Genomic DNA, 285,822 nt, shown 5'->3' with positions numbered 1-285,822 from the left:
TCTATGTGATTAAGAATAGCACTTGATCATTTTATTGTATTTCACTAACGAACATCTTGCTTTTCTACTTTTTCCAATAATAATCAAGAGCAATGGAGAGTTCACCGGTGCCCCTGAGGAAGAGGTTGATAAATGCGAGACTGCGAAGTGTAAAGTAAATAATTTAGAAAATTGTATTTACCGGTTTATCATGGTCGATTGTGCACTCAAGCAATTTAAGCGTTTTGTTGCTCAGTACTACAATTTCTTAGACCGAGTTGAAGAGCAAACAAGGAGCTTTATTTGATGGAACTGCATTAAAGCAATACTACCTGCTATTTTTAAACCGACTGAGCTCATCAAAGCTGCAGCATGAACACAAAGAGGCTAATACAGCCTGAAACAATGGTCTGCTCGCTGCAGGCAATCAGTCACCAGGGAAGAATAGCGCAGACCAGGGAATAACAAACGATTCGTATGGCACTGGGCATCCGCCCCAATCCCAGAAAAGACTCACAAACAGGTGTACATGTTTGTTTTCCTTCATCCACTGGTTTATGTGTAATTTTATGTTTTGTAACTTTACCCCAGCCTTTTCCCGTTTTTCATATTTAGCATAATGAAGATGGATCGCATTGTTTGACTCAGGCCGTTTTTGCTTGTTAACGCAACAAGTCAACATGGCGACCTTTCATGCTTTGCAAAGACCACCACCGGCCGGACAGTCGCAATGAATGGGCAGAAGATGAAAGCAGCACCGTGACGAGAAAAAACGCACAGGAAATACTAGTACATTTGAAAAATGAAGGTAGCCGTTGCAGCACAAAAGCAACAAAAAAACCCACACAAAGACGCCAGACAAAGACGGATTATTAGCGGTGTAATTGTGCAGCTAATCTGGGGTTTATTTGAAAGAACTATACACTTTTACAACGCTTACTCTCGAACGATTACCCTTTCGGATGAAGTATATGCACAAGTCTCGTTTTCAGCTTAAACATCTTTTGTTGTAATTTATTTCGACAAGTATTCGGTTTATTTGCTGCTGAAACTCTTTGATTCAAGCGTTTAATTTATATCATCGGAATTCAAACATGAAGAATAATAGTTTTAGTCAGTATATATATATAGGTTTAGCCAAGTTTAGCCCAAATGCATGGAGTAACTAAAATTACCAGTCAAATGAATGGCACCTTTGTTGTGAAATAAAATCAATTGCATTCAATAGCATCAACAAATATCAACTCATGACCAAAGTATATGAAAATATCGTTGATTAATTCGTCATCTCTTACACGCCAGAACGTTATTACAACTAAATACATACGATCTTCTTATATACAGAAAATTAGCTAAAGCCTACCACAACATAGAGAAAAACTAAACCAGCCATTAAACCAATAGACGAGAGAAAGCTGGAAAAGTTTGCAGCTCTGGCTCTGATGTGTGTGACGAAGGTCGACGTAGAGTAAGTTTAACTTCTATTTGTATGAATTTCTGCGTGATGTATACGAAATGACCTTTTAAATACCTCGCATTTGGATCAAAAGGGTAAAAGCTCGTGAAACGTTCATGTTCAACTTCTTGTTTAATCTTTTTTGACTTGTTTCTCCCGGGTGAATGAACTGAAATATCAACATAATATAGTCGAAGGACAACAAAAAATTAAAACTACTGTTAGGTTGAATAAGGTTAGAGGTTGAATAAAAAGCATTGTTATATTGGACCAGATGTAAAATATGTATACATGAATTCAAAAGAGAAGACTATCTGAAATTGTTACAGCAATCATCAGAAAATATAAAGAGCAAGTTTCCAAGAATAAATGAAGAAAATTCATCAAAATTTACCAACACAACATGGGACATAGGTATATGTATATTTTGTAAACATTTCAAATTTCACTTTTAGTTATTGAACAACCATCTTTTCAAGTATTTGATTTATGCTTATGAACTGTGAAAATAAAATTAATACACACAAATAAAGTACCTTTGGCTTTTATGCGACATAAGCAACCAACTGCTTTTTCGCCTATCTAACCAAAGTGATCAGCTACAACCTGAAGTTTCATAACCATCTGCAAAATTCAGCCAACACTACCAGCTTGGATCTCAAATCACGTGTCACTACTAAATTAGCCTTCCGTAGGCACCCACCCCCACACACGCAACCCAATTGAACCGCGGAAACTGGACAACCCACCAGGAAACGCAACGGTTTGTCGTTACGGGTCTCGTATGGCGGTGGACGATGGTCTCGAGCACCAAAAACCACACTGTCAACCAAAACCGCCAAGATGCGAACTATAGCCGGTGTACATGATGGAATGGGCCCTATCGGCCAGAGTCGCGCTTGGCAAATGGGGCGCATAATAACAATAATGACAACGAGCGTTCGAACGCTATCGAAAATTAAAGCATCAAACGAGCATTAACATGCAACGGAAGCGCACAGGAAGGCCAGCGCTAGTTTGTTGGAGCGTTCCCTCTGCTAAATAGTCCTGAAGGGGGCAATTGAAGAGAGATTATTAAAAACACAAAGCACGGCGCGCATATTAACAACATGCAAATAAGCGTCTGACGCTGCAGTGCCGGACATTATCGATCTCTTATCGGCACCGGTAGCTCAGAGCCGAGCCTACACTTTCCACGATGCAAGAAGCTAAGGTGGAATTAAAATAAGGTTCCCCAGCTGACCAGACCCTTACGACGTAGAGGTAGAAAGCATTGCACGAAACCGACCTTCGCTCTGAGGGCTGATAGCGCTGGCCCAGAATACGAAAAACGTCCCCGGTTGACGCATCTGCAGTCCCTCGTGAGCGTGTACGCTTCACGTACAACGCAGACCGTCGGAAAAGCGAAAGCAACGCCAATATCATTACCCAAACCGATGCACTCCACCGCGTGTGGTTGTGATGCAGTGCGAACTGCCGCCGCCTCAGGCTTTAACCTTATTTACGATAGTGGCCCTATCCAAACATGGCTTTCCAGTGGCTCTTGCCACCAGGTCGGTCTTGCGTGGCATCAACCGGAACGGCGTGCTACTACTTGAACGGTCCTGGTCCAATCGAGTCACGAGGTGCGTCGTACCATCATCGCAATGGTAGATGCCCGGCGGGTGATGAATGGCGGTGCAAACGGGCCGTACGTCAGTATCAATTGTTGAAATAAATGGGTTTTGAAAAGCAGAACTCAAATCCTATTATCGTAGCACCACTACCATCACCACGCAAACATCAAAATGTTCGAATCAAAAACAAAAACAGAAGCCACAAATGAGCCCAGTGTGAATGTACTCGTTCAGGTCGAACAATAATGCATTAGAAATAAACGGAATAACCTCATCGTTGCGGTGCAAATGTGAATGGCTCGAATGTTTTCATTTACAACAGCAACTAACAAGTCAGCCCTATAGTATGTTAAACAGATAATAAAGACGAAGGTAAGTAAAATAAATTTCATTTACATTCAAAATTACGATTTTCGAGACAATATATTTTATTTCACCCGTTGGTGAGAACGTAAGAATTGCATGTATTTCAGGAGAGGTAATTCGAGTACTTCAAGTTGTCTTGAAAGTGTTGCGTGCTCAAATCGGTGTGCCAAAATGCGTTGGAATTTATTAAATTCAAAACAACAAACATTTATCGAAATTTCATTTGACGTACAATCATTTGAAAAGCACGAATCATGTGCGCTTGAAAATAATACTATTCAACACCGACCGATGGAACAACATTTTTCAAAACAATACTTTCCCCGGAATGGAATCAAACACTCTGAACAACCTTCGATGCGTCCCTTGCATTTCAAGCTGAAGAAAAACACCTTAAAAAGGTGTCTAGCAAGAACGATTCACAATTCGTTTGGTGCACGCGTTGCTAATAAGCGTTCTACCCTTGTTGGCACAAAACACCTCAAACAGGCATATGAAATTTCGGATCCTGCAACGCCAGGTGAGGTTGGAAAAATAATTGATTAGTTGCGTGATTCGATGCAATTTGTGCCTGAATTAATCACCGTTTTCACGATATAATCGTTGATTATTTTTCCATCGTCGAAATCAGTTTGCCGAAGAAAACTTTACCGTTAAACGTGCGTTAGTAGTACAGCAAAAATTGATGTAATCCACCGACGACGTTGGACATTGTCCTCCTCAAAGGCTATGCGTGACCCTTAGGGTGGGTATCCATTATACGTTTCCATTTCCGCTTTAGGTGAAAATCATCAATTTCACCCCCATTTGATGATGGTTCAAATTGTTTTGATGAATGACGAAATTTACGACCGAAACCGATCGGTTCACTTCAATTCTTTTTCCGTCACACATACGTCACGCCCACCGACATGTTCTGATAATAAACGAAAGTATAATCACCCCACGTTCTCACTGGTGTCGCTGAGACGGCGCAAAAGTTGAAGAGGTACGTTCGCAACAAAACCAGACATAAGATTTATTATGGCAAACCCCCGAATAATGAAAGCTCGACCAATGAGGTAAAAACAATTTTCATTTGACGTTTGCATAGAATTACATACGTATACATTAAATATATTCGGCATCTGGTTGGTGTTGGATATGGGTAAAATTACGTACCAACCCTCTCAGATATTATCCATTTGTTTAGTTAAGCTACCTAGTTGATGTGTACTTTGACACCGTTGCAGAAAATCTGAAATCTGTTAAAGGTTTATCTTATACAGTAAATTCAAAAGCACCGTTATAAACAGAAGACCCTTTTTAATGTGCTATATTTAAAATTATGAAAGAAATCTTCACATCGCTCCATATTTTTTATCACTAAGGATATTTTTAACTTCTGCCAATAGTAAAATTATGTTGAAAACCTTCGATAGAACAATGAATCAACAAATTTGTTCATTCGAACATGAAATACTACAAGAGGTGTGCAGTTATCAACTTAACAAAATCTTTTATGTTTCAATATCGGTTCCATCAAAAAGCGATGTAACTGATCGATCGCTCTCTTGTTTCGAAACTGTCACGTTTGTTATTCCCCGTTTTTTTCCGTAACCAAACTAAATATCATTTCTGGTAGTATCGGATTAATACAAATATTGTTGCGTAAACATGAGAAATAATTATTTAAGTTTACTGCAAAAATATAAACGTAAGAAATTTAGTCCGCTAGCTCCGGTTTTTGTCGCTCTCAAAGCCCCGTTTGGTGACGAAAACCGGTGCCAGCCTGTAGTTGTGGTATCGTGTTCCTAGTGGTGTTCCTATGTAGTGGTGTGACTGAATATATTTTGACTTAAGGAAATCATGGCATACCTGATAAAGTCTTAAAAAATCCAGCATATTAGAACAACCTGTTCGGAAAATATTTATTTTGGAGCCTAAATTTATTACGGAATTACAAGGTTTTATCTTTTAAATAATCCGCAGAAGATCAAAAAACATTTCATAGAAAAACAAATATCTCCATTGTATTTATTTCGTCGTAGAGCTAGGATTTTATTCCACTACATCCACTATTGGTACTAGCATCACTATAGGAGCACTTGCCCTAGTGACATGCTTCGCGCACTGTTTGAATTTATTTTCAGTTTATAACAGATATTTGATGGAGGCGCCCAGTATTTTACAGGAAAATAGTCTATTGTCGTTGTAAATGAATACAACGAAATAAAAAAACAATAAACGAAGAGTAAAATGTCTCACATGTTCACAATCTATAAATCATTCTGTTTTGGCATTCAATAATTTTAGAGGTTTTGATCAAATTTTATTAGCATTATTGAAAGAGCGATCCATTAGATTAACGCACATAATTATTTTAAGTTCAGATAGTACACTTAGCAATATAGATAGGTCGTTCTTTCTGAAGTAATCAACTCAATTAACTCATTAATAAATATTGTAATTTTCTTCATACGGTTTTCATGGATAAGTTTTTTAGAGAATAATCGAGCCGATTAGATCTAACACTATGCAACACTGTGAATGATGCAACTATGCCAATTGTGACATGGTGTATCAATCTAGCCTTCAAACTGAACTTTATCCAGCATGAATTGCATCGAGTTTATGGTGAAACATTTAAGCCTTCTATTTCGGGACTAGCAGTGTGTGTTTATAAAACCATCTCTAATACGCGGAGAACAAAATCTCTCTCTTACCGATACTCACTTTAATCTCAGCAGCAGACTTGTTCCTTAGCACCGAGAACGGCCATATCCACGAGATCCGGCGGCTCTTACCAGGATTTTCCCAATTTGGCTGAGTAGCTGCACAGCCACGTCATCGGTTTATTGATGCGTATTGTTCCGTGTGCCACGCATCGGTGAATACCAATGTGCGTGCGATATTCGGTTTCCGGTTGCTCCACGAAGTACTCCACACTCCCGGGTGTGAACCCGTTCAGCTGGAACGTGTATGTATCTGGCAAAACCGGTGCCCCGGAGACGCGCAAAAATCTTTATCCTCCGCTTGGTGCTCGCTCGATCGAAAAACTCCGCGCGAACGGAAAGCACTCGAGAGGCGATGCCACATGCAAAGGGCTGTACATACTCTGCGAAGTTGGTGAATAAATGCGTCAATATTACTCCAATAAATTGCCAAAGCACATTAGTCGGTTTCGCAAGGCGGGGCGAAAATGACTCCGTTCGAGTTACTAGCGCCAATAAGAAGAAGAAATTAATGACGATCATTATTTGGCAAACGCAACGCCAGGTGAAGTGGATGCAATAAAGCGACGAATTTAAATGAAGACAGATCAGAATCTGTGGCAAACGTTGATTGAATAGAATAGATGGTAATTGTAGGTTTACATTGCAGAAATGTATCTTCATAATCAATAAATATCCATTTGTCTAATCACTTATTTGTAACAAAGTATCAATTTATTGGGAAACAAAGTATCAATCTATGTAAAAAGTTTAAAATCATTTCCTTCAAATCAATACCTCAAAACAATCAACACTGATTTACAGGGTGGCATCGTAGAAGTGATACACTTTGTTTATGTCATAAAATTGAAAGCAGGTACGATATCTCTTTGAAATTGATTTAAATAACATCTATTACTACTTAATTTGCATTTGACTCAATTTATTTCAAATCTTTCACCTTTGAACTTGATAACGGCCCGTAGACGCTTTTGGAAGTCGTTGCAAGCCGCACGCACAACTTCATCCGGCATTTCGTCCCATATCTTTAGCAACCGTCTCTTGAATCCGGCCAAATTCAAACCATTGACGTCGCCTAATTTCCCAAGCATGTATCCCCATATGCTGAAGTCCAACGGATTCAAATCTGGAGACGAAGCAGGCCATTCCGATGCGCTGATAAAACATGGCAAATGTTCCTTGCACCACTCCTGAACGATTGATGCTTTATGGGCCGGGGCTGAATCCTGTTGGAAGCAAAAGCTGTCTTTGCCAAAAAGCTTCATAGCGTATGGTTTCAAGTGGTCTTGGAGAACGTGTTCCAAATAGTACTCCTTGTTTATCTTCACGCCTTTGTCGATAAATAACAACGGCAACTTCCCTTTGGTGGAGATAGCTCCCCAAACCATAACCGCTGACGTATTTTGATACCGCTCGACTGCTCTTTTATCGGCTGGTATATCCCGAATAGATGCTCCATAGACTCGATCATTCTGCTTATTCAAGGGTGCCTCCAGAGTGAACAGTTTTTCGTCCGAAAAGATGATGTTGTGGCCTGCGTGCGTCTTCAGCAGCAAGCGAGATCTGGTAACCCTGTCGGCAATATTTTTGGTGGTTAAGCCGTGAATTTTCTGCTTTTTAAAGGCTTCGTAACCAAGGTCCTTTTTCAAAATGCATTGCATGGCAAAGTGACTCATGTTCATGTCACGCGCCATTTTTCTTCCCGAGCGAGCTGGATTCCGCCGGACACGTTCCTTCACCGCTTTGATCACCGCTGGAATCCGGACACTCCGTTTTTTGCCCGGTTTCTTCTTTGGAACAACTGTCCCTGTCTCCTCGTATCGCTTGATGGTCCGGTAGACAAATAATCGACTTAAATTTAGATGAGACAGTTTCTGCCTAATCTGGATGTTTGTCAAACCTTGCAAATGCAAAATTTTTACTTGTTCGCGACTTGAATTCATTGTAGTTACTAGAAAACTGAACTGAACACTGAGTGTACGTTTTGGACATAAATAGTAAACAAGTAAATCTGTCAAAATATACCCATTTGTTTAACACACTGGGTACAGGGGTTTGGCAGAAACCGCTCGAATAAGTGTATCACTTCTACGATGCCACCCTGTAGAAAATCGGGACTTTCATTTATTAGCAAAGCGAAGAACACAATACAAACGGATCCCATGTATTTCACCAAACCACTTGTCGAGCACCCTTTGCCAACGTATTTCATTTTCACCCCCTTCTTCGACGACCAACAGGACATGAATCGGTTGTCAGTGCTTTGATGATTATTTTCCACGTGCCGCTTTGATCCTGCATGTCATTTGTCATGTGACACCAATTCGACAGTAATCGGCAATGTCCTGACGATACGCAATAAACCCTTCGGCGTTTGGATGACCTCCGATTGAATGTTTCATTCCGTGACGTTCGTCGAAGGTGGCCGTCTAGCACTATTGAACCGTAAATATTCATGCTGCTGCTAATGGTCAGACATAATCGCTGCTTTGCACCTAGTAGCTGCTAATAATGCCTAGCAGAAGACGACTGAAGCTGACTAGTACCTTCACTCGCAGGTCAAGGTTAAGTGATGGGGCGGACATGATAGCGAGCAACTCAATTACGTGCGCTGAAGCATTCGGCTAAGGTACTCGTGGTAAGTTGCGTTCAATTCAATTTCAATTTACAACGCTGCGTTCAGACGACCCCGTGATTGGAAAATGATTACCAATCAACTGCATGGAAACGGTGGCGTATGAATGATGATTATAATTGCAAATTAAGTGGCAAAACTAGGATCTGGCGCTATATGATAAGGGGTACTATTACTGTAGGACACTTCTCAGTAAGAATAGTTTATTCGACTAAATTATGTTAAGCAGAGGTTTGACAAACGACCGATTGACAAATTATTTCTTAATGGAAATATGTTTAACTGAATTTTTTATACCTATTTTGTTTGATAAATGAGCAAAAATATAATTGTAGTAAAAATATAGAACAATAAGAATGAATTCAGTCAAATGATTTAACATTAAAATTAAGCTAAATGAAATATTTGTTGAATTTAACTTTTTGGCTTGTCTACATGTCCCATACAGCCTTTTATAAGAATATTTACAAAAACTAAGCAAATTTTTGTTTTTGTCTTCGCATAATCGTGATTGGTAGACGACATCATTGAAAGAACAGTTTGTAAATCCATTGTAACTATGTTTTATTCATCAAACTTTAGCTGCCCTATCCTTGTAGCAATAAGTAAGTTACACCAAACACAAATTCGCATCCACTCGACGAATTTGATTGGGTCCATTTGATTTCGTTTCGATCATCAATAACTGATGAAAAAGCTTTTACTCGGGTAATGCAATGCATGATACGCTGTAATGCGGGTACGTAGAACAGTTTGAAATCATCGTTGGCCATTTCGCTGTGTTTTTTTTTTGTTCCAAATTACATGAGATAGAGTGACACCTGCGGCACTTTTGACAATTTACATCGAATATTGTTTTCATGCAGGGATGCTCTTTCTATTATTCATTTTTTATGTGGTACAACATCCCCTAGTGGGACAAGGCCTCTCTCCGAAAAGAGTTTGTGTGACCGAAAGACGGTATATTATAGATCGGGTGTCAGCCGTTCGTAATACCGGAGAGTGCCAGACTCGAGATTCGATCCCACACCTGTGGTGTGGTGTTTCCTCGCGCTACCGCTGCACCATGGGCACCGCCATTATTCACTTTTAAAACGTATTCAATCGTACAGAGGAATCATGAAATTGAATTGATAGAAATATTGATGCAACATATCTGCTTGTTTATGTTAGCACAGTTATATGAAAAACATTTAAGTGTTATTTAAATTATGATCAATCCAGTATCGTCAGGTACTAATCTCTTCATATATTTCACTTCATTAGGAAGATTCTAATACGACAAAGCAATACTTTTAAAATGCTATTGTGAACAGTAACAAATAACAAACAAATTTTTCACATGTTCTATGCTTCTGAATTCTTCAAATAAATATTTCTACTTTATTACCTCTCAAACAGGTTGGTTTTTTACACCCACCCTCAAGAAAAATAAAGGATAAAAACGAGTGTGACCTAAAAAAAAAGAAATTGGTAATGGTCGCGATGATTGGGATACCTACATCGCCGAAGACGCCGATAGAATTGATCCGCTCCGAGGGATTCAAAACAGAAATATCTTCAAAATACTCCCCACACAAGAAAACCTCTCATGTTCGTCTCACGCAGAACTATCAACATCGTACTCTGACGCATATTCATGTAATGCGGAGAAAGGGATTCCCTCGACCCCGCTTGACAACATTTATCTTTTTCTTTCCCCACGCAACTTTGCTGACGAAAAGTATGCGTCACAGGCAAAATAGATATAAACAATAAAATATGCGATAATTTAAATTATAAAAAAAAAATGTACCGAAACCTCTTCCATAAATAACATTAAAAGAATAAATAAAATAAAAATAAAAAGAATTAAGGAAAACAACGCTAGCTTTACGAAAGATAGTAAAAGATCGTCAATTATGACCTTTGCCAACACTTACACCCTTTCAACAAACTATCCCACAGAACTTAAACTTAACATTTAACAACTATAAAATCATCCTCCCCTTCTTAGAATAGGTGCTAAAGCTTTTTCGTGCCTACAAAAGTGGTATACGTTCTGACAAAAAGGACTTCAAAACGAATTAACAAATATACACCATCCAAAGAAGGATGAACTCTTCATCCAATTGTGGATCACATCACATCGTAACATCGTCTTCAACTAGGAATCATTAACGTTGACGTCAAATTTTCTCTCGCATCAACAAACTACACCTTAGTGTGGGAGGCTGGTAAAAGCCGGCGCCTGCAATAAGATTAAGTGATTCGATTCACTAATGAAATTATAGTCCCAAATAAAGTTCACCCCCTGATCCAGAACTATTTTAGTTTGTGCTCATCCCCGCACGGGTTCAGTAGGCCTCGAGTTTTCTCTAAAGAAGGAAAGTTTCCGTAATTCGTTTTCGAAAAGGTAAAACGACTGCTGGGTACAAGTACGAATAAGCTTAACCTAACGTCTAGAGATTCGTTGGTGTTAGGGAGGATAAGATTTCTACCACCAAGTGAGTCATGCCTTTTAACCTCGGCTTGTAAAATATTTCCCGGCACGCGCTCCATCGGAGGAAAAAGGGAGAACAGACACTCGGTAGAAATTATTCATGGTTTGAGGCCACTGGATGGGATGAAAAGGATGCTGCTGCTGCTACGATGTAAAGATATTCACAAGTCTTTGTCGACGATGAACTTCATCATCTTCAGCCTGCACCTTCTGGTGATGGTCGGTAAGATGCTGCCTCGGCCTAACGAACAATTTGCGAAACCCATGCAGAGGCTCCCGGGTTCCTGGGAATGCTGGTTGGACTCCACTCAACCGGGTCACCGTTTCCTCCAGTCAGAGAAAGGTTAATCATTGGCTCGGACCTAACCATCAGCCTTGGTGCCTCCTCAATGTGTTGGCTTTCGGATGTTTCGGCGTGCAGCGGGCAGAACTTACCCGAGTGAAAGATTGTTAATTAACTTCGCTCAAAACGCTCGTTTCTGGTGAGCCGTAAAGATAATTACGTAGTGTATGAATAAATTAACCTTATTCAATTTTCGGTTCTTCATCTTTAGTTGAATCTCGTGGTTTAGCTAGAGGTCGACATAGCTTCCCATTCAAATCAGCACTTCATGCATTGTACCGTCAATTAGAAGGTAAAATAATTAGAAGGTGATTTTGCAGCTGACTTGATTTATTTTATTTGCAATAAAATTGAATACTACTTGACACTTAACTTCGCTACTTTGATATAATAATTTGATTGCAAGAACGTATGTACAAAATGAAGGAAAAAATCTAAAAGCTGAAATTTAATCAAGCTTTAAAACAGTTACAAAGTATGCTGCGTCTTGATAAATTGATGTAGGAACAGAAAGGTTAGCTAAATTTTACAAAGCTCACACTTCAACTAGCTCTACACTGTACCGTAATAAACCCGATAAGCCTTATTGTCATCCATGAAACTCTTGTTTATGTATGTAACGCACGTAATTACTATGATAACGTCTAGCATACCTCGGGGAAATATTTTACGGAAGAGACATCTTTACGGCACAGCAGGGACTAACTAGCAGCTGGTGCCGACGACGTCGACAATGTTCAATACGATTGTCGGTGGGAGCCAATGTTTGAGGCTACTGCAATCATATTTCTTCATTTCATTAACCACAGAAAGAGGCCTTGAACAGTGAGTACTAACGCTTGTTAAAGAAGGCTGAACAATTACAGAATCCCTTTGTTGTTTGGGTTCTTTCGTTAAGCATTGAACTGAATTTACTTATAGTTCACGGTTTGCTGTTGTAGAGCTTTCTTAATAAAGATTTAGCACTAAGAAGACATTACAACAAGAAGTGAAATACCGCTTAAGCTAGCCAAATAATTAATTTGACATGAACCTTTGTGCCGTTACGTATACCCAGCGGAATGTGTTTCTTTTTACATCCAGTAGCTGAATAGCTTAAATCGATGTACTTCAGCACACCTGGGGCTTTACATCACGCTAACCCTAATCGCCAACCACACACACATACACCAACGGATGCATCTGCTCGACGGAGTTGTTCGCTGCGCCATTCGGTGCATGGTATAACAAAATGCCATGTGATGCTTTCAGGCTCTGTTGGGTACAGCTTATGCTTGTTGTGCCCAGGAAGAGCATTAACAGGTTCCTCTTTCGCTTTCTCCTATTTTCTACAGATGGTAAGGGAGTCTAACACACTTCCACGTTCTCTTTGTCTCTGGGTTCGTCCCTGTTGACGCTGCGTCGTCACAGCGTTCACCATTTGGTAGAAAATTAAACACTCCTACCAGGAGTCCTATCGCCAACCAGGAGTCCTATCATAATTTTGCACCCAAGAAAAACGACCGTCTCTATGCAGGGAAATTTAACCCAAAAAGCCGCACCGAACGTTACGGTCTGGAGGAAACTATGGTGGTGCTGCTGGTGGAAATTATGGCTTCCGGATAAGGGATTATAACCGATTATAAACTTCCGCCAGCAAGCAGTCTTGCTTTTTAATTTCGTTTTGTCTCCATCCCTTGGAAATGTTGAGAGAGTATTCGGTGAAAAACGCGAAACCATCCGTTTGAGCAACACAGCACGCATTCGAAGAAAACGAACCGATTATTAGAAAACCCATGGCGAACAGTTGCACTGGGAATCCCGTTGCGAACGTAGCCGCAAAGTACGATCGGTAAGTTTAATCTACCTTTTGTATATGTAACAACCGTACCGTGGGTGTTCGGTACGTTGGCAAATATTGAAGCTTGATAAACAGAGTGTACACGCAATATTTTATGAGTACGTGATTAAAACAAATAGAAATGACTAAATTTATTTGGTCCTGGAGCTGCTTGGATGAGAAACATATGATACGGTTTAGATTTGTCTGGAACTGTGTAAATTTTACCATAGTGGAATAAAATTTTAACACACTTAAGAATAACATTTTGTGCAGTCAATCTGATTTGAGTATAGAAGCATTTCTATACTCGAAATAATGACTATAAAAACGTTATAAGCGCTTAATTAAGGGAACAAATTAATGGTGTAACTTATGCAAAATTGTTTTAAAATAAGCATTTTCTATGAAATTTCAAGATTTATTCAATAATTAGGTAGAAAACATTGCATCAACGAAAAAGTAGGTCATCACAAATTGATTTGAACTGATCTTCGGCTTTTCAGATGAACATACTGATATGTTACTCATTACCTGTATCAATACCTATTGATCTACTAAGAATCGACAATATTTCCCACAGAAACTAAAAAAATGCTCACCTTACATCCAATTACTACAGACCGAATTAACATCGTTGTTAAAAGGTTTTCCAGCTTGTGGTGAGTATTTAAAGCAACACGTATCCGTACGCATATGCCACGGACAACATTAATGTGCTGACGAATAGGCGAAGCTTTGGCAGTCATTTCTCTTCCCGTTCACTTTACGCTATAAACCACCTCTCTAATCCCAAGAGCAACCGCGAACGCAACGATAGAAGACAAGGAAAATTCCCACTCTGTTAGATCCTCCAAATCGCATTAGGTAGGCATTCGGGCATTCGCTCGACAACACCCAGGGAACTTGGGAGCTACTTCGGCCCGTGATGTTATCCCGGCCGTGAAGCTTCCAAATCCCACGTGCGTGATGATGCCATCATCATGGTCACCGATTAATCTCACTCCGGCTGTGGGTTTTCCCGAAAAGTCGAAACCGAACGTCGCCGACGGGTGGAGGCTAAAGCAATCGACACAAAATAGACCACCGCACGCAATACCGACCGGAGTTGTGCCGGTGCCGGTGAGCGGCTTAGGACGATTCGATCGACCTGTAATCGGCACTATCATGCGAAGCACTAATGTTTTACGTGGCAATCGATGATGGTCTCGGGATTTGCAGCGGAATTCTCCAGTTGTTCGTACACAAACAGAACGAAGGAACACAAGGAATCAGAACACACCAAACGATGCCGGTTAACGATACAATCAAACATTCGGTTGAGAAAATATTACGACAAAATGACTTCTTGTATCCCGTCGAACATCAGCAGCTGAAATATGATCCGAAAACCCTAGAGATGCATTCTTCCAATTTAAAATGTTTCAAGCTATAGTATTGTTTTTGAGCAAATTCTACATAAAATATATTCCACATGGGTTAGAAATGGGTTTGAAACCGCGTAACACAACCGAAGGCCCTGATTTGTTTTTATTCGGCTAATATAGCATTATATGAATATTTTTAAAGTTGAGGAAAAAGAGAAAGTAGCTTTTCAATTTCAAATCAGTCCACTCCAATGGCGACAGTGTCACGAATCTTCAAACAAACAAACAAACAAATAACACTGTTTCTACTACGAGCGCTATGAGAATGCATGACACGGTTGGGATCAACATTCAAAAGAAAAACCACAGCAAAAATCACACCCATCGACAGTCCCTCCACGTCCTTCAGTTGTCATTAGTTGTCGATCGGATCGTAAAGGACATATGTATGTGTTTGTGTTGTTATGTTAACTTTTTTCGCTTCCGTCTAAACCCGCTTCCGATGAAACGTGAAGGTGCCATATTCGATGAATAATTAAACGCCACCCGAAAGGCAAAATCGGATTACGAGAAAATGTATTCCCAATTAACGAAAAGCCTCCTCAGCTGGTGTGCTGGTACGAAAAAAAACTTTGTACCAGGCTCAATGGCCTCAGCTGCATTAGATTTGATTGTAGAAAGGGAGAATAGCGAAGAAAATGAAATCAAACGCCAAACCGGACGCGACACCGGATCCAATTTGGGTAATTGAAGATACATATTAAAGAATCCAGTTGCATACAGAAAGAAACATTGAATCGATGATAGGTTTTTGAGATCTTATTTCTATGCAACGAAAGGGGTTTTTCAGCATGTCTATCAAGAGGATACCCTTAACTTGTATAAAAGGAATCGCATATAAAGCAACGCGTCAAATTCTAAGTCATTATTCAGATCTAATAAATAAAGTATATTGGAAAAAATCAACAGCAATGTTTTGATCAATTTTTGTCTTCAAAATAAATTAAAATTTTACAGATCACAAAGTTTGAGTGATGTCATGATATATTTTAGTTCTACTACACGCACGTTGGTCTAAATAAACTTAAACATACGTTAACGGAATAAAGTTCCCCTTCAAATGAAATGAAAGGCCACCCATCAGTGGTTTGAAAATTCACGATCCACAAACCTGGGATACATAGTGATACACTCTGGGCATATGGCAAACATGCAAACATTTTATTTGTGTGACCTTCGTGCCAACGGATACACACATGCAGCCCGACCATCAATTCAGTTGACCCATATCCTACCGCACCCCACGACTTTAATAGATTGGGGGTTTGATACCACCCACCCAAGTGCCGATACACACACAAACGCACACACTAAACGATAGCCCCCAACCATCTGGTATCGTGTCGTGTGGATTCCGTTTACCGTCCATTTTTTTCCAACTCCTCCGACTTGATATTTATTAGATTACGATTCGAGCATCGGACCCTTTTCGGCTAAGCCTTGCTTGAAATCGTGCCCTTCCGATTGATCAAGACCGACTGTTTGACACACAAAAAGGGACGCTGTGACAGAGTGGTCGTTTTTATTCATTGTGAGCTGTCATCTAGAATAGGCCCGCCTACCCACACGCCGGCTCCAGCATTTGATTCCCATGGCTATTTTCTTAACATTATCGGCAAAGTGGACGCAGTTTGTACGGTATTGCTCGGGTGCTGTTTCGATTTTTCTTTCTGGTTGGCACCCCAAGCCGTGGCCGTTGTCCCTTTTGGGGTATTATTAAAACAGCGTGAGGAAACGACGACCGATAAGTCTGGCAAAGGATATCGATACAGTTTTCCAGTCCTGCAGAGAGATTTATCACTAAACCCTCCACTGTTTATGAAATCAAGCTCTTAGCAATGACATCCCGTATTCATTACTTCATCACATTAGACTACATCATTACCATTACGGAAAGACACCTTTAACCTTTGGAACTTTACAGAAAAGTATCGATATTCAAAACACTCCTTATATTTATCTAAATTGAGTAAAGATTCTGAAAATCTCAGCTCATTTGCCTAGTTTGATTTAAAATCTAAACGACTTTAATCTATTTTATGTGCAATCAGATATTAAATTTACATACAGATGGAATGTAAACTAAAGACCAATTAAGCTTTGGATGAAACCAGGTCCATTTTGTTTACATCACCACTCAAGGAAGTTGATGAGAAACGGCAGTTGTTTAGTATACCTCCCTGGACGTGTTCGGTTTAACGTCTGTTTGACGGCCCAATAGCATTATTTTTGGGATGATACGAACGAGCCTTTCATCGTGTGTTATAGCGCATATGGAGGTAGACCGCCAACAAAATCCATACTGAAACAGGATGCTGGCTAGTACATTGTGTTGGTATTTAAAACAGACGGAGACTGGAACGAAAATGTTTCACACAAACCTACAGACAGAAGAAGCAGAAAAAGAAGCAATGGAGTCTTGGTTTAATGATAGAGACTGAGTTCATTCGTTATGATAGGAATGTAGGAATATGTAAAGTCGTTTCAAACCTTAAACTATAAAACCGGAACAGCCACCATTTCCTGTCTGCGAGAATGTAGTGTTTGCTAGAAAAACAATAGCTGACCTTGCAAGAATATTCATCACTGTCATTCAAGAAAGGAGAATGCCATTTACCTTCCTTTGCCAGAAAACGTAAAAACTTCGTTAAGAGCATCGGTCAAGTTTGTATCGAAACCAGCAGCATTGTTAAAACCAACTTTTAGCATTGGTAGCCAATAAAACATATCTTTAACTGAGATACACTACATTCACAATTTTAGACAATTTAGAAAAACAATTTCTAGTTATTTTCGGAATTTTTTAACTTAATTTTAAAATCGACTTTTGTAATCGACTTGATGTGTCTTAGATCAAAAGAAATAATTATAATGCCCTTGTGCAACTGTTTTCGTCCAAATGAGACTTGCCATTGACATAAACATTCATTTAATCGCAACCTTGGACCTAAAATAATGCGCCTGATGCTCTTTCGGACACTCACTAACTCACTCTCTGCATGAAAGATCATAAAACAATATAGTAGAGAAAACTACTTGTGGTAGCCAACTAGTGAACCTAACCGCCGTTGTTGTTAATACAAGTAATGCTTTCGACACTGGTGATAAATTAATAACTGTTTACATTAACCAAAAGCAACAGGGCAATTCACAAGAATAAAATGTTGAATATTGTTACGTTTCATGAGCAACAGAAAATTTAAACTATATTTCTATCCTAACATATTAGCTCATGCGCAATAAGTTCTGCTGTGGAGGGAAATATTTCTGACTGTCTATGGATTATGCAACATAAATCTCCTATTTAATCATGCATAGCGGCACTTTAGTTAAGCCGGTTAATCAACATTAAATTTTCCTTAAAACAAAACTAAAAAAATGGACCAATTTTTGAGATCTCTCTGCATCTTTTAATTACAATGAAACGATGTTTACAATGTAAAAACAAGCACGAATATTGACATCCCATTCGTTTAAAAGAGCTTCCATTGAATTAATTTGCTTTTAGTTCTTTATTTTCCGTGTTTATTTTAGATTTTCCATTTGATTGTCAGATTTGATGAAATCACATCGATTTGTTCTTTCCTTTATGGTCGCATGCATGCATGGCCAACCCCAATCAAAAAGTGGATCACATTCAAACTCAAAACGAATGTGTTTTACCTCAAACGCAAAGGCGTGCTGCTTCACGAGCATCGGCACATATTTCTCCTTGTAGCGTTTGAAGCTAAAGCAAAAAAAAAATCAAATCCATGAAAGCATACCACTGTAAGTGAGTAAAATAAAACAAACGTCACGAACAAAGCCATTGCAGTGCCTGCCAGAAAGCTGAAATACGTTCCCAAGTCCGTCACAAATCCCCACTTTAAGTATGCATAATTGAAAACAGCCGTAAATGCCAAAAATATCGGACCACATCCGCTGGTCTGGGGTGGCAGCAGCATGAAGATTGATGACTGACATAATTTCCACCCGGTTTCACGGATGATCGTCAGGCAGTTCGGCATATAAAAGCAGTTCTTTTTTTCTTTTGGTTTTCTCTCCCGCCCCCTAAGAAGTTCAAACTAACTTTTAAGAATACTAAAACGAATGTATTGCTCCAGCATTTGTCTGCCAGAGCGCCCTTTCCTTCATGCGTTTACAGACTGCAGCTTCGGGGGCGTATCTTCTCCTGCAGGAAAACGACTTTTCTCACAAGCCCATACATCATGTTTTCTTTTGCCCTAGAATCCTCACGACATGGTTTCATCTCAAGTGTAAACCGTTAGGCATTTCAGGCTTTACCAAAAAGAAAGGCGTCGTATTTTTTCGATTTTTTGTTTTTCTTCGTTTTCCTGTAACGCACCGGTAAACGATATTTTTTGGCATGGATGGTTTTCAAACGGCCTTTGCTCGACGTCAAGTATAAATACGCACTGAAATAAATCACTTATGTTGTACACCTCCTTTAGCGCTTCAAAAATACATATGTACTGCTAAGCCTTCATTTCATTTCGTTTATTCGATGGTGAAGGCAGAAAATTAAATAAGTAATCTTCGTCGCAAATGGTTAAATTTTAAATTTTTCTACTCTTGTTTGTTTCAAAGTTCCGCTGTATTGGACGAACCCATTTTTTTTAATTGAGTGTGTCGTATACTAAGCAGGAATAAAAAATGGTAAGGGATTATTTAACACTTCACACAACAGCATTCCACCAATTTGCAGTGTAACAATAAACGAATTCATTTTCCAACAAGGATTGGGTCCGAATCCCAACCGAGACCGGACCCTCCCCTGTACGAGAGGACTGACTATCCACGTACAACAGGGAAACAAGTCTCGTAAGCCCTTAACGGGCAGACATGACCAAGAGGTCGTTACGCCAAGAAGAAGAAGAAGAAGAAGAAGAAGATTGGGACAGATTTTTAAAAACTAGGAATGTACATTTCACTTTTCTCATTATGATTATTACCTGTTTATTAATCCCACCATTTCTTCATATCTCACTGAAACACGTTTAGGCACAAATTTTAAAAAATTGATTTTTTTCTACCATCCATACGGACGGGACATGGTGAAGTAACCACTTAGCGTTTCAAACACTTCGTATTGGTACGCTTCCGGGTTTCGCTCTGAAGAGCGAAGCTGTCGAAGGGCTTAGCCAAAGTCACTGCATGCATTAGCATGAATTATGAAAATTTACTACAGGTATACTTTACAAACTCTCAGCATTTGCATAAACATTTTGCCGGGCGGAACATCATTCACCAAATTACTTCCGGTACGGTGGCCGCTGCTTGGCGAACTTCGTCGGTACTCCTCGGCCTGTCCAGCCCTCCCGGTGCGTATGGTGCGTGACGGAAGAAGTGAAGAAATTGTTGTTTTCCTTGTTCAAACGAAAAGATTGAGAGCAACTCAAATTGGTTGTGCCGAAAAGTGGAGGGAAATTAACCTACCTGCTGTTGAATTAGAGATTCAGACGTAGGGTTTGGAATCTATCGACCCAGTGTCGAAACGGCAGAAGTAGTTTTTTTTAACAAATAACAACAACAAGTTCTGCTTTTGAATCGTATTTTAAATTTGTTCATCCACTCGTTGTTTTCTTCACGACTCTTTATTGTTTCCAATATTCCGATCAATCAAATTGACATTGCTTTAGATATTGCATATATTGTATTTTTAAAAACAGATATTTTTTATTACCTGTAAGAGAAAGAATTTACCAAACCAAATTACCGAAGAGAAGATAAAGAGGGTTCATAGAGAAGAGATAGAATGCACAAAGCATCACAAAACTAACGACAACGAAAGGCCCACTGTATTCGGTTCGCAACCGGTGAGCTCCTAAATCCCTTGCGGAAGGTGACATAATTTGCAAATCCCTTCAACCAACAGGGTCATTATTAAGCTTACTTTCCTGGTCGGAGCGTGTGCTTCGGGGCAGATTGTACCGTCGTTTTCCGTACACCGAGCTCAACGATGATGCACTTTCCGAAAACGATGAAGTTCGACGGTGAAGCCAAAATTACCCCCAGACAAATCCGCGCACCAAACTCGGTTAGAGCTATGTCGGGGAGGGTCGAGTACGAGGGCTCTGTCTTACGGTGACCCAACGAATGCTATTTTCGAACGCTGGTCATAGTGTGACTATGTGCAAACGATTAAATTGAAATAAACGATGGCCAGGTCCTTTGCCAACGGGCTCAATCGTTTCCTGCGTCCCGCGTGGTTGTGCTTTTCTGCCTTCCTACTTAGATACTGAAGACGTACGAGTCGTAACGTCGTTCAAGGTCCACCGATGGTCCTAATCGGTGTTGAGCTTAGGAAAGTGGAGCATACAAAATGGGTTCCTATTTTATCGTTATTGGAACAGCGCTGTGTAGCAGTTCTATTAACTCTGAGGTTTTGGTGGATATTATGTCAGTAGGTTGCCTCTCTTTTGAGCTGATACTTTTTTGTTGCTATTTTATTTGTGGCCTCACAACTTATAGCCTCACATGACAATTGCACTCTTTTGACGAATATTTGTGCCTGCATAAATCCTTGTTTGTAATGATTTAAGAGTAGGATGGGAAACAATACAAAATATTGAATGTTTGTGAAATATTTTTCTCAAACCCCGTAGCTGTTTAACAAGATTTGTACTAAAAATAATGTTATTACTTTATTGTATCACTAGCTTGTCGCCCCGGCGTTGCTCGGCGAAGAAGGATTTGAGAAAAGAATTATAGTTTTTACGCTGTACTCGAAAGTTTTATTTTAATTTGATAGTTGCTATAACGTAATATTTAAAATTGTTGATATTTCATCAATACCCCAAAACGTAAAAAACGCAAAAACGTAATATTTAAAATAACGTAATATTTAAAATTGTTGATATTTCATCAATACCCCGTGTTGCAAAAACCTTTTTTGATTAATGTACCTTGACATCTGGTACTGCATTTTTGCTATGTTTTGTTGTTATGTGAAGCAGTGTAGATTGCATACGTGTTTGTTTTGTTTGTATTAGTAAAACTGAGTTTCAATTGTAAAATTTAGATGATTTTATCACAAAAAAGTGATCAAACGAATCTTTAACAACATCTGCAGTGCTTAAACTATATGTGTGGAAAGTTTCATTAGCGACGGTTCAGTATTGGTCGAGTTTTAAGTGTACACAAAACTCCATACATAAAAAAAGCTAAAATATGTAGTAGATTACTGATTTAATACACATATTATGCAATAATCTACAAAGGTTGAGTAAAAATATTGCATGAAACACTGTAAATTTGAACTCAGTTATCATCAGATAAACAAAAATGCTGTATCGCTTCGAGCGATGAAAAAACAGTCATTTAAACTAACCAATGTCGAAGAACACGGAAACAACATAGAATGGAACAAGGCAACGCGAGCAACGTATGCCTTCATTGCGCAAGTTTAACTATAGCGTTCCGGTCTCCTTTATCTTAATGCTGTAGCCTTGCATTTGTGTACTTTGCAGAACAATTATACGATGCATTGGCCTCCAGCACACCGTGAACGTAATGGCTTTCTTATCCATTTGTTTTGTTTGACGGAACAAACCCCAGTTTTTATCCTCTCTGCAACGGGTTCAGCACATCCCATTATCTTGCATCGTTTCAGGATTGTCAGTCAAACCCACAAAAGCAGAAGCAAATTTTAAAATGCAGCTCAACATAAATTAACCAGGTGGGCTATAACAGCTAAACAATGGATAAAGGAATTCATAGTTGTAAGTAGCATGATAAAAACTAGGTTTTCATATCAATTTAAAGGTGTTAGCAAATTATTATTTGTTTGATACTTTATTGTAAATTTATTTTCATTTCAATGACCAAACAATTTTAAACAAACAAGAAATCTCGAATAACGATGTTGACAACTTCACTAGTTTTAAATATTCATTGCTGGATCGACCTCCTTTTCAATCGATATTTCATTTTTGCCTAACTATTCCTTACCCAACGATATTCTTCACAGTAACTGTTTCCATGGTGAACAATTTTCATACCGTCCAATGAAACGTGAAACTTTTAGAAAAAAATCTGTTTTCCACTCGTTAGATAGAGCATGCCATCGTCACAATTTGACTTTTCCAGTATCGAATCCTAGCGTGGATGAACAATTTCTGACCAAAGGGGGTTACAATATGAAAACCTTTGCCGAAAGTTTTTTCGTCCGTTGCCCAACCGATGAGAGCCCATGTTCTTTCATTCGCTCCCTTCGACCACTTCGATGGACACCGTCACCGGCTGCGGCGATGAAGCAGTACTCAATATCGATTTCGTAATTTAATTCAAACATTGTACAACTGCTCCGGGTTTGCAATTTCCTCTGAGCACCGTAACATGGTCATAGATTTTCAATTGGATCTATAAAAAGGCAGTCGGTGTAACCGTTGGTCTAAAGCGAAAAAAACAAAGAACCGAATCAACCGATCGATCAGGTAGAACAGTCGTTTCGTTTCGACGGCACAGTTTTGAGCCAATGCTACATTTGCTCCTTTTGTGCATGATTCGTGAAACAAAGACATGAAAACATATGAAACATGGTTCCTAGTCCAGTGCTTTGCATCACACAAGAAAACTGCTAAGTTGTGTAGTTGTTATGAATGTTTAAACCACTACTTACAAATTGAATTTTCATTTAATGCTAGGATTCTAGCTCAAATTGGTTATTCAAATGCCTCTAAAACTGAATAAATTAAATGAAAAATGCCAATGTTCCACGAGATCAGTAAATCCCACATTCAAGAACAAGTTTCTTGTAAACCGGAAACGCAAAGAAAATGGTTTCAAAAGAAAAGAAAAATTTGCACCAGGGTCGCTTACCATATCCACAGATCGAAAGTGGTTTCGGCGAAAGTGTTTGCCTTCCTTTCCCCCGTACCAAACACCGTGGTAGAAGCCCAGAGCCGAAGGCTAAATAATTACTTTTCACAGTTTCGGTGAAACATTTTCCATTATCGCAGATTACCTTAAATTGAATTCACCGATCCGCATTATCGACGAGCGCTCCGTGCATGGTGTGCTGGTGATTTTGCTTCCGGTTCTCTTAAGGCGCGTAATCGCGCGTTCGGAAAACAATTGCTTCCAGAAAGTCAGCTTCCAATTTCTTCTTATCGCAAAAGTTGATAAATTTTCACACTCCAATGAATGCAGTATTCTTTTTTTGTTCGATATTTTCCACTAAGAACGCTACTTCCATTGATGTGCGTTCAATTTTTAATGAAATTCCTCTTTAACAAACTGATGACGCTCGATCAAAAATATCTTCCCACACTGACAACGAACGGTGCGATAAAAATATCTTTCCCATTAAACGGAGCAACCTGGAAAGGACATGTTTTGCATTAACTTTCATCATGGCCTGCTTGAAAGCTGTGTGATAGAATCAATTTTGAATGCATTTTCTCCATCCTGTCAAACGACCCGTTCTGTCGATTAAACCGGAACACCATCCCCAGACTGGCTTCGGTTCCAGTCCCTACAAGGCTTCTGTATTACGTACCTTCCTGTCCAAGGCAGCAGCAGCATAGTATCATAAACAGCTCACCGCATGCGGTAGACATTGACTGCTGGAACGGTTGGCGTTCGGGCCGACGACATCCGGATGTGCTTTTTCGTTTGCAGGCGACAGGAAATTCAATCAACCAAACCATCGCATCCAACTATCGCCATATGCTGCCGAAGGTTAGCCCTTTGACGTCCTTCCTGAGCAGACCTGACCTCCATTTGATTTAGTGCCTATGGGGTCCAGGGAGGAGTGAATCCATCCTACCAAACTGCAGAGCCAATAATATCTTCGGTTCATGCAACAGGAATGAACACATTAAATCGGAACGGAAATGGTTTGCGTATTTTATTATATCCCATTTTTTTTCGTTGTTGCGGTTCTAATGACAGTATTACTTTAATTTTAAAAAAACTCAATCTGCAAGAAAAATAATGTTTACGCAATAATCTCAGTAATGATACTGCAAAATACACAAACCAGAAACATTTGCTAATTATAATAACAACAATATCTCATTAAAAAGTGACCAAGAAAATTGACCAACATTAGAGGTCGTAGAGCTACAAAAACATCAGAATCATTAGCAAATTTTGAATCGTATACAATCGTGAGCAAAAAAGATCATAAGCTTGGTGGCTTCTACTTCCACGACATGTTCCCTCAAACCACGTTATCAACATCAAAAAGAACCGAATTAAGAAATATTTTCAATAGAATCCCTTACCAGAAAATTGAGCCGCCAGTACCTGGCGATAAACTTTTTCTTCGAACACGCTGATCTAAATCGTCCATATCGATGACCTTATGCAGGCTACAACTATGCAACGTGATATGAATTTGTATTAAATTTAAAAGTAAGATAAAATCAGCGTTGGAGGCGAATAAATCTAGAATTAAAAGGATATCAATACAGATGTTCCCTCCTACCTCAAAGTATTACTGTTAAGTGTATTGTCAGAAGCGATAACCTACGAACACGAAAACAATCACAAATGAAAAGGAAACAAATGCAATACCGTTACTTTACAAACTCGTTACAAAAAACTTATTGGAATATTTGGGAATAAAGGTCAATGTTAAAGTTTAGAAACAACATAAATTAACTGATTAATATTTAAAACACATATTTTAATCAAAAAGTTTAAAAATTGTGTTTATTTTCAAACCTAATCCTCACACTTCCCGTATCAGCATGCGCGAATAAGCCATGCCCTGGTGGTTACTCTTGAAGTGATACCAAGAGATAGACTTCACGTCTATCGCGTTCATGAACCGTCCGTTCAGGTTCGAGTGATGGCAGTTATTGTACCACCAGGCTCCCTCACAAGTAACCGCACAGTTCGTGGCCGATCCATCATTATCTCGATCCATGGTCGTAAACTTCCAGCCTTTGTGGTAGGTGAACGAGTCGCCACCGGTTCCGCTGTACGCTCCCACCTTCTTCAACATATACTGTTCGGCCTCGCTGCCAACCTCAAACTCTTTATACCGCGCGTACCGATAGTCGTTGGCAAAGTCTTCCACCTCAATCAGCAACTGGTATGCTTTGCGGGAAGTCAGCTGGTGCAACTTCTCCAGACCGATCCAGAACTCCCGATCGATGCTCCCGAATCCGTCCCGGTACTCGGTCCAGTTGCGGAAGAAATCGAGCGAACCCTCGAAGCGGTGCTGTATCACCAGCCAACCGCCTCCGAACTTGGTCTGTTCGCAGTACACCGGGAACGGCTCTTCATCGTCCGATGGTCGAAGCAGGTACTTGCCCGAAATCTTCGACGGTTCGTCCCGACACGATGCAAATGGACCCTTGTGGCGCATGCCCTGCAGATCGAACAGAGACCGCGCGTTCGTGCTGAGTCCTTGCTTCGGGGCAAGACTGAAGATTTCACCACGCAGCTGCTCGTGATTAGCGCACACCGTCTGCCGGGCCAGGATCTTCCAGGACTGTGCTTGCAGCGCTGTCAGATTGTTCCCGACCGCCTGATCCAGCCGACTGATGGCCCACAGCATACTACCGAACACCTTTTCCAGCTGAGCCTGGTTCTGCGCAATGCCTTCGCTGTGCTCTTTCATTCCGAAGTCCATCTCGAGCAGCTTATACTGAAGGTAGTCTAACTTGGCCATTAGCATCTCGAAGCCATACCCAGACGACCCGGTGTTAGCGGGCTTAACTGTTGTCGATTCCGTCTCATTCGTCGCAACCACCAAACTACAGCCGAGCAACAACCCAAGGCACAAGTACACCGATCGCATGATTCGACGAGGAACCTATTTCCGAAAGAACTCTGCAACCAACAACACCAACTACACAGCACCAAACGAGACTAATGACACGCCACAGTATAACCGACGTCTTTTATACGCCAACACAACAAACCAACCGCTAAGCACGACGGTAAAAAAATCCCCGTTCATGGTGATCCCCTTTATCAGAACCGTCGTCGGGTCAAAAGCGAAATTCACCGACGAGACGCGTTGCAGTTTCCGGCAGTGACGCAATCGTCAGCGAGCCAGTCTTATGCGTACACATTTGCAAAGTGATAACGAAAGGCACGTGTTGGTATAGTCTAGCGACTTTCTCTTTCGGTGCTTCCTAGGGAGGGAATTTATATCCAACACCCTTGGAAGTGGAGACCTCCAAGGCCAAGGCAACCATTATCAGCGTTTGTTTTATTTTTGCGTGCACGAATTAACGCGATTATGCAGCTGCTTGCTGTCTAAGAGTCAGTCGTTCTAACCAAAACTTGTTCTGAACTTGTTCACTTCCCAAAAATATCACGGATGTGCTCCGTTCAATTTATCTTAATTGTTTTGTTTTCTTTTAACGGTCAACAATAAACGAATGATATTGAATGTCAATATTTGAAAATCCTTATTAGGGCTAGCGCATTATTCATGCATTAAAAACCTAATTCAAATCCTTTGAAGTATTTTAGATAAAGAAAAAAACCAACCACCCTTCATATCATAAGGAGTTTACTTCTAAATCTGTCCTGCCGTATCCATTACATCATTGTTAGTTCAATATTATTCTTTATTTAGAAATCTGTCCTACCGTATCTATTACTTCATTGTCATTCATCCTTTGATCTAGGAGTTATTCGATCTGTTGCAATTTTTTACTTCTCTTGTACAAACAAATCAGTAACAATGTTGGTCAAATATCATTATTAGTGAAAAAAATGTGCTACCCTAAGTACAGTAAACTCCCGATTATCTGGGTATTTTTTAATAATCTCACGTTTCGTTAGAAACAAGTAAATTAAACAAAGAAAATAAATATAGTTGACTTTTATGGTTAGTAAAATCAACGGTTAGTAGCAGAAACCAATTCGTAACCAAAGTGTGCCAAAAATTGGTGTACCAAACCGAAACTATGCAACAGACGCCACTCTGCCTAATTGAATTGTTTATTTGATTGTTTAATTTAATTGTAATTTGGACAACAGTTTACTATTGTCCTGACATTTTGTACGTTTGTTTTGCAAACATTGCTACCGTATGCTTGTAATGTGAAGCGATTACTATACATTTCATTTGTAAGTATTTATTTTTAGTTTCGTGATTGTATGATTCGCTTGCGTGATTGTATGATTCGCAGGAGCCGTGCCACGTAATAACTTGGATAATCGGTAGCTTACTGTAATACTTTAGTACCATTATCCATCCAAAGATCAAAGGACACTAGCGAATCGTTCGAACCGGTTTGGAGTTTGTTTGTGCATCGAAAATTTTATAGTGTAATGATTGACTTGGGTATTATTTCAAGCCTCTCAAGATTGAAAGCAATGACCCAAAGGTTACCCAAAAAATAGTGTAGTGTCCTACAGAATATAAGTTAACTTTCGTTTATGTTTATGTAATAATTTCAACTCCAAAAAGAACTTTCATCAAATATCTGCTTTCAGATAGAGCACCAGCTGCAGCAATTTGTTCCCCGGGGGCTGAATTGAAAGTGGATATTTCGTTTACCGGTGGGGCGGACCAAGAAAATGAGAAAATTTACTGCCTGGATTTTTTAGTCTCTCTACGGCAGTGCGGTACGTCGATACTTTGTCTAGTGTAATATTTACCTGACGACTTGCCATGATCAAAACATCTTCATCGTCCCAGCCAGTCAGGAATCGAGCCAGCAGCGCCCAACAAGCGAAGGGCCAATCTTATTTCCAGCATTATCGCCGTTCGCATGGGATCCCTCCCATCCCGAGCTAGGTTGGGATGGCTCAAAAGCCAAAATTTGTACCACATCGTCACACCCACTGCAATCGCTCAAGCCTCCCATATTTCCCGTGGGAGGGGGCCGGGCAAACGCAGATAGCGCTCCCTGCTGATGACGAAATTATGAGTCCACAAGAAAGCGAGCGTCTTTGTTGATTTTATGCTTCTTTTCGGCTGCAGGAAGGTCCTATTGAAAATAAATGACTCTATTGTTAATGTGGGAGGGAATTTGCATAATTTCACTTGGCTTCGTCCATGGGTGGGGCGGGTCACCGTAAGGTGGGCGGGGTTGGAAAAGATTGGAAAATAAGGAAATAATCATGACGGACCGCTTGTTTCGTTATTTTATGCCCGACGGGAGATTAGGTGGACGCAAACTTTACGATTTTTGCATTTTCTCTTTTTATCCATCCCGCTACACCCGAAAACACTGCCCGCAAATTGGATGCCCTAAAGATGCGGTTGCACGATAAGTACCATAATGATCTTTCGGAATTAATAATTCAGTGTGTTGGAAAAACGGGACAACTTTGCTTATTTCAGCCTCACAAACCACCTAATTAAAGTTTCATGATACTTATCGAAATAACACAGCGTTTTTTGGAACACGTTTTTAGCACGCACTTGTAACAAAACAGGTTATTTGTAATAAAAGTGAAATCACTAATTCAGATAATTCAACTAAGTCTCGATGTCAGCATGAATAATACTTACATTTGAACTATAACCACAAACCAACTATTTCAGTATGAATAAATCCGTTCAAAGCGTGGTATGTTATAAAATATTATTGGCCTACTAATCTGCAACAAAAAGCAGTTTGTTCTTAATTCAACACCCTTTAATATAACCATACGAATACAATATGCACGATGCATCATTAAAAAGACCCATGGTGAACTTCCGGCTGATGTAATCCGGTTCCATGTGATTTCCTGCAAGGTTTGGATAGTAAATTGGAAAATATAATCTTTATACTTGAATAGAGGTCCTTCATGAACCTGTTGACATTGGCAAATGCTACGAGCTACTTGCTTCAGCAGAGACCATTGGAGCTTATTGGACTTGGTTGCAGACAGGCTGCAAGATTTCCATATACATGTCACGTCGGTTGTAAGCTAGTGCCGTACAAAAGCTAAACTACTAGAATGATTTATAACATGTTGTTGCTGTTATAAATAACATTTTGTCAATCGCCATTATGGTGTATGAATTTATAATAAACGGGAATAAACAACTAGCTAGCCAATACATAGTCTTAGTACATATAATTATAGTCGTGGGTCACGACTGAAGGTTTTTTATTATATTGACCAATCAGGTAGGCGGCTGAACACAGAAGGAAGATCTGCTCGACGCTGTAGCTTCACGATGCTTCGCTTGAACTTATCTCGCGGCTCAGCGAGATTTATATAACTCAATCGAATGCTGCGATTCATGCAGGATAGCGAAGTATAACATAATTATATACTTATTATATTCATAGCAATAAAGTCTTACATCAATGCATGAATTGAAACGCAAACTAGATATATTATGACGATTACCAGTTTAAGATTTAAAGATATAAGTAGCTTTAACTAAGAATGTAAACCGTTAAAACAGACAACAACTAAGCTACCCTGTAACGACAAAACCACAACACAACCTTCATTATTTTCTTTGGGAAATGTAAGTTATTCCTGTGTAGTTTTCATCCTGTAACGGCAAATCTCTACACGAAAACGCTGCGCATGTTACGTCCTTTTTCTTATTCATTTTTAAATCGAAAGTTAATAGTACCATCTTCCAAATTGAACCAAGATTAACATAGGTTGGAAGCACCCTCTAAAAAATGCACTTTTTACAATTTATTACCTTCACGTCTCGGCCGTGCTGTTTGCCAGAATCCCTCCATGGCGTGGCGAAAGTGGCATCAAACCCACAACAATCCTTAAACCTTCGGATGGGAAAGGTTCGGTTCGGTTTGGAAATGGCTGCCAAAAACTAAGTTAACGCAATGACACCATCGCACTGTATTAGCCGGCGAACGTGCCTTGAAAATGGAATTATCCTAATTGAAACCGCAGGCGGCACGAGGCTAACTTCCGCCGCGTCCCAACGCCCTTCGAACCATCTTCCTGATCGATTTCGATGGCGGTTTTCTTCTAACGACCCAACTAAAGGAAACTCCGGGGTGCTCCGGGATGAAGATCGTGCTCGTGCTATCTCGAGTTGGGGCGGTAGAGAGAGAAAAAAAGATGAACACACACACGCACACTCAATCCCGTAGAAGAAGAAAACAGGAAACCCTTCGCTAAAGGTGGAAATTTGAATCAAGAATCCAAATCAGGGACCCGATGCACCACGGGGTCCGGCCCGGTTCGGTTCGGGAGTGTCTTCCCATTCCGAGCATTGGCAAGAGATCATTATGCAATCGGAGGCAAGAAACCGCAACGATGTTGGAGAGTGTCAGAAATTGAAAACCATCATTTTGTCCCGTTGGCGTTGGCGAGCGGGTGAAGGCCTGGCGAGTCGACGGGCCGGGTCACGAAAGAACTACAAACTCGCTCCAACCCCGCCGTAAACGGTGGAATTTATATGCATAAAATACCAAACACAAAAAAAGAAATAACAGTTGGGACTATTCTGCATATAAATGAATTATAGCCGGAGGACTCCTTCCGGCGTCGGAAAAGCCCCGGATTTCGAGGGGAACAAAAAAAAGGAGTGTGCCACTCGGCATACAATGAATGTCTGCAGCGGTGCTTATGGTAATTCGTTGTTATCGATGCTTTGCGAGGAAGCGTAACGATCCCCCGCTCCGATCCGTCGTGGGTGGCGAGCCGCTTTCCGGCTGCTCTAAATTCAACCGAAGGTGTAGGGCACTTATGGGTCTTGATGTTTTTATTCCAGTCCGTGGGTTACTGCAAACATGTTTTACTGTCTGGAAAAAGCCCCCTTTTTACCCAGCAAGGCTGATTTCTGTTTTTCGGATCCACTAGTTTTTCGACAGTATTAATCAAATACTCTGAAAGAAGCTCGTTACGTGCGCTGTACGCTTTAAGAAAATCACTTATAGATTTTCACCTACGTGCCCTGTTTCGATCGAAGCCAGCCTGTTGGACCGGTTGGCTGTATCGAAAAGAAACCGGCAAACCATGTCCGACTATTTTCAAACTCGTTATCCGCATTGCGCTAGCATGTTTTCGGACAATGGCTCTTATGTACGATCGAACACCGACATACGTCTCCATTCAGGAAAATCTGATCCTATGCATTTGAGTGACAAAAAAGTCCAACGTTGAGACGGTGCCGCACGAAATGAACAGGTGTTTCAGAAACATTCTTCTGATGGAGTGCAATCCTTTTCCCTCCAGTTTTGCTGTTTTTGCTTTCCATTTGGACAGGAGTTGCTCCAAGGCAAAGCTACTACTGAAAGTGGTTTAACACTCGTTAAACTCCAGACACATTTTTTTCATCACCCAACGAATACAAAGAAACTAGTTTTCTAGTTTACAAATAAAAAGTAAGAATTTCATTTAAAAAAAAAGTGTACTAAAAAAGTACACAAAATATTTCAATCAACTTTGCATCTGGATAAACCCCAGCCGGACAGTACGTCCTAGTAAAGTATTTCATACGCAAATTGTATGTAGAATTACTAAAACCGTCTTCTAAACTTGTTCACAGCAAATCAATCACATCAAGAGCATCCGTTGGCTAACAAGTTACGATCGAAACTGTTTTGAATAAATCCTCGCACAAGCATGAGCCTTCGATTTAAATTTCGGAACGTTGTTTCTATTTCAATCACGAAGAGAGATTTAAAACCAACCAAAGTACTGTTTGATAGGATAGGACCGTTTGAAGTTCATCCTGGCTCTTGTTTATTGTGCTCAAAATCTCTTTCCGCTTGCAATGGGTCGGCAACCACCAACGGGAGCCTTTTATCGTTCCATACGAGTCCACCGCGTTCTTTCTTTCTTTCTTTCACGTCGGCTTTCACACTTACCCGTTGGTGGCCAGAGCGACACGTGTCCGTAATCGGATAGTAGCATTTACTTACACAGTTCAGTTACATGCGATTCGACCATGAATTTGTTTTTTCAAGCTCTACCACATAGGGATTGCACGAAAAGAGCGACTGTGGCTTCATGAAAAAGCGAAAGCTGCAGGCAAACTCCATCGCCTTTCCAACGTGAACAAATGCCAAGTCCTCATTCCGCCCAGTCCAGTAGCGTTCTTGTAACAAGCTGGCCATCCGAAAGGGAACCGCAACGCAACTGCAAAAACCGCGTACATTGATTCGCTCTCCAATGAAGAGGTCGGAATACTCCGGAGCGGACGGCAAAGTGTCATGAAAGAATCCCTCTAGGCAAGCCCACCCTTTTCAACTTAAGTGAGCCGGTGAGTATGTGGAAAGCACATCGTGAATAATCAGTTTCAAATATCCGCTTCGAGCACCTACTCGGTTCTGTCGTACTTGGGCTATCGATGACATTCGCTGCAAGTACCATTGATATCTCTTCTACAGTATTCTACATTATTCATGAGCATTACAAGCTGTAAGGGACACTGGGAATGTTTTATTTTTATTAGAGAAGATTACATTGTACTCACGTTTGGAAATCAAATTGGGCGTATTGCGCTTTAATGTAAAAAATAAATCCAATGTAAAAACCGAGTTGCATAATTCAAGAATATTTTAGATATCGCTTTATTAAAATTGGTGTAAATAGCTGGCATACAATCTAATTTATATATCAACATTTGATAACCCGTGATGGGATTTCAAAGAAAGAAATGAAATTAAAATTACTTATTTGACTAGTTTTTATATATCTATTTACATTTTTCTACCTGTTTAGAATAACCTTCAAAGAAAAGGTTGAAACATAGAGATGGTCAAGAAATCAAATAAAATAAACGACAGAGTGAGCGCAATAAAATCCAGATAGCTCCGATTTTCCGGTCCATGTCAGATTTTTCCCCCTTTTAACAAACAAAGTGTCTGCAGCAGGCGAGAAAAGCTGTAGTTTTTTTTTGTTTTCTACTGCTTGCATTTGATTTCCGTCTATCGTTGTGTTGCGTGCGGTTTTTGTATGGCGTATTTATTTTGCAATTACCGTACACGAGCGCCGCTGCCAAAATACTGTCAGACGACATAAGATTTATCGTTGTATCGAGGTCAGCCTTTTAAATGTTCGTTTCTAGGCGACCGTGCAGGTCTGATGTAGCAAAACATACGCTTTCAGGCGCGCTTCGAAGCAGTTAAAAATGGCATAGCTCGTACCTTTCGCGTGGTTTGTGAGTTAGTTCCTCCAGAGGCTTATTTGTATTGTCGATAATTTAATAAAATTATGTTTAATCAGTGTTGGTTGCAGTTTTATGGGAGACCAGAAGAAGCAGTACAACACATTTCCGCATTCCTAAAAAATTGCTAATATGACGAAGAATTAACATTACATTAACAGGCTGTCACTGACTACCTTCAGGCATTTTGCAAAAGAAACCAAAAATGTATCTACAGCCAATTCAAGGAACAACTTTAAAGAACACCAAAAGTGTATTAAATCCTAAAAATATGTCTTCACTCCCACTAAAATCACTAAATCAACTAACATCGCTGCTGTACTGGGTTTTTGAAGCTTAAAATTAAAGCAATGCGATTTAAATGAAACTTCACGCATAGATTGAACCAATCAAAAAGGTTAAAGTTAAATACAGAACCATTCCAAGATGTCAACGTTGTATCATGAAATTTTAATTAATCCTCAAAGTCCGGTTGCGAATGCTATTAACGGCAACAGTTGTTGTTGATGCTATTATAATTGATCAAGTAACTACTCACCACCACATGCAACGCAGTTTCCCAAAGGAATGATTTCTTCTGAAGCTCCATTTTAACTTCGTCCAACTTGGGTACGTTTTAATTAAGATTAACGACAGTCGTTAACGTAATATTGCTCGTTATGTTCCCACAAACTGGGAAGGCGTTTATCAACAGAGTTCTGCTTACATTGAGGAGATAAACTTTATTAAAACTTGAAAGTTACCGTTGTGAAGTACAATGCATGAAGTTACTACCACCACTGAAGATTGAAAAATATTCACCAATTTTTTTAAGCTCTAGAACAATCAAGGAAAAATGTCATGCCAGAACTCTGTACTCATGAAACACGGTGCTTAATTTGCAAATTTTGCAAAGGTACAGCCCCGCTAAATTAAAAACAACCTACGCTACAGCTAAAACGTATGTAAACCGGTGATTCCCCAAATTGGCTAAAAAAGGAACGTTACCTTGCAATCGTCAACTTCCACTCCAGATACTTCACAGTAGCAACATCTAGCGACGTCCTTCAGTAGCCTTCAACGAAAACGACTAAGAGACGAGTCTCCGAGCAACCGGAGACATTGCTTTGATTGCATGATTTATACACCAACTGACAGCTGCTCTTCCGGATTGTGCTTACGGTTAACGTGCAGCTACCAGGTTTTCGGTCCTTTTTTCATGATCCTGCTTTCAAGCCATTCCATTTTAGGTTTCATTCTCTGCCGTTGCATGCGATACGTGTACCCGACGGTTGTCGCAAAAGTGCATTTTTCCAGACTTAAGATGGATTGCCGTGCAAACAATGAATGTAATAGTCCGGGCAATTGGAAAGCGGATGAAGAACAGTCGTAAATTACCTTGACTATCTCTAACAAGGAGCATACATTTCTAAACCTGATTTCAGTGACCCACTGTAATGTTTGATTTTTTTTTATTTTATTACAATCCAAACCTATCTAGATAATGTATGAAGGTTTTGATTAGAATGTAGAAAGATTACCTATTACGGTAACTTTGTAAGAATATATCGTCCAATTTATTTATTTATTTCAGTGCAAGATAAACATACTTTTATACAAAAATATAAAATAAACACTAAATCTTATATACTATTGAACGGGGTCAAATTTTCTAAAAATATGATCATTAGAGCGTGAAAAAAGAGCGAAATTCCTTGAATGTAAATCACTTTCCACTATTTTTTAAATTCTTTTCAAATAAAGCAACAGAAAAATAAGCACACCGACAACAATGTTGTTCGCATCAGCACTAATGCACAACTATTTCCGTCCGTACCTTTGCAACTCTAGTCTCAGTGGCTGGGCTATTAGTCTCAGTGGCTGGAAGAAACGCAATTTTCTCCGTGTCCTTATAGATATTACGATGAATATCGGATGCATCATTATCAAAAGCCTTTTTATTGGTACCATCGTTTGATGATACATTGTGATGCTTCAGTGCCTACAAATAATGCACTGAGGATCGTTCAAATCGGGCCCCCGCAATGGACCACTAACAAGCAGCATCCATTTTTATCGTACTATGAAACTGAAAGCGCTTTGTGCATTGAATAGAGTTAATAAATTGTATATTGTGTGTTTAATTCTTCATAACTTGTTGAGTAAAGTTATGAAGTGAATATCCTTAAGGCCTTGATAGGTAAAGGTATAGGTAGGTAAAAATCCAAATGACGAGCAAAAAAATGTTATCTATGCTTATCTTTAATTTACATTCTTAACTTATACAAACGTTTGATCTGATATGGTTCATGATCCGACTTAATTGTATTGCTTTTGTTTATGAAATATACAGGGTATTGCTATATTTTGAGCTAGTTGTTACTAGAGCTAGTTAAAAATACTATACTATCTAGAAATACTATACATACGTTATTCAGGTAAGGTTAGGTTACAATTCACAATTAAGTTTCAAACCTAAACCAAAATGGATTAAAGCGTATGTGTTAGCATAACTCCACATAGTGCAATAAATAATCTACATTAATCTATTACGCCCGGAAGACGATTATGGGACGTGTATTTTGGAGCCAGAATCCATTTCTCAACATAGGAAAAAAAATGTGTTTGCTTTGCTTCCATCCATTATTGATATTGCTCTGAATTTTATCTTTTAATCTAGAAATTTCAATTATAAAAATCGAAATCCTTACCCTTGCCAGACCACTGCGCAGACAACTGTAAATCGAAAAGGTTTGCTCAATACGACCGTGCTGTTCCTTTCGCTTTGGTGCACCCAACAATTGCATCCATTTCTTTTGCGTTATCCAAAAACCTGCTAGTCCTGCTGTGCGGCAGTTAGTCATGGTGGTATTTCCGATAGGATTTCTATAACTTGCTGCCGGGAATCGTGGAATTCTATTAGTTCAATTGAAAGATAACAACGAGTCCAAGCGCTGCAACGCGAATCGATAAGAGTTATCTGAGCATTTTGCGCCGGCTTGTAAAAACCATTATCCAAAACTATACCCTGCACTGGTTTTGTGGTGGAGTAGAAAAAAGGTTATGTTCATAGCGGTATGCTTTGAAAAGCTTAATATTTTAACTCAAATAAATAACACACAACCTGAAAGTCCACAGATGTCCTTGCGTTCCTTTATGATTGGTTTGTTCCTTTCATTTGTAGACTTCATAAACAATTGCTATATTTACTTTACTATAAATTTAAATTGTGTTGACATTAAAGTTACTAACGTGACAGATTCTAAAAATGTCATTCCTAAATGGTTCATTATTTACATGTTAAAATATGTTGCATATTTTACTAAAGTTATATTTATTAAAGTTTTTTAATATTCGGTTTTAATATCTCCTCGTAAGTTTAAGTAAACTAAAGAGCAAGTTTGAGGTATGCTGCATTTTTGACATCACTTACCAGATAATGGAAATGTTGTAAATTTAAACTGGAGAACTGTTCATTTTATGTCGCATAATTTAAGATCATGAAGTTCATTATGATTTTATGACTGACGAATATGATATTTTTATAACCTATGAAAAAGCGCTGTGTAGAACTTTGTAACAGACAATAGAACAGTCACCATCAATGGACCAGATAAAGAGATTCATATTGAAAACCACGATAAGAAAAACTCGTACAATGCATTCAGGTTAAACCCGATTCTTTCCCATCGCCTAACTATGTGTACTTCATTACTGACTAGTGATGCAGAAGCAACATGGCTAAAGGTTGCGCCACCACACAGCTTCAGAAAGAAAAGCAGCATAACAGGAATACTCGCAGCAAATTGGAACTGTAAAGCTTCATTGAAGATGGAACGATCTGCGGTCGGGAAGAAAGAATTCAACTACGGCAAAAGTGCTCGTCTGATTAACTGCATGCATCGAATCTGCTGGGTCGGCAAATCGTTCCGTACCGCACGGTGTACCTTCGCACCCGGACAAGGTAAACCGGTAATGCTATCCGAAGAGTCTTGCAAACGCCAGAAAAGACTGACGCGCTGTGCTCGGAATGTTTGAATCGGTTGATTAAAAAATCGTAAGCCGTGCTCGATCGGATGGGCCGCTGGGATGCACGAAATAGACGGATGGAAACGAAGCTCCAGCGAGGCATTCTATTGACAGACGGAAAATGTGCTACTTAAGCATCCGATCGCAGGGAGCCGACTGGGAAGGGGATCAAGGAAAGCGCCCGGCCAACGCTACGCTGCGCTATCAGTGTAGATAATCATGGCAGGAAGAGTGGCAGTCGTGGCAAAACGATTGGCGCCGTCTTGCGGCTTGCTTCGAATTCAAACACAACACACGCAAAAGAAAAAGCAGCGGCAAAATTCAGCCTTTCGACGCTGGGAAAGAAACGATTGGAAGTTGCATCGAACCGGAGGGTCGGACCGATTGCTCACCGTTCGTGGCTGTCAAGATTTGCTTTCCTCATAACCGGAACGTAAAACGGACCCGGCGGTCTGCCAAACCGAAGCGGAAGACTGACAAAACCCTTCGGGATTGGCTCGCTTCGAGGTTAAGCTGATTACGAAATTGGATTACTGTGCAAAGCGAGCAAACGAGAGCGATTGCAATGCAATAAATGGAAGCGGGCCGAGTGGTATATCCCCGCACGGATAGCTTATCATTTTAACTAGCTGTGGTCAGATGGAAGAGAACGTTTATTTTAAAGGTATCAAGTGCTCATCAGACGTTCGAAAAATCCATCGAAACGGATACTGAAACGAACCCACGAGAGAATCCTGCAGACGCCTGTTATGAAGACGTTATTGACGTAAACTTTTTGGGTTTGGAAGCAAAAATGAAAAATGTCTTGGGTGCATCTTGAATTGATTATTTTTTGATACGATACTTATCTTACAAATTTTTGTTCATACTCAGTACAATGCTGTAGCAGTTACTTGCGCAGGTGAGATTTATGTTTTTCTCTTTAATGTTACGTATTTAATATTTCACGTCTTCAGTAAGCATGATCATATTCCATCCGAGCCGGTACTCTTAAAAAAAGATATTTACATGGCGTGAAACATTTATCTTCGTCCGCAATTCCTTGGAGCGCGAGAAACAAATCCAAGACACTACGTTTGGTGTATCATGCATGTCAGAAGATTTTGTTTTTGAACTCTTATGATTTATGTGTAGCTTACATTTGTACTCTCCAAAATAAATTTGTGGTGAAGTGATAGCATAAACTAGAGAAACAGTAGTTCTAGATTTTCCAATTTATCATGCGCCAGAAAAGGCTCACGGTTTAGATTGTGTGTTAATATCATCATACAACATACCTCGTCATTCCGGTGATACTTAAATGTTAGAAAATTGTACAGCTTTTTACTGACGTTGAAATGCTTGTTGCATAATAGTTCATCGCAATTTCTTTGTTAACCATTCCAAGTGCTTGTTAATAAGGAGCAACTTTTGAAATGAATCTATCAAGTGAGCATATTTTTTCCACCAACGCACATGGTCCATTCTGTTCAAATGACGCCTCGACCGAAACGCGCATAATGAAGCTTTTTCCATCAACCTGCAAGTCGTACCGCACTGATTTACACCCCGCTCCAAGCCGGAGCAAACATTACCGTAAAGTTGATAGTTTGCATTTAGACAATCAAATTTGTGTTCCCCAACCAACCATGATAGCCGCCTGCACATGCTGCCAGCTCGTTTTGATGTTTTTCTTTTGGTTTTACTTCGTGTGCATACGACCATCGTTCTTTGACGACCGGGATCTTTCCTTCCATGCGCATGATACGGGGCGTTTATCGTTTTTCCTTTTTTTTATTCCTTTCACGTGGACAGGACAGGACGCCGAAACACAGCGAAAGATGCTGAAAGACTGTTTCTCCGCACGTTATTACACTGTATCATGTATAATTTATGAAACTTATTTCGAAACACTTTCTGCTATGGTTTATGACAGTGTCGTACGCCGTTCTACTATCATTTCTAGCGTCATCTTCAGTGCTCGTTGCAAAAATTTAAGTTCATTGCATAACGCATTGCATTTTTTATGAATTCAGACTTTATTAAAGTGCTCTGATATATTCGTAAAACATTCTTTATTTTTGCAGTCGTCAAAGATTTATTTGGAGGAATGTTTAAAAAAATTAGATGATGTACATGAAAGATATTGCATATATCTAAGCGGTAATAATTTATTATCTACGATTAGTTGCCTTCATACTTAAGTTTATAGATTAATTTCTAATTAATCAACCTTTTTTGCAACAAATTTAAATGCATCAAGTACTGGAGCAATTTATTTCACAGCATGGTGGGTTGTTCTCAATTTGACAAGCTCTAAACCGAAACGAAACGAGCCGGTGTTGAAATCAAAGCAAATCAAGTTAGCGTTTGACCACGGAATCCCGACGCTCACGCTGACCATTTCCCACGAACCTTCAGCGAAATCGGAAAAGTACATTTAATGGAACAGGCAAGTCTCGACACAGGGCCGTTCGGTACATTCCTTCCCGTTGCCGTGGAAGCAAAACAAAACAATAAACAAAAATGCAAATATTATCCCATCGTAGCGAAACGAACAAGGAGCAGTCCTGTTAGTGATCTTTATTCTCTTGTTTTTTGTGTACGCCCGATGTCTCGCGTTTCCAGTAATGGTGCTGGCCGAGAGTGGGCAAATGTATGATCCCGAGAGTTCGGTGTTCTCGCATCAGCACGATGATTGGTGGGATGTCCGCAAAATTGCAACCGGCCCTGCTGGACGGTATTGGGATGTTCTCTAGCGCGGAATCAATTAACCTAGCAACATCGTTGTCGCTACGAAAACCCGAAGTGCATTCACTCTCCGCGAACAGTGCGGAACACGTTTTTGTACTATACTTTTTCCTATGCTTTCCTCGTCGCTACGATGCGCCGTGGCAATACTTAAAGCTTCACCGGACTCGGACTGTACTACACCCTGATGGACGATAGAGTGATAGCCAAACGGGAGCGGATTGCAAACGTCCCCGATTAAAGCCGCCCCAGGGGCTTAATGATGATGTACATCAACCGTGCTGGAAATGGTGGCAAACTGATACAGGAAGATTCCAGCTGAGACAAGTTAGCTTTAAATTATCGCAACCATTCCAAGGAAAATTACTGAAATTGTTGTGGGTTAATCGATTCATTTGATGAGGATGGTGAACTATGCGGAAAACATTGGTGTTGGAAAGTTCGTTTCGAGCGGTTTGAACAGCATATTTGCGACTTATTTTCTCTCATTTAATTTCAAGTGCATAGTTACGCAATTTACAGGGTGGCATCGTAGAAGTGATACACTTATTTGAGTGTTTTCTGACAAACTTTTTGTGTCGCATACATGGGTATATTTTGATAAATTAACGTGTTTAGAATTTATGTACAAAACGTACACTTAGTGTTCAGTTCAGATAGATGTTATTTAAATTGATTACGAAGAGATATCAAACCTGATTTCAATTTTATTACTCAAACAAAGTGTATCACTTCTACGATGCCACCCTGTATACTGCCGACAAACTTTCTCAGGCCGTAAAGGAACATTTCGTTCTAATTCTTTATCTCTCTCTTTCTCTCCCTCTTTTAGGATATGTTACTTGTCCATCACGGAAGCACTCAACCGTCGCGCGTCTTTCGAGCGAACATGTGCGAAGTTTCGGCATCTTTCCATCGCACGACGGTTGTGCAGACCGAAAGTGACAGGCTCCGTCCATCCGTCCACTTCCTGGGAAAAGCAACACACCATGCTTAAGGCTCCGAGCACCAACGTCCATCGAATTACAGATTTTCGATACTTGATATTTCCCCTGCATATGCATGTATGGAGCTCATCGATGCGACGGGCTCTATTAATTATTGCTAAGTAACTCGCAAACGCCTCCCAAACGCCCGGTGGGCAAAGCGATGGAGAATAAATCATTCTAGTCTCTTTGACTAGGAATCAATCCAGAACGGGTCGTGAGTTAAATTTTTAAATGAATAAATTTTCTGCCGAGGGCATTCCGTTCGCTTTTCACCTAACAAACTCACCGAAAGTGAAGATACACTTGCATTAGCACATACGTTTATCGATCAAATTTAACTGGTTACATTTGCTTGAGGAATAATAAACTATAGTGAAATTTTATTTTTATCTTCAGGCTGCCTCTAAAAATATGTAGGAATCTCAACAGAGCTTCAAGTTCTTTAACCCGGTCTAGTCCGTTAGAGCGGACAGGATTTTAGTGGGTGACAAGTTTTCATTCATTACTAATTTTTAAGACTATAAAAGGAAGATATTTATCCTGAATTTGAATCTTTATTTTGCTATGCTTTCATGTAAATCAACAATTTGAGGATCAATAACAATTTTGAAATACTTTTAAAAACAGAAACTAAAATGTCTTCATCGCTTTATCGCACCAAAGAGATCGTAGAAAAATGGGATATCAGAACAGGGCATATATTTAGTTAAGCATATTATATCAAACCGTATTTAGATAAAAACTGCAGGTAAAATTAATTGATTTTACTTTAAATGAATAATCTGTCAAAAGTGCATAATCCAATGGTTTCCAATCATGATAATATATTTACACCAACATACAATTCACCAGTCGCTCGATGAGATGCTCTACTGGAGGATAAATCAATCAATAAGCCCCCCCTACGAACGGCTCTAAATTTACCGCGCGATGAAAATGCCCTTTGAAGTAAAATAGTAAAGTGCTGCTGAAACGTTATGCGTGCCCTCGATTTTGCCGATCGATGCATCGGGACTGGCCACCTCGGTTGCTTGGCCTATCGCATTCATCACGGTGCATCTATTCATTACCGGATGAGTTGTTCGCTAATGAACTCAAATGAAGAGTATGTCGATCGGGAATTATTGTCATAAAGTGCGTGTCAACGGGCAAAGCCGGCACAGACGTAGTGGGATGGTGTATAATTTTAAACTGCATTTCTAGCCAATATTTCTGCAACCAAAACGAACGGACACAGGCACACACACACTCACTCACACGCATGCAAGCGGAAGTCACTTAAGCGCACGCGGAAGCATGCACACAAATCGAACGTGGCTGAGTTTATCCGTCGCTCGAAAGTGCGAAACGGAAATTGCTACAATGGTGGCCCCTCTGGTGTGTCGATGGCTACTGTTGACAAATATTTGAGGATAATGTTAGCCATTTGCATATTTTACGGGCCAGCTGGCAGGTAGCGCATTCTTCATTAATGCAATTCAGTTGTTGCAAGTGAATGGGAAACTGTTAAAAGCTGATGAGTGCATTGCGGTCAGTAAATACATGTCTATTGAATGTTTGCGGAAGTTAAATATCAATAACTGGTACACGGTTTTAAGTACCACAAGCAGTTGAACTGGCTTATGCTGTACAGGAATTATTTTCTAGAAAATGTTATCGCTACAACATTATGACGCCAAAGGAAAATGTTTAAGGCATAGTAAATCAATAAATTAATTTGAAGAAAAATAATTCGACTCTCATGAGACGAATCCACTGAGCCTTTGTCCCCAATAAATCCAACACATTTAGTAAGAGAATATTTCTGTCCGAGAAATAGGTCAAAGTCTCTAAAATTAATAAAAATATATAGTATATTTCTGTACGCAGCGCGTCACAAGATGGCTAGAAACATGATACAACAAATAGATGAAAAACTATAGAGTAAAACCATCCTGATCAAAACCCAAATTCTACACATTCAAAATCATTTGTTGTATTTAAGGCACGTCATATCATATTCAATATCGTTATTATTAGAATAGATATTGATAATGATTACATGAGTTTTCTACAAGGCTAACAAAATTGTGTTTCCTGCAGACCCTTTTCAGGAATGAGAGCTAGTTGGTTCGGAAATGTGTGTCGATTGTATGTGTTCTTCGAAGGCTGATTATAGGCAACGTGCTGACATGTTTGCTCATGTTTGGTAACAATTTCTGTAAAATACTCTCGACTACAACATCAAAAAACCAAGGTGTCGGTTGTTGTTTCCATCTCGAGTGAAACATTCAACGTTATTCGCACTACCCGGATAAGTTGACGATGAAAATTAGTGGAATCCAAAACACGCTGCTACAGATCTCTCGAGTTTTTAGAGTTCGTAATTTTGTAAGCGCTCAGTCGTGTTCTATGGAGTGTAACGCACACAAAACATAGCACGGGATAAATATCCTGCTATTCAACAACATGTTTTTCGTTCTAGTCCGTCATGGGGAAATGTAAACGTTCTTTTAAAGCCATGACCGAATCGTTGCCTCAAATTAGGATCGAGCTTACATTCCTTTTACCAACAGACTCTCCGTGGAAAATCGTTCATCCTTTGTTTCGAATCCCATTTCGTCTCTCCATTTCATCTAACAACCGGTTTTGCATGGTAAGTACCTGCTCGGAGCCATCTAAAGTCTGCTTGTCTGATCTCCATTAAGGTCCGGAAGTACTCCTATACGGCACCGCCGTAAAATCGATGCCAAATTTGTCCGGTGACCTTTTTTGCTAGTTATCGCAGCGTTTGCCGAAGGCTTAGGGTTTCTTAAAGCATTCAAAAGTTTACCCATTAAACCGGGTTATTCCAGGGCTGGGTGGCATGATTACGGACAGCGTAGTAACAAAACACGATCCTACATTTAGAGCATTTTAAGAAAAAGTCACCATTGCCTTTAGTAGTGTTCTATTAACAATATTTTGATCTATAAATGTTGCTCATATTGGTAGGGGAACCTTGTCTTCTTACGTCATTATACAAATATTAATCTTAAAAACTGTCTTAATTTTATTTTCTATTGCAATAGTTTATAAGCTGCTGTTTACATTTCTAATCAAGTACAGTAGATTGGATATTGAATGAAAAAACCCTTCTTGCCCCCTTACTTCACAACACGGAAAAGATTTTCCACGCTCTTTTCAATCAACCAACCATGTAGCACTATTTACTTCGACTTTAAAATATTCATAACCGTTAGAAATCCTTCAAAAACTTGCTCACTTTGATGTTATGCAGCTATAAATTCAGGAAGCTGAGTATTATTTTTCCAATAAAACATAGCAAACATAAATTCCACAAACGAATATAACTATCTGAGAAATCGTTGCAAAGTTGATCAAATCAATTAGTAAAAGTGATTGCAGAGAATGCTGAAACGAGAAGTAAACACATGAATTCACGATAGAGTATGAAGGTTTTCCTATACAAAAATTTGCCACCAACGATGATAATTAAAGGAAAATGTAAAACATTGTAAAATGTGTTATGTTTTCAAGTCTAACCTATTTAAAGATATGGTACATGGTTAAGCTCAATTTTAATAAATGTAATTCATGCTTAACCATAATCGATTTAGTGTAACGCGAGAAAAACATGACTTTAAGACATACATCATTCGCTCCTTAAGCCCATTCAATACCTCGTGCAAAGAGGTTATGCAAATGGTCACGTGTGAAGGTAGTAGAAAATTGATATAAAGTGTACATAAATATGCACCTCGTCGCCGCGGACGGGACACACAACCTTTCAACACGTTGCTCGTGGCAAACCAACCACCCCAAAGAACCCCCTTTTTCTACAAGCATGCTTCTGCATAATCATGCAGACTATATATTCATCCATTCTCTTGCTTTGTACTTCTTACCACTTTCTTCCCAAAGGCAACCGCTACGGTACTGCACTACAATCATGTTCCCACATTGCCAAGGACTCGTTACTCTGTTGATACTTTGTTGCAGTACCAGAAACAACATCCAAACGTTTTGCTTCCTAGAACGAAACTTTCCGCCTGTTTTGTAACAGTTGATGAAGAAAGAAACCGTGTGAGTAGAACTGAGAAAAACTGGAAAAAAATTGAACATCGGAAGAGAAGGCAACAAACTTCCTAGACACAGATCGATGATGGGACGAAAATTCTATCAAGGATGTGGGAGTTGTTTTGCAGTTTGGAAGTACACGACACAGCTTATACCATAAATATTCCAAGCGCCAATGTAAACTAATTTAAACAATGATATTGTTAAGGAGTGTTTACTTCGAAGACATTTAAACTAAATACTTATGTTTCGAATAGACAATGAAATTATTGAATTCGTAACTAAATTTTACTAATTAAATTAACATATTGTTGTGTATTGTTTAGCTTGCAAATACAGCTTAAGATTAATACAGGTATAATAAAACTTAACTACATTGACGTAGGCAGATTGAAGAAGACCAGAATGGAAATTAGAACAAAGTACCAGGCGCCTCCATTTATTCATTCCCTTGACTTGATATTGGAAGCGTTCTGCTTTCTATTTATTACAATAAGATATTTATGAAGCTTCTATTTCAAATTTTACATGAATTTCAATATAAAATTTTAGAAAAGAAATTCATTCAGACATGTAGTTTCTTTTTTACTCGACAACAAACTACCAGGCGTCTCCATTTTCTCTATTCGTTGAATGGACCTGCAGAAAGTGGTTCATGCACAATTCTATGAATACCTCTCGAAAGCCATTTAGGTGTGAAATGTAAAACAAATTAGTATTTTATGAGATGATGTTTAATTTATTGCCTCTGAAAAAAAGGCAATAGTTAAACTCCATATCCATACAATTACAGTAAAGTTTTGGACAAAAACGCGAAAACCTCAACCATGGTTAATTGATTCTGTTTGACATGGAGAAGTCCAACCACTGATAGTACAAGTTTCGTTCATCACTAAAACCGCACAATCAGGAGACTGGAACAAATTCGCTCGTAATGATAGATTTGGCAACAATGGAGAAAAACCTGCTGGGCGTCATCTCATTAGGCGTTAATTATACCACACCGTAAAAGTCGTTCCTAGGCACTGCATCCACAAAAGAGTGTCTCTTAGTTTTTTCCTCTCCCTCTCTTATCCCCGTCCCTCTCTCCTATCCCCGTCACTATGGCAACATGATGCACGAAATCACCGGACCACCGAAACCGTGAACGGACATGAGCGATAATTTAAAAACAAATAAAACCATCATTAAATTACTGTGTCACTACTGTTGGCAATTGGAACAGTGAGCCGACTGGAAAGTCTGCAACTGATGGAACGATGGTCGATTGGTGAGGACAGTTTCCATAGGATCCCACTGGATCATGGTCGGCAGCAGGGTTGGTACACTTTGCCTCAACAGCATAACCACCAGCTAACCGCACCGGCGTTAGGCACTGGTTGAAAACTTTCCTTCCAGCCAGTGTGGTAGCAGCTGGAAAAAATTCGGCACCATGAAACACAGTGTTCTACGGTCTCTCGAGACGGAACCTCCTCAAAGAGTATACATTACGTACGTTGGACTAAATTTTCCTCAATGGCAAAAGGCTGGGGAAGGGTGAAAAAGGGACCGGTGGTTCCAACTCGAAGACCAACTTTTGACCCACAACCATATGAATGATTCATTCCGAAGGTCCGAACCGGAACTCTCAGCTACACCCAACCACACCTAGTCCATACCGCCCTTAACCCAACACCACTACCACTTCCGCGGATCGATGGAACCAGGACCACTAAACGACCCACTTCCTGCCTTCCTGATGTTGCACTTATTTGCCGGTTTTCAGCCCTTCCCCTAACTATTCCACCCCTGTTAGAATATGTGATTCATGGTGACAGGAGCGGGAAAAACAGTTTTAAAGGGAGATGGCTTTCCATTAGCGATGGTGGTAAGGAAGAGACACAAAAACACAACCCTCGAGACATTTCAAACGGCCCGAGATGGGCCTGCCAGCTGATCTACCCCGTTTACTTACTCTTTCTTTCCCTCGCTCTGTTTGATTTTACAGTTTTGATTGTACGGTTTATGTACCTCCGTTTCCACTTGCTGCAAGCCTTCCACTTTAAACCTCAATTGAAGAACAAAATCCAAACACCGGCGCGTGGGCGGGAGAAAACGGAACGTTTTGGAGGCTGAAATGAATTGGAATTTATTACCTTACCGAGTGAAGACCGAGTGTTTTTCCCTGGAAGAAGCCAACAGGCTTAAGTGCTTGCTTTGCTACTTGGAGTTCGCTTTGGCGCTGGAGAAGCACAAATCGAAGAAGCACAATCCCGGCGGGGTTAAGTGGGTGAGTTGTAAAGGCCAGTTGAGGTTGATGGGGTTCACTGTTCGAAACAGTATAACATGAAACCTCGGGGGCAGGAGGCGATTGAGATTTGTTTTGAATTTTCTCAGCTTTACGAGACAAGGCCCTCAATGCAGTCTGAGTTGATAAAAACCACCTTTGATCCTAATTTTCATTAGTGTAGATTGGATGAATCAAACAGGAAACCCGTAAAATGTAATAATTTTGTCGCCAAAGGCAGCTTTTGCAACTAACTTTTCTGGTTAAAGTTTGCATTGAACAACAAACATTTATCACATAAGTTAGATCACTTTTATTAACCGAGCGTGTTGTTTGTACTATCGTAAGAAAAGTTAATAATCGGCCCTATTCCGGGGAACGGTCGTTCCCGGGAAGGGTCGTTCCCGTAGTTTGTTTACGTTTAACTGTCAATTTTTTTAAAAAATGTTCGTTTTCTGTTCTACGTCAGAGTTAAACTGTTATACGCGGGAACGGTCGTTCCCGCATTGTATGGGGAAAATTTTTGCTGCTCTTTGAGCATCCGTTCAATCGTCAACCCGGGCTTTTTGGAGTTTTATTTTCAAATAACTTTTGATTGGATTGTCGTATCGGCATGAAACTTTCAGAATAACTAGAAAAATTAGTTTTCTATCGTTTTGCTGAATCAAAAAATTTTTTAAAGGAATTTAAATAATTTTTATTTGCATTTTTCGGTCGACACCCCTTACTCGTTCAACCGGTCAACCCGTGTAGCCTATAAATGTGTATGGCAGATTCCGTTTTCCTGTACTTCAGACCTCATATCTTTTTATCGAGATGTCGGAGCGATTTGAAATTTTCAGTGATGATACTTGAGGCTATTTTCTAAATGATAAGTGTTTGAGTGTTAATTTTAAAAATTCATCCTTCTTCTTGGCGTAACGACCGTCTTGGTCATGCCTGCCCATTAAGGGCTTACGAGACTTGTTTCCCTGTTGTACGTGGATAGTCAGTCCTCTCGTACAGAGGAGGGTCCGGTCTCGGTTGGGATTCGAACCCACGCCGTCGAGGTGGTGAGGTTAAAAATTCATTACGTATATTTATTCGTGTTTTCTTAAAAATTCACCCTTCACATCTACAACCACCTACCAGTTTAGACCATGCCATGGTATATTATAAATGGAAGTTTGCTTTTTGTGCAGTTTAGTTCGGTCCTAGATGCAATTTTTTTTTTACAATTTTCGGAAAAGCTACATAAAATATTTTAAAACGAATAAACTTTCAGTCATTTCATACTATCGTCGTCTTTTGTTGCACTCTATCTGGGAACAGCACTTTGTCTGATACTTTACTCTTTTTTCGTCTGCAATGTCTGTTTGGTGTAATCCATTCTTTGTATTGAGTTTTTTCATTACTCTCACGATTTAAATTTACATGTATTTGGTACAATTGTTTGCCTTAGGGACTATACAATACAACTTAAAACTACCTAACTAACTTAACTTATACAAACTTAAACTTAAAACTAGCTTAAATAGGGTGAAGGACTCTGGGAGAGGATACAGGAACGGAATTGGGAGATGGTGAAATTAAAGTCAAAAAGACCGCTCACTGAATTGAAGGTCGATAGCGACCGAAGCAACGGATCGTTCTGGCCAGAACTTGTCCGGCAAGTGGGAAGCAGGAAAGGAGGGTCATCATCTATCACGAAGATGACGCGAAGGGATGTAGCAGGGTAAGGAAGATAGAAGGAGAGGGGCATCAAGGCCATGGAGGAGGAGGTTCGCGATGAACAAGGGGGGCCCCTTGTATTTGATGAATAGTTTTAAGTCCGAGCAAATGCGACGCGACGGGTTGTGGGGAATAGGAAATGCAGAGTTGTTGACAAAACGTCTCGTAGCGAGGCGAGTAAACTTGCGCTGCACACTTTCAAGTCTGTTCATTGATGTAACCCCCGCAGGGGACCACACAACACAGGAGTATTTCAATATTGGGCGGACCCAACAGCAGTTCAGCGCCCTCAAACAAAAAGGGCTGCTGACATGCGCGTTATAAGGCCAAGTGTCCTGATCTCTCTATCCACTATTAAATTGATGTGGTCAAAGAAAGTGATCCGGTTATCCAGCCACACCCCAAGATCCTTCACCACAGATACCCTTGTAAGTGGATTCCCACAAAGGATTCCCACAAAGTAATCGAAACAGATCGGATCATGAATGCGTCCGAACGATACATTTTTGTGGACAGAGCACTAGGCCGTTTACGGAGCACCAAGCTGAAAAGTCATTGAGGGATCTTTGGAGAGAATGGCAGCCAAGGTGGTGACATCATCGGCATATAGGTAGTGCCCAACACCAGGAAGAACACCGTCGCAGTCGTTGAAGAAGATGGAAAATAGGAGAGGACTCAGGACGCTCCCCTGAAGGACATAAAGAGAAAAGAGAAATGATTCGGCACTCTCACCCTAAAGGAGCGACCTGAGAGGAAGGATTGAAACCGCGATAGCAGGTAGAGGTGGTAGCAGGCTACAGCCTAGCCATATAGCCTGGCCATATAATAAAGCTCATAGCTGTGCATGCTAGAAGGGGAAGAGGCAGTTACTTACCCAGAGGATAAAGAAGGGGGGATTAGAGGGTTATCTCAGCGGGAGTTTACGTGGCTCTAGAACGTCCGGGGGTTAGTCGTGAAACGAGCTTGCAACCCGTAGCGGATGTGGTTGTAAGACTGGTAAACAGACGCGTCATAATTAACACGTTAAGCGCTATGCGCAAATTGCATTTCCGTTCTGCCAGCAAGTCGTAAAAACGCCGACCTAACTTACGGGTCTGTCCGAGCATACTGACGCCGAGAAAGGACACTGTTGGCCCCACGGGACCGACGTAGCGCTTAACGTGTTAAAAACATCACGACGGAACGGGGTGTGATGAGCGTATTCTTTGGCACATAACTTATGGCCTTCAGTTGCCAGTCCTTAACCAATAGAGGTCTATGTCTCCAGGTTAGCTAGCGAAGGCCCAGGAAGCTGGATTCAATAGCCGTACTGGAGTAAATCCTCGCCGAAGTAAGAAGAAGAAGAAGATGTGAAAGGTGAAAGTTTTTGGAACCGCAAATAAATATACGTAATAAATTTTTAAATTTATGACTAATGCACTATATTTTGAAAAAAATCCCCAAGTATCTTCACTTAAAGTTTCAAATCGCTCCGACATCTCAATAAAAAGGTCTTTCGTCTGAGGTACAGGAACACGGAATCTCTGGGAAGACCGGTTGAACGTTTACATAGGTAACACGTGAAGATTAACCAAAGCTTTTGGTGGTACATATTTAATTGTATCATGTTTCAGCGTCATTTATGATGGGAAAATGAATAAAATTCATGTTTTGAGCAATTGTAAATACACAAATTACATTACAAACGTAAACAAACTATAGTAAACAAACGAGACGATTGATTTCGGCTGTAAAAATACCGCCTACTATAACGCCTTCTGTTATACTGTCAAAATCGTCGGGAACGACCCTTCCCGGGAACGACCGTTCCCCGGAATAGGGCCGAATGATCAACGTTAAGAATTACAAATACACGCCTCAGATTTGTTTTATTTAAAGTATCAAAGATGGATATAAAAGAGCCAGTGCGATTCACCCGCAGCTCTTTTTAAGAGCAGAAGTTGGTAATTGCAACAATTGCCTGTAATGCTCTGATTTGAAATTACAGCTAATTTGCTTTTATTTTAAAACCATTGCCACGATAATTGAAAAATTCCAAAGTAGCTCTTTGATATGAAAAAAGTTATTGAATCTCAACGAAATAAATGTCACAATACCTGTATTTCTTTCAAAATTTAGTTTGTAAGTAATGGTAAGTATTTGGAAGCTACCAAACAAAATTTTACTTAACTCGCTCTACGCTAATTGTCTAACGCCTTCTGAGTCCCAAACAAATATTTGTCATTTTTAATCACCATGGTTACGTAACTTATTTTTATTCTGCAACGGACAGGGTAGCAGCAATGCAGGAAGGTAGTTATCCAGAAACGAAGTCCGCATTTTCATTTTAACAATGAATTTTTTAATTTTTTTTTCATTGCAACTTTCATTTGCATCAAATAATATTTACATTGCCATTAGAAATGAATGGTTGATTCTGTATGCAACTTTCATGCTGTTTCTTCAACACAATCTTCTTCTTGGCGTAACGACCTTGTTGGTCATGCCTGCCCGTTAAGGGCTTACGAGACTTTTTTACCCTATTGTACGTGGATAGTCAGGCCTCTCGTACAGGGGAGGGTCCGGTCTCGGTTGGGATTCGAACCCACGCCGTCGAGGTGGTGAGCCCCGGCGCTCATGGGCCGATTTTCTAACCGACGCTACCGCTCGGCTGTCGCGGACCCCTTCAACACAATCAAAGTGTTTTAATAAATGCCTAAGTTGAATTTCACTGTTTAATTGGCAAATCTTCCCAATGCCTCAAGGAGGGATTTTCTGAGAAATAACGATAAAAACCCCGTCGATTAATAATCAAGCAAGGCTTTCTTCGTTCCCAACCGTGTTTAAGTGCCATTTCTGATTTCTTAGCTTAGGGGTTTTTTTTTCAAAAGCACAAATAAAAAGCCCGATACACAATTTCAATACGCATTACGGATATTGTGTGCCGATCAAATTAATTATCCACCCTACGCCGGTACGAAGAGAAAAGATTTGCGAACAGCAGTGCAAACCATATTCTCACATATCGCTAGTCTCCCACATTCCCAACCCCCCCCCCCCCCTCCCCCCCTTCCCCAGGGTGGGTGACACTACCCATTCGATTGCAATTTAATCCTTCCACGGGCTATTTGATCTGTGTTCCAAGAAGAATCGACTCTGATTGCCCTCAGCTGAGCTTTCCCCAGCTTCGCCCAAGCTTCACGTTAGAGAGAGGCAACGGGATCTCAGCGGGATGGCACTCGAGGGTACGGATTGAGCCACCCGCATGCTTATTTATGGATCGTGCCTACATAATCGAATGCTCGCCTGTGTTGGTGATCGTATGCTAGTGGTGGTGCCTACGGGAATTCCTCGAAGGTGACCGCACGTTCGAGCGGATGGAATGCGGTCGGAAAAATTCCATTAGCCCTTGGCGGCGGCACACGACATAACCTACGGATGGAATGTGACCCAAAGGCACGGAATGCCGCCCGTGTCCTGGCCGGTGCTTGGATTTATTGGCCCAGTGTGCAACCGTAGGAGGAGGTTGAGAGGAATCGATTTCGGTTCCAAGCGTCCGCTCCAGTGAGAGCAAATTTTTCCCATGCTGTGCGTCCGCACAAACGTACAGAGGAGGGACAGACACCTGTCGGCGGGGGGTCCGATACCGTTGCAGACAAGTACAAATCGATGAAGAATTCTATTGGCCCCAAGAATGCCCCACCATGTGCTGTTATTTTAGCGAAAACAGGGAAAACTAGAGTCCAGAATTATCGGCGAGCGGCATGCGATCAAAGGCGATCAAATCAAAGCCGAATAATGATGAAGCGGTTCGAACGGTGAGAAATGTACGACAAATTGTTAAACAAAGCGGGCAAATCATTGATGGTGAACGTCTGACCAAAGTATTACAAAAGATACTTAAGAAACTTATTAATCAGTGTTGCTAAGCCTTAGTTCTGCGTTACATTAACGTTAAAACTTCTCACTGTAAGCTTCGATCTATATTTCCAATACAATCTGATTTATGAACTCCAAGTGTTTACTTTCCAAGAGAAAAATATTCCCTCTATCCATCACGAATCATACCGAAATCATGCTATGTGTGCTTTTGAAAACACATATGCAAACAGGAAATCATATACAGAACAGAAAACCTTAAAACCAAAGACAACAGTACGCTCAAATACATCTCAAGAGCGGTAAAAAGCGATACTAATATGAAATTGCCCACAAGTATGAGCATAACAACAACCATCCCCACTCGAAAAAAGGCGCTGGAATTTAAACCCGAAATAAATATGAAACACAAATAATACGCCGTTTTGGCCACCGGCCGGATTATTTGGCGAGCGTGAAAAGGCTTATTTTCAACATCCCTTAATTTCACACCCCAAGGGAGCATCGGCAAGCGAAGCGAGGTGAAAAACAGGGAAAAATTAAATAAACATCTCAAATAAAATAAAGCACCAGGGTGGAGAGGAGTCGGTACAAAAATACTTGCAAAATACTTGCTAATTGATTCCCTTGCCTTTCCTCTCGGGCCCCTGGTGCTGCTTGGTGTTCCATAATTTTGCACTGTTTTTATTTTGTTTTATTTTATTTTCTCTTCCCCTGTCAGAACAGACCTTTCAGCTTTTATTTTTTTATTTTGCCTCCCAACACTTGACCGTGAGAGTTCACGGCTTATTTAATGTGAACTTGAAAAAAAATTCCCGTAAAATCACTCCAAGTCCAGCGGCTGCTTTTTCTTGCAAATTGATGCTTTCATCTGGTACGCCATCGACCGTAAAATGTGGCCATTTGTTGTCGGTGACTGATTTCTCGGAGGCATAATTATCAGTCACCATGGCATGAGGCTAAGACAAACAAGGGATTATTGCGCCATTTTTAAAAGCCTCCCTGAAGGCACCCTGTTTTTACTGTTTTCGTGAAGTTCTCGGTTACTCAATTCTCTGTTACAAAAAGTAGTGTTTCATAACAGAATGTTTTTTTCTTATGTTTTCAAATCATATCATTATCCTAAATTGAAATAAATCTGAGTACAACATTATCAAACAAACCAATCTAGTTGAATTCCACTTTTTTTGTTTTCACAATTCAGTAAATTGCAATGTAATTCTCTCTTTGCAAACAGCATACATTAAATTAAATACTCCACTCGTAGTTTTGTCCATTTAAGCCGGTTTGAAATTGAATGTAACGTAATGCTAGTTAATCTGCGGGATAAAAATTACAGCACCACTTGCACGCTACACGAAAAACTAAAGTTTCCAACCGCCCGATAGCTCTGAACAGTCAATTTCGTTTGGTTGAATGAAAAAAACCTTCAGCATGCCCCTATCCAACGGGGACAACCCTCACGTGACAGGGATTACACCGGCCAGCCTCGAGCAACGTCGGGTCCTGCCGCTAGCAACGTGTTGGCATCATTCACATACCATCACCGTCATCATTCTCGGTGCGGCGAGAACGTGCTGCCTCGGACCGTTTCGGTGGGAACAATTATTGCCGGTTTTAATTAAAATGTCCCGCAGATGCTAAGCTTTAATGAAAACCACCGCCCGAACGCAGGCGCGCCCAGCTTCGAGGTCAAAGCCAAAGCCATGTCTGTCGGACGTCGGGCCGGGATCTGGCCATCGGGTGAATTTAATCTTCACCACCCACAATCGGGAGAGGTAGTGGTGATGGTTGTTCCAGCCGTTGGTGTAGAAACCACCATGTTGCCGAGAGTAATTTCGTTAACCACTGCTTCACTTCTATCAAACTGTGACGCCGTCCGGGAGCGCATCTGAGGTACATTATTTTCGAGCCTTTTGTGGTGAAAGCGAGACGTCATAAAGAGGGTGCTGATGTTTGAGATACGAAATCGAACAACAGCTTGTCAATTTGAGCAACGGCCTTTTCCCTTGTCTGAACGATATCTATATAAACATTTTAAATGTCAGCAGTAAAGTTCTCCAAACTAAATTCCCCAAAATACACATCAACAAACGTTGATGAATTTTTGCTAAAAAACACAATTTTCTTACATCGTTGGAAGTGAAACTTAACAAGTATTTATATCTTTTTTCATAATATTTTTATTACTTAAAATAACCGGTCACCAACGAAGACAGAGAGAGATCCCTACTCCTTCTTGCCAAACAAATTTGGTTTTATTTGTACATGCGCAGCGAGTATAACAAATTGAACGTAGGGGAAATTTCGTCCCCATGATGCTCCATAATCTCTTTGGAAAACATTTTTCTCGCGATCGACGAAATTGTCACGTGGTCAGCGAGGGGAAAAAGTACCATTTGTTGCATAGGGGAGATTTTTTTTATAAACTGCAAGTTTTGTTGGATGTTACAGGATAAAGTCACAGGATGTGCAACAGAGGATTGGAAGCACTGTTGCGTTTAGTTTCAGCCGCTTAGTTGATTTGATTCTTCATAATTCGCAGATAATGTCAATTCGGTCAACATGGAGTTTCTACCTGATCTGTAAAACTAATTTTAATATAAAACCTTTTATATGCAAAACTTACTCCTTAAAGCAAATATTCGTTAATTATAACAAACTGCAATGTTCAACCTACTTTGCATCGTTCGAATATCGTTTCTTGATCCTGCAAAAATTCAGGGCCATTCCAACGAACCAAATCAATTCTGTCCATCAGACAACATTCAAAATGAACACCCCGGAAGGTATTTGCATTTCTGTGTTTTACTTTCGTTGCAACGCCGATTACAAAATTAATGAGAAAACGCTACCGCAGGCAACAACAGCGGGACAGAAAGGAATTTTGTAAAAAATAATCAATAGAATTTAAAATAAACATTCACGAGTTCACTGTCATGGAATTAATTGCAAAAGAAAAAAACTCCCAATTTTTGTAGTTTGAAACCTAAAAAAATCATAATTTATATTTACTGTACCGCCAATATTTTTTGCTGGTTTTTATTAAAGCGTTTAATTGTTTAACACAAACTCTTGAGCAATTTTTATAAACTTTCCATACCTCTGAACGAATCTTATATTTATTTTGTTTGATTTTTAATGCTGTGCAAAATGAAAGATGAAAAAATTAAATAAATACAGATTTCAAAACAGAAACCCCCTGTTGAGCAATACATTATACCGAGATCAAACGGTAGCAAGTAAAAGTTTTGTTACAAACTAAGTGCATTAGATACAAATAAAACTAAACTCCCACACACACACACTGGCTACATGAAAGGAAAGGCAACCGATCGAAGAATCCTTGGAGTGTACACTCCACCCGACCAAATCCTGGAGAAAGATAATTTGAAAAGTGACCACTTGAATGTCCCATCCATTGTCCCAACGAACAAACATACAAACAGGTAAACAAATAAAAAAAAAACCTCTCTTCGATCACATGAAATGCATGCAAAGATACACTTTTGAACGAACGTAGGAAGCTTTCCTTCACAGTCGTAGAGAACGTTATTTTCTGTCGCGCGAGCTCCATGCCATAGGGAACAGATTGGCGACAGCGTTCCAAAGACCGAGACCCCAGGAAGACTGATTGGTCGTAAATGTCATCCAAACCACCAAGGGCACAGGAATGGGAAGTACTCCCGCATGAGTGAAATGGAATGCGTTGGAAAAGGGCGTCCGTTTTCCGGCATTGAATAGAAAAATAGTTACTTCAAGTCAATTGCCACTTATTAGCATTGACATACTCGAGAGACGGGTGCCTTGTTCCGGATTCCGTAAGCTGCACTACTTAAGTCCCGACGCTCATGAATCTCAGTTACAGTCAGTTTTTCTTTTTTTTTTTTTTTGTCGTATAAGGGTTCGAGTGTGCGGTGGAAGATGAACAGAAACGGAATACTGGAAGCACCGAGAATGGCACTGCTATGCAAATACGGTATAACGTAAATACTCTACTCCCCGGTAATCGATGAGGATCGCTTCCACTCCTCTATGCCGGTGGAAGAGGGTATCAAAAACGCGGTACACACATTGTCAAGCGCAAACTTCCGGACAACTGTTGAACACATTTCACTGAACACATGGGAATACTTTCTCTGCATCAATAATATAAATACAATACTCAGAAAGTTACATTGGGTACAAGTAAATGTTAGTAGACATATAAAAGCGAATCTATTATTGGAAACAAGTAATGTGTGTAAATATAAGATGTTTGATCATAAACGTGATAAGTTGCACTATCTTTCATCGCGAGAGACATTATAATAACTCTTGCTTACAAACAAATCTAATCAACTATGAATTAGCAAATATTTGCTTGAAAGACGCATTATGCAACTCATCCACCATAGTGCCTTGGTAAACACAAATCGTAATATATTTACAACCATGTGTTTACTCTCTGCATGCTGTCTGCTGGAACCATTGGGATTTCTATGAGACCCTCGAACGGATTGCATCTGCCGCAGCACACAGCAAGAAAAAATCATTTCCGGTTCACGGGGCGCACCAGCATGGTTTCTATGATTCTGTGTAAAGTGAAACGAATCCGTTCAACTGCTGCCTTTCGAAAGCTAATGTCAACCCTCAAATTAAGGCTCATGTTTAAGCTAACTGATGGCTTGCGTGGATGTGAATGATTTATTTTATTCGTGGGATTTATTTTTTTATAAATTCCTGAAATACCATGTTCTCAGTTATGCATTTTCTTTTTTACACACGGCAATCATTGTTGGAAAATAATCCGGATAACAAACGATGCATGAGCTACAGGTTGTTTATATTTAACGTCGGACAACAAGTTTGTACAAAAGCCTGAACAAACCATTCTATAGAAACAAACGTAGAGCGGTAGTGTATAATAATTTTCATTTTATATTTATAATGTGAACTTATTTTACCGTGAAGTAAATGAAGAAGAATTATGCACGTAGTATTGCGATAACCAGGAACTAGAACAATAAATTAAAATTAGTAATGTGTAGCAATAACTAAGGTTGTTGCATTTAGTATTTCTGTGTTCTTTAGAAGGTTTAGCTTTATGCTGAATTTAACTTATTATTTAGTTAAAATTGAAATGATTATTTAGTGCATCATTAAAACTTATTCCACTCACTTCCTGATACTTGGCATATGGCGATGCATAAAAGGCAATGTTGTCGGTCGGCAATATGTTTTAAGAAAAAACTGTGAACCAGATAATCAAACTTGAAAAGGATATTTATTTTTTATACAGCTCCCCCATTTGGCTATATCAATCAGATGTTGCTACTTTTTTCCCCAGACCAATTATCTAACCTGATTGTTTCCACTCGCGACCAGAGCAAATATAGAAAAAAACAAGGGAAAAATGTTCCGTATCCACAAATTTAAACAACCTCAATCTCTCCTCCTTCTCTCATCAGCATCTCTTGGTTTCAATCGCTTGCCGCTTTGCTTTTGCTCCAACATTCCAGGAAAATCCTCCCAGCTTTGGCTTGTCGATAGTTAATTACAATTTCACGGAACAAATTGAGTTCGAAATGACTGTCCGTTTTAAGCCGACTGAATGTGGCTCACATGCTTTTATGCACGCATTTAGATGCATTTCCACGCAACTGATCATTGCAACATCAAATAAAATGGAGGCGGGAAAAGCTTTGTACCATCGTAAGTTGGGGGAGAGGGGCATTTGGGACAATGCAGGACCAGGACAAATTCGTCCGAATAAAAGAAAACATTATAACCACAACTTTATCCATCCGCAACCGCCAACAGAGATGGCGCAATTAATCGAGCATCATATTGTCCCTTTTAATTAATCCACACATAGTACAGGCAATAGAAACAGGAACTATTATTAGTCCTTACTAATTAAACTTGTTTGAAATAAATTTTACACGGGAATTACACGCGTGGAAATCAATCGTATGCGGTCAGGGTAAGCGTGGGATTTTCGCTTGATCCGGACACACAGTTTGTTACCGGTGAGAGTGTGAGTTGATCCGACCGTCATTGCGATACTGGCGAGTGTGACTCACAATTAAAATGACCGTTCGATTACAGACTGGATGATGCTTTGCAATTAAAACATTCAATTTTCAGTTTATGGTAAAACTAGATTAATATTTACAGCAACGTTTGTGTCGGCAGTACTTAGTTCATTGCGTGGTTTACCGCAATGAGATAGTGTAATAATAGCATATAAACTGCTTGCCAATGATGGAAAAACAACGTTTTATTCGTATCTATAAATTAAGAACAAACTGTTAGTTTTGGTACACAACCGAAGCTATGCATGGGTTAAATAATATGTACACGTAAAAACGAATTTCATAGTTATGAATTTATGTTAAAACACTTTCAACTGTTGTGAACTGTTCAACTGCTTCCAATGCATAATTTTCACCTGTTGCATTCATCCGAAATCGAATATCAAAATAGAGAATAATTAGATTTAAGATAACTAACGAAAAAAAGAGATAATGTTTTATCATGTTCATTTTTAATCAGTTATCATATAAACATTCAACAAAAAAAACAATTGTCTACCTTCCGTTTCTACCTCCGAAAACTACACTTCGCTACCCGAATCATTTTTCAAATCGTTTATTAAATTTTCGATCAAATTTATTACACCGATCGATATTTACCTATTTCCGTTTATCTGCTTAAATCTCCCAATTGATTACAGAGTGGTTCGGCAAACCGGAAAAAAGACCCACCTTTCAAACACACCTTACGCCCGGTGGAGAAATGCGACGGAGAGGTCCGAGTAGAAACCGGATCCACAGGAATTGTCTATCAAAAATAGATAAATTCTCCGATGTAACTGCACACGGGTCGAGATAAAGATATTGTTTTTATTACGAACGAAGCGAGCTGGTATATGTTTAAATTGATTTTGTTTTCACACCACAAAAAAGCCCCCTGGTTGGTTGGGGTGGAAGGCGGCCAGGGGTACGGGTGAGGGAAACGCTTGAAAGGACTTGGAAAATTGCAACACCACGTCATCCTCTTTCGCCGCCAATGAGCTTCCATCCGGTTCCAAGTCAGCATCAACTGTCCACTGTTGAGGACGGCTCGTCCCCAACGACCAGTGGGTGAGTGTGTATGTGTGTGTGTGTGTAGTATAGTTGTGGTTGAGGATAATATTGACAGAGAGAACAGAACAAACAAACAGTGTAGCAAAATCAATTCCTTTGGACCTGGTCGGCGCGAGGATGGCAAAAGTTGTCCTACCGAGAGACTTTCGATCGAACCGCCGAACGACATTTGCCGGGTTTGGCGGTTCGTACCGTCCAGGATTCGTGTATCGGCAAGCGCCACCGCAGCGGAACACAGCCACGGACGGCATCTTGGATGCGGCAGAGGAACGTCACGACGGCTTCCGATTTGCTATCGACAGGAAATTGAATCAGCCATCGTAACCATCGTCGGTGGCGCCACCCGCCCGGACTGTCGAGCGGAAAAGCGAGCGCTTTCCACACGCGTGGCCAACGACCAAGACCACGACCGACAAACTAAAACCAATAAAATAATTGCTTCACACGGCGTAAAAAATCGGAAAACAACGGAATCAATTTATTTTTATTCGCTTTGCAATGCCGTCGCCTTCGGCTTCCCATCGATCCCAGACCGGTGGTCAAAAAGTTTTCCACCGGATTTTGTCCCGCTCCCTAGATCATCAGTGTTTCAGTTTTCATCCATTTTCCCTCAGATTCCGGTGTCAACGGCTGCGAGGTGATGCATGTGAAACGGAAACGGTTTGTACGGTGTCTGTCTGGCAGTTGGGCGAAGAAAGGGAAAAGAAATAAAGACAAATAGACTCCCCAGGGAACCAGAACATAAGGAAGGGAGTTTCGTTGAATATAAAATGCAACGATGGCGACACGCTGGTACTGGGAGGAGTTTCATAATAGCCGATAAATTAGCGAAATCATAAATGCCAACGCAATCGCGAAATGAATTGTGATAAACAAGGTGATCACTATGAGATAAGAGATATTTTATGTAATCGTTGAGACGCGATGAAGTAGGCGTGTATAGTAAAGTTTAATTGAAAGCTGCACCAAATTCTATGAACACCGAAGAAATATGGAAGAAATATTTCAAAAATGTCAAATTTTACTCAAAATATTCATTCAGGAGCAAACTTAAATCAACGAAATATTTACACCATTAAAGCGTACTGGTCAATTTGTGGTTTTATTTGTCATCAGGAGCTGAACTCCATATAAAAAAAACCTTGCGCGATGTCGCGCGAATCGCGCTAGATTTTTTTTGCTCGGAGTTCAGCGCCTGTCAGGCGACGTCGCGTTACGCGACGGTGCAGTCTGGAAGGCGTGTAAACTATTAAACTATTTTTTAAAGGTGGTTTAAGCTATTTGCTTTTCAGCGCCGACTTCCCAAGGAGAACCCTGCTGCACTTGCCTACCAATGGTATCCATGCCTACCTAAAAGAACCTTGCCGAGTGTATTTTTGGTAGGCATGGACACCTCATAACCTACCAATAATTTGTTTTGGGAGGCACCGCAGTGGAAAGAGGTACTGGCTGTCAAACCTTTGTTTGTTTACTGTTTACTGTTTACTGTGCAAGTCTGGCCAACTAGCAAGCATTCGAAAACAGGAAGGGACGATGACCATCATCGACAGGTATAGAAACTGCAACGCAGTGTAAATAGTTGGTCGGTGGCCAACGGACTTCGCGGCGATCATCGGTTGTTACCGGTTGTAACATAGTATCGGTGGCCAGTGTTCGATAGCAGCGCTTGGATTGACCGACTCGGGGTGGTTAACCGGGGCCGTGTTAACTCGCATCAGACAGTAAGTACGTGTGTAAGAACCCACAGCAGAGAGTTCTTACTGATGATGATTTGTCCGTGCTTTTCACACATTTCAGGGTCTCGACAAGGAGGAAGAAGCGGCTTGAAATAATCATCAATGCGTTCTACGTGTTTTCACTGGCCATGACGGAGTGGTGCTGCACATCGTACATCGAAGGAGCCTGCTACGATCCGTGGTCGCTGTTTGCCAGCACGAACCAGAGGAGGCGTCGGACGATTTCTGAACATTTCCCCTGATTGCCTACCGAACCGGACGATATATATATATATATAATATTATCGTTGTATCAAAATAATAAAACAATCAAAAATATTTTCCTGTATGAAAATAATTATTATGGGAAAGAAAAGATATCCTGAACCCAGCTCATATAATCTACTACGAATGGGTATACGTTTTTTACGCGTATAGCCAGAAATAGGTGTTATAAACACGTTGCACAGTCACGTTGTCAAAACAGTTCTCTTTTGCGGTGTCCCGCAAGTATCAAGAGAATTGTTTTACCCTTCTTTTCAGAAGTGTTTTACATCCAAAATTGCATAGGAAATCTGCTGCAAAAGAAGGTGTAAAACACTTCTGAAAAGAAGAGCGATCAGGTCTCAAGATAATTCTTTTACATCAAAATGACGCCAAAATTTCTCGTTGGGTTGTTTACTGTATTTAAAGTTTTTTTTTTTGCTTAAATAAGATAGAGACCTTTTAATAAAGAGGTGCCACAAAAACCAAACATGCCAAAAGATAGTCAATAGATAAACTGAAACGTAGACTTTTCCGTTTTGTGAAATCTTTGAAATGGTCAAGTCACAATAATAACCGACAATTCAAAATTTTAACGAATCTTTCAACACACTTGCACACAAACAAAATTTCGTGAAAACATACCTGGTATGCAATGCAATAACTTTGGTTTTGTTGACAAGTCATTGTTATTGTTTTGCTGCAATGATCATCGAATGTGAAATGTTCGCCTTCGAGCTAAGGAGAATCGGTACTGTTCGATTTTGATATCATATCAAACATCGCCGCTTATCGAACACCATGGCTCAACCCAAAGTCAGTCTTTATCGTGGGCCCAACCAGCGCGGGAAGCATTACTGCTGACGGAAAGATAACGGAATCGAAGCTCCACAAACATTTGGTTGCCACTAATATGGAAGGTAAGTGGTATGCAATAGCAAGCACCAGCTATCTCCACACCCACCGTTTCCAGTTCAAGGCCGAACAAAATAGTTCTGATTTTGCTTCAATATGTTACCACTTCATTTACAGACGTTCACGGAAGTTACGTGCCGGATATTCTCGAGCATCCGCTCGTACATTTTACCCAACGCTGGGACTGGGATTGTGGGTTAGCCTGCATTCTGATGGTACTGGATCGCCGCCAGCGACAGACGTTCCTTTCGCAGTTCCAGCAAATCTGTGACGAAGGCCAGTTCGGGAAAAGGTTAGCCATGCGTCGACTTGGTCACATCTCCCGCAATGTTTAATTACTATTCGTTTGTTTGTTCCGCAGCACGTGGACAATCGATTTGTGCTACATACTCAAGGACTTCAATGTACCACACAAATATCTTACCACAACGCTCGGTGCCAATCCGTCGCATCGAGTCAACGACTACTACAAATCCTATACCTTGGTTAAGATTTCACCGATTTCTCTCAATTTTAAGAGAATAATTTAAGGAATTAATATTGCTCGTCTCAATAACAGGATATGCTACGGGTGAACAACAAATTCCGGTACGCCGATCAGAATGGTGTGGACGTGAAGCAGTGCTCTGTTACTTATCGGTTCCTAATAGACCACCTCGGGACGTACGGGAACATTATTCTGCTTACGAGTGCCTCACTGCTGTACTGTGACCTGTGCAAATTAAACAAACTGTCTTGCGAGATACGGTAGGAACAACTTCAAGCGGGTCATATCAACCGATAGTAAAAACTTAACTCGTCTTTTACCATATTTTTAGTTCCTGCCTAAGCATTACACCCAGCTACATGGGACACTACATCGTTCTCTGTGGGTACAACAAACGCTTGCAAAAGTTCATGTACCGCAATCCTGCCTGCAAAGATAGTAAGTATTAACTGCGCAAAGGAAATGATACCGATAGATGCTAAGCACACTTTTATTTCCCCATGCTCGTTTGCAGAAGTTTGCTACATTTCGTACCAAGCGCTTGACAGGGCCCGAAAGGCAAACGGCACGGACGAGGACATTATTCTGCTGTATGACAAACCCTCATGACCACTTCTTTCCGAATTCTGTTGCATTTAAAAAACGCGAAACAGAACGAAGACTACGGCGCGTGAGCAGTTAACATGAAGAAATAGATATCATTTCTAGTCTGCGCCATAATATTGACATGCATATGCCTCTTTTCGTATTATTTTTCTCCAATAAACACTATACAACTTTTTTGAGGGCTCCTTAGAGCCTTTTCGTTACAATCTCGTGCCCCTATTTTCTCCTTTCTATAAACAGGCTATGATGACACCGGAAATTTCGGAACAAGAGAAACAAGAGGACGAACTCCACACATGGTTTGAACGGATTTATTGAATTTCTTCGTCAAATCCTTTTATTGGCTATTTCATCCCAAGAGGCGGGAGGTATTGCTAGTCTCACTGAAACACTTAACTAAACAAAGCGTAACGCATAATATACGGCGGCGTAGAGCGCAGTAGTATATCGCATCGAAACTAATCTACCATTTGCGGGTGTTCTCGTTCTTTCACGACCCCTCGATGCCTCTTTTTTTCCAGCGGTGTCTCTCTGGAGCACTCCATCGCATCTTTTTTTAGTTTCCTTACAACTCCTCCTAAACCTAAAGCCTACCACTGCAGCGTGAACTAAAGTAATTTGTACATTCTTTACAAATGTATGTTTTTTTTTCTTTTGGAAGTAATGTGCTCCCCCGGTGAAAACCAAACGCTAAAGAAAAAACGGCTTCGATAGCGTCAAGTGTGCATTTGCATAGCAAGATTGAAGTTTTTCTAGTGAGTATTAATTGCAGCGCGAAAATAACATTTTTTATTTGCTTACTTCATAGCTTCAAATAAATAAATGAAACTCTCTTCAGCACAATCAAGAAACCCATCCAAATGAAGTATCGTCAATGTATACTGCACAAACGGATTTTACAAAATCCCAGCGGCTATGCCGGGCAGGTTAACGGCCCATTTAAGTGCTGTGGGTTCAAACCTCAAAGCAAGCATCGATTTACGAAAACACTTCTATAACGGATGGAAAACTAGAAACGCATGCAGCCTGAGTGAGATTTTCAAGCAGAAAATCCACACCCGGCTAGGGGAATCAATAAGCAGTTAGTCTAAATAATTCGAGCTTTTCCATTCTCCACGGTTGGTTAAACGTAAAGAATAAAAACAATACCAAGCGCATACATCATACTTCACCATTGTTACGTGCTGGGCACTCACTACTTCCGAAGAGGACATGACGGAGACTAATGGAGGGAGAGGGGGGCATTGAAGGATAGGAATTCGATTCAGTGATCGTCGAAGACCACCTCGTCCACCTTCTCCGAGTCGCTGGCAAGATCCTTCACCAGCTGTTCGACGCAGTTCTTTGGAATAAGTGTGCCAACGATTTTGGCACCCTCTTTCGTCTTGAGCCGGATCACCTGCATGCGCGACTGACTGCCAATGCGGGAAGCCAGACTGTTCTCCACCCTCGCCCAGACTGCGAGTACCGATCCAGAGAGTACGCTGTAAGTACGCTGTCGCAGTCCAATCTGCAAAGTCCAAGTGCAAGAGATACAAATCAATGGATGAATGTTGTTGTGTTGTGGTTGAATTGAATGCGTCAAATATACTAACCTCGCATTCCTGACCCATCGACACGTTCCGGCAGTGACCCTTCCAGTAACTGTGCGAGCAGGTGTTAACCGAAGCGTCGTATAGCTGGCTCCAGTGGGCTTCCGCCTCGGTGCTCACCACCTTCCGGTACTTTTTCTCCAGATCGGCCAACGATTCGTGCTTGAACTGTAGGCCCGTGTTCGGGTGGTATACTTGGAACAGGATGCTCTCCTTGGTGTTCTCCTTCTTTAGCAAGCCCGCGCCTACAAATGACTTCTTTTTGGCCGGATTCTCGATCTCGACCGCCAGTATCACGTTGTACTTGCCGTTGCGAGGATGCTGGGAGATGTAGAAACCTTCCTTTTCACCTCCTAACTCGGCCCATCTGTGAGAAAAAGACAACAAAATAAATCCTTGCTTTTATGCAGCGCACGTGATCAATTTTTTTTAGTATATTTAAATAAAGCGTTCCTCAACAAAATATTGAAATAAATTTGAAAGCACTGGAAAGAACAAAATAACCAAGGATTACTGTTCGCAACGATATTGCACTAAGCGAGCAATCACCGTCGTTTTATTCCGCGCCAGAGCAAAGTGTAAAGGATTTTATTGAGTCGGTAAATATCTTGGAAAACCATTTTACAGGGTTTTTTTTGAATCGATAGCATAGGGCAAGGCTAAACAAATTGGGTGTATCCTTCAATTTCGAAAAAAATGCTAAAGCAGATCAGCGCACTGGTCAACTCATTAGGGCATCGTTATCCCTCGGTGCCAAATCGATAACCTTCTCTCCTCTAATAAACTCTAAAATCGATATACTATTTTTAAACTTCATCACATCCGCAAATTACAAGATTGAAAACCGGTTTATTTTGATTTTCATAGAAATATAATACGAAAACTTTCTACTATAATACCCTGATTGGAGTAACTGTACCGCTAATGAGCTTTTAAGGTTCTTCTCTTTATATAAAAAAAAAACCTTGGCAAATGTTGATTCGTTTACCCTTTATGTTTCAATATCCGGTGTAAAATAAAATGATGGTGCGATCGATGCGACTATTATTTCCTGGTTATTATTACAATAAAGTTTTAAGTGCTGTCAAATTTATCTGAATATTGATGCAAAAACATGGGCAATAATTTGTTTAAATTTCCTGTAAAAATTCGTCCCGCACCCGGTACATGATTTCTGTAGGTCAAACTTACTTGTCGATAGCCTCTTGCCAGATCATGCCACGTTCGACCTTCACCACGTGTAGTTCCGTTGGTGCAATGCCCGTTGAGTGTTTTCGCGAGAATCGAATGATTTTAATACGCGTCACATTTTCTCCTGCCGCACCAAGATCTGGGGAAATTTAATAAAGAACCGAGGCGAATGTTTGGTAAACCCAAAACAGTATATGCAACTTGCATGTTGGCAAACCACTTACCTACGATACCCAAGTCGAAGCGACCGCGCTTCTTTTCTTGCTCGATGGTGGCCTCGAGTGTGTCGGTAAAGTACTTGAAAAGCCGATTCTGCAGCTCAACCGGCATACCCAATATTCGGTTCAGGAACTTCGATATGTTGTTGTAGTCCTTGTCTAGGCTCAGCACACCCGGCATCTGCTCACTGTTTACGATCAGCCCGACACCAACCAGCGCCCCGGCCACATCCTTGAAAAAGTCGCCACGATAGTCGGCGGGAGGTGGAACCATCGGGGACTCGTAGCCCATGATCGTCTTCATCACAGCCTCCAGCGCCGTCCGACCGTACTTGTTGTCTATGTTGAACTGCGACAAATCGCGCGTTTCCGTGGCACGCCGATCGCCGTGCGTCAGGGCACCGAGCGACTCCAGCCGCTTGGCCACGGTTGACGCGAACCTCCGTTCCCCCGCCAGGTCAGAGATGAGGAACATGTACTCGGGTGCGTTCACCTGATTCGATCGGTGCGTTCGTCCGAACTGCTGGATCGCCCGGTCGGCCGACCAGGGAAGCTCGAGCGTGATGTGGACACGCCGGCGCTGGTTTCGCACCCTCCGGTCGCTCTGCAGCGAAATACCGCTCGAAGCCGCCTCCGAGATGATCGCCACGTCCTTCTCGCCATCCATAAAGCGCTTCTTTTCGGTAATGTTGAGCGTCTCCAGCGGCACGTCCTGCTCCGAGCGCGATTCGTACTGTATCGAACCATCGTCGTTCTGCACCACACGGCCCTTGCGGCCCGTCATCTCCGCCACGTTTTCCGGACCTCCCAGCTCGTCGATCAACTGATCAAGCGTATTGGCCGGCAACCGGTCACCGAGCCGTTCAATTTTAGCCAACAGTTCGTCCTTCATCTGACACGCACGTTCGATTGCGTCCTTCGGCGGTGGTCCACCGGCCAACTGAATGGAGAACCCGTTGCTCGACTGGATGGTCAGCGGTTTCGTGTCCATCTGTTTCTTCGTCAAGTGCGCCTGTATTTTGTCCTGCGTTGTAACGGGCTTTTTGCGCCCTCCAACTACGGACGTTGGTGTTGCCATGACGGAAGGTGCAGAGGACGGCGCTTGTTGCTTACTAGCCTTCAGTTTCGTCTTTCCGGAGGAAGTGGTTGGGACAGATTTTTGATTTTTCATCACCCATGGATCGTCGCCGTCGCTGTCGCCAGCGAACGGATTGTAGCCATCGCTCTGGCTCCCCGCACTGTCATAATCGTCGTGGTAACTTTCCTCCTGGTCGCTGTCGTCGGATGGTCGGAAATCGGACTCGTGTGAATTGCGTCGCGATTTTTCGGACGCCGACGACGAAGTAGAAGCCGATCCATCATCATCGTCCGATGAATCGTTGTTACGGGAACGCTTCGTCTTGGGCACACCTTTGGTGTTGGATGCACCAGCTCGTTTGCGTTTCGAATCCACCAGGCCAATGCCGGCAGACGTCGAAGCACCCTTATTGGCTCCACCGCGTGCGGAAGAAATGTCCTGCAAGAGGCTATCAAGCTGCGTCCGTCCACCACCACCGTCCAGTCCAAGCACCCGGTTGATGCGGTTCCGATCGGGTGCTGGAAAATGTTTCTCCACCAACGATTGCAGCACGCCCTTAGCGGTCGATACGAAATCCGAAAGCTCTCCATCGTCGCGTTCCAGTTGCTCGAGCGTCCTCGCTTCACCGGTCGACTGCAGACCGATAACCACACACTTGCCGTACTTGATGGCTTCCCGGGCCACCTTGACTGCGTGGTTCACCTTCGACGCGATGCAAAGGTACTTGAAGAACCGCTGGTGGGCCGACCAAAACTGTCCCCACATTGTTTTCTTCATTCGGCTCTCGGCATCGATCAGTTCCGCAGCTTCCGTGAACTTTTGCATCGCTTCTACCCACTACAAATACACAAAAGAAGAGTGTCTCATTAACATTTAGCAGGCTCCTGCCGAACTTCTCAAAGACGACTATACTTACCAACTCGACTGACTCGTCGTAGACCTGCTTGAACTCCTTCGTCAGTGGTACCTCTTCGATTTTAAACGTCACTCCATGAAAACTGAGCTGCCGCGCAATGTACATTCCTCGCAGTTTCATATCCATTGCAACGATCTCCATTGCACCAACACCGCTTTGGGACAGAAAAAAAATAAAACGGATTAATACATTGCAGGTATTTAGGACTAGTTCAGGGCTTTGAATTCAAATCCTGCTCAAGTTTAGATAAGAGAAGTACAGTGTAATAAGATAATTAGATCTTTCTTTATAACACAGTTGGGTAAATGTTTATTTATATTTTGTTTTTCCTTATATTTTCTAATTATTTCAAGAACTTAACTGTAAAGCACTCGTTAATAATTTATTAGTGTAAAAACCATTGCTGTAACAAAATATCGGGATAAATAAATTTTTACAAAATTTGAAAGATTCGTTAACCGGATATAACATTACTCTTCTAAACAGAAATGTTTTGGTTAGACAAAAATTTCATGTTGATATTCTATTCGCTTTCATAAAAAATTTACGTTGAATGTACTAACTTTAGGACGTTATATTATTTAAAAAGTGCAAACTTTAACTTTATAGTTTGTTTCTCAGAACCTCCTTATAAATGGCATGGTTAACCGTTGGGCAGCATCTACTAGAAAACCTCGAAAAAAACAGCAAATAGCATGATATATACTTTAAGACTGCCATATTTTCATAATATTACTGACTTTAACAGAAACAATATGCATATCAGTCAGAATTCGTAGAGAATTGAACAAAAAAAATTGCTCAGGTACTTACCGCTTCTCAACAGCCTGAATAAAATCGTTAAACGTGGGGAATGGCGTTCCCTGGCCCCATATACCCAGTCGCACCATATACGCCATGTTGCGGGGCTCCGAGGCGCCGGTGGCAGACGCGTACACGACGCGCGCCTTTGGCAACTTGTTCTGTAGCTCTAGAGCCGTCAACCCCGTCTTGGTCGGCTTGCTCGAACCGACCGGGCACAAATTCTTCGCCTTGTGACACTCGTCGAATACAATCACGCCGTCGTAGTCTTCTCCGCACCACTGCAGCAGCTGCTTTAGCCGAGTCTTGTACTTTCCGGCCGTGCTCTGCGATTCCCCGATCAGGGCCGAGTACGTGCCAAAGATAACGCCCTTTTTGACGTTGTTGTTGACGGTGGAGTTGATTTTAGCATATTTTAACTGTAACGAAAACCCACAAACACAGATGAGGATTTAATATGTTGTGTATAGTTTTTTTAACACCGGATCAAGTTTGACCATAGCGACAAACACCGCCGCTTCGTTACCTTATTCAACGGCATAACGTCGATTCGACTGGCGCCGATGTCGCGCAAATCGCGCTCCGCGTCGTACCGCAGGTCGTTTGACACCGAGATCCAGATCGACTTTTTGCGCCCCTTCAGATAGTTCTCGAATATGATGCCGGCGATGGTACGCCCCTTGCCGACACCGGCACCGTCGCCTATTAGGAACCCGGCTCGCGTACCATCCGGTAGCAGATGCGCGTGGGCCTGGCTGGCGTACGTTATCGACTCGAGTTGCAGTGCACTCAACAGCCCGCCATTGATGGTTTCCGGCGGGATGGAAACTTGATAGTATACATCGCACGGTTCCACGGAAGACAGGGAGGCCGTTTCTACAACCGGATCAGGATGTTTTTTGCCAATTTTCACTGCAACAACAAAAAATGGAAGATAAATCACTTACGAATCTCTTCCGGTTTTTGTGAAATCTCTACAATATTGTGCTTACATTTCGCTGGCCAATACTCTGCATAGGTTTCCGCCACACCCATCTCTTCCTCATCCGCTTCCTCTTCTTCGGGCATTTGGTTTACCTGAACATTAAAACAAAGCATAATGTCACCACAAATGGAAAGGCGCATAACGACCAATAGTCACCTAGGGAACGGTAGCGTACCTTGCTGGCATCCGCCATCCACATCTGTGAGATCAATTTGGTCGGAATTCCGCTGGTCAGGTAGTGCGGGTTGGCCACCAGCATGGCCTGCAGATTCTGCAGCCACTGCTTGTTGTTGGACATCATCAGCTGGCTCATGTTGTCGGAGGAGCCAAGTGCAGAGCCCGGTCCAACCGACGAGTTGCCACCGAAACCGCCAATGCCGGCCATTTCCACTGTGCAACGAAAAAGGGTGGGAACAGTTAAACGGTAAAGTTAAACGGAATTAAACGAAAAAAATAAAGTAAATTGTTTCTACAAACAGCAGCGATAAAATACGTACAACAAGATAAGAATTACATGCGTGGAAATAATCCCAAAGTAACGTAAAAATGGCATAAAAAAGGGCAACTTCTACTTTAAGCATTTATCAAAGCGCCATAACAAACGGTAAAATAAAACAAATTATTACAAAGTCTATGAACGTTTTGCTGCATTGCTTGGTCCTTATCAAATCTGTAGAATTTGGTTGCATTCTATTTCAAATTAACCATCGCTTTTGCAGCAATGTACAAACATATTAGCTGAAACGGAATAGGAACCAAGCATGTTCCACACGATGCCATTATATACACATCGATTAGTGATGCAGTATGCACGCATGCATGCAGAACTTCAGAAGCTCTCATATGTGTATTTCCGCATTGCAAAAGCGCATTAAACAAGGCAGGAAGGAATCGCAGACTGGTTAATTTATAACGTCCATTCCGGGGTTTGCCACCCGGGACATGACAGAAACACATCAATGCAATTTAATTAGCGAGCTCCATCCTCTTGGATGGACACATCGCTGGATTCGCTGGACAGACATGCCTCCTACCCGTTCCTCCCATTCCGTCTTCGTGAGTGCATTCATGTGAAGTATAATTTGCCTAAATCTAGCTAGAAACCTGAACTGCATCTCGTGATAGGCTTATTAAATTATACCTCAGCCTAATTTGCTGGGTGGTACATTATTGCTAATCATGTCGTAAATCTTTTATTTTAAGTTGAAAACGAAAATTAATTGTTGAAACATGAAGATTTTCTCAAAAGAAGAATATCACAAACCGTCGGGATACAACCGTAACAAAATATTAGCGAAGTCCAAGGTGGTATTTTCAACTTAAAACAATTCTTGTACTCTGAACTACTACTGAAATAACATGCAAAACATATTTTTCTCGGATGTTTTACCAGTTTTGCCCGTTTTAGAAAAACAAGCGCGCTGTGATCCATTCAGCTTGACAGAAGAAGCGGAACAGTATAAAACCACCTGATGTTGGACACTTCACCTGGACGTCGCAAATGTTTAGTGACGGTTGGCAATTGGCTAGAAACAACTAACAGTTGTTTGGCTGAACCCGAACTGGGGTTAAACCACAACAAAAGAGAACAATTGGTTCATCATGCAGCATAAACAATATGCAAAAATGTAACGAACGGAAGATTTCTATAAGGTGGAAGAAAAATGTGAGTACATTACAAAAACGCAAGGAGCAAATCAAATAGAAGCCATTTTCTGGCACATTGTGTGTTTTAGATGGATAAGCATACTTCGTATCATAAAAATAAAAAGGCGGATAGGAAAACGAAATAATCCATCGGTAAACCAAGACAGAAAGGAAGACAGTAAAGTATCAAACAGAACCATTTGGCAGGCTGGATCCGCGAAAGGAATGCTGCGCGCTTCGGCGGATGCGCGTGCGTGCGTGGGCGTGCAGCAAGTAACTTACTCTGCGCCAGCAGAGTGGCCAGGCTCGGTGGGTAGTAGCTGCCCAGGCCACCGAGAATGCTTGTCGCTCCTGGAGGTAGTATCGATCCGCTCGCCGAGGTCGGCTTGACCAAGCCGGAGGACGAGGAGGTGCTACCGCTTGGTCCGCTCATGTTGAAACCGCTGCCACTACTACCGCCATTTATACCGCCACCACCTCGGCGACGCTGACCGCCGCCGGCGATGTTGGAGGAAGACGAAGACGAGCAGCCATCGTCGCCTTCTTCGTGTGCCGCGCGCAACCAATCAAGACAGAATTGGCAGACCCGCAGGAAGATGCCAACCAAAACCCCAAACGCAACGCATTCGAGGAGGAGGAGGATGCGAGCGAAGAAGTTGCATTGATTAGGAGGTTTTGTGCGTGTGATTTCGGTGGCCGATCCGGTTGCGTGTATGTACGCGGGATTCGGAAGTAAATAAGGTAGTAGCTCGACGGGCAATCGATGCACACGCACATGAAAATAGATGCCGCCGAAGGACGGGGCAGTGGAATGGAAGCGCAAGAAGCACAAACAATGTTCGCGCAATGCCCGGGCGACAACACATCACCCACGAATGATGAAGATAAGATTTATGTACACGCGACCACACAAGAAGAAGACCCCCGACGAGTCAGCAACGTGAATGTACGAAGGTGAATTCAAAGCTCGACCGGAAGAGATGGTGCAAGCAACACCGGGTGCAGGCAAAGGATGAGCGCGAGAAGGAGTTTGTCAAATGTGCGCGGAAGGAATTTTCCGCGAGACCGAACCGGGACACGGAGCCACCATGAGAGGATGAGAAGAGAAAAACGAGAGGAATGTGTGTTAGCAAAACGGAGGACTTACGGGAAATGCATCAACCAACCGAAGGCCGACAGGAGGGATGTTGCACAAAGCATTGCAAATAATGATTGTCCAACTGTACACAAACCAACCTAATAATTAGTTCAATGATGATAAACAAATAACAACACAAAGTGTCTAATAAAAATAAGATTCTCAACGAATAGTCCAGGCTTTGCTTAATAATACTGTGAACGGGCACGTAGCCCCATTTCAGTTAAAATTAGGTGGATAAATAGTTCAATCCAACCTACTAAAACGATCGCCAGAGCTTGCAACATAACGCGAGCATTGTTGAACGAATCTGTCCGAAGCATTAAGTAGATGGCCGACGCTTTTAAGACGATGTCTAAGACGACGTCTTTTAGCGGCAGCCAATTTCTGAGCCTTTTGTAAGGACGGTTGCTTGAAAAGATGTATGTAAAGGTGGGTGTTTCATTTCTTGATTTAAATTTACTGTAGCATATCAATATGTTTTAATATTTTTCTTAAAATGGGTTGTTCTTGCAAATTTACTCGGAGCTTCTTTCTAAATGACTACTAAAACATTTTAATCAAATGAACCGGTTGTTTCGTTTCTTCTCAGGTTGGAAGATTCTTCTCACCAGACTCAGGAAAACTGGGTTTGCTAAGTCGAAACCAAATGTTGAATTAGTTCTAAACATAAAACATAAACTTAAACTTGTATGTAACAATGAAATATGTAGAATTCGCTTGTTCGAGAAGATTATCACGTGTTAACAATTTAAAGTTCAAATTTTTAATAAATTAATTTCATCGAGATAAATAGTAAAAAAAAAGTCGGAGACTATGCATCATTGAACAAGTCCAGATCGAATATTTTCAGTTTAGAAGTAAAACAGAATTGTTAGGACACGGCAATCGAAAAGATAAAACAGAGTTTGCAAAAATGTGTTAAATTTTCACTATTCTAAAAATCAAATAAACGATATTGTACAACTTTGTGCAAAATTCCTCTTTAAACAACTTCAACCGACAGATCGAGTACATTTTTTGGCGGGAATTGAAAAATTTCCCGCTTCTTGTTCGGTTGATTGAATGCGAACCTACTTCAACCACCCTTTTTTTAAAGCCCATCACCCGCAGTACGACCACCTCCGTTGCCCAAAAGAGGAACAGTTTCTCTTCAAACGCCGGATATACTAAATACTCTGTGTGAACGATTACACTACTCACCACTACCACCAGTTCCCCTCGGCAGACCGGCGGCTACCACCTTCGTGGAGGTATTGCCGAGCTGCTCGTTTTTGATGCCCGCCGTCGCCATGCCGTGGTTGCCCGGGAACTGTACGCTGGATGAGGAGTTTGTCCCAAAATTGGCCCCTGTGTCCGCCGTTGATCCTTCCGATTTGAATTTCTTCGTGAGTGTGGCCACCGTTGCCAAATCTTTGCCTCCTCCTGGTCGTAGAGAAAAAAGGATTGGAAAAAAAGATATGAATTAGTTAGTATCTTTATTTGTCGAAAGGAGACCACCGGTAAAAGGAGGGAAAATTCAACGAACTTATCAAACAAAATTCAAATTGTAACAGAAACCAAATTATTTCGATAATGCTGTACCTTCTAAGAATGTTCTGAACCTTTCAGTCCACCTCCGCCACAAAACTGATATCGGCCAAGTGGTATGCGACGCTAGCTGTATAGCTTTCTAAACTTTACAGAGCAATAATCAATAATTTCACCGAAGCGTCCGACAAACGCGAGTCCGACCGACGAGCACCAGGACCCAGAGCGACCAGAGCAAGGATTTCGCGTCTTGACACATGCAAGCTAATAATTCAACTGACGAAACGCACAAACAACCTACACACCTTCTCCTAGGATCAATTCGGTGCCAGTTTCAATTGCAGAACAGTTCGGAAGGTGACGAGTAGGAGGACTCGGCTAGGGCTGGAGGGTGGTAGAAGGTGCCATCGGTTAGCCGAGTAGTGTTTGCCGCGGCGAAGAGAGCGCACTCGGCGTCTTCGGCGTCCAGCAGCACACCAACAACCGCGGCGATCCGCGATATGATGATATGCGGCGCGGTAGATAAGAAAACCGGTACCGTGTGAGCGTGGTGAAGGCGAGATCTTCGCGAACCGAAAGGACAGCTGGCTCGCTGGCGTAGATGAGGTGAACTGGGTGGGGGTCATCAGACGCCAAATGATTCGAGAAACATGTTCCTCAGGACGCACCGTGGTGGCAGAAACGTTTTCTAAACTCTCTGATATGCCTTCCTATTCACCCAACCACTACAGAGAGGTCCATCCCTTTTCCCGCTGTGCCAACATTCATAACCCTTTCCTTTTTAGAAAGGACGCGTGAGGTGGAGAAGAAAACTTTCTTACCACCACCCCCTTCCCTTCATCCACATTGTGCGATGGCTTCACTTTCCTTCGCGAATCTCGCGAGCCCTTTTTCCCCGGAGGGAAACGGAGCTAAATACCGACTAACCGAGAGGAGCACATTAAGGCCGGGAAAATGGGTCTGGCCTGCGGCAAGAAACGCTATACGCGTGAGGTGATAGGCGAGGTGGAAGACCTACGCACACAAACACGAGCGTGGAGAGGATACTCGGTGGAAATGGAATATTTGCCGACCTGAAAACAGCCATCGGAAAACCGAAAGATGTGGTGGTGGTGGCCTGCTGCGAGGGGACGAAGGCGCATTCAGTTTGATTCGGGGGTTTAGATGATGAATACTCCCTCACAGTGGGGATCTGTGGTTCGACCGTTTGGTGATTGATAAGAATTAATTTAAATACTGCAACAGACAGGATGAAGCCTTTCAAGGAAATACTTTTTCTGCCTTTTTACTGTTCTAATTTCTGTAAACCTGTCAGTTAAATGGTGTGTTTTTTCTTTATTAAGATATATTAAGAAGGAATTTGTTTATTTTTTTTGCTTAGCACTAACAACCAGCAAACGGGGTTCATCATTTAAAGGAACTGACAAATTACAAAACAACAATTGCCAAAATGTATGAAACTGAAATAGATTACTAAATACAATTGTTATTTTTCTACCATGGCAGTGACGATAAGAATAATAGAAACGAGAGTATCTGTGTAGCTAACAGCAATGATAAAACCAATCATTTTCCCTTGCACTACCTACACAAATCTTGTCGTACAGGGGAGGGTCCGAGCACAGTTGAGATTCGAACCCACGCCGTTAAGGTCGTGTGCCTCAGCGCTCATGGGCCGATTTTCTATCCGGACCTAACGCTCGGCTGTTGCGGACCCAAATCGGTTGGATTATTGTTTAGAAAATTATTAAACAAATTATATGGTTACAAAAAACGTTATCGTTATAAAAATGTTGAAATATTGTTGTAGCATGACGGGAAATATATCTAAATTTCCACCCTCTTTCTCATTATGCCGCTGGTCGCGGTACACGCGCCACCGTACGCGAGAAGCCACCCTCGAGAGGCGTTTTGAGCGGCTGAGAGTGGGTTTGTTGTTCGTGAGAATCCTTTCGCAGCAGGATTCACCGCGTAATGCGAATGATTTCGGCCAGCACCGTTGGAACCACGTCGCCGGAACGGGACAATACATTTCGTGCTATCTAGCTCTTCATTCTTCTTCCCCACACCTCACGATTGCCTCTCAACCTAAAATTGCAACGGGAAAGAAAATTGAATCGATTCAAGAGTAGCATAATCATATGTACATAAGTGCGGCTAACTTCGCAATGGTTCATGGAAGCGCTTTGAATACTTCGATTGTGGGTAAATACTACTTGTGGCGAAACAACACATACTGTGACGGAAGTGCAAAGGACATCCATTTACCACCATTTGCTCTCTATGGCATGGCTCTATGTTTTCAAATCCAAGAATTGACCAAACTGTTCGAGGCGCTGAGCCTCGCGATACGATAAGAAACGACAGCTCAAGCATTAGCTGCCATTAGCGATTCTCGGGTTGCATTCCTCGTCACCATCGGCATTTATCTATCTATCCATCTATAGCAGCAAAACACGCCCGTTATCCCTGGTGTACGCACCCATCCAAAAGTCCCCTCCGAGGTCCGTATCATCACGAGCGAACGAACCAACACATCCATCGAAGATTATTTACACACGGAATTAAATGACTTATTATCCGCAATCTCGGACCGAATGGGCTGAAGGAACCCGCGAAATGACCAACGATGGATCAACCGGGAATCAACGACGATCATCCTTTTCTATGTGCATTTACCTGGTACTTCTATTTCATCCGGATCTTCGTCATCGTCGAAGTCGGTCGAATCGCCGCCCTTTTCATCATCCTCCTCCTCGTCGTCCTCATCTTCTTCCATTCCGTAGGACGAATTTTTCAAAGCCTGCAACAACAAACGAAGCAAACAAAATATATTATATTACCACCTTTTGTAAAGGCTGCAGTAAAATGTACAATCATAAAATCGTCAAATTTATTTAGCTGTAACCGTTCTATTTGCCAAAACTATACAACGCAATTTAAAATCTTTATTGTTATCAAAAATTATATTTTAAAACAACAAGTAGTTACTCTACAATTTTTTGTAACATTCATATATTTACGTTAGGAAGTATTGCTCGAACGGAAGGAATAACATTATGTGTAATAATAATAATAATAATAATAATAAATATAAAAAATAAGCTTAAGATATAACAACATACTTTACATCTAGGCATAAAAAATACAATTACAATACAATTAATAAAGTGGTTCGACACCGAAAGGCGAATGACTTCTACACAACAAGCACGAAGAAAACCTTCGATGACAAATTCGCCCGATATTGGAGGAAAGAAAATAATATATGTTTATAAAGCAGCGTCCGAACCACATGGCATTTTTCCTTCTTGCAGCAATACTGCCGGACTTGTTTATTATCACTTCCACGTGTTTAGAAACACGTTGCGCAGAGCAACGAAATCGAAAAGTCGGCCGTTCTAGCGTTGCGATGGTGACCGAAAAGGAATGAAAAGGCAAGAAAAAAGTATGGTATGATTGTACCATCCGTCAACCAGCATCGGCGAAATTCTTGTACCGGTAACATAAGATTACCGACTTGGGAAAGAAAGTCAATCAAAAAAGCATCTTTCAATGGGTTATGGTATAGTTAGCTGCGCTAAGTCGTAAGGGCGGAAACTAATTTATGCATATGTGTACCGCGCGAAGAATACTTGCAGCAAGGTTGCATTTCCGTAATGCGCCGACAAGCTTATTGCGTACACATTATGTATCAAATTGCAATGATTCTACTTTCGATTGGCACCTAACACTCCCATTTGGGCGAACGGAGAATTCCTGTTTCGGCCACGACAGGGAAGACTCTGGCAAAACCCCCCATCGTTCACTTCCGGTCGCAGCTGGACCGCGCGACGAAGGATGAGGCTGAATATTACATTACAGTGAACAGCGGATCAATAGAAGGGACAGCCACACCCAAGGGAAGGGTCGCACTCCAAGGATCCGCCAAATGTGCGGCGTAATAGCATCAAGGACATCCGCCTGGCGAAACTTTCCGGTTCACTAGCCATATTCCAAGGCTCGGTACCCTTTCGCAAGGGTACCTCAGTTCCAACCCCAATTGGTGGTGCTGTCAAATGTGACATTTAGTCAAAACGCTCAAATACATGCACAGAACTACATACTATTTTTGTGGTTATGTTATGCCTGTGAAGAAAATCGTTTGCAACGAGAAGAGGAAGAGCAACAGAGTGGAGTCATCTGGTGATAGTTATCACATCGTCACCCTTTGGACGACGTGTTTGTGGGAAGAAAAATGCAATTCGCTGAGTTTGAGATAGCTTCTCCCGTAGATCGATTGCCGGTCGCACGCAAACGGAAGCGATGACAGTCGCGAAGACGTTTCCAAACGAGAGAAAGAATGGTCCGGGAAGAACGTAAAAATCAAAACAAAAAATTACCATCCGATTCATGTCGTTTCCCCGCTTGTGCTTCTTGTCTCACACGGTCGCCTCCTGTGCAACCCGGCACCGACCAGCTAAAAGCTGCGTTGACGTAAGACGCGTCTAGCGTGCTATTTCCCTCACGGACACTATTTTCACTGCACAACAAACTGCACTGCGAGGCAAACTTCACCGAAAATGCCGCTGCTGCTTTGTCTGAGAGACCAGCAGTAGACTTTTCCGCTGCACTGGGAAACTTTTTCACTGCCTGCCCCGGACACTACACAACAATAATACTGTACACACACGATTCGCACCACACAGTTCCAACTGCGCGACTAGAGAGAATGACTGTTGCCTTTCGGAGTTTGTCAAACGGAGAACTCAACGACCGAAACATCCACTGCCAATCGTCTTCTCTTGCTGACTGAATCTAAACTGGATGTGTGCATCGTACGGAAAGCATGTGTGTGCGCTTTGTTGTTCGTGAACTGAAGTCTGACAGCGATGCGTTTATACATTCGGTTGAAAGCTCCACTAATGCTACTTGTACAGGATAACTGGATCAATAATATTCATGTTTTAATTATTAAAAATTACTATCTCTAACAAATATATTGGAAACAACAAGTATAATTCAACAGAATTGCCTACTACTTTTTTCTCAACCTGGAATACAATGCAATACCAAGTGTCTTCTAAGCACACCTACTTAGAACAAGCATTTTGCAGAAACATCTAGCAGTCAATCACGTGTTGACTTATCGCTAATACAAATCAAATTCGAGACCATCATTTAGAATAACAAAGGATAGGAAGGCTACAAAATCCAATACATATTTTATTTCCATGTAAATTGGTACACAAACACCACATTTCATTATGGTTCAGATATTTCGTATTACCCGATCAGTTTAGATGCCACATTTAACTGCAATACAATAACGTACTCAGTGCACAAACTCCTAACCAATGGTTTCGTCCAACGATTTCGTCTCGCTCGTGCAAGTTGTTACCTGCTAGTGTACATTTTCACAACGAAGACATTATAGCAAGGTGCCACCCACGATTTCGTTCAATCCCATTTTTATGTTCCCCACAACAACTACCAGTCTACACGAATGTTGGAACATCTATCAATTATTTTTCTGATTTCTAAATTTCAGTACACATTACTGGATAAACGTTTCCCCCAGAGTTCCAAATGGGTTTCTCAATTTTACTAGCATCGGCGTCCTCTAGCGTCTGAATTAACCGCTACACTGAACTATTTACTTTGTCTTCAATATCTATCAGGCATTTCCTTTTTGCAATACATGTTTTAACCTTCCAGCTTTGACGCGGTTGCTTAAAAAACCTCTCCAAATGTGCTACAGAGTTCTTACAGGTCTATCACATTCTCTAATAATCGGTAAACATCACACTAATATGAAAGCTCCATAGAATAGTTTTATATATATTTTTGTTTTGGATCGTCCGTCCGATAACCATTTCTCGACCGACCGTTTGTTTCCACTTCTAACACGTCTCCATCTCCAACATACACACACACACGTTAATTCCTGTTCCCGCCTTGCAACAATGAACACCACAAACGTACCGCAGAATTAATATAGGTGTATATATCTTCATAGCCAAAACGCACGAAAACGTTGTGCGTTGTTCTGTAGAAAAAATGCACAAAAAAAGTCTATCATCTAACGTTGGATTCGTTCGCTGTATAAGTAATCTTGTGTTTGTTGCCTCGGGTCAGCTAGTTATCCTTCGTAACAACAGTGTGTAAAAAGTAAGTGTAAGTGTGGGCTCCGTTGGTAAATCTCTAGGTTTTGGTTTTCTGGTGATAGTCTAGTACACGATTTAACTTAACTTAACGACAGAACAACGGCGTGTAATATTGTATACCTCCAAACAAAACGATTAGCTCGAAAAAGGCAAGAATAACTTGGAAGATCTGTGTTCCAGTCCCTGCACTACTTGGTTTCCGTGATTTTAAGCTGCACATCCAGTAGCAAAAAACTATGACTAGTAAACTAAATGAAAAGCGAAAAAATGTTTAGCTGCTTCTACTCTTTGTAAACATGGAAGTGAAAATCGAATGCTGGAACATTTCCGCCTTCATGCCATATCCGTGCCTATCCGTTCGTACCTCCCACAGTTTCGTTTCGTTTACTGTACGCACATTTTGTCCGCTGTGACGTTGCAAGACAACGTGTGGTTGTGAACATTGAATTTACACACAAAATAACACTTATGCCATAAAGTTACTAAGGTATGAATGCCCGCTTTTTTCCAGCACACAAAGCACAAACGTCAAGTCTCGCACTCGCACTTATCGCCCCGGGGATTTCGTCTAGTTGTCCTCTAGAAGTAAATTTTACATTAGGGAGCGTATTTCACTATCTTTGGATTGTGATGGTTTGATTGTTCCCCCATTGGCAGACACATCATTTGCGCAGGAAGAAGCGTTTGTGCGTCGGCGATTGTTTTTCGATGGAAAGAAAACCTAAAACATAGGAAAACAAATAAGTGTTTTAAATAAACTCCGGTGCTAATGATAAAGACTCGGGGAAAATAACTACCTTCATTGCACCTCGTACCATCAATCGGAACCAGTACAGCTGGGGTAAAAAGAGTGCCAAAATGCTGACCTTGCATCCCCATGGCAAATTCCAAACGGCCTGTAAGAAATCGGAGGTGGTGATAGAAATTATGCGGGAAACAGGCACTGAGCATTGTTTATCTTATCAACACGGAACGCATCAGGTTACCTCGAAAAATGGTTTGTTCACCACCTGGCTGTAGTAGTAGCACACGTAAGGCATGAGGAAGACACGACACCAGAAGAACGTTACCAGCATTAGCAGGCCATTGATGACGTACATTTTCGACTGCTTCAGTCCCATTACGCTGAGGATGCTCCGGAACGAAACGAACGGCGTGGACAGTTCCATCATGAACATGAAACTGAAAACACAGTCTCCGAGGCCGCCCCGAAGGTACTGCAAAAGAACAAATCGAAGCAGGTGAGCAACCGCACACGGTGTGTTTTTTTACACATTAAAGCCTACCGAAATTACGATCAACCCATACGAGCCAATAAACAGGTGATGGAACACCATCAAAGGATGCGACGCCAGGTACTTGGCAAAGCTGGGTATGCCCATTTTACTCTGGCCAACGAAGGATAGTGTGCCCTGCTCCATGCTCGGGATGTCGTCAAAGACTTCAAACTGCAGACCGTGTGTCGCACTTTCGCCAGGCTTTGCCACGCCACTATTAGCCAAACCATTGTTGCCGACATTGTTGTTATCTCCGGCTCGATCTGCCTGAAGACCGAGCTTCGCTTTGATTTTTATTGCAGCTTCAGCAGCGTAGATTTTGTACATGGACCAAAGGTCGTAGAAAAAGTACGACGCAGCGAACCAGGCGTACGATTCCGAGAGAAAATGTGAAGCATGTAGGAAATTTCTTGGGCACGACCATCGGCACACAAAAAGGCCGGCAATGCAGGAAAAGGCAGCCTGAACGGCCGAGACAAGCCTGCGAAAGAAGAATGAAAAAGTAACAGTGTGTCAAGATCGTACGATGTGATCTAAGTGTAATTTCACATTTTGCTACTTACTTGTTCGTGATATCCAAAACGTCCGACACGCGCAATCGGTAACGCTTGACAAAGTTGTGTCCGATGGAGGTCTTCAACAGGAGCTTGTTGAGAAACTCGGTAAGCGCCACGAAGTACACGAATCCTAAGCTGATAAGCAGTGCGCCCTTCTGCACCGTTATCCGATCACTTGGGTTCAACGTGGACAGACTGGCACAGGCCAGCGCAAACGAACCGACCGAGTAAAGCAGCGAGAACACACAGCCCTGTGTGTTTACCTTTTCCGCCATGGTGATGCGTACGATTGTTCTTCGTTTTCTTTTCACTTGTATCTGAGTATCTCCGAATGTGCGGGATACGGAAAGGATTATTTTTGACTATTTTCAAGCGTAGCTTCTTGACCAAAAGTAAAGTCACATTCACGAGTTGCTGGAGCACCACAACTAACTGGAGGACTTATAACTTTTGCATTATCATCATTAGTCTGCTTTTGTAACGATCGGCGTTGAAGTACGCTAAATGAGAAAAAAAGAAATACAAACTGTCTTAGGTGGAGGTCAACAGGAGTCAATTACGGTGCCAAATATGACATGACAAAGCAAAAGAAAAGGTAAACCACACCGTCATCCACGCACCGTGCTCGACTGGGACGGTTGCGGGTTACGTATTAGGAAAACGTAAGGAAAATAAACGGATGAATCAACTTTCGATTAGCGTTTCAACGCCCGTTGTGTCTGCTTCGCCGTCTACTACTGTCCTAGATCCGCGTACGGGCAGTGGTCCCGGGGGTCGTGGCGCTTACATAATAATCATGCCCTCTCCAAAGGTAAGGCTGGGGTGTTGTTTTGATGTCCGAGTTGTTACATCCGCGAGCGATGAAAACTCTTATCTCGCGGCTTTAAGTAAGAGCAACACAAAGGGAAGAGGATGGGCCTGATAATAAAGCCTGCTATTTAGAGGCTAACACAAACAACCGATAGCGCGGACGGCACGTGCACGTGCGCCTTTACCGCACCTGTAAGGCGTCGGGAGGACAAAATCCACCGAAATCGTGCTGCCACCGGAAACGTTCACTTTTTTAACCTACCATCGAGTAACGAAAGGATACGTACAGCTACATACAATCGAACTGCGGCACTACCTTCCACAGGTGTATTTTGTAGTGAATGAAGGAGGCGTCTGACGTATTGCGCTGCGAAGTAATTTCATAATCTGGCCAGCTGTCAAAAATGGCTGAAATTGTATGAAGGTATTGGTGTGAGGCACTTTTTGCCGTCGGTTTAGAGATTAGAGGAGTGGACTGTAACGTTTGTCTTTGCTAAGTAACTTTTTTCATACATTTATCGTTAAAAAAAGGTGAAACAACAAGCAATCGGCTAGTTGCATTTAGGTCTTTTTAATTTTCTATCCTCTTTTTCAATTGATATATCTTCTTTTGATTGAAGACAAGAAATAAAGCATAACAGAAGAATATGAAAAACAACGTTACAAAACAATGTATACTGAGATTCAGAAAAACCACCTCACGTATTTATTGCTTCGGCAAAGTATGCACCTTTAATAAAAGTTTCACATTCATATGATTAGAATATTTGAAGGACAAAGTTGGCTAGATCCGAATCTCGAAAACGGCCAGTTCTGGCAGCGTAGGATATAAAATGAGCCAAATACGTTTGGTTGTGCACACGATGCAACAAATGGGACATCGGTCCCGTGGCATGTACGGCTGCAAATCCTTCACGATTGCTAGATCGGAGCACTATTATCAGGCTATCTTCGAGGGTATCGCTAAAATGTGAATAAAAATTGTCAACCAATTTATTCAAAACCATTGCATACCACGCGTTTGATCGCGTTCAATACCTCAGTTTCCACATTGTTGACCGCACGGTGGCGTCCAGCTCCTGCAGAGAGATCTCTTTCATTGAGTCCGCAATTGCAACGAGCAGAAAACCTTCTGATGTATGCACGGAATGTAATGCACCGAGAGTTAGATTTTGGAATGCGCCTGGTTTCTTCAGTTCTAACTGATTGTATAAGCCAAGCACATATTCACTGTCATCCCCGGAGTTCAGAAGATCATTCATGTCCGCCGATACCCGGTAGGATAAATCATCTTGCATTTTTTGCCCTTCCCAGGCAGCAACAAAATTGTCCTTACATGATGGTGTCGTACAATCAAAGGATCCTGCGATGACGTTCAGCTGCTTTCCCGTATCACTCCGGAGTAGCTGCGTTTGGACGCTTGGGCAGTGTGTGGGCTCGGGAGACGTAAACGTCCAGCTTTCGTTCGGCGTGTGTGCGTAAAGCGCGGCCGGAAAGGGCATTACTATTTCCCCGTTGGTAACCAGCGCCGTCCGACGTCCGACCACCTGCGCCCACTGCACAATTGATGCTACTTCGTGCGTTTGATAATTATGCTCAACGTTTATGCATTCGTCCGCTGGTTCCACCCCCGCGTCCAATCCAATCGTGTTGGGACGAGTTTCAATGCCGCAAAACAAGGCCGTTGGGTTAAACTTAGCCCAACGATCTTGTGACGCACGCAGCAAAGCCAGATGAGGAAAAGATTCCCAGATCGGGGTTTGCTGAGCGCCAGACGATTCTGCCATGCCCAGGGCAACGAACAGGGCCACGTTCTTCGCTCGCCGATTGTTTTTCGGCACGCGAAACGCATTACGTAGCTCCGCGAGGTTCGTTTCAAACCATACCGATTGCTCTGAAAGAAGTAGAGGAAAAGTAAAACCCGCGGACAACCTCTGCCCCAAATGTGTGCAACACAACAAACCTGGGGGCAAATCAACCGTATGCAGTTCAATAGTGGCGACAAGTTGTTCCTCATTCTCGTACGATATTACGAACGCGACGCAAATAAAAATGATCGCCAACACAACCACTATAAGCAGTCCAATGCACAGTTTACTCAGGATGGAATTAATTTTGCATCGGGGAAAGCCGCTGGTAAGTTTTTGGCGATCATTTTCAGAGCCTTCAGGGTGGTTTACGCCCGTATCCAGATGAAATTCTTCCCGCTGCATCCTGTCGTCAAAAGTCCTACGGGTCTTTATAGCGCACGAGAAAGATCGATTGGTAGAGGAAACGACTAATGAAAGCGCGCAACTGCTTCTAATAATTGATACGCACTTCGACCGTATCGTACTGTGTACTGATGAGATACTGAAGTGCGCGCTGATGCTGGAGAAACATGAGCATTTTACGATACCACGTTACGATCACTTGTTTGCTGTGGGATGGAACGATGCCTATCACGGCAAGGGTGGGATAAAGCTGTAAAGATGGAGATAATGATGCATTCGTGCGCAGATTTGGGTAGCGTTATCTTGCAACTAACGTCTCGTAACGTTGCTGAGGAACATTCCGAAGGGTTTTGAGAGAATAAAAATTATATAGAAAATTAAGCTTTCAAAATGTGAAAGTTCACGAGAGGTTTTGTAAGTGATAAGCGGAAATTGTACTGAATGTGACAAAGTTAACTACTGCTTGAGGTTCTAATAAAGCGGAAAGTAAAACAAAAGTTTGTATTTTACTGAATGAAAATTTTTATTCTTTTTTTGTTTATTTTTTATATGCTTGAATGTTTATTTCCATACTAACACAGGAAAGAGATAAGGAAAAAAACGGATCATAAGCCATGCCATTCTTCGAATTAAAAGCTTCCACTGTGTGTATTCTCGTGATCATCCTACAGCACACAACATTCGTACGTAATTCGTAATTTCAACCGGTCGGTATTGCAATCGCGAATATCAAACAGAATATTAGCGATCGATTTTCGATAACCCATTACCAGCCAGGGGTGTGCGGACCTAATTTTCTTTGGACAAACCAGCAAAGCAACAAAAGCCAGTTCAATTACATGCCGATTCGATAAAGGTATGTTCTTACTAAGAAACAATGTCAGGTGAAAATAGTTGCCTGATTTGTGTAGAGAAAAATTCTCGAGGGATTTCGATAGGCTAACTATGCATATCTTTGTTCATCGTCCTTTGGATCACGAGAAAACGTGGACAAAACGCGAAAGAAAAGAAGTAAGGTGTTGGTAGAAGGTTCAGAGGAGGCTTAAATATCGTCAATGTTAAGATCTTCGCCATCCTCGTCGTCCTCCACGGCAGCAGCTGCAGCCTTCTTCGGTTCCGGCTTGGTCGGTCCCTTGCGCAGTGAATCCACCTTCGCGCGATCATCATACTCAATTTCGACCTCCGAGTCGTCATCCTCCTCGGATGACTCCTCCTCCTCGGCCTCCTGCAGCCACTGGACGAACGGTTTGGCCCGCTCATGGATCTGCGCGGCAACCTCCTTCGACACGTACTTCTTGCTGACCTTCTGCGACCAGTCGAGGATAACTTTCTCGTCCAGGACGTCACTGTCGTAGAACAGCTTGAGGATGCCGGGCACCTTGTCCATCAGTTTGTCGGCGTGCAGCGAGATGATCTGCTCTAGGCCACCAATAAAGTACTTCTGCGCCTTCTTGTCTTCGTGTGTAAAGCGCAGCAGCAAATTCCGATACTTGCGCGCCTCTTGCGTGATGTTGGAAGTGAACAATAATTCCGCCAGCACCAGCGTCGACTTCGACTGGATATCGAGCCGACTCGCCTCCGTCACCAGCTCCTTATGCACCTGCAAGTTGTCCAGCTCACCTGCGTCCCGCTTCTTCTTGACCAGCTCGTAGAAAATGTCCATGCGCTCCTTTTCCGTTTTGTCAAAGTCGTCCGAGACGGTCATGTTCTTGGCGCCATCGGTGAGATCCTGCATCCGGGCCCGCACCGCCTCCTCAGACGTATCGACGGTCCAGCTGACATCGTCCTCGCCGTTAGCAATTACACCCGCAGCCACGACACTCCCGGTTGTGCCCACAAGCGACTCGTTCGGTGACTCATCACCGTTGGTCTCACCGTTGTCGTGCGCCGATCCGTTGGCGGTGGTGTTCAGACCGACCGTCGAATCGTCACCGTTCTCACCCTTCTTCGAGCGCTTGTTACGCTTTCCTTCAGTCAACGACGCACCCTGACTAGCCGGGTTCACGTTCGGCGGATTCTTGATGATGTACGTGTTCACCTTGTGGTTCACCTCGAGGGGACCGTGGAAACCACAAGCTTTACAGCCCTGCGAGATGGTTCCCTTCTTGGACGAGACCAGCAAATCGGTTTCCGGATTGTCGCACTCAGGGCACAGCACGTACTTACGAATGAACCCGTCGAGTAGATCCTGCAACTTGGTCGCATCATGCGATCCATTCACGATGAAACGTTCGTTCTAGAATTGATAGAAGAAAAAAATAATGGTCATAATCAATTACAACCGAACTCAACCAGTCAGCGCAAAACACTCCCATTAATTCTTACCTTGTGATCAAACTGGGTTTGCGCACCCAGTTCGCACCCGAAGTACTTCGTCGGATAGGTTGCAGGCCGTCCAATAGCTCTGGCCACGTCCACCATGTTCACAATAACCGTCTTGATGCCGTTACCTTTACCTTCCACCTTCGCGTTGATACGCGGCATCTTGTAGCGATAGAAGATGTCAGTGACATTGCGATTCACGTTCACGGTAGCCATTTTTGCGACAGGCGTGTGATGCAGCGCACTCTTTTTACAACAAACGGGACGAAGCTGTTGATCTGCACGAAGATTAATGGAATGATTTATATGAGATTTTAATTACAAACAATGAAATGCAATGATAAAGTTATATACCTTACAGACTCAGGAATTCGTTCCTACTATAGTTCACACACTCGCAAGTGGTGTTCGTCAGCGGGAACTCTTCGATCCGATCTATTCGGCTATTGAACGCAGAACCAGATCGTCCGTCTGCAATTTGAACGCCGGCGCCGACAGCCTAACGATAGTATATGATGCTCGTGATTCTACTTCATGCAAAACAACTCTTCCCCGGGTGTTTCAACTATGGATGGGGAGAAGGGTTCAGATAGCACTGCACCGTTGTGGTGATGATTCTTAACGAAACCAACGAGACGGCTGCTGCAAGCTGACCAAATTCATCTGTTCACCGGTGAAGCGATCGATGATCGGTCGATTTTTTTGCGAATGCAATCCTCCAGTGGCGATTACGGCGTACTCGAATCTGCTGTGTGCCGTTGTTGTTGGTGACAAAAGCATTTGTGGGATGATGTGGTGATGGTGGCGCGTGGTGGGGCTTTTATCGACCCTCTTTCTTAGAGATAAATCAGCAGGATCAATTCCTCTGTTCACTTCCCGTCCTACGTGGTACGGGATTTGTTTTCCGCCTTGACACTGAGGCAACAATATATATATTGTCCTCTAGTTATAAACACACCAACACGTTACTTCCACTGTCTACCAAGGTAGCCTTTTTCGCAGATCAATCTACCGTGCATAATCAATACAAACAAATGACAAAAACAGAATAAAATCCTTAATTATTAGAAATGTTCAATCTTGAACGAGTATCATTTAGCAACGAAAAAGAAAATAGGGTATGATTGAATTATAAGAACGATAGTTAACGCATAATCGAATACTACGGTCAAACAAATTGCAAGCTATTCTATAGCCTATTCCCGAAGTATTAGGTGTTTATATACGTGTCGAGTTTTTTTTAAATTTTCGTATGTATGGCAAAAAGCAACTGTCGGCAAAGTAACGACGCACCAGAACAGTTTATCTTCTTGATTCTTGATAGCTCATGTAGAATTTAGTAGAAATGTTAAACATTCTTTTCCTACCACAAATAGAGAATATTCACCTCTTTCAGCTTGCTGTTCCAAACGAATGCGGGAGACACTCTTTCGCCAAATGCAGACGTTGATTTTCGCTGCTTTAAGCGAGCGAATGTAGCGACGGATTAGCGATGCACAGCTCGTACAATATATTCGTTAAGACGATACTTATCACAATTTAAATAAAAATATACAGGTGCCTAATTTTGCTTCAATTTTTCACGTTTCCCTGAACGGTTGTAATTTCCGGTGTCTATTGCTAGAATATTTTGAAGTCCTGCCAACGATTGAAAGAATGAAAGAAAATGCATCAGTTGCTAGGCAAAGGATGTGTTCGTGGAGCAGCAGCAAAAACACTAAGAAACGTACCTATGACTTTTACTGCTCCTATGAGAAATCATGCACGTCGTACCACTGAAACTCCGTGATATGGAAGATAGCGGTGCTCCTTTGAGTGCTGGTGTTTCTGGAAACAAAGAGAAAAGTAAAGTGAGAAATATTAAAGCATCAAACTGGATTGATAAAAATTATCATTGGATAGCTTGTTACAAGATATCAGTAAATCACATCTATAAAACGCAGGATTAATGACCTTATTTATGGTAATTTGAATTTATAATGGATCAAATAGAAATGGTGAACGTAATGATACTTTTTTTAATTATTATGAAAACAAAGCTCTCAAACAGGAACAGTTACCATTTACCATTTACGAAACAAACCTTCCATTGTCAATCATTTATTATACGATCGAAACTAGTATTGTTTTTGGTGGTTTGGTTGGGTAGTTATTTCTTCGCCAAAGTTGCATTCGTGGCAACCGCAGACTTTACTTTTCTATAATATTGTGAAGCACTTACCTTGTACGCTTTCTAAAGGCATATAAAACGATAGGCGCCGCTCCAGGCGATCCTTTTGGCTGGTAATCAATTAACCCAACTTTCGGCAAATCAGTAAGGATGCAGACCTAAACAACGTCACGCACTTCCACTTCGACCCCGCTCGGATGATGATGATGCAGACGACAGATGTTGGCTAGAAGAGGAAGTGCACTCTTGCAGCTGTTTCCAGCGATTCTAGGATTCACGCTACGTGCATACGTAATGCCGTCGACACGTAAGGCAAATATGTTTTAGCTGTGAAATAAATTCAAGAAAAGAAAAAAATCTCTGATAGGTGCAAAATGTTCCCTGCGCTCAATAGCTCGACAACTTGCTAATTGTTCAACATGGAAAAGAGGGCGATACCCACATACAATTGTCTGAAAAAATTGTCCTCCATTACCCTCGTAGATCAATAAGACTGCGGCTCAGGATATTTCGAGCATAACCGACACCGGAGGAAATCAGGTTACTACTTTCGATTGTAGATCGAAGGGAGCCACGACATAGCTGGGCCTCACAAATATGGCGAGTCTAAAATTCTTATCATTGTTACCAATACCATTTTCGAATGTGAATAGAAAAATCAATACGATTCTAATCACGCTGCCATTGGCTTAATAACTTTGACGACATTGTGGCTTTAATTGATGGAGTTCAATAAACCATTACGCAAGTAAAATTTCTCGGTTTTAAGTTCATTACTGCTGCCATGCGAAAAAATTGCTCGCTGATTCGAATGAGACCGTCGTGAGCTCGCTCGAATGCGTGTGAGAGAAAGAGACGAAATTTACCACGTCCCTCCTGGTATTTCAACAGGAAAAGAATGGCGAAGATTTTTCTCACGCAATTTACCAACTACCATACCGAGAATAACTCGAACATTTTATGAAAATGTCAAAAATACTTACACGTTATGGAAAATGGATGGGAAAACACATACACGCCCGACGGATTATTGAAGCAACTATCGCAAAACTTTGCTCACAATTTTCCCACACAACTGGTGAAGTCACGAACTACTTTGGAAGTGATGAAAAATTTGCTGCAACGTGATAAACGCATGCTTCATAGTCTTCCCACAAGAAGGGCTTGCGCTTAAATGTTGTTTTATGGCGAATATATCTTCTTTCCTAGTCTCACTTGCTAGTTTCTTCGAGTGTGAAAGACGTCACGAAGCAAAGTATGCACAGATCATATATGGGCTATGCTATGTTGTGGCAAGTCCAGGGTTGTATCTGTCTGCGGTTGTCAAAGAATGATCATAATTAATAGAAAGAATTTCGATTATTTCGATGATAATCACAGTTTATATTAATTTTAGTAGGCATTATATATATATATATATATATATATATATATATATATATATATATATATATATATATATATATATATTCATGCTAAACAGATGAATACTAACAGCAGCAAAAAGCAAAAAAAAACATTTAGCATTTTTTCCATAATATCAAGGTAACTGGAACAAAGCGGAACCTACGGTAGATGTCAGTGGTTTGTTACCAGCCCGCTACACGAGCCGCAAACTCCAACCGCAAACTCAAAAACCGTATAAGTTTACGTCAAAATCTTTGCGGTTCGTGTAGCCGCGTTTTGCGGTACCAATGCTGTCGCCAGTTAATGCAAGCGCAAAGTTCTTGATAGTCTAGGCACGCGTCATTCTCTGCTGTTTTTATTTTTGATATTTCAGTTTACTCAAAAAGCTTCCTTCAAAGCAAACAAGATCTTATTTCAGTTCACACTAAAAGTAAAATATGCATCCATCACATTATCGCCTTATGCATTTGCACCGGGTGCCACATTGCCGAAAAAAAACTGCCTATTAACCTTAAAATCCAACGGAAATGTAATTTAGTTTCATCATAGGCAGAGACGAATGGCTGAGGAGGTCAAAGTTTCTGAAATAAAAAAAAAGTTTCATCACGGGGAAATAAATCTCAAATTAAAAATTCTAGCTATAAAATGAATATTACCGTAACTACAAAAGAAACACGTAAACTTATCACCGTATGTCCGTTGATTTTGTTTTTGAGGTTTGTTATGTTTACATTTATTTCATTTTCGCCTTCTTCTTCTTTTTTTTATTACTTTGACACTTCGCAGGAGAATGTGGTCGCAGGAGAATCGCAGGGCCAACTCGTCAGAGCACTGACATCAGCCAACCTCATCAAATTCAACGTCTCATGGCATACCACAGATATGTATACCGTGTATGCTTGACAGAGGTAATCTTTCAATTCCACTAGTGTTTGGAAAATCAAATCCCACAGGGACTTGAATCTATTAATTCAAATCTATTCCGAATTCCAAAACTCCAAATCCTAATCCTAATCCGTTATATTTGTTAAATTCAGTGAATAATTTACTTAAGAATCAGCATATGTATTTGACAATCTTCTAATCAAATTAATACCACCATCGCTCTAGTCTTTTCAGAGAAATATGACGAAAATCGCATCAAATCACTACTGATATTTTGCCTTTTCCATAATAAAAACATGACATGAATTTCTGATGTGAGGTTTCCCGTTGTAAGTTTGTACATACATGAATTTTACTTGAAAGTTAAATCACGAATAACTTAACCTAAGTTCAATCCATTCTATCCAACGTTCCATTCTCGTAAACTGAAATCTTTCTGAAATTCCCGGTTGACAGAAATTGACATTGTTGCTGGTACTATGTAGTGCCAGCAAGAGTCCCAGCAATCTGCCATGGAAAAACTTGCTGGTACTACATGACAGCTGCAAAAAATTTGAATTTTTGTCAACCGGGTTGTCTACAGATCGACTTGTTCTTTAGAATCCGTCAAATGGGATTCAAATCTTTAGAATCTGTCAAATGGGATTCGAATCTGTAGAACTCGTCTAGGGATCGAATCTTCAAATCTTCCGAATCCCGATTCTGCCAACACTAATTTCAACACTGACCCAGCAAAAGAGTTTCATTTCGTTTCAGTAGGTCGTTCAGTTCACACGTATCTCCATTTAGACTTGATTCCTGCTGCGGAATTAGTGAGAGCAGTGCGAGTGAAGTTTAGTGATTGTGCAGTTCAGTGCAGCTAGCTCGACCGGCATTGATCAATTAATGTGAACAAGCGTGAAAAGGTATGTAATTTGATCATTGCATTTTCTGAAATGACATTTTCGCTCGCTTCCCAAGGTGCATAATTTTTGGTCATTGAAGTGCCAAATAGTATCTTTTTGGAATAACTAAAATAAAATGGCCGCCGTCAACTTCGATAGCAGACACTTATTCATTTTGTTACACAAGCGTGCCTAGATCATTTTTCGGTATTGTAAATAATTGAGACGCAGCTTAATGGTTGTGGCTTGGCGTCCGATCGAATGACGTATAATCTGTATATATTCTATGTTTTGATTGTATGGGATTGTTCGTTTCGAGTGAGTACTGTACATGCTTATCGCCGACTAAAAAGCAGCTGCCGAAGAATATTGGCCTTGTTCTTTTGGAAGTATCAAACCACTTATACTTAGAAGCACACGCATCCGCCCGCGTGCCGTCTAATTCCGCCACACACTCACACATAGTCAGTTAGGTCCTTCGAGGGAAACCGAAAGTTTACCTGCCATTGGCGCTGCCCTTTTTGTTTGCCTTGCCGGCTGAACTGAACAAACGTGTTTGGACGTTTTTGGTTCCGTTGTACCCGTTTTGTGTCAAGTTTTGTGAAAACCTTTGAGTGGTACTGGGAATAGGTATTGACAGATTCACTATGTTCCTATATTTTTGAGGTTTCTATTTCTTCGGAGTATCGAAACGCTCTTGGTTTTAATATCGTGGATATGATCGCCACCATTAACACTGTTTTCAGTGGAATAAAATGGCGGTTAGGCAGTTTTTTGTCGATCCATGCAGTTGTGTATTTTGATGATGCCACATTTTGTAACACTTACTGTTTTCTTTGGTTATGGTATTCTGTGTTAGTTGGTTCAATGCAACCAAGAATGCTGAGCATCATATTTCAGCCTCGTCATGAAAATGTACATGTTCAGGGTATGATGGGAGAATGAAAAGAAAGCGATAAGGAAAGGAAGAAAATAAATATCTTTAGTCGTGTGTGACAATCCGTTAAACAAAGTGATGCTAAAGCCACCAAAGAAGATAACAAAGTAAGCGACAAAAAAGTAGGTGAAAGCCTACTACTGAATCTGCTTTTTGTTTCCCTTAAATGTTGCCCCAACAATAGAAGTTAAATTTGAACGACTATTCGTCGATCGTCCTTATCGAAAGTTGTCTTTAGTTATGTCTCTGAAATTCATGTTCAATAGTGGGTACGAGTTGATATATTGTTGTAGAAGACTATAAAGCAATGTATTGAAAAATATCGAATTTTATTTTATTTCATAAAACAATTTTTCTACCTTTGCGCTTCCTTCGACCTTAAATAATGCGATTTAAACCAATCTAGTGGTAGTTTTATTGTTGTCGGTAGATAGGAGATCATTAGTGGATTTGAATGAAATACATTACAGGGAATTTAAATAAATATCAAATGTAAGTAAATCAATTTTTTTAAAGGCTAATTCGCAATGAGCGGCAAGTGACAAGTGGCAAGTTGCAGCGTACCTGCTCTGTGCGAATGGGGCCTAGCAACAAGTAGTTACTTACAACCGAGTAATTTTTGCCGATAGAAATACAATAGAACCGAGTTTATTTTTGCAGGCAAAAGTAGGAGGTTGACAACTCGTTTAATTACAAGATGCCAAATAAAAACTTGTTAGTTTTCGTGATTGGTTTTGAATAACTTCCGACTTTTATTACAGGAATATTATTTTGTAGCATCAAAGATTTGTTTTTTATTTATTGAAGATCAAATCATTAAAATGCATACCATCCTGTTTGTGTGAGTGATTTTAGTTACCAGCAAGTACTTGCTACAGTGCGAACGGCTACTTGCCTACTTACTTGCAACTTGCATCTGCCGACGTGCAGCCTTAATTTTAGGCCTTTACCTGATCAAACTTTAAAAAATATTGAGAACTCATGAAAATCATGGTATACAATGTGAACTAAGATTGAAAAAGATTTATTGAACACCTTTTAATATTTTGTTTGGCCTCCTTTGGGATTACCAAACGGGTTTCAAGCGGCTAGGCATCGAATCAATTAATTTTGTGGTGAATTCAAGTTCGATATTGTCTTTTTGGGAGTAACTGTATATCAGTCATTCCTGCACCAAACGCGCAGTATGTTTGGGATCGTTATCCTGCTGGTAAAAGTAAACTGCTGAAAGTTGCGATTTTGCCGCACTTTCTTTGACTTTTTTTTTATATTTGGATGGCCAAGCCGTATCGTACTTGTTTTACCAAAAATATTACATTTTTCTTAACCTAATGCTAATTGTAGCGTGGCATTTTCTCCAGCTTACCGCGGCTGTAACCTTATCCCGGGTTAACTCAGTTGTTGACGGGTTGGCTGTGGACTGTGCCGGCGGGTTGTGCTGTGGTCTGTGAGTTGGGTCTTGTGGATGGTGCGGGGTGGCTGGATATCGCATGTGTGGTGCTCGGCAGCCGCAAGCGATGCCGCCCCCTACCACACGCTATCCCGTACTCGAGGTCCATTGCATCCATATCTACACGTTAATTCACACAACAAAAGGAAGACAGGGAATTTGGATGGAAGCAGGATTGTTTTACAGTGCGATTCCATATTTTTCTGGCATATTTAAAGATAAATCCACGCGTATTTGAAATCCTTTTGCCCCAGGATGTCACGGATGGGGGTCGCGGGGGCCTCCCCAATACCTGGAGCTCGGCTAATAGTTTGGGACGTGAGGCGTCGAAATCCACGCATGACCAGAGGATGTGGTCAGTCTCGTGGAATCCTTCGCCGCAGCCGCATGCTTTGCAGTCAACCAAGCCTACACGTTGCAGGTGTCCATTCATCGCAAAATGGTTTGACATAAGTCTAGACATCATGCTGATGAACGCGCAACCCACTCCGAATCCTTTGAACCAGGGGCGCAAAGTTATCTGGGGTGTGATCGAATGCAGAAACCTCCCGAGCTCATCATCATCCCACCTCCTCTGCCACCTAGATAAGCAGAGTTGTGACATGGAAAGGAACTCGTGAAGCGGAATCGGCCTCTCAAAGAAGCTGTCCTCGTGGGCACCGCGTTTGGCTTGAATGTCGGCCATTTCGTTGCCCACAATGCCGCAATACGCTGGAACTTATATTTGCGATATCCATCCTGAACGCTTTATCAAACATTGAGCACAAGACGTCGTGTATTTTATGAATAATGTGATCTTTGCTCTTAAGAGAATTGGCTGAGCAGCACTTAGACCGTCTATGAAAATGTGAAAAGTGTCAGGTGGTCTCGCGCTGATGATCATCCATCAGTCCATGAAAGATGGGTATCAGTTCTGCAATGTAGCCGGGAGCATGGCTGGCGCAGTTTATGGTAGATCTCGGAGGTGTGGTTAAACACTCCGAAACCCGTGCCTTCGTGCGAGGAGGAGCCGTCTGTGTAAAATGTGTTGCCCGTCGGTAAGTGGCCAAACTTCTTCACACAAATTCTGGGAATGGACATCGTGCGTAGGGAATCGGGCATTTCCTTGGTTTCCGCCTTGAATAAGGTGTCTATAGAAATTAGGGAATTGTAGGATTCTGGGAGAGCAGTACGATAATGTAAGCTAGGGCAGACCTGAAGTGATAGAAAATCATGAAAAGTTTTCATGATTTTGCATTTTGAGCCCACCTCAAAATTCTCTAGCACTAAAGGATTAGATACACTGGCTCGTATAAGAAGGCGAAGCGAAAGCTGGGTGAAACGAAGAATCAGCGGCATCACCATTCCAAGGACATATTATGTGTTGAGTTCATGCTTCCTAGAGCAATACGCAAACAACGGTACTGGATCCGCTCGAGCTTGATCAAGTGCGTCTCGGCCGCCCAGTGGAAGCAGATGCAACCATAACCAGATCGTGGTCTGGTATAGCCTCAGGAGATCAGAGGGATGAGCTCAAGAAGTTGATCCTCTTACTACATTTCTGTAGTAAGGAATTGACATGTGACCTCCACACATTTTTTTTTGTATCGAACCATACGCTTAGGTATCCAAAAGTTCTGGCAATTGTGATGTTTGTGCCATAGAGAAAAACATCAAAGACCGGGTTAACCAGTCTGTTGTTCTCCGTGTCATTTCCGATTTTTGAGGCGAAAATTCGATACCTAGGCTGGCCGCCCACATGGTGAGATTATCCAGTGTGGATTGAAGGGGATTTGTAAACCGGCGATGGTCTTTGCTGCCAATTGCCGAAGTGTGCAATTCGGCGCTATAACAACGCTTTCCACCGTCGTACTTTATGGTCTGTATTACATGCTTCGCGTCCAGCTCCTCATTTTTCGTTATCCAGACAATTGTTTGCCCATCGCTATCAAACAAATTTATTTTGGTTTCGTATGTGAACAATACATAACATGGGCTTTTATTCACTTTGTTTTTTTTTAGCAAATTCTAATCTTTTCCTTTTGGCAGCAGATACGATTTTTTTAATACTTTTCGCACAGCCTGAACAGAAACTGATTTTCAAATAGTTCAAGTTAAACCATTTCATTAATAAAAATTTCACTACTTTTATTCTCAATTTCTTTTTCACTTCGTAGCTCTTTTTGGAACCACAAATAATGGAACAACAACAAGCAGCTCAACGAGGCCGGGGACGTGGTAATCTCCGTGGCGCTGCCGGCGGTACAGGAGGAACAGCAGCTGGTGGCGGTCGTCCGCAGCCCGACTGGAAACAACCCAGGTCGCAAATGCCTGGTGCGGGAGGAAATGGTGGAGGAGAACCGGCTGCCAAAATGGCCGATCCGTCGTCGTCTGCGGTTGTACCTCAACGAGGCGGAAACGGCGGTGGCAACGGTGGAGATGCCACGGGTCGTGGAGCCATGCGAGGAAAGCGCGCAATGCCGGAAGTCGTCGTGACTCGACTCGCAAATGCGCCATCAAAGCAGGGTGCAACCGGTTCGAAGATGGTCTTAAAGACTAACTATTTTCGCCTGAACCGTCTGGATAGAGGTGTGGTATTCCAGTATCGCATTGACTTCGATCCGCCGGTGGAGGACTCGCGCGTCATCCACGCGCTGCTACGGATCCATGGGGCTGCTTTCGGGCCCTACATTTTTGAAGGGACTATGCTGTTCCTTTATAACAAGCTTAAAACCGAAATGGTTGAACTTCAGGTGAAGGACCCCCGGACGGATATTCTTTATAAAATGACGGTTCGGCATGTTGGCACTGTGGACATGGCATCGGAACAAGCCATGATGATCCTAAATCTAATGCATCGTCAAGCAATGGCCAGTCTTAAACTATTGGAGATGAACCGTCATTTCTTCGATCCTGTATCAAAGATCGCCATCCCGCAGTACGGACTGGAGCTTTATCCCGGTTACGTCACGTCTATCCGCCAGCACGAGCAGGACGTAATGTTGTGTATCGAGATCACACACCGTGTCCTGCGAACCGAAACATGCTACAATGCGCTCCAAAATATGATGCGCAATCCCGGCCGGTTCAAAGACCAGTTCAAAAGCGTCTTGATTGGGTCTGTGGTTATGTCGATTTACAACCAAAAAACATACAAAATAACAGACGTCGACTTCGAGACCACTCCATCCTCGACCTTCTCCAAAAAGGACGGCTCGACCATTTCATTCGTCGATTATTTTAAACAACAGTATAACATTCAAATTCGCGACCCGAAGCAACCGATGCTGGTATCCGTGCCGTCGTTGCGCATGCAGCGTTCCGGTGTTACCGGTCCTATCATGCTCGTGCCAGAATTGTGCCGTATGACGGGCATCACAGACGAGATGCGTCGAGATTTCAATTTGATGCGTGCCATCGCCGACCACACACGTATCGGAGCGGATAAGCGTATCGAGCGCCTGCAGAAGTTCAATTCGCGACTGCAGGAAACCAAAGAGAGTCGAGACGTGTTTAAGTATTGGAATACCGAGCTTGATCGGCGCTTGGTGGAGGTTCCAGCTCGCACCCTCCCACAAGAAAATATAATTTTCCGCATCGATGCACCCGGCATTCCGGCCGGTGCGGAAGCTGATTGGACCTCGGCTTTTCGTAATAATCGACTATTTAAGTCGATTCCGCTGAACAACTGGTACGTCGTGTGTCAACGTGGCCAAGAGGGGCTAATCAATGATTTCCTCGGCTGCATGATGACCGCGGCCAAGGGAGTTGGTTTCATGATTGCCCACCCGCAAACGTAAGTTAGCTGAAGTCGAGCGCGAATTTTCCCATGTTGTACTAATCTTATTTTCTTTTCCTCCAGGGTGCTGACACGGGACAACAATAACAACTCTTACGTAGCTGTGCTGAACGATCTGATCAACAAAGACCCACAGCTGATCATGTGCGTGGTGCCGAATGATAATGCCGACCGTTACAGTGCCATCAAGAAAAAGTGTTGCGTTGATCGGGCGATTCCTACTCAGGTAATCAAGGCGCGCACGATCACACCAAAGGGTGGCAATCCGCGCACCCTAATGTCGGTAGCGACGAAGGTAGCCATTCAGCTCAATTGTAAGTTGGGCGGTATCCCATGGATCGTGAAGAATCCTCTCAGTAGCGTGATGGTGGTGGGTTTCGACGTGTGCCACGACGCGCGTGATAAGTCCAAGTCATACGGTGCCCTCGTTGCTACGATGTACGCGACCAGCGGCGGTCCGGAGCCGCGGTACTTTTCCAGCATTGAGCCGCACGCCCGTGGCGAGGAGCTGTCGAGTTTCATCTCCACCAACATCGTCAAAGCGCTGCGCTCCTATCAGCAGCAGTTCGGTGCAGGGGTGCTCCCACGGCGCATCCTAATGTACCGCGATGGTGTTGGCGAGGGCCAGCTGGGACATGTTGTGCGACACGAGGTGGACGCCATCAAAAAGCGCTTGGCGGAAGTGTACGTCAACAGTGAGTTCAAATCGCAACTCACAATTGTGGTGGTGAACAAGCGTATCAACACGCGGCTCTTCATGGGTGGCCGCAATCCACCGCCCGGAACGGTGGTTGATGATATCATCACTTTGCCGGAAAGGTATGAGATATATTGAAATAGTTGGGAAAGATGCAGAAAAGAATGTCACCATGTGGGTTTCTCTCTCTCATATTCTAGGACGGATTTCTACCTAATTTCACAGTCCGTGCGCCAAGGGACTGTTTCGCCTACCGGATACAATGTCATTTTTGACGAGAGTGGTTTGAAGGCAGATCAGCTTCAGGTCTACACATCAAAACAGACTCACGTGTACTACAACTGGTGCGGCTCCGTTGCTGTTCCTGCGGTGTGCCAGTACGCCCACAAGCTGGCGTTCCTCACGTCGCAGCACCTCCACCAGCAGCCGCATCAGCAGCTCGAAAATCGTCTTTACTACCTCTAAATTAGGAGGTAAGAGAGAGGAGGTTGTTGTGCAGGGCGATTTTTTTTTTTATTATTTTTTAATTTTTCAAACGAAAGAAGTACAAATGTTAATGAATTTTCGTAGCCGAAGGCGGTGACAATCTTCCATTTAAAATGCCAGTGGTACACTCTACTACACACTTAGTTAAGGTCGTGAGATGTGCCTGAGGAAAAAAAAACCACAACTATTGAACCAACGCAACGAACACTTTCGGCATGGCCGTTTTGTGTGCGGTATGCTTAGTCCTATAAGAGATTATAACTACAGCGCTGTACCATTTTGTTTCGTTTGTACTGTTATTCTTGATTGAACCACCATTGCACAATTGATATCATTTTCATATATTCAATGAACAAATTTCGGTTTTCTATTTCAAAATCATATTTCATTTTCTTTTAAATTTGTAACTCTTGATCATCTCTTACGTAAACATACGAAACGAGCCTTACATAGGTTCTGTCAAACCAATGAACTTATGAATAAAATGAATTTTTAAATTTACTATATCAAATTGATTGTCGCCTTGTTTTTTCACCTGAATGATGAATTTATCCAGTTTTTGAATTCTTGGGGCTATGGTTGTTTTACCAAGATTAATGCGAGTATATTGGGAAATTTGTATAGTTCGCAAGTCGTTTAATTTATGAGAGTTGCGTGGAAATTATTTAAATTCGATTAGTATTGGTGAAACATTGTTTCTGGGTCAAACTTTCAGATATCAGGGAAGGCTTTTTTCAGATAACATTACAACTCAGGAAACTCAGCTTTAAACCATTCGTTTTCAGACTTCTAGTTGGAACTGACGCGAATAAATTACATGATAGAAAGAAACCCCTTAGATTGGATATCCCTAGGATATTTACTTCAAACTAGCGGTTTTTTTTTTCGCTCACTTTGCCGATGTGTGAACCACGCTGCCTTTTTCAACGAGAAGCTGACCTACATCCGGGGTCGTCCGTCCGCAAAACGTCGTGTTAACGTGTGCTCACCTCTATCCACTTCCAGAGGAACATTGAGCTCGTACATGAAACCCTTTGAAAAGCAAACTTTGTATGATTGTGTTTGTTGCGCTTATGTTTTTACGACATTGCAACAGAAAATATATACACCAAGAAAATATATGTAGGGGAAGGTGGGGCAAGACGCGCCGGTGGGGCAAGATGCCCCGGCCTGTTTTTCGCTGAATTAAGCCATTTAAAAATAATTTAAGTAATAGAATATGTTCATCAACGTATCTACTACAGACTATGTAAATTTCACTGCACGAAATAACCATTTCAAAAAGAAAACGAGAAAAAACCAAATTGACTCTAAATGATCTAATATTTTGTCACTTTTATGTAAGGTATGGCATGCTTTGATATAATATTTTTTAAACACCGAGGCCTTCTTTTACTACCTGATAATGGTATTTAACGAATACCGAAGAGAAACTGTTTTAAAATTCTCAAAATTTTGAACAAATTACATAAAACGGACGATCCTCAGAGTGGGGCAAGATGCGCCGGCCTTGGTGGGGCAAGACGCCATAGCATTCCAAATGTAAACAATGGGGCAGGACGCACCATTAAAACTAGAGCCAGTCGCACGGTGCCTCCATTATCAACGCATTGTTGATTTAAATAAGTCTAATATTAAACATGCCATGTGAGTTTCATAAGAAACGAATAGTTTTTAGTTCTTCATATGAAATTTGTGTTAATTTTTTATGATATTCAACTGTGTTTTCAAACCACAGATCATCTGGATTACAAAACGTCAAATTTTGACTCTGTCAGAAGTGCTACCTGCAAGGTTGATGTAATTGTAAAGGTTGTACTAAGGCGGTTGTATAAAAGGCCAAAAACAGATCCGTGAAAATATTCAATAATTGTTCGGAATTCAGCAACGAATTTATACCCAAACTGTCTTTTGAATGGTACACCACAAAATTCAATCCAATGTGGGTTACAGGGGCTCAGATCGGACTGTTTACTAGTGCCTCTGCATAGACTAACCTTTCAACAAGCAACCTTGGTCCATCTCCTGTCTGTTTTAGGCCATCTTGCCCCATGTTTACGTAGTGGCGCGTCCTGCCCCACCGGCTGGGCCATCTTGCCCCACTATTGTCAGCGGAGCAAAAACTGAAAGGCCCTTCGAAAATCTTATTTAATATGAAATTGATTAGTTTGATATAGTGTTTGATATTTTTCATACATAAAAAAGATGTTTATTTATCTAACTTTAAAAATTGGAGACTTTTTAATGAAAGGAATAGAAGAAAATAATGTTTTTCGCTTAAGGGGCGCGTCCTGCCCCACCTTACCTTACCATGATTCCGAAGTATGAATACAAAGCATGTTTTCCATTCCGGTCTCCGTGTTCATTTTTTTCAGTTGTTCGTTTGTGTTACGCAACCAGGACGGAAAACTGAGAATTTAAAAGATTTCAATGTTCAAAGCAATGTCAGAAAGGAGAAGGACAAAAGCAATACAATGGTGTCCTCTCCCCACGAACGAAGGCAACGGTGTGAGCATATATCGGAAGAGACGCAAATCAAATCCAGAACACGATCTTGTTTCGTCACGTGTTTTGGTGACGCATATTCCTTCCACGACGCGCAAAACCAGTCACAAAAAAACGTGTGTCATGCGCGGAGCCTGCTAGATTTGGTACGGTTACCAATATAGTTTCGTGGCATAATGCGCAAAAGGAGGTAAGCGATGGACTAGAGCTATCGGCAGGACAATGTACTCGAACATAGCAACACATGGATATATAATGTACGTAAAAACAATTTAATAGTGTGCATCGGTTTCGAGGTATTTTTTGTATTCTAATTTGACGCCACACATTTTGGCGGTAAAGATGGAGCCAGCAATTGAATCGAATAGAAATTGGTGATCCAGCTGGAAATTGTGTTTTTTTTTTGTAGAATGGTTCATACTGTACCTTCTTCAAACCACACGCTCTGAAATTGGGACAGTTGAAAAAAATATTTTCGTGTTACTCTGTTGTATATCATATTTATTTTTAACTTTAATGTTGAACAATCTTAACACCCGAAACACGGTTAAAAACGAGAAAAACTGAACGATAATATATTGCATTCCTTTAACGGTTCCGTGAAGTAATCTTTAGATAATTTCTTTAGATTTTTCAACATATGTTTGTTGCTCTTGTTACTATCGAGAATACGTTTCACTTCCTTATTCTAACTCACCTTCCACTGCGAACACGTCGATTACGTTTCCGCTTTTCATAAACTTAAGTATGGTGCACGTGATGTTACAGGTAGGTGCATCTCGTATAATGTATATGCTAGGGAATTAAAACTAAGGTATTAGAATAACATATTCCTCTCACGGCGGTAGGTGAACGGACTTCCGTCTCCGTTTCGTGGTCTACCGTTTGTTCTCCTGTCGTTTTCGGTAAATGGTAAATTGGATGGAGTTTCTGATTTGTTCTTTTTTTTTGATACCGCAGTGTATTATCGGTTCAAGAAGGACGACCGATTTAGAGCAAACAAGAGTAATGCCGTGGTAATAGCATCGGTGCCATGCAGTTACACCATCGCATGGCGCTTTATACTAACGTTGCGGATTATTCTACAAACTAGCTAATACACTCATTTTACCTTCCGTCCCCTCAACGGAAGCGATGGGTCCAAGCGAAGCGACAAACGATCGCCCAACAACGAGTACCCAACAAGTTGATATACAACAAATGTACGGGTGTGTGAGAGGCGCTTAATAACGGTTAACGTGATAATATGGCCAAACAAATTCAAAGCAAAACTAACATTTCGTCGACGATCCTACCGACGATCGGATGCTGGATAAGGATGGTGGTACGCGGAGTTTGCTGGTGTATCTTTTCCATTCCGGTCGGACGTCGGCCTTCTAAGGTGTAGTGTGACCGTCTTTGCTCAACTGCTGCAACTGGGCCACAGCAACGTGGGATGGATTGGATACAACTACTTTTAAATACACTCTATTGCGTAAGTACATTCTATAGCGAAAACCCGCGTTCCTGTTTTCTTGCTCGGTAATGATTTCAATTAATATATTCACACACAATCACACATACTTACATCCGGCAGACGCATCCATACGCTTTCTCTTTCTCTCTCTCTCTCTCACACACACACAAGCACACACGCACACTGGATTGGACGGATGGGGCCAATTGATCCTGTTTGGCCTTAAAATTTACCGCTTGGATACTTGGCCTGATTTTTAATGGAGGTGATGCTGACCGACACCTTGTTGTTGATCAGACTGTTGTTATTGTTATTGTGAATCCCGTTCGTGTGGTGGTAACCGGAAGTGCCGTTCGTTTGCGGTGCCGGCGAGGGTGGCGATCGGCTTCCGTTGGTTCCACCGTCGTGCCCATTCTGGCCGAGTTTGGCCAACGATCCGACCGAATTGAACACCGGGATGCGGGACGGGCTGGCTTTGGTTTGCGAGCCACCGGAAATCGAGCTGAGGTTGCTCATCGAGCCGCCGGTGGTGCTGCTGCTGCTTCCACCACTGGTCACCGAGCCGGACGGGGACAGGCTGATCGACGGGATCGACGTGCGGCGGATCAGTACGGGAATTTCCGTCTTGGAGTTCGAGCGCTCAAAGGTCGACCGCAGCTGATCGATGCCACCGGCGCCGTGGGGACGCGGAGTGGTTGGGGTCCGTGTGCCGGTCGCGGACGATTCGTATGTGGCCGTGGTAAACTTGATCTCGGTGTTGCGCGGTATGAAACTGTGCTCGCTGGACATGCGCCGCTCGACCGGTATCCGGGATGGTGGTGTCGTCGGTTTGCTGTCCGGTTTCGGTGGTTTCTTCGAAACGATCGGTGGTTTGCCCGTAGGACTGGTAGTGGTGGTGGTGGTGCTGGTCATGGTTGTGGCTGTAGTATTGTTCTCGTCGTTGGAATTTTTTAACATTCCGTTCATCTGGTGCGGACGTTCGGCAGCCATTGGTGGCGTGATGGCCATGGTCGGTTCGGAGGTTTTCAGGGTGATTTCGGTCACGAAACCAACACCACTGCCGCCGTTGGTCATGGGGGCACCCGGCGCTTGTAGTCCACTACTTCCACGGCGATTCATCGTGATCGAACTGCGCTGCGGAGGTTGCGGTGGCTCGACGGCACTAGCACCATTGGTAACTGTGGCACTCTTCACCTCCGTTTCGATGGAGGTTACCGTGCGCTGGCCATGGTGGACATCGTCTTCACGCTCGTTGTTGGCAAAGTCCACCGGAGGTGGCGGCGTTACCATCGAGTCGTCGAAATCATCCAAAGTTTGTAGACTGAAGTCGAGCTTCTCGTCGTCGATCATGACGATCGAGGATGGTTGCGATTCGTTGCCGAGTTCCTCCTGCCCGTCGAGTGCCGTCGAGATGGTGACGATGTTGTCGGCGAGCAAGGAAAACTTCGACATGCCACCACTGCCGTTTAGCATGGGCTTGACCAGCGTTACGCCACCAGCGCCGTGTTGCTCCGTTGAGGAGATGTTGATGCTACTGACACCGTTCGTGTTGCTGCTTGTGACCAGTTGCGAGGTGGCCACCTCTCCGGGCTTATCATTTGGTGAAGTGCTTAAGATCTCCGTCGAGCCCGGGTTGATCAACGTCAGGCTGATCGGTTCACCGATATCGAACGAACGCTGCTGATGATGGTTGCTTTCGATCTTTATCTTACTGATAGCACTCTCACCGTCACCATCGGCTGAAATGAACACCGACGGAGTGTTCTCCAGCTCCTCCTGCTGGCCAAGCAGTTTCTTCAGCACGTCCGACTTAGGCCGCTCGAGGCTACCGAACGGGTACCGGGATACCTTCACATCGTCCGGGATGTTCGTATCGTACGCCGTCGTTACACCACCAATCTTTACCAGATGGTTAACCAGACTACCACCACCGCTCTCCACCGTTTGCTGGTGTGGCTTCTTCTCCTCGTCCCCTACATACGGTCCGTAATTGACCCCACCACCGATCGTCGTCAGCGAAACGTGTTCCTCACGATCGTCCATTTGTGGCTTTTTCGGTGCCTCCGCCACGATGATGGCCTGATTCATTGGCTTCTCCGTTTCCTTCACCACCACAACCTGAGCCATCAGTACCGTGCCACCGTCCTCCGGTCTCTCCTCCTCCTCGTCCTCCTCCTCCTCCTCGTCGACCATTCTTCCGTTCAGCAGTTCGCCCGAGTTGTATGCATCTTCTAGATTACCCCAGGCCGACGCACCCTTCAGACGGTTGCGCTGCAGCGAGTTGAGCGCTTCGGCCGCATCCAGCTTCGGGTCCAACGATGCTTGTCCCATCTCAGAAGAAATCTTTCGCTTCTTCGCTCCATCGAGCTGCTGGGCCGGGTCACCACCGGCGCCGGTTCCGTTCGCCACCGTCACGTTCGCCGAATCGCCCGTTATCTCCAGGCTTTGGGCACGCTCGAGCGTGTTGCTGTTGCTGCCCGTACCGTTGGAGTGCGGCTTCTCGGCAAGCTTTGACAGGTCGCCAAGGCTGGCCGTGCGTCGGTTGCTCTCGTCCATCGACGGTGGTTGCTCGTCGTCCTCCACGCTGCTGCTGGCCGGGGTCGGACTCGGCGAGCTCTGGTGGACGGTAATGTCGCTGGAGTTCAGCTCGATTGTGTTTCCACGCGGTAGAACTTCGATGTCGGATGCTGAAAGATGTACAACGTTTTAAAAAATGTTTTTTTTAAAAAAAAAAGGCCAACTAGATTCAAATGTAGCCAATCTTCCGAGTTCAATGGGCATCAGACTCGGTCTGTCCAACTAAGCAGTTTCTGGTACAATCATTATTGATAAATTTTGTCTATAAAATTTATTGGTAGAATCAACGTTTTTGGAAAACCTGTTGTAATGTTCAATTTTTTAGAGATTACGTCAAAAATGATAGCCATGGCACTTAACGTGTTAACGTGAAACCAAACCAAGTTTTCGAAGAGATTCCGTTTAAGTTTTTAAACATGAGCTACTCACCATGATTTCCTCCAGACGGACGGAACTCGCCCGCCATCATGATTTCGTCTGACGTCTGCTTGCGTTCGCTCTTCGGAGTCGAGCTGTTGCTAGGGCCCGTCTCGTTAAATTGCTCAATATTGTTGATGCTGTCGATCGTGCAGTTCAACACTTCCTCGGCAAAGTTGTCGGAAAAATTCATCCGTCTCGAGTCCGGCTCCTTCGTGCAGTCCGGCATGTCCAAGCCGCCGCTACCGTTGAGCGTCATCATCACGCGACTGCCTCCGTTTTCGGTCATATCGAAGCTGCTCAGGTTGGTGTCCACGGTGACGGTGCTCTCGTCCAGCTCCGCTTCGTTCTGCGGCGGTCGGGGTGCCTTTCCCTTGCGCTTGTTGTCCGCGTCCGCGGTCGAGCAAGCCGCCAAAGCCGCACCCGCCGATTTGCGATTGTCTCGGGCCGCATTTGCTGCCTGCATCATGAAGCTGGGTACTTCCTGCGGTATGCCAGCTGCATCCCGACGGATCCCGCTCGACGTGAGACTGTTCTGACGCTGAAATTCATTCGAACCCTCGACCGCCAGCTTCACCACCTTCTCATCCGAACCGGCAGCCACCACGTCCGGTACCATTTTCGGCTCCTTGGTGCGCTTCTTCACCACCGGCGGTGGTGAGGACGACTGCTCCTCGGCCCGCTTGCTGTCGTCCGACTCTTTCTTCTCGATGTTGAAGTTATTCTCGTTGTCCGCCTGCATCTTGGTCGGGCTCTTTCCAAACAGCTTATCGTTGACCGACGGTGGGAAGACGCGAATGCCAAACTTGTGTCCCTTCTTGCCGGCCGGTTCATCGCCGCTCGTTCCGGTCGGCGTGGTCGCACTGGAACCACCCTTCCGGTCGACATCGGCGTGCTTCGATTGGAACTTCTCTTCGATCATCTCCTTCATCTGCTGCTTGAACGAATGCTTCTTCGGCTCACGTTCGTTCTCTTTGTGGACCGTCGGGAGCACCTTGTTGAGTGCGGTCGGGCTTGCGGCACGGTTGTCCATCTTCAACGGTGAGTCTTCGCTCGGGAACAGCTTCTTACGCGAGTTCCGTTCAATCTATACGTAAAGAGAAGCAAATTAATTCATTGGCATTTTTAAAGATCTGTGCACGAATATTTTACCGTATTCAAATCTGATTGACTGCTCGAGCGATACAGTGGGTGCGTTAGGCTTTGATGGCCTGGCTTAGGGCTTTGCGTTTGCGGTACGATTGGCTTCGTGCCACTGACCAGCTCCAGCTGGACGTTATATGGCGAAGCGTAGCTCAGGATTGTCATCGCGTCCTCCTGTACGATGTGACGGAAGTCGATGGTGATGCTCGTAATTCTGTCACCTGCGAAGGATACGAGTATATAAAATATGTTACACGGAAATAGTATTGATTCTATTTTATTTTTCTGACACAGTCCCTTCACCACATGTTCCTCTATTTTGCATCTTTTAATTTCAACCGTTCCGTTAAGTTTGCCAGGAGTTGTGGTTTCGATTTATTCCAAATTGTTTTTCTTCGCCTAGTTGTTCGTCTACCAAGGCTTGAAATTTTTTCGATTGCTAAAATCGAATTGGCTCTAAAACGAATGTACCAGGGTTATAAGCTGCCTCTGGACAAATTTAGCATCGCATTCCATACGCTTTGTGGACAGGTTGCATAGAAAACGTTAGCGGCACGTCACAGAACCATTAGACAAACAGGTCCCCGGCATGGAATATTTCCACACGCCATGGTCTCAAATTGATTGGAGAGCAAGAAAGTATTCGGGTGGTTAAAGCAACCAGCTCCACATCTCAAGCACCTCGGTGACCTTCGGAGTGTGTTTGGCCGACGATGAAAATTCGACTTCACACAGAATTTCGGCGTCTGCATCCGCCAAACCTGCGCTCCAAAAGACCGTACAAGTTCGATGTCGTAACCCGCCAAATAACCAGTTGGTTGAACTAACGAACCGTACGCGAACCTAGGGACCCACTTGCAGCATTCGTGGTTGGCGTGGAATTTGGTTGGCGGCAAGAGAGTTCGAACTTGCCTGACCGAAGCGAAAGGGTGCACGGTATCGTAATGGGATTAGTTGATTGAGCGCTACGCAATATCTGCAAAATTGTTGTTTTTTTTTCACCCGAACGAAGTGAAACGATTCCATGTAGTATCAATATGTATGGATACGATCAGAGAAGGCAGCTGCAAGAAGGGTTACCACGGTAAAAGTACGATGGGAATAGCATCGCCGATATTTTTACCCTTTTCCAAAGCCATAAAGTTGTGAAATGACAATTATTAAGACTGATCGCTAGATTGAAGGCAAACGTGTCGATAGCATTTGTAAGGTATAATGGTTGTTTTATTCGATTGTTGATTAAATTGGGAACGTTTTCATAAACTTGTAGATTCTAATCCAATTTAGAGATCAAATGTGTTATTTTGATTGTTCTTTAACTTTGCTATAATATTTGCAATATCGTTTTAGGTAACAACTTGCCGTCACCATGGGCATTTGAGATGTGCAAAGATTAAAAAGATGTTCACCGGAATTATGCGATTTTAAAAGGATCATTTACGAGCGATTCAGTTACCGCCACGCTACTGTAGTCTTCACCCGCACTCGGTGACGTCAGACATGTGGCCACATTCGTGCGCTATAGATGTAGAACCATCCACATACCGGCTCCGAAAACTCAAGCAGATGCGATAAGGTATGAATGAAACGCTGCAGGGTAAATATTAGCCGAGAGGTCGCTACATTCCACGCCTCGCGGTCGGTGGGTTTGTTTCTTTAAAATTTTGCCGTCTTATTTACACGCTCTACGGGTAGAATCGGGTCATGTTTCTTAATGAAACGTGAGTGCGGCGTGGTGTTGTTTTTTTTTTCAACACCACTAGAAAAAATACAAACGGCACGACGTTTTGGAAAAGTTTTGCAAATATTAGCTATTTATAAGTTGTAATGCAATCAATAACAAACAATAATAGGACAGCATTATTAGCTGTGGAATATATTTTTTAATATACATTGATATATATTCCGTTTTAAAAAGGTTTTTGATAATGAATTGTTCGTTTTTGAAATGGTTTAGGTGCTATTTATTTTCGGATCAGAAACAGCTTTGTTCGTTCTTTACCTTTTTTACGACTACTACCAACTATTAAACTATTATAACTATTTTTATAAGTTTTGTTAATTTGACACTATTTCATAGATTCAAAATGATATACTGTGCATAACACTCAGTTTGAATAACTCTTTTCTAAACTTTTTATTCGTTTTCCTGGAACATTTTTTTCAATTATTTTTTTTATGTGTAGTACATGCGTTAATAAATTTACAAAATAAATTTAATTTAAGGAAAGTTAATATACAACGTCTGATATGTTTTAAGTGGCGATAATATAGAAATTGGCACGAAAATGTAATAGTTAATATTAATAAAATATAATAATTAATATTAGTGTACACAACAGACGAAAAAGTTATAAATTGCAATATATATATATTTTAAGTAGGATATCGAAAATACAGTTCTTTAAATTACCACTTTCGAATATCTCTGGTTTAGGTGCATGTACCATCTTATGATTCTACATTCTAGAGTTTAAAAACCAACGAAACTTTGTATATCTCGAGAGTGGCTGACGTAATCGTAGCATCCGACCCGCTGCTCCCACGGATGGGTGTGTGTTGTCACACTGATTGGATTATAATCGGTATGTATTAGAGGGTCGTAAAATTGGTGAGGTAGAAAAACAACTTTGATCCTGAACCTCCCCCTTCCTCTCGCTCTTTCTCTTCCGTTGCCTTACTTACCTGTGTTTACGAGACCAGCGGCCGGACCCTGGGGCATCACCTTCTTGACAAAAATTCCCTCCTTCAGCCCACCGTAAACCTCGACACCGAGCCCGGTGAAGTCGGAACCACGGAGCGCCACCAGCCGTGGTGTGGACGCCTGGGGAAGAGAGCAGTGCAAAGAGTGTTGTTGAGGTTAGGAATTATTGGCACACTTCGATGGGCGCGCGCTGAACTTACGGTCACGTAGCTGTCGTCGACGGTTTTGCGCTTCTCGATGGTGTTTTGCTTCGACGTCCAGCTCGGATCGAGCGGCGAACCGGTCTTGTTGGGGGCAGGCGCATTTCCCGCTCCACTGTTGCTGGCCGCGCCGCCAGCCTCCGTCGTCTTGAACGCCGGATTGTCGAACGCATACTCGCCCTTCGCCGTCGCCTCCGGGTCTTCCGGCATCAGCTGGGGGTCTGCGGGGAGGGGAAAAGAACGCACACATGATAAGCACCGGATCGTTTGAAGCGGGACCACGACATATCCCGCTAATTAACACTTCAAAGCGGAAGTGTTGGCGGTCGCACCTCTCTTCTTTTCGCCACCGAAATCGAATGCTCCCAATGAAGGGGTCGGTACAGTTTTTTTTTTAATTTTTTCGCGATAAGTTTGATGGTAATCCATCTTAATTGTGCCAATTAACTCCTGGCAGGTCGGTGTGAACAGATTTACACATTACGATCCGCCAAAGGTTATAAATGGATTCAAACTTTCGGTTTGAACGCAGAAATGTTGTGAACGAATTTGCAAACTTAGCTTCAGATCACGGTACGTTTCGATTAGGAGTGATTGATTGAAATTGATTGCTTTCGACATATCTAAGTTTTACTCTGGTTATTTTATTGGCGTTTCACAGTTGCCTTAGTTATGTTCAGTTTGTTCAAAATGTTATAAAGTATCAGGGGCTGAACTTAAGACCTTTTTCCTGCTTGAATGGAATAACATTTGTCAACATCGACGATAGATTCAGAAGCATCGATAGATCTCTTAGTAACGATAGCTTGTTGCAAACCAGACGCATCTACGGATTAATCTACTTCATTAATCCTCCGCTAACCACACACATGTTCGAGCGCATATTACACGACCGTTTGAGGTTACGCATGTAAGTAGAAGTGTAAAAAAGACACAGAAATTACAGTACACCAGCGCACCATCATTAATCGGCAATGTTGATCTCGGTAAACCTTTCACTTTATCGATCACAGTGCGGCATGTTTGGTGTTTTTTCTTGGTTTGCTTTCCAACTGACCACCCCTATTCGCTTTCCTGTAGCCAGCATCCCTCGGCTTGACCATAACTTTGTTGCGCGGTAAAACAACGGTCGATGGTTTTAAAACGTTTCTGTCGAACGTCGCAACGGATGTCAAATCGATGGCGACGCGTGATTGATGGAAGAATGTTTCCGACCGATCCGAGTGATAATTGTGCACCGTTCGTGCGTTTGCTTGCATTCTGCAGGAATGCAGATGAGAGAAGGGGCAGCAGATTTCACCGTAACAGATGTCATAAAGGATCAAGTTATGTTTTACCTTCATAACGCGCATTGAAAGGTGGCCATTGAAGCATATTTGATGATGGATACCAGAGACCAGTAGGAGAAACGTAGGAAAGCATGGCATACGTTTGTCGTCGTTGGAAACGTGATGATGAGAAGATAGGTTTCCACTGTGAAAATGTTTCTGGGAACGGAAAACTGATTTCCTTGTTCTGTTTACAGCTTACAAAAAATAAGATTGACTATGCGTTGAAAGCGGTCTTAAAGCATACGATACATCATAAATGAATTAAAATAAAATTTATAGTGGAACATTCAGCGCAAAGTGTGTGCAATCAATAACAATGTCAATGCAATGATTGATTGACGGCCTTCCTATCTGTCTCGGGGAAGGAGTGGGTACCCAATCAACACACAACCCAAGTGGAAGGACGCTCGTTTCGCCTTTTTGCTCGTTTTTTATTTCTCCTGCCAACAGTGGCAGTGAAACTCGAACAACCAAGTTCAAGATCTTACCAACCCGATCGACGGCGTAAACATATGCAGTTGGTCAAGTTCATGGAAATATCGCGTACTCAGGAACGTACCGTTCAGAGCAGCCGCATTGTCTCAAGAAAAGTGCAAGAAGGGACGGTCTCCGTTTTGGTGCAAGTAAAGTGCATCGATCTTGTTGTGTCCTTGCATTTACGGCTCCCGAATGTACCGTTCGCTTGTTTTGGGGCACCCTTTCTTTCTTTATCTTCCCACTTTAAAGTGCGCCCCTCCCGAGCGGATGATGCGAAAGGTAAACGCACTTTGCTCGAAGTCCACCGCGTAACGGGTCGTTAAAGTCACCAAATAAATCTGGTTTTGGCCCTTCGGTGGTGCAACGGTGGTTGAAAAGCGGTTGACTACCGTCACCGTAAGTTGATGCAAAAATCACACGCTTTTCCTTAAGATTGAGAAATCATCACGGACGCTTTTCACTTACGGCTCAAGACGTTAACAGTCGGCGGGAAGGGACGGTAATGATATTCGGTTGTCCTGCTTTGCAACGTTTGGCCCATTTGTTTTTTCACCGGATGTCTCTGGTAATGCTGTAAAGTGTCTATAATGAGATGTTGGTGTATTTTTGTTTTCAGGCTCAAGTTTGTCCCAATGCTTTCCATTGCAATTTTTTCGTAATTGCATGAATTTCATAAAAGTTTTACCAAGCCGTTCGAATTTTTAACGTGACAGAAAATCGATAAATAACATTCGAAACATCAATACATCCCATAATTTAGAGGAGGAAAGGTGTTTTTTCTCCGACATAAATCCTGAGTGCAAGATTAATCGAATGTCCGCCCCCGGCACAGGGCTCACTGTGCGGTCGGGCAAAGCAAGGACGCAAAAAACAATTAGGTGCCTCGCCACGATGGCGCACAAATGGATACAACAATAACAATAATAACAGTGGTCCAAAGGACGATAACATTCATAATGAGGCACATGAAAAAATAAAACCGAGGCAACCGAAAACGGTGAGCAAAAAAAAACCCGTGAGCAATCCGAAATTCTGCACGAGTACGTGCAGCTGATTGCCGGGAACATCGTATGCCCAGAGAACTCGGCAGAACCGGTCCACCGGCATACCGGTGGAAATATCTTCGTCCTCGCCCCCTCCCCGTCGCCCACTCCACCGACGGCCCACAGATTGTTTCGTCCATTGATCATTGCTGGGATGGCAGCGTGTCGTGCCGAGGCTGATTGACTTGACCGGTTGCAGTATACGACCGGTTCCGTTGCGAACCGTTGTTTCGACCATTGTTGCCGTACTTCCTTCCAACGCAAAAAATATGGAATGGAATAACCTGCGGCAGATGCGGAACGAGAGAGAGAGAGGGAGAGAGAGGATGCTGCTGATTGCTGCCTACGGTTCGCGGTTCGTCCATAGTGCTGAGAATCGATCACTGCAACGATATAGTACTGACCCATTTTCTTCGGTTCCACCTTCCCACCGGAGTGGGCTAACGACGATGCAAGCCTTCGTCGATTCACTTGTTCTTTTCCTCTTCTTCCTTCCGATTGTCTTTCCACTATCCTTCTGGGGGTTTTTTAAGGTCCTTTTCCGCATGACCGCGGTTGAACGATGCAACCTCAAACAGGTAGTCTTGAGCGATCAATGAAGCAATATTGAGGATCCAATGGACAGGAATGTTTGATTTTTCTTTGACTTAGAAGAAGAAGAAAAATATAACTGTTAGAAACGGACAAGCGAGTGAAAATGTATGAAAGATATTTTACTTTTCAATTTGCATAAAATTTTTCAAAATTGATTTTTCAAAGCTGCATCCAATAAGGAGAATATAAAAACAATGTAACAAAAATGAAATAATTTCATTTTAGCATTGTAAAATTTTATTCCTAAAAGACTAACTACAATTACTAAGGGTTTGTCAGGGACCTCAAACGTTGTTTAAAATTTTGGAAAGTGATATCAAACCTTTTTTAACTCTAGAATTTGTTTGGAATCTTGCCCGAATGCTTTTTAGCGGCCATTTTGACCGCTCTTTTTAACACGCTATAATTTCATCATTGTGGATGATTTTTCAAATTCGTAAATTGCAAACTTTAAGTATAATTGTTAACTATCTTTCGCTTTGGTTTTGTAATGCACAACTCCATTATTCCGCTAGCTCAGTGTAAAGCAAAACAGATCAAATTTTAGTTCTTTTCAAATTTTAGTTTTTCATAATGTAAATTCAGATAAAGGTGTGGGGTAGAAAGCAAATGAATTCAGCCACCTTTAAATGGCGTTATACATTTTCTAAATAGGAAAGCAACACATGTAGTAGCATAAAGTTTTACATTTACTCTTGTTTAAGTAATGATTCTTCATTCTTCAAATTAATTTCTTCAATTTAACTTGAAATTTGAAAAGCCGTTAAATTCGCAGCTAACGAAAGTCAAAATCGACAATAATTGAAATTCTGTTTCGTTGTTTACAAAAATGTGCACATTGGCTTGACTTTGCCGAACCCTAACTAAAAAGTTTGATCATGGTGTTGGTGGAAACTCTTATAATAAATCTGCTAATGCTTAACAATGAACCAAGCAGTGTTAAGCATGTTATATTTTTTCTTAAACTGCATCATTCTTTTTTAACAACAACTACAACTCAATTAAAAACAACACAATATAATTATACCCTCCTCCGGATTTTGATTTCGAAATTTTCCCCCGTGGTGCGGCCACAATACGGCCGCTCAAAAAAAAAAAAAATGTGGCCGTATAATCCTCGAAACAAAACAGAAAACTACGGTCACAGGACGAAGCATCGAGAAAAACAGATAAAAAAGCAGGAACATAATTTCAACTTGACAATGGCATAATAAACAACCGCCCGGGAATGGTAATGCCGTGGCAAACAATGAGATGAAAATTATACCGAACAACGCATGTCTGGGCAGTGGTGTATACGAAGGTTTTTCAATGCTCCAAGGATAGCGTACATTTTTATTATTATTTGCTCTTCCTCGCATGTGAATTGAAGCAACCAATACATGCAGACGAAAGAATTGAATCAATCAACGGGATTCTCTCGGGAACGGGTCCTACTAGATGGAGAAGGAAATCCAGCTACGAGTCCTTTGAAAACTTGCACGACGATGTACGCAGTGATGTGAGCTCGGGTTCGTCACTTCATCCGATTTTGGAATCTTTTGAATTTCTTCGTTCATTCAGCTCGTTTGTATACTGTTCCCGGTATAGGAGAAAAGTTTGAAGATATCCTGCTACGTGGAGGAAAAAGTGAGGCCACAAATTAAGAGCGAGATAGAGAGAAAACCAAAACTCTAAAGACAACTTTAGGGATGAATGTTGACGATCGACGCAGAGGCGATCATTATCAACAACTTATAAACGTCCTCGAAAGAGACGGATCCCAAGGGTTGGTGGAAAGCAGCAGGTTCGAAACTACCTTGTTTCTATTACAAGCCAGCCCCGTTCGTTACATCCCACCATCGTGCGATACCGTGCATTGGTTCGAAAGTCAATCGCCGAGAACATGAAATATGACAATCGTTAATGCGTGTGAATAACAACATGACAACGACGATCGAATGTTGACCGGGGCTAGGTGGGAGAAGGCAAAAGCGGTGCGGTGGATCATAATGTAAACAACAACCCGTACCGGCGATTTCCGTCCTGCAGGCAACTACAAAAAAAAGGAGTGAAACAGCCTCGATGGCGCGACGATCGATCTTGTATGTTTGTGTGTGTTTGTCTTTTTTACCGTCGTTTTTTTTTTGTTAAAAACCTGTTCCTTCGCTCTGCCAGCGTTATTCGGTATGGAATTCGGAGTGTATCTCCAGTAACTCTTTTTGGACTTTTTCCCCTCTCGTATTTGAATGCTTTATTAACGCTGCAGAAATCCTTTACACCGAATTTTTATGTGTCTACCTTACCTATCAATACAAACAGAGGAGCCTTTTTAAAACTTATTTTTGAGCATGCGTCACGTTGTGGCTGATGTCAACTGTGTGATAGTGAATCAAGAATTTTAACGATCGAGGAAGATGCAATGCCCTACCCTTTGTTACGCATAGCTATCGTTGCAGTGTTCTTAAAGTGTTGTTTGTTTATTTGGGTTTGCCCCATTGCTTGCGTCGGCTGTTTGAGCTGATTGCGACATGCAAAACGAACGTGACAAAGTCACTTCTACCTATCGGGAAAGCTCTTTTCACTCCGCTATCATAGCGCGATGCATATGCACCACCATGCAACAGATGTGGCTGGCTGAATTATAACGCGCCATTAAACGACACCACTTTCGCTCTCATTCTTTTGGTTATTTTTCATATTCAAACACGGCCTTTTTTCGATCATCTCTTTCGGCCTGGGGCAGTCGAAAAACTGGTGTCACTTTCACTGGAGTTTTTTTTTGGCGGTTGGATTTTTTATCAATAAAATTAAAGGCTCTTAGAAGCACAGCTGCACGAGGCTATAATTAGCGAGCCCCGGCGTGAGAGAAAACAAAAATCCCCACAGGGGGGTGCTGAAAGTAATGGCTTTAATTTATTTAGTATAGATTCCATTCGATGCAAACGTGTCCCGTAAGCCCTGGAGAGTATCATTGGAAACGCATCGCACGGCGGGAGAGTTGATGGTAGAGAAGAGGGAAAATCTATTTGCTGCCAGCTCGACTTACCTTGAGAGCGCAGCACAAGCGTGACTTGTGGACAAAATTAATCAAATCAAGCTCAATGCCACATACAATTTTCCATTCGTAGCGTTCGAGATGAAACGCACACCTACCGGGGGGTTTGGAAAATGGATAAATGTTTTCCCCTAAACCGTTTTTGTTTTCATTTTCCCTTTCTCAGCAGCTGATCCTCTCCGTATGGATCATGCGTCCAAAGGCAATAAGCCTCCTCCGTAAGCTTCCCGTAATCGAAAATTAACGTAATTCCATAGCTGAAGGGTTCCTGGTGGGTCAATTTCACTAAACCGTGTAATTTGGTAGCGAACCGAGCGCATTGCGGAAGAAACTGGCTAAAGACATATGGGCTTGATTTCCGCTACCATTCGATCAAGCGAGTTACCTTTTCGTTGATTGGTGGAACCGATTGTGCAGCGTGCCATTTATTAACCGATACTATCCCCACAAAGTAAACGTTTGACTTCAAATAATCGGCGCCTGGAACTGAAGTTGTGGTGAATTTTGTTACCCCTTGTCTCTTGGGTCATGGAAAGGAAAAACGAGTTAATTCCCTCTCCGAAGCCGAACTGATTTAAAGCTACAAATTATAATCACGATACGCATGCGGGTGGACTTTACTGACCATAATTTGAGGGAGACTGTAGCGGCGATAAAGTTAATATAAGACGATAGAAAATTTCCCGCGGAAAAGGTTTGAGGCGAAACGATACATTCGTGATTTTACTTTTACTTTACGGCATTCATGTGTGGTAGGGTCTAATGAGCAGTTTTGTGGCCGATTTGTGATGTGTGTTGATCAATCAAGGTTTATTCAAATGTAATTTTATTGTTTCGAAAGATAAAGCCTATTTTATGAACTTTCCTAGGAAAATAAATTGAATAATTGTGACATTAATTAATTTCTTCCATTTAACCGAGCGAATCACATTAATAAATTATTTTTCGTCATTCCAATCAAGAGTAATGATTTGAGATTGCACTCAGTGTAATCAAGGATGAGTAAAGCTCACGTTTATATTGATCTCTATGCCGAATCAGATTAGTTTCTCATCACCATAATTAATTTGATTGACTAACTTTTCTAGTTCTGATTTCTCCCAATAAAACAAACAAACAAAGAGGCTTCCGGTTAAAAATTTGCAAATAGTTTGTCAACAAGCGAAACCCAACGCCGTTGCGGTCCAGTAAGCCACCTGGAAAGTATTTCAACTTTCAATTTACTATCGATTTGCGTGCCACCGTTCTCAGGCTTGCTCATGTGAGTGGGAAAATCCTGACGAAAACCGCCAGACGATGATTTCGCCAATTTCGCCCAACGGTAACGCGCACGTTGTGTGTTTGTGTGTGACCAACGTCCCGGCGTCACGTGCGTCACGTCTCATTGGTGCCCAGATCTAGGCACGCTGATGCTGCCGATTCGAGTCGCCCCACTTCAATCAGTTAATTTCGATCTTTTTTGTGTTTTCCTTTCATTTTTAGTACGCGTCTTAATTAGTCGAGGATCTAGTTAGGGAACGCTTTCAGCTGACAATTTCGAACAGTTTAACTAAAAAATGAGAACGAACTGCATGAGAACCAATTACCAAGCTAGCAATGAATTAAGTCGAGATTTCAAGTATCGGTATTCTTTTACTGCTCTTCAAACACTGGTTTTAATCTAGCTTTGTAAATAATTTTATTTTTGTTGACAGGCAAAGCCGCATTCGGTAGCAAACTTTCTAATTTAACCTTGTTTTAAACCCTCTAAGTTTTTTTTAAATAAACTGCGAACTACAATAACCTGTTTCTCCAACTCCTAAACTGCTTATTAATACTTACAAGAAGGCAATAATCCAATTATTCTGTTCATTTAAGAAAAAGAGCTATGTGAACCTATCCTATTGCAGTCCTTGCGATTACTCCTGGCGAGACTCCATTGAGCCCGGGTGCCAACCACCCACTCCGGGTGGTCGGATAAGTGGCCAACAAATCGGTGGCAATCACCCCATAGCACCGTCGGAAACGTGGAATCGCCGGGTGCCCCGAAAGGAAAGCAGTAAAAATTTACGCTACAAGAAGCATAACCTAGTTTTGTACGGTGGCACATGAGCGTGGCCAGCGTAGTGCCAGGATCGGGGAAGTGGCAAGACTACGGACGGTGGGACCTATGACGATCGAGCGCAGTTACTCACTTCACCGTTTCGTCGATCCGGTTTGGCTGCATTCGTTTTTTGTTTTGTTTTTAATTTTATTTCTTTTCATTTGGTATCTTTGCTGCCCTGCTCCCTGGATTGTACTTTTCGTTTACTTCCATCGTTCCGTCTTACTAAGTTCCCCTTGGGTTGTTTACTCTGTGTGAGCTCCCATAGTTTCTCCCTTCGCGAACCACCGTCTATTAGATGGTTCCACCGAAACCACAAACATCGCGCCGGTTCCGTGGGACCGGAGCGAGCGATCCCCTGAGTGTTTACCCCGGCAAACCCTCCATACCCTCCACTTCGACAAGCATGCGTCTACAGCTGATTTTTATTACCGACCGACCAGAGCGCACAGTAGAACTGGATTGTGCAGCGAAACACGTTATTATGCACCGTTTTGCCTCGCAGCCTGTGTGTGGAGTTAGATTTTTGAGTCAAGTCCCCCCGGTGTCGTTTTGACAGGTTTGGATTTCCTCGCGCCGTCAAGTGTCGCCGCGTGCTTTCGTTGCGGTTGTGTGATCAGCTGATACGATGTGTATTTATTTAATTGAAACGGACGCAATAAGAAGAATAAAAAAACAACAGGCAAGAATCAACGGTTTGGCCCTCAAAGTGTGGTGCGGTACGATCATGGGAAACCGATCAAGTTTGGTTTTTTTAACTCATTCCTTGGTAGTAAGGAATTTACTCAACGTTCAATCAAACCTGATGGAGGTCAGATTAACAATCATGGTCATAACTGGTTGTGGTTAAATTTATGTTTACTGTATTTTGTATATGAAATCGAAGAAAATATTCTAATTTGGTGTTGATTTGTAGCACATATTTTGAAACAAATTATACCAAAATGGGTGAGAGCGTAATAAATTTGATAGTCCATTGAATTGATTAATTAGTTCAATCATTACTAATTTTTTAAAAAGTTATCTAACCTGTTTAATTGAATGTAAATTTTTAAATGAAATGAATCCATTTTATTTAATTAACACAGAAAGTTGCCTGGGATCCCCATTAGAAATGGTTTAATAGGCCAATATTATTTATTTTTGTTCGTTGGTGCAGGAAGAAAATTAGGAACTCAATAGCAAAGCAAATCATTTTGTGAAATAATGAAACTGCATGAAGTCGCCCCAAACCGAACCAATATGACAGACTTTTCCTCTCTTGATGTAAAAACGAAAACGAATCCATATTCAGTTGACGAAACGTTCGCGCTTCATGTGCAGGCCACAGCGAAACATTGGCACCCATCATCCGCCATCCGGTGGTGGCCGCAAGCAACTCTCCCGAAAACCGCAGGCGATCGTGCCTTTGAGGTACGCCGTCCGATGTCATCGCGATGTTACGACATTACGGCCCATGTGTCTTTCTCCTTTTGCCTTTGCCTACCGGCCTGGCTTTTGCTACCTTTCCTTCCGATTTACGACCAAAGCCGCTAATTGGTGCCGGTGCGCACATTTCTGAGCACGCAGCAGGATTTATGTGCCCCTGAGCCTACAGGTCAGGCGGGAGGCCAGCCCACGTTCCACCTCCCCCTCTCCTTGCCGCAATCATACTGCATGCACCAGCCCGAGATCTATCGATGCCGGTTCGACGGCGTTGGTTTGGTTTAGCGAGCGATCATGGGCGAGGAATGCAAACAGACCACGCAAAAAACGTAAGCGATCGCAACAAAGCATATGAAATTATTTTCTCACGCCTTACTGCCAACCAGGACATGTGATTTGCGCACGGGTTTTTGAATGGGCTCCCAAAAATAATAAAAATGAAAGAAATAAGAAAAGCACACCTTGGTTGATTTGTGGAATTCGTCACATTCGGATGGGGGGTTTTTTTTTATCCTCGCAAATCGCGAAGTTTCTCTTTCAGTTGAAACGTAGAAGTTGAATGTCCTTTACATTGTATTTTTCAACTCAAGTTGAAGCCATTTGCGCAGCCATCTCTGTTGCATTATTTATTCAGTTATCAATTGTGCGTCAAGCTTTTTGAAATAGAATAAAGATGATGGATTGCTGGGATGGAGTTATTTGTTTTGCACGAAAATATTTCAACGTAGATAAAGTTTTAACATTTTCGTAGTAAACGCAATGGCGATTGTTAATAGTATGTGTTTTACATTTACGTCCCTATAAAAAATGTTCATGATTTAGCTTTTATGTTTCGTCAATAAAAAGACAACGACAACTACAACAATGTGCTTACATGCTTCTTTCCCGCATAACCATGTATTTTACATTTTCGATACAACGTTGAGGCCGTCCGTTGTCGGGTTCGTCGCTTTGAGTCTTTCGTATTTCTTGCTCAAGCGGGTTTGCGTTTCTTCGTCCGCAAATCGATCGTAATGAGAGAAAACAAAGCAGCCAATGTACAGTCACACCTTGGCTCCATTCCTGGCGCGTAAATCACGCGGCTTCAGAACGGGCCTGTTTGTGTTTTCTCCAGCCCTTAACATACCGGGGCGTGGCCCCCGGGTTCATGGGACTTGATGCGACAAGGCGACCAGCGACCATTGACGAGCAGCCCTTACCCCGACAGGCGCACACCGAGGCGGAAGAAAGTGCACTAACCCGTGTAATTTTGTGAACCGACGCGGCACGTTGTGCGACTCGGCATGCATAAAACATGTGGCTCTCGATAAGCGCGCGCGTGCTGCTGCAGAGATTATTTTTGCTTTTCATCGCTCCTTTCGGTTTCTTCCTCTCATCAACATCTCGTTTGACCCCACAGTGCGGATACTTTGCACAGGTTTCGCGACACACTGTGATGGTGTGTTGGCCATTTGGTTCAGAAAATCGAAACCGTGCTGACCGAAAACTCTCACTTCTAGAATTCCACGCGGGCTTAAAAATCGAGAAAAGAAACAACACACCACGCGATGCCACAGTTTGACGTAGCGAATGATTTTTAATTGGATTGGGAAGGTTTTTGTTTTTTAAATTTTTCGTTAGCACCCTCTCCACCCCCGATTGCAATTTTCCCGGGAGCTCGGTGGTGGGAACAATCGAGACGGTTATTCACGAGTTATGAAAAACGGCGCCACGGTAAAGGTCGAAATACGGGCTCCTAGGCGATCAAGGTCGCACGGCACGGTGTTAAAGGGATAGGAATAATGGCTCATCGCAAACCGATTTCCGAGAGACCAAGACCCTACACGCGCGGAAAACTAGTTCCCGAAATAACAATCGGCCTCTTTCTCGGGGGGCGGGAAAATCAGAAGGACGCCGACAAGCGCACGGCGTTGGCTTCACGTTCACTTTCGTCGACCGCACGGGGAAAACAGGCAAATGGCCCGCGTGGGAGTGAACGTTGTGGCCATTAGTTTGTTGAACCTGAACCTGCAAAACAAAACAGAAGAAAAAGCCAAACCCACCGAGCAAGAAGCGGTGGAAGGCAGATACATAAACGATATGCCCCGACCGGCTGGTCCGGATCAAATGGGGCGCCCGCGTGGTGGGACTTTTGCGCGAGGCGGAGGTGAAATCGAAAGGTTTTTCCACCGACGATTGCACGATCGCGATCCGTTTTATGCAATGCAGCCTTTATGCATACGCCCGCCTCCGGGTCTCCCGCTTGGAGCTGACCGGGATAGTACTTAAAGCTTATCGATTATGGTTCACCGGTTCGCTGGAAAATTGGTGCATGCCACGTGAATGTGTGTGTGAGGCGCTCTCTGTTGCGTAGCATTTTTTTCGCCTGGCTACTTAGGTTAGTAAGTGGTTACATGCGTTTTTTTTTATCAATCCCACGTTTATCTTAGTTGCACCTGATTTCAGGTCACTTTTATACGACCATTTAAAGTGAGTTCAAAGCTGGCATGTAGTGGGAACTTGGTTGGTTTTTCTTGAGATATCACAACGAGTTGGACATTAAGTAATGGCTGTTCAAGGTTAGCAAAACAAACCGTTAGTGTATACGTTGTCAAAAGTAACCAGTTACGAAATTGAGTGAGAGAGTTCATTTTTAAGTAAGTGAACATGGTAAACAGTAAACTAAGTGTTATGTTGAAAACTAAATGCAATGAAATACGATGCGTTAAATGATTCGTTTTCTTTTTTTTGTCAAATTGAATTGATTCTCCCTTATAATTGTCTTCAACAAATTTAAAATGTTTTAATGTAAGTGTTTTGATGCGAAAAGACGAGTGAAAATAATCCTTTCTCAATATCATTTTAATCCAGGTAAAACAGTTTCCCATCACGATCGCACTCCTCTGGGACAGTGTCGTTTGCCGTTGACAATTATTGACCGAAACAATTCGTTCCGTCCGAACATTCCGTGCTTTCCATGCGCTCCGTGAAAGCGGTTCCAATACCTACCCGGGAGTCGATTGTAATGCGGCGTATTTTGCTACATTTGCAAACCGACGACATTGTCGACTCATCGGTTCGCTCGGACGCATCTCCCTTTCACCCCAGAGGCGTCAGGGGGAGGGGGCGATGTGGGGCAGCAAACGGACAGGATGATGAAGGTCCGAGAAAGTCGAACCATCGCTCATCGACAGCGGCGGAGTCGACGGTGCTTACCTGTGGAGAGGAAAATTTAAAGAGACAATAAAGTAACAGCGACGAGAAACGGTCCATGTCAACGGTAATGTCTAGTAATTCACTTTTCTCCCCAGCCCCGCTCCGTGACCCCTTCTTCGGTCTAATTGAAACCAAATTGACCGCGATCGGCAACCGGCTCCCGGTCCCTTTCAGTCCCTCACGGATCCGCGCACGTGCCATGAGATACGGAACATAAATCAAAAAATTTTAAAACCCCCCAATGATCGACGTTCAAGTGAAGCGTTTAACGGTGAAGAATGGATGATCCAGTGCCATGTTTATGCCCGATGGTTGAGTGTCCGGCAATGAAGGGCGGTTATTGGGGATGATTAGGGTTTTTATCTACTCGTTAGAAACAAGCTAAAAGATACCACCGTCCTAACGTCATAAAAAGAATTAGAAATCGAGTGTCTCTCTCTACAAGATACCTTTGCGTGATCGGATCAGTTTTTCACCGACATTTCCTGAATCCTTTTCTAGACTCTTGGATAGATCAACTGAGCACGAACCAACATTTTTTCTTATGTCAGTGTACGAATATAAGTTCAACTTCGCCCAACAACTTCAAAGTCGCAAGTGAAGTGGGCAAATACAATTTTCCGGACCATTTAAAAAGAAAACCATCCACTAATCCCATTCCCGGGTGGATAAACAAACTCGTAAAGCACGCCGTTCGGGAGTGGATAAAGATTTCTAAAGTTTGTTTTATCGCCCCACATATCGAGGTGTTATTTAACTTCCACAGCACGTGCGTGGCTCCTTGACCACCAACGGCCACCCGAGTGGCACCGGGTTGGGCAGCCGTTCCGTTTGCCAAAACGGGACCCGGCTTCCGTTTTAATTGCCCTCTCATCTAATCACCGGCTGGCCGGCTGGCTGGCTCGGCTGGTGGTTGCACACCGTGTGCGGTACTATTTGTAGGTCGTGGTCACGGTCATGACCGACCAGGAGCGTCCAGTGTGTCGACCTTATTCGGACGACCGGGTATAAAACCAACAGAACTGCCTCTGTGACCATTTTGTTACGGTCCAGCGGAGTCGTCCCCTTTTCGAAGTCGTCCGAAATGGGAGCAATAATGTCGTCAATGTCGTTTCTGTTATTTACCTGTCATCGTCCGGCCACTTGCCGGGAGCACGCTCTACGTTGATGACATTTGCCACGATTTTACTACTCCAGCTGCCCCGGTTTGCAGTGGCAATCTGGCGAGAGGATCATTGAAAGTCATCACCTGGCTTAGCTTCCGACTCGTGTGAGGTCAAAGCTTTTTTTACACTTTAAAGCTGTCATATCTCGATATTTGTTTGCGCACGAGTTGACACTAATGGGAGATTTTACCATCGTGCTCGTTTGCTGATTGTGAATGCAACTAATTATACTTCCGTAGAACAATCGGTGAATCGATTATAAATGCTCAAAGGGGCAAAAAAGTGTCGGCCAGCTATCGGAACAAATTCGTGCCATTTTCATATTTATTTATTTGTGTTATTTATTTTTTTACTAGCGTTTTCAATAAAAAAAATAGAAAAATTTTCATTGGTGATAAGAAAAAAGTTATACAAACTAATTGAATTAAGTAAACTTTTTTATAAAGTTACATCTGTTAAGTACTTTAAAAAAATATTCCGATGGCCAGTAAGCCGGCCTTATGGTCCTTGGCCGAAAATTTAGCCATAGACGACAAAACCATTCATGTACGGATGTTTTTCAGTTGTTGTGAGGTATTCACGACCAAATGCAACTCCTTTTGGACTTTAAAATGTTGGAATAGGTCCTACCTTTAAGTTTTGTAAATGTTTTTTCGGTGGGTTGCAGTTGAGAGGCATAAGAAGGGTTAGCAGTGTGGGGTATTTCAATTATATTTGACCCGTTCAATTCCTTCGATGCTCTTTGCTCATGATTTACTGTGGCCAGGTATGCCCAAACCATTGAATTGTACTCTTTATTATGTTTTCTGATAAAGTTGTTTGATTTCAGAAGGCACTTACACTTCTCCATACGCCGGAAGTAATGACAGAAATAACAGCGTTTTTGTGCATAGCTTTCTCGCTGGTTTTCAGCCACGATATGACGTTCTATGGGAGTTAAGGGACCCCAAAACATTTTAAATATACTGTAACAAGCTTCAAAAGTAATATAAAGTACCAGGGTTTGTTTCAACACAGAATCAAACGTAGATGGTTTAATGTTTTGGCCACGGCGGATTCAATTTAAATGATACAGTTGTCAAACTTGTTCTAAATTTAAAATAAATGCTACTCTTTATTTTGCTTTTAACAAAAAGTTGCTAGCGTTTTCCGTATTTGCATGAAAAGTCGTTAAAATTTGTCTATTTTTTTTTTACTGCAAACGCTATGCAGCTATCGGAGACGATTAATGTCTTTTTTAAACAAAAAAATTCAGTAAATTGTTCTGTGTACTACACATAGAAAAATGTTGAAAGAAGAACAAATTGTAATGAAAAAGTTGTATGCAGCAAAATGGGTAAACAAAAATCGGTTGGTGATATGGTTATCCATTGTACATGCCGTTGGACATCAGTTTTTGGAATTATTCATCAGTTTCCAGATGGTAACAACACATGTTGAACAGCATGAAACGAGTATCAACACGTTTTATTTCATTCATTCATTTACATAATATTTTTCTCAACTAACCCAAATTTATTACATGCTTTCCCTTTACTGCTTCTGCAATTTTAAAGCTCACTGAATATTTCCGCTTATTGTTGAGGATTCATCTGTCTTGAAGGAGCATTTAAAGCCAGCATCTGTTTTGTAGACGACAACGGACCATTGAAAAGGTTTTCGGCTAACTTAGACGTTGCTTTTCTACCAAATTTGAAGGTCAAATCCCGCAGCCAAAATCGCACAACTCGAAGGGAAAGTGACCAAATGACGCATATGACATTTGGGATACTGGGAAAAAAGGGTCGCGCCGTCGGCTCCGCAGGATATCTGGAAAGTTTTCGCATCCCAAAACCCTCCCCGGATGCAATTTAGCCGAAATAAAAAAAAAAGTAAGCCTTGCTTTGGGCACTAAAATTAAGAAAATCGTCAAACAGTGAGCAGGGGATAGTTTCTAAAGATTAAAAAATTCCATGGTCAGCCGGTTGAAAAAGATTTAAAAGCTGCTCGTTCTACCGCTGCTCCGATGAAGGACAAGAGACAGCGCAGATGTGGCCGGAGAATGCCCCACGCTGGGACAAAGGTTTAGCGTGCTTTGATTGCAATCGGACTTGATCGGCGTCTGGTCGGAGATTTAGTGATGCATAAAATACACTTTTCATTCGATTGTAAAATACGCGTTGTCCTGCGCGAAGGTTTCGGGCTGTCATACGACGTCGCGTTTTTGTTGTTCCGCGATGACGTTTGCAGTTGATTGCATAAACCGCAGGTGGTGACTTCTGGAGTCGAAGCAAACAAGAAATGAAAAAAACAGAGCACTCTGGTGCGTATTTGATGCCGGTGTGAATGGACAAAAACGACGGGCCCTTAATTGAATCCACTCATATCCGTCTCCCGCCACCAAATATGGCGCAGAAGTAGTGTCCCATCTGTTCAACCTGTTCACCACTTTGGTCCAGGTACTTCCATTTTTCCCCACGTCTATGCCTCTTGTGCTCGGAAAACTGGCAACTCATCAAAACCATTTTTAATAACCTTCGCACATTAATTGCAATTGCCTTCCACTCTTCTTCCATTTCCTTCAACCTCGCGTTTATCGCTCGATAACTGGCGCATTGTTGTATGGCGCTCGGGTGAACCACTGTACCCAAGTCCCTTTGGACCCGACGCGAGGCTGCGCAGAACGATGCGATGGCGTTGAGCAAGAGAACCGCACACGAAAAATGCGGGAAAACGAAAAAAAGGCTTGCTGTGATCGGGAACCGAGCCACTCTCGATTTCAGCGAGGAAATGGCCATTTTATTCCCGCGATCCTCCCGAAGGTGGAAAGTCGCGTGCTGGAAAGTAAGCGTTAGCTCCTCCTCTTGGAGGCACATTTTTCATGCCTCCCACTTTTTACCGTCCCGCAGCGGAGTGGTGGCGTTGCAGCAGATGAAGATCGTGATAGTGGCGCAATCTGTACCCGGTTGCGTTCCCCGGTGTGGAAGGTTTCCATTACGGCTGCAATTCTCCCGCAATTCGCTAGCAATTTTCCTTTCGCGTGGACAACGTGGGGTAAACAACGGCACGGTCCCTTTTTTTAGTTCAGCCCCCGGAACCGTACGGATCTGGTGGAACCGGCGCTGATCATCGTCGATCATTATTTCTGCAATGCATTTTTAATGAAGAAAGTAAAATAAACTTTTCTTGCCGCTTTATGACGTTCACTTTCTAGCGGCGGCTGAAAGGTTGGCGTAAAAAACTGCACTCTCATATCCATAAACGCTTGTCTAAGGAATGTTTGCTGTACGTGAATTATGGGGCACTATAGATGACAGCAAAAACTTATCCTAGAGTTGGAGTTTGGCAACGCACATTTATCGCGTCCAGAAGAACGACCGTTAGTGTTTTTCGGCCGACGTGAGTGGGGAAATGTTTCAAAATCGTCGACTAATCAGCATAGCTCTGAGGCATCTGAGGAGGCACGGATAGGTCGGTAAGGAGCGTCAAGGTGGTCCGGCAGTGTCCGGCTGTTTGACGGCTGGTTTTCGCCGATTAGAAGCTTGGACGAGCTTGGACTGAAGCGATCAACTTTGCCATAAGTGGCGAAGGTGTGGGGCCGTTCAGTCGGACCGTTTGATAAACCTGTTCTCGGCTTCGAGGTCGCGTCGCACACCTTCTCCGTCTGACCCCGGCCCGGGCCATATCACCGCCCGGTCGGCTGAAGGTTAGACAAGGTTGGTGCAAAACGCGAACGAGTGGCATTAAACGGTTCCGCATGCCATTCTTGTGGAGAGAATCGATACAAAAAAGCAGTCATGAAAATATGTGCACACCTTCCTTTCAACGCCTTTTTATTGCACTTTAAAGCGTGCTCGTTCTAAAAGTACGTGCCGAAAATAGAAAGAATGCACTTCGGGCGTAACATTGTTTTCTACCGTGGACAATAATAATAAATGTGCGATAACTGTAAGATTAAGGCAAAAGTGATTCGTGTTGAACAAATTTTTAACCACGTTTGGGCAGCATTGGGCGAAATTTGAACACGCACAAAAAAATTGTCTAGCATGATGGCGCAATTTCAGCTGTAATTATACAATAAACAACGTGTTTTTCTATGTAAAACAAGAGTGATTAAAAAGCAATTTTTTATGTCGACACATATTATCAAATATAATAAGATCTGTTGAAACATTTGAAAGGGACCAATAATCATTTAAAACGAACCATTTAATTTCTCTAATAAATCATGCCTCACGATAGATTAGAAGTAACAAATAAATTGAATAGATAAATGGTTTTATTTAGGCAAGTAATTAGAAATGTTATAAAACTAGAACTAATTAATTCAATTTAGGGGGCACCCACTTTTGTTTTTTGTGTTTTATCTGCAGTTACTTTTTTTCCAGTTAAATTAGTTTCTATATTTATTAGTATTGATAAACAATGATGAAATATTTTTAGCAAAACATAACATAAACGGTCGGTCTGAATGTTAAAAAAGGTCTGCAGTTGAAAATTGCGCGAATCGGCAATATTTTTTTCATAATTTTTAAATAACATTCAACGTAACTAATTGCGTCCCCATATTAAACTGTAAGAGTTAACGACCGTTTCTGTTAAAACATAGACTATTTGAATGTTGTGGCCTATTGAAAATAACTTTTCCATAATGTCCTTCAGTTTGACAACACACGTTCATTGTCGATTGAAGTGAAAAAAACACGGAATATTTTGCAGCGGGAGTTGTCACTTTTCACCGGATGCCACCACGTTTTCGCCCCAACAGAAGCCTACTTGTGCCGGGTAGCGGTGGCTGTTGTGCGGCCGGCGTAAACTAGGCAATCCGTAAGCAACCGGAACGAACCGCACGCAATCGCGTTCGGTTCTTCGCCTCCAGTTCCATCCCATCACCGGTCGCCGGATTTTCTGTTTGCCTCGAAAGTTAACGCTCCGGTGCTAAGTTGGGTGTGTAATAAGAAAAAGCCGACGCGCGTGCCCGCCTCTTTTGAAACTGGGTAGGGGAAAACCCTCCGTACGAGAAAGTGAGTTGGTCGGTAGACGACACTTTCCCTGCGTCTGGCGGGATTAGTTTGCCAAGAACGTTTGACACGTTTTAACTGGGTGTTAAATGGAATGGAAATTAAAGTTGAACGCCTCACGCATTTTTCACCAGCTGGTGCAAGCTGCTTCTGCCTGGAGTGTGATCGATTGGACCACCCGTTCAAGCCCCGGTATGATATTAATCGCCGACAGTGGGCGAGATGGCAAGATTAAGTAAAAAATTAACGGGCCACGAGGGACCCAACTGACCTTGGTGAGGTCTCTCTGCGTTGCCGGCGAGCTGCGTTGGCAGTACGATTAATTGTTAACGAAACTCGCAATCGATTTCCAATTTGCGCTGCATCTTGCATCGAACGGGTGGTATGGAACAGGTTTCCAATGAGGAACATTCGTTTGTTATGTTTTTTTTTGACACTCAGTCTTTTGATTTTCTCTCTCTCTCGTCGTACTTCTGATTCATGCCGTTCAAAGTTCCTTTTTTATTCAGTAACATTTTGAATCGCTCAAGAATGCTTTTATTCGCCCAAAAAGAAACAGAATCGCCCATAAAAAACCACATCAGATCATGCGGGCACGATTCGGTTTCGAAATTCCTGTTCTTAATCTCACCGCGCGCCATGCGTCGCAAAACGACTTCAGTGTGTTTCAAATTTTGCGTACGCTCCTTTTTCTTCTCAAACATTTCCACCGGGCGACCATGAACCACCAGCTTAATGCATGTTAAATACCACTTAATGGTGCGTCCCAGAAATAAATCATTGTGGTCCACGGGCGGGCGCGCACCAAATACTCCCCCTCTGTCGTCCCTGAAGTACGTACCGCTGGTCACCACGGTTTTTTTTTTGTATACCATTTTGTCTGCATCCAGAACAGCGTGGCCCAGCTTTCAGACCGAACGCCTTTGGGTTCGATTTCTACCATAGTTTGGCGGTTCGATGTTGTGCTCCGCGTCTGGTACTACAAGTTGTTCAAGGGAGCGGCAACAATTGGACATCGTCGAACACCCCGCAGAAGATCTTGTAATATATTGAAGCATGCAAAAAGTGACCAGTGTTTCGCGCAGAACAAACGATGACAAATGGCTATATTTTGTACTTATGTTTTCTTAACCAAGTCGTTTTTTCCAGGTGATGTTTCTGAGGACGCATATTTTTAGAGCGTGTTTATGTGTGTTCCCTGCGATATACATAACAAAAAAAGTATAATACATCCTGGAGAAACTGTATTTTATAATAATTTCTATATTGGAACTATAACGGATTGTAAATAAGTTGGAAAAGTATTTATTTCGATGCTTTCAAACCAATTTCTTTTCTTGATTTTACCAACAGCAAAAAGTTTGATTAAAAAAGGTGCAAAGAGGATATTTTATTGGAATAGATAACAAACAAATAAACATTTGCATATCGACTGAGGATTTGAGTAAGCTCAAGGAAGCTACACGGACGTCCGGTACAAACGTTTGACACACTTCGGTCTGGTTCACGTTTTAGCATATAAATAAATGCACGCATTATAAATAAACCTAAAATTCACGGTCAGTCTCATCCATTGCCATACAAAGCGAAGCCCACGGAGGCGGCGCACGTTTGGCACAATTAAGCCACTTTCGTATGCATCGTCCTCAACGCGTGTCCTCCACGAAGGCGGAAAGGGGGCGTACGGCTGTGCATTGAATGCACAAAAACAAAACAAAAAACAAATTCACATAAAATGCCAGGCGAAAACGCGAAAAACTGGCAGAGGCAGCACGCGAGGTATTTGTATCCTGATTTCCAGTATTTCGGATGCCACTGCGAAACCGATTCGAAAACGCCGGCGCAGATGAAGCGCACCCGGTTCGAACCGGTTTTCGATCGGATTCCCGTTTACGGTGATCGATGTTAAATTTCTCCCATTTCAAATGATAATGACAAAAACAACGGCCGGCGAATGCACAACCCTTGAGAGGCCTTGCGCGGGAGGTGAGATTTTAGAAGAGAAACAACGAAAGGACAGTTTTCGAAAAAAAGCGGTCGAGAGCTATGCGAAAAGAGAAAACCGAATCTCGACACACATCCTCCCTTCCGCACATCCGCGTATCAGGTTGGGTGTTTTTTCCCTTTTTTTTTATTTCGTAAGGCGCGCGCTGGAATTTGTCAAACGCCTCCCGTGGCTTACTTCGATGGAAATCGGTGACCGACGTAGTGAGATGATTGAAAGTTAGAAAATAAAACTCAATTCGACCACTTCGATGCCAGCGTCGGTCCCCGGGGTGACATCATCGTCACTTACGCCGTTAACACACGCCTTGTTTGACCAGATACTCGCCTTTCTCGGAGCCTTCCTTCTGCCAGCTTGTTAGTCTTAAGCTCTCGCAGATGAGGCGATGGGTGACTGATTAAATGCTGTTTGTTTCTCGTCGCCTGCTTGGCTTCGGTTTCGGAGAAATTTCGCTACTTGATCCCTCGAAACGTCATTGGCGTCGTCGCCGGCGCTTTTGTTTTGTCAAGTGATATTTCCAGTTCCGTAGCCTTCGATAGGCTTCGATGAGGGTTTGTCGCGCGGTAGAGTAGAATCGAAAGTAATGCGCGACATCGAAACCACGTTCAACAAAATCGACGGAAGAGATTTACGAGATTTGAGTAAAAGATTTCGTGGTGCCATCTTCCGCCCGTGGGAGTTTTTGGGAGGTGTCTTCTTCTCACCTTTTCACTGGCGAGTTGGTTGCTAATGGTTGTATTTGTTGATGATCCGTGTTGTATTCCATCGATTAGGACACCCAAACACGCCCCGTCGAATAGCCCGCATCGATGGCTATCGTTGATTAATGGTACTGCAATACGAAGGTGGACGTTTTTTCCGCCCCACCGGGTTTCCGAGCTATGAGAAAGTAATGTTTCGTAATCATAATTTAGTACTGAAAGAAGATGTTCTTCCCCTTCAGCACCGGAGTTGTTTAAACACGTTTGAATTGGATTCGTCAAAACATAAACGTGCTCCTACTGTGCAATTCCCTTCTGATATTACAAAAGCACCACGAACGTAACGGTAAACTTGTGCGTACTAGCGTCTAGAGTCCAGTTTCGTTTCGGTGGCAAGTGGATTTGCCTAACGGTTCGCACGGTGCACGCCTTCTTTCTGCCAAACGTCATCAAATGCGAACGACGGGCTCAAAGCGCCACCGGACACGCAGAGAAGCGGGAGAAAAAACTAACCGTAAAAGTGCAACTCCCGCAGGGACTGGGAGGTTGTTCCCTTTAACACGACCATAGTATGATAACACGCTTTCTGGAAGAAAGTGGTGGAAGAAACTCCTGGAACAACCAACTGGTTGAACTTGTTGTTTTATAGCCGGTGCAGTAACAGGTGCATTAATGTCATCCGAGAAGCTAAGAGTTATTTTCCTACGCATTCAGCCCATAACAAGCTTAAGCTATAAAGTTTAGTCTTAAAAATTAATTGATGTTGTTATGCAAGGCTGCGGTTGGACATTTTATCGCTTGGAAAGACGCTGAAAAAATTTGCCCACTTTCAGAACAACTTCCTGTTGTTCCATAAAACCACATTATCATGGTAGTGCGTGGTTTGCAACTGGAGTGTTTCGTATTACTTCCATTGTTTTTCAAAATTCTTTGCATCTTTCCCATAGTCTTAACATTTTTTAATAATTTCAAAGCTACTAAATGATGTTTTTGGGTTTTTTTCGTCCAGATCATTTCCATTTTTAAATATTGTTTTTGCATTGGTTGCACTGTTAAAGAAAACGTTTGTTTTTAATTCACCTATATTCTTCTTTGTTTTAATTGTTTGTAACAACCGATAGGAAGGGACAACACTCAGTACTGATTGAGCGTTGTTTTAATTTCACTTTCTGACGAAGACAGCTGTTAAAAACCGCAACCGCGGCATAGTATACCACCGTTTTCCCTTCTATCTATATCTAAAGGGACACACGAACCCATACAGATCGTTTGTTGAGCGCTTTCGAAAAAAATCTAGTGGACTGAATTAAAAAAAAAAAGATTAAACCGCTCCCACCACCGTCTCACCCATGCCCTTATTTACTAAACCTGTGCACGTGTTTGGTGGCGCTGCTGCTGCGCCGGTGGAACGTTTCGTTTTCACCATGCAAAATTCATGAAATGTTAATCAACTCCATTTTATCCAACGCGGCCCAGTGGGACATCGAATGCACCGAAGTGTGCGTTGCATCCATCGGGGCTGGCAAGCATTCTTATGCGGCGAGCTTAGGAACGTTTGCTGGACCCTGAACAGACACACTTGCCCACCCCCCGCTGGGCCATCAGAAGCGCAGCTAAACACTGAGTGCACACCGAACCGAGCGGTGGCGCGATTTCTATGTGTTATTTTCAGTTCGCTTCCCCCGAGCCGGCCACCGGAGCGACATCGGAGCACAGAAACTCCCGGCAATCCTGCCGCCGTGAAGCCGTGCCCGTAAATCTCCGGCGCTGGTACTCGTGTAACGTAGCAACGAAAATTGCACACTTTTACCGGTTTTCACTGCTTCTCCCAGGATCACCTTGAACGGGTACGCCGTCGCTAAAACGGCATGTTTTGCATTCCGAAAGGTACGTTTACGCCAGTGGCCCCGGGACTGGCGAGCGAACACGCCGGTCACGAACGCGAACGCTGCATTAGAGCGTTTTATTTGTGCCCGCATGTTGCCTCCACTGGACAGAATGTTCCTGTCAGAAGCGTCCAATGACTCATGTTGCATTATGCTCTACAATCAACAACGGTGTGGAGGGAAAAAAAAGCTTTCCGAAAGAAGACATAATTTAAATGGTTGAATTGCACTCTAACGACTAAAGTCGGCGGGTTCGTCGCTTACAAAGCATATGCCGCCCGTTGATGTCTTTTGATGCGCTGGCACGTTAACGATGGTAGATTAAGGAATGACGAATACAAATTAAACAATTTTCTATTAATTTGTTGTATGCATAAAAGTCACAAATTAGTTTCGTTTGATTAATTTAAATAATTAATTAAAAGATTTTTAAAACAAATTATCGAATAATGCAGGTTCGTCGACTACCAACAGTGCTTGTTTTTTATACAAATGACAAAAAATTGGCGCATTTCTTAGTATTACTTTCTTCGAATAATTTTCACTCCATAGTTTCCACTTTGATAAGATTTTTTTTAACATCCAAGCAAAAGGTATTTTCACACGGTCGGAATCCGAACCGGCGAGGCACGCGGTAACAATTAGCTCGATAGGCAATTAGAAAACACGGGTCGGAGCCGGTGTACAGCAAGCGAATGAAAACAAAAACAGACAACTACAAGATTACATCCATCAAACGGGGAGAAAAGTGTGAAACTTGTGCGCGATAGCCAGAATCACTGCTTGGGCAGGAGATTTATTTCAGCGCCGCGGAATGCGATACGCGGAAACGATGCGAAGAGATGGAAAGGAAAAACCAAGCCGCAGCAGAAAAAAGACGTTAATTGAAGGGAGACGTGATTGAAGCAGGCAACTAATAATCGTTGCAACAAACTGCAGCACTTCTTGCACCACCCCCGGAATCGGTTGGCGGGAAACGTGCAAGGGTTGAATGAAGTTTTATGAATGAGTATTTAATAGAAAGAAAGGTACGTAAAATGAAGGCGTTAATGAAAGCAGTCATGGGAAAAGGCTATTTTGGCGATGATGCATTTCAAAGGCAATCATTTCAATTATGAAGCTCATGAGGTGATTAAAAAATCGTCGAGTTTGATCATCAATAAACTTCACACTATCAGGAATAGGGGTCGATTGGATTCGATTGGCCGGGAAGCGATTACAAAATAGCGAATAAGCCGCACATGAAATTCCCAACCCCCGGGAAAGAATGAACAGTGTGTCGGTCTCTTCCTACGCCACCGCTCAATCGACACCATTGCGGTTTCGTCGATCCGCGACACCGGATGCTGCGCGCGCGTATGATCTTGGTGTGATTTGTTGCACCTTCCACTTACAAACCCGTCGGCAAGATTGTGTCCCACCTCGAGGGTAAAAACAAGAAGCGCACCGAGACTCTTCTCCGACGTCCCCAGAGGGGCACGTACGCAATCGTGTCGTGATCGAACGATTGCGCACCTCCTGCACCGAACCCCGTCTCCGTCAATTAGCTAATGTTTTAATTGCCTGCATTGGTTGTGTCCCGTTTCATCTCTCTCTCTCTCTCTCCCTCTCGTTCCCGATGTTTCCGTTTCTTCTAGTAGCAAAGTGCAGTGGCATCTCTGAGGGACGTTTTTATTCACTCTTCCTTAATTCGCAGTCCCATTTCAGGGGGAGTCGACCAGAGTCGGCAGATATTACATTCATTTTACGCACATGAACACCGCACACCATCAGGTTTGAGATCGGTGCCGATCGCTTTCATTGACCGCCTGTGGATGTTCTCCTGCTTTTTTCCTCTATCCGTGACGTTGCGCTGCGTGTTGTGACGAGCCAAACCTAGAAGCGCCCACCGAAAGCACTTACTGGTGCAGCTTCTTTTCGCCTGCACTCCGTTTAAGTATGCTTTGCGACGAAAGATAAGGCGCAGCACAAAATGTGGGGAAAAAGGGAGGACCGGGAATAAAGAAGCGACTTCAGTCTAAACCGCGACCGAAGGTTGCCATTTATGTCATTTGCTCGAGCAATCGCGACAACAGCAGCAACCAGCGCCATCGCAAACCGGTACTATCCCGCTCGAACCCTACCGCCACTTCGACGTAATAGAGATTCTACGGAAAAACGGTGGGACAAAACAGAATAAAAAAAACAACACACAGACACACGACAATACCAAACGGCCCCGAAAGGAAAGATGCACTGAGCGCTCGGCATGGTGCAATTGCAGTCGGAGGATGGATGATGGTTCACGGCGCCGGTTCGGTTGCAGGCGAGGAGAAAAAAGGCCAAGTCGTATCACAGATCACAGCCCATCACAAGTAGAGCGCCTGTGCGTCTTTGCGATTTGCGTGCGAACCCCGGAGGAGATTTTTCGCTCGCTCCGGAACGGGTTAGAGATATTTTTACCCTGTTTCATTCCACCAACCGGAACGTCCGGGATCCGCATTACGGCCGGTGTGGTTCTATTCGATAATCATTCGGTGTCTTGGATGCTCCCGGATAGGAAAACTGGTAGCATTTGCACAGTTGCTGGTTTGGGGCACTTTTGATGCCACTACTGGGCATTCATTTGGCTACTTGCTACGCGAATTGAAGTAGGTACCCACTGTTGCAGTTGTTACATTCACGTTATACAAGACTTGTTGATTATCTCACATAATAACAATAATTCTAATTTTTTTACATACTTTCAGTTTGAAGATTTCCCTCGGCACGTGCTTTCTTGTAGATTGGGTATAATTATGACAGTTATTTGATATGTTTGATTCAGCAGGACAGAGGCATGTAAAGGAGTAACATTAAGAAATTTTCCAAGTAAAACAATCTGAACATTGAAAGGCATTTGCATAGAAAAGTTGTTTTCATTAGAATTGGGTCAAACATTTGGATCTTGAATAACTTAAGAGTGAAGCTCACTTGAAAAATCCGATATTTTCATCTCTTTTCTATTGGCACTATAGAACTTAAAATTAAAAAGGATATCAGGTCACGTTTTCGAAGATAAATGATTTGTTCTTTGCTTTTCATAGCAACTTCTACATAACGTCTGACTGATTTTATTCCTCATTGTATTTGTTATGTACCACTTTGACAAACGTTGCTTCATTCAATGTTTTTTAACATCTGTAAGACGATACACCACCGCAACGTTTCGTCTAACTTTTCAAAAATACATTTTTATTGCCCCATTCGATGTGACTATGTATAGACACTTTCTCCACGTGTTACTTCTCCAGCTATTTTACTTTTACTTGTTTACAGTTTGTCACTTGGCGAAACATTTGAAAAAGTGAAGTGTGCGAAAGCAGTCGAAAACATTTGGAAAGCATTTCTGTATGGCGTTTTTGTTTTGCGCTATCCCCATTCGAAAAGGCTTTCTCTTTCGGGAAGTTTGCTTTCTGTATGTCACAAGCTGATCGACGCACTTGGTTTTGGGCTCGATATAACCTGTCGTTTAATTAAAAAATTATCTAACCTGCCGGTGACACCGCGTAGCGCGTAACAAGAGTGATATTAATGGTTTTCAATCGATATCGTTACTAAGCTGCATTATTAATCGGTCACATACATAACGGTGGGATTAGAAACGGATGTTTTTCCGTTTCGCTGCTTAAAATCATCCTTCGATTACTTTAACGACGAATGTAGATAAAAATAGCGATCATAAATGCCAGTCGTTAACGATGAGTTGCTGCGCGAGCGGATTGGTGTTAAAATCTTCCAATCAATCGAAAGCAATCAGCGCACGATCGGTTCGGCATCGGACGCGACATGCCAACGGTAGTGACGGGCATTATTCGTCAAGATCCATTGTGAAGACGTTCGCCGATGATAGTGTGAGCCGCAAGACGTCCTTTCAAGCACCCACTTTTTGCTTTACGTAATGCGCCGGTGGAGCTGTGAAGATCGTCGAACCTAGTCTTTACTTTTCAATAATTCCGCACCCGTAGATTATGGGAAAGAAGTGAGCGATGGTTAGATTTTGTGTGCAGATTTCCTTTCACAACCTTTGCTCCTCATTCCCGAAAAATCGACAGAGGATTGAATGTCGAAAACTCATGCCCGGGTGGTTGCAAGTTTATCCGCCTTCGTCATCGTCGCCGTCGCCTACATCCCAGTCTAGCCACAATTAGCCAAACGCCCGTTGATCTACCCTCGCCGGAGGACTAATCCTGGTGGGTGACTCTCGCCGCTGAAAAGTGCTGCACTCAGCTCGTCAAGAGCCCTTTCGTACCTGCCGGTTTATGGTGTGACCGCGATCGGCATCGAAAAATTAGCATTGGCGACCGAAACTGATCCGTGCTGCAGTTTGTGTACCCTGGGAGCGATCGCGATGCTGGTCCGAGCGCTCGGAGCGAGGTGTTAGAGTAAGGAACAAAAAATAACAACACCATTGGTATTCTCCAGAAATTCCCATACTATATTTCGCCTAACTACCTGCTCCGAAGAGTGCTGAGGTCAATGTTTTTGAGGATGGTTAAAAACCGGAAAGTCCTTTCGGTTGAAGATCATTTATTTTTACGATCATTGGGAATATCCTTATTTTTCGACATATGGCGACATGGTGCACACTGGCTTCAAAAGTTCCGATAATAAGGTTTACATTGCATAAAAAAACGGCATGGATGAATTTATGAACTTAACATAACTGGAAATACCCTTCATCTTTAAGATCATGAAGATATTGTTTGATGATTTTTACCCTTTCACTGTTCACTTCAAACGTCACTTTAGTTAAAGTTATATGATTCTTGTTAGATAGCTTTCCTGTCGATTAATCAATCCACTGAGCTACAATTTTTATCTTCTAGCGAGAAAATTTCAAGCTCTATTAATACAGCTTTTACTTTTCTGTACTTTCAAAAATAATAATGCTATGTCCTTCATTCGCAACAACTGCACAGTTAAGATTTCTAATTCTTTTTTAGGGTTTATTTCGTTTTGCTTTCTGGTTTTGTTATGGCGAGTTCTATTCTATCACGTGTTTGAATGTTTTCAAACAGAAAATACATTTTCTTACAACTATAAACATTTGTCAACATTGAAAATGCTTTCCAACTTTCTTATTCGTTTAAAATGATTTTTTCCTTTCCGTAATATGTCATATGAAAATTTTAAGTGACTATTTTAAGTGGCTGATTGTTTACCGTATTCTTAAAATTTGCTGCAAAATAAACCAACGCTCACCGTTAACTCATGGCATGCAGCATGGCTTTTGGTACCCAAGAATGAAAGATGCCCTTTTCCAACCATCACCGTCGTACTCATCATTGCAAGAGCATCGCCTGCGAGAGGCCACGACGATAAATACCATAAAGTGTACGGCACATGGCATATACTGTCGGTGTGTCAACGGTACCCTACCGTGCGGCCAACTCCAACGCTCCCATGCTTATATAACGCCGAAAAACATTTTCCTCCAACCCGTCCCCCTTTTCGTTCCACTGCTCTTTGAGTGTCGCGACCAAAAATCCCATCTGTACCGTGGAAGATCTTTTCCCGCATCCCGACGATTCTCTGCCTTTCATTTCCATGTTTGGAGCGGAGGTTTTTTTTGGGAAAGGTGCGCATCTAAGAATTCCGATACACCGACATCGCTGGTGCTGGTAAAGATCAAAATTAATAATATTCATACTCCGGGAGCCGGGGACGGATAAGTACGGCCCCAAGGGAAGGGTTCTCGGGACGACACCCATACCGACGATCCGCCACGGAACGGTGGTCGTAAAATTTGTGTTTTGTTTTGGAAATACTTTGAATAAAATACCAATAACCATTTCCATCCCACGCGGCCCGCAGGAAGGTTTTGGGAAACGCTCAGCAAACCCATCCTCCGCGACGACCAGAGATAGAAAGAGAGACGGACATTGTGTTTTCTTCTTCGGATGGTGGATCTTCAGGTGGCTGCCGTTCATTTTGTTTTTCCGTATCTGAAGCGTCTCCTTAGAGCTACCGTACAACACGATGCCGTTCGACCAACATACACAAGTGTTCGATCACGTTTCCCTCGGGCGCATCGGTAAAGTACGTTGCGTCATCGAAGGCGAAATGATAATGAAAGCGAAGCTTCATGATGACTTTTTCGTAAGAAACGCGCATCTTTAGCCGTGTTGATTAAAAACAATCAACATCGCCCTCGGCACGGAGCACAATCATGCATGCCTGTTTCGAAATGTCCTTGTATTTTCTACTTTGTAGGTTAAAATATACCCCGAAGGTATCGGTGATCGATGCTCAACAACGGTGCATTAAAAATGTATGGTTTACCACCAAATTTACTACAAGCTTAAATTAAAATACGACTCTTTGCTAAAGTGGTTTGTTATCTTCCAAGTAAATAAATCAAGTTGAATGAATCAGTTGAAACATGCACAGAAAAACTTAACAAAACTGGATGAACTCGAACATAAAATTTATTAATTTGTTCACCACAGGACAATGCTTCCACCAGTCCACATGTTTTTCCTAAAAGCTTTTATAAAAGTTAGGCTTCTTCCTCTAAGAACATGAGTTTCTATTCGCAATCATCATAACATATTCAATTGATGTGCTTTTTTCTCAGGTCTTATTTACAACAGTTGTATGGTTCGTAAATTTCAAATCATCATAATTGGCCCAGCATAAGATCGTTTACTTTTTTGTGTAAGAATTTATGAGGCTAGTTTCGCAAAGCGCAGTGTAAGTATTCCCGAATGCGAACAATACGACTGTCGGCTTCAAGGACAGCCTTAAATGGCAAACAAACGGCGCTCTTTGCGGTTGGGTCCGTCGCAAGAATGCGTAGACAAATAGAAAGTGTTTATCATCATTCAACTACCCTTTTGATGGAGCTGGAAAACTTAACCCCAACAAACGAGGGCGCGGTTTCAACGAACGGGTTGCGAAACAAAGCAACGAAAAAAAAAAGACAACCACTAAGAAAACTATTCTCCTTGTTCTTTCCTGCAAGTAATCAACGCCGCATTCGATCTGAGCACTTACGCGGACGGGTTTGGGTCCAAAGTGCGTGTCTGTGTGTGTGGGTGTGTGTGTGTCGGTTCGATGGCTCGCAGTGGCTGACACATGACATGGCAGCTCCCTTTTTTTTCCTTAATACTCCCGATGCCAAAGAATGGCCAATTGCTGGTGTAGCTAGCGGACTCCCCAGACAAGATCAATGTGTTCGAGTTTTTTTTTACCCTTTGCCTTCGGCTTTTTGTTTTCTTCGCGAGAAATTGAGGACCTCGACACGGGGAGCAACCTTCGAGTCATCCGGGTGCGATCAATCAAACGCGTGATGTGCGCTGAAGACGCTGGGAAGGATCCGTCGCTAGAGAATGATCATCTTTCTTCGGTCGCTGGGGTCGCGCTTTGTCGAAAGTCCGAAGCCGCTCCCCATGCGAAGGATGGAAGAATTCTCGGCCAATGTGAGGGGGCTTCAGAATGTTGAAGTTAATTTTTGTTTGTACGCGTCTTCTTCCTCCAGCGAGCGATACTTCTTGTTCGCGACGGCATTCACCGCCGTACAAGGTCGCGGTATGTGCTAATGAAGAAATTATTCCCGCTGTATTCGCTGCATCTTCGAGCGTGAAATGTTTGCACGCGCTCGAAAGAAGGACTGCCTATTGCACAAAACGCATGCTGCATTATCTATCTGTCTTTCTATTTTTCAAAGTGTTGGTTGGGAAAATGAACGGACATAGCCGCTCAAAACGAGTTGATGGTGCGTACTCCGAAGAAAGTCGATGCCCGATCGATGGAGAACATTGATTAATCGATCTAGAAGGCTCATGGATTCTTGGAATGTCACACGTGAAGCCACGTTTTTATGCTCACGTTCGATGATCGTGTTGCTCTTTATTCAATAAAAAATATGTATTTTAAAAAGAAACACAAAAGCTTTGTAGAAGGAAGTTTTACTGTTTTCGAAATAAACATTTTAGTTTCAGAAAAACTGACCTCTTGATTAGAAACAGTTTTGAGAATATTTCTATAATATTTTATGAGCTTACCAAAGTACTTTTGTTTGAAGTTATCCAACATCTTAACATCCTTACCTGCAAATGAAAGGGAGAAGAAAAAAAGTTAGAACAAAAAATCAGAGTTACGCAAGCAACTAAAAATTAAATAAATATAAATAGTTTCGTTTGGCTTCTCCTGTTTGTATGAAACAGGTAAAATAAGAATAACAAGTGCATTAAACATTGTTCTAAAGTTCCGTTTCAGAAAAATGGATACAAATTAATAGTTGACATTGTGTTTCATTTAAATGTTCGTTCCGTTAAATGAATTGATTTCATTAAACGTGACCGCGATTTGTCATCACTTGTCCTTTTTCGTGTGGTTGGCACTCGAAGTCGTTGGATGCGCCGACACAACACACACCTACCACACGGGATGGGTGTGTTAATGTTTCCTAACCTTCGAACGACCCACGCCACCAACATTAGAACTTCACAATAAAACACAAAAAAGCGTCATCCACACACACACACACACACCCGCCAGTTGATTAAGTAAGAACGTATCATCTCTAAGGGCGAGAACCAGTCACGCTCACGGTTTCCGCTGGCTCAACGTTATGGTGGCTTCAATTAGGAACCCTCCGGTGTTCTTTTACAGGGTCGAAAAGAATCCCTCGAAATCATTTACTTAGATTAGATACACCTCCGAAAAAGACAAGAAACTAACTTAAGGTGAAGCACGAACCGCTGCGAGATTCTTAATCGATTATTAACGAATTTATCTGTCCCACACACCGGCGGGTTAGAGCACCACGTCAAAGAAGCATCGCTGCGGTCAACAGAGATAATGCAATACAAGTAATTCAGCCACGCTTTGACTTCAAGTGCACAGTGGAGAGACTTCGCACAACCCGATGGACATGTTATTTTTCAACATCGAACAAACTTCGGAGACTTTTTGCAACGGTTTTACTTCTTTAAATAATCTTCGCAAAACGCAAATATTATTTTGTTTCGATTAATTTTAGTTAATGAAACATGAATCAGTATGTTTTGGGTAAGTTTATTACTCTTTCTTGATGAAATTTGTTTCTACAAATTTTGAGTTAGACTTTTCAAAAACTAAAATTAAAAAATAAACTAAAGATTTCTGTGGTTTTCACGAAATTTACAATTAATGTTTGTGTTAGTGTCACACATTTTTGAACCAAATTGTCTGAAGAAATATTGATATGTACGATGTATCAACACTAGAGAATAAATTAACAGTAATTATGCTATTATCGCAACACTTTGCACAGTTTGACCAGAAGAACTGTTCTACTTTCCATCGAGCTTCATCTGAAAGGCTTTCGTGGTGTCAATAGAAACCTATCATCACTCCCAATCGACCCCCGGAGCCTCACTAACCCCTCTCGGCCGTACACTTCCAAGTTTGCGTCCGGATTGCGACAGGTTCTTCGGCGTGTTGGCCACGTTCTTCATGCCTTCCACTGCCCATAAAAGGTTCGCCCGATTGCTCTGGTGTAACGACGATTCGTAACGCCATCAACGAGTGCGAGACACACACACATTGTACACCTTACCCGGGGTTCTGATTGATTCGCTTTCCGGGACGGATTGAAATTGGAAGTAGTGGGATGGGACAAAATGAGGACGCCGAGGAGTTTGTTCTTCTCGATGGCGGGTAATCTGGGCGCGTCTCGAGATTCATAATTACTCAATCAATGCGCGTGTCTGTGCGTGTGTGACGGTGTGTGTGGGCAATTGCACTGTGCTGTCATCTGTCGTCTCGGCGTCATCGAAAGTCGGGCGAGTCAGGGCCAACGCAGGTAATGATCGAGGTGAAGAAGGTGAGAAAACCCTTCTAGCGGTGGGAAGGAAAAATTATACACCAAAATCGCGGGCACGCGCATGATCAATTGCATCCCCGTGCCCCGTACGCAGTGAGTGACGGATTGCGTACTGGCACGGATTACTGCCCTATGGTGTGTGAGTGTGCGCAGCCGGCCAACGCACCTCCAACGAACCTCCAAATGGGGCTACAATTTTCCGGTGATGAAAGGAACGGCGGAGGCTGTCCCTAGATCGAGGTTAGGTTGGGTGATCGGTTTTTTCCTTCTTATTTCTTACGGCCGCAGAAAAAAAAAAAACAACAACGTTATGCAAAAAAGGGTACGCTGCTCATAAATGCGTGTGTTTGTTAGGGGTGGCCACCTTTTTTTTCTCCACATTCGAGTGAAAGGAAAAGTTTGCCGTTGAGTTGAGATTTCATCACACCGCAAAAGGGAACGACGCGCCAGAATCCGAAAGGGAAGTTTGAATTGCCTCGCCACACATACTTAGAGACAATGTTAAGGGTGTTAATTGCGAGGACAATGGGCTTGTGGTTCGATTTCAAAAGCAGTTGTTCAACGAGGGATGCACCAACAACTCGCTGGAAGTAAACATACTAAACAAGGAAACACATACACTCCCGTTTGGTGCAGCAAATCTTTCAACACATTTTATGCATCAATAAATGCTCTCGAAAGAGAGTGCAAAGAAGCATAAAGGAAAACTTTATGCTGCCCCAAGTTTTCGCCCCAATCTACAACTGTCAATAGATATAAATACGACCCGGTGTTGTTTACTCGCACCCTGTGCTGTGGGGAGAAAGTGTTTTTTGAAAGCAAAAGGGTAACCAAACCCGCTTTAACGCCGTTTCCCCCCCGAGGGCCCTCTCCAGAGGAGGGTGGAATCCTGCCCAAAAGGGCTTCCCCACGGATCAGAAGATGGGGAAAATAAACAAGGGAAAAGAAAAGCGAAAAGCCCCGGTTTGGCTGATAATCTCTGGCCCGAAAGTTGTTGTGATGAGAGTCGAACACTGTTTCGATCGATCCGTTGAAGCTGTGTGTGCCGAACCCGGTGAGATTTCCGGTCCGTTACGGAGGTTTTAGATGTTGATAAGGACCGGAAGATAACGCGTCACGCGCGTAGGCAACACGCACAAGCACAGCATTCCATTCCGATGACACTTGCCACGGAAAGCAAGTGGATGGGGTTGTTTATTTCTTTTAAGACATCTTTTTTTTATGTTTGTTTGTTTTGCGTTTCGATCATCTGATTCATTCATAATTCTTCTGCTTTTTTGTGGCTTTTCCTGCCACCCAACCATCTGCACAACTTTCCCACGCCGAAAGGTAACCGCGAGCGGCGGATGGAATCGCTCATGCAAATCCCATCCCATCCCACATCGAGTAATACCCTTCCCTCGGATCGTGTGGTTGATTTCGCTTTCGTCTGCAGTGGAGTGGTGTTTTCCTCTTCTTCCTCTTCTTTACGCTCCCGGCCACCGGGATGACACGACCGTCAATTACAACCAGAAGGTGGGGAAGCATCTGACGTGCAATCGTTTCTTGCCTGCAATGCCATCTCCAAACGTGTTGATTAAGTAATCGAGAGTGGGCGGAGAGCTTCTTTTGGAGGTTTTCCCACTTTTTCTTTTATTTGTTTGCGGGATGAACCGCCCGATCGATTGGCGATCGTTAAAACGAACCGTCGAATCTTGTGAGGTATGTTTTCGAAAAAACGCAGCTGTGCTACCGTTTGTTTGTCCGTCTCGAAACGAAGACGTTTGAAGTTATGATGATACATTTTATCAAACAGTCTCCTCCTTCTCCACGGAAAGAACTTTCGCCTGCGGCATGTCGAGAGGGAGAGGAAAATTAAAGAGTCCATGCTGATTCAGCAACTTGCAACACACTCACGTCGGCTCGACGGGGGCCGACCATTAAGGCGTGTATGGTAATCGGGGGCAGTAAAAATATATCACCAAACGGCAAATCAACGCCAAACGCCAGCGGTTTCACCACTTTCCTTCGTCACAGCATCGTGAACCAGCCCGACCCGGTGGCGGTGAAAGAGAGCCCTCGAGCGTCTTCTCCTTTGGAAAACAATTCGTCGCGGCACGCATACACGCGCAAAATTGTGGAATGTTGGGCGCAGGGGGGGTAAAAAACGGGTTCCGATGGCGCACTGGTTTCGAGAAAGATGCCGCCATCGCCCGGGGGTGCGTTAATGATCATCCTGGTTGGTGATTTCTGGATGCTGGCGTTGTCGCTACATTGTAGCCGGGGAACGGTCGGTGTACACATTGTAGGCAAGGTGACGGGCTCGTGGTTGCATCTCATGGATTGGAGCTAGCGACGAGGATGAAAACGGGGACGGGCTGTACCGTTTAATATTATTTAATTAGCGAGTGCAGGAATATTAATCGCAAGCAATGATACGGACAAAATGGCTTTTAATTGAAAGCTCTCCGTTGTGGGGTCATAAAACGACGTTTAGCTCCGTTTCGTTTTACGATTAATACATGTTTCTTATCGCAAAACAACGGGAGGAATACTATTTAAACCTGAATGTTGCCAACGGAAGGCTGATCACGATATATCTGAACTAATCAAGAAAATGAATCGACGCATCAACAGACTCAATCTTATTGCTTATGCGTCCAGCGATTAATTAATAGTGTTTTGCACTTAAAGGTTTTCTACAAACCAAATATATATGTAAAACATAATTTAAATAAATAAAATACTAAGCTTGTTTTGTTATCTATGTAAAGTATTCTTTTGTATGTAGGCAACCCTTAAAAAAGGTAAATAGTAGAGAAATAAACATCGACTACGGAAGAATTGTATGAACCTTAAAAGCTGGTAAAGAAGTAAATAATGCAAGATCCAGTAGTTAGTATGTATTAAAAAAAAAACAAAAATCCGTATCTTGAGGGTGATACTGAAGTTTTCTTTTTTGGAAAGTATTTGTATATTTTATAATTACGTATATTTGCAATCGGTAATAATCGCACGTCAGTTTATAAGAAAGTATCACTTTCTTCGCTACGGTTAATATGACAATCATACGGTTAAATGCCGTCATAACTTCTACTCAACAGATGAATGCCCTCAAACCGTAAATACTTCTTGCAACCTCATTTTCATTGCAATTTCATTTCTTTTCCTCCCGCCCTCTTTTAGAACCGCAAGTGGTCCCATTGCCACCCATAATTTCCACCACAGGCTGAAATGTGTCGCAAAACGGCTCCCACCGCAAAATGGCAGCAGAGGACTCATTATGCAAAAATTATGTCAAACCTCATACGCCCCGCCGTGAACTTGAACGCAAATCGCACGCTGGAAAAACACGTTGCGGTTTTGAAGCCGGGCGTTGTCGTATTTTCCCATTTACACTCGAGGCTGTACGCGTTTCGATTCCCGTGCCATTGCTACTGCCCATCGCTGTCCGTTTGCCATTGGGTTTGCTTTGGTTCTTCCGTTTTTTTCCCACACCATCCGGCGAGCGATCCAGCGAGCTCCCGTTCTTGCTCTCATTTGCGCCATTATTACAAGTTTTCTTTATTATTTATTATCGAGGCTAGCGATCGAGGTGGTTGGAAGACAGAATTTACCGCTTCGGTTGCGCTTCGGCCAATCCTGCCCCTTCCTCTGCTGAACGTTGTATGTAATGCACCTGTGTTCATCCACCACCACCACCTTCGGGGTCGCCGGACAGCGAAAGGAACGCGGGTGCACCAAGCAAGCAAGGAGCCAATCCTTTTTCTTTCTGCTCGCGGTTTGCTTTCCGAATGGAATTTCAATATCACCGTAATTTATTGCGCTGCTCCAGTTTCTCGCACGCTGCCCGGTACTTTTGCTCCTCAATTCTTACCACTGCCCGCACCGTGTTTCCTCCCGTAGTCCGCCCTCGTTTGGGTTACGTTACACGTTAGGGGAGCTGGTGTGATTGTGCAGTCGACTACTTCCTGCTCCACTGGACGAGTTTTGCGCTCCCGAGACGGGAAGGAAAAAGCAACCCCGGCCCGAATGATGATTGAGGTGAAGGTTTGGGGCAGTTGAAAAATGAAATGGAAATAAATCATCAAGAGTGAACTTGTTTTTCTGTGTGTTCTTTTCACACCGAACTTTTCTCGGAGTGAGACACAATTCAAGTTATTATTTCGTGTACTGCCCGGTTTACAATATCATTCTCGTGTTGTGGAATGAAAATTAAGGTTACAAGAATACAATATGAAAGTTGATGTCTTCTGTTCGCAGCACAAGCGACGAACCCTTTCGTCTGAGAGATTGCATTCGAATGGTAATTTTTCTTCTTTACTAGACTGTTTGAAACAACAAACCATGTTTATTTTAAGCATGTCGAGATCATGTTCAACCATCCATTCCCTGCCGTTAGAGGCGGTAGCGCACCAAATCAAGCACCCAATGTGGCCGACGACGGACACTTGTCCTTAACATTCGAAGGTCAATCACGACGGGCATCGTAAAAAAGCCCACGGCCAACACGTGCAGCCCAACGGTCAACGTCAAATATCGTCTGCATCTCGTTGCTGGATGAATGTCGAACGTGGCTTACGACGAAACTGCGTCGCACTTTTTCGGGGGAGCGAACAGAGTTTTGTTTTCGCGCAAACAGGTTTCTGTTTGATTTTCTCACTCTCGTTCTTTGTTGATGAACCCATCTCGCGAATGCGCGATACATCGCAGTATTTGCATAACGGAGCCAAAACATTCGTGAAGGAAATGTCAGTTAATCGAGGCTGAAAATGGTTTATGACAGATGCAGAAGGCTGCTCCTTCGGTGGATATCTATTACAAATCGATGGGAAGTAGCAGCAGGTATAAGCTACAAGGTTTCGATTCGAACAGAACCGCTTCAAAGTAACAGGTCACGTCCCAAATACCATCCACCTTTGATTGATCAGCAACCCTTATTTTTTGTTAGAGCCGCCTCGATCGAAACCGTGTCAAAACGGTGAACTTACCATTCACAAACGATTTTGGCGGCCACTGACAGATTGGCCAATTGTTTCCCGGTTTTACGGAGGGCCAACTTTCGAAGAATCAAGTCTTTATCGTGAATCCTTCAACAGTGTACCCCTTTTGGGCTGGTTTAGAAATTCCACAAAACAATTCCAACACCTAAATATCTGCGAGCCAAAGCCGGTTTTGGGAAGAATTTTGGCCACCTTTCGGACTAAGGCCGGCCCTTTTTCATCCGTCGGTCCATTTTGCGCCTTACAAGGAACACTTTGCGCTGTGCGGAACCGCGCGTGACAGTCACTTAACAGTCGTCTCTAGAATATGGCAAGCAAAAAAAAAAACCACCGAGGAGAGTGCAAGAGAGCTGGAGGAACAAAAAGTGTCATCGTTAAACCGAATCGGGCGTGAGTTTTCGTACACATCCGGACGTCGGCGCGGTTTTTTGCGTGCCGGAACGTGGTGCTCCCAAATGTTTTGGGTGCAATCGGCGACGACACCGTGGCGACATGCTTGTTGTTGTTGTTGTGTTGATGATGAAATTCAAACAATGACATAAGACAACCGCGCACTTGCGCAAGCTCAGCTTGTTTGAACGGTGCGTTATGGCTAGCGCCAAAAAGAAAAGGGGAAAAACGAAACCAAAGACCCTCTAGTGAACACGTGTTGGGCCTCGGTGTGATTTGGAAAAAGAAAAAGAACTTTGCCGAACAAAACAAACAACCGGATAGAAATTTGCTTGGCAAACGGTGAGTTGGGCAGAAATAGAGACATCAAACATGCGTGCTTCCCCCCGACGAGCGTCACCGTGAAACGCTGGGGAAGACGAAAAGCAAAGGCAATCAGAATTTTCGATCGATGTTTTGGTGGAGATAATGTCGAATCGAGTCGGGAGTGGAAGGTAACGAACTCAAACGCAATTATTCACTTGATTTTCTACGGCTCTCAATCGTACGACTTCTACCGGAGGGAAAGGAGTGCCGTTTAATTTCTCCTGATTTCTGAATGGCCACCGGGGGAACCGGTGTTTCGGTTTTTTCCCTTTTTTGTGGCAGCAGATAGAAACCAGAACAAACCATCTTCTTGGCACATGAATGAAGAAGATGGCTAAGTTCAGTGTGCTGTTTGCCTTTCGGGGGGGTTTTGGGGAGAATCGTTTCCTTTTCTGTATTTCATTTTATGTGTTTCTTTCTCTCTTTCTCTATCTATCTATCGCTCGCTATGATGGAGTAAACATTGACCCATTGATGGGGCGAGGCGGAAGTACGGTACTGCGAGCCGCCGCCGCCGCCGCCTAGAACCGATACCGCTAGGTGGCCAATTAAACTTGGCTCGGGGGGTTCGTACTTGGCGAGAGAAAGCGGGGCCAAAAATTTTGCGCCTTTAAAATTCGGGGGAAGCTTGTTGAGAGGTTTTGATCGAGTGGGGTTTTGAATATCGACCCGCCGGTCGTTGGTTATTGGGCTCTGGGGAGAAGGCTGAATGGGTTGTAATGGGCGTGCAATTATATACTATTTTTTAGATTGACCTACATCTAAGCACGGTCAGGAAGGTAATCTCTAATCTGGATGTGTTACAGTATTCCACTTCCGGGCACTTTATTGTAAGATTTTTAATGAAGCAGCATGTTGGGTTGAGCGACAGAAAACGATTGGAAATAACAAATCAACAGGTGTAGCTCTGATTGATTTAATTAAATTTACCCACATTCAAGCAACATAATTTTGTGTGTACTGGTACATAATTTTGTGTGTAAATGGTACTAAGATTAACATTTTTTCCCTACGTCTTTTATTGGATGGGTGAACAATATTTCAAGGCAAGGCGAAAGTTTTCAATGCTTATTTTTATGCACCTTTAAACATTATTTTTACTGTGGTCATGTGTGTGTGTAATCATCTGGTAGTAAACTCTGAGACAATGTAATCAAAACAGTGGTTCTCGAGAAAGTTGAGAAAAATATTTGTGACTAGCGACTAGGAGATTGTGATCGCACACCGAAGGTCATCAGATCAAAGAGAGGTTAAATGAGGCAAAATCGTAGCAGATTGATCCGAAAATTGACTAAGGATGCCGATATTTCAAAATCTACCATGCATCGGTTGATCAAACATGATTTGAAATGTACGTGTAGAGTGAGAGTAAACCGTCATCTTACAATACTTGAAATGTACGTCCAGAGTCAGAGTAAACCGTCATCTTGCAGCAGACCGTATCAAACAACTACGGCTGGAGTTCTCGAAACGTTTGGTATCAACATTAAAATAAAAGAATACCGACTTCATATTCTCAGATCCGCTTGATCCTCGCACTTCGTTGTCACCGTTTGGGTAACTATTTGTCGCGTCCGAAACAACGATCCAAAATTTCGCGCTAGATCACCACCAGGAGCACAAAAATACTTCATTTCCTAATAGTACAAAGTTCGGCACGTTAAAAAGGACTCAAGCGTGGCTAAAGAAAAACATATTATTATGGGAAATTTCATTTGACCTCCCACCAGCCCAGACTTGAATCCTTTGGATTGAACAATATTGGCATATGTTCAGGTTAAGCCCTGAGAACGGCTATCCCCATTGTTGGAACCCTGACAGCTTCAATTGCCAACGCATTAGTCTCGAAAACTGACTCATACATTGAGAAGGTATGCTTTCGATTCCGTCCCCGTTTGAAGAAGGTGATCGATAAAAATTGTAGACCTATTGAGTAATGTAACGATTAAAAACGATTCCCCAACTTAAGTTATTTTTTTTGAAAAAAATATTAGCATTTTTTTATGGGACATACTGTATTTTTTTAAATAAATATCTTTGAATATACAACAGTCGAAATTTTTCCACGCACTGGCCTCAATGCAACAAGGTATTCTTGTCCGACATTAATATCCTATCCAATCGAAACAGTTACTTAATCTTACGCACGCACAAAAGAATGTTTGTCACATTCCAATCCAAAATATGACACGTACAACGTATCGTACGGTATCGTAATCCGATTCCACCCTCATTCCAACCTTCCAGCACCAATTCCGGTTAAGGGGCGACCCCATCGTGTGCCCAACGCTGTCTGTGCGTGCGATTATGGTCTACAAAATAATATCATTACCCTCCAGCCGGTGCGTTATCTTACTTCCGAAAACAAAACACCACAACGCTTTCCATTCGTGGCATAATCATATATTCCGAACCAAACCGCACGCGGTTGCGCCAATCGAAGCCGGACAGAATGTGTTGATTGCGTAGCGAATCGAGCAAACGTTTGCGTTGGCGGAGAAATCGAGTACGTAGCCACTGTGTTTTCTATCTGGTATCTACAAACCCTTCCACGCCCTTTGGAAGCATGTGGAAAGTATGGTGAAGGATGGCACCCTGGCCAACCATGGGGTGTGTATGTGGCTCCCCAATTCGGAAAGGGTGGAACGATCGGAACGACTTATACGGATTTCCGGCTCGGGGTTGTGCGCTCCAGCGATGAAGGGGCGGTTGAGTCAAACGTATAAATTTCGATTCGATCTAGCGGTTGTATCGAATAAATCTACTCGCTTCTATTTGGTTTAAGCTTGCGTTGGTTGAAGTCATCCGCCTATCGGTAAATTAAACATGAACCCGCATGAAACTACTTCTCGAAAAACGAAAAACACTCGCCAAGAACAGCTGCAAGCGATCGATTGGAACAAAAACAAGAGCCTTCCAACACCAATGCTGCACACCATGTAAGCTGCCCGTAAGGAAAAGCCGCACAACGTTAGATCGATTACCGACAATTATAACCGACCGGGCGGCGAATGGCGATTAGGTTGGAATGCTCCCAAACCTCCCGTTACTCCAGGTGCACTTCCTGGAAGAGTTTCACCGGTGAAGGGCAGAAGAAAAAAAAAGCTAAACCGTCTACTAAAAAACCCCATTCCTCCCTTTGGCTCGCCCTAGAACCGATCGGATGCGGGATATAATTGTGTGAACAACAACTCGATAGCAAAAAGTGAACCTTACTGCTTCTTGACCAACGATTGCGAGTCCGAGTGAACCAAGACGAACCTACATTTGAGAGTGGAGATGCAAGGGAGGAGGGATGGAAAGAACAGGATGGCGTAATAAATGGTATGAGGCAGGCGATTAACAACTGAAACATACACACACGCACACACGCCCAAACACATGTTCTCCAGATGATGACTCCACCGAGATTTTACGGTAAAGATAGTCGGTTGGCCAAGTAAAGCGAAATGGGGAAAAAATCTTAGTCTCTCCCACTAAGAAAAAAAATGGCTCGATGCTCGTCGATCCGCATACGGCACCTTCCTATTAGCGCAACACATTACGCCACGGCCAAATGCCATCCATTCGGTCGACCCGCACGCGGAAACACGCAAACGATCCGCGACCATCTATAATCGGCGTCATCGTCATCGTCGTCGGATTGTCGTCAGCATCAGCCACGTGTTCGCAACAGTGCGCAGCATTGTAGCGAAGTCGATGCGTTGAACACGCGTACACGCCGTTTTATGGAGCTGCAGCTGCACCGTAAACGATTTTACGAGCGGTGCCATTACTCAGTGGCCATTTTTGCGCTCGATCGGGAATCGAAGACGGTACGATCGAGAGTACGGCAAGTGCCAAGCAAGCGGCAGAACCACTTTGGAATCTCATTTGGTATAAATGTGTGCACAATCTTTCCCCTCGGATCGGATCGACAACGCGAATCGATTAATGTGGCTTTTGGATTATTTATACATTGTTTTCTTCTCGTGAACAGTATTTAATGCAGATAACCACGGCAACAATATTTCTTGTTTACAGTAAACAAGCATGCCATATAAAAGCGAAAATGAAAAACAGGATGTATTATAAACCTTAATTAGAATAAACAAATAATGCAACAACGCGTCTTAATAATTTAAAAACAGTTTAAAACTGTTGATGATACAAAATTGAAGAATCTTATCGAGGAAATGATGAAAAGTCAGCGAAAGGAAGGAAAACCTATTCGATTGATTCAGGTATAAATTCAAAGTATTGACATGAGGTATACGAAAATAACAAATATCATTATTTTTTCAAATTATAAACAAAAATAAATGAAAGAACTAGAATTATATCGTATAGTAAAATAATCCAAACATTAACAGCAAAAAAAGGTCAAAGGAGGCCTGCATCCCAATGTTATCTCGCTTTGTGCTAAGGAACACCAAGCTTAGATACATTGGTGTGATATTTATACGACCTCCCCATCATCCCCAGCATGGCTACGGAACTCCAGTGGCGGTTACGAGGTAACGATCGCATCTCGTCCGATGTATGAAGGTTACCCAGTTTGCGTTCTTGGTCATGTTTCGTCCTCTGCCACTTTCGGAGTGCATCGGGCTTCACCAAAAGGGAGCCAGGGAGAGCGGTGTTGCAGTCGGGGAAAAAGCATAGAACCCTCCTCGCGCATAAGGTGCAGCCATCGTGGGGTCCTACTCTGTCGTGGGTTATATACACATTCGACAAGCCACGTTTATCGTTGCCTTTGTTACGATTTGTTTTTATTACTGTCCCACTCGCTGGGCACTTTGAAGTTGTTGGCGATGTTGTTCTTCTGCCGTGCCTCTCTACCGTCATGAAGAACATGAATGGAAAGCGTTTGTTCCAAGCGCAGGCACCAACGGGGCCTGCCTGGGATCAACGATGTTACCGTGCAGCGTGTGTTACATAACGCGTTGTTGTGCTAAATTGTGCAAAGAGAAGTGGAAGAACATATGTCACGTTGGGTGAACATGGTCTTATGAGTTGAATTCAGCCGAGGGGGAACCGTTGTGGGCATGACACAACCCCCAACCAGGGAACGTGCTCTACAAGCTGACCATAGCAAGCGTAAGATAAATTGAGATAGAAAGAAATGAATCTGTGAAAGTACAAGAAACGGTTCCAAAACAACCATTTCTCATATAGAGAGAGAGCAATAGCCACACAGCGCTATCATTTATTCCATCTGGAACAGCTTTGTTCATTAATTATAAGCATTACTTTATCGCAGGTAACGATTTCGAACCACTTAATCACGTCGATCGGGGATGATAAACAGCACCAAAATGACCATTAACCGACCGCTAAGAGACTTTCACCCACACCAGATCGCTGGCCGGCTGTTCGCCTCAGGTTCACCTTTTATCTCCGGTGAAACTCCTCGTCGCATCGCACTATGATCTCTCCATCTCGTCAAAAAACCGAACGAAACGTTACTATCTCCCAAAAGCCCACCTTTCCGATTATTGATCCAAGGGTTGAGGTTTCAACCGGGGCTGACCAGAGACATAGGCAAAACGTCGCGAGCCGGGCGAAGCCAGTTAAACCATTTTGGGTACCATTGGGCGGCATTTAATTTCTTCCTCCAAAAAGTGCCTCCAAGAGAAACGGTTAAAGTCTAGGAAAGGGGACTACAACAAATCCGACATTAACTCACTCATTCCACCCATTCGAGGTCGTTAATGTACTGACACCTGAATGGGATTGGTGTGCCTGTCGTGGCCAGGTCCACGTCTCAGCTACAAAGTATCTAAAACTATGTCCAGCAAAAACAGCGAGGGACGAGAATATGGACGAGCGGGGTACTTCTCCGCGGCATCGTTTACGACTTAAGGCACGGCGTCGATGGGCTTCATCGGGAGAATAGCCAGATTATCCCAATTGAATAAGCATTTGGGATGGTTTTATTGTGCCACAACTTTAAGGTGGTAAAGGCCACACCACCCTGCCCGGCCGTGTTTCCCGGAGGAGGAGTTTCTTTTTAGAACGTTTGATAGACGGCGAACACCGGCTTTCGAGGGTGCGTGTGTCGAGTCAAGGACCAAGTGCGAAACCACATCGATGGCGGTGTCGTGCTGGTGGAGAAAAACATGCTCTTGCCTTAAGCCTCGTCAAGTTCTCGTTGCTTAAGAGACAGGGAACAAGTTATAATAGAGGCTAAGAGGAGATCTACGTGCCTTGGGAGTGGACCGTGGGGTATAGCGCCTAACCTATACGGAACACATTAAGACCTTATCATAGGTGCAGTCGCCTAGGATGCCAATGGTATCCTGCCAATTTTCGCACCGTGTTCTGATACGCCGACAAGGTTCGATACGAAATTCCAAAAAACCGAAATGCCACGCCAAGTACCCCAAGCAGCTTGGCACGCTCAACGAATGTCCGGCGAGGTTCCCAGGAACTGTGGAGTTTGCTAGACCATGTCAGCCACCAGCGGACCAGTGAGGTATTCACCACGAATGTCAGAGGTAGTTGCTCTCACCAAAAGGTGTCCAATGGGGAAAAGGAAAAAAACACATATGAACACTTTCTGTGTGTGGACACTCTCTATCTCCCGCACGCATACATAGCAAATCCCAGGGATGCGGAATTTCTTCCCGGAGAAATGGGGAGATGTATAATGATAAAAATTCTTCTTCCATTTCGCGGTTCGCCCGCGTGACTTGGGTGCGTTCGGGGGGAGATGGGTGGTTTGCACGGGGTGGAGGTCGGCGGTTTTGATACGATGTCTTCGAAAAGAAGCAGAACCAGCGGGAATGCGGATGACTGCCGGCGGCGGACGGCACGCAAAGTGGAAACCTGTTTTTCGGCGTTCCACCGTCCGATCGCGTCTTGAGCTGGCGGGAAGCAAATGTGGCCGGCACGCGCTGGCCGCGATGGGAACTGTGCGAAGATCGTTTGAAAAGTGATATAAAAATCATCCACTTTGTCGCTGTCGTCGTGGTCATCGTCCGTTCTGCGCACAATCTGTTTACGCTGTTCGTCGAACGAAAACGAAAAAAAAAACAAAAAATCTCTTCAGCGAAGTTGGGGATACAGGCAATAGCAAACACCTTCAGCTTGATCGTCAGCAGTGCTCGCGGCTCCGGGCCACGCTGGAATGTTTATCTTCTACACTTGATCCAGGAAATGTGTTTGCCCAAACAATGTGCCCCGTCGCCTGTCGACTGCTGCCCTGCCCGCCTGCTCACGGGAGATAAGTAGACGTAAGATCGCTCAGTTGGGACTTCAAATGCCAACAGCGGAAGTTGACACGTAGTTAGGCGATACGCATTACCAGGTCACTGCCAACGCCGAGTGCTGGTGGGAAGACAAACGCTGGAAGAGTTCTTTTACGCCAGAGAATGCTCTTCAGGTTGATCTTCAGAATCTTGGGTAACAACTCCCAGTAGGAGTTGTCTTTAGAAACACAAAACTCTTAACGTTTGATGGAAGACATTTTTAAACGAATTCTAATAAATATTTAAATGATCTGAAAAAAAGGTTGGATTCGATACAAATTAAATTGGTTGTCGTTATTGTTGAATTAAAGATAAGGAACTAGCATTTTAGGTAATTTATTAATTAGTTCGAGTTGAACCAAACTACTTCACTTATTTTGAACACTATAGAAGTCAAGGCAAAGTTTCATTCGAAGTTCGGAGTTGATTTGATAATGAGTTAATGCTTCGTAGTTTTTTAGTCAAATAGAACACCTTCATGATTTGTTTTTGTTGTTTTGTAAAAATGTGTTCCTTCTTCCTTTGATTTTCCTTATTTTTCTATGGAGTATATGCTTTAAGACTAGAAACCAAATCAACGCAAATCCGCCAAACGTCATACCAAACTCCTGTTTCGAACCGCAGCCTTCGCGTTAGAAAGTTGCCAACTGCGAAACAACTCCATCACACGAACAGTGACACGCAAATGAGCGCGTTTTTCCTTTCGCGGCCAGGACGATGATGATGGATGAACTAACAGGTCGGAAATCATGTCACCGGAACTGATTGCAACACTAAACTACAGCAGCGAGGCGAACGATGGCAAAAGAAGGCATACAAAACACCTCGGCAAAACATGCCGCCTTGGGCATTGCATAATAGCCCCCCTTCGCCTCTCTTCTTTGCCTTCGACAACGATTAGTACAATATGCATGCTGCCCGCAGCGCAAGGAAAACTTGCCCTCCACGTTCGGAAATCCACAACAGGTCGAGCTGAAAACTCATTCCATACGTGCGCTTCGATTTTCGCATTTTCGTTGCGAACGCGACGTAGGAAAGTATCGTCGGCTTCCAGCAATAAGTTCCATACGCACACACAGACACGCACAGGTTCTAGCTCAACCGACACCGAGCCGGGGCAGTGTAATTTGCATAAACTGGCAATAGACTCCACGCTATCCCGGGTTCGAGATGAAAATGTTGCTATCTGGTTTAGAGTCATCGAACAGAGAACAAGAGGAACAAAATGAGAGAAGTCGAAAAAGACTGCACTACAAAGCCGCGGGATCGGGAGACACAACTAGATGGAGTTGGTTCCAGAGATTCGGCAAACAAGTTCTCGGTTATCGGGCCGGACCCGTCCGAAGGGAACTTGTTTTTCCGGTTGCGAATAAATGAAAAAGAAAAGCACCTATAGAAAGAAGTTCCACAGCGGCTGAACACACGCATACATGTACAAACACCCGGTAGATAAGAGATCAGAGATCGCGCTGCTCGCAGCGATCATCGCGAGTTGGACACCGAAATCGCACCTCCTAACATCTCGGATCGGCGGCGCAGAAGTAACAGACGCCGCTTTCGAATGCCTCCGAACAGCACGACACCGACCGTGGACATCGGTTTTCGATGTCCATCGTGCGATAACGATCAAGATCCTGAATCTCCCAACACACAAGCACACCCATACGCACAAGCGAACGTGCCAAAAAAGCTCAGAATTGCGTCCGGGAATCAACACTTGGGTTCCTCCGGGGTAACCAGGTGTGGTGCGATTTGGATGCGACGCGCCTTAGATGCGATTTCTATCGAACTCCGTAGCCATTTCCCGTTCGACCAGAGGTCTCCCTTAAGTGGAGGTCATAAAACAGGCTAGCAAAACTTAGGCCCACTCTCTAGCAGGCGGTATCGATGACCTCGGCTAGATATTTCCTTGGGCAAATTTTTGGATGGATAGAAATTTGACACTCCCGAAGGGTAGTGACCCTTGGGATGGAAATAAAATCACATACTACTAGATTCCGAGTGCGTCGTGAGACAATTTGGGATTACCTGAAAGCCTTGCAAGGTGTCAAGGCGGTAACGGTTCCAGATCGACGTCTTGGAGGAAACAATTTTGGAGTGAAGCCTTGTAAGATCCGGTTCATCTAGATCGTATCGCACGTTGTCGAGGAGGTGTGAAGTATTTACCGAACGCTTATGAACAACTATGGATGGTGTTCAGTGGGCTTATCGTAGGTGGATCTTAAGCTCACTAACAAGGGTCGGTATCACGGCGCACGCGTGTTCAAGTGTAAGACTTCGCTAAGGAGACACTGTCAGCGACGGACCCCCGCTGTCATTTTGGGGTGCATTTCATCCTGCTTACTCTCTTGTCCCAACGAACAGGGTTGTAGGTGAAGGCAACGGCATCAAAACCCGTTGTCTATCTGAAACGGAGCACCTTCGGAACCGATTTCTTACCAGCGCGGTGCAAGTGAAAGCTCCCCTTGGAGAAAGATTTACGGCGAGGCAGCCGACGAGAAAGACCCGAAACTTCGGTACCCTGCCAGAAACCTTTGAACCGAAATTTGGGATTTGTGGCTTTATTAGTTGTGGACCCGAGCCCACTCCCTCACTTGATCAACGTTTAGCAGCGCTTGGTCGATGGTGGTCGCTGAGCCGACACCTCGGACTGCCAACGGGACATAGAGATCCCTTGCAGGCGTCGGTGGGTTCTCTTAATGCACTACTCTGGCTCATTCTCTTACCTCTTCCAGCGTTTGATCCGGTTCGATAACCATCGGCGATCAGTTCGGCGGAAAAGGTTAAACACAAAACATAATAAAGATGTAGTCGTCGGTTCGAGTCGTTGATACGGTTGTGTGCCGATCTCGAAATCGCCCCCCGGTAGGTAATATCGTGTGCTTCAGCTTGTTGCACAATTAATACCACTCAACCCGTCAATCAGTAGCACAATTTGTCGCGGTTATAATTTCTCCCGACCCATCCATCGTTCACTTACTCCACAAGTGGGGAGGGGAAAGCGCAATATGTTTTCTCGACATGCCTTTTTCCTCGATCGTGGGATGAGCGGTAGTTACGCGTGCTGGATGTCACTTTAAGTATACGGCCAATCGAGCAATAAACAAGCACACCCATTCCAATATCCCCAACGACAAGACCGCGACATACGCCGCTGTTCCGGTGTAAAGCGTGTAATCAAAAACAGAAAAAACCAAACTCCTAGACAAGCAAGGGAAAAAGAAGAAAATGGAGGGGAAATTAATTTGCTTTTTTGTTGGCATGTAATGAAGACCGATGGTACTAGCGGATAATGTTTGCCGCTTCCTATTTTTGCACCTTCGATGTTTCGATCGATGTGGCATAAAGTGGGAAGGCACTTTTTTTTTGTTTTGCTGCTTTCGATCGGAGGAAATAGGCGTCGCGAAGGTGTCTGCGAATGGTGGCTGGGAAATATGTAATGGTTTTAAGCGTGTTCGAACAGGCACAACCAACATGCATTTGAACGAGAAAATTCAACGAAGGGGTAAAAATTATTAGATCCGGTACATGTGTTTCCAAAGGGAACGGTCATTGATGTGTATTTGTTTATGCAATCGAGGGAAGCGGGTAACAGTAAATTAATTCCACTAGCGTGACGTCAGAAACGGCTGTTTGGCTATCTTACGGCTGATGAAGCGATAACATTAATTGCTGATAAACAATTTTTTATACATTTAATAATACAGCAAATGAGGTACGAAAACACTTCCATTACAACTCGTTAAATGACTTGATTGAAAACATTTAACATATTTTTTTCTAAATGTTTTTAATTGAAAGTGTGCCGTTGGTTTTTTAATTGAAAACATTAGGGTAAGTTTTTGGACGATGGTTGAATGAACTGTTTTACTCTCCATTCATTAGCAGCCTTCCTTGAACTGACATCTTTTTCTGTTGCCTTTCCACCAATTCAAACTATTTTCTATTTTTTTTTTTACATATCCTACCTGATCATCAAGATTAGATATCTTTTTGTGACATTTCATAGAAGATCGGAGAAAAGCTATCAAAAATATGAACTTTGGGGGTATGTTTTTGTCTGAGTTTCACAATTTATCGATCCCGCACCACAAACACACCTTCGCGTGTGGGTGTTGGCTGAACGAACCCGCCGCGAAGGTGAAGGTATCGCACGCGAGCCCAAACAAAAAAACGGCCAGTTCGTCACCCACCGCGCGATCGATGAACCGCGTAGGGTTGAACATATTTCGACTACGTGCGTGTGTGTGTGTGTCTGTGGATGGGTAGGGAGCAAGGGAAGGTGGAAACGCATTAGCATCGATAAACATTATGATTCAGATGCAAATGATTGTAAAGCCGTGCCGATCAATTCCCGCATACCGGCGAGTAAAAGAAGGCTTAGTTGGCGTAGGCCTTTAAGGTTTCTTGGATGAATTTATACGAAGATTGAGCGGGCGGAATGTGAAGTAGCGGGAATATTAAAATCCAAAGGGGCACTGACACCGAAATCCTCGTTCGATCGAGGTTAGGCCAGCATATCGAGGTTCTGTGTCATTTTCATTCCGTAAATATAATTACTCGAACGCGCGAGACTTATCGAACAGTTTGGAGAACACAGGACAAATTTTCCCGCCCCTACTCGGCCAGGGTGAGACCGTAGTTAGTTTTTCCCGGTATGGGCGGTTTGTCACACCGTGCAGTCATGCGTTGCACAATCGATACAATTACCCGGCCCCGGCTACCGGACCCGGTGCCCCCGTGAGTGACACTTGACTCGGTGAAGGGTTTGAAAAAAATCGGCCAGACTCCCATCTCGGGCCCAGATTGGGTGCATTGGGGGGAGGGGTCAATTTGCGTTCGATGTAACTTCCTGTCAACCCACTTTCCCCGGGTGCTTTCTAAATGCACCGTATTTCTTCTTCAGTTTTCATTTCAATGAACCTCTTCCCCTGTTGCTGCCGCGTATCGACTAACGTTCGGTTTGATCGAGTATGCAAAGTACTTCTTCAAGACCTACTTCCGTTCGAACCAAAGTTTTTAGCCATTCCAGACAGATTGAAGCAAAACAAGCAGTACGCCATGCCCCGTATTACCTTGTCAATAGTGGAATGTGCAATTTATTGCATCCAGCACAACAGGTTCTTTTACCTAATAGACGATACCTATAAGACTTTGTGTTCAAAATGTCATAATGTGTCCTATGAAGAAACGAGGAAGGTATGGCCCAATTATGTAATAAAAGCGTAAAACCACTGATTTATTTGAAATAATATATTGTAATCATTGTGTTTCGTTCTTCGATAAGCAATCGAAGTTTTACTGTTAATTGTATAAAACACATTTCTCCATTCCGCAAAATGGTCTGTTTTTGTGTTTTGATGCAGCAGTTTGTAGTTTTCTATTCCATAATTTCTTTACTTTTAGTATTGATTTAAAATCAATTGAAATATTTAAATAAATTACTTAAATTAAATTAAATTTTAAAAATTGCACTGGCTCTAAATCTACTCGATCACTAGTATTCATCAAATATGCGTAAGCGAGAATACACCACACAGGTTTTTATTTCTAATGTTAACCCGTTTTATTAATTTTTTTATATGATTCATAATTAACATTAGAATTTATAGTGTTATCAATGTAACTTTAGTTGAACGAATGAAAAACAAAACAAACATGAATGAACGAAGACCATGTTCCTTGTCTACATTTTCTAATCCAAATCAATAGATTTTCTCGTTATAATTATTTGAAATTACTTTTGCTTTAATGCTCTGACAAACAAAGTCAATGTGTAGCATACTCAAATGAATAATAATAATTTATAAGAGTGTGCTAGAGAGAACTTTGAAAGCGAGGAAAAAAATATAAAACAGAAAAGAATAAATAAATTCGTTGTGATACAATATAAATACATTGTTTTTATAGGTACATGTAGGATCAGTAATAAATAAATATTATTTCTCAAACGGCCTTGCTAATTTCAAAACATAAGGGTTAACTTAAGCCATCGTGATAAGAAAATAAAATTTATTTACTTTTGTTTTGTCAATATATTAGGTGCAACACAATTCCATATCATGTCTGTGTCCCAAAATTTATAAATAAATTATTATTTGCTCACTTACCTTTACGTTTGAAGATGTAGTTCTTCCGGTACAACCACCAGAGGAGCACACCCATCAGGACCACCGCGAGCAGCGTCCCGAAGATGGCCCCGGCGATGTCGCCTCCACCATAGCAGGACTCGTTCTCCATCTCGCACTGTTTTCTCCTCTATCTTCACACTTCTTCCGTCTTCCGACGCGCTGGAAAACAATCGACCAGACAATTGCCGTACACTCCCACCAGGACGGAGCGCCGGCTGGATGTGAATCTGCGAGTGCGGTCCTGTTTTTCGCGCGAAAACAACCACAATTACTTGGCTGCTTAACGACAATCTTGAGTCAACGAACGAACGAACGAGGAAAGCCCTTGAAAACGCTGCACCAAACCTCCGCAGGCGATTATCATACAGTATAGAATCACTTCAACGACGTTGCCAGTACGCGACGCGAACACACACAATTCACAAATGCTTTAGCAAATCGCAAAAAAATAAAATAAAACTCCTTGCACTAGCCACCTCCTGCTTACTTCCTACACAGCGAGTCGAAAGGGTTTCAACAGGACAAGCGGTATAAATGGATGGTATGACACACTTTGAGTAATTTTAAATAACCCTCTCGAACACAACACTCAACGATCGCGAACGCCAGGAGATCAGGGCTCACGCTGGTCAGGGGGCCGCAAATCCATTGAAACTACACACGCACGCACTTGCAAAAAACATTAGACGGCAAACGCGCAGCAACAGAAATTCACCGCAAAGACACACTCTTCGTGCGCCTTTTTACTCGTCGCAATGCTGGGTTGGCGGAGGGGGGGCAGCAGGTGCTTTGCCACGGATTTAATGATAAAATTATGCAACCATTATCTCCTGATTATTACTCCCCGAGAGTTTGATGATGATCGGTGATTGTTTCGGCTGCTTTTGCAAACGCTTTTTTCTGTTGCTGTTGTTTTGTTTATAATTTGGTTGTTATTTCGCGTGCGCCACAAGGGTTTCCTCTTGGATGCTTTCCGGCGTCTTGTGGAGTGTTTTTGCGAACGTGATGATTATTTTTCTTTTCTCAGACGATGTTTATTGTTTTTTGCTTCGTTCCGCACATTCCTTCCACCGCTTATACAGCGATATCGTTCAAGTTCGACGAAATTGTTGTTTTGACTGGGAAGTAAAGAAAACAAAACAGGCAAGAGATAAGCAAAATTGCATTAAAGAGGTGGGAAACGATGCCACTTCTTGGACACAGTCCTTTGTGTCCTTTTATCGATTCCGAGAACCATCATCTAGTGGTTATCTTAACGATTGCCAGTTTGATTATTGATGCAACATCCTGCTCTTTTGTCGTCTTGCTAACGAACTGCAGCCGTGATGAATATTATCAATTTTTCAATTCTCTGTCGTAGTGGTATATATTTGCACTGAAAAACAAGAGAAAGGTATCTTTCATCACCAATGGAACACCCTTCCTTTAATTCCTTTCAGTTTTGGGATGTACGTTTATTAAACTGAAGGTGTTTCACAAATCGAGCCCCTTCATTAACAGCCCTTGGCACGTACTTTCTCCAGTTATGGCCCGAATATTTTTAGTTCGATTGACATTATATAAATAGAAGGCCAATAAAAAAAAACGCTGGAATGTCCGTTATCATAAAAGGAGTTAATTACAGAAGAAAGGAAACACCCAAATGCATCCCTACTCTATGGCCATCCGGCCACCGATCGATTTACTTTAATTTGCTGTGCATTTCCGGCTTCGGAATCATTATCAAACAAGTTTAAAGGCTGTGTATGTGTGGAGCTGCTGGCGGCAAGGGAAATAAACAAATCGAATTCCAACCCGCTGACGGATGTTTCAAATTGAAGCTTACGAAAGACTTCATGGGTGATCCTCAGCACTCGCCATGGTGGAATTCGAGTGTGCGTGTGTGTGTAAGTTGTCTTAATGCAACTCTCGAATACTCAAAAAGCTATAAAAAAAACAAGTCCAACTTTTACATCACATCTCACGGGATTTAGTTCTTTCGATTTCGATTCGAGTTTTCCATTTCATCAGACCAACTCATCGGAGACGCTCGGGGGCATGAAAGTGGAAGTTAGCCCAAAAAATGCGAGTGTTAATTTGTTATTTTTCGTAACCATCTAGGGTTGACTTGATTGCCGCCGAATGGTATCACCGATTAGCTCGGATAATTTACTTTTCGCATTTATTTCGAAATATTGCATCGCCCAGGTATTTTTCTTAATGTATCTTTAATGTTAATAAATCAATTGCTTTACACGATGGTTTGAAAAAGGTTGATGCATACACCTTCTCACTGGATCAGCAGATTACATTACTTTGCACAATAGCATAATAATAAGTACACAACTAATGGAATAGTTTGAAAAACTGAAATAAATATTGCTGGCCAAGAAAATTGGAATAAAAAAGATGTATCAAATAAAACAACTAGACTGTTAAGCTAAAACCATTTGTAACCCAATGGTATTGAAGTTCAAGTTTATTAATGAAAGAAAAAATCGAGTAAATGCTGGTGACCAATGTTATAGGCTCATTTAAAATGCGTTAATGAAACAATCATGTAAACAAATGTGTGAGCAACAGGGTGACAAACAGTGGCGACCTGGTTAAAACCTTTCGCCAATGGAAGCAAGTTACATCTTGTCGATTTTTTCACTGAGAACATCCGATCAAGCAAGGTGAAAAACGACAAAAAGAAAAGTGCTGCCCCATCCAGTCGGAAGCTGCACAGATGGGCGACAACACGTCAGGATGTCAACGCCTACGCGCGCTGCCGAGCGAAAACGTGTCACGTGCCCGCGGAACAGAAAAGTCTGTCCCTTGACCGTCAACGTGACCGTCGTGGCCGAAAAAAGCTTAACTCTACGATGCGGACCAAACCCCTCGTCAGTCCGTGTTTCTCGTGCACCTTTCTGGGCTCCATTTAGAAAGTGACGGTTGGTCGGGCGAGCGCGCGTTCGGAATGTATCGATTTCCTTTCCGCTCGCTCCGCATTTTGCTCTACATGGCGGTCCTCGTGGTCGCTGCACTTTCTGGCAACGCCGGGATCCTTCTTGAAACGTGCCTCGCCGCGTGGTGTTTCTCTCGAGCACGTCGAGGTTGGAGATTTGACCGTCACGAGGCTTACGATATCTTCAAACTCAAAGTGTGCGTGTATGTGTGTGCCGTCTTGGAGGCGTACACGGTTCCGAACCTTGCGGTCAACCCGGTGCCATTTCTTTGCCCTCCCTCGACTGCGGTTTCCTTTAGCATAAACTTACATGTTTGGTGTTTTTTTTTTGTTTAACTACGTCTCTTTCGCCATTTCTCTCCTTCTAAATCTACCACTCCTTTTACCTACGATTAACCCAACCACACACGCACACTCACTTACCGGGCAACCCTTACGGTCCCAGCCCGAGGGGGGCTGCCTTCTCGAACGTGGCCAAGAGTCAAAGAAATCGAAAACGGAAAGTCGCCCCCGGGTATAGGTACTAGTACCCGCTCCCCAGACAGACCCCACCGCGCACCTCCGTGGCGGGCACAGAACGTGTTGGTCCGGCGAAGGAAAACGGGAGGATTGGAGGAGTGTGTGCGGCCACCATCGAAACTCGGTGTGCTCGAATCGGACTCCGAGGCTCGAATCGGACGCCAATGGAATCGATAAAAACCGTGCGCCAACCGTAGACGCGGCTATCCGATTGGAATATCTAAACACACATGCACACACACAAACACACATACGGGTGTCATACCACCGTTGACTGGCAAGTGGCCGTTTCGTTCGCCTTCGGTCACTTTCCTTGATGGAAAACTCAACCCAGTCAACGAAATAAAATAAGGCAATGGTTGCAAAATTGACATAACAAAGCAAAACAGCCAAGATCATGATCGTATGATTGGCAGCATTTTTTTTGTTTTCGTTTTTCAAATTAAAAAGAAAAATCCGTTACCTAAGGATAGGTTTAATCAGCGTTACGGATTGAATGTCAAGCGATACAATTAGCTGGTCATTAACTGTGTTTATTGCCTTCATATTGCATCTTTTTGCGTGGATATCCTGCTAAGTGCAACCCTCTTCTTCGTGATCAAAGGAAAACATCTTTTCGTCCTTCGAAACGAAAGGGATGCATACTTTTTAATTTCTTCCCTCATCGCTACAAGCGTACAGTGTAACGTTGGGCTACATTTGCTACAATTTTTGTATCCCTTTCGCCGATCATCGCCCAGGACGACGAGAGGCGTCGTATAGCTGCACCCTCGTGTCGGCTAATTGATCATTTCTGTACCGAATACTTTTCACTGTACCGGGAAGAAAGTATCATCTCCAAAACGGACCACGCAACACGAGATCGACGACGTCGTCGTCGTCGTTGTCGAAAAAGGAAGAAGATAATGGTTTATTTGATGGTCGTTGTTATTCTGATTTTTTCTTCCTCTTCTCCACCCTTTCCCTCGCACTTCAGCTGAATGTATCGTCCCTACACGTCACTCTTTCTCTCTCCGTGTTGGATTAATCTCGAACAGGTTTTCGAATTTGTTTTTTGGTTTTTATTTTTCAGTGGTAAGATCTTCCCTCTTAAGCTCGGCATGCCTCTAATGATAGCACCGGGGTGGAGAAGGCTGGGAAAGGGGCCGAAGTAATGAAAACAAGGCTGATGTAGCCCGTTTTCTTCGCTCCCTTTTTTTATCCTCATCCCCCGAGGTCTGCTCTCACGGGTTGATAATAAAACTAAAACAGCCCAATTAGCCCTATCTCCGGGGTGGACAGTCGCCGAGGTTGCGGCGTCGAAATGTTTGGATAACTTGGTTGGCATTTGGCGTCGATCGAAGAGTGGAACGCTCGGCGATGCGATCGATTAGATCGGTTTTTCGGTGCTCCGTATCGGTTGGAGGAAATAATCCTCTGGGCAGACGATGACCGTTTGAATCGGAATCAATTTCGAAGCAAACAAAAATCAGAGAAACCGAATTCCAAATTGAAAACCGGGCCGACCGAGCATCTTTGGGTGCGTTCATTGGGATGCTCGCTCTTGGTGCTATAAATCGTTATCCAAACACCATAAAGATACTAACGATCAACAAAGTTTGTTTTTCAAACTTATCACCAGGAGGAAAGCCAAAACTTCTTCTTCTGTGAAATGTTTATTTAATTTTTAAAATTGTTCTTCACTTCTTGTCTTCATTTTCAGCTTCTAAAACTTCTTCTCTGTTCACAAAATCTCAATTGAAGACACATCACTTAGCGCACCCTTTCTCACTTCTTTTAAAATCACCAACGAAATCGTGCTATAGTGTCCACGCTTCTTTTCTCAGTCCAGGGTGTGTTTTAGATTTCACTAAAAATATTGGCTAATGCATCCTTTTTCCTGTACACAGAAGACAGCACTGGACTGTGTGCAACACGACCCTATCTCAACGCAATGCAAGCTCACTCGCATTACTGCCTGAAGGATAATTTCCGCCGCAATTTACCGTTCGGTCCGATAAAAACACTGCTTCTTTCCGGTGGCCGGCATCCAGCCTCTGCTGCACGAGTAGTTGCAGTCAAAACACCGTTTCCCCACAGCAGCAGTGCGTGCAAACAACACTCACGTACACGTTACGGGCGCAGAAAAACCACTTGATCCTTTCACCTGCACGATCGGATGCAAACTGACTGCGCCCGGGCGCACCGAACACGATCGTACCCGTGGAGTGCAGCTTCGCGGGGGCAGAAAATCACGCGCGCGAGACGTCTCGACTCGCGGTAGCTCACGATCGCGCCCAGGAGTGCCCGCGAGAGTCGCGATTCGTTGGAAAAGGCAGTGGAATCATCATACACAGGCACAAGCACACAGGTGGCCTTTCTATCTTGCTCCATCGGACATGGCGCGCCGCACCTGCAACCATGATCACCGGCATCTTTCTCACTCACGTTCCCTTCGTAAAGATACCGAGATCGGTCGCTCCGCACTTCCCTTTTTGTGCCTTTCCATCAGCCCGGCATTCCAGCGCGGAACGAATTGGGTAGACATACCAACGGTGCACGACGGCAACGATGGGAATACCGATGTATTGTGGTCTTAGCTGGACAGGTATAAAACTGGGATCACAGGTGTGCCCTGCTTCCTTTACCTTAAGTCCTGCAGGAACAGGACTAATGTTTCTTATTTTTTTGCTTTTCTGATCGTTTAAAAAGTGTAGAAATTGCAAATTTTCCAAGTTGCGTTTGATGATTACTTTTATAGAGTTTTTACTTTCTATCATTAGTTATGTATTTTTAAATACCTAAATGAACTTATTTTATTTCTTTTGAGCAGCCTTTGCAAAGATTCATTCATTTCGGATCGATCCCTGACAGATCAGTACATCTCGTCCCATCTCTACAAAATATCAAGCAAATCACGAAGCTTTTATTCTAAATGTGCGCTAAAGCTTTTGAATGACAAAGCTTGGAAATGTACACTGCTAAATGATCTAGTCCAAAACGTGTGATCATTCGCAACCGAATATAAACTAGAGTGAGGCCAAATGCATGGAATATCCAAATGTGGTCAACAGGCCAAATGTGGGGAAGATACATTTTGAAAAATTCGATTAATTCAAGCTATTAGAATCAACGATATTATATGAAACTAAACCTTGCAGAAGCAAGTGTAGTTTACATACTTAGAGTTTCATTCATAGTTAGGGTTCGATCTTCATCAAACACATCATACACCAATAGACCAATCCTTCCAAACAGATACGAGTCCCAAATATTTGAGCGACAATAGTTTTCTTTGACGATGAATACTGCCACCTTCCCATCAGTATAAAATTAGGCAAGTCACTAACTTACCAGGCTGAGCGGGATTTCTACTGATCAATTCCTATTTTGATCTTACGCCATCCTTGTCCAGTGAATTTTGTGATAAGAGATACTTAAAAAAACAAAACAAAACATGCGAAAAAAATTAATAAAAATAAATTTCTTTCACAATTTTGCTGTTAAGTATGAAAAGGCACACAAACTATCATAGAGTGATGAAAAATTTAATTGAATCTACTAAAGATAAGTCTAAAATAGAAACAACTGACTTCCCCTTCACTTCCCTCGACCGCAATATAACCTCAAGCTTTACTGATCGTGTTCCCCTAACTTCTTAGTTAGTCGTGTCCTTCGCACTGGTATCTATGACTAGGTCTACTATTGAAGGAAAATCAAAACTCCTATGCTGCTATAGTGCTAGTAGACGATAGTAGATCAGGTTCTTGCAGCATTTCATATAGTTCTAATTTAACAGAAAACGGATAAAATGAAAACAACCTTCCTAAAACCGGAGTAAATGCACAGCAAACCGTAATAGAGGAGTTGTCCTAGTTTATCGAGCCTGACCGAACGCTCGTCGGGAAGGTGATGGTGGGAAACTGGGTGGGAAGAGTTTGGAAACGTTGAACGCGGAAGAATCGCGGATCGCATCGCAAATCCGGAAGGAAAGACATTGGTTGGATCGCTATCAATCGGAAGTTATAATGTTAAAGCTACTTAAATATATATATGTGTGTATATGTATGTATATACATATACCTTTATATCCTAATTTTTGTCATCCTCAACATTCAATTCCTACTGCTGAAGGAAGAAAAGTAAATAGTTTGTGCACTAGCTGCACCTTTGCTCTCGCGCTTCTGCTCACTACGTATATATGCTTGTTTCTTGCTATCTGTCTACGGTTCCACTAATTGGTTAACGTTCCCCTGCAGCTGCAGTTCCCGGTTTTGTTCGGGATTTTGTTAGCGGGATTGCTTTTTCTGTTTTTGCTCTACTTACCTTAAAAAACTAGTATCCCTTTTCACTGGGTGTTTGATTTTATCTTTCTATATTTTTTGTTTCCTTCAGTATTCATTGTACCCACTATACGAGCTTGTCTGCTCCGGAACCGATAATCTCTTCCCAATTCCGATAGAGTTTGGTTAGCACCTGTCACTTGTTTGCTGTTTTTGATTTGGTTAAGATTTCTTCCTACGCTCAGCCTACTGATTGCTTTGCAATTTTTTTTCTACCAGCAATTTCTTCGCCTGCTCCATTCCGGACAGAAACGCTCCGTGGACGGTGGAGAAGTATCGTTCGTGGCATGCCTCGCCGGCAAAGTGAATCGTGGCACTGGTATGAATGGCACTGCTACTGTTGGTCAGATTGGAACCGCTGTTTGGCGCCTTACCGGAAGCTGGCGTATTGTTGTTATTGACGGGGGTGGCTGTGGTGTTTGTGTTGCTGCTGCCTGCTGTTTTAGCACTACTGGAAGTCGTGGGAGTGGCGGTAGTAGTTGTGGTAGTGGATGTGGGCACACTTTGCTGCTTGGTTTGGGTTTTGTTTGGAGTGTTAGAGACAGACTGCTTGGTCGGTGTGGTGCCGCCAGTTTTTTTCGGTGTGTTTCCCGTACCAGCTGTGGATAGGTTCGTAAGTGTGTTGCTGCTGTTACTGCTGCTCGTGCTGTTTCCGCTGGCGGTACTTGTCATAGGCGTTACCCCACGGCCACCAGCCTGTCCCGATGAACCACCGAGTGGTTGTGGAAGCGGGTCCTTTTTACGCGATTCTTCCCCTGATTTGTCGTACTGATTGCATATGAGAGTCTCCGTCAGGTTGGACATAAAGTTTTGCTCGTGGTCACAGTTGACCGAGGTGAAGCTGTACGACCCACGAATATAGCGGTTGGAGTTCCATCGTGTACTGAAAAAGAAGTGATAAAAATATTAATAAAAGTCTTATCAAGATGCGATTGTGTCGTAACCTACCAGTAATAATTGACAGGTTTAGGTACTTTCTTCTTGGTAAACTTCTCCAATATGAACACGCAATCGCTTACAATTTGCTCGTCATTCAATGCTTCCATCTCGAGCGCCCCGTAGCTACCGATCCAGCCGAGCAGCGTGTTAGGGGGGCCCGGACTGAGCACGTCGAATCCGGAAATGAATCGCGTCCAGTGTGAGTCCTTGCGCAAGTCATCCCGCCACACTAGCTGAATGCCCTCAGCCTTACCCCACCACGGTTCGTCGAACTGTAGGAAGATTTTGTCGATCGTACCGTAACCGATGCTGCGGATCGGCCGGGTGTAGCTGGCTGGTAAATTCGGCTGAAACAGCTGGTCCATCGTGTCCTTTAGCACGCCGAGCGAGAACGTTACAATCAGATGCTGGCAGCAGTACACCGTACCATCCGTGCACTTGACGATCACCTTGCCGCGCGCATCCAACCATCGGATCTCGCAAATTGCTTTGTTGTACACGATCTTCTCAGCACCGATCTCTTCTACCAGGCAACCGACCAGCGCCTGAAAACCGTAACGCATGTTAATGTGCGCCTGGCAACTCTCGCCATTGAACGAGTAACTGCCCCACAGCTTGGCCGAAATGTCCGACACGTGGAGACACGAATTGTCGATGATCTGGAACCGGCAGTGCCAGTCGAGCAGCTGCTGGGCTAACACCCGCTGCTCCGGTGTGAAGTCCTTCGTTTCCGTTCGCTTTTTGAACTGCTCCTTCAGGAAGGCCTCCAGCGAGGCCGGATACGGACCTCCCTTGCCTTTTGTGGCAAACTCTTCGCACTGCTCCAGTATCTGGCCTACGATGAAATCGACCCGTTTTGCCAGATGGTCGTCTATCCGGAACCCATCGTCGCGCAGGAACTCCCCGAGGCCCTCCTCGGACGTTTCCTCGCGCAGCAACCCGTTTCGCTTGGCCAGCTCGTGCAGTTCGTTTTGACGACCATGCAGCCACTGGGCTCCAGCCTCGACCAGCAGCTGCTGACACCCTTTCTGACCACCACCAGACGAGTGATGATGCTTCTTGAGCGCCTTCGTACTGATCCGGCCACCCGGTGACGACTGGGCCTCGAGGATGGCGAAACTTTTACCAGAGTTACGCAACTGCTTGGCGGCACCGAGTCCCGCGATGCCCGCACCAAGGATGAGCACGTCAACGTACGCCTTCGGGCCGTGGTTGAAGGGTGGTATTAACCTGTGGGACGAAACGATAGACAGGGAACACAATAACACACACCAATTTTGCCTAACAAGCCAACAAAACTTCATCATAGCCGAGCGCATTTGTCAACAAGAAATAATAACGATTGAATTCCGTCGCAAAAAGTATGTAACTAAAACATTGAAAAGCGATAGGTATCAATAAACTATTCAAACCCTTTTTATTGTACCTTCTAATGGCCACTAAATGTTTATACAATTTTAAAAGGAAGACGAAAGAGAACCGATAAAGCAAAAGTAAAAGCTTGCGAAAAAACAAAATATGTAACATGATCATAGTTATACATTAGTCTTATCTGTTGTGTAACGATTCTGTGTGTTCTGTATTGTTATACGGAGTGTTTTTTGCATCGTTCTTATAGATGGGCTTTCCTACAAAAAAGATGGGAAGAAAAGAAGAAGGAAAAAACGGAATAAAAAACAAAACCACGCCAAACTGTGGGCAAATTTATGTTTATCTAGAAAAACTATTTAGTTATGTATAATCAAGTTAAACTTCAGCGTTTTTTATGGTTTCTTTTATTGAACGCAATCGAAGGAAAAATAATTGAGAAAAGTATACAAATATCAGCATGTTAATAATTATGTGCATTATGTTTCGAATCAAAGAATCAAATCAAAGGATGAAGTGACGGGAATTGTATACAAATATCAGCAATTATTGTTGATTTTAATTCATTTATGTTCGATGCATGTGAAAGAAATCGATACATGTGTTATTTCAGAAAACAAACATGTAGTGATATAATTGCAACATCATTTTAACAGAAACTTAAAAATTCAAACAAAACAGCATCCACTATCGGCAAGCAATAAAAAAAAACTTTTAATTACAAGGAAACACAAGATAAAAACTTGCAAAATGTATACAGACAATGAAGTTATCATTCTTGAAGATTAAATATCTGATCAGAGTAATGTGAATTTTACGAAGAATAAATTATAACTAACCAGCAGGATGTACATAAAACAGCGGAAAAGTGTGCATAAAAACAGCCGACCACTACAGATCCATTTCTTTCTGTGCTTTTCCTTTTGATAACGTTAAAATCTGCATGCAAAACAATTCTCCCCCATAGTTAATCCCCAAATGCGTTGCGAAAATAATACGAAAACAGTTCTGATCGTAACATGCCAACAGTTGAAAAGAAAACATTCGTGAACTACCAGAAACCGTGGAACTTACCTGTCGTACAGGTCGATCAGTCGGTTTGCCTCACGCCAGCCCGTTTCGACTGCACCATGAACTGTCGAATAGTAGTGATCGTTCGTGGCCTCGCCAGCAAACTGCACCACTGGCATGCCACACGAGTTCGTGAGAGGAATGGCCAGGTGCGATGCGGACGTATTCAGCAGGTCGGTCGTCATCGAGCGGAACGTATACGAGCCGCGGAAGTTCGGATTCGAGTACCAGCTCGTTCGTTGGAAGCGCACCGGCTCCGGGATGGTGACGTTCTTCATGAACTTCCGGAGCAGAAATATGCACGCCTTGCGTACGTCTTCGTCACTGGCTCGCTCCATGCGGCGTGCATTCCGGCCCGAGATCCAACCGCACAGTACGTTCGGTTGATAGTCGACGATGTAAAATCCGAACACGTCCTCCATCCAGCTGTCCGGAGAACGCCGTACCTCTTCCAAATCGGCCGCACTCCAAATCAGACTGAGCCCCTGCCAGCCTGCGGGCCAGAACGGCTTCTCGAACTCTAGGAACAGTTTGTTAACCGTACCGATGGTTAGGCCCTGGATGGCGTTGCGCTTGATTGGCGGCAGGTCCGGCGTGAACATCGTCTGGTAGCGCTCCTTCAGCACGCCAAGCGAGATCGTGCATATCACATGGTCCGCGTCGTACACGCTGTTGTCCGTGCACCGAATCGACACTAGGCTGTCCGGACCGGCAGTCCAGTTGATGTTAGCCACCGTTTTGTTAAAGTGCGTATAATCCTCCAGATTGATGGCATCGGCAGAGGTGGCGAGCGGATGTCGTTTCTACAAAAGAAGAAGTCCATTTATTAAGTGATTCCTATGTGATATGCTAAACAATTCACTTCCTAAAGAAGTTTATGACCTTTTCAAATAGATTACATTATTGATCGTTGCTAGTGAAACGTTCGTAAAAAGGAGGCCAATCCGAAAACTGTCAGGATTATTCAACAATGAACATCTTCTCAGGCCCCAAATCAAACAAATAGAGCAATTCAGGATATGTGTGCATAATAAGATAGGCATCCTTGTATCACCGCAACTATAAGTCAAACAAGTCACGGACGCATAAAAGCTGCATGAAGAATCGATTTTTGTCGAGAAGAATTCTTCGCTTGCTTGCTGTTTTTAGAAAAAACTTAAAACAACTCATAGTAAGCGCTGCCAACTCACCATGAGTATCTCCAGTACCGTCCGGTAGCCTTTGTCGCGCCAGTTCAGCAGCAAATCGCCGTCACACTCCCAGTAGTGCAGGTAGCCCGGTCCAGACGTGTCGAACCAACTGTCGGAGGCCTCGATCGAGTTCTCGAACTTGTGGAAAAACTCCAGCACCTGGTACGCGGTCTCATTGTTCACGTCGGCGTACTCGGGTGTCTCGAGCAGGGCTCTGAACTTGCCCATAATGAATGCTCCCAGCGAGCCTCGGTAGCCGGTTAGCTCGTGCTTGTGCGTCTCCAGGATGGACCAGATCAGCCCAAGCAACTTTTCGCTTTGCTCCGTCGGTATCTGCTCACCATTAGAGCGTGTCAGCACGAACCGCTCGTAGCGGGCGCTGTTCGAGTCGAACACGTTGTACTTGGAACCGAGTTCATAACAAACGTTGCCCTTCTCGCCGTGGCACCTGTGGGATCGGCAGCGGGTGGTTGACCCCATGGTGTACGGTACCGGTACAGAAATGGTGCGCCCCATGGTTGGCAACATGGGAATACATTGTGCGGGAAGCATGGGAAAGGTAAGCAGCAAAAGGGGAAGAAAGAATTAAATAAATTATACTCATGTTAATAATCGATTATTTTGCGACCTTCATCTCGCCTGGGCAACGACTCACGGGCTCACAAACAAAATTCTACCCCGTTTTGTACATGAACAGAAACGATGAAAGGAAAAATAAGAGCAGCATGCGGTAGTAGAGTTTGAAGGGCATGTAAGTACGGGCAACTCGCCAGCACAAGAGCGCTCCGGAAAAACACCCGCGCCGTTAGGGGAGGGTGGTGTGAATCGTATTGAAATTGTTAAGAGGAAAACGAAGGATAAAAAAGGAAACAAAAAAATGTAACTGAGTGCGACCCACAAAAGAAGCTCTAGAAAAATCCGCAAGGATAAAAGAATCCTTTCGCGTGCGCCTTACCATTGTGCGCCCAGGTCAACCACGTTGGCCCCGAACGGGACGGTATGGATGCGCCCACCGATGCGATTCTCCGCCTCCAGTATTTTCAGGTTTTTGTAGCCCCGCTCGATGAGCCGCGTCGCCGCAGCCACCCCGGCCGCCCCCGCGCCGATGATGACAATCCTCGGATTCATAGCCGTGCGCTTTCGGCCGTCCGCCGCCGCCGTCCGACGGGATGCAACTCCCGCGTGCAGCGTGTCTTTGTCGTGCCGAACAACGGCCCCACCGTGCTTTCAGATACAGAGTGGTAGCGGGGGAGTGGTTCGTTTCCCACGCTGAAATCTGCGACGGGCGATGGGGACGGGACCGGGATGTCTCCTCCGCTGGCAACAAGAGTACTCCAGCACGATACTTCTTCTGCTCGGGCGGCTTCGGGTGCTTCGAACGTCGCACCACGTATCACGTCATAAATCGATACGCCTCGAAGATGATTATTTTTGCTGTAGCTTTCTGCTTCCGTTTGGTGGTGGCTGCGCTACGGCTCCTTGGCTACTCTCCCGGGGTGACTAGCGTATCCTTCTTTTCCTCGGTGAAGGTGGGTGGTGGGTGCTGGGTTGGATTAGGCAGGGTTGATGGACTGGATCGTTTTCGCGACCAATCTACCCTTTTGTTGTGCCACTTGCACGGCAGCAATAATCACAGCATGCTGTGGTGTTGAGATGACGACGCGAAGTGATGGGAGAACAACACCGTTTCCGCAGTGCAAAACGATGTGGGATGCACAAATAGACACAAAAAAAAACAGATTAAATGTAAAAGAAGTTAAATGATAAAAAAGAAAACAATCACAATGAGAAACTTTGATACACTGGACGTGGACACATTCTGCACCAAGAAACGAATTGAAACATGCACGTAATCTTTGACGCGTTAATGCCTAGCGGGAGATAAGATTAGATTTCGTTTCGTTTTAATGTTTTCTTCCAAGTGTCGCATCGCGAGGAATTGTTTTTCCTCCACACATCCCGAAGGCTTCTGTATAAACGACGTTGTTTTCTTTGATATGATCTTGATATGAAAGAGCAAATTAATTTCACACCCAATTACATCGGATCGGAGGGTTTTATCTATGCAACACAATAGGATGTGCAAATTTCATCTCATTTCACAATCACTTGATTTGTTGAAGAAGTACGCGAAGAACTGTAGAGGACGAAATCGGTTAGACCACTGTTGCTGTAATTTATACAGCATCTTATTCTTCCTCATTTTTCAGAAACGGAACAGCAATCTGTTTTGGTACTGGCGGGCCATTCACCTTCCATTTAACTATTTTTATAACTATCTTTGAAAAATGTATTTCCTTTAGACACTTATACTGTGTGGAACCTTCCGCAAACTGCCTACGAATGTGCAAATTCCTCGTTGGTGCACTAGGGGTTTTATTTTTCCAGTGACCCAAAATAAAGACAAACGTACCTCATGCCACCGTCACGTACGGATGTTATCTCGAGCACTACTGCAGGAGCCAGCAAATCTCGTTTGCTGTGCGACGTCTCGCGTTTTCCGTTTGTATCCGTTTATCCGCGCGTGCGTATTCTTTTTACTTCTCTGGCCACCACGAGCAGCGAATTTTGACATTGGCCGATGGTGTTTTGTTATGATTAACAGCTGAGATCTCCCGGCCTTTTCCATGTGCTTCCCTTCGTGCTTCTTCGTTCATGATCCGTCGCCATTAACCACATGATTGCATTACACAATGATTATGTACATCTTGTATGCTTCCGAACCACAGATTAACCTGAGTAAAGTTTCTATTCGATATTTTCATTCGTAAAACGGGAAAGTAAAATTAAATTTGTTGTTTTATATCTGGACCGGCATGTCCATCTTTTACACAACTTGCGCGCAAGAAAGTACAACTTTTGACAGCTGAGTCAGCACTGAATACGACTTTTCCCAGTGCCACAAAATCTCACTGATGAAAGCTTTCTCACCATAGTGAAAAAGTGGCCTTTTAGCTGGCCCCATTTTGGTTCTGCCTTCATGCCCTGTAGGAATTGGCAAAGCTTTGAAAAAAAGCTCGGAGCGTAAGCTTTGACCAGCCACGCGCCGCGATTGCTTCGCATTGACTTCTGCGTTGGTGGTCGTGCACCCGTGGCTCGGTCACCGTTCGCGCCTCTTCTCTGTCTCATCTCTTCTTTCTTTCTTTCTTTAGCCAGCTTGACTTCCTGAATCTATCGCGCGTGTCTGTTCGGCAGTATGTCCACAGCGCTGGTACGATGCAGTCTCAGTCGGTTGGCTATGCGTGCTCCGTCCGATTTGCGCACACGTTCTTCCATGCATGCATGCGGCGGGGGTCTTCTATGCGGTGCGATGTCGTCGCGTGTCGATCCCGTTCCTTCCTTCTGAAAATAGCAAACTATACACGTTAGGCCATCGCTGGCTCCAACAATCACCGTTCTTGCGTCCAATATAAAATACGTTTTGATGCGCTCAGGCATCACAAAAAAAAATTCTAAGTCCAAATACAGAATTTTTCAGTATTTTTTTTTTGTTTCAGAAATTGAATGTGCATCATCTGACGACATACTGATGTAATCGATTGGTTCGTGACCCAAAGGGAAACAGTTTTTCGGCTCTAACGGGCAAATGGTTGAAGATAGCTATTTGCGGTCTTCGACAAAGTTTTGGTTAACAATAAATTACAACTTTTTTACTTGCACCACTTTCGTCTCCGAGGCTGCCTTCACCCAATATAAATAAAATTAATAAAACGTTAATTTTTTTTGCATTCAAAAAATTAACTAAAACTTTGTCCTTGACTGTAAGGTACTGCAAGAAACATAATGAAACGTTAGAAAACAGTTTTATCCGAGCGAAGATCATTTGTAATTTTGTTCTAGTTGAAATGTTCTGTACTGGTATTGCGGCGGTGGCAACCCGAAAGGTAAGAATGACACATGGAGAAGAGGTATATACCGTATATACCTATACATATTTACACATCTTAAATCGCAGGGGGTACCCTGCTGCAGGTGTGAAAGCGAGGGAAAAAAATAAAAACCGAGACAAAAGTAGTAAAGCTTATTTTTAATTGCGCCGTTCGACGCTTGGAACAGAGAACGACGCAGAATGAGCCAAATGAGAATCTCGCCTCATCAACTTTGTGGGAGAGGGGTGTTGGAGAGGAATGAAAGGGGAGCAGAGTGAGCTGCTCGCCCGTGTACAGATAGGACAATACATACAAATATTAAAGCTCCCGACTGATTCTTGCGGACTGGGTTTTGTATTGCTGTGTGCCTAGTGATTCGAAATCAGACTGCGCAAAATAATCCATCCATTCAAATCAACCTAATATGTTCGTTAACTGCAAAATAACGTGTAGAGTTTGCATTAAGGATGCAGCACACCAAATTTCGTGGTTTCTAAATCCTAAACTTTTCTTTCATAATATTTAGTAAATTATCTAATGTTGAAGTGAGAAAAAACCCTTTGATAATACTTTCAATTAAATATATTTCGTACATGTTTATCTGCTACCAATTCAAAACAGCTTAATATGACTGTGTAGCTGTGGAATTGTTTGTTTCCTTTGTCCAAATTAATCCTCCATCTATTACTCTACTCAACATCTTTATGCCTAGATGTTCTGTTTGCTTCACAAGCATGCACCATCCAATACAGATTTACATAAAATTCGTTTGTAGAATGCGCCAATATATGATGAATTATTTGCATATCCTGCATATAGTAAAAACCTGAAGTGTGCCCTTGGTATTCCTAGGACAAAATATTAATATTCCACACTTTGTTTAACAGTCAGTTGCAATCAATATGAATGACATTCAAAGGTTAAGTAACCATCCAGCTGGTGATCAATTTGGAGCACCACAAGGAATTATGTATCGGAACGTTGTTCAACTTTTAATGTTTGTTTTCATTTGATAAAAAGCCATGGGTTTTTTGATGCGTAAAGTCATTATTCGAGGAAGATATGTACAGTATACTGCAATCGCATGGAATACCATGACGCATTCATCATTCATTAGACGAATCAATGCTAAGAAATATCCATCATTCCGAAACGTTCTTCTGGCGCAAAAGAAAAAAAGGTGCAAAAGGAATCCTATGCTTGTTAAAAACTATAGCAACAGGCAGCAGCACGAGGCAACTAAAATTCATATTCATCAGTTTAGTATAAGTTTTTAAATCAATTTACCTCTCAACATTCCATATGCTGTTGATTCTCGTTCTTAGTACAACTGACACAGCGTACTCCTCTATATTCGCTGGGTGGCATCAAATTTATTTCTTCAATTGTTTTTTTTCGATTCCTTTTATTGTATTACCTATGTCTCGCAAATCGTGTCACTTTCTCGCTATCTGTCTTCTTTCACGCAGAAACACTCATTTCAAATCATAGACCATTCGTACATTATCCCTTTCGTCCTCGTGCATAGATCGCTCCCTGTTTCCCCGCCCGAAAGCAAAAAAAAAATCCTACGACAATATCAAATAAATGTAACTAATTAAAAACAATGTACAACCTAAAGAGGACTAACTCAAAACTTCACGACTATTCATCTCCTTGCTCTCCATTCCTGTTCCTTAAAGGACCTTTCTTCCGTATGCCTGCCAAACATCCGACGCAACCGTTTATCTTGATGATACTAGCTCGCATCTCATAAAATGGGTGTATTTTTTTATTGTTTAGGATATTTTTTTCTTATTCTTCAAAACAATCACCAATTGCAACCAACAGCATCCACCTGAGCTCGTTGTAGTTCATAAATAACGAATCTTTACCACCTTTTTTTCAGCCCATCAATCAAACACATGATCCACAGGATAATCTTTATCCATTTTCTTTTCCTCATGGCAGGTCTTTTTTGAGGAATACAGATCAAAACACAAAAACTATTTCACTGGTGGTGCAGTCGATGGTCGATACGGCGTTTGTTGGAGGTGGACCGGGCGCCTGTAGAACGTGTTGTTGATGATGCAGAAGCTGCTTTGTATTGTGTCCAGAGGGCGGAAGTTGGTTGGGTAGCTGCGCTCCGCCCCGACTCCTGCCCGATCATTTGCACTCCTAATTGTTTTTTTTTTCAGTTTTGTATCATTTTCCTATAGTCACTGTTCAACATATTTCTCTATTTATATTTACTCTAAATCACTAGTTATGCTAGAGGGTGACACTGTGAACGTTCGCGTATATGTGGGGTTTGCTCTAGTTTTGTTTTTTTCCTGATTATTTGCATCTTTCCTCTCTGTCCGTGAGGTGAGGATCGTTTCTGAGTTTATATATATATATATTTTTTTTTGTTTTCTTCTCTGCTCCTTTGTACGTGATTATCCTGTTGTCGCGAGGGTCGGTGTTTAAATTTAAGGATTTACGTCCGATAGCTGTAGTTGGTGGTAGTGGTTAAAAGGATTTTCAATAATCTACAGATGGAACAGTGGAGCACATGGTGATAACGATACACAATCGTACGGTTTTACCGCAATACGACCCCCAATAGCACTTGCACACTTCGTGCAACAGCAGCGTGCGGCAGCTAAAGTGAAAGCATCTGAAGGGATCTTTCTGCTTCACCGGACACCTGCACGGACAACAACCAGGTTGCCGTCTATCAAAACGGATTTCCGACCGCACTAGTAAGTGTAGTAGTAGTAGTAGTAGTTAGCAGTAATAGTAGTAGTAGTACGGGATGGTCGGCAGGCTGGCTCGTGGGAACGCAACCGGCATTCCGGTCACCTCGAGTACCGCGGGGGAAGGTGGGGTTTACTGGGCTTCACGGCAGGCGACGGCCGCCACCAGGGCTGCACCGCGACCGGAACCGTCCTCCGAAAGCATCAGGTCGAAGGAAATGTGCGGTTTGACAAACTGCCGGATCTTTTGCACCATCAAATCGTGGAACTTCGGATGGAAACGGTACACCGAGCCATCAACACCAACCTGAAATAAAAAGAAAGAGTACAAAATGTTACAAAATGTAAAACCTTTTCACTGAATTTTAGCAAAACTTACCGTTACACTCGGCTCGTCCATTTTGTTGATCAGCGCTGCGATGCCGGCCGATACGAGATGGGCCGCTCGGCTAGAGACACACTCGCAGATGTAGCGCACGTTGGCGCAGTCCTCATCGGTGGCGTGCTCAAGACCCAGCTCGTCCAGCACGTCGCGGCAGTACGTGTAGGTGCCCGGTTTGTCCGACTCGATCTCAGACACGTACTTCGTGAAGAACTGGCCGCGCTTGAATAGGATGTCCGACCCGACACCACCGAACAGGAGACCGGCTTTCGTGAATTTCACTATCGCCAGACGAGCCAACTCGCCCATGTACATTCCCGAGATCATCTTCTCTTGCCTGCGAAACCGTACAGGAAACCGTAGGTCAGTACAAAAGGACACCTAAATTGAAGAAAGTTACAAATACTCACAACTGCCGGCCCGGGTTGATGCTGTGCTGGTCGATCTCGCGATCGTACTCGGTGCGGACAAAGTCGAGGGCACCATCGTCACCAAACGCACCCCACTCCGTGTTGATGAGAACGTGCTTCTTGACGTTAGGCCCGGACTTGGGGCCATCGAAGAGGTCGCAGTTTTCTACCCGCTCAACGTAACATGCGTTACTGCCCGTACCTTTATCGTGGACGAAACCAAAAGCATCAGTATCGCTTGGAATGGAAAAGGTTTCTTCGGTGCTACGTTTAGAAGGAGCTCATGCATAAGAGGATGTTAGGATCATAGTGGAATGGAGAAAGGGTATAAGTCAGCTACACGCACAAGCAAAAAGGGTTAGTAAAAATAGAAAATAGAGCAGAAAGAATAGAAAGATCAGGAAGTAATAATTTTGAAACCATACGTAAATTGAGACTCTAAGCTACTGAAAATACTTTTTGAAAAACCACCACCATCGGATAAAAAAAAACACTGGCCATTATTTTTGGAATATCCAATCGAAAAATTTACCAATATACGTACGAACACACACCATTCACCAATTATCGGTAGCCTTTTTGCGACTTTGCAAGGGGAGTTGTATTAATGTTTGCCTATTTGTTATTAAAATGTACACACCCTCTCCAACAATATAAATTTCTCTGCACACATACGCGATCGACAAGCAAACAAACACACACACACACACACACGGGGGCAGAAGGATTGACCCCGAGCAGCAACGCAGCTACATACCAACAATCAGTCCTATTCTGCAGTTGTGATTCTTCCAGGCACAGGACATCAGCGTGCCAGTGGTGTCGTTCAGGATGGCACAGATATCAATTTGCACGTCCTGGCGATGGTGCCGAGCAGGTGGCAAAGGGGAACGAGTAGAAAAAGGGAGCGTGGAGCGTGGAGGCCCGGCACATACCGGCAGCAAGATATAGGCATTTACGGTTTACGGTCCAGTGTCACCATGCCAATGGGATGGTGCAAATTATTTTCGCATACACGGGAATGGGCGGACGGGCAGGTACAGACACAAAGAGCACAGAGATCGAGATGGTGCCGGATGATAGAATCGGATTGATTGTTTTCGTTCCGTCGATGTTTCGAGCAGTAAAGATAGTGCAGGAGAAAAGATTCCGATGTTCGTGCGAACAGCAGACAGATTTACGGAAGATCGGTTTTTTTTATCAATTCGGAAGAGTTGGCATTCGTTTTCCGTTTGTTTCGATGACGGAGAAGAGTTTATGATCGGAAAATAAAGAAAGAAAATATAAATGGTACAAGACATTTAATTAAAGGGTGCATTGGCTTGTTAGTCTTTCAAATTAGTGGTGATTCTAGAGAGAGAAAGAAATGCATAAGATGCTGATAAATGATATCCCTCCTTACAGTTATCCGATTTGCTAGAATTGTTGCTTCATACTATTCTTTAAATTAATGTTTATATTTTTAATTTCTGACTAGAAAGTATTTACAAATTAAATCATCATATTGCTCTAGAAAATCATAAGTTGTTTGAAGTAAAACTTTGAGATAGTAGTTGATTTTACGTCTAGATTTGAAAATAGTAATACCGGAACCAGAGATTTGCTCAACTTGCAAATTCCTACCGATAACCGTTCGACATTGCATTTCTGCATATTGTACCAATTGAACCGCGTCCCACATTTACGAATGACCCAAAGGCGATCGCATAATGACATTGACCGCCCATGGTCGTAAGTTCAACCACCGGAGCTGCGGACACTTTGGAAAAGAGAAGGAAAAAATACGCAATCCTCGCGTTTCGATACGTGATCGATTTCTTGATTGTTTTTTATTTGAAACCACCTTTGGCGTGGTTGTACTAATTCGTTCCTTTTCCTATTTCTTCTTTTATTATATCCCTTTCTTGCTTCTTTAGTGTCATGGCATCGTGATCGCGTAGCACTATGGTGGTAGTAACAGGTAGTTGTACCCCCGCAGGGCATTCGTGAGACTTTTTTTTGTGTTGATTTAATACCCTTTAGATTCAGTTCCGCATCTTTTACGTCATTTTTATGAATGTCCTCTGCTGATGGTGACCAACGGACTAAATCGGAAGTGAAAGGACCACTGAATGAATGGGGACGGCTGTGGGCGAGGGTTTCCTAGTACTTTGGAAAACCTTCACTTTGTGATTATCCCTCTGGCTAATGGGTCACTATACTAAATAATTCCTGACGTGTTGTATTGAAGTTTACCATCGTTTACTTTTCTAAGCCATATTTTCCGTACATAAGCATGCTAAATAACGCCTGCGTACATTTCTTCGATGACTGAAGATAATCCTTACACTCGTTTTTTCCACTTCATCCAAGCAAGCGCAACTCCATTCGTCCCGTTGGCGATCAACAAAAATGTCATAAATCTAAGCACATTCACAAATGACACTTGCAATTAAGATCGCATCAACAGCTGAACCAACAAGGGATATTCCAGTCCCAGGTTCAATGCGTTATCAGTTTCGCTATCAGTTTAATTGAATGGTGGTAATGCACTATTCGTTAGCTGTGAGCCTTTTTTTATTTCTACTATGATTTCATGATGAAGTGAAAATACAGCGTGAACAATAGTTAACACTTGCAAAACGTATCAATTACCATTATCATTCGCTTTGAATGCAATTGTTGAGATAATTGGCATTTTATCATTTTTATTAAATTTTTACCACAACTTTAAAAAAATGAAAGCCTAATTTAAATCATTCACATTACATTTCAGCATACTTCTTTCTTTGACCTACATGCACCATTCAACAGTTGAGTGAACGTGCGAATCAGATGACAGAACGTGCAGTGCAAATAATAATAATTTAAAATACAGCCATCATTCCCAAGAAGTGTCATATTCTTGTAAATTATCTGACAGTTTCCCATACTAGCTGCGGTATAACATGGCCAAAGGCACCGCTCCAACGATGGAGCGGCATATAAAAGTTGTTTATGGTGTTTCGCGGAAGTACATTGAGTTGATGGTGTTGAATATGGTACAGGACGAGTCGGTACAAGCCGGGCATAGATACATTCGCGAAGAAAAATGAAAAGAAAGCAAGAATTTAATACGTCTTTTTGGAAAAGGAAAGATTAAAGTAAATATAAAAATTGAAAAAATATTTACAATTGTTCCACTCACTACAAAAGCGGGGGGGGGGGAGTGACACTAGAAACTATAAATCGATCAAATGATCATAAAAGGACAGGGAGATCGGAGGATAGATCAAGACAATTTTGGAACAAAATTTAGAACTTCGTGCCCGTTTTGCCGCAGTGCAACAGCGAAACCGAAACATTCGTCTGTTCTCTGGACCGTTCCACTACGGCATCTACGGGCTAACAGAAGCCGGCAGTTTGCCCTAGGGTTTGCAAATTCTTACCAATTATCACTCCGACTTTGCAATCGTGATTACTATGCGCACACGACATCAACGTTCCGGTCGAATCGTTTAGAATGGCCATCACCGCTATGTTAACGTCCTAAAGCGCGGAATCGTTGGCAGGTTTCAGGGTGGTGAGGTCGTTATTTGATTTTTGCCGCCCGAAGTAATTGTTCGAATGCGAAAGACCGGACCAAAAACCCCCAGCACAAGCACCATCGCGGATGATAAGCGCCAAGCGGCGTAAGGATCGGTTGTAAAGCGTGGCGCAATTCGAGTACAAATGAGTAGAAACCGTTGGAGGGCCAATTATAGGTATTGCGATTGGCGAAAATGTTCCCCGAGATGTTGTAATGTTTGAAGTGTTTTACGATGCCATAATAAAATCGATCGGCGATCCGCCAAATATATGGTCGAAGGTATAAGATGTTTTAAGGTACGATTCCGTAGTTGATGGGTCGGCGATCGAACAGGAGTACAGTTACAATTGTTTATAAAATAAATGTAAAAATAATCATATAGTTTGTTTACAAATGAATTTCTTGGTTTTTGATGACGATCACATTCCGTGGTTGGCTATCAAACTTACCCCTCGTCTGGCGATGGCATCTTTCAGCAGCTGTACGACGTCCTCACCGACGACACCGGAACAGTTGAAACCCTTTGTCCACCGGGCTAGAATACCTTTGGTTAAACCAAGCTGCGTTAGCGGGAATGAGAATGTGAATCCTAGCGGTAGACGTTCCTCATAGACTGCGTGTTCCTGTAGGAAGGTGGAGTAAAAAGCCGTTCGTTATAAACCCTAGTGATATGAGATACAATTTTACACAGGGAAGAGGAAGTGTCAAAAAGGAGTTTATGACAGGCGATATGGAAACACCCAGGTGGGGTAGACTAGCGGATCGATAGCAATATCTTTCGTAAAATCTCACTCTTATCTTAACGCAACGCATGGTTTTATTGCCAAACCGCTGTGGTCTGGGGTCGATAAAAATTATTAATCGATCCTTCCCTTTCCCCCATTGCGCTGTAGTTATGTTTATGATGAACCAGTTTATGGCATCGCTAGCGCGTGCACGTCCATTGACTCACCTTCATGAAGTTGGCTAAACATTCGGCAATATGATCGAAGAGCTGCGACCCACTGCCGAGCATGATGCTCTGTGGAATGGCGTAGATTTTCGACAGCATCTCGAAGTCGTTCTCATCCTTCAGGTGGATCAGCAGCACCCGGAAGTTGGTGCCGCCGAGATCGAGGGCCAAAAATTTTCCCTTCTCTGCGGGAGGAGAAAAAGGATGAAGAAGCCACGGTTAGTCTGTGTTCAAATTATGCATATCCACCGCTACCAAGCGTACCTTTTCCATTTGGCAGGTCCTGTACGTAGGTGATGAAACATTTAACGTCTGCCTCGGCGTGCGTTTCTTTGCTCAATCCCCGGTTGATTTCCTTGATCACGCGTCGCATCAGCTCCTCGATCTGTTTGTCTGTGAGGATCAGTTCCTTGCATTGCTCGCGAATCTGCAAAAAAGAGAAATAGATTCAGATACATTGTAAATAAGGAAGATCCTAATGGGAATCCCTAAACCATTCAAACATTTAGGAGCTTGGATACAACGATCATGAACATTTAAATCACGTTTCTTGGTTCTTGTGCATAAATAAATTGGATATCTTAGAGCTTCGTGCCATCACAACAACTATAAATCATCACAACGAGCAGTATTCAAAACAAGTACACGTGACGAGACGATTCCTCCGATCGAGTTGGATGTTGTTGTCGAGTCGTTTCGACGCGATCCTTTGCCAAAAAATGATCCGCACAGATTGGCGATCGTTCTTCGAACCTTTTCACTGCTGGAAGCCATCGTACGCTGGTGGGTGGTGCTGATAAACACACGAAGGAGATTGAAAACCACAACAAAAAGTCTGCTAGAAGGTAGAGAACGACGTCGATCCTGCTGTTACCGGCACAGTGTGTAGCACAATACTGATAGCGGGTAGGTTCAGTCAGCCACAGTCTACCCCAAGGGACACGCGCCACGCACATCAGGAGCTCGACGGTTGCTGCTGATAGTGACCTAACTATGCAACTTCCTGAACTTTGAGAGGCATACACACTAGGCCTAGTGCCGGGGGCTCACTCCTACTGGTGTTCGGCGACTCGAAGGTGTGAAGAAAAACGCTGATAATCCCGCGGGGCCGGACGGGCTATAAGTGGACGCACACAACGGGCCCTTCTCAAGTGCTGACAGTACCACTATCAATTTCCAGCACCAATCGGGATCCTATTAATGAATTGCCTAACCACGGAGTAACGCTCTATCAGCCACGAGTGGACTTTCGATCGAAGTGCACTGGCGTGATGATTTCTATTGACCTTTCTTTGCAAAGACTTTCCTTTTCCCCCATCCTTCCCCCCTTCTTCCTTTCTACTTCACTGATCGGTGCAGCAAGGTGCAGCATCATTGCTTTGCATTCTGATGGGTAAATATTTACCAGCATGGCGCACTGGCCGTACCCCTAACGTAAATCTCAGCCGGCACATCGTTATTGCGTTACTGATTGTATAGATTTTACTTTTGCTTCTCGACGCTTGGAGATATGCCGGAAGTGTTAACAAATAATACAATCGGTAGCTTCTGGTAAGATCGCTAAACTAATCGTACGATTCTAGAAAAAATGTCAATTTCAATGCCGGCAATTATGATCCTATCTGGAGAAGCTTCAAAAGTGCCGTGCTTATAAAAACTCCTACCAACACCCCCTCTCCCGGTGGCTTATCACACCATCGTAAAAGACACGAGTAACATGTGTGTGTGTGTCCAACGTGGCAATACGCGTGAAAAGTAGCAGCATCTAATCTATCTCTAATTCGCACTATCGCTGATGATCCCACAGTGCCCTCTCTACCTCTCACTCTCTGATCTATACCACTAATTTGCACTACCGATGATCCTGTGCGAAAAAAACGCGGCCAGGTTACGGCGCAGTAGCCGGAAACGGTAGAGTGGTAAGAAAAACACTGATAGGTGCGGAGCCTTCCAGCGGTGGTTGTTTAGACTCCGGTACCCGGCGCGGCAGGAGGTTTGTTTACGTGGTGTGACCGCGTCGTGACGCCCACTTCAGCCGTTCCCTCCAAACGTCACGCCTAGGAATGACGTCCGAGGACTCCAACGAACACCCACGAGACGGGTGATGGGGAGGAAGTTTATAGTTTCCGTTACCAATCTCAATCCCTCCCTCCGCACCGCGTTTGCCAAACAACAACTTGAATCTCACGTGTACTGCACCGGAGCAGGAGCAGTCACCGAACCTCCGCCAACTCCGAGTGCACACAGCCAATCGTCCCCGGCAAAAGTGGAGCAAACGTACAATTCCTCGGACAACTCGAGAAGAGGACAGTTTTATGATGCTAACATTTATTGCCCATCCACCGGATTACTCCGTGCGTACGCCCATGGTGCACGCTTACATGATGTTTACATCGCTTTAACGAGCCTTTTACATCGAGAGTACCTGCATCAAGGTCAACTCGTCTTTCTAAACCTCCAACTGGAGTGATTTTCTTTGGCCACTCAATCGACTCAATCGAGCCGGAAACTTCCCGCGCAGTTGGTTGGACCGCCCGCGTGCACTGGGGTTAGCAATTAAATGGTGACCCTTGCATGTGGCGTTTGTCAATGTAGATGCAAGTTGGGAGGGGATGGTGGAAGCGCAAAACTTGTTTTGCATCGTCCAACCGCACGGCAATAAGGAAACGATCCAATAAGGATAAGATAAGGGTTGATGTCGGAGCTCTAATGTGGGGTTTTATTAGATTTCCAAGAGTGCGATGTCACGCTTGCACTGGTTTAGAGGTTGTTTAACGTCTTCAATAATCTTCAATTGCCCTTGGGAGCGAAAAGGGACCCTCAAAGATGTAATAAAAATTTGTTTGTTCCGTTTCAAAAAGGAAATTGGATTGGAATTGTTTCAAAAACACTCATCTTCAATAAACATAAAAAATGCAATTCTTTTAAAACAAATTCTCGTGTAAAAAAAAGTAAAACAAATAAAATAAAAGAAAAGTAATAGAAGTTTCTCGTGTCAACGTTTACAATATGAGTTATTTATTTGTTTACATGAAAACATTTACTGCAAAATATTAAACAAACCTGAAAAGAGTGCAACCGAACACAACAATCTTTCTTTGAACAATGAACATTGAAACATTTGTTTATGCTTCGCTTCCTACGATCATATGATCAACAATAATACACCCCTTCCCCGCGTTGCAAATGCCAGTGAAACGTAACTTTGTAATACGATTATCCAAAGTCCAATAAACCATTAGATAAATCAACTTTTCAACCCGTCACTCGCGCCAGCAAGTCCCGCCGGCAGAGCGCAGTTTCGACTCCGCAAACTTGGCTATTATTAGAAATCAATTACTGTATGCATTGGCGTCAGATCGAGGATCGGTTTTCCGTTTGAGTTTGAGTGCTTTTTTTTTCTTGTTACCATCCGCAACGCCAACATATATCCTTCGGTGTGAGAAAAGGAGAGAGAGAAAGAGAGTGCGAGAGGGAGCGCAAAAGACAACTACGGGCAGCGACAAATCCTTGTAATTCAACATTAGCGTCCCTCTCGCGACACGCAGTTCGTGTGTATAATTAAAAGATTCACCCCGGGGGTGAGTGGCGTTTTCGGTGTCCCCGCGTCGCTGTTCCCCATCGGATCCCTTCCCGGGAAGGGGCTGGTGGGTGCACCCTTGGCAATGAAGCCATAGTGATGCACCGGACAGCGTAATCGTCGACATCATCAACGCCACATGCCGGCCGTAGCGGCTTCTCCGGCGAAAACCTAATCGATTTTCCCCTTCCTCGTCGTTTTTCTTCCGTCTTTCGGTTCAACTCGGGCCAAGAAGAAGAGGAGTATAACTGTTTCGTGCCATTCGCCATGGGATGTGGAAAACCGAAGAAAAACAGCATCAGTGAATCGGGACGCAATTTGAGCCGTTAGAGAGATTCCGGCAAGTGCTTCGCCGGACGGAAATAAATAACAAATGCGCACACAACAACAACAAGCGGCCGGTCGGAAGAAAAGTCGGTGGATACAAAATGGGAAACCAGTTGGAGAGGGTGTTTGTGTTAGTGATGTCATGTTTGTGTGAGTTTAAAAACCAAGAAAAATCGTAAAGAAAGAGTGTGTTGTGTCGTCTTGTCGTGCATTACACCACACACCATGCGCCTCCATGCGTGGCCGATCGACTGACGTACTTGAACGTGATGGTGCTAGTGTTTTTTTTGTCCCCCTCAAATATGTTATTTTCTTCGTTTTAAAAAAATTTTGAGCATCCCATATTTCTTTGAGCAATTTTTTTATCATACATATTAAATTGATTCCGTTGCTCGTTTACGAGAAAACGCATTTTTTTTTGTGTAAGGAATAAAATTTCTAAATATTTTATATCTCTCTGAATGTGCATGTCAAAGTACCGTATTTTTACCTGTATAACGACCCCCCAAACAAAAACATTCAATGTTTATGAAAAAAATGGATTTTTTTTTTAAATTTTCATCAGTTGTAACAATGTTATACGTGTTTAAAACTCCACTCTATAATCAAATCAAAAAGTTACTACCCGTGTATAACGACCCCGTTAATCGGACTTTGATCATTTTTTAGCTACAAGGGGGTTGTTATACATGGAAAAATACGGTACATGTATAATAATTAATTTATTTATATTTCTTACGAAGATTCCATAGTTTTGTTTTTCCTCAATTTGTCGGCCGATGTGTGCTAGAGACGAGAGGCAGACTTCCTCCGTCTGCCTATGTTTTTCCTACCAAGGTTAGTAAAGGTCACCTCGAACCGGTGTGATGGTGCCGTTTGGCTTTACCGTAAGCTCGTGAAACATAACGGCAAACGTTCGCCAAACGAACGATGAGAGCACTTTGAACATTTAGTTTTTATTCGGGGCTGAAAAATATCTTCCTTCTCTACGTCCAACCTAAAAACCCCTGACCATTGTACACCGATGTAAAAACATATGCTTGCATCTAATACTTTTTACTGAACTTCTCATTACCTTGCTGAAGTTATCTTTGATGACACCCATCGTTGATCTAAACAGCCTTTCTCGCGAACACAAACACACAAGTTACCGCGACAAACACAATGTACACCTCGAGCGCGAATCAACCACGGTCAAACCTTTTAGGGTCCTCTATTTTTAAGCGACTCGTTTTGGCGCTGACTTTAGTCGATCGTTTGCGTTTGTTGTTGGTGTTGGAAAAACCAAAGACCGATCCTTAAAACCGATCGATCCGCCACCGAACCAATCAACCAAAGTCAGAGTTACTACACAAGGAAGTGGTTCGCGGTGCACACTTTGCACTTTATCTTTTTATTTAAATTTAACCTTTCTAAATGCACACACACACACGGGGTGGCGATCAACACGCCGGCAAACCGGACACAAACAAACTTCGGATAACGGAAGCTTCACTGTCGTGTCTCATACGATTGTGAAGGCCGGCATTCAGCACGGATTAGATACCGTATCTCGACGTCGGCTGCTGCAAGATTAATGATTTAACAATCTGGAAAAACGGGACACACGCGTGCACACAAAAGTCCGCCACTATCAGATGCTGAGGATTTGACTGTCAACGAAAAATGAACGACATCTGGTAAACGTCAGTTTGAGTGCCGGGTTAGACTTATCGATCGTAAGTCGATGGCGATACTGCTGTTTGGGGGTCTCAAGGTGGCGACGGTCCGCTCGTGACTAGTAAGCGTTGTGCTTCGCATTTCGGCTCGTAGCAAACTCACTCGCTAATGGGCCCACTGTTGGGAAAACCGGTGGGGAGGCGACGGTAAAAGGGCTCCCTCGTCAAAAGCCGTCAGTTGGTGACGCCAGTGTAGCACACACAACCACACCCGGACTGGGCGCAAGAGATGCTTATCCCGAGAGGATCGAACGTCAGGCGGAAAAAAAAGAACGAAACAAACGAAAACATCGCGCACATGATCGTTGCTATTACTTGTCATCCGGCTCGAACCTGGCACACGATCGAAACGATACGCACACGGGCAAATGCGGTTCGATGGCGCGCACATGGCGGTGGGATGTTTATTTTCGTTCTAACCAAACAACCATCCCATAACGACCATGGCAAGGAGGGTTATGATAACGAGGGCGTGGTGCGTCATAGACGTATGAATTGTTGTTTTTGTTCTTATCAATACCCGCTCACCAAAACTTCGTGTATGCAACGTCAACGTGATGCTATAGGACGAGTGTCAAACTTTCTAGCCTTTTCCATGTAAGCACAGTTTTGTTCTAATCTCCATAACTGGCGTCTACCGGAATGATGGAGTAATACGACCTTAACCTCCGGTACAGAACAACCGTCTGATTAGAAACTCATCACTGTCCAGATTTAGCGAAACGAAAATAAATTTACGCAAGCAAAATAATCACAGATCACAGCTCAACACTTTGTCATAATGGGGTTCACAAAAGATTGGTTGAAGTATAAAAAAAAAAACGCACACACGAAACCAATGCTAACCAAAAATAACCGGCACATGATCTCTGCTCTTGTTTGCTTGGTTTTGCTGCGATCATCATCCCGACCAAAAACACACACACAAAGGACCCATTAAAAATGGAAGTCGCATAATGTGTCGTTAACTTCAACCCAAAAACCGGGGAAACCGATGACTTGTGAATGGTTATGTCCAACATACTGCGAAAAGGTGGACACACTCAAGCGGATCTTCATATCTACTGTTTGTTATTTACGGCTTGATGTTAGACGAGATTGAGGGAGTTTTCAGAAACAGGACAAAATCCCCGTCATAAAAAGGAAATCGCGACAAAAGGAAAAAATAAAGGTTGATATAAAACACTGAAAAAATTGCGTTTCAACAGAACCTCAATGCAAGAAGAAATAAAATCGACCTAATGGTTCTGCATCGCTCATGCGATTTGCATGAAAAACCTGTTGCATATCGGTGGAATAAAAAAAACCGGAATTTCCCAGAAGCAGTTTCGAAAGGTCGCAAACATCGTTCTGAATAATATTCAGAAAGGTATTTACTTTGGAAATATAGGATAACTTCCATTTTTTATATGCTTTGTTTGGTTTGTTTGAGTGTGTATTTTTATATGATCCGCTTTCAAGCAGCTTTTGACTTTTTTACACTGTTGGATCATACAGTATAGGGCGTTAAATAAGAAATATATTTTTTATACATACTACCAAAAGATTTAAGAACCCCAAGGAGAGTTAAAGCGAAATTATGATATTTGACACATAACAATTATCATATTTTCATGACCATTTTGTCTCGTTTAAAATATAGATCGTGATCTTCATTTGATTAATCGCATTTATCAGATTATTTAAACCGTTTTTAACAACTGGATCGTTGTTACGATACGCTACGATACGCGATGGCGTCACAGCTTTTAAGTTCGATCGTCAATGCGGCCAACGAACCAGAAAACACCAACACGAGCTAAGAGCCACTACGAAATGCGATCGTATATCATGCAGCGGGCGATCGACGCCATTCAAAGAGTAACCTTTGTTTGTTTAACCTTAACACCACACTTAAAGCACAGTTTTGTACAGTTCGTAGCACAAAATAAATGCACAACCGAAACGACTGAAACACGTCTAAGCCCGATATGGTGGGATGCTGAACTAAGTGTGCAGCCGCAGCCAACAAAACCACCTTCGTTCAGAGTGACCGCGATGGATAAAATCGTACAGAAGCTTCCGAAAGCCTACCGAACGGATTCACTGCCCTAAGGATACTGACACAGTACCTTCTCTAGTACTGTTGTTTCGAAAACGAAAAACTACAACCAATACACCAATGCCGCAATCACCCAACTCGTCCCTATGTGGAGCGGTGCGTGTCGAAGCCGTTTGCAGGAAGTTTGTACATTATCGAAAACCACGTTCGCTGTCGCCGCCACTGCTGCTTCGTTTGGCCGAGCGAGCGCCATTGCAATACTCTATGGCCTCTGCTTTACAGTGGGTCATTAATTTTGACATCAGATATAACAACTAAACCAGTAACTGGTATCATTTTTTTCTGTTTAAAAAAATTTAAAATTTAATATTATATCATAGTAAAACGAAAATCAGATTGAACTCAAAACTTGGATTTGGTTGTTAACTTGTTATCGTCAACACTCTCACACACTCAGGTTTGGACACTCAGTGTTTAAGTGCATTTCTCCTGAACAAATAGATGAATCATCTTGACAATCGAGAAATGAATGATGAAGACTAGCATTCGAAGGATGAAATCGATCGCAAACTTGTAAAATGCAAACCGAAGAAACGAAAATCCCCATTCGTTGCTTTTAGGATTACTAAGAAATATAAATTCAAGTTATGCTCGAATTTCTTTTCATAGAATGAGGTTTTAACCTTACAGAATACTCTCTACAAAGAGGTCTGAAATTAAGGAATTTTCAACTAAAAAAATTGTCCCTGACAGAAGCAAACATATAATGTAAATGTTTACCCAACATTTATAAAAAAAGCAACGTTCATTAGTAAAGATCATGAAACAGTATTATAAACATAAATGCAACAAGTATGGAAAATGGCAAGCACTGTAGCTCACTACACATTACCTATGTCGCTTTGGTTCGCATATCCATTAGTGTGTACTGTCGCGTAGAAAATAAAATAAAACATCTCGTATCAACTCGCAGCCGTGTAGCGGAGAAAAGACCGATCGATCGCGACCAGTCGGAACGGGCATGCGTGGTATCTAAAAAAAGGCCACACATCGGGTCGACCGTGCACAAGGGCACCAATTCATCGATGCGAAAGTCTAACGGCGTTGCGTCGGACCGAGCAAACACCGACCGATAGATCGGACCGGGTTGGCCAGTGGCAGATCGTACGGCGCAGTTGTTTGTGGGAGCGTCAGAACGAAAACATGCGTCTCCATCGATCCAGCAATCGTTTGGAATTAATCTGCTTAAAACTGGTCCTACATTCCAGAGAATCGAGAAACACGGAGCGAGAAAAGGGTTCAAGAGTAAACCCACGCATGTATAGCGGGACTTTAAAACTGGTTCGCACGATGCAAAATAACGCAAGCAACACCCAAGTAACACACCAGCAAACCGGCAGTATGTGTGGTTAGAACGAGTGGCCACACCGAGTAGAGAAGGCAGTTTAAACACAACAACAAAAAATCGGAGGGAAAAGTCACCGGTCCACAAACACACGAGACGAGCCCCCCGAGAGCTGGCTACGGTTTTCAACACGATTGGCTATCGAGAAGCACCGTTTCCGCCGTGAAGACCGTGCCCATCGCGTCATCGTTGCCAGAGGCCGCCCGAGGGTCATTCGGTGTCTTGGTTACTCGCTCGAAACCGTAGGCTGACGTGGAAGAGAGGTACATCAAACTGCGGCCAGGCAAAGGCAGTTCACATTGAAGTGCATTAACGATAGGACATTCTTTTGGCTGCGATAGATTGAGGGACGAGCCGGCTTAGCGAAGAAATGGTGTACACTCCCATCTTCATGCACTCTTCGAGGATTGGAAAGATACCACTCGTGCAGCATTCACTTACCTCCGACCCCCCGCCGTATCCGAGATCGAGACATTCCGGATTATAAATAGAAACTGAAGCGACCAACGAGTATCTATCCGTCTTGGGTCTTCTCTTTCCTGTTCTTCGAAAGAGATCGTTGCATTGCCACGGCGGCGCATCACGAGCTCTTCACGAGGGTTTCCACGAATGAGCCTACCCTCCCAAAAACCTTCCCTCAAATCTGCCCAGACGTTGAAGATGGTGTTTACTTCAGATTCGAGAGCAAATGCGCGCACAGCAGCCATGTTTTTCGGTAACGGTTCGCTGCGGTGGAAGGAGTAGAACAAACGTCAGTTGATCGGAAAATGATTTAAAAAAAAGGCTATCACTAGAAGCATTTCCGTGCCTTTGACGCATTGAATGAAATGCGCTTGCGTTAGACGATCGTTTACTTTGGTCGATCATGCTGAAATGTGATCTTTTCTGAATGACGAAATAACCGACAACGCGTCGTCATGAGTACGTTTCCGGTTCGGTTTGTTCCATCCGAACGTACACCAAGGCAATAACAGGAAAATAGTTTATTTTGGTCTATCAACAATTCTATACAAAGGAAAATAAAAATAAAACACTAAAATATGCACAGCTCTTTCAATTGTGCGATCAAACAAAATTTGAAGAAAATTCATTAAACCAACAGTGCTTAAGATAACCACAATAAATTAGAAACATCGTGTGAACGAAAGTAAAAGAAGATGGAATTCTTTTCAAAAATAATTTGAGTTCTCCGACGCGAGGTGAACCTTTTTCTAGACATCGGTTTGTCGATATTTTGTCTGACAAATTTTCTTGGTACACAGTTCAGGTTTCCATTCCGGGTATAAAAGATAACAATCGTTTTTTTTTTGTCTCAAAGGATAGTGAAGTGATAAATCTACTAAAAACCACCAATAATCAACACCTAATGAAACTAATGGATTACGTAGAGCTCTAGATTGGCACATGATTCATTATATGTAAAAGTCGGATATTTTCTGTCTGTGGCACACTATAAGAATCATTCAATTATCAATTGTTTCTTCTTTTTTTTCATTTGAGTGTCTCAACAGTTCTCAAATAAAATAAAACGAAAGGAAAAGTAAATGTCTAATTTTCTTCATTCGATATCGATGACTAAGCCAGAGAAACAGAGTGATCAATCATAGCCCCTTTCTCTATGTTTAAACGATCCATATAATAACAGCACCAAGTACATCCACCCGACATGTACGAGACAAACCGGAAACCACCATTCCAATGAGATTACTTTCAAGTAATAACGTAAAAAATCAATTACCATTTGATGTTGTCATCGTTCGATGCAACAGGTCGATAAACAGTCTCCATGACATTGGAATGAATGAACGTAAAATTGCCCACAAACACATACATTTGCGCAACGAGTGCAATGGCAATCTTTTTTTTGCGTTGGCAAACTTACAAGATACGTGCAAAAAGTCACATATGCACCTTTGCTGTGGAACCACCACCAAATGGAGGGTGGGCGAGGGGTCTACCATCATCAACCACCCTAGTTAGTAGGTCGAAAAGTAATATGAAACCGATGACTTGGCTGGAAAAAAAAATCGAGTAAAGCCGACCTTAGGCATGAAAAAACGGTTCCTAAAAAAACAAACAAACCGCACCCGCCGGGTTGGACTTTGATCGGCCGATTCATTAGCTTTGGCGAAAAATCACACACATTCGTTAACTTCAATTCGCTTTTGGCAAAAAACAAAAATTAATCAACTTGTATGAAAACGATTTAAGCGAAAAACTTTAGAAATCAGTATCAAATTTTAACAATAAGAATTAAGCAAACTAAACCAATTCTAGGTCGACGGAGGTTCGGCTTTACGGGATTATGTTGCGGGGTTAAGTTAACTAAGCAAAGTCTGTCCACTCCACTATTACCGACCGGTCGTATAAGCTGTTCGAAATCCATTAGGCCTGACTCAGCACCTTTTCGACGAAGCTCGTGAAACACATCTCGACTTCACCGGCTGTGTGTTTAACATATGTTCTACTGATCAGCCCCAACAATACGCTATCTTGTGTGTTGATTCGGCATGCTAGAAGGAAAAACACCTATCTACTCATTTGCCGTAGCATTGACCCAGTTTTAATTTTGCTCGTCTCAAACATCTTGAACTGAAGCTAAACTGAATTTCTGTTTCTTCAATGTTTCAGGAAGAATAATACAAATAGAATTTTTAGTAAAACAAAGAGTAGGATGAGTTTTCAAGGGATTAGATAAAGCTGCTAATAAATTAATAGAATAATGACATGATTATCACAGGGCTCTTAAATCTTGCGTGACCGATCGCACCAAGATTTAATGTGAGAATATTAAACGGTTTGTTCAGGCAACGCACAATCATGATCATTAGAATTAAAACAATCGCTTTGTGGACACGGAATATGAGCCTTCAGCAAGATCGCCAAACCGACGACCTGTCCAAAAGCCGTAACCGGCTCTCGCGAGTTTAACCAACACGAGGTGTCCTGCGTCACTCAAGGACAGCCAGTTTATGGCAGGCGATACGCGGAATCGTGTGGGAAACCATTGGCCCGGGGTTGATCTGATTGATACCCCTTTGGCATTCGCTCACTCCGAGGTGTGGGGGACCGAAAGGTTTTCGCGGCAAAACAGGTTCCGGACGCGAAAACCGCAACATTATCTCGATCCGGCCAAGTCTCTTACTACCCCTCTCTGGCCCTCTCGGTGCCACGACATATCGGCTCGTTCGATAACGTGCCGTGCCCCACTCCCTTCCGTGGGCCAAACGGGTGGTGTAAGAGGAAGTGGAAACGTGCGTTCGTGTAGACGTGTCTGCGCCGGGCCACGAAAGCGTGGCTCCGGAAATGGAACAGCGCCTCGAAGGGGGGTCTCTGTGTATAGAATTGTACTTCCGTAAATCTCCGAGGATCTGGAGGATCGCTTCGCTCGAAGTGAAGCGGTAGTAACGGCACGGAAGGACCTTCCTCAGATCTGCGATCGTCACGAAAGGTGGTCACTGCACTACAACTGTAAGCATTCGTTACATTCAACATTACATGTATGGAAATCAAGCGCAAAATATAAAATAAAACGATATAAGACTTGCGATAAGAATTTTTCAACTCAAATTCTAAACAGATCTAAAGCCGACATAACAACTCAATCGATTATCGTTTGATGATTGGTGCAAACTTTAATTTTAGAGTCATTGACTCCCCATTGACAAATTGATGGACGATAAAAACGTAACGTGACTACACGCAGTTAGCACTTTAAACGGAAACATAATGCTGAGACGTGACTTGCCAAATAAACTTAAACCTAGCAAAAATATGTAATGAGGAACTGTCAACAGTACATTCATTTTCTAAATGGTATCTTATTAGATGAACAAGAGAGTTTTGTTTCTACTAGTAATAGAGAAGCAAAAGTATGAAACACATGTTTGAACAAAATGTAAGATCGTAGATCCTGTGTTCACTTTGGTCATGTCTGTTTAAACAAGAGTTTATTTGAAGGGTATACTAACGGATGAGGTAGATATAATCTTTTGACAATGATGACAATGATGAATCTTGGAAAAGGATCCGATGCACTTTCACTAATATTATTCGGTAGTCGAGGTCATCGGATGACCAAAAAACACACATCGGAGAGCCCAACCCACAACAAGGACTAGAGGCCGCATTGAAGAAAGCCGCTCGTTTCGCGGCTATCCGCTGTGATTGGGTTCCGCGCAAATAATACGGACTTGCCGGCACCAATTTATTAAGCAACAATCCCCGCCTTCGGTCCAGGCAGGCTCCGAGAGAGTGGGAGAGATAACATGTAACCGCCACAAACCGGTTGTTTGCGGAATGGAACGTTTCGAACGAAAATTAAGGCTTCGAAAATTGGACCGATTCGCGGCTGGTTGCCGCGGACAGTCAGTCAGTCAGTCAGTCAGTCCGGCGAACGAAGGTCATCCACTGCCGGCTGATTGGAGAGTTTCGAGGAACTAAAAAAGAAGTAGCCTGTTCACGCGACAGCTTGCGGGTGTTTGGCCCCCCCGGATCTGAACGGCTGGGCAGGGTTATTTGGGGTCGATTGTAGGGCGGTGTACACCACAATGAAAGTTGAACGACGAAAAATTCTCAACTTTTAAATTGTAATAATTTGTTTTTCGTACAAGAGGTGGATGCTTTGGAAAATATTATATTGTAATTTACTGTTAACTGTCTTTTATTGAGTTTTCAATTTAATTTCATTATTTTACTTGGTCTATGAGCACATTACAAACCCGTTTTATGTTTCAATAATTTATTCACAGTGTCAGAATGAAGTGACCTCGAAAATATTCGTTCGAAGTAGTCTAGAAGTTCTCGACCAGTCAAAACACCGAAGAATAATAAACCAAAAGAATCTAACTAGAAACCAGGAAAGAAAGAATCAGGTTTCTGTCCAAAGGATTATTGTATGATAAATAGCAACATGAATAGCACCGATCGTTCTGGAACCTGCAGGTCCACAAAACAGAATCAAAAACTACTGATCGTTCGAAGATACACCATATCTTTTTACATGGGATGATGTAATCTCACGCGCAAGTTTTTCAATAACATACCGATATTTAATCCTTCGTTGTTTCATCCAAGTTATTACTTAATAAATTTGGTACAGAAATCTTTCATAGCTAACAATCTAAATGTTCATTCATGATTTTTTATAGCTAATTTCTGATGTAATAGGTCAAATCCGAACGTCAATGAGGGCGGCAGTGTTACGCACTCGCACTAGCCAGACAAGGTGGCCACCACCCAGTAGAAATGAAAAACAGGGACAACAAAAAGGAGCGTACACCCTCCAAGCTCTCAAGGTGTCCTTCAATGAAGCCCGCCAAGGTCAGTGACGTCTGTGCCTGCTGTTCCTTCTTTCCTGTTCATTGCTGGATTCTCCTGCAATCTATAGGGTTCTAACGCACCAGGAACGAGGTACGTCCACCTCCGCAAGGACGAGTTGTATGTTACCTAACCGTGTGCTGATGGTGTTGTCGTAGTGACCCTGCGCACACACTACCGAAACACAAATATAACCGCGCCACCCAGCACGACTGTGTTGGATTTCTTCAGCGAAAGAAAGTGAAGGTTATAGTAAAGGGAAATTGGTAGATGATTTTTCGTTATCGTAAGATTCGATTTTTCACGACTTTCCAGAGTTCAACCAACTATGCAACGAAAGGCACTTCTTCCATCGTATTACGCCATCTCTGATATCCTTGGGTAGGTGGCATCGTTTTCATAATCGAACGTGTCAAACTGTGCACTGCGGTCCGAAAACGGAAACAACCATAAAAACTAGGCGGAAATACTTACTTCCTTACTGACACGATCCACGTGCAGTCCCATGAATGGTTTCACCAGATCCATAGTTGAGGGTTCCGCGTGTCGACACTACGTGGATGCTGTTTCCTATCAGAACGTTTGCCGCGCCGTTATCAGCTTTCGTTGCTGGCCGCCGTCGTTGTTTTTGGTGGTGCTTGGTTCTATTCCTATTGCCCGTTTTGTTCGGTGTGCGATAAACCCGCGGGTGGTGTTTGAGAAGCGGGGAAACTTTCTTTTCGTCAAACAGTGGCACCAACGGCGAGTATTAGAAGCACACACTGCAACACTGTTTGTGCCTTCAAGATTAGAGGAACACCAAGAAAAACCAGCACACGCATACACTTTCTCGTCCGTTCACTTCTGTGTGGGGGGATTGGGTGGCTGTAAAATGCCTACAACTGGAAGAAAACAACTCTCGATTTTAGGACTCACATTTTCACACACAGTCCATAGGTTTCAAAGTTTTAAATAAACTTTGTTACGAACTGTTCTAACTATGGTCACATATTCCGTAGCGAATAGTGTTCGTGGCTACCGACTTTGACGCGGGAGAAAGGAAAGTGGCGCAAAAAAGGGAAAGGGCGGATCGAGAACCGAGGAAGGAAGAAGGTTAGAAAGTTATTAGAAAAGAGAAAAAAACGATTCGCGGACGATAACAACCAGCTTGTCGCGTAAATTCCGCGTGGCGTGCAATGATGCAGGAGAAAGAGTGAAATAGGGAGAGAGAGAGCCCACTTGGAGAGTGAGATGGACGATTTAGCGGGGGGTGAAAAGTGAAGAAAAGTAAAGACACTTTTCAACGACTCAAAAATCCACGATTCGCTGATAGTTGTTGACGGTGATATACCCGCGAAACAACGACACGCGACGACAAACACGACGACCCATCGAGATGATTTTCTCTCGTGTGTTCGTTGTTAGGCGATCGGGTGTGCATTGGAGATGGTTATGTGCCTATTTCGATGACGTTTGAACGTTTCGCTTTTCACAACACCACATCAGCATAATGCACCAGCAGCAGTACAAGATCATCTCCACATCCGGTTCACGGTTACGCGATTTCGGATAACGTGTTTTGTTTTTCCTTGTTCCATTTTGACCGAACCAAATTGCACAACACCTGTTTTTCGCTCGTTAAAGAATGGGTGGTTTAGGGGGTGTTTGGAGAAAATTGCTGCTATTTGAAGGAATCAAACTCTCATCTTCTGCCCCAACGGGCTCCGCTACGCTCTGACAACTGTTAAAGGGATGTTGTTTTTCTTTTTACACTACGCCCACATTTCCGCCACGCAATCGTTGCAAGGGACGTTTTGTCCACCACCGAACGAAAAGTAGTCCTTTTGTAAGGCCGATTGCTACGAAACAATCGAAACTTGCTACACGCTAGCAAAGCACCTGGAAAGGTGAGGCCACTACACACTTTCTGAATTGCAATCCCTCGCTGAACAAAACACGCTGCGTCGTGTCACCGCCGTCGATACCGGTGTGTCAAAAACAACTAATCGCGAGCGCGATGAATATTTTTATGGAAAATTTGTCCAGTAAGGTCACCTTGGCTCCGCGGTGTCGCGCTCGCTCGCTCGCGCTGTCACTTGCTTACTCACACGCTCGCTCGCTCACTCGCTCATTCACGTGGAAAGATGGAGAATGTGTTGGCAAGCACACACATGTCGAAAGCAACACATACTCGCGCAAGGGCGTATTTGACGGGTTTTTCGGTGTGCGTAAGATGTGGACAAGAAACGCACTTTGGAGGGTTGTAAAGTCCGACGAGCCGTGGCACCGAATTATGGAAAAACCAACCCCCTACCGACCACCACTTGGGGGCTGTTCAGATGTTCTTCGGAAGGAATCCCCTAGCTTTGGCCCATGTAACAAAATTGCCAGAGAACAATGTTTTTGACATCTGAAACGCTAGCCATATTTTATCTGTCAAATTAAAATGTTTCAGTTGAGGTGGAAGAATTTCTTTGCAGCAATGTGCTAACCCCGATTTTATGCGGAAGGATAGTGTAAATGTAAAAATATACAAAAATCACCTTATTATAGTACATTAAAGAACTCTTTCTAATGGGTAAAAAAAAGTGTCTAACTTAAAATTTTTGAATTCCCCTCTATGCTTTTATTCAAATCGGTAAAAGAGTAAATGAGGCCCCGGGCTAGATTCTCCTCTTCCTACTGGTTCACATTAAGCGCCTGAAGCTATGCAAAGCGCGACACATGCATTCGTTTCGAATTTTTGAACGCTAACGGTTCGCTTAAAAGACCATAACGGTTTAAACTAATCACGCGGTGGTGGTTGAATGCGGGTTAATATACTTTTACATGTTAAGTTACTAGTAAGTAAACTATACCACACATGATGGACAGCGTGAAACAGTGGGTTTAGCCGAAGAAATGATTTGGAAACGGCGGCGCGCCCGCAGCGAGCGAAGCGAGCGGACTGCGCTAGGTTTACCGAAAAAGAGAGTTTGTTATAGTTTTGAGAAATAAGGGGGGCCCGTGGGCCCCCCTCATACCGCACCCCCTAGATTGATTGCGTAGCCGAAATTAACGGTACACACTACGGTTCAAATACTCGTTGGTTGAATTTAACGAATTAATGTATCACCAATTGCATACATTCAGTTTAAACGTCCACAAGAGGTGTAGCCACGATCGAAAACATGGCGGCCGGGGCCTCATTTACTCTTTTACCTTCAAATCAAATTAAAATGATTGAATCCTTTGTTTTTGACATACTTAAAAGAAAGTATTTGACATTCTTAATTTAATATTGTATTAATTTAATGTCGAGGTGGCTCTCCCTAGTTTAATGTCCCTGGTTGGTTGGTTGTATATAATGTTTACAAATTGCTTGGTACAGTCTGTTCTCGAGTTACGCGGTTCTCGACTTACGCGGATTCGGAGATACGCGGTTTTCAAAGTTTGACAGTAGATTGGGTTTATTACATCGATTTAAATTCCTGAGATGTACAACCACACTAATAAATATGTAAATTACACTTTATGCATATGTGTAATATGCAATTACACATTTGCATAACTTACGCTTTTTATTTCGTTTGCTGCAATTTATGTTGTTTGAATACGCTTGCATTGCATTCATATTAATGAACAAAGAAAATTTTTGAATATTCTATTATGCATGTACACAAGAGCTCGATCTCTTAACTCCTAGTATAAACTATGTGTCAAGCAATATTCGAGATACGCGGAAATTCGAGATACGCGGATTTCTCTGGTCCCCATAATCCGCGTAACTCGGGAACAGACTGTATTTCACTTCCGAGCGCGTGCTTGTCATTCCGATATGAAATATGACCTAAAATGTTAGCTGGGAGCAATGGGGCATCTGAGTGTGAGTGATGAAGTTATCGGGGCAAACATACACTACTGTAAAGCGGTGCAAGATATCCGACAACGCAATGCAACCACCAATACAAACGGCCTACATCGATTACAATTTTCACACAACACATGGGGAGATGCATTCGCATGCGCCAGTGTTCCATCTGTAAGGTGACACTTTGCTTAAGCAATTGAAAATGCATTTTCAAACAAATTACGGCTCACAAATTGAAATGCCCTAAGCTGCATGTGCAGTGAGGCACAGTTATAATACTATCAAAAATCTAGAAAACTAGCGTAGCGCTAAATACCTCATATGATCAACAAGAAATGCAATCGATTGCAGTGGATACGTCAGCCAACGTGCAGTTCATTCATGACCAGTTGCAATTGATGCGCGCGCCTTTTGTCGGTGTAGTTTAAAGTTTTTCCGAACACACAGGATCCTGTCGACGCTGTCTCGTTTCAGAGGCACACACAACACCTGTCCATATCTGGTGATTAATGTTATTTCTAGAGTTATGTAGTTCCGACTCTGATTCATGAAAGGATTCAGGAAAGTAAAGCACGAAACATACATGAAATAGGAGCAAAGAACTCTCTTTTAATCTACGTCAATTAAAGAATCACGAAGATTCATCAAGGTTTCGAAAGATTCGTCAATGTTTTATGATTCGAATCCAAAAAAATATCATGAATATTTTGATATGTATGAATTTTAGGTGAAAGATTCATATGAATGAATCTCGTCAAAAGATTCATAAGGCACAGTAGTTTTTTTTTCCTTTCTTTCCCCACATGCACGCCATGCAAAGTCAACACTATCATGTCGACGCGAGCAGAACAACAAACACACATAAGCAGACGAACATAGTGCGCAATCGCACACCAGACACACCTCCAAAAGTCACCCCAAGGGAAAGGCGAGACAGCCGGCTCTATCTGCTGACGTCACAACAAACGCGGGGGTTACCCTTTTAAAGAAAAAAAAACACTTCATCGCGTAATGTCAAACCACATTAATGCTTAACGGTAAAAATGAACAGTTTTGTTATTTTTAAAATCAAATCGTATCAATTTGACACTGAAATTTACATTGAAATAAAAAAAGGCCGACTCATCCTGCTTGTATTTTAAATCGATATTACGTCTCGGCTTATTTCTTCCTCATTCTATTGCATTTCGTCTGGCGTCTTCGAGTTGCAGGCACCGTTCTAACGATTTCACCACATTCCAGCGAATTTGTTTGAAGCCATTTGTCAAACGAAATTGTTTGGTAGTGGCCATTCTTGGTGCTGCTGCCCAAGACCTCGCAGCCGCTTTCCACTGGAATGCGAGATTTCTCTCGTGCGCTTTCCCTCTACCATACGGCACGCTTCTGCAACCCTTGAAGCAGGCTGACGCCGATGACGGACAGCGACATTGGCCGAAACATTGCATCAGTATGTTGCAAGCCGCTGGGCGTTCAGTTCAAATATTGCACAATGGTTGTAGTTTAAACCAACACGTGTAGTTTCATTTTCTTCCAATTTTTGCGATCTTGCTGATAGAGTTTCAAAAACTTTGAAATCGTCAAACCACTTTCAATTTAATTTTTTCCGGCACCTTCAAGCTAAACACTTTTTGTTGGAAAGAAACTGAAATCAAAAAATATGAAAGCACGATACTTATAAAAAAATCAATACAGTCATTGCTCGTTTCTGCTAAAAACCGGAGCCAATGGTTGCAAATTATTAAGCAGACTCGCTAAATTTAGAACCAGTAACATTCCTCAAGATAAAACCGCCCATAAAATCGCTTATCAAACTGCGCGTAGTTCAATAGTTTCGTTTAGTTTTTTTCTCTATTGCCTGCCGATAAAGGCGCAAGGTGGGCCATTTTTCAATCACTTGCCTGCGTCATCTGGCACTTGTGTGAGCAATAATTTGCTGCTAATTGTTTCATTTGCCCAGCTATCTGTTCCGTGACTTATCGGCGATACTATGGCGGATGCAATGGAATTGCAAGGAATGTCTTCTTTGCGATTCAGTTTTATGCCCCCACTTTAGAATATACCAGCAAATGTTTAATGGCGCAATGAAGGTGATCGTATTATCAGAAATACAATAATTGGATGATACCAAACCAATAAAAAGCTTATTCGTGAATCCTGATCACAATACTATATGTAAAACGGAAACATTTTGTTACATTAACTTAAGCTTAAGTTTCCAAAAACGTTTTCCCAATATTTAAAATGACAATTTATTTTAATAGTACGATCAGCGCAATCTCAAAAAAAAATTGAATAAAATATAGTGAACATAACAAAATAGCGAATACCCTCTTTTGCTAATGCTGCTTTATAATGCTTTATACTCAGCTTCATCATAATGGTTCATGCCAAACGGCATTATTCCATCGATAAAATAATAGGTGATAAAGGTAGCGAAAAACTGGCACATCGATCAGATGGAAAGGCAATGACAAACATTCACTCTTTGGACCGCTCTATCACTGTGACCATATGACATCTAATCGGCGCACGATAAGACTGTTTGCCTGCCCTTTCGAGCCGAACCAGATTGTTGAAGCATGATTACGGACCATTCGCCACACCCACCATTCCCAGTAGGATTTGGTGGAGGCGCCTCAATGGTTCTTTTATGGCTACAGTTTACTTGAAATCATTACCCGGTTTACTTTCCTTCGGTTTTCTTTACTTACCTCCTCGAGGACGTCCATTTTGGTATCGGGTGACCTTGGCCGGTTGTTCCTTAACTTTGCCGCGGAGTATCCAGAAACCGTAACGGAGAGCAGAAAAAACAGCAGTTAATTTCGCCGACACAAACCGAGCCGGTGCAAATTGTGTGACCGCACAATTATGTAAGGACTTTCGAAAATTCTTCCAAATGACCAACTCGCGACACGCTAGAATACACGGAAACACACACACTCTGCAGATTTGGGCACTGTTATGGCGCTTGATTATTTTTGTTTTCAACAGGACACCCCCTCCTTGGCACACTCACACTGTAACTTGGTAGTACACGTCTTTGGCGGACACTTGCACACCAACTTTGGCGTGCAGCGATCGTGATTGACGGTTTTGGTTTGGGGTTGATCGGACTAATCGCGTGAAAAACGCACTTACCGAAACCGTTACGTTAGTGGATCGATACGATGCCGTTTCTTCGCACTCGATAGGGTCGGGCAATTTCACATAAACACACAAACACTGTCACAAATATAAGGGTCGTCTTCTTGATGAACAATGTTGAAATTGTTTTGCTACAAGCTTGTGTTGTTCGGTGGCTACAATTTGTCCTCTCCGACGAGTCGATCAAGTGATCTCCTAACCTGATGACAGACGAGTGTTTGCCCAAGGCGAAAGGATGCAGCGCACTGGTTCAAGTGCAAGGCAGGGTAAGCAATCGACGGTTGGTTACATAAATTCACTACCTTTGTGGCATTGAAAGTTACGATCTTGGGAAACAGGAAGGAAAATTAATTATGCTTATAATAGGCAAGATAAATTTATCAATTTTTCAAAATATAAAAATTGTATAAAGGCATTTGATTTAAAATTTTTGAATATTTATCAGCTGAATGTTAGGGTTCAGTGCTGTTTTATTTGACCGATTTCTGGTTTCACTTTTTTCAGCACAATCCTCACTGTAATTGATCACAATTTCATTTCAACAGCTACATAAAAGAGGTCAACTTTCACAGCGCAAAACGAAACAACTAAAAAAACGTTACACAATCGATCCACTTTACCACTTGAAGATGCTGATCGCCGATCGAGCACTGGCCAGCGGTTGCGAAAACTCTCCCAGCTTAACAATTCTCAGCGAAAACGATCGTACACTTTTTCCAAGATAGTATATTTCTACCCCACTTTTGCAAAACAAAATTACCAACCAATTTATGGAGCGATGAAAAACTATTCCTCTTCAATCGGATGATTTATGCGATTCTTTTGGCCTTTCTTTTTCAACCCGCGCTCGCACGATCACACCAAGTAGACGGATAGCTTCGACTGACTGGCCGACCGACGGGATCGAACCGAAAAACCGTCCGAAAAGACGCACACTAGCGGAAACACTAGTGACCGGGGTCAGACCAAAGGCATCTGGCAGCGTCCGTAGTAGTCTCGGGTTTTGGCGATCCGCAGAGCACTATTTACACGAGCGCTCGAACCATGCACGAGATCAGGATGGATGGATGTTAGTAAACGAACACACGAGCGGGAGAGAGAAAGTTTAAAAAAATATGTCGTTTGAAAGTCTTCTGCTCAGCTGTCCATAGAAGAAAGGTATGGGTTTGTGTACAAACTCCAGAACAAAGTCACTTCGACTATAAAATATAGTTATAGTTAATTCAAAATTTTCGTATGCCCATGTAGTTGGTGATTCAGTTAACACGTGGCACTTGCATCACACCTCGATGCATGATGCAAACTATGATGCAACGAGAATGAGCATATCTGATTTTTCTGAACTGCCATTTTTATGTAATGTTCAGTTATAATCATTTAAGAGCAAACATCATCGCTAAGTATTTTCAACAATCTACAAATCAAGATGTGTGAGATGTCCTACAGACACGCATCATTTCACGAGCGCACGTGGATAGGCCACGTTCGGCTCCAAATGCAACCCTGCTCTCCTATCGCTATCAACGATGTGGATGAATATTATAATTATCCCGTGCCATCAACTGCCATCGAGTACAAACAAACAAAGCTTCCGCAGTCCTCCGAGATGATATGGTGCGAGAGGACGTCTTTGACGACCATCGTCACCACCACCACCACCACCACTACCTCCAGACCATGCTCGTCATACCAGCACCATCATTGTGCCGTTGCCGTGTTGCAATTGCACCAGCAGCACATGTCGCGACCACCTACTGGAGGTGCAATTAAGTCTTATCAACACTAATCAGACCTATTAAGCGCCGTCGAGCGCTGAGTGAGGTTTTCGTGGTGAATCCCAAGCGCTGGGTTTCGCTTACGACAGCCACGCGTAATAGTGCTACATGTCATCCGAGCGGTTTAACTGACCTTCGCAATGGGCATTTGTCGAGGGACAAGTAGTTGAAGGATTTTTTAACCAACCGTTAAAAGTATTGGAGCAGTTTTATTTTGTTTCCAAAACGTACATGTCACGTTGTCAAGCATTCAATGGAACTGTACTGTAAAATTTGCTATCATTTCTCTATTGAGAGTTCAACCGTTTTTAAACATTTCATAAAAAATACACCCTCGTATGAAAAAAAAAAAAATATTTCGTACAAATAAAGTTAAAAATGCAAAACCAAAACTTTTCTAGTATTTGAAATTTTAAAATAAGCCGACGAATAAGTCAATCAACGTCCGGTCATCAATCGCATGTGATATATAAATAAAACGAACTGCAGCTCGCATCGAACTCTTTACAATGTTCCAGTTGCACAACATACAGTTTATTCTACTTACTAATGGAATGCAAACGGTTCGTTAGTAGCCAAGGGAAACGAGCACAATCTAGTAGGGGGTTGGGGAAAAGGTTAGACGATCGGTATCTGTATCCATTGGTGCAGTTTTCGGTGGAGCTTTCGTTGCGACAAACGTTCGTTTTAGTGTTGCAGTTTCTTTGTGCCGCAATATAGCAACGACGGCGGCCACAACGTCGATGAGCGAAAGTGGTAGGGGAATTGAGGGAGGTTGTTTGAGTATGAGAATATCAACTACATAAATACGATGGTGGTTCTAGTGGTGGTGGAGGTGGTAGTAGTAATGACCGCTAGGCAGCACTGACTACTTCAATAAATAAACGCTAGGTGAGAACACTACATACGGCCGGCTAGTAGTATGACTACAGCCACTGCGCTGAGTATATCTTTGCCTTGAACCCCACCGAGTCGGGTGTAGAGGGGTTGCTATTCTTCCATCTCCTCAGAAGTACAACTCAAAGTTGCCAATTTAGAGCAGATCAATTGGGTTCCCGATGCATCCAGTGAGATCGGTTATGGTAACGGCTAACCGGCGGCAATGCTCAAGCACGATCGTGGATGTGACGAGTCCGAGATGCACGAGAAACAGTTCGTAGCAACGAACCTTGCTCGACGGTGTCCTCGGGAAGCAGGTTTCAATCAAACGCCTATCCATTTACAATGCAAAGAAAGCGACAAACAACCACCATTACATATGGAAGGCTAGTTAAAATCTATTACTTACTGATAGTAGTCTCCCGCAAGGATGCCGGCGACCAGGGAAGGCTTTGTTGCCGGTAGCCCAGCGCCATGGTTCGGGGGTTCGTTCGGCTTCAGGGTCGTGCCGTGCTCGTCCTCGAACCATACGAAATACGCGTAGCTGAACGTAACATCCTTCCAGATCATCGACATGTAACCTTTGTCCAGATAGGTGCGGGAAAAATCCACCATCGACCAAACCTATGGAATGAAGCAACGATCGGTAGCAAAGATTGATTACTCACGAAATCATTGTCAACCCTTGAAAGGACAAGAAAAAAGTAAATTTAAACATTTACACTATATTGTGCGTAAACGAAATAATCAAAAATACAAGCAAATGATGATATACTGTTTTAAAAATACATCTTTTTGGTATAAACCGTTTTAACGACCACTTTGTCGGTTTTAACCTGGCTTTAAACTTCTTGTGCGTTGTTGTGATTTTTTATTTCGTCCATCAGAAGTGGGTCTCGGACACTTTTTTCAATCTAATTACACTTAAAAGACAAGACTTAAAACTTGAAATCGTTGTTATTACAACTCTTTTTTATCAACCAAAGCGTTGACATTTTTTGTTCTCGAGAAAAATATATTATTCAGAAAGCTAATTTGAAGGAAAAAAAGGATTATTGCTTGTAACAGTGATACTGAATTATTAAATTTTTCACCTAAAAAGCTGTATAATGCAATTCAAAATATTGATGATTTATTGAGTAGTTCAGTTAGAACACTGGGTCTTTAAGAGTTCAGTTAAAAAAATCAGGCCAACATCCCGAAATCTATACCGGCATTCATGCCGGGTATTTTTGTGCATTTGATAAGAACCGGATGGAAATGTACTCAATCGGTTAGCACAAAAGAGTGCCAGTAATTGTCGAGATTAAAAAAATCAGCTATGACATATTGATAAAAATGACCGACATACGGCGTCTTCAGTTAATGAACTGACGCATGGAACCAATGCCCCAACGGTATCAGTATTAATTTAGACTGTCAGAGGGTTAAGGTTAAAAGAAACAGGGATCGGTAATTTAAAGCGCTATTGGTTATGTTTCAGTTTTTTTTACTGTACATTCCATAGAACTGAAAATTTATTGTTGGATATGGACTTAGGCAGAACTAAGGCAATAGTTATGCCTATCGGACATCACCTCCGAAATGCTAATTATGTGATACTTACCCTATCTTTGAGTATATCCGAGGGATCCTGGTCGTCAAGGGATGGAGCAACTATTCTCCCATTATATCTATCGATGTGCATGAAATGTACCATACCCGGGAACTCTTCCATATACGTACAAGCAAAGAGCAAAAGAGAAGCTAAGGAAAATGACCTAGCAAACAGGTAGTATAGATACAAGTTATTTAAAAATCGTGACATTTTGAAAAGGATATGATCCCATGGTGAAGTTTTTCTGGGATTTGGCGTGCAGAAAGTGAAACACCTCCGCGAGGCTGTCCTCCGCCGTGTCAGCAATATCTGTGACGCGCTGTAGGCCATGCTCGAGGGTGGCACAGCCCGCGCACAGCAATCGGAACAAGTCCTTCACTGACTCCACAAACATTGGCATGTTAGAGTCGATTTTCACGATCAACGCGTTGTCCGACGTCTTGAAGTAGTCAGTGTACTTCTTACGCAGAGTTTCCCACTTCACAGTAAACCCTCGGATTGCTTCGTCCACCTCCGGGTTATTTGATTTGACTTTCTTCAGCGAGTCGCTGCTATGTTTGACGTACGTATCAAGTGCATCGAATGCCCCGCGCAGATTGTCCAGATCGAATTGCATCTGGAGGTTTTGAAGCTTGTGCAAGGCAAAGTACACGTCGTACAGGTGACTCGCTAGGGCCGTATGAGCATGCTCGATCAGAAGCACTAGCGACACGTTTTCGAACAGCTGGACCACGTGGACCACGTGGGGTACGCAACCAGCGTGCGACTGATGGACACTACCCTGTAGAAACACCACCTGTGATTCGATACGACGCCGCTGACTACGACGGCTGAGCATTTGACAGAGGAGATTAAGGAAAACCATATCTACGGCCGCCAGTTCCTGTGCCTGCCTGCTGCTGTATCGGGCGAGAAATTTGCTCCCGACAAACAGCATCGAGTGGCTTCGTTGGGAGTGTGGATCCTGCTTTAACCGATCGGTTGCCGCTTGCAGTGCTGCTACAACCGTGTTCTTGACATCCGCGTTGACCAGCAGTTGCTCGATCGCTTTCATCAGGACTCCCTGGTTGGTCGCGTACAGCGCACGGTAAGTGTCGATTAAATCGGTAAGATATGCGATTTTTGATGGATCATTTTTTATCCTATAGAAAAGTGGGACCAATCAAAATTGTGATGAAACGATTCGTCTGACGGAATTACTTACGTGTAAATATTCGGTCCACAAATATACTTAATGAATGCAATAAATGCCCCAAGCTCTCGCTTAACCAGGTCGACTTCTTTTGTGCAGATCTCTAGAAAAACGTATCCTAAAAACTATTTTGTGGGAAATAAATAGAATAAAATGGTTTAGATGGTTGCCCGGTTATAAAAGGATAGTACAACCGATTATACGAGTAATAGTACACAGATTACAGCGAGATCATGGGCATATTCCAGGTTTTTAAGAAAACAATATTTCTAGTTTACACTGCTTATCAGTTTATCTGCAATAAGCTGCACATGGGATAAGATGGAAGCTAAATGACTTCTCGCAAATATAAGTAGTATTTTACTACGTTTCAAGATGTGCAAGAAACCAGATTCCAATTCCGCAAGCTGTTACAAAAGAATAACAACTATGTTACAAAAATTAGTATAGTTCTCTTGTAGTATAGCAGACAGTAGTTCCTTGTCACATGCATGCTTCAATGCTTCCGGGTTTCTTTTGTAAAAAACGTTCTGCTGTGGTCAATCTCGGTTAAAAAAATAAATAAAAGGGCCAGAGCACTTGTACGGTTTCCTCGTTTACCTCGTCAAAGACGATGTTAAGGTTGTTTTCCATCTGAATCGAGGTGTACGCGTTGTCGAACTGGCACATCATGATCCGTTGCGATGCCAGCAGCGGGCTAAAGATCTGTATCAGGACGTTCGAATTGAGTTCCTGCGTCGGACACTGCAAATAGAAATATTATCAGAATAAATGGCGCTCCGTTTGGCATTCCTTAGGTTCGGTTTTCTTACTACAGTTTCCTCTTCGAGCAATCCCAAATCGAACGCCTGTTTTATCATCTTCTCACGCATTGCCTCGTTGAAGGTGTGGTAAATTAGATCGTTCGTCTGGTCAAACACGAGTATTCCTTCCATCGTCCCGCAAGCTTTTCACGTAACTTCTATATTGCACAAGCTAAAGGACGACTAGAGCTCCTTTCAACACTTTATTTTCTTCAACAAACGACGGCACAAATGAGCTGGCAAAACGGGCCAAAGTCTGAGATGCAACTGGAAACACTCTCGTTTGACATTCACACACGGTATCAGTTTACGATTATCAGTGCGAGCGTGATGGCAGCATTACGCAGAAGGCTGTTGTTGTTTCGTCCTGTGCTTTCTCGGTTGATCGCTTTAATGGACGTTCGTAAACAAACAAAAAACACTCGTTCTCGCTGCAGGTTGCACCAATACACACGCACCAGCCGTCATCCAAAGGATATATAAAAAACAGGATGTACAGTGTTTCCATGGAAACTATGACAGTGTAAAAAGATGAGATTAAAAAATCAAGACGAATTTAAAGTTTTTATCAAAGGCAGCAAAAGAGCAATATTTATTTTTCCAATAATGCCAGACGATGCTGAGTTAGGAATGCAACATCCGACATGGCTTCTTGATGGAGCAGCTCATGTACTTCGTATTTCAGGGACTCTTCGTATGCAAACAGTATGCTCGTGTCATACAGCATCATTTTGCAGTGCGCCAAAGCGAGAATGCAATTTCTGATTCGTGCTATCGTTTCCCGATCCTGTTTAGTAACTACGTCCTCTAGGTTCTGTGTGAAACCTCCTGCGCCTGTAAGGATTAGAATTACTCATGAATTGCAGTAATTGAAAAACAGAAACATTCGTTTCTTTAACCATACCTTCACCTTCCGCATTCGTAATCGGAGATATCCATATAAACCCGTTATTTCCGAGGATTATCGAAGCACCGCACGGTAGGTTGTGGAAGTGTGTCTTCCGGCGTTGGATCAACGATGGGAAAACCTTGATCAAAATCCCCTGGGACAGCTTTCCATACTTTAAGCTTCGCGTGTGTAACGAAAGTACTCCATCCGAGTGGACGTTTTGTACTTCGGCGGATATCAAATCACCTTCCTGCAAGTACTTTCGCATCTGCTTTTCATCCTCCACACCACGGCGGCGTAGCTCTCCACCGGGTAAGTTGACCGACGACAGCAGCAGGACGGAATCAAGCCGAGAGTTGGTATCGACTTTCCATCGTTTTTCTTGGACTTCGGTAACCCGAGCGACCACCACGTCTCCTATCTCGCCGACGTACCGACCCTTCAGCGCCTTCACGGTGATGAGCTTGTTCACCTGCACCATCACTCCAGCGACGGATGATTTAATGTTTTCATCTTCCATGTACGTTCCATGGCCGCTGTAAACGTAAAATCAAATGTTCGTAAAGTATAAACAAATCCACATGCGAGTGTATAGACAAAAACACTTACCGCATGAAACCTTGTTCGCTCGTGACGATTTCTCCAGGTGTGAACAAACGGCGGCTCCTTTCCTCTTCGTTGAACAACGGGATATCTACTCTATCACAAGCTAGGCGAATTATAACGTTACTTTCCATTACGATTCTGTTAAACTATCCTTTTGGGGAAATGTAAAAGACACAATGTTTATCAACTACGGGCATGCCGGATTATGACAATTTGGCCTAAACAGTGTTGCCAAGTATATAAATTTGTCATAATAAATGAACATCAACAATCGAGATGTTCATTTGTCTGTCAAAAATTAAATCAAACGTAAACGAAACGGTACAAAAACAAACCGCGTTTTGTTCAGTGTAGCTCCAACGGGGTGTAAAAATCAGTTGTTTTAATTACGTACTCCATTACATAAATCACAGAAACAATGTCGGTGGTCTTGGACGATTTCGATGAGGAGAACCACGCGTTAGTTATAGAAGCAATGCAAATGGCAGACGAGTTGGTTACGATCACCGCCAAAGAGGAACTGCAGCATGCCCGGTCGATCATGCTGAAGGATATCGAAGCAGATATCGAACTCTTCAGCAAAACTATTGCGTCGTACCACGAATCTCTAAATCGGTTAACGCTTCTCGAACACGGAGTGCTGCATGGATTGAATAAAACATCCGCTGCGCCGCCTGCGATCACCAAACAGCTCGACCAGCTCGAGGGCAAGATGGAGATCCTGCGCGAAGTGATCCGAGAAAAGATTACATTTCTTCCTCCGAGCACCATCTCCAAGGAAACGTTCGCTTCCATCGGAAGTCATCGAGAGCAACTCGCTGCGATAGAGCAGGAAGTTGAGCGTCTGGGAACGTTAATAGATGGTAATCAGGCTCGTGACGTTGCTACTTCGATGACTTTCATTCAACGGAAAACAAACAAATTGCTGCAGGACTTGGATAGTTTTCTTAGGCTCAACGCATTGCAGAAACAAACCATCATGGGTTTCTCTAACAAAATCTTCAACGGAAATCCAAAATAATAAGTAGCCCGTCTGTTGTGTCTTTCTTTCTACGGTTGTAACACTAATATTCGTTTTCAAGTATTGTTCATTTATTCTGTTGAAAAATTGGCTAAATACATTCTGTAATATCCCTTGCACATTTTGTTGTTGCATTTTTTACATCCTTGGGCCTGCCTACATAGTCGAGTCATCGATAGTCACCGTGCTGTCCACCCCGTTATCCTCTTTATTGTTATCTATCATTATCATCATCATTCACGACATCCGGAGTGTTTGTGTGTCTTTTCATTGCGTCGAACGGGGCGGGATTACATTTGCAGGGTTTTTTCATGGTCCAGTAACGGAACTAACTTAAACCAAATACGATCGCATACAAACTAAGGTAGGAAAGCATTCAAACGCAGAACAAAAGCGAAAACATAGTAGATAACAAATCCATATCACAAAGACTCACTATATCGTTCGTTCCCAGTTTTACCCATTCGATGGTTGCCCTTGCTTTGCAGAATTTTGAAAGATATTTCCTAATTTCCCAATACAAATTACACGTGTCTATCGGATGGTTCGAGCACATTTTAGCGTCTATCAACAGATTCCACCCAAAGAAACTGTTTTCGTAACTTAAAACACATACCGGAATACTCTTCACTTCACCCCAACCCGCATGCCGTACAAAAAAAGAAAAAAACAAACTCTCACTAAAAATGTCCTCTAGCCAACGTTTAAAATTGTAGTATCTTAACTGACGATTAATGTGGTTTTCGATTGATACGAGAAACAAAAACTAAGATAATTTTTAAAACAATTTAACACTTCCGCGCACCTGTAGTTGATAGAGTACAATAAATCATACGTAGTCGAATCATAAATGAATTGCTCGTGCTAGCTCTGTTGGGATTTTTGTGTCCCTTTGCGGTACTACTTTTTTTTTTAACTTTCCTCGCTAACTCGCGAAAAATGACCGTTTTCTTTCATACACATCTACAGAACACGCAATGGAAGGAAAACTTAAATGCACACACAAGAAAGATTGATGTTACAGACTAATAACTTTTCTCCGCAGAAAGTATTGCAATGCAATGGTTCATTTGCTGAAACAAAACGCTTCGTCGTGTCGTCTCGAGAAAGGCCATCATATGACAAATAAAACTATAAGGCAACAAATAAGCTAAGCAGATTGACGCACGATTGACTTAAAGAATAAGAACGTAAAGAAACGTGGTGAAAAGCATTGCCAGGACACGCTTAATATTTAAACAATTCTAACATTTCGCCCGGAAAACAAGCTACATAAACAATTCCCTTGAGGCTAATTTCAAATGGACCGAGCACCCAGCAGTAATCAAATTTCTAATAGTTGCCTGATTTGTAGCAGATTTTTTCATCCTTCGCGCCTTGAACGGTTTTACGGGAATTAATCCATTAACGTTCCAAATTCCACAAACTAAAGACAGTATTTGGAGTGAACACTCAAATAGTCGCAACCCCAAGATCGAAACGAAAACAAAAACTATCAAAAATGTACAGCATGTAAAATAAACTTGGTTAGATGCACACTACTAAACTAGAACTGTGAATGTGACTGATACTTTCGTGTTTCCAAACCTTCCGCCAACGTTGCACGAGTTTCTCGTGCGTTAAAAGTTGCGGTGCTTGTTCCCTGGTGGTTTCCTTGGTCGTAGGGCCATATGTTTGTTTTCCGACGGGTGCTGTAGCAAACATGAGTTTTGAATATGTCATTATCAGTCCAAGAATCGCCATTTATGACCTGGGCGTTGTGGATTACATTACTGCTGGTAAGTGCTACTACCAGCAAACTCATTTGGATTGTAGAACTGTGGCATTCCCTATAGAAAGGAAATTAAAAATGTAGTAAACTGTCTTGTCCTTTAGAGTGGAGTGGGGAAATATATGCTTACCGGAGCACCATCGTTTGTCTGCTGTCCCGCGGGCACGAAAAAGCCTCCCTGTGCAGTCGGCAACGATGGAACAGTTGGGGCTAGTACGGGTTCCTGAGGGCGGCTCGGTGCAGCACCGGATGGATTGAAGACGTCAACGTACGATCTCTTCAAAGCTGTTCAACGAAAAAGTGCTCAATCGTTTGTTTAGAATAAATTCTCGTAACATTTTACACAATAGTTAGAAAAAGAGTACTAACTTCGATTACGCTGCATTTTGTACATGTTCGATTGCAACGTGGGAACTTTCGTTGGCTCACCGACGGGGGTACTAGACTGTACGGCGGGAGCTCCCGCTGGCATACCACCATTTCCGGCACCCATCGGGACGGGATTTTGTGAGAACGCGCCTTGATCGACTGTTGGCGTTGGCATGAGTGGTACGGGGCCACTTCCACCCATCGAAGCTGTAGGGGCTGCTACTGGTGCAGCATTGGGCATGGTCGGTGCGGCTGCTTTCGGCATAAGATCTGACATCTTCGGTGGTGGCTTGTACGCTTCCGTTTCCGCTTCACCCTCATCCGTATTTACCCAGCGCTTCGATGCTTCATCCCAGACAATCTATGAGAGAGGAAATGTTGCAAAACGTGGAGAAACAACATAAAATAAACCTCTTTTCCCATCGTGCAATAATTTAGTTACCTTTGGGTTTTTATCATCGGGCAGTATCATCTGGTTCTTCGGCTTGAGCGAAAACTTGTTCCAAATCCCACCGAACCATCCCGATCTGCGCCAAATAAAAAAGAACAGACGAGATCAAACATACAATTTACAAATTTCCATTACGTGCTTTGCACGTAAAACATTGCATTTCCTTACCCTTGAGCTCCACCCGCACCGGCCGCAGCGCCCGGACCCGATGCCTTCGCATCCTTTCCAACGGGGCCCTTTTTGACTCCCTGTGCTGCATTCGACTGTGGAGGCTTCATTCCACCATTTGCGCTCGCCTTCTGTTCTTCATCTATCTCATCGTGAAATCCCGGCCGGTTCGAGCCGGAATTCGGCATTGAGATCGTGGGTTTTGGTACCTGGCGATCATTGAAGAGGGGAAACGAGTAAATAAACATTGGAAACAGAAATATGAACACACATTCAATAACAACAACGGAGCAAAAAGAAACGCTTTTAAAAAGCGGAATGCAAAAAAAAAAACAACTAAAAACTGCAAACACAATAAACATGATAGGCATATGTGAAAAAGAAACGTAAAATAAGTATAGGTTAGAAGAAACTAAAATTCAAACATCATCAACACATTGCGATTGGTTGCACACAGCGAAGACACACAAACACTCATCCTAGTTTGCCATTTCTTTTCCATTTACATTCCATTCATACACACTTTGCATCTCTTCTCAGTCGCTTTAGTTTTCTAGACCTAGAATACAACCCCCGCAGACGCTTGTCGATAATCGCAAGGCAAACATAAAAATGGCCTGCCAAAAGTGGCAAAGAATCGTCATTAATTAAAACCTCAAATTTCCCATATTAAAATGGCTCATCAATCGCGTAGGTCAACGCGGACCGGTCACCACTTCGTCCGGCAATCGACCGCCGCCTAAGGCTGCCAAGGTCTTTCCCATCGAAATAGCCACGAATACCTTCGTCGATTGTATCTTTATCGCGGCGTAATGCCCCCGCTCCATCGTGACTACCACCGTCCACCGCTAAGGGACCAGTGGTCGGTGAATCGGAGCTTTCGCCGCTGTAATTATAGTCCTTGAACCGGCTACAGAATGGCATGTCGATCGGAAAAGTCCCATTGTACACCACATCCCGGTGGCTGAGAAACCCTTCCCGCCGGCTGCGTGCCGTGTAGAGGTACGCTTTGGAAAGTTTCATCGGATGGCTTGTTGCGGGTTGTCCTCCGGGTATCAGTTGTTGTGGTACACTGTGCACGTGTTCGGTTCCTTGTGGTATTTTGCGACGCTTTTTTCGAACCTTTCGCACCAACGGACCTTCTACCGTACAGCATTTGTCTACGCTTCGCCCTACGGTCTGCGTCCTCCTATGGTCACATAAAGTCGAACTTGATGATTTTGCTATTTGAAACTGCACGTGCCGCCGCATAGTGAGTGGAACAAGCGTTTGTTGCCGTGCACGGCGCTTGACAGAAGCGTTTGCACATGGTTGATCTCGCGAGGACAACAGTGAAGCGTTTTCGCGCGTGACACCGTCGTCGTTGTTAGCACAGTAATCACCACGAAAGGTTTCCGAGAGTGGCGAACTACTGCTGCCACTCCCTGCGGGGCCATACGCATTGCCATCCCTCACAACGCTACTTACGCACGCTCCGCCGCGATCACACGCTGACGACTGAATAATGGATCGATGATAATCGAAAGCGCCCGACGATGGAGGTGGTGCACTACGCTCCAGCGGGGCAACGCCGGATACGGACGACCGAGGATATCTGCCGGAGGAAGCATCCACCGACGGGGAGGGTGACGACGAACTACGGTCACACTGCTGGTGGTCGTCGTCTTCCTCGTCGGCTTCGTGCTCATCTTCGTCGAAGTCGTCATGCCGATGGTACTGGTGATGCTGTTGATGCTGCCATGAATGGTTTTCCTGACTTCCTCTTCGCTGCATTCCGTGTATGTGTTTTTTTAAGAGGAAGGTAAGCATTGGCATAGTTGTGGGTGGGTAATATTAGCCGCATCATTCAAAATGTGGAGTCAAAAATGCAAATCAAAACCAACACGATAACTAAAAGACTAAGTATGTTGATGGCCGAAGGAGCAAACGGAACAAACCAAAAAATTCAACAACCTAAAAATCATCCAATTATCTTTTCCGGAAGAATGGAGAAACAAAACCGTGCTGGCCGCGTTTCCAAAACGAGGGCTGATTAACGCTAGCAAATTCTTATTCAACAATCAATTCTAATATTAAAAATAGAAAATTGCTAACAAACATTTCCTGCATGGTTATGAGAGAATTAAGAACTATTCACCTCACTGTTACCAGGCGCAGCTGCTGCTCCCCAGTATGCACCATCGTAGGGTCCTGGTGCTACCATGGGATCATTATTGTCCGCTGATGAAGCTACCGGTGTAAAAATGTTAGTTCCACCGATCGGCTGCTGTTGCGGCTGCTGTTGCGGCTGCTGATCGTAATTCATATACTGATTGAATGGCGGCTGTTGCGGCTGACTATAGTCGTTAGAGTCCTGAGTTTGTTGCAGCGAACCTTGATCTACATTCGGATCCACCATAGAGTGCGGCTGATTGATCGATTCATAGCCTTGATCGTATGCTGGGACCGCTGTACCACCGGATGATTCGTACGACGGCTGCAGATGCGAAGCCGAACCATCGGCGGACGGGACTGGCGGATATTGTGGTTGCGTGTCGCTGGTATATTGCAGGTTTAGCTGCCCGAGCTGGTGACTAATCTCACTAAACTGCTTATTGATGTCACTCGTTTCCGTTGGGTAACCAGACACGGACGTTTGCTCTTGACCAACAGTGCTGCTCGAGGGTTGCGTGTGGTCTAAGCCGTGTCCATAACCAGCATAGTCGTACGTCAGTTGACCTTCGTTGTTATTATAATTCGCACCACCGGGCAGCGTTGTCTGTAAAATCCAAAAGTAACATTGAATCCATGCCATGTTGGAATATTTGGAGTGTGCATGTTTAATTTTCTTACATTACTTAGCAAAAGTTCATTTAATCGCCTCAGCCATTGCGGATCTTCTACGTTTGCATAGATATTGCCCCGGCCAGTGTTGTCCACAGATTCATCCAGTGCTTTTTCCATAACTGGATCGTAATATTTCAACCGATCACCCAGTGTATACACCTGATAGAATGCAAGAGGCAATTATTTATTCACAATCAAGTTAGCATCGAGTGGATAGGAGGGGTTACGAAGCAACCATTTACCTTCCGCACGAAGTCCGTATCGAAACGGTACGAATCCTGCAGGATCTGTTCGGCAATTTGCTCCATGTAGAGTAAACATTTCAGCTGCATGCCTTGATCGAGCATCCGGCAGGCTAATAGATATTTGTAACGCTGTAAAAGAGAAACATTTTATTGACGTTCAAAATTTCAATGAATTATGTATGGCTACCTGTAACTCAGCGATGGAATAACGATCCTCATTTAGCGAGCGCGCGTATTCGTAAATTTCCGTCATCATAATCGACTCGTTCGTGGACAACTCGCGGAAGTTACGATGGTGGTGTGCGGCGCCGAGTAGCACCAAGCGAACCGCGCTGCCCCCAGTGACAGCAGCATCCTGCTTAACATCGGCGAACCGACCGAAGGCCACGTCGGACAAGAGGTAGCAGAAGTGGGCGGCATACAAATCACCGCGATTGAGAAGCGTATCGCCCAGCGTCGTGATGGATTTTTTAATCAACTCTGGCTTTGCCGAACTGTTCGACATCAGCATCGCCAGATGCGGGCGCCAATCACCCCACTTTTCATCCAACACGCTCTGGGGAAAGTGGAAATGCCCGGAATGCATACTAGGTTAATGCCCATCGTCAATGTGACCCGCAATCGTGACCTTACCGTAACGGAAGCAGGAGTTCTTCCGCTCAGCAACTGATACAACGTCTGAAGCGGATCGTTGAGCGTCAGTTTGTTGGCAAACTTCATCATAACATTCGCGTGCTGCCGGGAGTCCACCTTCGAGGCGAGGAAAAGCGCGTGTCCCCAAAGGTTGTGCTCGGTTGCCCATTCGAGCGCTTCGCTAATGTTTCCGTACAGCAGATAGTTGCGGAACTTGTCGGTTATTTCGAGCTCGGTAAGGCTCGTCTTCGAGACCGCTGTTAGCTCCAGTGAAGGATCCTTAGAGTCTTGCTGTGTTGCGTCGTGCGATGCGTCAGCAACATCGCGATCGCTTTCTCCGTCCTGGCGTGCGTCGGCTTCTCGTGGGGTGCGCTCTACGGCTGCCACTGAAAGGGAAGAGTTACGCCCGCTAATGTTTGCCGACCGGATTGCACTAGTCTGTAGCGACTCGAACGGATATTCGGTTTTGTTTTGCATCAGCAGCTCCGAGATGTCCGTCCCGACGAAGGTCTACGAAGTAAAGCAAAGAGTTGTGTTAGTCCAACTAAAAATGAAGATCATCCATTACACAATTCGAAACCCTTACGCCATTCTGTCGCAGTAATAGGATAATGTAATTCCACAGCAATGTAAAGGAACTACGATTAACTCCGGCCGCAAGCGACGACGAATGAAGACTGTTGATTGAGTTGCCCCGGGACTTGATCAATGCCAGTGCGCCGCTGTACGGTGGCCCCTGACGTAGTTGCTCCTCACAAAATTCAATGACCGACTTCTTATGCGTCACACCCTTCACCAATGGTCCCGGGTAGGTGTGGAACAGCTTCTTGCTCACATCGCTGTAGCCTGAAAGAGTGCACAGCATTAAGGACACCGGTTTGACGCGTCAAAGGGGTGGTGGGGGTAGGGGGGGGGGGGGGGGGGGGGGAGGTACACACTTACCCAGACTAAATATTTTAACTGTGTCCGCCATCCCATTCATGGTCAGCCGGTTCTTCGTTGAGATGAGCAGCCCGGCCGATACGTTTACGATTGGGTGTATTTCGGGAAACTTGCGCGGCGTCAGCCGTTCCGGTTCCATCATCGACAGTTCAGTACCGGTGTCCACCTTTGCAATCGATGCATCAATTTGATCCATTCTGGGAGCGTGGCAAGATAAATGTTCGTTTGTTTTTTTTTTGAGAAGGTTTTTAAAAACAAGAAAGAAAACATTGAATAATTAATACATGGGAAAACTGTTCGACCCATTTTACAGGAGTTTGATAGCTTGAATACGATCTTCAACGGTGGGAAGAGGAGGTGGAGGAATTTGTAACCGTTTACGTACGATACGACAATATCCGACAAAACTACCGTTAAAGTGGGAGTAATATTTCAAATAAACTGTACATACATTAGCAGCCAGCTACTGGCCATGGTCCTCCCTCGATTGCGCTACGGTTGATGATTGGAGGTGGTGTGTTTAGATGAACTAGTTTCATTCATAACCTACTAACAATACTAAACCAAGCCAAACGATCGCCATGCAATGCGGGGCCACCGCAGGACAGGGACACTATGCATGCAAAAACGATACTGGCAAATGAAAACTACCACGAATGATTGAATAAATGAACCGAACAAACAAACAAAACAGGCAAAACAAGAACTTTTAAGCATGAACCGGGGGTATTCGGAAAGGATGAATAGATAATAGAGAGTAAGATAAGTGAAGTGCTAAACTGATAAAAAAAATGAAATGATAAAGTTGAAAAGCACCTTGGTTGAAAGTATCCGCCCGCGTCACCGTGGTGGTACGTTCTGTCCAGTGCCAGCGAAGTGGTGGCCCGAAGATGTTGCTGCTGCTGCTGCTGTTGGTGAAGCAAAGAGTGCTGCTGCTGCTGCTGGTGGTGCTGGAATGCTTGCGCATGATGGAACATCGGCGGCAGTGACGATGGCTGCCCGGACACGTCGCTCAGGTAGCTCTGGTCGAGCAGGGCACCACCGGGACCGAGGCCGCCACCGCCACCGATGGCCGCCGATGGCATCGACTGATTATTGTAATGCCGATGGTACTCCTCGGGATTGTACAGCCCGGGAGTGTGCATGAACGGCGTGGTCCGATTAAACCTGCAGGTGAATAGAACACGGTACGGACACCGGTGTAACGTTACATTCGCCTAAATTTTCTTGTGGACAGTTTCCAATCATTCTATTTTTCTTTGCAAAGAGATGGTTACTTTTTGACCTGGTTACGAGACCATTGGCATTGTTCGGTTCTAGCTGGGAGTTCAATGTCTGTGAAATTTCTGATTGCAGTAAAGAAATCTATAAGAGAATTACAGTCAGCCGCAAAATTTAGCATACACTTAAAGGAGTTTTTCTACCATAACTGGAGGAAACATTGACTGAACGCAATGTCTTAAACGTGTTTCAGTACCTTATTTATTTGGCAAATGAAACGTACACATTACGTTGCTTAAAGTTCAATTCCAGATGGATGAGTTTTAACTACGGACTTAATCAAACTTCTTGACTACTGCCTCCAGCAGGGCCACGATTCAAATCTCACATGATATTTCGCGGTGCGTTTGGCTGTATTTGTAAATATCAGTTGACATAATGAACGTGCATTACATTTTCAGATCCCCTATGAATGCTTCAATGCAATATTCCAAAATCCATAAATTTTGCACAGGTTTCTTTGCCAGTTCTCCAGATAACTTGTGACATAGTTGTAAGTGTACGTTCAATTTTGCGCTCGACTGTATATGATAATTTGTTCAACAAATTCCAAATTAATGACGAATATTAAACCACATCGCTGGTCCACGCGTAAGAGGACATAACTGCCGATGGTTATAAATCGAATGGAAATCGATCGCTCCAAAACACAATGTAACCAAAGTTTCGGCTGTTGCCAGTGAAATTCCGCTGTTAGAATAAAAATTCACACGATTTTTTGGGAACGTAATAAACTGTGTTATCTAACTTTTGCACAATTTATACAATTTTGCTAGTAGAAAGCTCATGAAAATAAAAATCGACGGTAGTGATGAATGGTTTAACCATCACGTAAAGTTTAGAAAAAATTCAGGCGAAAAGCGACGTGGTTCTAGTTGTACTATCATGAGTTTAGAAATGTATTTTGTTGATGTTCGAAAACACTACTACCCTTTTGGAATAAAGATGCTTGTAACCAGACAAACCGTTTTCTAAAGAAAAGTAAAGCGTTTAAGAAGCACTATGATACACAGCTAGTCACCTGCAACCTGTTCATAGAGGCTTCTTTAAACCGGAAAGTTTAGCAAATGCCGAAGCGCGCTAGAGGAGAACGAAGCTGAAAGGTGCAATAGAATGATGACGAGTTTGCCCCCTGGGTGGTGGTGCAACATATCCGGTATGAGTATGAATCCCGGGGACAGCGAGTATTGTGCATAAACGGGGCGTGATGACATGAGGGGTTATTGAAGCTTACCGACATTTTTTACCGAACAAAATGAAATCAAGGAGTACGATGGGCATATGCGCAATTTTGGGAGTTGACTAGTTTTCTCTAGTGGATACCAACGAATAAGTTACAGTTGCCAAATGTTCCAAATCAATCGTCATATCATGCACCTCATTTTGATCGGAAAAAAACGTTACAAACCAAAAATAAAACCATATAGTAAACATATTCTGATGGACGGAAAGCAATGAAGATCGCAATGTTAATCAATAAAACATAGAAAAATTATAAATACCGCAGAAATATAGTAAGAATACAGTTGGGTTATTTTTAACACCCAGGAAAAATAAGATAAGGGCATTGTTTGAGAAAAAATACAATTATTCTTGAGTCAATTAGGAACATGGTGAAAATAAACCATAAGGTAACAGAGATAGGCGCTCAAGGAAAAGACCAAAGAAAAGACGACACTCGCACTCAGAAACATGGAAAATAAAACCGATTGCTGAAGTTTAAGAAAACGCAAACTTCACACAAGAAATCCATACAGAAAGGCCGTTCTTTGCCGAAGAGAAAGACTGTTTGTACACATTTGTGCAGCTTCCGCTCTCTTTTTGGTACAAGAACTGCTTTTGCTGGGGAAAAGTACTTGATGGAAAACAATGTTTGAAGCAATCACACAGTCACTCCACACACATACACACACCCACACGATACCTGCTAGGATTCAATAGGAAGATAGTTGAATCCACCTACCGTTCCTTATCGTTCGCCGAGCTGCGGCCCGAGTGCACCGATTCGCGCCCATCCGTGGTCAGTAGATCGCGCTGGAGCTGACTGGCTTGCATCTGGGAGTAGTACGTGCGGTACCATTCGGCGTAGGCTTGCGGGTTCGTGCGTCGCAACTGCTCGTAGTACTGCTGGTGCTGGGCGTAGTAGCTGTACGGGTCGTAGTAGCCACTTGCCTGACCATACGCTCCACTGGCACCCGGTACCGTTCCGTAACCGGGCGGCATGTATTTGCGATCGGTTTTGTCTTTGCGATCATCCCGTTCGCGGCTGTCGCGAGCACGATCGCGTTCGGTTCCGTTGCGGCTGCCGGTGCGATAGTCTTCCGGATCGTAGCGCCGATCGTGACGATCTCGACGCTTTTCCCCTTCGCGGTATCGATCGTCTGAGGAGAAAACAAATAAACGGGATTTACATTTATTAAAAGTTTGATCAAATTGAATATTAAAAGAAACTTAACTTAACTCATTCGTACTGTCGGGAATAAAAACTCTAGTCTTTGTCAATTTTTCATATATGAGGAACCTTTTTCCATCCACAAATAATACCATTTAATCGTCAGAATCGATTAGAAGTTATCAGAAATGTTCACGCAAACGCAAGCTGGATGGATTTTAAGTTTTTAAAAGTTGCAGACAATTTTCATCGCAGGAATAATTAAGAATGTTTTAACCACGTTCAAACGTTCAAAATTTCCAACTTATTTTTTAAATTTAGTTCTTCAACAATAACATTTAATTTTTATTTGTAGACAATCATCCTTAAAAAGGATGGGACATTTTCGCAGGTTCAACACAACCTTTTTCATCCACGGTTTTTAAAAAACTCGTGGAAACCTGGGGTAATTCCGGACGTTTGTCAATATCGGTGATAGAATTATTTGACATTTCATAAGTAGTTTATCATAGGCTTACCGAAGGCTCCAGTGTGTGAAGCGACTGGCGATAGTCAACAACTGGAATGTGGTACATTCAAGCTATCTAACTTTCGCTTAAATTCAGCTCCGAAAGTGGCATGCAAACACCTAATCGAATCAGACACGTCAGATCAGAATGAAGGCAAGCACCGTGCAACACTCGAACAAGTCTTACATTTCGGTTGCATTTGGGAAAAATTATGTATTCAAATAAATTCTTATGCGTAGTGCACCAAAGTTCGTCCATTTTCGACGGTGAATAAATAATCATTATTAGATAGGCAGCTCGAAAAGTACATAGGTGGTTCGATATGATGTGTCCCTGATGTTATAACCATATACGAAGAATTGAGTTCTTAGTAAACAATTTTCCAAGCACGTACACTTTTCGTACCAGCTGTAACCTCCGATGGGAAAAGGCGATTTTCGACCGGACCAGAATGAGTCGTTTATAGTTCATTTTTAACATTGAACCACACTGGTGGATATTTCTTTTTGCTGAAAGGTCTTAGCTCCAACGAAAATGACGCCAGCTTTTGCTTCCGCCTGGTAAGTATGAGTTTCAGTGTAGCTGCATTGTATTGGACTGGATTGTACTGTCCTTCTTTCACAGCACATCGGCCGCACAAGATAATCTTCTACATGACGAGCGATTCTTCGGCTCGTTCCCAAACCATGGCCCACTGAAACGTTACCGGGACGAGGCTAGTATAGATTGGCGCAAGATGCGCCAAGCTTTCCTCGATCATCGCGGACGCGAGCTGCAGCAGAAACTGTACACGCTCTTTCTCACCAGTGCCCCCTTCGTACAAGGGCGCTCGTTGCGCAGCGCTCCGCCGGACGAGCGGCGACGACTCGCTATGCTACAGATGAATGCCCTGCAGCGCGCCCGGATCTTCGACTACAGCACGTTCACTGAGCGGCCCGATCTGGCCTCGGTCTACTACAGCACGATCGCCGAGTACGACATGTCGTTGCTAGTTCGGCTAACCGTCAACTATCTGCTGTTTACCGGCGCAATCCGAATGTTCGATACGGGCCGGTTGGCACACCTGATCGAGCGCACCGAGGCCGGTGAGATTGCCGGCTCTTTCGCCCTAACGGAGGTCGCTCACGGTACGAACGCGCGGGGCATACGGACGCGTGCCACCTACGACCCGGTCTCCCGGGAGTTCGTCCTGCACACGCCCGACTTCGAGGCGGCCAAGTGCTGGGCGGGAAATCTAGCCAAAAGCTGCACCCATATGATCGTGTGGGCCCAGCTGTACACCGCCGATGGGGAGTGCCACGGAGTGAGCGGTTTCGTGGTACCCATACGGGACCTCCATACGCTGCACACCTTTCCCGGACTGTTGGTGGGCGATCTGGGTGAAAAGGCCGGACTGCACGGGGTCGACAATGGATTTATCATGTTCCGCCAGTATCGCATTCCACGCGACCATCTGCTGGCAAGGGTTGGCGACGTCAACGAGGAGACCGGGGCCTTTGAGTCACCCTTCCCGAATGTCACCGAAAGGTTTGCGCTGACCATGGGACCGCTCGTACTGGGGCGCGTCAGTATCTGCACCGTGTCACAGACCTTGCTTGCGAAGGCGCTCACTGTAGGCATTCGGTATTCGGCCGCGCGGAAACAGTTCGGACCGCCGGGGAAGCTACTGAAAGACGGAGAAGAAGACGAGCTTCCGATTCTTGAGTACCAATCGCAGCAGTACCGCCTGCTGCCTCATCTGGCCACTTGCGTCGCACTGAAGGTGTTCAACGGTTGGTTGGCTCGGGTGTCCGGTGAAACGCAGGTGAGTATGTTGGAGCAAACGGACGAACGCGTTGGTCGCGCACTGTTGGAGATCCACATCCTGGCCTCGGCCATCAAACCAATCTGTAGCTGGGCCGCGCGGGACGGTATTCAGGAGTGTCGGGAGGCGTGCGGCGGTCACGGCTATCTGAAGATGGCCGGTCTGTCTGACCTGCGTGCCGACAATGACGCCAATGTGACCTACGAAGGTGAGAACAACGTACTGCTGCAACAGGCTTCTCATCAGCTCGTGGGCATCCGAATGAAGGGTGGTTTCGAGCAGTTCGCACAGTTGACTCCACTGGGATCGATGCAATTTTTAGTCGAGTACGAAAACATCATTAAACGCCGGGCACGGTGGACGACTGTCGAGCATATCATAGACTTGAATGGCAAGTACTGATGACCCTAGGGGTTACCACCACAAGAATGAAAGTTTTTAACAATCCTCGTTTATTTTCACTCACTCTTTCGTTAGAAATTCTCCACGCTCTAAACTGGCTCACGGTATATTTGCTAGAGCAAACCTACCAGAGAACGGCGGATTTTCTCGATCGTGGCCAGACCAAGTTTGAAGCCCGCAATAATACCCAAATTTTCTTCGCCAAAGACCTGGCCCTCGCTTACGGTGAAGTATGTAAAGTGCCCACCCGGTGTTAGTTCTTCTTCAAAACCTTTTCCATATTTCGTTCCAGCGTACCATATTCGCCGCCTTTCATAATTTCATCGATACGATGGAAACGGGCGCAGAAAAGACGTATCTCACCGCTCTTGCCCAGCTTTACGGAGCAACAATCTTGCTGAAGCACTTGCCAAACTTCCAGTCCGGTGGGTACATTGCGCCAGAATGTCGCCGTAACGTGTTGCGTCTGCTGCAGGAATCGATTCTCCGCCTGCTGCCCACGGTCAAGCGGGATGCGATCGCGATGGTGGACGCACTGGCACCGCCAGATTTTCTGCTCAACTCACCACTTGGCGCATCCGACGGGGAAGTGTATGCGCGCATGGAATCGGAAATAATGCAAACACCGGACGTTACCGGGCGACCCGCCTGGTGGAACGAGGTGCTATTCAGCATGCCCAAACTGTGAGACAAGTGTACATGCGTGTACAAAAATTCTCCAGCTGATATCAATCCAATAAAGTCTTCTTAAAGTAGTTGAGGTTTATGTTCCAAAGTATATGCTACCAAATTTATCTGCTCGATCGGCCCCTTTGTTTTGCACACCGCAGTAGCTTTCATCGAAGCGATTGACGTACAGCATCTGTTTACCATGGTATCGTGTTCTTCTCAAGGAGCGTCACTTTAGATAACCGACGCAGGGGTTGTTTGAGGTGGGTTTCGCAAAACAGATGGAACAGTTTCAACGCTTATATATGGCATAGCCATATGCCAAAAAAAAATCTCCACATGTTTAACCGGCTCCTACATTACTAGTTGCATTTCATGATTTCATCTTTTGTGTCAAAAGTTTTCGAAATACCTATCCCAAATTTAATATTCACCTACCTTTCCTACGGTCCTCGCCGCGGTACCGATCGGAACGTTCCTTCTCCTTCCGCTGCCGCCGATCACCTCCATCCCGATCACGGTCCCGATCTCGGCCAGCGCCCGTTCCTGTTGTACGCCCATCTTCTCCGGGACCACGCTCATCCCGCTTGCGGTAGTAATCATCGCGCGAGCTGTTGTATCGTTTGTCGTCCTTTTCGTATCGTGTCGATCGCTCGGTTTCGTACTTGGAACCGTCGGTTTCGTAGCGAATTTCGCGATCATACTTGCTACTGCGGCCGTAGCGTTCCCGATCGCGGTCGTATCTGTTGGTATACAGGAAAAATCAGAGAATTAGAGAATTGACATATTTCAACGATTTTTCATGCAAAAACGAAAAACATGAAAAAAAGAATACAAATCCTAAACGCAGGATTAATTCCAACAATTTTAAAACCCAAGGGTAGTAATAGATGGCTGTGAAGGCCAAACAACTACTGAATAACTTAACATAACATAACATAACAAGAATAGTTATGTTGGCTATGGCTAAAGAACCGGCAATCAATTTACTAAATTGATGTAAATTTGTGTAGAAATTTAGTACGATTAATTATCTTGTCCAGTTTTTCTCCTATTGCCGACGAAAATTTGTCCCTATTTTGAATGCTAACGTTAGAACGGCTTTTCTAGTGCATTTTGCCGGTTTTTATAAAGCATTACAAATCACGTTTGGGTAAGTTTAAACAATCCAACCGTAGAATTCTATGCATAATAATGATTGCCAGTTGTTGGTGGGGCATAAACGAATACAGGTGATATCATTTATATAAAAACTGATATAAAGACGATGAAACTTAACCACGCTGTCATTATAGTGCCTATGAACCTATCGAACCCTTACTAATACGTCTCCAATTCTTAACAGTTACTCGTAAATCTGTGTAACTCGTGCATCATATCCTTCGATCAGATAACACTATTATAACGTACCTCGTTCGGTCTCGATCACGGTAGTCGTAGTCACGGTCCCCTCGATCGCGCGGATCGCGGTCTCGCTCTCGGTCCCGATCGCGTCCGGTATCCTTGCGTCTATCCTTATCCCGCTCACCCCCACCAGCGGTACGATGGCGCAAGCGTTCGTGACGATGGCTGGCCGTATCGGCGAGTGCTCCACTTCCCCCAGCACCACCACCACCACCACTCGGTCCACCAGTACCAGCACCGAGACTGCTTTCACGTTCCCGGCGGCGACGCTCGTGCTCGCTGTAATCCGAATCCTCCGTATCGTACCGATCACGGGAGCTCTTACTTTTGTTTGAGCGCCTCAGACTGTCATCCTCCCGACGGCCCTTAGGTCCAACACCGGCACCATAGAAGCCGCCCTTATCGCTCTCGTCCGCCGTGGACGTGTTCGATGGTTCCACATTGCGCGGCGTGTCGATCGTAACGTTCGAGTCCGTCTCGATCGTGGCCGCAACAGGTGCAGTAACGGTTCCGCTCGCGCTGCCAGCAACCACAGGATCCGCGTTACCTCCTACGAGCGATTCCTCGCGTCGATCGTCCGGATTTTCTCCGTCCATTACCAGCTCACGTTGCTCTTCGGGCATATCCAACGTGGCAGCCGGTGTGGCAGCTCCCAGAACAACGGCAGACGCTGGGCCGCAAGGTGCAACGACAGGGACATTCGATGGTCCAGTCGCTGACATCACGCGATCGTGCTCCAGACCTCCGGGCACAACACGCTGCTGATTGTGGTGATGATTGTCACTTTCTCCCGGAACGCGGTACAAGTTTCGATCGCTCATATCGACCCGCTCGTGATTATGATGGTGCTGTCCCCCGTGGTGATAGTGCTGGGACGCATGCCCCGACGACACCGATACCGAAGACGGTGGCTGCACAATGGATGGAACGGCCGATGCACCGTCTGAAACTTCTCCATCCGCTTGGCGCTCCAGCAGGGAAAGATTGGAAGCATTTTCCTGCAGATCCATACCGGGAACCATTCGATCCAATCCGGGCGGTGGCTCGGGGAAACTTTGCCCCGCAGGCTGCATACTCACGTCCGGTTGCTGTTGGTTCTGACCCGGTACGTAGCGTGACAGTCCGGGTGGAGGTAGACGTCGATCGTTCGGCCCCGCTCCTACCCCGGCAACCGATGCGGTGGTCAACGAGCTTGGATGAGCACGGACGTTGTTGCTGTTGCTGCTATTGGTGCTCGCGGTGGCCATTTCCGACCCGTAGCCATCCTCTGACAGATGTCCCGTTTGCAGGTATTGGTTGCGGTCGTTGCTGGGGGCAATTTCATGATTTTCCACGTGCTCTAGGGAACGCGATTCGACAAGTATTTCCTGATTTTCTGGCGTGAGCGTTTCCACATTGTTCGCTTCCTCTGCGAGCTGGGGCTGCAAAAGTGCGGTTGGTAACTGTGGTGGCTGTTGTTGTTGCTGATAATAGAATGGACCTGCGTTCACGTTCATCGGTGGTAGAGGTGCGGAAGCAACCACCGGAGGAGGAGCGGACGAACTCATTCCCGCTAGCCCCGGTGTGGCAATGTGCGATCGACCACCGACACGTTTGAAAGGATTCGCGGATGGGCCGACGTTTGGCAGCGCTTTAGGTGGTGGACCAGCGGCTGGCTTCGAGACGGTTGGTGGTGGTACTGGCGGTTGTGCGGTCGCCGTAACGCTGCTCCCGCTGTCCACCGGGGGTGGTGGCAATGGTGGGGTCGTGGATGACGACTTCGACGGATGGTTCAACGAATCGTTGACCATCGGACCACTGGCCGAGCCGGCAATCGAAGGAGGCGGAGGTGGGAACGATTGCTCCCGGTAGTTGGATTCAATGGTTCCTCGATTTTCTAGCTCACCCTGTTCCTGCTTGATGCTTAACGCTTCCAGGACCTCATCTAACCGATCTGGAACGCCAGCTGGTGGAGTGTGGGAACTTTGCGGTGGCGGCGGCGGTCTTGCCGCTTGATACGGCGTGTACGTCGATTGATGCTCGCCCCCCATGCTAGCGGGCCCATTTCCCTTGATGACACCAGACATATCGGTTTCGGAAGGCACAGCAGAGGCGACGGCAGCCGTGGAACGTTGAATGTTCCTCGGGTCGGGGTTGTTTTCGCTGTTTTCTGACGACCGGTCGTTCGATGAAACCTGACTTTCGATGGACCACTGCGGCGATAGTGTTTCCTGCTTTAGACGCACTATCTCCGGTAGGTGGGTGTTTTGCTGACGTCCCGTCCCATATGCTTGCGGTGGTTGTTGTTGCTGTGGGTGATCCACATACGTCTGCGATGGCGGCGGTTGTTTTGAGGCCACCACATCACGCGCCGTTGACTCCGGTTGCACGGCCGCCGTTACCCAATTCCAGCTGCTGCTCGCTGAAGTGTCGAAGCTGTCGGAAATGGTCTGACTGAAGGTCGGCATCAGCTGCGGGGTGATCGATGCTGGAGGATGCGACGGTGGACGATGGGGGGTCGGAGCTGGAGAGACTTGCTGTGCAGGCGGTGTAGGTACGGAATTGAAAAAACTATCGGCCTGTCCGTAGACTGGCTGTTGCTGTGGCGGCGGAACATACGGTTGCTGTGGCGTTACATTCGAGTACATTGGAGGCTGCGGAACCATCGTCGGTTGCATTTGCGGGTAGCCGGTGTTGTCTGCCTTGTTGACGGGATACGCGCCTTGCGGAGCGCCTGGTTGGTTCGGCAAATAGTTGTGATTGCGCTGGTCTGCGTTTGGAGGCCCATCGAAGTACTGCTGCCCAGCGGGCATCGAGTGCATTTGTGGCTGCTGCTGGAAGTACGGGTTTGTTGTCACAGTATGGCCAGGTGGCGGATGCTTGGAACCGAACGGTTGCTGTGCACCGGCATCATTCGCCATCGTGCTAGTGGTGCTGGGCGTATCGTTCCAATCGCCCCAATCGTCACCCCAACCATCCCCACTGTTGTTATTGTTCATGTTTGTAAACGCGGTCGAAGCAGAAAACCGCTCTGCCATCCTCACGGGGTCACTAGCAGAACCACCTGTGCAGCGGGCGCTAGGGAATATTGAACGGTCGACTTTTCGGTACTTAATTTACTACACGAACAAACAACGGCAGCATGGCATTTTCCCGTTGCTAGATTGAATAATAACTGGAAGTGGTAAGAAAAAAAAGATAAAAAAGAAACAAATCATTAATCATGTTTTAATAAAACGTGGAAACATTTAAAAACCTCTCCAGTGTTGGTAAAACCACTGTTTGGATGTTCCCACGTGTACAGTTTCGGTAAACGCTTTGAATGAACCGATTCCACACTTATCACTTGTGCATGATGCTATCTTTCACCCACAAAAAACAACACATTTTCGATACAACTTTCAGCTAGTATACCAGGGTAATTTGCTACGTGTCACTGTGTATGTTGTACGGTAGCTCAACGAACTTAGATACAACGCCGGTAATGATATCGAAAAAAAAACTCCAGATCGTTATTCCTTCATATAAATTTCCAGTGCAACAAGATGCATTTGGTTAACTTGCATTTATTTTCAAAACACTTCGCTGGTATACCAGTCATGTTGAGGACATAAAAAGCACCATTTCGTAACCATTCCGTTGCGACACCAAAAATCGTGATTGCGGTGGGGGCTTGTAAATCCAAACGCCACTCCCACCCCTCAAGATTGATCCATGGTGTCGATCGATTGGAAAAGAGAGCAAAAGAAACCAGTCTACACGTGCAATGTAGTGGGTCATTGCATTCGCATCATATGGAGCAGAAAGCTTTACTATGCCTTTTACAACCATCCCACAGAAGGGAACTATCGCCATCGGAACAGCTTTCTTGATCCCCATTTCTTTCATATTACTTTAATATTCGTATCCATCGAAATAGTTTACAGAACAAACAAGAAGAATAAATGCAACATATTTAGATGCGTTGCATAGTTTACCCACTCCAAAAGAGTTTCCATATAAATATTTTAACATTTCTTATACCATACAACACTGGTCTGGCAGACCTGGGAGGAAAAGCAAGTCACCTTTCAAAGACTCCACCAATATTTCAAGCTTAGCTTGGGAACTCCCTAACCCATCCGACGGTTCTTCCATTGGATGCTGTTTTCTCCGACAATCCTTTCGACCGGTATAGAATGCAATTTTCAACCACATCCACGGCAATCTGTATCGCAATTACTACACATTCTCACCTTGGTACACACTTTTCTTTTGCTCCACTATGCTGACGGTCACAACAGTAGTTCTATCAAAAACAGAGTACTAGGCACACAAATAACACTTCCACTATTGCACAACGGACGTGGGACGGAACCAGGAAGCCCGGTGTCCCGTTTTCCAACGAAATTGAACGGCACAATTTCACCGTGGAGAGAAAATTAGTAACTTTTTCCACTTGAAAACAAGAAATGAATGCCAGGTTGGAACTTTCTAGTGTTGGCAGAATCGGGATTCGGAAGATTCGAAGATTCGATCCCTAGACGGATTCTAAAGATTCGAATCCCATCTGACGGATCTGAAGATTTGATTCGATTGGGATTCGAATCAAATTTGATTTGTTTGGGACTTGATTCCCCGGCGGCGGAAAATCGTTAACCGTTAGAGCCACGCTACACGAGCCGCAAACTCAAAAACTTTGCGGCGCAAAGAGGGGAACAGCCGAAAAGTTTACGTCAGAAACTTTTCAGCTCCGTGAGCTAAAAACTGCACCTGCAAAGTTTTTGGCGGCTAACCGCAAACTCAAATGCGCCGGAAAAAGAAGATGAAAAAGAAGTAAATGTAAACATAACAAATCTCAAAAACAAAATAAACGAACATATGGTGATAAATTTACGTGTTTATTTTGCAGCTACAGTAATATTTTGTCATTTTATAGCTAGAATATCAATTATAAATTCACTATAGATCAAGGGTCGGCAAAGTCCGGCCCATCAACTGATTTTATCCAAAAGTTTCAAAAAGTTTAATGATAAAATGATAAAGTTTTAAATATTTTATACTATCACTTTTTATGTAAATTAAGAACATCAAAATCTTCCTTCTTCATGCGTAGAAAGTTAATTATAGTTTCATTTGCTTGCTCTGCTACAGTATTGTCCAGCAAACGGTTGGGTTGTTGCATGTTTTGGGTACTCAACTCGATGACCCGCGATAGGGTAGTTAGCCACACTTTACTCATCAACAGATTATCCATCTTTTACTTTTTGTGTGAATTGAAATAAGATCTTGTTTGCTTTGAAGGAAGATTTTTGAGTTTGAGTTTGGAATATCAAAAACCAAAACAGCAGAGAATGACGCGTGCATAGACTGTCAGGAACTTTGCGCTTGCATTGACTGCCGACAGAATTGATACCGCAAAACGCGGCTACACGAACCGCAAAGGTTTTGACGTAAACTTATATGCTTAGTTTACACGAGGCGCAAAACTCTGAAAACAAAGGCAAAAATGCCATTTTGTCTGTCACTTTTTTTCGCTTCGTGTAGACGTTCCTGTTCGTAAGCCGATGCAGATGTAATGCTTGGTCTACACGAAGCGCAAAGCAAGCTTTGCAAACGGAAAAATGCTGTGAGTTAGCGGTAAAATGCTGTCAGTTAGTCAGTCAACTGTCAAAGTAAGCGAAAATCTGTTTATCGGTCGGTGAGTGAAAAATAGATTTGCGCACCTGGTATAGAATCCCGGTGGATGGAAAATAGTTGTTTGTGATGATGTACAGTGGTTGCTGATAAGATTTTGGTGTTCACAATACCTCTGTGCTGTTTTTTTACAATTAAACAATCAAATCAACATTGCGTGTAGCGGGGCTCTAATAAGGGCATTACCCGTTCAACCACCTACCCGCGTAGTTTTTGGAATTTTTTTTTTTTTTTTTGGATAGTTCCATCGGAACTGAAATAAAACAGTTCCCCCTGGGAGCGGATAGCGATAGCGATCCTGATGGTGCTGGGGACCATTCACAGAATCGATTTAGCCTTTGAATCAACCATTGATTGTCCAATTGTTACTACGTAAGCACGCATCATGTGACGGATTGGGATTCGGATTCGAAGATCCGGATGTGAAAATGGATTTGAATCGAAAGATTCGAACCCCAGTAGAGATTCAGTTTCCCCATCACTGTTGCTGTAACATTGATGGTACCCGGTGAAAATACTCCACCACTTTTCTCCAATTGATAACTGTGCCGCTGTAAAACCTTGGCTTTTAACATCAATTTTGCATACAACACGACGCAACGAACCTTTCCCGCGCGGAGTTATTTAAAAATCAGTGCAAAGGATCAGCTGATCAGTCCTAGGACTTCGAGTAGGCCAATATTTAAAACTTAAACATTATTTAGATGGGAAATGTACCAAAGACTGCAATGGACGCTTAAAGTGGGCGCTACGAGAAGCCTCAAGGCCTCTTTCGTAAAATGCTATTCACAGTAATAGCGTTTTGGTAGGAACACTTTTCATATTCCACTAAGCTTAGTTTGAACATAGGAAATGTAAATGTAAATGATGTCGCATTTTTGATAATTTTGGCAATAATATCACACATATTTTTGGCATTGGATCCGGTGAATAACATTTCTAAAAACAGAAATCAGTCTGGAAAACCGCAAAACATGTTACGCAAAACCAAATCAACTGTTTAAACATCGCCATTCCATACAATCCGAATGGCCAAGGACACTGGCGCCTGTGGCATCGCTGAAGACCCTCCGCTATAGCTCTGTTCTTGAAAGAAGGAGTATAAAAACAAAGCAGCAACACGCCGTGCAAATTTTTAAACTGTGTTAGTAAGGAGAAACCCCGTAATCAACATTGTATTTAATCCAGACGTTTTGTGAAAATCTGTACAGTATCAGTTAACCTTAAGAGGTCTACACATCGGGCTTAAAAATGCCACGACTAAGGTTATTCGTAAGTATCACTTATAGGTTGGCTAACGACAGATTTTATTCTAATTTTTTTTTCATCTACAGCTATTCAGTTTTACTTTATTAATAGTGATAACAACTTGTAATGCCTATGGTACAAATACCACTTTATCACCGCCGTCTACTACAAAGGCATCATCCACATCAGGGCCTGCTGTAACAACTGCAAAACCTGCCTCCACTACTTCGGCACCTTTAACAAGTACGAGACTTGCTTCCACTACCCAATCTTCAGGCACTACTATGAGTCCTGCTTCCACTACAAAATCTTCAGGCACCACTATAAGACCTGCTTCCTCTACAGCACCTCCTGGATCCACTACAAGACCTGCCTCCACCACAGCACCTTCTGGCTCCACTACAAGACCTGCCTCTACTACAGCACCTTCTGGCTCTACCACAGCACCTTCTGGCTCCACTACAAGACCGGCCTCCACTACAGCACCTTCTGGCTCCACTACAAGATCGTCTGCCGGCTCGACTTCTGCCACGCCCACTGCGACGACATCGAGCGGATCAGGAGGAACAACCCCGTCTGGTGGTGGCTGTGCACGGTCGAAATATCGTACAATAGATTCCAGTTGTGCCAGCGCCAACAACCCATTCTGGGGTAGTGCTGGCCAGCCTTATGGTAGGCTGCTACCACCAAATTATGTAGACGGTATCTCTCGCCCGGCATTATTGTCAAACGGAAGTGAATACGTCAGTGCCAGGACCATCTCCTTTACTGTGTTCTCGTTAGACGAAACCCCGGATCCATCGAACACATTGTTGAACATTTTCTTCCTTAATGCGATCGGTAGCGATCTAAGCCAACCAGCTGGATTGAACGATGTGGTGTCGTGCTGTGCCGCTGGACAGTTAGTACCTGATCCCCCTAGTCGATGCTTTCCGGTAAACGTTCCCACGGATGATCCCATCTATGGCTGGTTTAACATAACGTGTCTCAATTATGTACGGGCATCTACAGCCCCTGGTCAACCAGGCCAGGCGTTACAGCAGATCAACGAAGCGAGCAGCTTTATCGATCTATCTTTCGTATATGGTACGAGTTTGGAACAGAGTAACAGTTTGCGCACGCTCTCGGGAGGCCGATTAAAGGCAGTGCGGCGCAATGGAGTCGAATGGCCTGTAATCGATCCGGCCGGATGCACGTGGGCCGATGTTTGCTATCTGGTTGCGGACAGGCGTAGCTATCAGACCCCAATGTCCGCAACCGTACACTTGCTGTTTCTTCGGGAACACAATCGTCTAGCCAACCAGCTGAAAGTGAACAATCCTACTTGGAGTGACGAAACTATTTTTCAAGAGGCAAGGCGTATCAATATAGCCCAGTACCAGTACATTGTCTACTACGAATACCTGCCACGTGTTTTGGGCCGGGAGAACATGCTTAGCAAAGGTTTAATAATCGAAGGTACCGGTTTCTCGTCCGATTACAGTTCCTTCAGAAATCCTTCTGCACTAGCCGAGTTTAGTGTGGTGCAAGCATTTATGCAATCGTCTGTGACTGGCGGTATAAAGTAAGTTAGCTTACGCAAGTTTGTGGCAACACAGGATACTATTTACTTACTTCCTAACACAATCTATTTTTATTTTCTTTGGCAGCTTCTACATGAACGATACCGTACAGTCGGCGCGATTAAGCGACTTGGCCGGCAACCTAGGTTCCCTCGAAACGACATTTGAATGGTTCTTTGCAGGATTAATAAAACAGCAGGCTGCACTAGTGGACACAAGCTTCAGCATTGAATTGAAAAACTTCATGTACCGCGGAACTGCCAGCGTAGGACAGGATTTGGTTGCCCTGAACATACAACAGATGCGTGATTTCGGTTTTGCGCGATATAACGACTACCGGCTACGTTGCGGTTTGGGTCGGTTAGCCACGTGGGAAGCGTACAATGCAACGCAGAAGGCACCGTGCATCAAAACGATCGCGCGGCTCCAATCGCTATACGGGACCGTTGACGATCTCGACGTGTTCGTGGGTGGTGCATTTGAGGATCCCCTGCCCGGATCGTTGCTAGGCCCCACGTTTTCCTGCCTATTCCAGGAACAGGTTCTCGCAGCACGTACTGGTGATCGATATTTCTTCGAGCTTGGAGGTCAGGACGGAAGCTTCACTGCCGCCCAGTTGGCAGAAATTCGAAAGATAAAACTGTCCAAGCTGATGTGCAATTCGTTCCCGACGACGTTGAATATACAGGCGGATGTATTGAGTCCCATCTCTGATACGAACCCGGTGGTGGCATGCAGTAGTCTTCCTGGCGTTAATCTTAACTTTTTTGTATGAACTTAGTAAATTACTACAAAATAAAATAACGAATAAAATTAGAAAGTGTTTTTACACTGCTTCTTGTTTTCCACAAACGCATTATTGGCAGAAATAACAGTGCATTCCTGTATTAGAATTTTTTATTTTTTTAAATAAAAGCATTTCCAAATAACCCGTCGATTGATGTATCAGCTGCCTTTCTAGAGTTTAATAAAACAAGGATAAAGCGTTCGTCGAACGACCGTCATGAAGGTCAAACGTGTTTATCCATCCGTCTATACACACATGGAATGGTATGAGGAAAGTTTATTACTCCTATTTTTATGTTTGACGCTCCACAAACAATGAAACCATCTGTTTAAAGATAAGGTGTCCTCCATGCAATTGCAGCTCTCACTCGAAGCAAAATGATGCAATCGTAAATGTACATCAGGTATGAATCATTGGCCCAGTTAAAAAATTAGGTCCTCTTGAAGTTACTAAAACTTTTAACTATTTATTCCGTACTTAAACCTTGAACATCTTTACTATAGTATAATAGAATTAAAATTTATGTACTCCTTTCTCGGCGGTGGCACAGTTCAAAAGAAAGCCTTTCTCCCCGCAACACCGAGAAAGACTGCACTTCTGACTACTCTTTCTCTCACTTTTAGTACTTTAGGTTAATTAGGTCAACGTGCGCCGACCGAAAATCTGCTTCGCGTCGATCAGCTGATCGGTGCTCTCGATTCCCTATCAACAATATTCATGTCCCAGGAACTTTCTTAGTGGGTAGGAATCCCACACTACCCATTCTTTTATGAGAGTGGGTATCTTGATCGGGGATAACACTTCCTCCCGAACCAAAATTCTCACTTTTCACAAACAGACCCAACGCGTTGTTTCGAATTTGGGGAATAATGTTTCAATTCACAATTTAGAAAAAAAGGAGGAGGAAGAATAAATGAAACCATCCCTAGATGTATGGAACACTAGTTAATTCGTAATCCGGGTATTTGGTTGATTCCATTGATTTGATGGCCATTGATTTGATGATTAAATACACAAACTTTGTTATAGTTTCAAGAACACCTTCATATCAACCACTAAAAATTCAGGCGAGAATAATGTACACATCCAACGTTTGTTTTGTATCAGTCAAGTCTTAAGTAGGTATTATAAACGTAAGAACTGTAGTCCGCTAGCCTCTGTTTTCGTCGCTATCAAAGTCCCGTTTGGTGACGAAAACCGGGGCCAGCCCATATTACTTTTTATATAAACAAAAAGTTTTTAGCAATGAATCCGCACGAACTGAAACAAAACTGTACAAACGCACAGCGTACCACTTTTATTGAGGGAAATTATGACATTCTTTTTTCAACAAAACTTTACATCAAGTAGTCTAATTACGGAAAATGTAGCACGAGCTCCAGACTACAGCGCAGCCCAAACAATTTGTTGAGTTTTGACGAAGTAATGTATGATATTTGTTTCTTCTTCTTCTTCTTGGCGTAACGACCTCTTGGTCAGGCCTGCCCGTTAAGGGCTTACGAGACTTGTTTCCCTGTTGTACGTGGATAGTCAGTCCTCTCGTACAGGGGAGGGTCCGGTCTCGGTTGGGATTCGAACCCACGCCGTCGAGGTGGTGAGCCCGGCGCTCATGGGCCGATTTTCTAACAGGCGCTACCGCTCGGCTGTCGCGGACCCCCGCGATATGGATATTTGTTAAGCTATGTATTTTATGCAACCTGAGTGAGTTTGGCGCTTCTACATTTGAAATTCACTAAGAAAACTAACTAAAACAGACAACATTTGCATTTGTGAAGAGTAGAAATAAGTAGTACAACGAAAAATCCGATGTTTTGTGGAGAATATTTGAGGACGGAAACGCCACTCTTCTCGACGCTGACTCATACAAAAGGTAAACAACACTTTGAAAAAAGCGAAAAAAATGGCTGGCCGTCTCGACGATCCAAAACGACGCCACCTGGGTGTCGAGACGATGCGCGGAAATGAAACGACGCGGCTAGCCATTTTTGCGGTCTGTAAATGGGGTAGGATCCGACGCCTCCTGAAGGCTACATAGGCTCTCCTACCCAACTCCTATTCTGATATATCCAAGCCATACAGACCGTTTAATGTAGCCCCGCTTATTCGAGCTTGGGTAAACGGGTCCAATCCCACCCCCTTGGGAGGATGGGGTTGCTTGGCTAAGGTAGAAGGGGGGTGAGCAGTCCGGGTTGCCGGGCTGCTTGAACGCCTGGGGGGCAACCAGGCGCAACCAAAGCTGCCACTGGGTCGCAGGGCCAGTCACCTGGCCTCAGTACCTCCGACTACAGAAAGACGAACGAATATACGGAACGGATTCAACGGTAACGGACCTATGCAACGCCCCCGGACAACGATTAAAATGGGCTCATGGAACGTACGCACAATGTATAGAACCGGAGCCTTGAAACAATTGGACGAAGAACTAGCCAAGCTAAACATGGACCTCGTCGCACTACAAGAGATACGCTGGCTAGGTAGTGGTGTGCAGAATAGGCGTGGCAGTAGCTACGACATCTACTATAGCTGCCACGACCGCCACCACATGCTCGGCACGGGCTTCGCCGTAGGTCAACGCGCGAAGTCCGCAGTCATTGATTTCAAGGCTATAAACGATAGGCTATGCTACCTGCGCATGCGAGGCAAATTTTATAATATAAGCCTCATTAACGTTCATGCCCCTACCGAAGACAAAGATGAAGAGGAGAAGGACCTGTTTTACGGCCGCCTCGCGAAACTCTATGAAAGTTGCCCCAGGTATGACCTCAAAATCATCCTGGGGGACTTCAATGCAAAAGTCGGTAGGGAGTCGATGTACCGCCAGTACATCGGAACCCACAGTCTACACGAGCACAGTAATGAAAACGGTAGTAGATTGGTCCAGTTCGCAGCAGCGAGCAATCTGGTCATCGGAAGTACCAAGTTTGCGCGACGGGACATCCATAAAATCACGTGGGTATCCCCGGATGGAGCCACTTCCAACCAGATCGACCACGTGTTGATAAATCACCGCCACAATCGAGTCTGTTAAACGTCAGAACTTATAGAGGGGCCAACATCGATTCTGATCATTACCTGGTTGGCTTAATGATAAGATGCAGGATCGCCTGCCCACGAGCCAATGTGGGTAGAAACAACACGCAGACACGATACAACACGGACTCTCTTAAGGACAGTCGAGTCCAACTCTCCTACCAGGGAGCCATAGATGAGTCTCTACTACTGCAACAAGGAGAAACAGATACGAGCGTTAGATGGGATGCTCTAAAAACAACGATCACGAACTGTGCCAAAAAACATTTTAGGAGAACGTCGTGGCAACACCAGATCTGGCTGGTGCGACGAGGAGGGTAGAATTGTGAATGAACGCAAAAACTGCGCATACCGAGCAATGCAGCAGATACAAAGAACACGGGCATGCGCAGAAGAATATCACCGGTTCAGACGTGAAGAGAAACGAGTTTTCAAGCGGAAAAAGCAACTGTGTGAGGACGCTAAAATGCGAAAACTCGAGGAAACCAGAGTGCGTTACGGACCCACAAGACAGTTTTACCAAGCGATAGCAAGCCACCGAAGCACCTTTACTCCGAAGGTGACCTGCTGTCGCAGCAAGGATGGAGATCTGGTCAGCAACCAGCCAGAGGTCCTCTCGCGGTGGGCTCAGTACTTCGATGAATTACTAAATGATCAGTTTAACGAGCAGCTGGAGGCTTCACCAGCAGATGCTTCAGCCACCTAGCATTGAAGAAACACGAAAGGCTATCCGTCGCCTCAAGAACAATAAGTCGCCTGGCACGGACGGAATAACAGCCGAACTGATCAAAAACGGAGGCGCAAATCTAGAGAACGGAATTCATCGACTGATATCTGAGAAATGGGATAGCGAATCGATGCCTTGTGATTGGAATCTTGGTATCATTTACCCCATATACAAAAAGGGAGATAAGTTAGACTGCAGTAACTACAGGGGTATTACGGTGTTGAATACTGCCTACAAAATATTTTCCCTCGTTCTTCAAGAACGACTTGACCCATACGCTGAAGAGATAGTAGGAAACTATCAGAGGGGATTCCGAAGAGGGAGATCAACCACTGATCAGATCTTCACCATGCGGCAAGCCTTGGAGAAGATGGCAGAGTACCAACAAAACACTTTCCATCTCTTCATTGACTTTAAAGCCGCATATGATAGCATAGCCAGGGTAAAACTGTATCAAGCCATGAGCTCATTTGGAATCCCGGCTAAATTAATCAGACTTGTAAGAATGACCATGACCAACGTCACTTGTCAGGTGAAGGTGGATGGAAAACTCTCAAGTTCCTTTGCTACCACCAAGGGACTGCGCCAAGGGGATGGCCTTGCCTGCATACTCTTCAACCTAGCGCTAGAGAGGGCCATCCGAGACTCGGAGGTGGAAACTTCGGGGACCATCTTCTATAAGTCAATCCAGATCCTGGCATACGCTGATGACATTGATATTATTGGTAGAAGACTCTCCTATGTAGCAGAAGCATACCAAAGGAACGAACAAGCGGCGAATAACCTCGGACTGCAGATAAACGAGGGAAAAACCAAGATGATGGTGGCACCATCAGCGGCCCTGCCAACAATTGCCGAAAGCCTACGCGGGACGTACAAGTAGGTGAACGCACTTTTGAAGTCGTCCAAAATTTCACCTATCTTGGGTCAAAGGTCAGCACCGACAACAACATTGAAGATGAAATTCGCGCTAGGGTGCTGGCAGCCAACCGGTCATATTACAGTCTGAGAAATCTCTTCCACTCACGATACCTGTCAAGACAGTCGAAGCTGGGACTATACCGGACATACATAGTACCAGTGCTCACATACGCCTCCGAGACATGGACTCTGTCCAAATCTGACGAAACCCTCTTAGCCGTGTTCGAGAGGAAGATGCTCAGGAGGATTTTTGGCCCCGTATGTGAGGAGGGACAATGGAGGAGCTGATATAATGACGAGCTCTACGAGCTGTACGGTGACCTCACTGTCGTACAGCGAATTAGACTCGCCAGGCTCCGGTGGGCTGGTCATGTCATTAGAATGGCACCGGACGACCCAGCCCGTAAAGTCCTCTTAGGCTGTCCCCAAGGACAGAGGAGGCGTGGTAGGCCTAAATTGATGTGGAAGGATGGCGTAGACGAAGCCGCCAATAAAGCCGGGATACGGAATTGGACCAACGTGGCGAGCGACCGTGAGCGGTTTCGGATGGAGCTTCGTCAGGCCAAGACCGCTCAGCAGTTGTAGCGCCACATAAGTAAGTAAGTAAGCCATTTTTGCGCTTTTTTCAAAGGTGTTGTTTACCTTTTGTATGGGACCGCGCCGAGAAATCTGACAGTTTGTATCGTTTCCGTCCTCCCAATTGTAATACATACCCTTCTTCTTCTTCTTCTTCTTTCGTTATGCGAGTCGGGGTATATCCTCCTACGCTAAGTCGAACGTTTGTTCCCTTACTCGTAATCAGAGCCGTACCGACTCTGTCCGAACTCCTATAAAGGGGCTCGTCCTTTAGGACCGGCTATAAAAGCCATATGTCCACCCGCCGTCCACGAGAGGGATAATTCCTTCCGTTGTCAGGACACAAAAACCTCGTGGTCCGCTTGATTGACTCAAACAGCACGAGATGTGCGGCAGCTACGATTTGTCTGAGCTGAGCTCCAGATCGGCGTGACCACGCGGTCGTGCCCTTAGCTAACCCTACTTTTCAGCTAACCACTTCAGGAAAACTTGTGCACTGCTAGCATCCGCTCTGATGCACTACCGAACTGGAACTGAATACATACCCTCAATTACTCGTTTTGTTCGCGTTTGTGTTTAGGTTTGTTTACATTTTGTACAGCTGTCGGTTTGTTTGGGTATCGAATTGGCATTTGACAAGAGCAAGCGCGACGTCGCGTTTTTCGCTGTTTCTACACTAGGCGATTTGTGCAACAGTATCTTTGTATCACGCTTTCTAGACTGCACCGTCGCGTAACGCGACGTCGCCTGACAGGCGCTGTACTCCATGCAAAAAAAACATAGCGCGATTCGCGCGACATCACGCAAGGTTTTTTTTATATGGAGATCAGCTCCTGTCAGGCGACGTCGCGCTGTAGTGTGGACCCCGAGTATGGAGTTCAGCCGCCTGTCAGGCGACGTCGCGTTTCGTGACGGGACGTCGCGCTATAGTGTGGACCCCGAGTGAGTCAAATCAAATTAGAATCGAATCAAATCAAGTCCCAAATAAATCTAATCTTATTAAAATCCCAAGCGAATCATTCATTTCATTTCAAAGTCTCTAAAATTAAAAAAAAAATTCATTTTAAATTCGATCCGATTCCATCAAATGGGAACCAACCCTTTAAAATCCGTCAAGGGATTCAAGCTTCGAATCTTCTGAACCCCGATTGTGCCAACACTAGTCGAAGCATCGATGAAAATCTAGACTTCATCATCGATGCGCTGTGTGCAGAATAATTCCGTAGAAAATATGATGGAAATCTACGTCTCCTAGTGAAAACCGAGTGAAAAACCGAAACATCATTCATTGCCGCCCGTTTATCGATAGATTGTGAGGAATTACGTAAGTTTTAGTGGATGAAAAGCACTTGTTTGTGGAAGCATAGGTACAAAGCTGGCGAGCGAAAGTGTCTAACATGGACGTTAGTAGTGAAATAGTTTGATGCAAAATTGTGTGCCCTCGGGATGCCGGATCAGCACCTTGGAAGCGCTAGCTAAAAGCGCTGCTCTGTAGAAATCAAACGCTTGTTACGTGATGTAGTTGTAAATAAGCAAGCTGTGGGTGAAATAATTGTTGGTTTTGTAAGCAGATTTCATAAACATAACCTCCACATTACAAACTGCTTCTCCCTGTGGCTCGCAATTCGGTTCGCCAACAGACTTACACGACGAAAGTGTACTTTGCAAAAAGATTCTACAAAGAAAGAAAACGTAATCCAATATGCATACTCAAAAGTTTCCACTAGTTTAGTATCCGCTTGCCACAATCAACAACATGAATTGACAAATGTGTTTTTAAAAGTGAAGATTACAGATTTTTTTTTCTTTCTCAGCATCAGTTTGTAGAGTACGTTCGGTCGCAAAAGATGTCGGTGCATTACAAGTTTAAAAGCACCCTCGATTTCGACACAATCACTTTCGATGGGTTGCACATCTCCGTGGCTGATTTGAAGAAATCTATAATCCAGCAGAAGCGGCTTGGGAAAACAGTCGATTTCGACTTGCAGATCACCAATGCCCAAACTAAGGAAGGTATGTGGCAAATAGCATTTTTTCTGAAAAACCCAAAAAATGTGTAGACTAATTACTAATTCGTCTCTTTTAAAAATCGTATGCAGAGTACAATGATGATACTATGCTCATCCCGAAGAATACATCACTCACCATTGCGCGGGTACCGGTGAAGGCGCAGGGGAAAAAGAATTGGGAAAAACCGGCAGTCGCGGCAGAGCCTACCATGCAGATGTCCGTATCACGCAGCAAGCATGATGCGGCCAGTTCGCAAACCAACGTTGATCTGTCGATGATGAATGGTTCCGAAGAGGACAAAATTCGGGAGATGATGTTTCAAAGTACGGCCGACTATGATCCTACAAAGTAAGTTCGAACTAAAGACTAAAAGTGCTCGACTATCTCTTAATTGGTCTCATTTTTTTCATTGTTAATAATGCAAACAATTTATAATGGAAAGGTTTAAGCACAGGTAACGGATGTTTTTAAAATAAACCTTATTTGCTTTGGTTTTTTCCTTTCAAGATGGTTACTAGACGATGTTAAATAATGAATTTTTTTATACTTTTATATCGTTACCCATCGTCAGCTACCAGAAGGTACGCGGATCACAGACCGGTGAAGTACCGATGAACTACAAGTGCTATCGGTGCCACAAGCCTGGTCATTGGATAAAAAATTGCCCCATGGGTCCGCTGCCGAAAGAGAATGTAGAAATCAAGCGCACATCCGGCATTCCTCGGTCGTTTATCGAGCGAGACAAAGATGTGGAGAACAACCCGGCCATGCAACCCGTGCAGATGCCGCCCGAGGAGAAGCAAGTCATACCGGAGGATTTGATTTGCAGCATCTGCAAGGATCTGTTTACCGATGCCGTGATGATACCGTGTTGCGGTAGTTCGTTCTGCGACGAGTGTGTACGGACCGCGCTACTAGAGTCGGAGGATAACGAGTGTCCGGATTGCAAGGAGAAAGGCTCTTCACCGGGGTCGTTGATCCCGAATCGGTTTCTGCGCAATTCGGTGAACGCATTCCGGAACGAAACTGGCTACATTAAGTCCATACAGAAGGGTAAGTGTGGTTGAGCGCATGGTTGAAATCTTAATCTAATTTTCTTTTTTATTACCTACACCTACGCTGCAGTCGGAAAGAAGCAAGTGAAACCAGAGGAAACGCCAACGGCTGACAGTACAACCAATAGTGGAATGGCCGCTAGCGTCGGATCCGGTACCGTCAGTAGCACAGCAATTGGACCCATATCGACCACCACCGAGCTCGTGGAGTCATCTACGTTCGAAGATGAGGGTGCCAGAGTCCCCGACAGCAACTTGCAGCCGCATTTGTTTGAGGAAATCTCTCAGCAGGACGACATGGCTTCACCGGCAGTGGAGGACAAGGAATCGATGATGCCACCGGGTGCCTCCGGGCCTTTCGATAATGAGTCCGATTACGAAGATAATATAACCGTCACCGTACCGCCGGCTCATTTACAAAGCCGCGGGGCCTTTCGCGGTCACTACAACGGGGGCCGCCCAGGAATGCGGCATAGCGGAGGAAAGCCGCATGGCCTCGATACGCCTCCAAACGAACGGCAGCTTATGGGCGCCCAGGGTTACGGTGGCAGCGGTAGTGGTGGCGTCGGCGGTGGCAACGGTAACAATGGGAGCCGCGGCGGCAACGAATCCCTCGATCGAGAGGAAGACCATCGCCGCATGATAGTGATGGAGGAAAAGGAAGGAGACAATTATGGCACCATGGTTGCGAGCAATGAGCGTGTTCGGGAGTACGATGGTCGTTCTCCGGAGTATCTGCACGGCACGGGAGGTCGTGGATTGATCCCGATCCCGCACAATCATCCTCAGCAGCATGTAATGCCAATCGGCACCTCTATGGGGCATCCGGGTGTCGCAGGAGGTGCGTACATGGGTCCTGGAAATGCCTATCCTGCTCACGGTCATGGCGGTCATCCGCATTATGGCGGTGGGATGGGTGGTGGCTACGGCGGAATGCAACCGGGTGGAGGCGGCTATCCACCTCAGCAACGACCGTATGATCATCACGGTGGGATGTATCCGGGAGAGCGGCCACCGCGCATGATGTATCCCCACCAGCGTGGCGGCTTTGCCCCGCATCATCCTCACATGAGACCTCGCCATATGGGTCCTGGGCCGATGAGTGCTTACCCAGGCATTCATCAAACAATTGGACCGGGGTAACTATTCCTACAATCACCTTCGAGCTTCTATAACGGTGGCTGACATTTTCTATCATCTTTAGCATTATTGATGACCCGCTGGAGGCATTTAATCGGATTATGCGCGAAAAAGAGCGTCGTAAGGAGCAAGAACAACAGCAAATGGCTCGACGCAATCGGTCACCGGTAGGTGATCGGGGACGCAGGTCACGTTCGTTCGACAACGGTGGCGGCCGAGGAGGCGGCGATGGAAGCCGTGGTCGTGGCGGCGGCCCTGGCCGAGGAGCTTCCCCGGAACGTAGACGCAACTCTCGGCAACGGTCTACGGACCGGCGCCGATCGCCCGATGATAAGCATCCGGATGAACGCGATCGACCTCGAGAGAGACGGCGAAACCGGTCCAGTTCATACAGTTCCGGCAGTTCCAGATCTTATTCCAGGTAACTATTACATTTCGTTTCCCATTTTTTTGTGTAAGTTCATTCGAAATTTACCATTTTTATCTCGAGTTTAAGTTTGTTTGATCTTTATTTGAGCGAACAGGAATTGAAAGTTTTCATTTTGGTCATACAATTTAATGTATTTTTACGATAGAATATTAATTACTCATCGCGTTGTAATCGATATACTGTAAAGTCGTCCTTTTAAATATTTTTCAATGGTTTTTATCGTTTGAATTTCAAGATGAGTTCAATTTATTGAAAAAACTTGGCTATTTTATTTAAAATGTAGCAAAACCGTTACTCTACAATTGGTTATTTTATACACTATTAAATAAAATCAATAATGAATCTTTCCAGATCTAAATCTCGTTCGCCGATGAAACGAAACAAATCACCAAGAAAACGATCACGTAGTCCCGGTTACCGGGATAGAAGAAGCCGCAGTCGTTCCGGGTCGTTCGGGGCAGGAAGGTAATTATGCTGTTGATTTGCAATCGTTTTCCCAGTTGTTAATCGAAAACTGAATTTTATATTTGCTTCGATTGTCTGTCGATTGATGTGTATTTTGTAGAATTCGAGATCGACGCGACGATCGCCGGGATGATCGTCGTGCTGGAGACTTTAGGGATCGCTCACCTGGTTTTAACCAGCATTATGGGTATGTTGTACGATCTATAGCGTCAGCCTCATTCGATTGTGACGAATCCCCTTCTTCTGTTCTCTTTTGTAGCTATGGTCATCGCCCTCCAAGGGGTGGTGGAGGAGGTCCACGAGGTGGTGGTCGAATACGGGGTAACAGCCGTGATCACGGCGGTGGTGGAATGATGATGAATCCTGGAAGCATGCAACAACATTATCCGCCCCGTGGGTACGACCGGCATCAACCTGGTGGTGGTGGTGGTGGTGTTGGACACATGCACCAAATGGGCCCAGGAGGCGGTGGTGGTGGAGGACGGGTGGACGGCGGACCGCCGTATATGCACGGGCAAAACATGAACGACTATCACCGGGACGGTCCAGCAGCTCATCTGTCACATGGTGGCATGCAAACGGGTGCTAATGCGTCTGGGCAGCCAAACAGGTACTGTGCCATTGTTATTGCTCTTTTCAGTATTTATAGTGTGTTGTGCGCGTCGGGCAGTGTACCCATAGTTTGTGCAGTGCCACGCACTGTTCCGATTATGGCGAGGCTAATCGCATAGCTAAAAAATATTTCTCTGTCCTGGTTTAAACTAACGTTAATTTAATGGACTTTTGCAACCAATGTGATACTCAAATGTGATGTAGTTTATACTGCTTAGATTTAAGTTGGAGCATCATCTACGTGAAGGGTATGAATCGATGTTCATGATGTGAGATTTAAAGTGATGCTGAAAGCAAATACAGTGTATACTAAAGACGGTAGAGGAGAGGAATGCAATGCAGTATTTTACTGAAAAAATGTACAGGCTACAAGGCTAGGGTAATAGGCTTAAAACAATGTAATTTATCGTATCGCTATTACATCTCTCATAAGTTGCGGCTATTTTAGTCAAGCAATAAACAATCCGCACTACGCCCTTTACATGTAGGATGTCAAGAACTGAATTTATTATTATTAATGAACTATTTTCTCAAATTGAAGCACAATAACTTCGATTTGTAGATTTTAGGGTTGTATAATTTTTTTTTACGTTTATCAGTGACATTACGAGCGTCTTATGCCTAATTATGTAAGCAAAACTGTTCAGAAAAATTTTCTTTTGGCGCTTTATTAAATAATGTGCGTTATATTCTTCAAACAAATTAGCACGGTTTCAATCAAGATTTTTAATATTTCATTTATACGATTTGTTTTTTGTTTTAATATACTGTAGAACGTCGATTATTCGAATCCCAACCGAGACCGGACAATCCCCTGTACGAAAAGACTGACTATCCACGTGCACATGGGGTAAAAAGTCTCGTAAGCCCTTAACGGGGTAGGTATGACCAAAAAAGGTCGTTACGCCAAGAATAAGAAGAACGCCGATTATCCGGGTTGTCCTGGACTGAGTGGACCCCGAATAATCGAAAGTGTATTCATTTGTATGTCACATATACGTTTATAGTACAGGAGTTAAAGTGAGGCGGAATATTAACAAACAAAAGAACAAGATTTTTACCTTTTGGTAGAGTAAAGAGGGGGTCCACGATAGCCGGGCGGTAGTGCCGGTTAGAAAATCGACCCATGAGCGCCGGGGATTATCACCTCAACAGCGTGGGTTCGAATCCTAACCAAGATCGGACCCTCCCCTGTATGAGAAGACTGACTATTCACGTACACAAAGGGGAAAAGTCTTGTAAGTCCTTAACAGGCAGGTATGACCAAGACGGTCGGTACGCCACGAACAAGAATAATAAGAAGAAGAGTATACAATTAAATAACATGTTTTTAAACTGTTGGATATTGTTCAAAATCTTATTCCGACTTAAAGCTGTAAACTTTTCAGTTTACCAATTTGATATTCGTTGAAAAGTTCAAAACGGTTATGCAACTGACAATGTGAGATCCGGATAATTGACGTTCAACTGTAGTTGGATTATGTTACTTGCCTATCAGCGTGAACATAGAGTTTTGCTGAAATCTGTACGAACGATATCGAATGAATCGATAGTATATGTGATAAATAGCTTTAAATTATATTTTTATGGATATAAGTGCGAAAAAAGGATCTCAAAAGAAGTATGAATTGTTGATTTCTAATTAGTTTTTGGATCTCACGATATCCATATCGCCTAATTTGGCAGTAGAAATTGATTTTGTAGAGATACATGTTTTAACCAAAAGAAAATAGAACAATTAAAAAAAAACTCATATCAATTATATTGAACAGTTTCGAGCAAACTGTTTCTTTTCCATACTGAAGATAAACAGAATTATCAGCAAACAACGCTTTTATCATGACCGAAACTATATACTACCGATAAATACAGTGTGTTCATATTAGGTTTCAATGTTTTGCTACGCAGACGTGAAGATTGCCGATTAAGTCGTGTTGGAAGTATCGTCGGATTCAAAGAAAAATACACTCCGTATGTTGTAGGATTATGGAAGAGGTCCTTGTGCGTCGCTCATCATTTACAGCGAATGACGGAAATCAATCCAACATGTCATAATGTGAACCGAAGAATGTAACTTAATACACGTTTAAATAGTTTTTTTTATTTAAAGTAAATTCTTGATAGAAGCACGTTGATTTGATAGGAAAACTCCATTTACGCCAGTTAAGTTACAGTTTACTTCAATACCATAATATTTATAAAATAAAACAAATTAATATACATGCTTACATACAAGAATGTAGTAGTGAAATTATCTTTCAATTGCTTAACTACTAAATAAAATACATTGCATTAGATGAATAATCAGTTAGATCGCTACGGATCGACACCCATTGACGGATAACAGCAGATGAATCTAGATAGTAAAATCACTCGTCACCTCGTCTACCAGCCATAATCAAGGACTGCGGACTGCGCCAATGTAGACATTCGATAGCTTCTCATCAGCATCATCGTCATCAGGACCGCGTTAAGGATAGCATCATCTGATAGTGACGGTTTTATTTCAAGAATATTTGTCTTTGGTTTTCTTTCTCCAATGTTTTTTTCCACCTAAAGCGTTCACATATCTATCGAACAAATTGTGAATGATATAGAATTATGCTATTGGAATGGATTTTCTTTTGAATACGAAAACAGCTTGACCTTAAGGTGGACAAAGGAGCATATGTTTTTTTACGCTTGGTCCTCCCTCCAAATGGTGTTTCAACTAGTAATTTTCTATAGTAATAAGACCTCGAAATTTTGGGCATCCGTCGTGAGGCAGCCAGCATCTTATCTCGAAAAGCGGCAAATGGTCTTCGAGGGTAAAGCAAGGTAACGTCCATGTGTCTTTCCATGTGTGTTTATTTAAGAATGAATAAATAAAAATCCCAAATGCGTTTCAGTCATACGCAGAAGTGGCTTAGAGATGGTCTTCGGTGTGGTGAAACATCGCTGAGATGGAAGAAAATTTGACAGAATACTAATTTATTGTTTCTTTTTTTCTCTTTCAATTCACACCCATTTCCCCCGTCTCGGCTTGTCGCGCTGCTCTATCATGTGTTTGTTCGCCTTTCCCGCATAGGTATCCGGGACGGGATGACCATGAACGTAGCTACGGTGGAGTGCACCAGGAGCATTATTACGACGGAGAAGCCGAACACCATATGCAGCATCAGCAGCAGCACCATGCAAAGGGTGGAGAGCGTCATCATCATCGAGCCTCCAGGGAATCGTCTCAAAGCGCACCGCACCAACGTGAAGAGGCTCGCTTCGAATCGCGCCAGCACGATAGCAAGGAAGGCGAATGGCCTGAACATTCCGAGGGTGGTTCGTATCAGCAGCACTCTCCGAAACGGCATGACAACCCGGAGCATGGGCTAGAGGAGAGCCCGGATATGAAGGAAGCTGGTGGTTCGGTGCGAGAGGGTGCTGACCATGGGAAGAGTGGTGGTGGTGGTTCGGCTGTTTCTGCCGACCACCATCATCCGCCACCAACGAATCACGGAAGATCGCGATCCCGTGATCGGCAGCGTTCAATGGTGGCGTCGGAGTCCGGCGCCGATCGGGACAATGCAGAGCGAAGAAGAAACCGCTCCAAGCACTCGAAGTCGGCGGAACGAAGGGAAAAGTCTACGACCAGCAGCCGCGGCCAACGCTCGGCTGGAGACAATGAAAAGGATAGGCACGATCGTCGGCCACAGCAACCTCCGTCGGAAAGTGGCAAGGACAAGCGCGGCAACCTCGCGGAGCAACAGAGACGGGGTGGAGATGAACGGGATCATCTTCATCGGGATCGTGACCGTGACCGTGAACGAGATCGAGAACGCGATCGAGATCGTGAGCGTGACCGGGATCGCGAGCGTGATCGCGATCGTGAGCGTGAAAAGGAGAAGGATAAAACAAAGGAAAAAGATCGCGATCGTGATCGTAATCCCGAGCACGAGCAACGAGATCGTGAGCGTGCTAGGGAGAGAGATCGGGAGAAGGACAAAGAACGCGAAAAAGGTCGTGAAAAGGAACGAGAGCGCGAAAAGGAGAAGGAGCGCGAGCGTGATCGTGACAAGGATCGCGATGCGAAGGAGGTGTCGAAGAAGAAGGCTCGCGATTCCAGCGACGACGAGCGCCGCGATAGGAAGAAAGAACGTGATAAAAAGAAGCGCAAGAAGGAGAAAGAAGTGGAAAAGCGCAAGCATAAAAAAGAGCGCAAAGAAAAGGATCGCGAACGCCGTTCGAAGGATTGGCGGAAGGATCGTAAAACAGTGGAAAAGGAAGAGCCGGACAGTTCCCAGCAGCCGTCAACACCGACCGCAAGGGAACGAGAAGAAGATGCAAAGCCCGGGCCGGGTACTGAGGAGGAACGTGAGAAACGCGGGCGACAACCTGATGTCAATTCTACGGCGGAGGAGGATCGGCCCCGTAGTGCGACGACTAATGAGCGCCGGAACGACGGCGATGACGATGACGACGACGACGACGATGGGGATGGTGGCAAGTCCAAACATAGTGATACCGGATCCTCCAACGAGGATGAGGACGCTCCGAAGGAACAGCAGCAGGAAGCGCAGATTGATGGTCACGACCATGCCGACCTCTATTCGGATATTCCCGACAAGTACGAAGAGGATCAACTGGAAAGGTCAATTCTGCTGGACGGCAATGGAGGCGACGACCAGCACCACCCCAAAAACGTGGAGGACGAGGATGCTGGCGCCGGTCTGGTAGATAGTACTGAGAGTGGACAGGTCGAGAAACTGGATTGCGATGGAGATATATTGCTGAAGCGTTCCGACTCGGTGCTGGATCTACACGCGAACTTGGACTTTGAGGAGCAGGAGGAGCTGGAGGAAGGCGAACAACTGTCGCCGCCTCTCCGTACGAAACCAACCACCAGCAATAGTGCGTTCATACCGGAACCGTCCAAATGGGAGCTGGACGAGGAAGGACATATCCATTCGACCATGGAAAAACGTGAGTTCGATCACGATGGTGACTTCGAGGGAGCGTTGGCGGCACAGGAGGCTTCGGAGACTATGATGGCGGGAGGGGCCGCCAACGGCGGGGGCAAAGTTACGAGTGAGGTGCTGAAGCGGGCCGAGAATGCTATCTTTACCCGTGCAATCAACGCGATACGGCCGATCGAGATCAAAAAGATCAGCGTAGAACGGCAAAAGCTGTACACGATGGCCGGAGGAAGAAGCAGTGGTAGTAGCAGCGATTTGCAGCGCGATATCTCTTCACCTACCGGTATGGACCAAAAGTTGACACCAGAGCATGACGAACTAAAGCGAGTGCAGGTGAGTCATTTATACTTTTTTTTGTGTGAAGTGGAGTGTTGGATGTTTTTAAAATATTTGGTGCTTTCAGATATATTTCAAAACTGATCAAAATGTTTGTTTTTATTGAATGATTGCATTTTTCTTATTCACTTTACAACTCCCATACTCTTTTTTATTCCCATACTCTTTTTTATCGACCTGTAGTGGAGACGTTACAGTTCATATACGTTCTATATATTTTTATAACATTCTACATGTCATTGAGTTTTTTGTTTTGTTTGATAATTATCACTACCATAACCTTTAGAAAGTACATTAGGATTAGCTGGTGTTTGGAAAATACGTTCCGTAGGTAAATTGACCTCTGATGCACTTTTGCCAGATTTGGTACGCCACACTGTCAAAAATCGTCGGATTGGACAGAGTTTTACAAAAAAGCATTGTAGTTTTCATTTAAAAAAGCTTGAAAAAGCAACTCTTCTTCTCGCGCCACATGCTGGTAGAGCGTTTATCTTTTCCGATAAAATCTATTTCTTTCCTGTAACAGTCTCAGGATGTTCAGGAAAATGACATATTCCAAGGATATTTCAACGTGTGGTCCAAGGATAAGGTCAACTTTCTACATTCTATAATGCAGTATGTCTTGTTTTTTTCAACATGTCTTGAAGACAAACGTAAAGGAATGTAGGAAAAGGATTATAAGGTGTTTAAACAAGATGAAACACATTTTAAGACAGCTGATTTGATCCATTATTGATAAATGGCAAATTTGTAGTAAACAAATAAAACATGCCCACTTTGCCCCAGTTCAAAGCTACATACTTTCGCATTTTAAGGGACAATAGCAATGGAAGGAGTGCGTGCCGCATGAAAAGGTTTTGATAGATCCGAAATAGTTTTATGAAATAATTGATGATTGAATGTGTATGAGAATATATTGAACATCGTGTAAATGGTGTCGGTTGGTTCATTTGAAAGTTTTGCATTTGCATTTGCATCCATTAATAAACCTTTTCCCTTCACAGGTTACGGTTCCAGTGAACGACGATCGAGTGGAACGGTCGGTAGAAATCAAGCATAAAGTTGACCTGAAGCTCGAAGGTCGCGCCTCACCGATGCGTCCTTCGGTTAGGGATCGTCTGGGAAGTAAAGTGTCGGATAGTACCGCCACCCAATACAATCGCTCGCGGACACCACCACCGGGGCGAAAAGGAAGCGGCGGTGGTTTATCATCGGTGGCGGCCACCGGCAACAACCAATCTTCAACCAGCGCTTCAGGCACTGGTAACAGTAATCGTAACAAATCATCATCCGATAGACGTCGTGGTTCATCGCGCAGCCGAAGCCGACCGCGGGATGACAACACCGACAGTCGGAAGCGCACCGAGGGCGGCGATCGTGCTGCTGGACGACACACTGGGGGAGGTGGTGGAGGCAGCCGGCAGCAACCGGAGACCCCGTCATCCAGACGGGGAGCGACGTCCGACCGAACAGGGAACACTGGCAACAGTAGTAATGATCGGCAACAACGTAACCGGAAAGATGCTGGCCGTCATGATAGTCGGGAGCGTAGCGAGAATCGAAAAACCGACCATCAACAGCAGCAGCAGCAACAACAACAACAACCGAGGGGCCGTAGTCGAGACCGTGCCCGGGAACAACAACGGGATCGTCCCAACGCACGTCGTGGCAGTCGCGAGAGAAAAGGTTCTGTTTCTCCGCCAGCTTCAAACCGAGGGATGGATAAACGAAAAGATAAACAACAGCCACCTCCTCCTCATTCACGCGAAACAAGTGGCAGTCGAGTGTCCACAAATAAATCTAGCCAACGGGAAGATTCGACCTCGAACCGAAAAGTACGTCAGGCGGATGAAAAACACACAGCGGCGGCCAGTTCGACAACCGGCGGTCCTCCGACCACGTCAACCACCTCCCGGTCGGAAAAATCTCCAGAGCGAGATGAACAACGTTTGGCCCACAAACGGTCCGCGGATCATCTACGTGATGTGTCGGGCGATCCACAACACCGGCCGGACGAAGCTACGCGCGACTCCAGCACTGTGGCCACCGGAAACAGCAGCAGCAACAACAAGAGAAGCAAAATAGAAAAACCTTCCAAAACAGGTAAATTGGGCGGCGGCAGTTCAAGTGAATCGAGCAGCTCCGATTCGGATTCCTCTTCGTCGGATAGCAGCGCCGACTCGGATGGTGGCACAGGCAGGGACGGTGGACCATCGGCCACCGCCCAGGCTCGCAGCAGTAGCAAAAAGCGCAAGAAGCGCAAGCACAAGAAAGATCGCAAGCGTGCCAAACGGTCCGCCTCGACGGATTCGGACGACGACTCCGGCAGCAAGCGGAAGAAGTCGAAGAAAAAGTCCTCTAAATCGTCAAAAAAGAAGAAGAAGTCCAGCAAGCATAAGAAAGATTGAGCATCAGGGCTTCGGGCAACAACAGATACCGCGTGATATGGACGGACTTCCTGAGCCTGTTGGCTGGACACACGGGAACTAACACCGCGATGACGTACGAAAACCGAACGTACCATTCGCAACGAGTTCCCGTTAGAAGGGCTTCTGTAGTGCAACGTCTTTGATTTTAATTAATACGGTGTGATCCTATGTGATCATGGCTGCTTTCATTCAACCAACCATGCTCTTGCTTTTCTAGCGCAAATCTTGTAGCAAGTGAACACTATCGTGCACCACTTCTTTCACAGGAAACGAAGGAGAAAGCTTAATTTAAAAAAATGTGACCTGCATTTCCAACCCTTAATCCGGGGACATTCGTATCAAAATGACGGATAATTCGAGGAAACATCCCTATTTTTCCTTCGGCATCAAAAAGGGCGCAACACTTATTTACCCAACGCGTGCCCTCACCTAGCTGCCATTAAAGGGAGTTGATTGTACATTGGAATGCTGGACGATATTGTTTAGCGGAAAACTTACTTGTGTAGCAACCGAATATGGCGCAAAACGCCACAAGTTCATTTGTGCGTATTCCAAACACTATTGGCTAATAAATCATAAGCTAGTAATAAATGCAAATAACAATAAATACTGCGCACATTTATTTCTGGGGAAAAGATTTGGGAAGAAAGAAAATAAGATGGTTTCTCGCGGTAGCATCAGGCCCAACTAAAACAAAACAAGTTTCATCATCGTTGTTGGGTTTTTGTTATTGTTCATCTTTTATTTTACTTATCATCACTGGGATAATTTTATTTTCTGTCATTTTCCATTTGTGTCAGGATCGCGTTTTATCTTGTCTGTTAGCTGAAGTCTCTACCCTTTCATCTCGAGCCTCCTGTTTGTTTGGGTTTTTCTTTGTCACATACATTGGCCAAATAACGTACGTCGACAAGTGGCGCCGTGGTTTAACATCATTAAAAGAACAAAAATCTTTTACTAATTCGTTTCGTTTTATCTGCTCTCTGTTATTTATTGTTTGTTTTAAAAGAGTCAGAAAAAATATAACAGCGTAAGCTAACGATTTTTCGCGTGCAATTAAAAGGAAGGAAATTATAAACCACAAACGAAAAACTATGAAAGTGGCTAAAAACCATATCACACAGATCAATTTGTCGACGTTTATTTGCTAGCCTTAATTATGATTTATCTTTTCTTCCGTCAATACGTACGCTTTAATTTAACTATTTAGCTTTTTCTGTGTTTTTGTGTATTCTTTTTCATTAATTTACATAGTAGCAAGCATTAGGTTGCTTTCTAGAAGAATTCTAGATCGTTTAATCGTAAGTGTTCGTGTATGTTTGTACGTGCTCAATAATTAGGTTCACTAGGTTTACTTTACTTTTACTTTTACTGGCGCGTTTTATTCTGTAGCATATGTTTTGATTTTGATTTTGTTCAGATTAATGGCTTTATGCAACTTATCGTAAAATATTTTCGTTTACGGGAAAGCAAAACGGAAAGCGTGAATACGTTGCTGGCATCGGACGTCCTTGGGGTCATTTCAAAAGGTTGTGTGTGTGTTCGTTTAGCATTAAGATCAATTAATTGATTAACAAGCGACATAATAATTGCAGCACATCATGTTTAGCTTTCAGATTGGTTATAAAATTTTGTATATCTACTATTTTAAATATGTATAATATATATGTATATATGTATATCAACATCAACAATAGATACTGTCTTTTTTTTCTATATTGTTCGTTTGTCTGTTTTTGTTCCATTTTAATTTTGATAATTAAACAGTCTCTCTAATTGTTAGCAGCTCCAAATCATACCTCTTGAAGAAAGCAACCATCATAGTACGCTGGAAAAAGCTCAAATCATTTTAATTTCTTGTCATGTTGAAAAAGTGAAAAGCAACCAATACATGAAGTAAGATAATAAGCGAACAGAAAAGTTGTTTTTTACTTCTATTCATGTAGATCACAACCGATTCATGTTAGCAGAGGAACTTGAAATAAATCCAAAGCGGTTGAAAAAGCCTTCTCCGGTGGAATGTGTGACTGTGTACATGTGTAAACCGTATCGTAGCAACGTAAAATGCTATAGTTTACTGCAATTAACATGCTGTATTTTTTATATAACGAATCTCATAAGATGAGCGACAGCGAGAAACCTTATCAAGCGTATGTATTATGCATGTTATGCAATTATGCAGACTTTTATCATATTCAAATTAAACGCTATGCTATCGTGTCTAAAAAAATCCTGTTAGTGTATGATGTCTTTTGGGTTTTCAAAATATTAAAAAAGTATATGAGCACAGAAGCATGCGTACTGTTTCCTTCGAGTTTGCATCGAAAAGCATACACCGGGATACATCCGCAGGCCGTACTAAACACTAACTTGCGGCTTTACACTTCCTACGGTATTCGGCAGAGATTTGTGAGAAAGGACAGAACTACGTAAAGATTGGCGCATAATACGCGCGGTAAGAGGCAACGGTGGTACGTGACAGAGGATGGGCTACGAGGAGATACGGGAATGTAATTAGTCCATGGCCAGGGCGCACGTTTCGTGGTCCAGATGACCAACGCACTCGATCGACGGATGATGGCCCGAGTCCCACATGCCTGGCCCACACCGTTTGCAAAGTCCAGAAAGCGTGCACGGTATCTTCGGATACTGCCGGAACTGATGGAGCAGCCCACGGGCCTTGCGCAGAATCAATTGTCCATCCATGTACATTGCTGTAACGATTGGCAAAGCAAGCACAAGTGTTAGTATTGTCCTGAACCTCTGATCCATTCCAATGCACTCTTACCTAGCGAACTAAAGTGCAGCAGCATTTCATCGGTGCGCAAGTCTTGAGCAATGACGTCGTCCGCGTAGACGGCAATGATGGCCAGACAGAGAAACAGGTGGAAGTAGTCGGTCAGATAGTTGGACCAGCAAGCCTCCCACATCCGAATAGCGACGGCTTCGGTGAACTCACGCTTGAAGCAACTGTGGCGGAGTGGCGGTTATGGATTAGTGGGACGAAATAATACGGTTCGTTACACACAACATCGCGAAGAGACTTACAGCAAAATCCAACGATGGCAAAATAGTAATTCCATCGCGTCGGCATGCTTTTGAAGGTGCTTGTAAAAGTTAGGAACCATCAGACGTATCAATTCTCTCAGATAACACTGGAAAAGGGAGAAAAAAGAGTGAATTTTATTACAATTTATGCTATCGGGACTTATTAAAAGTAATATTAAGTAGGAAAGATGAATTCAAATCGATTCATGAATCTTGAATGATTGAAAATAATTTATTTACAGATTCGTGAATCAAAGACTAAGTTACACGAATCTAGGAAATATGCAAAGGGGTTAATAAAATGCTTTCATGTTATGTTCTCTTAATTATTAAAGAAAGATCGCCCCACTAATGCGCGACTGTTGGAAATGTATTTTAATCGAAATAAAAAGGGCTAATCATGAAACAATGAACCATTTTTCGGTAGAATGCTTACCAAATTACGATCGATATCGTTATCCGTCGGTGTACAGACAAAGATCGCTCGTTGCATCAACCCCACGAAACACCAGAACGTTTCGGATTCGCTCTTAATCTCGCACAGTACGGGTGCCAACAGATCGCTCATTCCTTGGGTGTAGCTGGAAGAATATGGGTGGAACAAATGAGTTTGCGGCATTTTAGGTTGAAGCGCGCTTCGCACTTACGACATGCCCGGATTGTAGAATGCATAGTTGAGCAGAATGTTCTTCATGGTGTCGATGTTTGGGTTGTCGTCGCCGGCAAAGAACGGATTGCCCCGGTCCGTCCGCACCACATCTTTCTCGATCACGCACTGTACCGTGCGCCAGAATTGGGCCTGCGCTTCCGGTGACATCGAGTAGAGGCGCCGCCGGGTGATCTCCTCGTACTCTTGGCGCCGAATCTCCCCCAAAGCCGCCCGATCCTCGAACGTCGAGCCGGTACTGTAGCAGTGCAGTAGGAACGGCCAGACGGTTTTGCGCAGGCCACGGTCGAGTCCGCCAAAGAACACGCACTTGCGAAGCTGCAGATCGTCCTCGATTTGACCCTTCTCGTTCAGCAGCGTACCGTAGAAGTAATCGGTCGTGATGCGGCATACCTTGCCCTCCTCCGGGTGCAGTTCGGCCTGGCGCACCTCTGGTCGGCATACCATAAACTGCCGGTACGGCATGTTTGCCGGCGGTGGTGTCCGCTCGTCGCCGACCGTTGCCGGCGCTAGCTTGATGTTGTGCAACAGACAATGCCACTGGTGTAGCACCTGCGCCAAGTGGTCCAACCCACCGTGATGGAAGTGCAGTATCTTATACTGCGATTCGCGCGAAGCGATCACCAGCTGACCAGACGTGCACTGCTCGTCGTTGAAGAACAGCCGCAGAGCACGCATCTGGCTCAGGTCAACCGAAAACCGGCGACACTTGAGCGGCGGTGCCTTCCGGCTGACGATTGGCGACGCGGATGCACTCTCCGGGAAGGCGAGATTGTGCTTGTACGCCAGCAGCTCCGGTGACATCCAGTTCGGGTTGTTCTCGTCGCTCGAGGTGACGGAAAGGGAGCGCAGGAAACGCTCGGTCGGTGGCATCGCTGCCTCCTGTGGCGATAGATCCAAATTCTGGATGTGCGGACTCGCGATCGTGATGTTGACCGAAGTGACCGATGACTGGGACGAGAGCGAGGGCAGCTTGTGATGGTGATTCCGCTTGGAACCGGACCCAGTGCAACCGGCTGAAAGTTTACTGCCACCTCCGTCCGCTTCCAGCAGTGGTTGTAGTTCCGTCTTCAGCTCTTCCTGATCATCTGCTCCCAGCTCGTCTCCGGGCACCCCCGAATGGCTGATTACGCAACCTTCGTCAACGTCGTCCTCTTCTTCCTCCTCTGCCTGCCGCTGCCCCTGCACGTCATCCTCTTCCTCACCGTAGCGGGCATCGTAGTCGTTGCTGTTGCAAAGGCTCGCCTTGTCCGAGCTGGAGCTAATACTGATCGTTTCCGAATAGTCGGAGCAGTTCATCGACTTGCTGTCACTTGTGGCCGACTGGGCGATGCTTTCGTTGTACGGCTCCAGGAATGGGTTCGTGTTGGCAATCTTATTGGTCGTTGTAAACGGGTTCTCTCCAACCGCGACCTTCTCCTGCCCATTATTGGCAGTCTTGGCTGGCTGTGATGCGTGTCCGTTTTCCTTCGGTGATGGCTGTAGCAAGAGCTGCTGTTGCTGCTGCTGATGGTGCTGCAGATGAAGCTTCAGTTTGCTTTCGCTCAAACCCATTCCGTTGCCAACTGCACGCCCCAGGCCCACATTCTCCACCGTCGACGGGCACTTGCGTAGTGTGGAGTTTGGTATCCAGGTGAGGAACAGGGTCGGTCGCTTTGCGTTGTTGTACTGGTCGATGAACGTTTTCGTCGTGACGGTCAGGTAGCCGGGATAGTGCAGGATGTCCGACTCCTGGCGCACGACGGCCGGCGGATGGACGCAAATGTTGTTCTTACAGAACAATATTTCGTTGTCTTCGTAGACGAGCTCGGTACCGCTACCGTCCTCGGCATCGTCGTCGCTGCCCAGGATGTAGCTCGATGCTCGCTTTAGTATATTGACGATGGGCATTTTTAGCAGAAGTGTAACTTGCGAAGAAATAGGTGCGTATCTGTCTATAAGAGCTTCCTAGCCAAGTTGAGAACTACTCTGTTTAACGAAAGGGAAGCTTATAGCAATCCTGAAACAACATGGAAAAAAATACAACCAAACAATTGTTATTCTCTGCAAATGATTGGAAAACGATAGATAAAACAACGATAAACCACACTATTGGGATGTAATTCCCACTTTGGGTCGATGCGACAAAGTATTGATTTAAGCAATTCAGAATGACAACGGCTGACAACACTCGGGGACAATCTCGTCAAACGAGCACGCCATAAAAAAACCTCTAGCGAAAGCAATACTTTTCTGTTGCCGATGACCTTCAATCGAACAGTTGGATTAAAACGATTTTAGAATTAATTCTCATTTAGCGCTTGCGTTCAATATGATCTTCATGGCATCATGAGAACCAAGAAAAAACAAAGGTATAAGTTTTCATCTGGGGAAAGAAAAGTCAAATTCTAGTAAGAATATTTGTTTCTCGGTACACACTGAGCAATGCTTCTCGGAAGCAAGTTTTCCAATGCACACTTGACCCAATTTATGCGACAGCAACAACAAAATATTTCAATTGCACTTGGAATAGCTTTTACCGAAGCTGTATTCCTTGTCCGCAATTATTTACATTTAAACCATCTTTTTACCAAACGAATCAGTTACGAATTTGTTTTCTAAAATGTTATAAGTTACTTGTACTAATGAAGATTATGTTTTTCCTCAATCGTGAGCACGTAACCATTCGCTTTACCCTGGGGAAAACCTACAGCGCAAGAAAGTGAACGTTATGCCTGTACGATGATGGAGGCGCATGGTGGTTACCTGCAAGGGAATGTTTTGTTCCCACGCCAGATGGGAATTTCCAAAGTTTCGATGGTTTCTTTCCTTTTCGCGTGAGCTTATTCCATCGGCCACTACATTGGTTGGAAAATGATCTGCAAACCACAACTGTTGCCACTCACATAATACACACAATTTAGCAGCTTCCCATCGATGGAATATGAAACGGCACGGGCACAGATTGTTTCATCAGGTCTTCGTGGCTTGTTGGAGATGTACGGAAACGATAACGAAATTATTAACTCGACTACTGTTCATGCTTTCCCTTCCACCGCGATGTGTGTCATATTCAATCGCTTCGCAAACCTAGCGTGCCGCAAACACAGGAACTTTTCTTCACTCGATGGAAATTTTCCAAGTACGGTCACACGAGTATTGATTGATATTCCCCAAAAGGTTGTGCAAAATGTCAACTCCGTAGCAGCCCGACCGCAGCCCTCCGTTTGACCGTTACGGCTACGACGACGACAGCTGCTAGTGTGTGACGTTTGGTAAAAATTGGATGCGTCTGCGCTGTAATGGCCACTGCTCCACTGCCAGGCAAATAACTACCAGTCATTTTGCCTCTGCCCCACCGAACCCGGTACGCGTCACACGGAATGGGATGTTTGGCTTTAATTTGGCATCATCAATAAGGCATACTACGATTGTACGTCTCACGAACGGGTGTGTTGGTTAGCAAACCAATTGACTGGTGTGACTGGTGGAGACGGTCCGTTATCACAGAAATTAGGTAAAAACAAATATAAAAGGAATAACTCTGCCGGCTGTCGCGCTCCACCACATTTTTCTACCTTAACGCATTCTAACACCGGGAAATATACGTTTGATAAACAATATTCTATGCAGGGAAACAAAACCTTTGTACCAATCGTTAATACTGCAGGGCTACACATCCACCTTTTTTTCTTTTCGTTATCACTCAGTCGCGCGAGGGTTAGTAATATCAAAAGTGATAAACACTGATAAGTTTGATCGTAAGATAATGGTCACATTCATGTGCATATGGTGTAGAAATTGGGATTTCCTGTTGAATATATTTCATCTACGCACAGCCTTGAAATGGGAACAGTTCTAGGTAAACTTAAGTATTTACGCTTTATTCATTCTGAATAAAAACCTACTTCCATATGGTATGAACTAGTGTAATATCATCTGCGACTTATTCAAACGTAAACGACTTATTCTTGAATATATATAAAAACACATTTTACACCGACAGCTCCGAAGAATTCGAATCTAGCATTTTGGCTTATGGTTTCAACATCCTTCCTAGGCCTAGAAGGTAAGAATTCATTAATAAGTACTCGAGAACTTTCAATTACAACGAGCTCACTACTTACGGGTTAACGTCTTGACGATTAGCATCAGCCCCCTGGTAACGATGTAAACGGTGGCGGCTGGAATTTTCACAATGACCGCTACCTGATCCAGCAACGATGAGTTCGGACGGGTAACAACCTGGTGCATACCCATTTCCGGTACCCGTTTCGACCTAGGGATGTTTAAAGCGCACTGATAATTGGGCGTCAACGTGGTTCAAGCAACGGACGCCTACTGAGCCCTAACGTGCACGCCGCTAGACAACGCGCGTGTCAATTTTTCGGGTATGGAATGAGAAAGCTTATCAGTCGGAGAGGAAACGTGTACAAATTAATTAATTCCGGAGGGTGTGGATCGGGTTTATCGCAATCTGATGCGATTGGAAAGGCGTCAAATGCTTTCGCAACATAACATGTATTGCTATTACTTGGGTGAATATTGATTGAGGGGTAAAAGCAATAAATTTAACCATACCGGACACTTTTGCATAATAAACAACGCAAGTTGATGTGCCTTTGGCATACCCAATTGAACCTAAATGAATGTAAATTTTCCCAAAAAATTGGTAAAACTATTAAATTCCTTTTGCAATTCGTCATAACATATTTTTTCTGTGCGCCTAAATGATTGCAGCTTTTATTTTATCTTCAAATACTGGGACTATCGAGTATGCGAGAAAAATCTTATTGAAGCTGTGAAATGGTTAAAATAAAATTGAATCCGTCTTTAAAAATACATCATGAGTACATACATTCTGGGTCAAAACAATAATGAAATGGTTGAATTCAACTGATTATTGCAATGAAGCTTATGAAATCAAATGTAGAAGCACACTCTAATCGTATAGCATCCAATTTTACAGGTATGTTGAAAACATTCAATTTTCCAACCACCACGAAATTCAAATTTGCGAGGTTATTACAAAGAATGATTGCTATGTTCCGTCATGTTTATTAAAACACGAGTCCTCTTACTTGTCGCGTTTGTTATCAGAAAAAGATGAAAATTATTTGATATCATATTCGATTTTTGTAAGCAGATAACTGATTCAAAGAGAAACTAAAATTATGTAATATAAAAAAAAGATTTGATTATATAGTATCAATACATTCAAAGGTTTAGAGAGCTCATGATTTTATCTAGATTCGACTGAAGCTGTTTAAGTTCCATCAGCACATTCGGGTCAATCTGTTCTAGTAAATTAGCGTCAATTGCTTCCATTTCCGTCGGCCTGATGGAAAGCATTCCGTTTGCAACCGGAATATTCACATTTGCAGAAGCTTCGAGCATGCTGTAAACAGGAATTGCGCACATTAAGTTTAGGAACAACATAATTAGAGAGTTCTTTTTACTTACTTAGACGTTACCACGGGACTTCCGGTAACGGAGAAAACGGTCTCTCCTAGCCTTGCGTGTCGAAGCAAAGCCAATGGTGTGGAGGGTTGAACCTTTGGGGCAATTAATCCGTAACCCCGGTCAACGCTGACGGCCTTCGGGCGGGCATTTGTGAGAGAGATCTTTTGTTTTGCACGTGAAGCTCGCTCCGTGGTCGGGGCCGGTTGCTTGAGGATGGATGCCGGTGGTTGTATCCTGGAGACTGCGGCACTCTGCGCAGTGAACAAAGTACGGCTGACATGGGGTGTTGTGAAGGCACCCGCTGATTTGCTTCGTCGACGAATTTTGGCCGACATGAGAGGTCCAAAGCGAGCCTTCGATGTTGAAACTAGCGTTCCCACTCGGAACGCGTCACCATGTTCGCTTTCCTCTGTAAGGTAACCTTTATTGATTATGTCCACAGCATTTACCGCACACGAAGTAAGCATGTTATTTGACCACCAGCCACCAAACAGATGATTCGTACGATGATAGGTGATACAGAAGTAGGAAGAAATACCAGAAACAAACACCAGTTAGTTACAATGAAGCTGCAGTATTAGTGCATTAGCGGTGCAATGTCCGAAAAAGTGTCGATGGACCAACTGCTTACTTTTGTGCTCAGGGACACATAACTTACCATCGTCTTTTGACTTCTTGCGACAAGACTTTTCCAGCAATGCGCTCATATTGGCGCTTACGGTTTGGTTCAAGGGTGCAGAACTGTTCAACTCATCTTTTCCCGTGTTCTGTATAGAGTGATCGGATTCGTAAGTAAAAATTATCATATGTTCTGGTCAGAAGGGCCAGCTGTACTGCAAAACATGTGAGTTGGGCGAAAAGTAATCGAGTAGACATTGAAATAGGAAATAGTAGGATATAAAAAAGAGCGACGAGCAATAGCGGAGGGAGTTTTATCCAGAGTTTGAAAGGAAAAGGATAGTAAAGAATACAGAAGCCACTTCTTAAACCTTACAAAACATACCATTGCACGTAGTTCTCCCATCGTCAGTGAGAGCAGATTTTTTGGAATACGCGACCGCAACACCTCGAACGCCCGGTTCAACTTGTCCATGTCGTTCTGGTATTTGAGTTCAATGTTTGTCATATGGCATTCGGCTGAAACGATCCAAAAAAAAAAGTGATGAATCAAAGGACGCTAACGCTTACTGCCCGCCTTTGCACATACTTACAGATCACATCAAAATCTCTCAATTTCATTTCGATGAACAGCTTCGAATCGGCACTATTTTGGCCTCGTTTCATTGCCAAACGCGTCACTTTCGTTCGCACCATTTTGTTAGCTTCGAATAAATGCCAGTCTGTGGGTAAATAATGCACGCCGATGGTCCTTCAGAAGCTTCACAGAAAAACGTCCGTTACGGGCAACTGTCAGAAAGAAATGCGTTGCTGAGCGCACTTTACTTCGAAATTTTGATTGGTTACCAAGAACCATACAATGAGGTACGTGCATCTGGAGAAGTATGACATTACCGAAAATCCAAAAAGAATGTAGGAAGTACGAACAGCGAAGGCTGTGAGTAAATTCAGAAATCGAATCTTTGAAATGTAGTAACATGCAAGAATAAGGCAATCATACAGAAAGAAAATTAGACTTCCACTTGATTCTTCCACTTGACGTAGTTTCTTTTCTAACTGTCAAACGACAAACGGCATCCATTTGTGGAAATGGAAAAACATTTCTAAATGTACCTAAAACAATATGTAAGCACCTTGACACGGGTTGACAGCTTGGCCAAAGGGGCAGGAAACGTACGGGAAAGGTGCTGCGCCGTGCTGAAGATGTTTGTCTGCCGCTGTTTACCTACCCGCGCTCCCCGGCCGACGGCGCTGGTGGAGAGAATCGGTCGTTGAAGCAAAGAGGCGTGTGGCGTGAAGCAAGTGAAACCTGCAGGCGCACGACCGGAGCAGCCTTGCTAGCCTTCTGGAAATCGCGCATCGCGCGTAGGAACCGGATTGGTGGTTGGTTTGCGCTCGCCGACTGTGCTACGGCGACGGTGCGGTACACCGCAGCAGGGTGGTGGTGGTGGTGGTTTTCCGCTCTCGGGTCGAACCCGACTTTCTGAACGTCTTTCTGAATGTGCACAAGTGCAGAAAAAGCGTCCGCTACGTACGACGTCGAATCGCGCGCGGTTCCCTCCCGGGGGGTTGTGTTTTGCCCAGGGAGCGGTTGTTGGTATTGGTGCACGGATTTCGCTCCTCTCGTCACTTCCTCCGGCTCGCCTGCATCCCCGTCCACGTCCAGTGAGACGGAATCGCAACAAACGCGTTGTGCTGCTGCTGCGGGTTGGTTTCGCACGTCGGATACGTCGACGACGACGGAGAGAATCGAATCGGAGCCAGTTGCCTGTTGAGGTGTGTTGCGTTCAAACGAGCTGTGTTCTCGCCTGCCAACCGGATGTCGGGTGGCAGCCATTCGGGTTCGGGTTGTGCCAGTAGCCGTCATCCGCACCACGACGGTACCCGTTTTCTCGTATCGAGTTCATCGGTGCGTCACCGCTGAAGGACACACTGTGTGGTGGTGCTGTGTAATTTTTACGGGTACCGCGTATCGGATCGCTTCGGTGAAGTAAAGATATATCAAATAAGCAGGCGAGTCAGCAAACCTCCGTGCGGCGCGTGAATTGTATTCTCCAACAATCTGGTCAAAGCAGTCCCGTGCGGTGACCACTTGAACGTCGTAACGTGTCCGGTGTGCGGGGGCTTTCCTTGTGTGGAAAGTGATTTGGAATAAGAAACCCACTGCTGCACGGTCGTAGTTGGTAGACGGAACGGGTTTCCCCGTCGCGGGGGTAAGATTATCGGATCGGTCTTGTTGTGAACCGCTCGCTACGCCATATATTACGACGACGGAATATCGACGGAGTGGAAAGACGGCCGCCACCCGCGCGTGCATGTGTGGGTCCTCCGTGTGCCGCGGAGCGCGTGGGAAAGAGACAAAGTGACCCGTACGGCGGTTTGTGAGGGAGCGAGAGCGGCCTCGGGCAAACGAACGAGTGCGGAGAGTGAACCGACAGACCGCCGCCGCCGTGCGATAGCGTAACGCGCGAGCTGAATCGCGCAGTGTTTGGGAAGTGGTGGAGGGGGAAGGGGGAACGCGGACCGGAACAACGTTGTAGCGCGCGCCCCACCGGGTAGACGGGTGGTTGGCAAGTACGGGTGGCGCGGGCGAAGGAAACAAGAGGAGATTGAAAGAGTCGCTAGCAGCTGCAGCAGCGGCAGCGCTCGACTGCTGGGCGTTATTACACACGCACGACGTTCGCATCGATTCGCTGCACGCCTCTGCTCGCGACCGTTCGGTGACGGACAGGGTCGTGGTTGGAATACAACACAAGTCCTGCCTCGTTCCCATCCAGCCCGACCACGATGAGGAAAACGATGGAGTTGAAGGTGGAGAGAAAAGACGATTCAACATCTGCTGCGCCTGTCTCGACGACGACGTCGATGGTAGTCGATGATGACGACGCCAACTCCGACCAGGAGATAGTGGAGGTTGGCATCGACGAGGATCACATTAAGTTTCTCACCAGTATGCACTCGGGGGACGACGAGCATGCCAACGGGCAGCAGCGTGGTATCTTGGGCCATCGGTCGCATCAGCAGCAGCAGCAGCAGCATCAGCAGCATCAGCAGCAGCACCGCCGCGGTACAAATGGTGTCGTACATGCGGCGAATGGTAGCACCACGGTCGCTAACCGCCACCGGCTACAACATCAGCAGTCACAACTGCGACAGCATTCAACAGCACTTTCTCATCGGCATGCGAATGGCAATTTTAACGGCAATCGGATCAAACTTCAACAACAGCAGGAGCAGCAAAAGCGAATTAACGGAGCAAGCATCGATGAGCTGCCGGGCTGCAGCGACTACGAGTCGGAAGAGGATGAGGACGACGACGACGAGGAGGACGACGATGACGATGATGACGACGATGACGACGAAGACGATGGAGAGGACGTGATGGTCGTTGCCGCCAACATCCTATCGAAGGCAGCGCAGAGGTCATCAGCGTTTGTTGGTGGTACGTTGATCAGATCAACCGTTCCGTTTTTCACGATGACACCACTCATTCGTGTTTCTGTTTCTTTTTTCACATTTGCAGCAGGCGGTGCAGCAGGCGGCGCTGGTGTTGCCGGTACAACCGTTCGAACGTATCAGTGCGACGCGTGCCCACGGACGTTTCAGCGTCCGGATCATCTGCGCTACCACATGCGCATCCACGAGAAAAGCAGCAGTAATCCGTTTGAGTGCAAGCTGTGCTTCAGCGTGTTTGCGTCGGATCCCGCCTTTGCGCACCACATTCGCACCGAGCACGCCGGTATGGGGTTGGCCGATGCGCTGCCCCCGGTGCCCGAAACCGAGGCCCAACAGCACGCCTGTACCTACTGCGATCGGACGTTCGGGGACGCGGACGAGCTGGAGGACCATCTGCACCAGCAGCATCTGGGCGTACGGCCGTTCAAATGCAACATGTGCCCGAAGGCGTTCATTCGGATGGATTTTCTGCACTGCCACTACCTGAAATACCACAGCTTTCGGCTGATGGAACACCAGCAGCTGCTACAGTACCATCAGCAACAGCAGCTCCAACAGCAACAGCAACAGCAGCAAGACCAGCTTCAGCAGCAGCAACAGCACCACCAACGCCAGCAACCACATTACGAACACTCTTCACCGGATGACAGCACGTCGCACGGGCATCCCCGTGCCAAACGACCCCGGTTGATGGTGCGTAAGATGGAGGATCTGCTCGAAACCCGTGTTCCGTTAAAAAGTGTTTTTCGGCGGACGTCCCACACCACCACCGGCAGCATTTCGAGTGACGATCATGATGACGATGACGATGGCGATGACGAAGAGGACGGTGATGATGAGGGTACAGGTGCTGAAAGTGCTTCCGATCATCATCACCACCATCATAAGCTGGTGCTCCGTAAAGGGATAGCCAGTGCCAGTGGCGGGCGTAGTGTGCTATCGAAAGCTGGTGCCGCCGCTGGGCCGATCAAGAAGAAAGTCGCACCAGTTGTGGTGGAACCGCCGGTGGAAGAGGTTGGCCAGTATCGCTGTCCGGTGTGCGAGCGACGTTTCATCCGCGAGCCAGATCTTATGATTCATGTGCGAACACATCCAGGTTGGTATATCCACATCGCATTTAGACTGCCACATAGTCTGTCCTGGCAAACGGGAACGTCGTTACAAAAGAACTATACATTTTTCATTGACTTTCATTCCACCGCTCTTGGTTAGGTTATTTGTACAAGTGTTTAGTGGTTATCCTTTAATATTGCTAAATATTTGGCACCAAAACTAAGTGCTATTTACATCGTGGAAAACCCCAAATTATCACAGATCGATTCTCTACGCTCTCTCCTACTACCCAAAAATATTAAAAAGGCATCAAAATTCTTATTTTGATATGAAATGATTATTAAAACAAGGATTTTGCAGGCACTCCCGCCATTTTAAATTGTGAGGCAAAATGTCCAAAATTACGAAGCAGAACGTACGCTCCCTGATGCCCCCTGAATGTTGCCCACTGGTGAGGATGCTTTACCTTTTGTCTTTACCACAACCAGGATGCAAGGATTATGAATATAATTCTGTTCAGTATTCGTTAAGTAATATATTCAAATACTTAGTGAATGTCTGATTGATCGCAATATTTTATGTTAACACTTTGCAATTCAGCTAACAACATGTCGGCGCAGCTTAGCCCGCCGGTGCATCTTACCTCACTTTCTCTTAGTTCTTTTCGCGATTTGCTTGCTTAATTTATTTAATAATGATACAATTCGCAAATTTGCAGTCCGCTCAAAAATTGATTCTAATGAAAACCCTTTTTTTTTTTTAGATCTTCCCACCTTCAAGTGTCCCCTCTGCGAGCTGACATTCATCGGATCGGACTATTTGAAAAACCATCTCAAGAAACACGTGCTCGGCAATGGTGAAGATCCGGGTGCACCCGGGGCAATCGATTTGAAGTCCCTTCCCGACCCCGCAACGGTAGCAGCTCCTCCGAATGACCCTCCGTCTGTTAAGAACGGCGCTGACGGCGGTGCCGGTGACTCAGGTGAAACAGTCGAGTCAACGATCGCCGCAAAATTACCGAAACCGATCATTACATCCAAACCACCGTCCTCCGGGATCTCCCTGTTAAAACCCATCGAAGAGCGGAAACCTCCGGAACCCCAGGAGTACTGCGTGAAGACGGCCGACGGCAAGTTCATGTGTACGGTATGCGAGCGGTTGTTTTCGCACCAGCAAACGGTGCGGATTCACTTCCGGATCCACACGAACGAGAAGCCGTACAAGTGTGCGTACTGCACGGAATCGTACATTCGTTCGGATTATCTCGAGCGCCATATGAAGGTGCACTTCAAGGATGGCATACTGCCCGCGGCCGCCATTGCTAGCATGGCAGCAGTAGCGGCGGCGGCGGCAGCAGCTGCTGCAGCAGCGTCTTCCGGAGCCAGCGCCACTCGAACGGCGGATGTAGCGTCACCACCACTACCGCCACCATCTGCTTCTGTGGTGAAGGAAGACATTCCCGAAACGACGCCGGTGGTGGCCGCCGCTCCTTCACCCGTGACCACCACGTCCTCCTCTTCCTCCGGCACGTCGAAGCCACTGATCGGTCGGGCCGGGCTAGCGCCGGAAAACTATCACTTTACCGAGTCGAATGATGGGCAGTTCGTGTGCAAGATCTGCGATAAAGTGTTCAGTCAGGTTGCTCAGCTGCGCAAGCATGCCCTAGCGCACACGGAAGAGAAGCCGTTCTACTGCGAAACCTGTGATCGATCGTTCAACCGGGTGGACTATCTGAAGGAGCACTTTAAATCGAAACGGCACCTTCAACTGCTGGCGGAAGCTGCTGCTGCTGGTGATGGTGCGGTTGCGAACCGGATGGAGGAGGAGGATGATTCTACGATGGACAGCGTATCGGTGGTGCCGTCGTCTCACTTGCCAGCTAGTCGATCCGCAAAGGGGAACAGACCGACAAAAAGTAGCACAAAGATCCCTCCAACACTTCCAGCGGAAATTTGTGTCAAAGCGATTAATAATGGTCATGATGCGGTTCCTGTCGCGAAAGACAGTGCCAAAGGTGGCAAAAATGGTGGTAGTAGTAGCAGCAGCAGCAGCAGTAGTAGCAGTAGTAGTGGTAGAAGCAGTAGCAGTAGCAGTAGTAGCAGCCGAAGCAGCACTACGAGCAAAAAACATACCAGTACTTCCAACAATGCCACTATCGTTGACGAAAGCAACGGCGACCGGTCGAGGGTGGGTAAAGAAGACCCCACCTCGCCAACAGCGGCCGACGATGCACGGTCTGTGCTGGGCGAGTTTCATCGGTCGGATTACGAGCGCACCAGCGACGGCCGGTACAAATGTAACCAGTGTGATAAAACGTTCGTGACGGCGGTCACGCTCAAGATGCACATCCGGCTGCACACGGGCGAGAAGCCGTACAAATGCGACAAGTGTGATAAGGCGTTCATTCGCTCGGACTATCTGAAAACACACGAAAAGTGTCACCGGCAGGAGTCGTTCCTGAGCATGCTGTCCCTAACGACGTCGAAGGAGCCCAGCACGGCCTCGGAAGCTGGTGACTCCGATACCGGTGGTGGCGGAGGAGGTGGGGGCGGGGTTGGCCCGCACGAGCGTGATGATACTCGTTCCTCAATCGGCGATGCTGGGACGATGGGCCGCAAACAATTCTCCGATACCGGTGCTAGGGATGCTGAAAGTGACGATGAAGAGGATGGGGAAGAGGAAGAAGAAGAAGAAAATGAAGGGTCGGTTGAGGATGACGACGAAGAGGAGGAGGAGGAAGAGAGCGAAGAAGATGAGCAGGTTAGCAATGAAACCCACCGATCATTAACCCGTAGGCCAACGTCAGGACATTAAATGATAGGACTTTCTTTCTGTTTCTTGCAGGTGATTGAGGTTATGGTAAAGGAAGCGAGCTGCTCCGAAAGTGACAACGACGACGACGAGGACGACGAAGCGGCGGAAGGTGATGCCAACGGTAACGAAGTTGATAATGCGTGCGAGGATGAAGCAGAAGACGAAGAGGATGAGGAAGACGATGATGTCGAGGAGGAAGAGGATGATGACGATGAGGAGTTGAAAAACAGGAGCGCAATACAGCAACGCTTTGGTGGAAATAACAGCAAAAGTACAAATCAGTTTATGGAGCAAAAAATGTGAGTAAATATTGTATTGACAAAACAATTTGCTCGTCAGTGTAAAAATATATACAAACTTTCAAATTCGGAATAGGACCTTAAAAATTATAAAATTTAAAAAAATAAGAAAGTTTCTCCTAGATTGGTAGTAAGTTGAATTGGAAAGACGAAATCACGCGATCATATACGCGGTCTTTAAAATTTAGCACTATCATGATTGACCGGTCAAAAAGATTGCTGAAAAGCATTTATGCAAGATCTCAGAGCAATCTATTCTAGTACAAAAGAACTCGAATTCTTGTGTATGTGAAGTATGTGAAAAGTGGTTTAGGTGGTGGAAGCAAAGTGTCTGATTTTTTACTGTCTCGATGGTTTCAGGCAGCGTCGAAAGGAGTCGAAAAGTTCATCGTCGAAGCGAAGTAAACAGCGGCCGACGCACCACCGTGCAACGGAAGTAAGCGGAGGCGACAGTAGTAACAACGGGTACGATCACGACGACGAAAGCATGTCGCAAACGAGTGGAGCCGGCGGCGGCACGGGCAGCAACTCGGAACAGTCACAAAACCAGAAGGGGAAACATCGGTGCCCGATGTGCGACAAGCTGTTTGCGTGGCCCAAGTCGTTGAAGATCCACGTACGCACACATACCGGTGAGAAGCCCTACCGCTGTGACGTTTGTGGGAAATGTTTCGGCCGATCGGACAGTTTGCGCGGACACAAGCGTACCCATGCGTTAGAGGGCCAATTGCAGTGCCATCTGTGCGATGTCAGCTGCAACAATACGGCCGGATTGATACAGCACCAGAGCTTGGTGCACGGGATACAGCCGCTGGAGAGTTAAACAAAAAGTATTCCGAATTTTCCTTCGTTTCTAGTAATTGAAATCCACCGGTACACATTTGAATCAAATCATATTTAAGGTACAATCTGTGGTTGTCTTTAAAGCAGCTGCAATAATCGGCCCATATTTTATAGCATTAAGACTCCTTTTTCATAGAACAACGCACTACTACTAGTGCGATACATGTACATAAATAGCTATGCGTACTTATGTTTCTTTTATGATCTGGCACAATTGATGTAGTTTTAATAAAAGAATTAACGAAATTATAAAGGCGTGTTATATTGGAGTATCGAAACAATCGAGCATTTAAATGTTCCCCCATTACCCCGAGTTGCTACACAATCAACTATATAAATAAAGAGATTAATTCTTGAAAAGATTTCGACAGCGGACCGATGTTTGAAATAAATTTAAAGTGTACTGTAATGTAACAACGAAATGTGCGTATGCAAATATTCTTACTTACTTAATTGGAGGCACAACCGCTGAGCGGTCTTGGCCTAACGAAGCTCCATCCGCAACCGATCACGGTCGCTCACGAAACTTGTCCAATTCCGTATTCCGGCTTTACTCGCGACTTCGTCTATGCCATCCTTCCACCTCAATTTAGGTCTACCACGCCACCTCTGTCCTTGGGGACAGCCTAAAAGGACTGGGACATGCAACTCATAGAGCTCGTCATTATATCGGATCCTCCATTATCTTTCCCCACATACGGTGCCAAAAATCCTCCTGAGCATCTTCCTCTCGAACACATCTAAGTGCGATTTGGACGGAGTACATGTCTCGGAGGCGTATGTGAGGACTGGAACTATATATGTCCGGTTCCAGCTTCGACTGTCTTGTCGCTTGACCCTTTGGTATGCCTCTGCTACATAGGAAAGTCTAGAATATGGTCATTTTAGTTTCCACCTCCGAGAGCATAGGAAGAGTTTTCCATCCACCTTCACTTGACAAGTGAGGTTAGTTATGGTCATTCGTACAAGTTTGATTAATTTAGCCGACATTCTAAATGAGCTCATGGCTTGATACCCTGGCTACGCTATCATATGCAGCTTTAAAGTCAATGAAGAGATGGAAAATATTTTGTTGATACCCTACCATCTTCTCCAGGACTTGGCGCATTGTAAAGATCTGTTCAGCGGTTGATCCTATTTGCAATCTTTTCCTGATAGCTTCCTACTATCTTTTCAACGTATGGGTCAAGTCGTCCCTTCTGAGGCCCATTGAATTGACAACTTGATACACTTTTTGCAGTTCACGCGTGCGTTTTAACCATTTCCAACAGTATAAGTAATTTGCAATATTGAAATAGTAACGGTCGAAATATTTACAAGCGGCTTCCGGTATTTTTGAATCTGAAACTTTTTATTGTGTCATTGCACAGCTGTTGAGTTGACAAAATGTACGGAAAAACACTGTTGATCTGACTAATCATTGGTAGCAGTTTGAATTGCAGTGCAGAAAACAGGTGATAGTCTGATGAAGGAAGGTGTTAACGAAAGGACATTGGTTATTGCTGCGTTGGAACAACTAAAAAACAATAAAATTGATGTAAGTGTTGTAACAGCTGTTTTGATACCAAACAAAAAAACGGTTGTTGTATGCTGCAGTATCGACAGCATGGTTTTCATCTTGATATTGAAGTAGGCATTGCATACGCAACAATTTGTTGCTACCACTGATTTCGTCCTCGATTGTTTTCAACATAGTTGTGTTGCATCGTTTATTTCGTATCTCTTGAATCTTTTAGAACTGTTTTCGGCGCAATATTGATCGTGCTTCGTTATGGCTACCATCCTGTTTGTATTGGATACTTCCCCGTTGATGTTCCAGCGAGCGTTTATCGATGGAAAACCTATGACTTACCTTGACATAGCAAAACAAACGGTAGAAAAGTTTCTATTGCAACGTAAAAAGAGCGACAAGGCCATAAAGGATCGCTATTTGCTAATGACCTGCGAACTATTACCGAATAATATTAAATCGTGCTGGAAAGGATCACTGGAAACGTTCATGACAGAACTCAAAAACCTGCAGCAGAGCGAAAGGCAATCGATGGGGTTTGCAATCAAGCATGCATTCGATTTTCTTAACCTCAACTGGTTGCGATACGACACTGATAGATTCGGGAACGGACGCTGCCCATTCTATCACGATCCAACGATGATCGTTGTTCTTAGTCACGGTGCATGGACAGACGACGAGAATCTGTACAATCTCATGCGAAGCTCCAGCTGCGATTTGGTAAAGAGGCGGTATCGTTGGGATCAGAGGCTTTTCATAATAGCGCTACGAATCCCGGGGAATTATGTAGAACCGCGCGCAGGCGAAAACCGTGTCACACCTTTACCTTGTGACGAAGTAATGAACCGAATGTGCCGGCACACTGGGGGTATATCGTATAGCATCACTTCGGGCGACATGCTGAAACGCTGCATTTTACAACTGGTTGGAAGTTTGCATCCTGGGGTAGTTCTCGACTTCTTTTCTCCGGCTTTTCCTTCTCGATGCTTTGTGATATGCTTCGTGTATGTGGAAAATCATTCGCACTGTGGATATTGGCCTATCCCGGAATCATACTCGGTTAAATTGAGTTGTAAGAAGTTACTTCCTCGAGAAGCGCACCCACAACTTTGGATTGGCGACGAGCCTTCGGATGAACCAGATCTAGAAAATTTGCCAATCGATTCGTATCAACTAAAGACGAGTATATCTGTTATGAAGATTTTAAGGAACGCGCAACCTGGTAAAGTATGGCAGGTTTTTGTGAAAACCGGTAATAAACTCGGTAAGCCTTTTGGCTATCTAAAACCAAACGTTGAACGAAAGACAGTGAAGTTAATCGTTCTAGCGTACGATTATCCTGTGTTGCTACCTCTGATGCGAGATTTGCTCCATACACACCAGCTGGACCCGCCCCGGGATTGGATCGACCGATTTAAAAATTATGCCTTGAACATACCGAGGTACTATCATACACACTTGCGACAGGTGTTTCGCGACGTCATGCAGATACCGGATGGCTTAGTGCAGCTAATTCTTCCTCCTATGCGCTTTATGCATCCGTCAGTGGTATTGCATTTAAAAAAGACACAAGAGAATGCAACGAAGGTGCAGAAACAGATCCAAGAAATGTTGCAAAGCAAGCCTGCATCGACATTACATCAGGTCGAAATGGCGCCGCTAATGGAAACTGGAAGCCAACCAGACTCCTTTCAACGTAACATAGTTGTGCCAACGAACGTAACAAGGAACGTAACAGTATACAATTATCGAAATCCATACCACATTCCAAGGCGAGAATTGATCGATTCGATTGGCAAGCTGAGGGAAGAGTTCTATCGAAATACACTGTAATGTTGATGCATGCCAGATGCAAACCCCATCATGATCCAATGCTCAACAAATAAATAAAAGCGCGTCCCATAAGTAAAAAATTTATTCTCGAACAGCACCCGACACCGAAGGATACCAACACTCATACGTTAGTATCATCGCTTGCAGACGCTCCAGGGCCAAGCAGTGTTGACACTGAACTCAATTCTATCATGAATACAGAGGTAGAGGATGGTCATCTAGAAAACCGTATCGTAAATTGAATTCAGTTTTAGAAAGGGTTTCAGAGGCAATTTACCGGATTTAAAGTGATTACCCTAGACAATTCATTTGTACTAACGAAGGATGAAGGATAGTACGGAACAGATGTCAGTTTTACTTAATTTCCCCGAGCAAATGAATTTCACCATAATGGCGTGCCTTAGAAAACAATATTATTCGCTATGCATATTGATATGCGTTGAATTATTTGAATAAATAAAAACATATTTTTTTAATGTTGTGTTGCGTTTTCTAAACAATATTCTGTTGAATCTAATTACATTC

The 285,822-nt window shown here is 43.7% G+C and overlaps 19 protein-coding genes across 28 annotated transcripts; 6 read left to right on the top strand and 13 right to left on the bottom strand.

The window, feature by feature from the left end:
* Positions 1-25,468: 25,468 nt before the first annotated feature.
* LOC131271068 (microfibril-associated glycoprotein 4-like) lies at positions 25,469-26,636 on the bottom strand. The gene has a single exon (XM_058272502.1). The coding sequence runs from the start codon at positions 26,590-26,592 to the stop codon at positions 25,516-25,518; it is 1,077 nt and encodes a 358-aa protein (XP_058128485.1). The 5' UTR covers positions 26,593-26,636; the 3' UTR covers positions 25,469-25,515.
* A 36,659-nt stretch (positions 26,637-63,295) lies between these two features.
* On the top strand, positions 63,296-64,795 carry LOC131271099 (protein GUCD1). Its single transcript, XM_058272505.1, has 6 exons — positions 63,296-63,501; positions 63,614-63,788; positions 63,858-63,981; positions 64,056-64,243; positions 64,315-64,421; positions 64,498-64,795. Exons 1-6 carry the CDS (start codon positions 63,495-63,497, stop codon positions 64,590-64,592), a joined length of 696 nt encoding a protein of 231 aa, XP_058128488.1. The 5' UTR covers positions 63,296-63,494; the 3' UTR covers positions 64,593-64,795.
* Positions 64,796-64,882: 87 nt separating this feature from the next.
* Positions 64,883-80,534, bottom strand: LOC131270858 (protein strawberry notch). The gene is made up of 12 exons (XM_058272483.1): positions 80,068-80,534; positions 78,365-78,488; positions 75,359-75,580; positions 71,546-71,760; positions 71,378-71,462; positions 70,912-71,297; positions 70,398-70,804; positions 69,585-69,738; positions 67,597-69,505; positions 67,373-67,511; positions 66,185-66,548; positions 64,883-66,099 (listed from the first exon to the last, which is right to left on the bottom strand). The coding sequence occupies exons 1-12, from the start codon at positions 80,077-80,079 to the stop codon at positions 65,854-65,856; spliced, it is 4,263 nt and encodes a 1,420-aa protein (XP_058128466.1). The 5' UTR covers positions 80,080-80,534; the 3' UTR covers positions 64,883-65,853.
* A 343-nt stretch (positions 80,535-80,877) lies between these two features.
* On the bottom strand, positions 80,878-84,845 carry LOC131271042 (TLC domain-containing protein 3A). Of its 2 annotated transcripts, none has more exons than XM_058272500.1 (6): positions 84,738-84,845; positions 83,672-84,165; positions 83,118-83,589; positions 82,818-83,048; positions 82,629-82,727; positions 80,878-82,552 (listed from the first exon to the last, which is right to left on the bottom strand). In XM_058272500.1, the coding sequence occupies exons 2-6, from the start codon at positions 83,938-83,940 to the stop codon at positions 82,424-82,426; spliced, it is 1,200 nt and encodes a 399-aa protein (XP_058128483.1). In that variant the 5' UTR covers positions 83,941-84,165; positions 84,738-84,845; the 3' UTR covers positions 80,878-82,423. The 2 variants fall into 2 exon arrangements, with proteins under 2 accessions (XP_058128483.1, XP_058128484.1); XM_058272501.1 differs by having other exon boundaries at positions 84,763-84,845.
* A 329-nt stretch (positions 84,846-85,174) lies between these two features.
* On the bottom strand, positions 85,175-86,688 carry LOC131271027 (alkaline phosphatase 4-like). Its single transcript, XM_058272499.1, has 3 exons — positions 86,439-86,688; positions 85,514-86,369; positions 85,175-85,438 (listed from the first exon to the last, which is right to left on the bottom strand). Exons 1-3 carry the CDS (start codon positions 86,686-86,688, stop codon positions 85,234-85,236), a joined length of 1,311 nt encoding a protein of 436 aa, XP_058128482.1. The 3' UTR covers positions 85,175-85,233.
* A 504-nt stretch (positions 86,689-87,192) lies between these two features.
* Positions 87,193-92,300, bottom strand: LOC131270998 (eukaryotic translation initiation factor 5). The gene is made up of 7 exons (XM_058272496.1): positions 92,164-92,300; positions 91,232-91,507; positions 90,741-90,837; positions 90,398-90,648; positions 89,365-90,018; positions 89,014-89,288; positions 87,193-88,924 (listed from the first exon to the last, which is right to left on the bottom strand). The coding sequence occupies exons 6-7, from the start codon at positions 89,224-89,226 to the stop codon at positions 87,731-87,733; spliced, it is 1,407 nt and encodes a 468-aa protein (XP_058128479.1). The 5' UTR covers positions 89,227-89,288; positions 89,365-90,018; positions 90,398-90,648; positions 90,741-90,837; positions 91,232-91,507; positions 92,164-92,300; the 3' UTR covers positions 87,193-87,730.
* A 1,937-nt stretch (positions 92,301-94,237) lies between these two features.
* LOC131270904 (protein aubergine-like) lies at positions 94,238-102,215 on the top strand. 2 transcript variants are annotated; one of them, XM_058272488.1, is made up of 5 exons: positions 94,238-94,377; positions 98,900-100,518; positions 100,585-101,340; positions 101,419-101,691; positions 101,789-102,215. In XM_058272488.1, the coding sequence occupies exons 2-4, from the start codon at positions 98,921-98,923 to the stop codon at positions 101,681-101,683; spliced, it is 2,619 nt and encodes an 872-aa protein (XP_058128471.1). In that variant the 5' UTR covers positions 94,238-94,377; positions 98,900-98,920; the 3' UTR covers positions 101,684-101,691; positions 101,789-102,215. The 2 variants fall into 2 exon arrangements, with proteins under 2 accessions (XP_058128471.1, XP_058128470.1); XM_058272487.1 differs by having other exon boundaries at positions 101,419-102,215.
* A 3,672-nt stretch (positions 102,216-105,887) lies between these two features.
* LOC131270872 (uncharacterized) lies at positions 105,888-165,688 on the bottom strand. The gene is made up of 8 exons (XM_058272485.1): positions 165,559-165,688; positions 112,707-112,927; positions 112,488-112,626; positions 109,812-110,023; positions 108,672-109,746; positions 107,620-108,352; positions 106,621-107,541; positions 105,888-106,569 (listed from the first exon to the last, which is right to left on the bottom strand). Exons 1-8 carry the CDS (start codon positions 165,686-165,688, stop codon positions 105,888-105,890), a joined length of 4,113 nt encoding a protein of 1,370 aa, XP_058128468.1.
* A 6,851-nt stretch (positions 165,689-172,539) lies between these two features.
* Positions 172,540-180,480, bottom strand: LOC131270888 (uncharacterized). Its single transcript, XM_058272486.1, has 6 exons — positions 180,331-180,480; positions 178,873-179,557; positions 177,918-178,365; positions 176,731-177,530; positions 174,298-175,518; positions 172,540-174,232 (listed from the first exon to the last, which is right to left on the bottom strand). The coding sequence occupies exons 2-6, from the start codon at positions 179,043-179,045 to the stop codon at positions 173,536-173,538; spliced, it is 3,339 nt and encodes a 1,112-aa protein (XP_058128469.1). The 5' UTR covers positions 179,046-179,557; positions 180,331-180,480; the 3' UTR covers positions 172,540-173,535.
* A 3,408-nt stretch (positions 180,481-183,888) lies between these two features.
* LOC131270944 (hexokinase type 2) lies at positions 183,889-204,783 on the bottom strand. Of its 5 annotated transcripts, XM_058272494.1 has the most exons (9): positions 197,285-197,395; positions 194,777-195,353; positions 190,059-190,221; positions 189,795-189,979; positions 189,292-189,465; positions 186,053-186,152; positions 185,296-185,497; positions 184,883-185,222; positions 183,889-184,810 (listed from the first exon to the last, which is right to left on the bottom strand). In XM_058272494.1, exons 2-9 carry the CDS (start codon positions 194,804-194,806, stop codon positions 184,637-184,639), a joined length of 1,368 nt encoding a protein of 455 aa, XP_058128477.1. In that variant the 5' UTR covers positions 194,807-195,353; positions 197,285-197,395; the 3' UTR covers positions 183,889-184,636. The 5 variants fall into 5 exon arrangements, with proteins under 5 accessions (XP_058128477.1, XP_058128476.1, XP_058128478.1 ...); XM_058272493.1 differs by lacking the exons at positions 194,777-195,353; positions 197,285-197,395 and adding an exon at positions 204,659-204,783; XM_058272495.1 differs by lacking the exons at positions 194,777-195,353; positions 197,285-197,395 and adding an exon at positions 196,956-197,169.
* An 8,687-nt stretch (positions 204,784-213,470) lies between these two features.
* LOC131270930 (BLOC-3 complex member HPS1) lies at positions 213,471-217,653 on the bottom strand. Its single transcript, XM_058272489.1, has 7 exons — positions 217,413-217,653; positions 217,201-217,344; positions 216,613-216,725; positions 215,633-216,550; positions 215,418-215,532; positions 214,221-214,435; positions 213,471-214,143 (listed from the first exon to the last, which is right to left on the bottom strand). The coding sequence occupies exons 1-7, from the start codon at positions 217,533-217,535 to the stop codon at positions 213,966-213,968; spliced, it is 1,806 nt and encodes a 601-aa protein (XP_058128472.1). The 5' UTR covers positions 217,536-217,653; the 3' UTR covers positions 213,471-213,965.
* Positions 217,654-217,965: 312 nt separating this feature from the next.
* Positions 217,966-219,088, bottom strand: LOC131271083 (exosome complex component RRP4). Its single transcript, XM_058272504.1, has 3 exons — positions 218,902-219,088; positions 218,308-218,828; positions 217,966-218,237 (listed from the first exon to the last, which is right to left on the bottom strand). The coding sequence occupies exons 1-3, from the start codon at positions 219,027-219,029 to the stop codon at positions 217,996-217,998; spliced, it is 891 nt and encodes a 296-aa protein (XP_058128487.1). The 5' UTR covers positions 219,030-219,088; the 3' UTR covers positions 217,966-217,995.
* A 1,603-nt stretch (positions 219,089-220,691) lies between these two features.
* Positions 220,692-238,802, bottom strand: LOC131268186 (uncharacterized). The gene is made up of 17 exons (XM_058270801.1): positions 235,791-238,802; positions 234,820-235,129; positions 230,569-230,986; positions 228,141-228,491; positions 227,325-227,521; positions 226,969-227,228; positions 226,383-226,892; positions 225,937-226,305; positions 225,747-225,878; positions 225,511-225,663; positions 224,816-225,436; positions 223,495-224,412; positions 222,679-222,887; positions 222,502-222,586; positions 222,060-222,420; positions 221,821-221,975; positions 220,692-221,748 (listed from the first exon to the last, which is right to left on the bottom strand). The coding sequence occupies exons 1-17, from the start codon at positions 238,800-238,802 to the stop codon at positions 221,689-221,691; spliced, it is 8,121 nt and encodes a 2,706-aa protein (XP_058126784.1). The 3' UTR covers positions 220,692-221,688.
* A 4,170-nt stretch (positions 238,803-242,972) lies between these two features.
* Positions 242,973-245,025, top strand: LOC131268169 (peroxidase-like). The gene is made up of 2 exons (XM_058270798.1): positions 242,973-244,252; positions 244,338-245,025. The coding sequence occupies exons 1-2, from the start codon at positions 242,973-242,975 to the stop codon at positions 245,023-245,025; spliced, it is 1,968 nt and encodes a 655-aa protein (XP_058126781.1).
* Positions 245,026-247,420: 2,395 nt separating this feature from the next.
* Positions 247,421-248,065, top strand: LOC131268153 (craniofacial development protein 2-like). The gene has a single exon (XM_058270797.1). It carries the CDS (start codon positions 247,421-247,423, stop codon positions 248,063-248,065), a length of 645 nt encoding a protein of 214 aa, XP_058126780.1.
* Positions 248,066-251,489: 3,424 nt separating this feature from the next.
* On the top strand, positions 251,490-264,315 carry LOC131260264 (E3 ubiquitin-protein ligase RBBP6). The gene is made up of 11 exons (XM_058261940.1): positions 251,490-251,615; positions 252,106-252,304; positions 252,391-252,649; positions 252,873-253,354; positions 253,427-254,495; positions 254,561-254,917; positions 255,278-255,391; positions 255,492-255,578; positions 255,651-256,001; positions 259,071-261,282; positions 262,290-264,315. Exons 2-11 carry the CDS (start codon positions 252,139-252,141, stop codon positions 263,691-263,693), a joined length of 6,501 nt encoding a protein of 2,166 aa, XP_058117923.1. The 5' UTR covers positions 251,490-251,615; positions 252,106-252,138; the 3' UTR covers positions 263,694-264,315.
* Positions 264,316-266,228: 1,913 nt separating this feature from the next.
* LOC131259120 (TBC1 domain family member 16) lies at positions 266,229-269,319 on the bottom strand. Of its 2 annotated transcripts, XM_058260546.1 has the most exons (7): positions 268,645-269,319; positions 268,447-268,599; positions 267,410-268,401; positions 267,199-267,343; positions 266,763-266,869; positions 266,503-266,684; positions 266,229-266,428 (listed from the first exon to the last, which is right to left on the bottom strand). In XM_058260546.1, the coding sequence occupies exons 1-7, from the start codon at positions 269,317-269,319 to the stop codon at positions 266,229-266,231; spliced, it is 2,454 nt and encodes an 817-aa protein (XP_058116529.1). The 2 variants fall into 2 exon arrangements, with proteins under 2 accessions (XP_058116529.1, XP_058116528.1); XM_058260545.1 differs by having other exon boundaries at positions 267,410-269,319.
* A 3,239-nt stretch (positions 269,320-272,558) lies between these two features.
* On the bottom strand, positions 272,559-274,274 carry LOC131272331 (borealin-like). 2 transcript variants are annotated; one of them, XM_058274030.1, is made up of 5 exons: positions 274,083-274,274; positions 273,875-274,008; positions 273,530-273,638; positions 272,872-273,292; positions 272,559-272,806 (listed from the first exon to the last, which is right to left on the bottom strand). In XM_058274030.1, exons 1-5 carry the CDS (start codon positions 274,183-274,185, stop codon positions 272,626-272,628), a joined length of 948 nt encoding a protein of 315 aa, XP_058130013.1. In that variant the 5' UTR covers positions 274,186-274,274; the 3' UTR covers positions 272,559-272,625. The 2 variants fall into 2 exon arrangements, with proteins under 2 accessions (XP_058130013.1, XP_058130014.1); XM_058274031.1 differs by having other exon boundaries at positions 272,872-273,280.
* A 389-nt stretch (positions 274,275-274,663) lies between these two features.
* LOC131260798 (zinc finger protein 236-like) lies at positions 274,664-282,295 on the top strand. Of its 2 annotated transcripts, XM_058262658.1 has the most exons (5): positions 274,664-276,931; positions 277,013-278,041; positions 278,762-280,758; positions 280,843-281,111; positions 281,472-282,295. In XM_058262658.1, the coding sequence occupies exons 1-5, from the start codon at positions 276,277-276,279 to the stop codon at positions 281,932-281,934; spliced, it is 4,413 nt and encodes a 1,470-aa protein (XP_058118641.1). In that variant the 5' UTR covers positions 274,664-276,276; the 3' UTR covers positions 281,935-282,295. The 2 variants fall into 2 exon arrangements, with proteins under 2 accessions (XP_058118641.1, XP_058118720.1); XM_058262737.1 differs by lacking the exon at positions 281,472-282,295 and having other exon boundaries at positions 280,820-280,952.
* Positions 282,296-285,822: the final 3,527 nt, after the last annotated feature.

This window comes from Anopheles coustani, chromosome 3 (assembly GCF_943734705.1).
Source record: "Anopheles coustani chromosome 3, idAnoCousDA_361_x.2, whole genome shotgun sequence".
NCBI lineage: Eukaryota > Metazoa > Arthropoda > Insecta > Diptera > Culicidae > Anopheles > Anopheles coustani.
The sequence above is the reverse complement of the archived record's forward strand: the minus strand, read 5'-3'. Positions and strand labels throughout refer to the sequence as shown.

What these genes read in the sequence shown, in the direction of transcription:
- LOC131271068 (XM_058272502.1), bottom strand. Translation starts at nt 26,592, where the DNA reads ATGCGATCGGTGTACTTGTGCCTTGGGTTGTTGCTCGGCTGTAGTTTG.
- LOC131271099 (XM_058272505.1), top strand. An exon ending in GAAGGCCAGTTCGGGAAAAG is followed by an intron (nt 63,789 to 63,857) that starts GTTAGCCATGCG and finishes TTTGTTCCGCAG; the next exon opens with CACGTGGACAATCGATTTGT. An exon ending in CAATCCTGCCTGCAAAGATA is followed by an intron (nt 64,422 to 64,497) that starts GTAAGTATTAAC and finishes GCTCGTTTGCAG; the next exon opens with AAGTTTGCTACATTTCGTAC.
- LOC131270858 (XM_058272483.1), bottom strand. An exon ending in CTTCGACTTGGGTATCGTAG is followed by an intron (nt 67,512 to 67,596) that starts GTAAGTGGTTTG and finishes AAATTTCCCCAG; the next exon opens with ATCTTGGTGCGGCAGGAGAA. An exon ending in TGGCAAGAGGCTATCGACAA is followed by an intron (nt 66,549 to 67,372) that starts GTAAGTTTGACC and finishes TTTTTCTCACAG; the next exon opens with ATGGGCCGAGTTAGGAGGTG.
- LOC131271042 (XM_058272500.1), bottom strand. Translation starts at nt 83,940, where the DNA reads ATGGCGGAAAAGGTAAACACACAGGGCTGTGTGTTCTCGCTGCTTTAC. An exon ending in GTTTTGGATATCACGAACAA is followed by an intron (nt 83,590 to 83,671) that starts GTAAGTAGCAAA and finishes CTTCTTTCGCAG; the next exon opens with GCTTGTCTCGGCCGTTCAGG. An exon ending in ATGGGTTGATCGTAATTTCG is followed by an intron (nt 83,049 to 83,117) that starts GTAGGCTTTAAT and finishes GTTCTTTTGCAG; the next exon opens with TACCTTCGGGGCGGCCTCGG.
- LOC131271027 (XM_058272499.1), bottom strand. Translation starts at nt 86,688, where the DNA reads ATGCAGCGGGAAGAATTTCATCTGGATACGGGCGTAAACCACCCTGAA. An exon ending in TACGGTTGATTTGCCCCCAG is followed by an intron (nt 86,370 to 86,438) that starts GTTTGTTGTGTT and finishes TACTTCTTTCAG; the next exon opens with AGCAATCGGTATGGTTTGAA. An exon ending in TCAACAATGTGGAAACTGAG is followed by an intron (nt 85,439 to 85,513) that starts GTATTGAACGCG and finishes TTCACATTTTAG; the next exon opens with CGATACCCTCGAAGATAGCC.
- LOC131270998 (XM_058272496.1), bottom strand. Translation starts at nt 89,226, where the DNA reads ATGGCTACCGTGAACGTGAATCGCAATGTCACTGACATCTTCTATCGC. An exon ending in AAACCCAGTTTGATCACAAG is followed by an intron (nt 88,925 to 89,013) that starts GTAAGAATTAAT and finishes TATCAATTCTAG; the next exon opens with AACGAACGTTTCATCGTGAA.
- LOC131270904 (XM_058272488.1), top strand. Translation starts at nt 98,921, where the DNA reads ATGGAACAACAACAAGCAGCTCAACGAGGCCGGGGACGTGGTAATCTC. An exon ending in ATGATTGCCCACCCGCAAAC is followed by an intron (nt 100,519 to 100,584) that starts GTAAGTTAGCTG and finishes CTTTTCCTCCAG; the next exon opens with GGTGCTGACACGGGACAACA. An exon ending in ATCATCACTTTGCCGGAAAG is followed by an intron (nt 101,341 to 101,418) that starts GTATGAGATATA and finishes CTCATATTCTAG; the next exon opens with GACGGATTTCTACCTAATTT.
- LOC131270872 (XM_058272485.1), bottom strand. Translation starts at nt 165,688, where the DNA reads ATGGAGAACGAGTCCTGCTATGGTGGAGGCGACATCGCCGGGGCCATC. An exon ending in TCCGTCTGGAGGAAATCATG is followed by an intron (nt 108,353 to 108,671) that starts GTGAGTAGCTCA and finishes TACATCTTTCAG; the next exon opens with CATCCGACATCGAAGTTCTA. An exon ending in GGGGACGAGGAGAAGAAGCC is followed by an intron (nt 107,542 to 107,619) that starts ACACCAGCAAAC and finishes AACGACGGCGTA; the next exon opens with CGATACGAACATCCCGGACG.
- LOC131270888 (XM_058272486.1), bottom strand. Translation starts at nt 179,045, where the DNA reads ATGAATCCGAGGATTGTCATCATCGGCGCGGGGGCGGCCGGGGTGGCT. An exon ending in CGGTACTGGAGATACTCATG is followed by an intron (nt 177,531 to 177,917) that starts GTGAGTTGGCAG and finishes CTTCTTTTGTAG; the next exon opens with AAACGACATCCGCTCGCCAC. An exon ending in CTGATCGACCTGTACGACAG is followed by an intron (nt 175,519 to 176,730) that starts GTAAGTTCCACG and finishes TTCGTCCCACAG; the next exon opens with GTTAATACCACCCTTCAACC.
- LOC131270944 (XM_058272491.1), bottom strand. Translation starts at nt 190,568, where the DNA reads ATGGCTTCCAGCAGTGAAAAGGTTCGAAGAACGATCGCCAATCTGTGC. An exon ending in ATGCCATCGCCAGACGAGGG is followed by an intron (nt 186,153 to 189,291) that starts GTAAGTTTGATA and finishes CACCATCGCCAG; the next exon opens with GACGTGCAAATTGATATCTG. An exon ending in CAGAATAGGACTGATTGTTG is followed by an intron (nt 185,498 to 186,052) that starts GTATGTAGCTGC and finishes TCCACGATAAAG; the next exon opens with GTACGGGCAGTAACGCATGT.
- LOC131270930 (XM_058272489.1), bottom strand. Translation starts at nt 217,535, where the DNA reads ATGGAAGGAATACTCGTGTTTGACCAGACGAACGATCTAATTTACCAC. An exon ending in TTAACATCGTCTTTGACGAG is followed by an intron (nt 216,726 to 217,200) that starts GTAAACGAGGAA and finishes CCCACAAAATAG; the next exon opens with TTTTTAGGATACGTTTTTCT. An exon ending in CGGATATACTCAAAGATAGG is followed by an intron (nt 214,436 to 215,417) that starts GTAAGTATCACA and finishes TTCATTCCATAG; the next exon opens with GTTTGGTCGATGGTGGATTT.
- LOC131271083 (XM_058272504.1), bottom strand. Translation starts at nt 219,029, where the DNA reads ATGGAAAGTAACGTTATAATTCGCCTAGCTTGTGATAGAGTAGATATC. An exon ending in AGCGAACAAGGTTTCATGCG is followed by an intron (nt 218,829 to 218,901) that starts GTAAGTGTTTTT and finishes TTACGTTTACAG; the next exon opens with CGGCCATGGAACGTACATGG. An exon ending in TACGAATGCGGAAGGTGAAG is followed by an intron (nt 218,238 to 218,307) that starts GTATGGTTAAAG and finishes TAATCCTTACAG; the next exon opens with GCGCAGGAGGTTTCACACAG.
- LOC131268186 (XM_058270801.1), bottom strand. Translation starts at nt 238,802, where the DNA reads ATGGCAGAGCGGTTTTCTGCTTCGACCGCGTTTACAAACATGAACAAT. An exon ending in AGTTAAAATATTTAGTCTGG is followed by an intron (nt 227,229 to 227,324) that starts GTAAGTGTGTAC and finishes GCACTCTTTCAG; the next exon opens with GCTACAGCGATGTGAGCAAG. An exon ending in GGTGCGGGTGGAGCTCAAGG is followed by an intron (nt 222,587 to 222,678) that starts GTAAGGAAATGC and finishes TATTTGGCGCAG; the next exon opens with ATCGGGATGGTTCGGTGGGA.
- LOC131268169 (XM_058270798.1), top strand. Translation starts at nt 242,973, where the DNA reads ATGAGTCCTGCTTCCACTACAAAATCTTCAGGCACCACTATAAGACCT. An exon ending in TCTGTGACTGGCGGTATAAA is followed by an intron (nt 244,253 to 244,337) that starts GTAAGTTAGCTT and finishes TTTCTTTGGCAG; the next exon opens with CTTCTACATGAACGATACCG.
- LOC131268153 (XM_058270797.1), top strand. Translation starts at nt 247,421, where the DNA reads ATGTATAGAACCGGAGCCTTGAAACAATTGGACGAAGAACTAGCCAAG.
- LOC131260264 (XM_058261940.1), top strand. Translation starts at nt 252,139, where the DNA reads ATGTCGGTGCATTACAAGTTTAAAAGCACCCTCGATTTCGACACAATC. An exon ending in CATTAAGTCCATACAGAAGG is followed by an intron (nt 253,355 to 253,426) that starts GTAAGTGTGGTT and finishes CCTACGCTGCAG; the next exon opens with TCGGAAAGAAGCAAGTGAAA. An exon ending in AGTTCCAGATCTTATTCCAG is followed by an intron (nt 254,918 to 255,277) that starts GTAACTATTACA and finishes GAATCTTTCCAG; the next exon opens with ATCTAAATCTCGTTCGCCGA.
- LOC131259120 (XM_058260545.1), bottom strand. Translation starts at nt 269,319, where the DNA reads ATGCCCATCGTCAATATACTAAAGCGAGCATCGAGCTACATCCTGGGC. An exon ending in TTCTACAATCCGGGCATGTC is followed by an intron (nt 267,344 to 267,409) that starts GTAAGTGCGAAG and finishes ATATTCTTCCAG; the next exon opens with CTACACCCAAGGAATGAGCG. An exon ending in GCTGCACTTTAGTTCGCTAG is followed by an intron (nt 266,429 to 266,502) that starts GTAAGAGTGCAT and finishes CAATCGTTACAG; the next exon opens with CAATGTACATGGATGGACAA.
- LOC131272331 (XM_058274030.1), bottom strand. Translation starts at nt 274,185, where the DNA reads ATGGTGCGAACGAAAGTGACGCGTTTGGCAATGAAACGAGGCCAAAAT. An exon ending in GAGAGATTTTGATGTGATCT is followed by an intron (nt 274,009 to 274,082) that starts GTAAGTATGTGC and finishes GGATCGTTTCAG; the next exon opens with CCGAATGCCATATGACAAAC. An exon ending in CAAGAAGTCAAAAGACGATG is followed by an intron (nt 273,293 to 273,529) that starts GTAAGTTATGTG and finishes TAATCAATAAAG; the next exon opens with GTTACCTTACAGAGGAAAGC.
- LOC131260798 (XM_058262658.1), top strand. Translation starts at nt 276,277, where the DNA reads ATGAGGAAAACGATGGAGTTGAAGGTGGAGAGAAAAGACGATTCAACA. An exon ending in GTCATCAGCGTTTGTTGGTG is followed by an intron (nt 276,932 to 277,012) that starts GTACGTTGATCA and finishes TCACATTTGCAG; the next exon opens with CAGGCGGTGCAGCAGGCGGC. An exon ending in TCATGTGCGAACACATCCAG is followed by an intron (nt 278,042 to 278,761) that starts GTTGGTATATCC and finishes TTTTTTTTTTAG; the next exon opens with ATCTTCCCACCTTCAAGTGT.